This window comes from Photinus pyralis, unplaced genomic scaffold (assembly GCF_008802855.1).
Source record: "Photinus pyralis isolate 1611_PpyrPB1 unplaced genomic scaffold, Ppyr1.3 Ppyr1.4_LG4, whole genome shotgun sequence".
Taxonomy (NCBI): Eukaryota; Metazoa; Arthropoda; class Insecta; order Coleoptera; family Lampyridae; genus Photinus; species Photinus pyralis.
Window position 1 is genome coordinate 29,285,676 of NW_022170511.1, and position 266,615 is coordinate 29,552,290.

At 35.9% G+C, this 266,615-nt stretch overlaps 3 protein-coding genes across 10 annotated transcripts; 1 reads left to right on the plus strand and 2 right to left on the minus strand.

The window, feature by feature from the left end:
• Positions 1-93,750: 93,750 nt before the first annotated feature.
• Positions 93,751-145,077, minus strand: LOC116169367 (ankyrin repeat and SAM domain-containing protein 1A-like). Of its 3 annotated transcripts, none has more exons than XM_031485442.1 (16): positions 144,939-145,077; positions 128,998-129,078; positions 128,793-128,946; positions 116,646-116,791; positions 116,449-116,571; positions 110,686-110,912; positions 110,388-110,637; positions 109,870-110,305; positions 109,112-109,813; positions 108,487-108,646; positions 101,354-101,814; positions 100,889-101,272; positions 100,587-100,844; positions 100,372-100,527; positions 100,188-100,319; positions 93,751-94,663 (listed from the first exon to the last, which is right to left on the minus strand). In XM_031485442.1, exons 1-16 carry the CDS (start codon positions 145,040-145,042, stop codon positions 94,358-94,360), a joined length of 4,080 nt encoding a protein of 1,359 aa, XP_031341302.1. In that variant the 5' UTR covers positions 145,043-145,077; the 3' UTR covers positions 93,751-94,357. The 3 variants fall into 3 exon arrangements, with proteins under 3 accessions (XP_031341302.1, XP_031341300.1, XP_031341303.1); XM_031485440.1 differs by having other exon boundaries at positions 93,753-94,663; positions 109,870-110,323; XM_031485443.1 differs by having other exon boundaries at positions 93,756-94,663; positions 109,870-110,110.
• A 168-nt stretch (positions 145,078-145,245) lies between these two features.
• LOC116169369 (transmembrane 7 superfamily member 3-like) lies at positions 145,246-157,177 on the plus strand. The gene is made up of 8 exons (XM_031485444.1): positions 145,246-145,387; positions 145,434-145,766; positions 155,244-155,491; positions 155,538-155,709; positions 155,759-155,926; positions 155,974-156,126; positions 156,173-156,433; positions 156,483-157,177. Exons 1-8 carry the CDS (start codon positions 145,315-145,317, stop codon positions 156,668-156,670), a joined length of 1,596 nt encoding a protein of 531 aa, XP_031341304.1. The 5' UTR covers positions 145,246-145,314; the 3' UTR covers positions 156,671-157,177.
• Positions 157,178-162,968: 5,791 nt separating this feature from the next.
• LOC116169887 (paired box protein Pax-6) lies at positions 162,969-243,106 on the minus strand. Of its 6 annotated transcripts, none has more exons than XM_031486074.1 (10): positions 242,752-243,106; positions 231,709-231,852; positions 221,640-221,865; positions 221,401-221,581; positions 196,816-197,035; positions 180,749-180,898; positions 180,601-180,683; positions 172,390-172,574; positions 164,134-164,345; positions 162,969-163,822 (listed from the first exon to the last, which is right to left on the minus strand). In XM_031486074.1, exons 2-10 carry the CDS (start codon positions 231,719-231,721, stop codon positions 163,722-163,724), a joined length of 1,371 nt encoding a protein of 456 aa, XP_031341934.1. In that variant the 5' UTR covers positions 231,722-231,852; positions 242,752-243,106; the 3' UTR covers positions 162,969-163,721. The 6 variants fall into 6 exon arrangements, with proteins under 6 accessions (XP_031341934.1, XP_031341931.1, XP_031341930.1 ...); XM_031486071.1 differs by having other exon boundaries at positions 221,401-221,593; XM_031486070.1 differs by having other exon boundaries at positions 221,640-221,877.
• Positions 243,107-266,615: the final 23,509 nt, after the last annotated feature.

Genomic DNA, 266,615 nt, shown 5'->3' on the forward strand with positions numbered 1-266,615 from the left:
AGGTATAGAATCATCCTCTTATTTTATTGTAAAAATGATGTATGTGTGAAGATCTCGAGGATCGTCCGGTCTTCAGTTGTATCGGATTTTTAATTCTGTGCGAGGAAAATGCGCTTCGTCAATCGCGAGTGACCAAGTCTATACTAGTTGGTAATACTGTTAACAGAGATAGAACAATGCTTCGGATTACCATTGGATCAAAACAGGAGAAATAAACCTTTAAATATGTGCAGGCGAGAATTCCAAACTTCATCATAATCGTGCTGTTTTAGAGACGAAAACTTTGAATAAAAATACAGTATAATTTTATTTCCTTCTGCAATGCAATTAGAAATCTAATACAAACTACGGTACCGTTATTGTCTTACAGCTAGTCACCCAGAGGAAGTTAGTCTGCAGACCATAAATATAACCTAGTTCAAGATGCTGGCAAGCGAAGAAATATAGAAATTGAGTCACCCACCTCCTGTTCTTCAGTTTATAGAAACATGGTGATCAATGCGAATTAAGTTAATTTTAAGTGGATTTACATGAAATATACAGCTTATATCTCCGTGAATTCTGACCGAAACAGATAATTCTCATAAAAATGGATTCACGGTACATGTGCAAAACCTCGTACAAAACAAACTCATACACACCCTACAACTACTAAAAACAAAAGTATTGGAATTACAGGTTTTTTAATCAATTTACCACTAAACTGCCTGGAATAGTTCAGGATTTGCATTTGAGGTTCGGACACGATCTCAAAAAAACAATTGCCTAAACAAAATCAAATTCCCGCTCTGTACTAGAAATCAGAAGTGCCCGGGAAAACAATCCTATCATTCCTAAGCTAATATTAAACCAAAATCCAACATCTCGCATTGTACCGTCAACCAAATATGACTGTGAACCAATCTTATCATTCATAGTCTTTTCCCTAAACTTTTTTCCATTCTCCTTTTTCTTTTTCTCCCCCTTTCTCTTAATTAATCGCTATAAAAATCCCACACATAAAATAATCTCTTAATTCTTCAATTACAAAAAATTGTTTACCCTTTTCCCATAATTAAATTATTCAAATAATCAATTCCTACTCCTTGCAAATACTTACTACCCCTAACACTTTCAAACTTATCCTGCTTCTTAAAATCATCATCCTGTTCTAAGCTACACAAATTCCCTTTATTCTTGATCGCTAATTCCAATTCTAAATCTACTACAAAAATTCCTCGAAAAATTCTGAACAAAATTCTCCCATATCTAGTTACCTAAAATCTCATAATTTATTTTTATCTCCTTCCCTCCTATACCTTTTCTTGATAAAACCTTCACAATTACATTATAATTTCCTTTCATGTAGGTACCTAATCTTAAACAAATTCTCCTGTAAAATTCTACCCCTACAATAAATCTTATTATCCGCAAAACTCTTCGCTATGAAATAATTCAACTCCCTATGCTCATCCTCAATTTCAAACTTCCTATAATTCAAAAAATACAACTTCAACTTCACCGCTGGTTACCTAACAATTCCTGATATAAAATAACTACCCAATTCCTCTATTCTTAACTAAAATCTCCTTATTTATGGAAAATAAGGGGATTTTAGTTAAGAATAGAGGAATTATGGAATCCTGTACTACTTCTTCGTCTTGCTTATAAACTTCTTCAATTACGACTTCTTCCTTAACTTCAACTTCTTCTTTAATTAGATAATTACCATCTCATTTGATCGCTTCTTTCTCATCAATTCTATTTCCTCATCTAATTTTTTAATCTCTGAATCAATCTCCTCATTCATCGAATCCATTTTCTTATTTATCCACCTCATTTCATTCTTTAAATCCCCAGTCTGTGAATCCATTTTATCATTAAATTTCTCGATTAATTCTTGATTTTGTTGTTTCACAAATGCGATTAGCGCTGCAAGCTGTTCATCCCGTAAGTATAAACGACATCTTGAATTGTAAACACCTTCTTCTTTAAATTCAATAACTTCTTTAATAAAATCCCTTTCTAATTTAACCCTAACTCTAATTCTAACACTATCTACCCCGCAATTTATCCTATCCTAAACATCCTAATCTAAATTAAATAGCAAAAACACACCCCACCAAATTGTCACATTTTAACAAATTTCTACGCCTACGCATCTAAGAAATTCCTATAACAATTAACTTCCATAACGCACACCTCTTTTCCCTGAAAAATGACATGTCTGGATACCCAGAATAAACTTTACCCGAACGACAAAAAACCCTAATCTGAATTGAAATACGAAAATTTGACCTACTTTTGCGTTTCCCTGAATTTGCTCCACGTTATTGGTCGCCACAAAAGAATCCTGTGTGCACTGATCCATAGGCCAGAAAGATCGTACACAAAACCCCAAAACAAAAACCTAGCTAGCTCTTTACCTTTATTTATTATCACGGTACAAAACTTCTCCCCAGCACAGAGGAGAGATTCGACTCTGCTCTCAGTTTTATAAAAATAATTCTAAATGTTTCTATTGGTATTGATAAATAAATTTGTTATCAGACATTACGAGATAAATCCAAACTTCAACTAGGAAAAATAAAACTTTATCTCTCTTAACTACACAGAAGAGGCGATAAATGTAAAAAATGTAAAAAAATCAACCCTGACGGTTTTCTCGTATGACACAAATCCCCATGCCGTTACATAGACCAACGACTAAATAATAAAATTTTATTACAAATGTTAATTAGATAGGGAGACCCCCGTTTTCCATCTTAATCAAGATGCCCGAAAATTTCATTCTGGCAGACGAAATAAACATAGCAATACATACTGTCGAAAGGGGAAGAGCCCAATCTTTTCGAGTCAATTTGATGTTAGAAAATGCCGACTTGACCATTTTCGCTATTGCTGGTTTTCAACTGCACCAACAGTGTAACAGATGATCCTTGTATCACCACAATTTCTGTCGCGACATTTTTCAAATCAATCGGTGAGCTTGGCAATTTCAGCCCCATCCTTGTTATGGCGGGTTGTAAGAAATCTGCATGCTGCTCACTGGTGGAAAATAGAATTCCACCAAAGTTTTCCAGAGAGGTGCAGATATCACGAGTTGCACTTATCCCTACCACCCATTTACTAAAAGTGCTATTTATGACTCCCCTACCACGAGTTATGCCGCATTGGTCCCAAAAAGAACGCATTATAGTGGTCCCAATTGTCATATCCGACCCGACTCCTGCTCGGTGCATCGTGAAATATCTGTCGTTAACAAATTTGTGGTATTCTTCGGGTGACAGTTTAGCGTTTAGGTTCTCCATCTCTTATATGTAGAGGTGACAAGACTGCATTTATGGGATTTGTCCCTCCCGGTGCTGTTTGGAAGTACGGGATCATGCGTCTCACACGTTCACATTGGCTAGTTGGCTTTACTGGCTTTTTTAAGGAAAACTATCCCTTTTTCACCAATTTTAGACACATCAGGGCTCGATTCAATCACTTCCTCATCACAAACAAAACACTTCCTGCTCATTTTGACGACTAAACACTCTCGACATAGTTAAATGTAACACCAAATCAAAGCTTTCATCTTGTATAGAATGGTCGTCATGTTCCCAGTACGCATAGTTTTTCCAGATATAAGCGAAAACCCGAAAATGGGTACTTCACCCCCCCTCGAAAGAAAGGGAATATGCACAATGGACCTTTGGTGTACCCAAGTGCGACCTGCTCGGGCTCCCCGTATAACTACAATACAATAGAGATAAGACGATACAACAGAAGCAATAGAACTGCTTACAAAGAAATAAAGAATGAAAATATCAACTTAAAACTATGAAAATACACAAATAAAGACAAAATTAAAAGAAGTAAATGAAACAATGGAAATAGTAGGGAAAAGACACAAAACGGTTAATGTAGTAGTAAATGGAATTATATTCGACACATACAACTACACAGAGCTAAAGGAAGCATCACTTAGGGATAGAAAATAAATGAATAACAGTACAACAAAAAAAGATCCAAAGAAATATAAGAAGAATCGAGAGATAAATGAAATGATGTCAGCATGGAGCAAAGGAAGTATGGAGACGGAAAACTGAAACTCTTAATAAGACAAATTAACAAATTGCACTATGACATAGTGGCCTTGCAAGAAACGAAACAAAAGGGGATAGCAAAATGAAAATAAGAACTTTTTTTTAATAGCGGAGGGAAAAACCATATTGGATATAGCCTATAGGATTAATAGTGAAAACAGTTTAGGATTATTAGTGGTAGCATTTGACCCTATATCGGATAGATATGCTAAGAATAAAGAGAAAATATGAAAAAATTACATTCATGAATATCCATTACTCCTTAGAAGAAAAGGATAGCGAATTCAATACGGCAGGCGAAAATGTTCCTAGATATGACGTGAAGATAATTCTAACCAATGCAAACGCAAAAATGTCGAAAGAAGAAATTTTCAGGTCAACGATTGGAAACCAGTGACCAGAATGGAGAATGTTTGATATAATTAGCCAAAGAAAGAAGGTTATAAATGAATACGTACATTGAAAGGGAAGAAATACATAAAGCAACATGAAGAGCTCTCGACAGAAAGACGGTGAATCAAATCGATCACGTACTAATACAGAAAAAAGAAAAAAAACTGTATAAAAATATGAGGACATACAGAGGCATTTTATGGTAGCAATCAAAATGTCACGACTGATCCCGGAATATGAAAACGAAAGAACAAGAAGCAGAAGAACGAGCGGAATAACAAGACTAATAACAGATGAACAAGAAAGGCACGAACAGTTGAAAGAGAAACCAAATCGAAGAGGGTCTAAAAACGGTAGATTATCGGTACAAATTACATAAGATATCAAAAAAAAGTTTTATATAAATGTTTCGGGGTTCTTTAATGTTTACTAGGCAGTAATAATTTTAATTATACAAGGTTGGTCGTAAAAGCGTGACGCACCAAAATTGCATTTTTTAGTGAAAGATCCTGTATGCGATATTTCAATTCTTCTCTCAATTTTAAGTAAAGTTTGTAAGAAGCGTAATGTACCTAAATTCAATAGTTTTCGGTTATCAAGTTTTGATAATAAAACGCTATTACTTTAAACAATCAAATCATATCAAAAGATCCATAATTTTGTTATTTCATCAATCCAGAAAAAAAATTTTTTCAGAGCTCATTAAAACAATTCTAGACCATAACTCGAACAAAACTGAGGTAGGTAGCAAACCCAGAATAACAAATAACAAATAAATATCGTCGTTTTTGAGGATATTTGATACCTATAACCATAGTGTGTTATATTATGCTATAAGTATAAGTGGTGATATGTGGATATTAAAATAACGACTTCTAAGTTACGTAAAAAACTGTTATATTACGCGTAACTTACAAGAGGTCGGTTTTTAGCGCATTTTTTTAAGAATAAAAAAAATGTGCTATTGTTTGCGTTTTGTCCGTCAGGCCGTCCGTCCGTCCGGCCCAGGGTCCGGACCTACTTCTGCCGTTTCGAACTACTTCTAATGGAAAGGAGCCTAGACCATTAAGGTGTGCCACACGGCCATCAAATTTCGTTGTCTAAAAGCCCCCCCCCCCACGAATTATTTGCTGAGATGCTGTTTTTGAAAGTAAAACGTGCATAACTTTTACATACGACAACCAATTGCTCTCAGATTTTGCATACGCATGTCTTTAGTGGTGCTAAGTTAAACTTTAGAAAATGGGGGGGGGGGACACATGTTCTACCCTTCATGGTATTCTAATGAAAGGTCTCATCGAAATAAATTGGTTTGTACAAACAAATGTCCCGTGCGACTCTTTCTTTCGGGATCAGTGAGCAACGGGAGAGGGGGGGGGGGGGTTAAACATTAATGTTATCTCTTTGTATTCTAATTAAAGTCTCAACGAAAGGAACCGTTTTCTACCAACTACTACCCTTCTTTTTGTCCTCTTATCAAAGTACAGGGGAGGGGAGGGGCGGGGAGGGGGTGGAACTAGTTTTATCCTTAATGGTATTCTAATGAAAGGTCTCCACGAAAGGAATTAATTTCTACCAATCATAGCCCTCCTCGACCTCTTATCGTGATCGGGTAATTCCCTTATACCTCAAGAACGGATTGTCTGAAGAGGGTACTCACAAATGGCGATTGAAACGTCTGCAAGAAATATATACATTGGTGATGTTAAAACAAAAGCTATTTTGGTTTTAAAAAATGCGCTTTATCTTCTGCACAATTTATACTTGTTTATGTAATTTATGCCTTCTATGACGTTTTTATTTAAAAACCCGTAATTTTTGTAAATTTACATAAATGTAATACCTATTTGATACGTTTTGATCGGTACTACCACAGACCATCGACGGTACTACCTACGTAAACCATCACCGTTAAATCTAGTTTGGTTTAATGAAGATGCTACAGCATCTAATTCGCGATCTGGAACTTCTTCTTCCAAACGACGCGTGATGGCGAAACACCTACTGCTTGGGTATTTTATTTAATACACCAAAAAATAATATTTAACAAATGGTTTTGTTTTCAAACACTCACAAAATTCAAAAAGGTTTAAGTATGGAATATTAAAAAAAAAAAAAAAACATAGATGACTGGTAATTTAAAAAAACATTTGTAAATTACGTAAAAAATATAAATTACTGGTACTGTAAAATTAAGGTTCTTTTTTTTAAATGAATTATTTATTGATATATAATATAACTGACATGTATTTAATAAAAAAAAAGGTTTCAAGATTTAAGAAAGGAAGAAAATGTCATCTAAAGGTATTGTAGAAGGGAAAGTGCCCATAATCCTAGCGGCATTGCCGCGCTGAATGGCCAGACTAATTTTTTGAATAAGAAATGTTTTTGAACGGTGCTCTCCTGTGGCATTTTTCAATTTCTTTCCTAAAGTATTTACAAATTGCATAGCTTCCGTACACCACGTTCTTTTTTAAAAAATGGCTTTACATAAAATACCATAAAAATCATAAACAATTGGTAATTTTACACGTAATATTACGCAACCTGTAATTTCACATCACTAGATCTAAGCGAACACCGCAATTAATTTTGTGGTCTTCGATATGAAATTCCTGAAACACAAACATGATCTCTTGAAACAAATGTTTACGGTTAATACATTTAAATGGGCACTATTACAAATTATAACTTGCCATAATATTAAGTTAATGTGGAAATTCGTACTACTACATCATTATTAAATGCTAATAAATATGTAATTACTATAAGCGTTGAGTGAACCTCACTCAACGCTATAAGCTTAAAGAACCATTAGCAATTTACCATTTGCAATCCATTTAGTTCACATATTGTCGTTAATTAACGATTTCCTCCCTACTAAAATCACAATTCTCTAGGATGTTATGGTTTGTAATTTTAACTACCGTCACAGCACTATTTCCAAGCGTTACAGCTTACAGGTAGAACAAGTTTTTAATTATAGCTACTTTGAATGTATTTGAACTTCTGTCCATGTTTTTTTAAATTCTTCTAAAATTTGGTCGCACACTAACATAGTACTTAGGTGCCCTCAAAAGTGTGCACCAACATTAAAATTACACAAGGAATGTCGATCAAAAATTAATTGGACGGGGACCAATTGCCATCCTCGTCCTTTTCGTTTCTCGAAAAGTGATCGTGCACTAAATAACAACTGTAGAAAGATAGTCAACCAACTTTACAATGATGTGGGTAAGCTTTCATAATTATAGGTATCAATTGCGTTCGAAAAAAAAAATCGGGTTGTAGAGGGCACCAAAACAAGCACTTTTTCCAAATAAACCGAGGGTCCAACGTGTTTCGTTTGGGAGCCACCCCCCAAAGAGTGTTGAAATCTGCATTTCTTCTTTAATTTTTTTCTCAGCAACCATAAGAGTTACAAAGTCGGGTGGGATGTCTTTGAATAGGTTTTTGGGTATGCTCTTTCCGATTTTGCAATTTTTTTTTCAAAATTCCTACCCCTAAAGGGCGCACCCCTAAACTAGGGTGCAAAAAAAAATTCTGTTTTCGACGAAATTTGGTATCTGGGGGTTTTTTAACATGAAAATCACGAATCTGAAATTAGTTTTTGAAAATTCGAAAAAAAAAGTTCCACTGCAATTCTTGGCGGGACAACGAAAATAGAGATAATTCCACGAAATTTGTTGTGTACATACTAAACGAGTTAAGGAACAAAACTGTCGAACAGTTTTTTAAAATAACTTTTCAAACAAAAGTTATACTCATTTGAATGTTGGTCCTTCGGGTCGCGAAGTGTCCCAAGCCTACTAGTAAGCCATAATTTCGCATGTGTTGGTTGACAATGTCGCAAAAACAAAAGATTAACGGTTTGAGTCGATATTTTGTTATTTGGAATTAATTCGGTCATTAAATGATTAAAAAATTCGATGTATCGATTAAAACACCTACCAAGGTATCTTAAAGCGCTGATCGATTATTTATTATCTAAATAAGGTAGGGGAAAAAGTCAAATCANTTTAAGATACCTTGGTAGGTGTTTTAATCGATACATCGAATTTTTTAATCATTTAATGACCGAATTAATTCCAAATAACAAAATATCGACTCAAACCGTTAATCTTTTGTTTTTGCGACATTGTCAACCAACACATGCGAAATTATGGCTTACTAGTAGGCTTGGGACACTTCGCGACCCGAAGGACCAACATTCAAATGAGTATAACTTTTGTTTGAAAAGTTATTTTAAAAAACGGTTCGACAGTTTTGTTCCTTAACTCGTTTAGTATGTACACAACAAATTTCGTGGAATTATCTCTATTTTCGTTGTCCCGCCAAGAATTGCAGTGGAACTTTTTTTTTCGAATTTTCAAAAACTAATTTCAGATTCGTGATTTTCATGTTAAAAAACCCCCAGATACCAAATTTCGTCGAAATCAGAATTTTTTTTTTGCACCCTAGTTTAGGGGTGCGCCCTTTAGGGGTAGGAATTTTGAAAAAAAAATTGCAAAATCGGAAAGAGCATACCCAAAAACCTATTCAAAGACATGCCACCCGACTTTGTAACTCTTATGGTTGCTGAGGAAAAAATTAAAGAAGAAATGCAGATTTCAACACTCTTTGGGGGGTGGCTCCCAAACGAAACACGTTGGACCCTCGGTTTATTTGGAAAAAGTGCTTGTTTTGATGCCCTCTACAACCCGATTTTTTTTTCGAACGGTCGTGTAACACCCTGTATACTGCATCTGGAGGTGCGAACACGCTATAGTGGTGAATAGAATACTGAAAAAAGGATCAGATATGTATCCATCTCACAAATTTATGATTAACCAAACAATACTTAATTACTCTTTGGTTTAACTTAAATATGAAAACTGCGGACCATAAAAAAATTATTGTAAAAGTAAAATATTTACTGTATACCTACTGCGAATGATGAGTGGTATTGAACAAATGAACAATAACATATACTGGTTTTTAGAAATAGTTGATAGAAAAGTGTTTTCCCGTAAAATCAACACTTAAGCGCTACTATAGAACTACGGAAAATACACAGTGTAGTAAAATCGAATACAAAGTATTAAATCGAGTTCAATCTGCATTTCAGAAATTCTTGAAAAACTTAGGTGTTAATTTTTGTATTGCGAATACTGTTATCGATACCGTTAGGTAATTATTTTCCAGAGAAAAATATTTTACGAATACGTTTATGATATTAGTTAGGTATATATAAGCGGAAAAATGAGATATTTATATGAAAATTTTTAAGATTTATTTGCAACATTTCTTATATCAAAATCGTTTTGAGCACTCGTGTCATACACAATGCTCTACGTTCGAAAGACGTAGCTTCAAACTTCCACCAACTACTTAAAACTCTTTCGTCTTTCCATTTACTATGACAAGCTGTCGCTCAAATCGATCTGCAGAGAACTTTCAGCTGAAAGTTTCATATAGGAGAGACACCGTTTAGCAATTTTTATACTCCTAAAATTTTTGTTGCTTAAAAAGTGACGGTGTGTGCCTATTAATTTGCATGGAATACTCACCCATGTTTTAGTTTCCTGTTTGAATTACTTATACGGTTCAATGGGACCGTCGCCCTACAACTGCTGACACTTTAATATACATAATAGGATAGAAAATTGTAGTAAATGTTATAGTTCACAGGTGATGGTATCCAATAATAATTATAGGTTACCTACGCTTTGGAGGAACGGTTGGTTGGCTCAAACGTGAGCGTGATGCGTGACTTTGGGCGGTGATTCTACTGTCACAAGCGTTCTTCGTGACTTTAGTACGCCTACTAGGAACGCCTGAATGTATGCTGAATATTTATGAATTTTATAAATGGATATATGCAGATTTAATGTTCACAAGGTGTAATTATTTCAGTTAAATTCATATTTTTAACACCGAGTTAATTCGTTTAATAATTGTATCGTGAAATCGGATCTTTTAAATAGCAATGGGGACGACACACGGACTAGTTACGCATACTTTTTATAAGAAAATTTACAGCGTGTTTTAAAGGATTAATTTTAATTCAAGTATCTGCAGAAACTTACCGCAGTTGCCACAGACGAGAAATACGGATTGTCTTAAGTCTCTCACATAATCTCGGGCCTTAGATATCGAGGGAGTGAACAAAGCCCCATCGGGGTAAGAAAAGAGAGGAATTGATTTTGCATAATGTCTTCAGGTGGAGCTTTTATTGTGTTCCATATATCTAGTGGAAGAACGGAATCGAGCTATATCTTTTACGGAACGGTCTGCAAACAAACCAGCTGTCATTGTATGACTCGCTCTCTAACGCGTCTTTAATATGGATCTACTGATAGCTTATAACGTTCCTAATATCCTTTCCTTTGAATGTAAATCCTAACTTCTTTTCGATGTACTAATGCTTGTTTATATAAAAGTCCACAATATTTCTTATCGAAAGCGACGGTAATGCGCGCAAATTTTTTCAATAACTAAATTGATACGGCGAGATTGACAGGATTCCTTCATTTTATATACCATCGTTCGGACCCGATAATTTAAGTGGCATCTGACAGCAATTTACTTGGACCGTACAAGCTTCGAGCTATGATTTTAGAGTCGTGATGCTAAACCAGAAAGCAGCTACCATCAAACCGCTTATTTGCTACGTCCAAACTACCAATAATAATTTTTCTCCATCAAACTATAAATAGTCGATTTGATATGATCGCGCAGCGGGCCAATGGAAACTTGAGGCAGTTGCACGCACTATTATTAAGGGCTATTACGTGTTATTGCAGCTAATACGCGTGTAGGAACCCCTTACAACTATCTCCACTGCCTAATCTAAGACGGCGAGACAAGTGCGCACAACCCATCATTACGTTATGTATTCAGGCTTCATTTTAATTTTTGTATAGATATACCTTATTTTATGAAAACGAAAGGAAATAACAAAAGTTACCTGTATGTAAAACTTGCATATTACGTATATCGGTGTTTTACCCTAAAACATTAGTGAAGTCGGGTGGACAGGAAAATAAATTCAGTTTTGTATTAGTTTACTTTTTTTAATTAAATATCCCAATAAATTGTTATTGCTAATCGCTTGCGGTACCACTGCAGCTAAAGAATGTGAAATGAAAAAACCAAAAATCAGTTCTTCCGGCAATGATCTTTTCTCATAAGAGAAACATTTACATTGTAAAGAGTTTCAAAACAGATTTTGTCTAATCTTCAAAATCAGTGCTCGTTGAAGGCGATTTGTAAACAAACTTCACTAATTAATTCCATGTTCCCCTATTAACTTAACAGATATTTTTGAAAATTTACATATACTGCGCTTAAAATCATATCATCTGCCTTCAGGTCAGTCAACCGTGAGCCTTGAAAAATGCGTCCATTTACAAACATTGGAAAATACAACAAACTAATTGTCCTCGAACTAAATTGCGCTGCAGCTCTGACCCCATTTAATTCAAAAAGTTCTTTTTTCACTACTAGCGTCTGATGACATGATTATTAACCTTTTTTCCACTTGTAAAGTAGGCTTTCTCGGCATTTGTTCAAAGTGGTTAATAATGTTTTATTATTAACTAGTAGTCAATAATGAGAACTGTCACGCTGTCACTTTTAGAAAACACAACCCGAAATTTCGCTCAATGAACGTTTAGACAAGTTCTCTAAAACGAATAATTGCCACCATTCGCAATTTCCAGAGAAATTACATACCTAAAATTATCACATTTTGAAAAAATTCGAACGAAATTACTCTTTGAAAAATCTCAATGACCGAACAAAATACGGCCTGTTTGACTTGTACTTCCACGTACTTGATTGACATGTTAAATTAAGAAACAAACAATTCTGTCCAACCGTTAAGTCTCTTATCAATATAATATGTTAATTTAGAGGATTTCAAGTGCTAGTAGTGAAAAAAATTATCAAAGTCCTCGTTTGAGATCGAAGGGACTTCAACGCATTTTTGTGTGGCAGATCAGTATTCTATTAGCCACTTTCGACTCAACCATCAATAACAGATCTTGTCGAAGGCTACTACATTCACTAACCGCTTCCCACTTTCCGCGTGCACCCGCAATTCGCTTTTAAAGATTTGACTCCACCATCAGTAAGATCGTGTCGGGGGCTACCACATTCCCTTTGACGGTACCCACTTCCGACGTTCCGTTCACCCGCAATTCGCGTTTGAAGATTTGACTCCACCATCAGGAAGATCGTGTCGGGGGCTACCACATTCCCTTTGACGGTACCCCTTCCGACGTCCCGTTCACCCGCAATTCGCGTTTGAAGATTTGACTCCACCATCAGGAAGATCGTGTCGGGGGCTACCACATTCCCTTTGACGGTACCCCCTTCCGACGTCCCGTTCACCCGCAATTCGCGATTGAAGATTTGACTCCACCATCAGTGAGATCGTGTTGCGGGCTACCACATTCTCTTTTACGGTACCCACTTCCGACGTCCCGTTCACTCGCAATTCACTTCTATTGGCGACACGAGAAAGAGAGACAGCGATTCGAGATTTACGAAACGTTAAACCGCGTGAGTTCGCAACGGAAGGTAAAAGGCGCCGAAGTTGACTACTTCTCGAAGACGCGCGCGCGCCTCGCAAAAGGTCGTTAATTTCGCCCCTATGACAAAAAAACAAAATTCCGCCACGCAGGAGTTGTGCGCGTTTACAACATCTTTCCGACGACACCAATTTCAAAAGAATCGGACCAAAACTGTAGTAGAAGATAGGAAAAAAACTGAAAAACCTTCACGTTAGTATACTACGCTCGAGGATGACGCCCAGATGTCGCCAACCCCACATCATGTAGCCATGTCCCTAAGGTTGACAAATTTCACGGCCCTGTAGATACACGTACACCCGTTGCCTTTCTACAAGAGTTCCTCTACGCGCCCACATTTGCTGCCAGCCAGACAGCCAGCCAGCCAAAGTGAGATTAAAAGCTACTTTTTACAAATAAATTTGCAAAAATGCGCTAAAAATAGTATATATACCACGGTAGAGAAGTCTAATATTGCCTTCGCACCTTACACCCCTCGGCGCAAGCGCCTCGAGATGTAATCTTGGTGCTCAAGCAATAATAGTGGACTTCTCTACCTTGATATATAATGTACTATTTTTCCATTGCTATACCAACTTAAACCATTTCTAGCACATAATGCTGGTAAATGACGTTGCCTGTCTAACAGAACCCGTATTTACACACATTTTATTATATTGTTGAATATGCGGACGTTTTATTTGGTTTCGGCACCTGCAGTAATGATGGGCTACCCTGTATGTGCATTTCATTTATTTTTGAATCGAACGCAAATCCGTTTTGTAAAGTGAAGCAAAAATTTTTTTTACGTCTTTGAAGATAAGACTTTCCGGTTACCACTTATTGAAACAAAAGAAATTGTCACACCCTTATTCGTCACTGAAAATGACTTCAAAAGGCCAAAACAACTGAATTTTAAATCAAAAATTACTTATTACTTTTTAAAAACTGTTAATTTACAAACGATCATTCGGCTTGCCCAAACTATCACGAGTTTCAAAATTTACTGAGTTCGTAAACACGCGAGACAAAGATTTTTTTAAACAATTGCAACTTGTACAAATAAATTTAGTCTGCACCCAAACCAAATTAATGGTAGTTAAATAACACAATGTAACGATTTACTTTCACGTTACGAAGCGTTATTATTGTTTACGGTTTATTACTTATTGAAAGATCACCGTAACATAGTAATTAAGTAGGTGACTCCATCTATTGATGGAACATGACCACGCAATTTCATGTTCAAAGAAGAGGGGTTACCCTGGGGGTTACCTTGATTTCTTTTAGGATTCAAATTCTAATTCACGTGCAAGTTCCATACACGTTTTACGTTACCCACTAATTCTTGTTCGACGTACAAGTTTGTAACCTTGGGTTAAATTCACCGTTGCCTGCGAGTGTTCGCGCGGCGCCCTTGACTTACTTCCACATCTGCTGATAACAAGCGGTCATTTTGCTGTGAAATGGGTTACCGGGTCATGATGGAGATCTAATATCAAGGAGCGATCCTAATAAGGGTCAACTTCCGTAACTCTTTGGTGTCTTAGTTGATAACTATTTGGCCCTTCACGGTTAGATGCCATTAGACTTAGTCATTTGTGAACATCAGTGCCTACTCAGCATCTTTGCCATTTCGGTTAAGTTATGATCGAGTTTGAAACGCGAATGTTTTTGGAGACCACCACTTCCTTCTGAAGGGATTGACCAATTATTGAGTACCGTACCTGGTATAGAAACAGATTACGACTAAAGCGCCGAGAAACTATGAGGCGCCGTTTGTACCATAATTATTTCTTACGTATATATAAAATAGAATAAATATATCTAGAACTTTTATATGTTTGCATTCAAAGTTTTAAATATATAAGAAATTATGTTTTATATATCTGCAGGATAGCGTCGATGAAATATATAAAACTTCAGCTTCGTATGCCTATCACTAGTGGCGCGCTAGAGTAGTCTCAAACTTGGCAACAGCGACCAGCGTTTGTTTGAATTTGAACAGCTGATGACCTCGTAGACTGCAGAATGATTTTAATTCGTAGCGTGCGACAGTGTCCGTATAGATTGCTCGTTGGAACGTTTTATTATGTGAATAATTTGTTTAAATTAATATATTTGAGAAAATCAGAGTGCCCGAAGTTTGTGTTAAATAGAATAACGTTTAAAGCGGAAATGTAGTGATAAGCCGCCACAAACGCAGCAATGGCTGTCGTCGGCTTGGCATATTCGAACAGTTGAAGGACCCCATTTTTCAGTTTTTCGCTTATATCTCGGAAACTATGCGTCCTAGCAACATCACCACTGTATTCAAAATGAAAGCTGCTTAAATTTGCTACCAGTGTTACTGGGTCAAATTTTGATACCTTGTTGAGTTTCCGAGATATCTGCTCTTGAAATTCTGAAATTTTTGGGAACACCATTTTTTGTCTTACATTTTTTGCTTTTCGGGGATTTTTAATATGTTCATCTTCTAACGAATCCAAAGAAAGTTACGAAGAATTGTGTTGCAAGAACTTTGCTCTATGCCTTGTTTTGAGCAACTGTTGACTGGCCTATTTACATTTTTGAATCCTCGTGAAAATCAACAATCAGGTGGTAGTCAGTTTTGAAATGTAGGCCCTACTGAACCCATAACAATTTACTTTAAGTACCTACTATGTCTACACCGAGGTCTACACTAACAGATCCTGTAAAACCTGTAAATAAAAACATGATATTCTGTGCAAATGTCTACCAACGCTTCAGTTATATACATATACTCGTATAAATAAAATTTACATTTGATCGAAATCTGCAAAAGAAACACCGGAAACTTGTTTAAAGAAACAATTTGTAAATCAAATGAGTGAAGTTTTATTTAGGCGCCACTCATACTTCGACTGTTTGAAAATTAAAAATGCATGTGGAAATGAGTTTTCGATAACTTAGAGAAATTGAAAATGACGGTATTAAAATATGCACAAGTCTCGTAGGTAGCTACAGAATGCCTTATTAAATGTTAAGAGATTAAAAATGTAGCGTTATTGCGGCGCACAATTGAATGTTATACCTACGAGGAATCATGAAAAGAAAGTCATTAATCACGGTTCTTGTATGAATTCGTTTACGTGTGCATACCTGTATAAGAGATACACAAAATATTTTTAGTGCCACATATTTGTGTGCGATTTGAATTCATGCGGTTAGGTATCTCCACATACAAATGATGTATTTTGTCACGGTATGAAAATTTTCAGTCCCAGAAAAGATAAGTTTATTGTTGGCGAACACACACTTCATTTCCCTACAGCGCGTTCTTTATCTCACCGCGGAGTTTATCCATTTCCTTTCGGTCCCGCTCACCCCATCGTTGCTATGGCGAGACAACACTTCGCTATTATATTTGCAATTCGAATGGCTAAAATACCTTTTTTCTCATTTTCTTGAATATTTAACCAACTATAAACTTTATCTGTAATTCAGTTAACAGTAAAATAAGAAAAGAAATCTCCAAGGGTTAACGTACGCCGTCAACCAAATAATTTAAAAGTATAGAAATCGCGCTAATGATGCTACCGAGATGCAGATAATCCGTATAAATTTACTAGTCATTAAACTTAATTTATTGTGAAATTCGGGTATTGAAATAGGTGCAGTGTTAACATTTCTATTTAGTAAAGTAATATAATCAGCTTAGTCATAAATTGGGTGCCTGTAGCAATTTTATAAGCTAAACTTATATTGAAGCAACACGCATATAGGTATATTTAAGCCCATAACATACTCGACATGGAAATCAGTATTTTTCCGTTGGTTGGCGAGTTAGGTCTCCTGGATAACTTTCTAATTATGGCCCAATTATTAACGTTTTTATAGCTAGGACCTTTCAATTTCACGATACTTATCCCACATAATTTAACTCAATGTTGTTTCTTATAATAAAAATTAAGTTTTAAGCAAATGCTTATCACTCTTCCACTTTCTTCTCTTCGTTTTCTCTAAAATCTATAAAGCATCGGTGTCAAGTCCATTGTAAAATGACAAGTGGATTGTTATCCCTTATTTATTGACTCCTCCACTCTTTATCGTTACATTGGCCGATTACTTATAAATTCACAATTTTTGATTTGCACCATATTTCCAAAACGTGCATCACTCTCGTCACTCAAATCCCATTTTTGACAGCAACAGAAGGTTACGGAAATTGCCATACTTACAAAAGTTGTTATTTTCATATACGTTCATCTGGAGGTTGAAATTTTTTTACTTAAGGGTGTACGCTTCTGAATTCTTGATTTTTGACAATTAATACAAGTTTAATTGGTAAACCCTGAGAGCTAGACAGAATGAGAAGAGATTAGTTTTCATGTAGATTTGATTTCTGTATTTGACCGGGTCCAGTATTTTCCAAAAATGAATCTGCGCTGTTTGAGTGGAATGTAAGATCCTATGTTTGTTAAGTTGATATCACAGATGTAACGGGAGACATTTTAAATGGCCGGATATTTATTCATTTTAGTGCGCGTCTGACTGAATGCGCTCTTAGTGTGTTAGGAGTGGGGTCCGTTACACTCCCCCCCCCCCCCGTGAAGGTACGACCTTGAAATTTTAGCACCGGAAAGAATATACCTACCACTACCTAGCACCCAAGTAAGGGCCCTAGCACCGCACCAGGGACGTTTCTATAACTTAAGTAAACCGGAAGGGACCATTGTTAGGCTCCTCCTCCTCCTGTCAGGTTTTTTTTCTTGATAGCGTTGGGGGGGGGGGGCAAAAGTAAAGTAACAATGGTCCGTTGATTTGCAAAAATGACCGGTACAATTATTGGAAAAGATTGTTTTACGGTTCCACTATGTATAAAAAAATTGGGAACACTCTTGTACTGCCCCAGTTTGAAAGACAAAGCATCTCTTTTTCCACTTGTTTATCTAATTAATCAATGAGTATGAAACCTACGGTGATCTGGTTTGTCATATTGTTTTGTTATCAAAAGAAGTTACTAAATACGGATTTGCAAAAAGATCGGATGAATTTTACTTAGTAATAACAAAGTGTTAATTTTCGAGATTATTTTTTTACATTGTAATGTTCCTAGGGGGGGTCTATCAAGCCGACACGGAAAACGTTGACTTACCCTATACTTACGGTTGGCAACTCTGGCAAAAACTACAAGCAGAGCCACCTACCTTTCAAGTCGAAACGATGGTAGTTTCGCGGCACTTTTGAAATTGGATGACAGTCGGTTCGATATGGGTGGCACGAATGGACTCCTACGTTGTGTAATCGGTTCTTTTATGTGTTGGGCCGTGAGACATAATCGGGAAGGGAATTAAATAAAAGACAGAACTTTTGTGCGTAAGAAATGACAAGATCAAATAAATATATTAACGCACACACAAGACCATGCCAGGGAAACCTTCTACGGGACTAAAACCCTGGCATAGGCCACACAAATACATGAAATAAATCACCTACAGCAATAAAATGCAAGAGAAAATACACATAAATAAAACATCTCAAATGGTATGATAAAAATCAGATAATCAAATCAAATGCAATTAAACAAGTTCATAAAAACAAAATACACAAGACATCATAAATGCAGTGGAAAACATGATAAATCAATTCAGTACAAAAACACATCAAAATACCTGTACGATCAATAGAGATAATACAACTCATCAAATAAACAAATTGCATGTACATAGGACACATGTAAATGGTGTGGCTCTACTCCATCCTTCAGTTAACATAATTTAATTTAACACGAAAAGTACATGTCAGAATGCCATTGGCCCAATAGCAAGTATTCATGTGAAAATCGATTATTATCGCTCAAACAGAACATATTTTAAATAGAGGAAATGTAAATGAGAGGGCCCCCACTCGTATTGCTAAGATGTTAAGAACTACAATCCGCACGAGACGAGTAGGCAACAGATACAGCAAAAGATCTAACTGCATTAGGTACCTACTCCACGGAGACAGAATTACCCACTCGTGCACACAAACATCGAAACATCAAATACAAGAGCCCCCCTTCGTATAGCTAACGCACAAGAACTGTAGCGCGCCACGAAACAGAAAGTAACAGATACAGCGAACAATCAAACTGTATTAGGTACTTCCCTCACGGAATAGTTACAGGTCAATCGAACAGAGCAACATCACACCGATAATCAACTCCTCATGAATAACAGAAGTAAATACTTAATTAAACAAAATAATGGCATAATCATCTGTACAATATAAGACACAAACATGATTCATCGAACGGTACTCAAAACAAAGGCATGGAGTACGCCATCATTCAGATATCGTAGTTTATGCAAAATCAGCAAAATGTAAATATCAAATTGTGGCAAGAAATTCAATGATTAAATAGTACAAGAAAGAATAAAACGGTTACTACCTGTAAATACACCTTCAAAACACCATCACCAAAAATAATCAAGAATAATAAAAAAACCGGGAAAGCGTGTGCCTTCCGTCGACCTCGTGGCTTCTTCCCATTCTCCCCTAGCTTCGTTACCAAAATCCCCTAGTATTCGGCATCTGCGCAAAACGGACGTTGGTTATATACAGAGCATATTATATTTTTGTTTCAGCTGTAAACGTGTGTTGCCTAACCATCAGGGTGGATTAACACAACATTTTTCCATAAATAACAATAACAGTTGAAAATGAGCGTTCAGGGCCAACTGTATCTTATAGAAAATTTTATTCTAAACAAGTTCATTTCTATTCATTTTTTCCCTCCGAGCAATATTTAACGAGATATTCGAAGTCAAATGTGAAAAAACACGACATTTTCCCATCTTTTCTTCGTTTTTTGTTTATAACAATATGTTCCGGGTGTTTCCGGCCAGGGGGACTATGATTTTCGGAATCAGCGGATTTTAGGATACACTTGGTGTCGTTGAGTGATGTGATAACATCCAGCCCAAACCGTAATTTTACTGGACTATGATTGGTATCAGCTGCCTTATCATGGATACAGTATACAAAACAAAATCTCCATAAATCCATGGCTTATTATTTAAAAATAGTAAAAAATAAGGTTTCATGGCTAAAATTAAATGAGTATAAATTGTGCAGGACTCTTGTGCAGATAAAGCGCATTTTTTTTTAACAAAAATAGTTTGTTTTGACATCACCACCAATTATTGATATATTTCTTGCAGACGTCTCAATCGCCCTTTGTGAGTACCCCCTTCCGACAATCCGTTCTTGAGATATATGGGAATATACCCGATCACGATAAGAGGTCGAGGAGGAGGTCTATGGTTGGTAGAAATTAATTCCTTTCGTTGAGATCTTCCATTAGGGTACCATGAAGGATAAAGCTAGTTTCACTCCCCCCACCCCCACCCCGTACTTTACAAGTAATATTTTACGGACTACCGACTAAATTCTTACCAATCGCGACGTCGGAATAGTTACAATTACTGGTTGGGTATTGACTTAGAGGTAAAGGTTATCATGTGTAGACGGACCAACGTCGGTTCGACCTCTACAGTAGGCCTAGGTATGTTTCGGTCAGGCACCGTCGTCGGTTTGACGTCGGCGTCTGACTAAATTAGTTTGGTAGAGTTTTGGTAAATCGGGAGACGTTGGTTCTACATCGGCAACCAACCAATTCAGTCTTAAGTTGGATTAGGTAATAAATGTCGACTTCGCCATATTTCCTACCTTTCCTACATTAACTGTGTGATTAATTGGTCGGCCATGATGGCATCAAAATAATGCTATATTAATATACAGGGTGGTGTCACCACCCTGTATACGATTACTGTAACGCAAAATGTAGGTAAATAATAGTTATTTATGTATTAAGGGCATAATAGTGATGTTTATATTCTCGAGGGCCTATGGCCCGAGAGCTTTTTAGTCGCCCGAGAGTATAAACATCAGCTTATGCCCGTGGTACATACAAAATTTTATGTTTTACAAATAGTTTTCTTCGTCAAAATTCGTTCACAAAATAATTCATTATGTTTGATCGAGTATGCGTGGTTCGAATTTGTTAATGTGATTGAAACCATCCAAACGTCAAACGTAATTTTAAATAATTCAATTCAACGTGAATGAGGAAGAAGGTCCAGAAACTATACGAAATAAGGCCAATCTTGTGATTTAGTAGGTATTGACAATTAATAATTGACGTTTCTAATTTTCAATGACCTGCACCTGCAAATATTTGTTTTTTTTGTCATTAAGTATGAATTAGTTACTATGGTGACACTTAATGCCCTAGGGCATAAAGTACTACTTTATGCCCGCATATCACAGATATAAAATGTGCTATGATAGGTTAGTAAGACATAAAACGATTTATTTATTCATACAAATACATGGGCAACGTTGTTGCAAGCATTTTTTGAAGAATAACGGATTTTTAAAAAATTTAAAATTATGAAAAATAAATTAATAACTTTTAATAGACATTACTTTTCAGGGGTAACTATGTTTTCCGAACTATCACGGACACATTCATTAATAAAATTTCTTTCGTTTCAATTTTCAAGTCACGCGGAGTATTGTATTTCATGTTTCAAGTCATAAAGATTTTTAGTAGGTATAATCATGCCGTTGACAAAATGAAGGTTGGTAAATCTTGCCTGCAATTTGGGACAGTAAAATTACCTTACAGCGACCTAAGGTTTAGTGAAGATTAGGTCAGCAGTACCAACGCCTAAGTCGGATCACAACGTCGTTCCAACCCAAATTTTATTCACCACCCCAGCGTTGTACAACGTTGGTTGGACGTCCAAATGCTGCTTGGGTTGATAGAAGGACAGAAAGAAGGACAGTAGTTGGTAGAAAACGGTTCATTTCGTTGAGATCTTTAATTAGAATACAATGAGAGATAAAATTCATGTTTAACCCCCCCCCCCCTCAGGCTCTGTCGCTCACTGATCTCGAAAAAGGGTCGCATGGGAAAGTTATAGTTTGTACAAACCAATTTATCTCGATGGGACCTTTCATTAGAATACTATGAAGGGTAGAACATGTGTTTCTTCTTAAAAAAATGCGCTAAAAATATAGATTGAGATACATTAATGCAATCAGGAGGAAGAACGAAAAACAATTGACGTTAAGATATACAGGGTGTTGCAAGGGGGGCAAAATAACTAAGACGCTAGACGTTAAGGAAGTTATTCCCTATGTTGAGGATCGAATCTTGATATTAAATCTCCTTCATGACCCGTGAACCCATTTCACAGCAAAATGGCCACATTGTGTATGGTGACGGGGTCGTCCCTTGGCAAATGAAAATATGGTACATACTCAGTAAACCGGCGTCAAAACTATTCTCGTCATTGAAACCTATGCTCGTTTTGGTAACTGGTTTGTATAATAATTCACCTGCATTTGCCCCCGAACGTTGGCTTTCCTTAATTTTTGTTAATTCTGAAGCATATGCGTTTCTGATAGGATGTGTTTTTGATTTGACTTCCGCATTTCCAAAGCTTTCAACATCCGGCACTCGGTTCATCACATGCGTGTTATCGTCTATCGTTACATTTCTAAGAACTACTATGCAACCCCATATGCACGAATAGTGTTCATACTTGAAAAATTTTAGTAGCTCTTAAGATAATGGTCAGAGGAACAAAGCGGACAAAACAGCGTTTTAATTGTCGGAAATCCGTGAAATGTGATCTACCAAACGATATTTTTGTTTTACTGGAAAACTGTGTGAAACGGAAACCGGCACGAACGCATTTTTAACGACTGCCACAGTTATGATATTTGTGCCAAAAAAGATGGTCATTAGCAAAACCTTGTGCGACTAGTTTCAGAACAAAAAGATATGAACGGCACAAGCCGAACTAATGCATTTACTGCAGTCTCGAAATTTGTGCCGTCAATGTCCAATATATCTTACAGAATTTATTGGGAAGGGAAGAACTGAATTTTGAAGAAACTCCACGCAAGATAATCAACCCTAGCCTCCCCTACCAATTATTTTTGTGATAAATCAATTATAACTGCCATAACGCATTGTAATGAAAATGTTGAGTTTCACGTTCACGTTTTTGTATGGGAGCGAGTTACACAACCTCACTACAAATCGATTAAATCTGTAGCATTTCTCTGGTTAAGCTGCTATAGGGAAACATTTAATTTGTCATTCCGCAAACAGGATGAATTCACTTTTACGGATTATTAGAGGAAGCGCTGTAAATCAAACTGTGAAACGAAACCTCATGCGTCGAAGATTGTCGGTTGCCTTACTCCGCGGCCCATTCTGAAAATTTATGAGTCAAAAATGATGACAGTAATTCGTGTTAAGATAACTATTACAAAGATTTATCGATACATAATTCTTCTGTTAACAATATTTGTCAAGTATTAGCCGTGAGTAGCAGAAATCAAACCATAGATCATCTCTTTAGTCAACATGTCCAGAAGTGGATTTTACCGCAATAAATAACAGGGGCACGCGTATACAGGTGGTTTATGATGGATGACCGACCTTTGGTCATAATACAAACATTCATTGCCCTCTCGTCACTTTTACGTTTAACACAAACTGAACGTGTTTAAGTGTCAATCTTTACTTATCGTCGATGTAAACAAAAGAAATTAAACGCGAGTTGCGTCTTTAATATTAAACCTATGCTTTAATGCGAAAAGGGAGATATTAAAATGGACCGTGGAGATTTTCCGATATACTCGACATATTGATAGAAATTTCTCATTACCTGTCTCTATAAAATATGCAAGCATCAATCATGTTATATACATTCTTAAATATTTAATTTCAATTTCGTTCGGTTACATTTTTTGTATACGAGCCTCTAGAAGCGCAAGAAATAAAAAATCAAAACGTCATTTAAGTGACTACACTCCCTACCGGTCAACCTTCACAGCGAAACAAAGCAGGTGACGTCATGTCCCGCAGGACAAGCTATTTCACACACAAATTACCATTTTAACTGAAAGTGGATGAAGTGACCAGAGGGTTTGCAGGCTTGGGCGGTCCGAAGAAGATTGAATAGTCCCTAAGGAATCATCGAGACTTAGCTTGTCTGATTGCCAAAGAGGACGAAGAATTGTGACAAAGAGAACATCTCTTTTTTATTAAAATTGTCGTTTTCTTAGGAAAATGCAGACTGACCTGCACATGTGTAAATACTATCTTTATTCATGTGTGTAAATTTTACTAACCTTCCCGATATAAGAGAGTCTTAATATATCTAGAAAACATTTTATTCTACAAGGTGAGGCAAAATTATGGAAATTTCCTTGTATCTACTTTTAGTACAAGTACGGAATGTGATTTATTGAAAACCGTGTATTATCGCTCGTGCTCCAATCGTACATGTTTTTCAATAACCCGTTTAGTCCAGTCATATGTATTGGGGTATCTTAGAAAATGGCGGCCCCGATTTTCACTTTTTTGCTCATATTTCATCTTACATCTTTTCAGTTTTATAGCTTTTGTCTTATTTCTAACGGTTATCTAGTGAAACATAAATTAATAACAAAACTTGATTTTTGGCAGTTGAACACGGAAATTACATAATCTTGGTTTTTTGTTTCAGGGAATGTGATGACTATTGGAACATAATGGAGTACAAAAACTGAGACATATGCGATCATTAGATATTTCTTGCAGGCGACGGTCATTTCACTCCGCAATTCATGTAGTTATATCAAATCTACGTATGTCCACAGGAAAGCTGGATCAACTTGTTCTATTCGATTGGTACTATGTGTTCTTCATACGTTGAAGCAACAACGTACATTAAAGCCCTCCGCACACGGGTCAACTGGTGGAACCCGAATTACCAACTAGTCCAATCACATACCACATACGGATCAACATACACGATTTGGAATCAGTATCCAACTGGTTGCATGCAATCGTTCTTACCGGTCGCCGAAACGATTTAAGTTGCGAGGTTGTACCTACCGTTTTAAGAAGTTGTTTGAATATATTAGTTTTCTGATTGGATGGCAAGGTACGTGTGTAGATAGAACTTGAATGACAAATTAATCGAGCGGTGTTCGGAGGACCTAATTGTGATACTGTACATTCAGATATTTTCCAATCAGCATTATTTTGTTCAATATGTAACTGACAATGATTTTAATGTTTGACGGGGTTTGACAGATTTCATTCTCCAAACAATTCCCCTTCAAATGCAGTCACCATCATCATACGATCAACCTTCTCTCGTGGTATTTCAACTGAGGTTGGGAGCAAAGTAAATAAAATTTCTTTGCTAAGCTACAAGCTACTGTTATAGCTATGGGATGAAAAATACAACTTTGCTACCCGGAACTGTTTCAAAAGACGCTTCTATTGACCTTAATCAAGGCACATCCCTAGATTTGCTTTGGGCTGAATGAAAAACCACAAACACAATTCATGCATCAATCTGGTAAGAAGGACATTACCCAGACAATACCTCTTCCTTTTATAACTCAAAATCCCTCTGATCAATTGGGTTTAGCAGCTGATCAAAGCAGAGATCAAGGTCGATCTTGTATAGTGACCCTTGATCAACCACTATACATGAAGTGCTCTGAAATAGTTTTGTCCGCTGACAAGAATGATATTTTAAGCTTTGTGATTGTGAGGCTTAGTGGATTCCATTTATTGTTCTCATTGTTTGGGTCATTTGGATATACAAGGTCGCTATTAAATATGGAACCAAAGCAGGGATAGTTCAAACCTGATTATTCTAGTATAGGAATTCTATCTCGAAAAGAGCAGCCAATAAAATCTGACGATTTATATTGGTTCTTTTTATCAGGAAACAAAGCCCCCAAAAATCCTTGCTGGAAGCCTGCACACTGAGCGACTGCGGCAGCAGCGACCGATACGGGTAGCGCCGATGGCGTCGAAACCTTTCATAAAGCGACTCCGTCGCATTGGTCAGTAGCGCTGCACTGTGACCCGCTCCGCTGCTAGTCGCCTAATGTGAAGGAACACTAAGTTCCATTCGCATTTTTTTAATGACTTTTTTCCTGTTAAAAAGCACTGCCCGAGGAACCAAATATCAACGTCAGATATTATCGCTATCAACGCGTGTTGGATTTGATATCAACACTTTGGGTTCAACAGTTTTTATTTGCTCTTTGAACAAAGTAATAACACTAATTATAATAATATAATATAATATATAACTTAACTCTAACATTCAACATTTACAGATTTGGCAATCCATGCAACCATCGGAAACATTGGAAATGATAACCGTATAATGCCATAATACAAATAAGCCGAGGGGTCTTTCACTGCTTATTATTTGTACATTATTTCCGAAATACCCGTATTTCCAAATATATTTCCACTATTTCTTATATTTCCATTTATTTCCATTCTATTTCCTTTATTTCTACTATTTCCATCTATTTCGATTATTTCCGTTTATGACCGAAGTCTATTTCTGTACCACGTTCTGAAATTTCAAGCGTTATTTATGCATATTCAGGTTAATCGGACTGGGAAAACTAAGAACTGATATTGAAATAGTCAACTTGTAGATCGAATTTTACTCAAGAATTTCAAAAAAACCTCGAAAAAAACAATATTTGGATCTCGATTTGGATTAACATGTTTTATTTTATAACAATAACAAAAAATTTCATTCTGAGACAAGTAAAAAAATAAAGTAAAATACATTCATTTAATTAATAACTATATATAAAAACTGGTATGTAATGACGAGGCTTTTACGGTTGTTTGCATTACATCCTTTTCTCAAATATATCAATATTATTTACGAATGATATATTTAAATTTCTCCCCGCCATCGTAAAAGTTGGGTCAGGTAATTTTCCAACTATGTTTTTACGTTCCACCACAGATATGTCATTGTCTATATATTTGAATGTTTTTGCATCTTCCTGACTTTGTAGACAATGAACCTCTACTTCGTCGCTATTAATTATTTGTGTTACTGCGGCAACATATTTATACTTCGTGCAAGTAGCTCGCCTGCCTGGTAATTTAGTTGCTGTAAACTCCACAAGCACAAAGTTCCCTGATTTTAGGTCATCAATTGAGTAGAGCTCCGTCATTTCCCCACTATCTCCTACATCTACATCATCCAGACTATCTCCACTTTCTATCCAGTCATCGTTGGATGACGAGCTAGTTTTAGAATGATTGTCAGATACTTCATCTGGCTCACTATTCGTGTTTTGTTTTTTCCCATGAGCTTTAGTTCGCTTTTCAACAATTTTGGATCTGTTTTTTTTAATTATTTTTTAAACAATTTCTTTTCAATTCAGTCTGACCCCGAACACGAAGAAGCCTGTCACTACTGAGTTGTCCATTTTTGCCAAAAAAATACCATATCAAAGTTGATTTACGCACCTTCATAACTTTTCCATTTATGTTTAATGCAAGAAAGGACTGTGTATCATTTTTAGATTTTGAATAATCTTTTAAATCTAGGGTGTGCAATGATTTAAAAGGAACCTGGAATTTAGTATACTTAGTGGCATCTTTGGTCATATTTTGATTATACTCGCTATCGGAAAGTGCATCATCTTCTATCACATTTTCGGTTTCTTTTTGTATCCTTAGGACTTGAGAATAGACTTCTTTATTGTCATTTTTAATACTGCTAACTTCGAAAACCTTACAATACTCGTTTATATGCTGGTCAGCAATTCCTAAATCAGCCCAACATTTCACGGCGTCTTTTTGCGCCGCGAACTGCACATGATTTATTAAAAATTCTGTAGGCATTTCCTTGTTTTGATCGTAATAACCAGTTCCAAGCGTAATATGCTCCTCTCTTGGAAATCGAAATTGTGAACCTGCAATTGCTAATTTACAGCTCCAGTTTATCAAAATCGCTCTCTTCGAAATCTGACAAAGACTTGATATTATCAAAACCATCCAAATACAAAACATTTTTTAAGTGAAGTGGATTATCAAACGGTAAGCGCAACTCGTCGAAAACATTGTCACAAAACTTCCTTATTGTAGGTTCCATTTTAACAAAGTTATCTAGTTACACTAAAATAGAAACAGAAATCAGATTTTTAAACAATCCCTAGCTATTAATAACTCATTTTTATAACATTTACCGTTGTACATAAATGAGCACGAGAATGAGCATTTGAATTACTTATTTGATTACTGATTAGGCCCTGTTCTATTTTTAAAAACGTAAAACGTACCTGTAAACGCATTTGCACTACAAGAATGCATCACAATCACGACAAACTGTGACGTCAAACGTTTTCAAATTAAAATTAACAAATAGTAGGGGAGCTAGCACGAAATCCACTGAACGAGAATGATCAAAATTTTAACCGATGGAGTTCCATTTTGCCCTATCAGAGTATGCTAAAATCTGATCTAAAAGTCTGTAAAAAAAATCAGCTTCATTCATCCAACGGTAACCTAGTTATATTCGTAGAAAGTTCGTGAAAAACCGACTAAGAATTGTTATTGTTGTTGTTATCAAATGTGCGCGATTTTTTTAAATATTTTTTTAAGAGCTATTATCAAGGTTTTAATTTGGTGTATAACTTATTTTCTCGAAAAACAACCTTTCAGAATTGGTACCGCAAGAAGTACCCGCAGCGCCTTAAGTCATATGACCTGAGGCGGCAGACGATCGATTTTAGCATACTCTGATAGGGCAAAATGGAACTCTCCATCGGGTAAAATTTTGATCATTCTCGTTCAGTGGATTTCGTGCTAGCTCCCCTACTAAAAGTAAACGAGCAAGTAAACGTGGTTTTCCGTTAATACGCGAACGAGAACCCGAGATTAAACGATTGCAATTTCCACTTATTTCCAACAAATTCCACTTATTTCCAACAATTTCCAATATTTCGGTCTATTTCCGTTTATTTCCAGCCTATTTCCATATTTCCTTACATTTCCAATCTATTTCCAACAAATTTGTACACTATTTCCGGCAGTGGAAGACCCCTCGAAATAAGCCTTATTCACCCGGGATCACTTGGTCCACTCGCTTGCTAGCTCGCTTGTGTCGCCAACGACTAAATAATAAGCCTCATTATAACATGCTCGTAATCCTATCAAAGGAGATGTGCGATAATTTTAGCAAAACAATTGTGCACTATTAAGTAAGTACCGTATCGACAGTATCGGCGACTTTTCTTGAATCAACCGATTGCGGCCGAGTACGGTACAATCAACACTTCACGCGACACCACTGTCTTCTTTTCTGCTTGACGAAACTGGTACCTTCTACCCATACACAAAACACAAGCATTTCCAATGCTAAAAGTATTGCAACTTGAAGATTTTGGTAGAAATAAACCACGGAATAATGAACGAATGAGGAAGCGTCGAGGATCCTGTAGGCTGACCTAGACTCCTTCGTACGGCTGCAACAGGAGGCCACTGCACCAGCTTCCAGAGGATTTCTTCTCTAAAAGACGTTTTGGAGTCACTGGCAAAGGTGATACTGACAGTGGCAGTGGAGAACGTAAGTTCTTCAGCACGCTCTTTTGATGTTTCTTCTCCCTCTTCGGAGTTATGGCTGAATGGAGCATTAGGTCGTTGCGATATTTCCACGCAACAGGAACTGTGGTGTTCCTACGCTATAAAACAGCGGTAGATATTTGATCTACGCTATTGACTGCGGTAGGCCTGGATTATTTTCTTACTATAGGAGCGGTGGTGGCCCTACGCTATGATGTAGCGGTAGTACGCAGGGGAGATTCGGAAGAAGACTGAATTTAATTGCCTATACGCACTCTTTTATCCTTGCTGCTATGGTGGGTATGTCCACGTGACTGCTACCGAGTGTCACCACGTTGCTTTGGTGGGATCTTTGAACTGTATACTACGAGTATCTAGTTCAATGCGTGGGGTTATGTCACTGTCAGCTTGCTGGTAATATTCGTAGAACAGCTGGCGACAGGGTTGCCTTGACTGTTTAAACGCCTGCCAATGTGGCGTTGCCATATAAGCGCTACATAGAAAATAATAACGTGAAGCTGATATGGGTGCCCGGGTATTTTATCTTTAAGGGTGATGAAATGCCCTCGGAAATGACCGACCGACTATCCAGAGAAGGTCGACAAATTGTGTTTTATAGGACCACAACCGTTATATGGAATGGCACATGTAACGGTGGGACCATTTACATAATATAGTACTCGTAAATGGACTGCGCGTGCCAATCTAAGCACGGATACTGCAGGTGGGAGAGAAGGGAAAACTAAGAAGACAAGCTGTCTCACCAGGTACGCATCTTTCAATTCAATTTGAATGCGATCGCGATCGCTCCTGTTGAAAGAACCAACCACATACGTAACCGTAAGAGACAGCTTGCCCTCTTAGTTTTCCCTTCCCTCTCACCTGCAGTATCCGTGCTTAGCATTGGCACACGCAGCCCAATTACGAGTATTATATGTAAATGGTCCCACCGTTATTTTCCCTGTCTATACGGCAACGCCACATTGGTAGGCGTTTGACAGTCAAGGCAAAACTGCCGCCAGTTGTACGAATATCACCAGCAAGCATGAGTGGAACCATGGAATAAATAATGATTACTTATTCAATGGTGGAACAAGAAATGAAAGTCATTCTGACAGAATCTTAGGTCAGAGACAAGCAAGGAGACAAGCCGAGGCTCTACTAAAGGTGCCCTTCGTCCAAAGAGTCAAAGAGCTGCAAACGTTTAAACGATATAATATATCTTTCGATGGGTCTCCTAACGCGTCGAATGAAACCTCCACAACATTATAGGCCTCGAAATTGTCGAGGATTCCAGAAGGAAAAACAAACTCCTTTGTATAGTCTTACTGTGAGGCATATAATAAGTAAAGAAACAGGTTCCTTTGGAGAATGAAGGTGCACTTCGGAAATTTTGCATCAAAATGATGTTTGTGCTGTAAATGAGAGTGAGCATACCTCCAAACGCCAAATGAACTCGATATCTAAATCTATGCCCAAAAGACCTCAACATTTACCAATTTTCCTCTTCAAATTTTGGTAAATGCGCGCTAGTTCAAGTTCTGTTCTCCTGTGGTGGAAACTTTAAATTGGATTAAAATGTGAGAACATGTCGGTTTTTAATCAGAACATGACGCGCCATGAGATCAGCGGAAAGAAGAATGTTAGCGGTTTTAAGTGTTTTATTATAACGGTCCTCGAGATCGTTTATAACTTTGTATTGTTGCCTGTCTGTCCGTCCGTCTTTCTGTCTGTTCGCCTGTCCGTCCGTCTGTCTGTCCGTCTGCCTACCGGTATGCACGATAACTTTGTATAGAAACGTTCGCTTTGAAAATTGATACACATGTCCTTATGAATATAAGAAAGGTCGTTATTGATTTTTGGCTACGTAGACCAACGGGGCAAAAAGTTACATCCTAAAAACTGCCCAAACCTCCAAAAAAGGGTTTCTTTTATAATTCTTGTTACAAGCAACATATGAATGTCCGGTTTTCTGTTAGTAAAATATTCTCCTCGGGTAACTATGCAGATCAAAATTGCGCATTCGCAACCCAATTTTTGTATTTGCGCAATCCCAATTCTTTTATTTGTTAAGATATTTAAATGAAATTTTGTACGTAGGCACCTCAAATAAAAGTAAAACTGATGCTGATAAAAAAATATTCGAAATCATTTCGTGGAGCGTCCATTTTCGGATATCGTCTATGTCTTAATAGGAAAGTTAGTGTTGTTCTAGAAAAATCTGTAAACTCTGTGATAGATTAACAAAGAACCCTAAAGATAAGAGACGTGTAGTTAAATATCATTTATTTCATACTATCTAGTAATCGCCGCTTTCCCAGACTGATTTGAGTCTGGTAAATCGTATTTTACCAGACTGAAAATTTTTACCAGACTGGAAATGTTGCCTAGCAACATCAACTGACTGACATCCATCTAAACCTATATATTAATGTGTCAAACAACTGTCAGATCAAACAAATCAAGTGATCGACTTTTACTTTCATTTGAACGCGTACACATTCTAATCAAAAATTGTATGGCATTTTAATTAAAAAAAGAGCAGTATGAAATAAAATGTTTTACATTATTTGTATGTTAAATCAGTTAACGTTACTCGTTTCGAAATTCCTGCCTCAGCTACGCTTCGGCACAGCCGTCTATAATTACAAGCCATGCTGAGAAGTTTGGCAACATTGTCCGAAAGTCAATCGGTGGGCCGATATAGGTTTTAATGGAGTCTTGTTACCCTTCAAAAATTGCATTTTTCCTCTTTCCTGTGTTTCGCCATGGTGGTTTTAATACAGAAGAAATATACTTAGGCAGCTTATAATTGTACATTATATTTTATTTATTTACAAAAATGGATAATAACATTTTTATTCGACTTTAAAATTCGGAACGCTGTAAATTGGTAACTGCATCATAATGTGTTTTCCATCGAGATCCCCGAAAGTGGTGAACTTCTGTCGAAAGAGGTCGAGATGATGCACACGCTTGAGCACTTAATTTCGGTAAAAGGACAGTAAATCGCTGCGCATCAGCGAGGTTTTATCAACGACCAGGTGTGATTCGGAATGGCAGATTTTAAGCCAGTCGCTACTCCAGTGGATCTAGGTGCGAAGCTTTTAAAGAGGGGAGCCCCGTAGACTTCAAATTCCCGTACCATGAACTCTTGGGGATAAGTTGAAAGGTTCCTTCAGAAACTCGATTTGACATGTCCGTGCTAGAATACCTGAAATACAAACTAATTGTATTTTTTCACGATAAACACTCACCGTACTTACGCACCACGTAGTGTGTAGGTCATATTTGAGCTTGTACAGGTACTTTGAACAGTGCTTGAAAAGGGTCCAGCAAGGAGTAGCCTGCTTTAGAGGTTATGACAACAAATCGATGTATTTCGTTTAGCAACTTACCTGAATAATAATTTCTGTTCATTCCATACAGAGTAACACAAATTGTCGCAATCTCACTCTGTTAAAACAGGTACATAGGAATATTACACCCAAAAAACGTATAAAATACACCTGAAATCTGCCAAGTTGAATTAGGAAATCGGCCTACCATGCAGTGTTGCCATAATTCTCAGCACGGCTTGTAATTATAGACGGTTGTGGCTTCGGCAGTAAACATCTCACTCGTTAACGCAAACCTTGATTTACCATACTCATATGTAAATAACTATTACGGATATCGTTGCCGTTTAGACTACACACATTTTCGGAAATTCCACGAGAGAATTTGTCGCGATTGAAAAATTCTTGCTTACGTTTGGATGGATTGAGTATTGTGGAAGCTGTCCCGCAGATGATTTGATCATTGTATTCCCAGTTTTTGAATTCGCAAGTGGCTTAGGAGACTTGGAGCAAACATCAAATAAACCAGGAATGCGGAAGTCATAGGAGTAGGTGGAAAATCTCGCACTGATTTTAAGTAAGGAGAATAAAATATATTACCCTAGGCAGGTTTGGGAAAGCGATTTCAGGTTCAGAGGTACGTCCGGTGATTCTCAACTCGAAGGAAGGTGGATCCAGATGGTCGCTGCATGAGTTTTGTTTTACTGAGCTAGTCCTAGGAATTAATTAATCGACCAATCATTGTGTCAGTTGCGTGGCTAATTGCTAACTATCCTCTCGCGTTCATGTGAGGTGGATTCTGGACATTTTAACTTGAGCCGTTACAACAGCGTCCAGTAAATCTTCATTAAGAACAAATAAATGGTTCTGATTCTTGCAAATAATGGTGTCGTTTCTTTGTCCACATTACAAACCAGAAGTTACCCAGAAGCTTGATGTAGGTAATCGTCTGTTGCTGAATTCAGTCTTTTAATTCCGCATTGCTTTTTTTGTACAGATGCTATAAATTATAGTTATTTTGCAGAGATCAAAATGTATTAAATACTTAAGGAACAGGTGACCCACGTTGATAAAGTAACATGATTGCTGCCAACCTAAAATTATAATAATAAAAAGTTCGCATGTGCATGTTCTAAATTTCTTTAAAATAAAATTATTACCCCATATTTACCTTAACATTAACTGATGTTGTGCGCACTTTATTAAATGAAGAATGACCACCTTTTCATGCATTTTATGCAGTTGAGTTTAGGGAAGTAGGTACATCATTGATAGCGGAAAAAACTGCATAGAAAAAGTGTTAATGCTATCCAATAATTAAAAATGTTGTTAATTACAATGGCATATAAAATCGGACGGCCTTAAATTCGAGGGAGTTTGCAAGTTTAGTGAATAAACATAAGTTCTCCACTTCTTGAGCCTTGAGCTATAAAATTATGCACCTAATTGCTTACGTCTCTCGGAGCGTTAAGTTCTCAGAAGCCGCAAGATGAGGTCTACAATTAATATAACCACCTAAATCACAAATAGTTATGCATGTTCACTGGTTACTTATGCTAGACTGATTTCTGCTTTTGTTACTACAATTTTCTCTAAAGAATTTCGAAGACCGCTTCAGTGGTTCTATTTAGGTCAGAATCTGAATTACATTTTTACTATTGTTATAAATGTTGGTCGCCAACCCTCTGCCCATGTACACATTTAGATGAAGCACCTTCAATTCGATTACTTAATTAGCAAATAAAGATTTAAGTTACATTATGTACTCTTTAATTTCCTTGACGTGTTGGTGCGGTCTTAAGGATATCAACTATTCTAATAAGTAAACAAAAGTATGGGGTTGGGCCGAACGTAGCAGTATGCTCTCCTTTATACCTAAGTAAGTAGTATCGTATTTTGAAGACGGTTATAAAATGTACATTGTTGTACACTAGGAGTTAAAGTGGAACTTTTGTGACGAATTATGTAAGTTAGTGGCGCCCGAACGATGTAAAAGCTGGCAATTTTATAAACAAGAATGGTCCAATTTTAATTCAAATTTCAAATCTAAAATTAATGTTACTCATGGCCCATTTTACGCAACAGCAGCAGAAGGGCATCCGATAGTTCTGTCTATGACACTTATCGTACAGAGTAATGCGTCACTTGCCGGTTCAGTTTCTAGAGTTTTCCAAAAGAATGTTCAATTATTATTAAAATATTGCTGGGTTTATTTCGCCTGGCAGGATGAAATTTTCCGAAATCTTAATTAAGATGAAGATGGGCGGTCTCCTTTTTTGTGTACCTAATTAACATTCGTAATTAAATTTTATTATAAATTGTCGTTGGTCTATGTAAAGGCATGGAGATTATTAGGTCATACGAGAAAGCGGCCAAGGTTGTTTTTGTTTACATTTTATTTAACGTAGAAATTTCCGGGAATTTTGTTTGGTCTTTATATGTTATCAGATGTAAATGGTTAATTTAATTGATAGGTGGATGTGATTTATCACCTTTTCTGTATAGTTAAGAGAGATGAAATTTTATTTTTCCTAGAATTTAAGTTTGGATTTATCTCTTAATGTCTGATAACAAATTGATTTAGAAAAATTAATCCACCTCTATTTTTTGGCTTAATAACGTTCGGTAATAGGATGTATTTGTTTCTCTCATTGTTGTCAACTGTGTATGATTGGTTGTTTTATTTTTTATTTTCGGAAGAAGGGTTTCGCCTTAAATACGACGTTAACAAGAAAAGCGTCGCTTTTTATCACAGTCAACGCAGAACTACGTTTCATTGAAAATTTAAATTAGTTTTTAGCCAGAGTCTACGCAGTACGACGTTTCGTTGAAAATGTAAGTGTTTTTATAAGTAGATAACACTGGCCTATATTCACATAAGATATTAAAGTGGTGTTCGTGGATAGTGCTGTATTTGGAAACATCGACACTACATTGTTAATTTATAATTAGATTTATTGCAGCATATTTTCTTTCTTTTGCATGAATATGTTACTGTTTATTTACAGGGTGCTTCATCTGGGGGCGATTGACGTACGTTAGGTCGTTGATTGTTACATATTGCACTTGGCATTGAGAATTAATTAATTTATACTAATGTTTTGCCACGACATGTTCCTTTATTTTGTTGTAATATGATATTTAACGTTACACTCCTATGTATTAGAATAGGGTAATTATGATTATTAATATTTGGCAGGGTGACTTGTTTCGAATATGTACTGTGCTTTGATACCGATATTTAATCTCGATTTGACGTAGCAGAGGGTGGCAATCTTTCACAACTAACATACGCAGATATATGTATATGTTTTATGTACTGGTTTTCTGCCGATATTGATAATCAATTCGTTGAATCGACTATTGACATGTAGTAACCGAATATTGGGTTTGTGTCAATTTTTATTATGCCAAGGCAATTATGTCAACTGTCGAAGCCTACATAAATGCTATATATTTTGTTTATGATTATGTATGCGTGCGAGTTTGCCGATGGTTGCTCTGTTATTTTTGTTATGTCATGATTTGTCTTTTGATCGGTTACTGTCAGTACTCATGGTGAAGAGCCTGGCGTGCTGTTTTTTATAACCCGACACGTTATAACTAGTGGGTTGGACTGGCCCTAGAGATGTGTGAATGAAAGAGTTGGGGTCCCATTTACTCGTGCATGAGGGCGCAGGTAAGTCCCGGCCTCACTTGCGCAGCGACCTGATAAAAGCGTAGGGCGTGTTCCCGTTGTGCTCTTTTATTTTTTGTATCCTGTGGGAAATGCTTTTCTGAGAGGCCAACTCTCAGCGTTTACATGCAAGGCTGACATATCATGAGCAGAGCAACTAAAGACTACTCGGTGTGGGATTTGGACAGGACATCCAATATCCAAACTTACGTGAATTTAATTGTAACGTTTTAATGATTGTTTTTTATGTTATATGTGTCATATATTGATTCTTTAGGAATTCCAGTGGAGTTTATGATTCGATATTATATTAATTTACTTGACAACCATCATTATTCATTACAGACAACTAATTTTGATATAAAGTTTAATATTAATTTTTTAGCTGGTTTTTTGTCTAGGTTTTTTTTTGGTCAGTTCTTTTTTTCCCAGCCTATTTTTATATTTGTACTCGGTGAACTACCATTTTCTAAATTTAATCTTGCAATACGAATTACTTTGATTAAATCTCCGTTCTTAAAGCATGTAGCTCTCGAGGCTGTCCTGGGTACGTCACAGTATGGATACGGGGAGTACCCAAAATACGTTTTCAATATCTTTAATGAGACACACTGTAAATATTTATAGTTTTGCTTTTGAGTAACCCTGAATTTCCGGATTCCAAATATATAATATTGTATGACATTAGTTTCATTCTTTAATGATATGTTACACTATTAAGGGATAACACGTAGTTGAAAATTTGAAGAGGAGATATCAGTTGTGCAGAGACAACAATGGAGGTTACTTTGAGCAGCTATTGCAATCTTAAATATGGTATTTTATAGTAAGCACCCGCTACTACGAAAAATCTCGATAAGGCTTTCATTTCATTCTATTTGAGTAAATTCAGCAGCCTTGATCACTTCCACAATTTCAAACCGGATTTAAAATGATTATTTGAACACCTGGTGTAAAACTGAGTGCCACAGAGAATTTTGCAGGAGAACTCTTATATAGGTCGTAATTTGGGCTCGATTAAACACAAAGATAATAATTTACAGATGAAACAAATTTATTCGACATAAATCAATTAAAAATGCTGAAATAAAAATAGGCACTTAGATTCAGATTAGAAATATCATGCAACAAGCGATCGATTGAACAAATTAATTAAAAGAATTACCTTAAAACGTTAATTATGCTTAGTCCGGTCATAACTGCAACTCTTTAGACAGACGCACAAACACAGACACCAATTGATATTACTTCGGAAACTTCACTTCTTTGAATCTCGATTTACACAACACTTCCCTCTCTCCGTTCCATTCCTCATTCTTATCAAAAACTATATCGCGTCTTTGAATAAACTGCACACCTTCGTTTTCTTATCGGCGAAACCTGCTTATTTTCAAACCTAATTAGCTTTCTGTAATGATAATAAACTAACAAAAAAATAAAATTTAAGATAACACAATGCAATTATTTACAAATGAGCCTTATCTTTTCACGCGTAATTCAACTTTACAATAACGTACACAAAGCGACTAATCAAAATCAACATCAAATAAATGTGATACAAAACACATTCAACTCAAATTCAAATATCATGATTGAAATTGTGTTCATTCTAAATTAGCGACCAATATTTAATGTCAAAAATAAATGGAATTAAACCCATTAGATGACCCAACATTGTTGTAGCTGCTGATACCAAATAACGCCCGCACGAGGTAGTTTACACAGCAATAATGGTTTATGTGTCACCTGCATTACTTGCTGGTCTCGGCAGATAGTATTCCCAGAACAAACTCAATTCTTTACTACACGAGGAGTCGGTGAGATTCCTTGGACAATTGTCATTATAATATTATGTAATAGTAGTTATTGTAGGTAGGTACCTATGGCTATTTGAAAAACGTCTCATACATTTCTTTCTGATTTATTTCTTACTTTTTACAAAATGTACAATAACATTTAATTGTATTCTAAATGTGAGACAAATAATTATAATTGCATTTTCTGCTATAAATCACAACACGCTTTAGTCATTCTTTAGTTTTACTACATTGGCACAATCCTATACAAGTTCCGACTTACAGAGGTTTATAAGACAGGTGAGCAGGAGCATAGTTTAATATCATTTGGAAATGATTTGTTGTAGAGCGATAGTAACAACGAACAACTACAGTTCCATACTCTCGCAACATCTGTTATTCAGACCTGGATGACCACAATGTCCGACATTGGCCCATTACAGAAAAATATCGTACGGAAAGGGGTAAGTTTGCACAAGTTGCCGTTAACTACTAGCCCAGCATGCTGAATAACCACACTGTTGTCCTTTACATTCGAGGTTCGCGTAATTTCAGTGGCGGGGACTAAATACTTCCTAATTCTTTTAATACTACCCCCTAAAGAATTAAGCGCTGTGCGATACAAGCCCACTGTCGCTAAGAAAAGGTTTAAATGTTCACAAAAGTCGATGTTTATACGGCATCAATTCATTGAACGTACATAATTAGTTTGGCTTGAATCGTACGTCTATGATGGTCAAGGCATGTCGGATATACAATAAGTATACGGGAATATTAATGTCTTGGAGTACCGCGTTCTTACCACCCTTCCACAAGCCCTGACCAAGACATACATCATGCATTCACCCTCCAAGCCTCTAACTTACTAGCGCTTGATTTTATTGCTTAACCAAATATAAATTAAATTAACTACTGCTTCAGTAGGCAATTAAGAATTGAGGGAGTTTAGTGCGGCGAAATAAAAAGAGATTTAGGTGACTTTTATTTTCAGTTCCAAAATCGTTTTAAAGTTATGTGTAAAAAAATTATATTTATAACATGATCAAACGATCAATACAAAAAATGGCGCGATTATAATCGTTTCCAACAAAAGAACAATATTACACGCTAATAATCGTAAATGTTCCGTCTTTTCCGTACACGAAAAACGTATAACAACTGGCACGAAAAGAATACTCACTAAGGGTAATTAGAATCTAAACATTAGCAGACCCTTGTTTTACATAACATCCCTACCTGATACTCATAGCTCATAGGTGCCCCACATGTTGTACAATAGTTTCGCAATTATCCCTGCTACATCTCGTGTATTTGTGATTTTCCTCCGCTTCAACATTTATTTAATTTTATTAAAAACGGTAAATCTTAGAAGGGAGCGAACGTTACAATTTGTTAATGCGGATAAGTTTGAAATTTTCATTATGCAACGAAAGGTAAAGGTCAGTTTTACTTACTGTGAAATTAGTCTTTAATTAAGAAAGCTCAAATTTAATTTAGATCAATCTAACAGATAAACGTAGAGATAAATTACTTACTTTATAATAAAATTTTAATTTAATCGTAATACAGAAGCTCAGACATCACGCCTTTGTAAATTACATGTACCGAGTTCTTTGTAAGTTGATGAAACAAATTGTGTTGTCTCAAATTAGGCATTCATAAATGCGTTATTAATCACAGGTAATATTTTGTGGGTGTATTAACTCCTTTCGGAATACAATTGTTAGTAGTTGTGTTTATACGTTCCTGTTTTGTTGAATTGCATATTAATATGGTTATTTATAAGTTTATGATAGGTGAACAAATCATAGCGCGATAAAATCAGTGTTATTTGTTATACCTAGTAACTGTATATGTTTCGGAATAATTTTTCTTGAACGTTTGTTCTTCGAAATTGGTATCGAAAAACCCTTTTTTAACAAAGAAGGATAGGATATGAATGTATAGCATAACCCCTATACCTATCTGCAATTGGACTTATGGAAAAATCATTTCGGATGACTTCAGTGACAAAAATAGATGCATCTATTATGTTACCTTGCTAATTTTTTGGCTTATTTCATGACTAAAAGTTCATATAAACATAGGTTCGCAAACGCTTCGTTACAGGGTGTTCCAATTTCAAGATTGTTAAACTTTTTCTTTATATATCTCCTTCAGCTTTTGAGATTAACATACAGGGATTGTTTGCAACACGGTATGCTTTTATTACTTGAAGATTTAGCTCTTCTTTAAATGAATGAAATGAATGAAATAAAAAAGCAAAAAGAGATTTGATTCGGGTCAAAAATGGACCAATATATTAATACGCGCTTTTTGAGTAAGTCTCAGCGTATAGGTTGGTAAGGCTAGAACAAATACCCGTCGAAAATGGGGTATTTGTCATTTGTATCTTTATTCTTGGGGTTTAATTTATATTCGGCGCTTTTACACTTTCATTTTGTTAGCTTTTATTAGAGGAATCTACCATAAAAGTTCCGATCACATTGCTCCACAAATAAGAAAGTTACCTATTTCGCATCCGCAGAACAATTTTAAGCGTAAGCGTTTTGTGTTTTCAACGGGCGATGAAAAAAGAATTGACGTTGAGTCGCCTTTAGTAAATCAAGTTAAATAGGATTTTCCATATAAACAAAAATTCCAAAGGTAACTCGACAATAACTCTTTTTGATCGTATAGTATTTTCGCTAACCCATATTGTGGTAGAACAAAAAGAATAACCATGGTGTTAAGGGGTCGGAAAAATCAGCGTAACGAAAAAAAATTGACGCAAAGCAAATAAGTCAGCACCACCAACACTGATGATGCCGACATCCTGTCATAAAGGTCCCATAACCCATAACTGCGAACAGTATTCTTGTGTACGGGAGCGGCAGTAGAAAATGTCGGCAATATATGTTGAACACATTTTTCTTTTTAAAGGTAGTCGTTTCGTCGAAGATATAATTTCAGAAATCTTTGGTCGCCCAGTTTTCTAGATTTTTTGGATGCGGATCTCCGAATAATACAGCCGATCGATCTCCGAGCGCAATGTTCTCGTTCTCTTAGTACGGGCATTTATAGTTAGACCCCATTCCGTAAATACCCCGCAGCACTGTATCGAAGCCCCGTTTCCGCCTTGAAGTTTCGCGCCCTAAATTATGACTGCACCGTATATTGGTGAAGTCGATCAGCTTTGCTGAACACCCGGTATCTAGACGCGTTTTAAGTTGGGCGCTTTGTTACAAAAGTGTTGTACTGAAAGTATTTCGGAATTGAAGATAGAAGCTAAAGGTAATTGACATAATTTCTGGAGTTATGTTTCAGTCGTCACTACTATAAATAAAGCGCATTTAATCCGCCCGCCATTTGCAACTGTTCCCGTTCAGATATTTCAGTTGTTGTTTTTTTACGTCCAAGGGCTCTTGTCATTTAGAAGAAGAAGGCAAATTAATATTTTACAATTTCAGCTACGATAAGCCATTATTAGTAGGTCTTTCGGATACGTGACGCTAATAAGGCCCCCAGGTATGATCATGAAACTGATAGAAATGTATAGAGGACACCTTAATAACACGTTTAGAATAAAAAAATTGCGGGAGAGGGCCTAAATTTTCCACAATCTTAATTAAAAGTTCACCTCATTTTCTGGAAATCGTGTGTTATTTTACGTATATTTTGTCATTCTTAAGTTGGCGAAACTGAACAATTTTACGTGACAGCTCTTTTTCCACTAATAAACAAAGGTGACAGGAAATTTTTGTAGGAGGTTATGTTAACTTCTTCGTCCACTAAAATGAAATATGTTGGGTTTAACGTGTATATTAAGAGAATGTAATAAAGGGTATAATATACAATACAATTTTAGGTTTTGTTCGTCTTAAACACCAAATAAGCGACACTTCCATGTGAGGTAGGTACATTTTAATAACACCACTTTTTGAAGCGTATACAGTCCTTTTTGTATGAATCGCCACTTAGCATTCACCGCCTAATACGGTCGAGAGGGGAAGGAACATCTTTCGCATTTTCCATGGATCGCAGCTACGTTAGCGATCGCCGCTTAACTTGGAACACCTTTTTAGCGCATTTCCACAAAAATAAAAAAAAATGCGCTATTGTGGCCACTTTGTCCGTCCGTCCGTCCGCCCGTCCGTCCGTCCGTCCGTCCGTCCGCTCGTTTTGCGACGCTACTAGTTCTTTATCTTAAGAGCTATTGTTCTACTTTTTTCGCTATTTGGTTCGTTATGGTGTCGAGTCTTGTACCAAGGAAGGAATTTTTTCTGTACCGCTTACAAAAAAAGTTATTGTAAAAAAAACAAAAAACCGTTTTTTACATGTTCCATAATTTTACACTTTTGCCGTTTATTAACGATCCTAGAGATCGTTTATAATTTTGCATTGCTATCTGTCGTCTGCCATGTTGGTCTGTCCGTCTGTTCCTTTGTCTGTCTGTCCATCTATCTGTCCGTGTGAACGATAACTTTGTTAGAAATGTTCGATCGCTTTTACATCTCCGTTAGTTATGAACTGAATTGCATGAAATTCAATATGGGCATAGCTTTAGCCATATAATACGCAATGCCAAAAGTTGAATCAAATCGATTCAAAATTCACAGTGCCCTTTTCGCATCTCGACCATTTATAAACCGAATTGCAAACTTTTTTACTTATAAAAGTATTTGAATGGAATTTGATACATAGGCACTTGGGATAAAGGAAAATCAAACGCCAGTTTCAAAATTTGGTTTTGCGCATGCGCAGTGCCAAATTTTTTATTTATGGAAGAATTTAAACGAAATTTGATACATAGGCACTTGGAATAAAGGAAAATCAAACGCCAATTTCAAAATTTGGTTTTGCGCTTGCGCAGTGCCAACTTTTTTATTTATGGAAGAATTTAAACGAAATTTCATACATAGGCACTTGGAATAAAGGAAAATCAAACGCCAATTTCAAAATTTGGTTTTGCGCATGCGCAGTGCCAACTTTTTATTTATGGAAGAATTTAAACGAAATTTGATACATAGGCACTTGGGATAAAGGAAAATCAAACGCCAATTTCAAAATTTGGTTTTGGGCATGCGCAGTGCCAACTTTTTTATTTATGGAAGAATTTAAACGAAATTTGATACATAGGCACTTGGAATAAAGGAAAATCTAACATTAGTTTTAAAATTTAGGTTTGCGCATGCGCAGTTCCAACTTTCTTATTTAGAAAAGCATTGAAATTAAATTCTTCTCATAAACTGAAATTGAAGTAGCACGTCAAAAATGGATTGCCCATGTGCAACGCTATCTTTCATATTTGTGGGCGGATTTTTACGATTTTAACAGAAGTTGCATCTTACAAATGGGAAATGAATGCAAGTGGAAATGCGCTTTATGTAATTCGTTTACGATTACTTTTTAACTTGTTTACCTATTGGGCCCACCTAGTAATCGTATGATCGTGTTAGATTATTTGCCAAATTAATGGCATTCTAGTACAGCATGGGTATTGTCATTTATAGCGCATTCCATATACAAATTGCCCTTTTATAATTATACTGATCATACGCTTAATTAAATGCATAGGGATACGACAAGATTCTATTGTGTTTTTCTACTTAAATGTGTTGTTTTCCAATTTACAGTATCGCTGTAAGAATGACCCTTTGACGTAGCGCTAGTTTTACCTGCCAACCCCTAGTATGAATTCCTGACAGATTTACGTGTTTTTATTTATATTTAGATATAGCATGTTCTCTTAGGGATGATATTCAATAGTAGTGTGCAGAATTAAACGATGTAATAAATATTATGGCGATTCGTGGATAATGCTGTAATTGGAAACATCGACACTACATTGTTTAGTTATTGAATTTTGTGCAGCATATTTCATTTCTTTTCCAGGTCGAATATATGTTACAGTTTATTTACAGGGTGTTTCATTTGGGGGCGATTTACTTACCTTAGGTCAATCAAGACTGTTACATATTGTGTTTGGCAATGAGATTTAATTACTTTATACTAACATTTTGTCACGACATGTTTCTTTGTTTTGTTGTACTGTAATAATTAACGTTCTGCTCCTACTCTTTATTTCAAGCGGGTAATTATGATTATTAATATTTGGCAGTGTTTCGAATGTGTATTGTACTATAGTTGATTTCGATATTTAATCTCATCTTGACGTAGCAGGTGAATGTAGCCAAAGATTCATCGCCTGACATACGCAGTGATATCTCTTTTTTAGTATATTTTAGGTACTGTTTTTATGTGTCTCAGTAAAGAACCATCCTGCCCATATTACTAATCGATTCGATTTTGTGTCAGTCTTTGTTATGCCACTGCAAATATATCAACTGTCGAAGTCTACATAGATGCTATAGGTATATTTTATTTATGATTATTTATTTATTTTATTTTATTTTTACCTTTATTTTTGAGTACGTGCGGTTTCAGCTCTACCAACCCTACCCACTACACATTTACAAATATCCATGCCCGAACCCGGATTTGAACCAGGGACCCTTAATAGCACCACAGTTAAGCTTTAACTGAACTGCGCCACACGGGGCGAGTGTACGAGTTTGATGATGGTTGCTCTGTTAATATTTTATACCATGATTTGTCTTTTTGATCGGGCTACTGTCAGTATTAATGGTTGAGAGCCTGGAGTTCGGTTTTTATAACCCGGCACTTTATAACTAGTGGGTTGGATTGGCTCTAGAGATGTGTGAATGAAAGAGTCCCGCTTAGTCGTTCATGAGGGCGCTGGCTGAGCCTGGCCTCACTTGCGCAGGGATCTGCTACAAGCGTACAGTGTGTTCTCGTTGTGCCCTTTGTTTTTTGTATCCATTGGGGTATCCTTTCTGTGTGAAATGCTCTTCTGCAAGGCCAAGTCCTACTGTTTTCATACAAGGCTGATATGTCATGACCAGAGCAACTAAAGACTACTCGGTGTGGGATTTTGACTGGCCACTCAATATCCAAACATATGTGAATTTATTATAATGTTTGTTTTTTTATGTTACGTGTGTCAAATGTTAATTCTTTAGTAATTCCAGTGAACCCTACAATTTGACATTATATTAATTTACTTGACAACCATTATAATATGCATTCATGCCATTACAAATAACTAATTTTGGTACACAGTTTAATGTTAATTTGTTAGCTGGTTTTTTCTTGGTCAGTTCGTTTTTTCCCAGTCTAATTTTATATTTGTACTCGGCGAACTACCACTTTCTAAATTTGATCTTGCTCTACGAATTATTTTGATTAAATCTCCGTTTTTAAAGCATGTATACTTGTTTAATTTTTAATTAAATGTTAGACATGTTGGGTGTCTGAAAGATATATCCTTGGAAAAATAATATCGAACGTAATATTTTCGTTCTCTTACAAAAGAAAAGGCAGTAAATAAAAAGATGTACAATTAAAGTTGAACAGAGGGAGATAATGATTAGGGATATCGAAGCACAATGATAGGTCTTTCCGCGCGAGCAGCCACAGTCTGCGTGCCCGAATCAATTAAAGTATAATCCGGAACTGTGGATATCATGACAGACCCTCATAGGGGTGTCCTTAAGGGCTGAAAGTACTCACCCCGCTTCGATAAAACATTCGGTCTAAAGAACAAATTTAAGCACAGCGTCTACGTATGCCTATACTTTTATAAAGTATCGATCTGTCGCTTGAAAATATTACCGTAAAATATTGTTTCGAGTTCATAATCGTAATGTTATGTGTACGCCGGCCAATAGGGCTCAGGAAGTGAGAGACGGTGGCACGTGTTTGTGATGAGACATACCGGAAGTGAACTTATGCGCGCGTCAGATCGGATTTAAATTCATATTTTCAGAGGGCAGGGGTCGCTTTTTGTTGCCAGATTTAAATGATAACATCTGATACATTCGTATAGTATTTTTTGCCTTTTTTTACAATATTAATACGATGGACTGTCACTGGCACGTGTTAATTTTGGACTACTACCACGTTTGGCGCAAGGTCGAAGTATCGGTCGTTTATTGTGGTTTAATTGACATTAATGTTATACGGAATGTTTCATCTGTACAGGTATATGGCCTAATAAATATAATTTGTGTCCAAAAGGCACTTAATCGTACGTAAACATCGAATCGAGTTCGGATTCTAACTTAAATAATTATCTCATTCTGACACTTATTGATTATCAAAGTGAATTAGTAAAAGACAATTGAGTTGACTGATTGAATTTAATTCATGCTATGGAGTGCTTCATTGCAATTGCATTAAACACTTTCAAAGCATACTTTTATAATTATTTTCAAGATTTACAGCCATAATTTATCTCGATAAGAGTTGTAATTAAGTAATTTCATTATTAGCCATACGCTCAATGTATAACTGAAGTCGGAAATATTGCTAACTTGGTAATTAGAACTAGTGTGTTTTTTTGTACAGATTACAATGGTGAAAACAGAAACAAATTGACTATAGCATCCTAAAAATATCGACAAAAACGCACTTCTTTCTAATGGAATACCCCGTATACGACATGCTCACTTGTAGTCAGTGTTTTAAAGTGAAAAATAAGGAAGTTATTGACAATAACTAAACACTTTATAATATAAATAAATTTATTGATTTGTTTAAATAATTGCTTTGTTTACTTCGTTTATTTTATTCTAAAGTTATTCTGTGTTAGTACGATAAGAGACATCTGGAAATTATTTGCGAAGTATTGGTTAAAGTTTATCTCATGTTTTTCTCCGGTTGTAGATAAGAAGCTGTTGACAAGCGCCCTTATGACTGGATGATAAGGTTTATTTAACTTAAAGTATAACTAAAGCTTTATATAATCCAAAATGTTATGTGTAAAAAGGTATAATCACTATATAAGAACCAGAATATTGAAGGTAACCATTAAATCATTACTACATTGTGTGACATTTGATTGTGTATTGTTACTTTTCCTCCAGCATTTCATTTGAATCCCTCCGGGAGGAAAAGTGACCCGTAAGTGGAAAACTAAACACTTCCACGGTGTACAAAAATAAGTTATTCTTCACACCACCCTCGGAAGAAGTCTAATCTACCCTCGCCGATCCTTCTATAAGGGTATGTTCACCTTCAGTTGGATGTCCAGCGTACAAATATAGTATAGGAGTATAAATAAGGACCACTGGGGGTGATAACGATATACAACAGAGAAGGTATGAATGAAATGAAATGATGAAATAAAATAGAAGATATGGTAGATGAAAGGGAGGTGGAGGGGCTACTATTGGGGAGAGATTTTAATGCCAGCACAGGAATTAAAGGAAAATGGGTAGAAAAAATAGGAATTGAAGAGATAAATAGTGCATCAAGTAGGGAGAAGTTTTACTGGAATTATTAGAAAATAGACGTTGAAGAATTTTAAATGAAAATATAAGGGGAGATCGGGACGGGCAATTTACATACATGTACATAATAGTAAATGAAAAAATACTGGAGAAAAGGAATGAATTTAAGGAAGGAACAAGGATAGAATCGGACCATCTACGATGAAAGTGAGTAAAAGAGAAGATAAAAAGATTAAGGGATAAAAAGACGTAGGGAATATGAGAGAGGGGTTTTGAGAACAATTTCAGAAATACTTATGCGATGCAATGGTGAGAGGGGTGCTTATGTACGTAGCGGAAATACGAGGGTGGAAGGAATGGGATGAACTGGAAGGAATGCAAGGAAGCTATTATTATGAATGGGTATTAGAGATAAACGAAAGGACACCAAATTGTATATTAGAGGAAGACACAAATATGGAAAAGATAAGGATAGTGCCAAACCCAGGGCGGTAGGGTTCGAGGAAAGGAGTGAAAAGAAAGCGAATGAGTAAAAGAATGCTCGACAAGGAGGATGAGCGCAGAAGGAATGTGGGAAAACTAAGAAGAAAATATGAAAGAAGTGGAGAGGAGTAGGAGAAAATGTGGAAAATGGGCTGACAAAAAGGGACCTGGATGCACAAATACAACAATACAACATCAACATAAGATGAAGAACATATTTATGGGAGGGAATAAACAATATTAAAATATTGGCGGGTTTCAGATGTGAAAGTGAGGAGGGAGGAAAGGAGAAATGAAGACATGAAAAGGAAAGAAAATGTGGAATTTGTGGAGAGGCAAAAGAGAACATAGACCACATGTTATGAAGTTGCAAGGACGTGGAAAGGACAGAGAGAACCATGGGTGAGGTACTGGAAGAGGGACGAAGAGGTTGAGAATTGGAAGAGGGGAGATACTAACGAAAAGTGAATAAAAAAATCGGTAATTTTAGTTTTGGTTGTAATTTAATTTGTAAAAAGTATTGCCATGTTGGTGTCTAATAAATTGACTGATTAAATAAGGAACACTGATAAAAAGTTACAAAATGACTAAAATGTTGAGAAGGAGTATTCCTCTATACCCAGTGGCGTAGCGTTTCAAAATAATAGGAGGGGCGGACCGAAGTCACTTGGGCCCCCCCCCCCCCCATCTCAATTTTTCTTTCGCGGTGTCGATTGGTCATGGTATCACAGAAAAGAACAAAAATAAACGACAAACAAAATGTAATTATGTATTTTTTTAAACCAAATTCTCAAATCTTAAATTGTTTTCGTCTTTTAAGTGATGCAAATTTATCGATTACTGAGCTAAAATCGTGTTGGAGGGCACTTTCTTTTTCAATCGATAAAATCGCAAGACTGGAAACACGATGCTGTGACATTGTGCTCCTTAAATAAGATTTAATTAATTTTAAAACAGAAAATGAACGCTCACATGTTGCTACAGACGGACAAATAGTTAGGAGAATCCTATAAGCCACTGTTAGCCCGGGTAGGCATTCTGTATATCCGTTTTTGACAATGAATAGAAGGAGCTGCTTGATTGTCCACTTTGAGGCTTCTTCTAAGCTGCTACTGGTACTAACAATTAATCTCTTAAGTCTCATAATTTCTTTAAATAATTGATTTGGGCAAATTTCTATATAACTGTGCAAACGTTCAGCATTTTCACAAAAGTCTTGTTCACTAGGGTTTTCTAGGAATTTTTGAGGAAGGATTACCAAAAACATGCTCATAATGTCGTTTAAACCACCCAGTCTTGTGTTCAGTTCAGATGAAAACCTATCTAAACATTCGAACATTACTTTTTGGATACTATCTTGCCATGATAGCACAGATTCGGTATCTGCTTCTCCTATTCTTCTCCTAGGTATAGGCTTGAATCATGAAATTCAATTCATTTTTTTTTATTTTTTATGACCTATTATACATTTACTACTTACATAGTAGGGGCGGATTGCGGAACCCTGTTGTCTTTGCGCATTGCCAACCCGGATGGATGGGCCCCCTCAGCTTTCGAGCCCCCCTCGCCCCCCCCCTCGTCCCCCCTTCGCTACGCCACTGTCTATACCACCACCAAAGGTCCACCAAAAGGTCGAATCCCCCACGCCGAACTTTCTTAGGTTACGTTGCATAAATATACGACTTAGACTTAGACGAATGAAGAAGTACAAAAGGATGAGAAGTAAAAAAAGTTACGAATAAGCACAGAATTGCTTAATTTTATTCGAGTTTGTATTACTGAAGTGTTATTTTTTCTTTTACAATTATTTGTAATTGCGTTTTGCTTTTTGATTGTAAAACGTGAAATAGCGTGTAGGCACATCTGCTTGTTTGCGATAAGAGGTTTTGTTATCGGACGTAAGTTAACTAACGCACGGATTCTGGTACCGAAAACAGATATGGAATTATGCAGCTGTTCCACGATGTGCGCATTAGTTCGGCGTAAGTGGGGACGCGTTCTGTCGAAGCTAGAGTTAACAAGGCTAATTATGATTGGCTCTTTATTTGTAAAAACCGGAAGAAGGAGATTTTTAATTATGGAAGTGGTGTTTCGTTAAATAAGTACGAGAAGTTGCGTACGTTGTTTTACGCTATATATTTGGGTTGTTCTTCCGATTTGACTAGCTGAAGACGTTTGTTTTTATTACAATAATTTTTTTGTGCGGGAGCAATTAACAACAGTTGTGTAAGAAGTTGAAAGTTGTTTGTTCAGTTTTTTTTTTTTGCAAAAGGCATGTCAAGTTTAAAGACAGTCAGTTTAATGCATATCAAAGTTAAAAGTTTTTGGTATTTCTTTTTTTGAACGCTTGCGTGCGAAGTAATTTTTCCAAACCAGCTTTGCAAGCATCTCTTTCTCTGTCCTTTTCATATGTCGGAATACAATTTTGCAATTGTCAATCAATTAAATGTGTGTTGATTACAACCCATTGTGCGACCTGGATTTTCATGCCAAATTTTTCTTCTTGTGTCAAGTGTTTTGTTTGAGCTGGCCGGACAGGTGTTTTGTGGGGGATTTAGTTGACCGCATACCATTACACACAGCAGCATATTTTTGAGAAAGTGGTGTTTTTATGTTTCAAAAAAAGAGCACGAACGAACGGTTCGCCAAACACAGGAACTTGTATTCAGTATTTACATGAACTATTCCATATCATATTTAGATCATATCGACATGATTCTAAACAAGATACGAAAAATCGAGTACGATTTTCAGTAGGGAATTTTTTTAACACTTGGCTCGCATTCGGATTTCGGAAACACGACTTTTAACCCGGCTTATATTCCATAGCACTGATCCTCGAGATCCCTTCGAAAAAATCGCCTAAAAAGTTGTACCTATTATAGACACTAATGAGACAGATAGCTAAATTCATTACATTTTCCACAGACGGGTCATCCTTTATTTACACATTAAAGGTTGAAACCCACAAGAATCCGAATTAAAAAGATTAATTAATTACCAAATTAGAAATAAGCTCACATGGCATCACGACATATCCCATTTCTTTTGTAAACACGACCGAGGTTTTTTCACTAATTTCAATCACGTATTTTTATGCTTGCTAAATCCGAAAGACTAAGTGGATTAGCAAGATATGCCCTTTGAAATTTTAACCTTTGAGGCTATAAATAAAATTTGTAAGTCTAATACGAAGGTTTTCCTAATGAAATTACATTTCTTTAGTGGAATTACTTGCGAGCGTAACCATAAAAGTCGACAAGTTAATTTCCTAGTATACTCTGTATGAATTAATAACGGGAGCTGAAACTTTCATTATTCATGGGATTGTTAACGTTGTTACTACTTTTTACCTTCCTAAGGGTTTGTTATTATTTCCATAATTAATATTCTCCCGTTTTTCGTTGATAATTTTAGATAAAAGTTATAGCGTGTATAAATGGGTACTTTAGTTGTGGCCCATTAGGCGAGCCTTCGACAAAACTTCCTGTGACGGATGCTCTGGGTAATATTATGAAGTACATCAATGCCCTTCGTGTCCCTAATGTTCTTGCAGTGCGGTAATCGCCTGTCTTGTTTGCGGTAAATTATTGGAAACGTAGTGAATGCGATCGGTACCGAAGAATTAAGTCTTGTTTATTTTACTGGTAAACTTTTATCAGAGCCTTGTAGTTTTAGTAGCTATAAAAGAAAATTAGATATGCAAAGTTTGAGTTATAAAAGTTATATAACTGACATAAACCCTTCTTGATAAAAACTTTTTCCAGAGAGAACAAAAGTGTAATAAATATTCATTGGCTTACTGAAAGGGGTTTTAGAGTGCCGTTTGTATATTAAATATGAGTTTAAATGAATAACATTTAGATCCTTGGCACCCCTAATATTATAAAATCATAGCGCAGTTGTAAGCAGTTACAACAAACAATGTCTCTTATATCATATTACCCCCAACTTTAAAATACAGTATCCATAGCAGTTAATATGAAGTCGGTGCTCCCCCATAGGAAGTTCTTTGATAGTTACAGTGTTGAATCATTATCGCCGATTCCAATTCATCATAAGTGTCATATCCGAAGGGTGTTAATAGTCTGTAGAAATTTGGGGTAAACGACGCCTTATTTTTGTCAATTCATGTATCGAAGGGAAAACGTAGCCTCGCGATCCGGCATCACCGGGTTGGTGAAATACAATTTAAAGTGAACATAAAGAATTTGCAATTATATAAACTCATTAATCAAGAGCATTTCCACACTGTAAATCAATCCGAGTTACGCTTTTCACGGACGCTGCGCTTTCAGAATTCCAGCCAACTTGGAGTCACTTGCGAGATACATTTCCAGCTTCCCTTTAACATTTTTAAAATGGAAATGGAAACCTTTCGCCTTCTCGCCCTAATTATACTAACGGAATTTTAGTTACAAAACATTTTTTTGTAGCCAATTTAAAAATTGCGAATATCGGATGTTATTGTAATCATTGAACGACACCCTTGATGGTATCCGATTACATTTTAGTTGTTTACCCACCGTAACCGAAAAATCTCTATTCCACTAATGTAACATATAACAGTACCTCATATCTATTGAAATGTAAAAGAATGCCGCAGAACAAATAAAAAGAGGTTTTCAAAGAATGAAGCTCATTTTATTCGACGCATAGAAGCACAGTTACCCATCAAGCACGCTTCAATGACGGCGACTGGATACACGTTGATTATAAAACGTGAACAATGGCAAAGTTGGGCAATACAGGGGGTGAAGTTTTCAGGTACCGAATCAACCACGCGTGCTATGATTATAGAGTACAAGAGTAGATGTTTAGCTCTTGTCACCAACAGTGTCGGTCTTTCTACATCTTTTCTATGCTAATAGCGCCAGATTGTCTTCAAAAGCTATCCATACACCAGAGATGCCGAAAACCATTGGAAAGTGCCGAATAACAATGAGACCATTTTTAGGTATCTTATAAACGGGTCGGATTTAAATTTGCGGTTCAATAAATCCGTAAATAGAACGTTTAAGGTTGTTCTTGTACAGTTCGGCGACCATTTATTGACACTTTTTTTTGAGACATCGATTGAAAGGTATCTTTGTGCCTTTATGATTGCATTCGCCGTCTAGCACCGTCAGAAACATCTTGGGATTGGTCCCACGATATCAATATTCCACCCTCCGCGTTTAAAGTTTAATTCAAAAAATCTTAAAAACTAAGATAATAAAATAGAATAATTATCTTTGGCACAAATTGATAATTGGCTGTATGCTATTTTTTCGTCTGATCAAGAAAATAATAGCGGAAGTACAACAGCATTACAATTTCAGTTTCCCTGATGAATTTTGTGTTCTTCCTTTGTTGAGTAACTGTCAAATTAGCAACGCATTTCTAATTAAGGTACGAAATGACATCGCACTTAAATAATCTGGTCCCTAAACGTTACTAATAAAATAAAAATAAAGTTTTCGTAGATTTTCAAAACCAAATTATTTGAAATGAACTTCTGAATACACTTTGTAACCTTTTCTGGAAAATTTTTACATAGTAGATAAAGATTATGGTTTATTTAAGCAAATCATGAAAATAATCGGCGTTTCTCGTTTGAATTATAAAAGGAGTATTGCTGTTACCCTTTAACTTCGGACTACATAAAAAAATAAATGCATCAAGTACCCCTCATTGGGCAACAAATAATAATGCTGTGTGCAATGGACCCCCCAAATTAAACCATGCACCACAAACCTAATTAGCTTTCTAATTAAAACTCTCCCAGCACATATCTGAATCCCGGAACAATAAAAAAAATTTTAAAATGTAACTTGAAACTCCAAATTTTAACGCAAACAATGGCTACGATCAAATTCCTTCAATTCCAAAAGAATCATTTTCATAAATTTTGAAGACACTTGAAGTGAACTTTCGATACGAACCAACAAAATTAATTATAATTAAGTTTGAGACATCTATCTGGATCGTTAAAAGGATCGAATAAACACACGATTTGCAGGATTTTGCACAAACGAAATTTATTCTACACACACAAGTGAAAGTAAACATAAAATCCTACTTATCAATATTGGACCACAACAGCAACTATACTTACAGTTTTCGGTTACAAATTCCAATAAAAGTCCGGTCACACAGAGCACTAATTGCGAAAGGAAACAACACACTTAACCAAGACGCAACGCACTAAACTTGCTCTTCTTACATTCTTTTCCAGATAGGTTGCAGAAACATTGATTGTATTCAAATCTGAATTAACTGGCTGAACGCAAACACACGACCGTTGAATCGAATCTGTTTAACGTGGCGACAACTTCAATGGCAACTACCTCAAAGTGTTACGTACAATTTCTTCAAAATTTTAACTCGAACGTGAGTGGACTCTTGATTGCCACGTACTGTCTTCTCTTTGACGATCACGAGTTTGTTTTGCCGACGAAAGGCAAAAACTTAGCCACCCATACTTTAACATAGAAACGTGCGTCCACTAAATTTTCAAAGGACCGCAACTCGGCCTCGAAACTGGTAAAAGGCTTCTTCTAAACGCTAACTCCGATATTTAATAATAATAATAATATTTATTCATGTTTTATACACTTGTGCAAGTACATTCGTCAAAATGTTTCAAAATGCAAAGTTATGTCTTTTACTCGTTCATATAGTCCACTTCTATATAATTATACCATAGACAAGACCGTTCTGGAAAGAGTCAGTGTAATTAAGGATCTGGGCATTCACTTTGATCCCGCTTTAAATTTCTCCTACCACATAAGGAACATGATAAAACGTGCACTCCAGACTCTGGGATTTATTATACGAACAAGTATCGCCTTTAGGAATACTTTTACTATAAGAGCTCTGTATACTTCGCTGGTGAGAAGTAAGCTGGAGTACGGTGCATTAATTTGGTTCCCACTATACCAAAACTACGTCCACGAAATTGAGCGCGTCCAACGTAGGCTTTTAAAATACCTATGCTACCGAGAAGATGGATGTTATCCCCCAAGAGGTTTCTCTCAGTCGACTATGTGTGCGCGGTTTGAACTTTTACCTCTTAGTACCAGAAGAAAGAGGCTATGTGTTACCTTTCTCTACAAACTTTTGTCCAATACTATAGATTGCCCTTCTTTACTAAACAAAATCAGGTTCCGCGTTCCAAGATTGTCATCAAGATGCACAGCAACATTCAACTCGTTCAGATGCAGAACTGCTGCGTTACAGAGATCACCAGCTCATTGAATGTGCTCTCTAGTGAACGAATTACCTTCCACCACGGATATATTTAATATTACTTTAAACGAACTGTTAAAATTCGTTGAATGAGTTTAGTTGTATCTGAGTTGAATTTTTAGATTTTTTTTTGTTTATTTTATTTTTTTTTTCTTTCTTGAATAGTTAGCGGCTCGCAATTACTGTAACATTTCTTTTTTAGATATTGTCCTGTTATAGAGAATCTACTTGTTTGGACAATAAATATTATTATTATTATTATTATATATTAAAAAATCAACAATAGAATTTACATAAGTTAACTAGATGGAAACTATGTACGATTAAAATTATAAGTTAACGAGAACAAACAAAATCACACTTTAGGAACTCTCTAAACGTGTCTTCCCACCTTAAACAAATTGAAATTTCTTATCCAATTATCGATGCCTAACTTCTTGACAAACCAGTCAACACCTTGCTACAGGAAACTTTTTCTAGCCACGTCGCCAAATTTTACGTGGAATTTTCTTATTTAAATACAACATTATATTACGACAATAAACAGTTTTTTTTTCTATTAAAAAGCATATCTACATAATTACATGAATCTTTTATACAAATAAACGGAATACCCAATAACTCAAATCTGAACTGTCACATAAATAAATTAACAAAACAAATTGATAACGAAAATGAGATAAAAATTTCCCTATCCTTAATAATTATAGAAAATAATCTTTTTTACGAAACAAATAAACAAACCCCTTAGAATAGGCTAGACACGCTAAATCGTTTTGTGTTTATCCGTAAGGAAACCCACCAGATTAATGCAATGAATTAAAATGAACATTTGATTAGTCCCGTACTCCAATCGGGCGACCGAAACTAAATCTCAACGTCCAACCCGACATTGTCTACACAGCATTATGATTTATAAAACTTTCGAAAAAACTTAAATAATTCGAAAATCCTTCGATTTAGGTAGACGGGATCAAAACAAGCACATTTTCCAAATAAACCGAGGGTCCAACATGTTTCGTTTTGGAGCCATTCTCAAAAAAGTGGTGAAATTTGCATTTCTTCTTTAATTTTTTTTCTAAGAAACCATAAGAGTTGGAAAGACTGGTAGCAAGTCTTTGAATAGGTTTTGAGGTATGTCCTTTCCCATTTTGAAAAATTTGGTATGAAAAATTGTGATTTCGACGAAATTTGGTATCTAGGGGTTTTTGAACATAAAAATCACGAATCTGAAAATCCGAAAAAAATTCCACTGAAATTCTTGGCCGGACAACGGAAATGGAGAGAATTTCACGATATTTGTTGTTTACATACTTGATGAGTTAAGGAACAGTTATTTTAAAATCACTTTTCAAACAAAAGTTATACTCATTTGAAGATTGGTCCTTCGGGTTAGAAAGTGTCCCCCGCCTACTAGTGAGTCGTCTCATTGAAAATGTCGCAAATAACACAAAACTAACGATTTGAGTCGTTTAAATGCAAATTTCAACACTTGTTTGAGAGTGGCTCCCACACGAAACACGTTGGACCCTCGGGATATTTGGAAAAAGTGGTTGTTTTGATCCTCCGTACCACCCAATTTTTTTTAAATACTTGTATGTAACCATTAACAGAGGAACAAATTTATTCGGCATAAATTAATCAAATCAGCTGAAAGAAATAACGACACTGTGACTAACTTCGGTAGTAAGTCCGCGCACAAATGGCATGAAAAATTAAATAAGCATTCGCGGAATAATGGTTACAATTTATTTAAACAAAAAAATAAATCAATTTACTAATTATAGTAACTAAATCATGTGAGTGGAAGAAAGTAGCGGCAGTTGGTGGCAACCTGGATGTGCTTTCGTCGTAACGAATGGTTGGATGGACGTACTCGAGCGCCACCAAGCGGTACGGCCTTGCGCCTTGTCACGGTCGACGGTAGCAGCGGTTTGCGCGACGCTCTAGGAAGCCTTGGGTAAACTCAGTCAGAGTAATCGGCAACTCTAGGAATCGGACGAGTTCAGCAAATGACAGCGGCGGTGATAAAAGCAAAATCAAGCAGTGAACCCTAGTCGTCCACTAAACAACTAGTTAAAACTTATTGAAGGATTAATTGCTACTTTTTACTGCAAAGATACAGTAGTAAGTAACTAAACCAAATATTGGGGGTTAGTCATAACTAGGTACATCTGCTAATGTTATCGAAGCACGAACAGAAGGCATAGATAAAAAACAGTAAAAAAAAAGTAACAGAAGTGATACGATCGCTTATTGTGAAGTTAGAAGAGAGCGTAGAGTACGTACGTACATAAAACGAGATGTCTTTGTAGCGTCTTTATATTCGCATCTCACAAAGTAACAAGGAAAGTGCATGTAGAAAAATCCTGCAATACCCTTTTGTCCAATTATTGCGAATGTTTGATGCAATATGCTATATCTATATCTCCAAATGTTCAGAACGGATAGGAGTGTGACAAGCGATTTGCTCAACGGTGTGTGAATGAGGAACGGTTTGATCGGGTCAATTTCTAGCTTAATCTCGACGAGCTGGACAATCTCAGGATCGGGATAAACGCAGACGAGGATATATTGGATGCCTATGGTGAAGTGACCCTTAGATTTATTTGAACGAGTCGAATTCAATCGCTTTTCGCGTGTATTTTGCGTTTTACTGCCCTTGATAAGCAAACATCATTATTTTACAGATTTCAATATGCTTCGAACTGCTCTTGTTCGTTATATATCAACCGCCTACCCCTATATATCAAGTATCAAAAGGTGGTTAATTTGAAACGATGAGAATTGCGAAGGTTAGATGAAATATGATACTTCAGTTTTCGAGCGATTCTTTCGCTAAGGAAAGTAAAACTCTGTAGTGTATTGACTCTGGAAGCGTTTATAGCCTTTCGCCTCGGTCTCATCGATGCACATACTTCTAGCTAAAGTGCCTTATAGTGCAACAGACATGTGCATCTGCAGCAAAGTACCGCCTAGCTTCTATAGTCACCAATGTGCAACGGAGCATAAATAACATTCCGCCTCTCGCTACGCCTTACTTTTCCTGTCAAATGCAGGGGATGCAATCTTAACCGGAAAATGTTGTTATACACACGCAGGTACCTACATAAGATTAAAAATCTTATTTGCTTTCTAATTACTTAAGGATGCTTTCTCGTCGTTTCATTTATTTGCAGACGTATTCTACTTTTGCCTATTGAAATAATCAATATATCCATTATACCTTCCCCAAGTTCAAAATGCGTACCAGTGCATTTATTAGTTTATGATTTGATGGAATTCAGATCGAAATGTTTTCATGTTAAAATACGCATCGCCCATTAAAACAAATATGTACTGCAACTTTAGACAACTGGTTGTATTGCACATGACATGACATGGATTGTGCTTTCAGGTACAACTCCAAGACATTACTTTAGTTTTCTAATTTCTGTAGCTGTACGCGTACCTCATCGCAGTAAAAAATGTTGCGACATATGTATTTTTGGGTTTGAGTTTTAATAGGCATACATTTGTAGGGGCGTAGAATGACTCCCTTTACATTTTTAGTGTGTATTTTGTGCGGTTGTGCACAGGTCTGATTGTCGATTGACAGGTAACACTATAATAAAATTTTGTTGTTGGATCAATTTTAAACTAAAGTCGTGATTCCAGATCCTCAAACAACATGTTTATTTGCTAGATAGTTTATAGGTACCTACTAGATCACAGTAAATCTTTACCAGTGTAGGTAGTACGTGTAGTATAGTTAATTCATTCAATCGCGTCTTTGATATGTTAGGAATACGTGACGGTTTTTTTCCAAAAATGTACACGTCGTTTTCTGAGCAATTATGAGGGGTCGCACCTGTCACTTTTCCGGCCGCATCTGTCACATTGCTAAATGCATATAATGACTCCTGTCATCACTGTCATAGATTGATATTAATCAATTATAGTTCTATATGAAAACTGAAATGTTATAGAAGGTGGTCCAAAAGGTTATTTATTTTTTAACATTAAATTAAAAAACCAGGCCAGTCACATATTACACATTTATTTTAAAATTTACAAACACTTTTGGAAGATGTTTTAAAAATTATATTATCTAAATATGCTCCATTTCTGTCCTGGGATTCCTAAAGCCCACTCCTGAGATTTCTGCAGTTATGGATTCCATTTCTTTACAAATATTGTCCTTTAGCTTTTCTAGAGTGGTGGGGTGGTTATGGTACACTCGACTCTTAAGGAACCCCCATAAAAAAATCGCAGGGAGTGAAATCGGGAGCCAGTTAATGTCCCCTTTACGGGAAATTAATTTTTCTGGAAGAATGGTTGTTGCGGTAATACTCTCGCGCACAAAAAGCGCGCTCCTCGCCCGTGGTGACTAAATTTCCTTGAGTCGTACTATCATTTTAGACTAACCCCACGCTCCCACATTTCTTAGCAAAATTATTTTTATTAATGTGTCATTTTCCTGTTTTTATGTAAGTAAATAACTACTACATTAATTTGCAGCTTTGGTTGTAACATTTTCATTTTCTAATTATCTCTTCTCTTCTCTTCCTTTCTCCTCTGGGAGTTCACATTTGCACTGTTCACATTTAAAACCAACCTTGTCACTCTTGGTCTTTGTCTATGTATTTTCCCTCTTGCCTAAAATTCGAATTTGGGAAACTTTCAATTTTACTACTTGTTTACTTGAGACTCATTTTACTGTGTGTGGCTAGCTCATTTCGTAAGTGGATTCATCAATTTCATTTCGAGGATTAATACGAAAGGAGGCTTTAAAATACGCCTTAATTATAATAGTTGGATTGGTTTGGTTTCATGTAATTACCGTATTGTTTGCATTAGGCCTCATGGCACGGTTTTTACCGTGGCAAATATTTGAAGCACACGTATTACGTTCTTTTATTTTAGTTACCTAAAAGAGGTAGGACATTTAGGCGAATCTGGAGTGTAACATTTGAGATGTACGAAGAAATCGGGTGATAGAAGAGACCAACACAAGCATCTCTATCAAATGATTTTAATGAAAAGGTACATTGCTATTAAAAAAATTGTTTTTCGTTACTCATTTGTTTGTTTTGGAATAAAAACAACTGCATGCTGCCTTATTATGGCAAATAACGTTATATAAAAACATTTTGTATACTGTCATTATTTAGTGAGGTATAAGTATACTTTCCATTTTCCGAATTTGTAAATTTTTTCCAAAATTCCTCTCACAATATAGCGCACCCCTAACCACGTGCGCGAAAAAAATTCTAAAATTTGGTAGGTATCTGGTGGCGTTTTAACAGGAAAAAAACTGAATCGGCAATTAATTTTTAAAAATTTTGAAAAAAGTGCAATGTACTTTGTAAGGAAGCACCCGTTTTTCGCCCTGCAGTTCATACCCGATGTTATGACCACACTGCATATCTGTGAAGTCGACCAGCGTTGCTGAACACCCGGTATCTAGAAGCGTTTTAAGCTGGCCGCTTCGTTACTAAAAATTGTGGTTTCGGAATTTACTTATTTGCTCTAAGAGACGAGGAGTGAGTTCTGTGTTTTCATTTTTGTTTAATTCTTTATTTTACCGCCGATAACGCACGTAGGTTATCAGTTTTCCAACCGTTCCGGTAGAAATATTTAAATTGTTTTTACAGCCGCCGAAACCTCTTACCAGAGAAGAAGTTAATTCATATTTTAGAATTTCAGACATGATACGCGATTAGTAGCAGGTTTTGTTTTCAATAGTAAATTTAAAACGAGCATTCAAAACTGCAAGGTCGTGCAGTTTTCGTAGATACCAGGTGATATGTTGATCTCACACCTAAATTCCTAGAGACAATGGGGGTAAATTAGAACTCCGTTTTCCGAAACTTCCGTCCGGAAATTAATTTTAATCACTTGCAAATGAACGATATCAGAAGCGGTCGGGAGAGGTGCCGCTGGATGCGCTCTAAGTTTTCCAGATGTGTGCAAGTTGTCCTATATTTTTCGCAAATTAGAAAAAGGTGTAATTAATGAACAGTTTTGGTTGTCTAAGGTATACGCGTACGAAATGGGAATCCCAGTTTTCTCTATCCGAAAAGGACGTTTCGATAAATAGAAAACGCACTATGAATTTGGATCTTTTCGCTTTTTGGCGTTTAACCGAATAGTAAGTAAATCTATCTTTTTGCCATTTGCATCTTGGCGCACCACGTTTTGTAAGTACCGAAATTTTTAGCTTGACTCTTGCAACCGTAACATGTTTTAATCTTTTTCTGCTCTGGAACCGTCGGTAAGTATATTTGTAAGTACTTATATCTTTATCATTTCCGTAAATTCCCTTTCGCAACCATAACATATTTAGATCTTTGGGTTTTTGCATTGTTGCCTAGTATATTTTATGCTTTTGCATTTATTTGATTGGGATTTTAGCACAATTCTTTGCTACCATTCCGTTAACTTCAAGGTCAGCTTTTTATTTTCTGTCTCATTAAGTATGGGGGAGGGGGGGGGGCAAGGAATGAGTGGACTCAATTTGGACTTAATTTTACAAACTAAAATTTTAATAAACCACTAAACTTTTCTTTAAAAAAATATGAAGTTATTGGACATTCTCATGCTGCAGGATTGGGGGATCTATTCCTATCTCGAATTTGTGCACTTTTAATATTGTTAAGGATTTAACCAGGTTTTTCACCGATTCTAAAAGCAAAAAAGTAAAATTATTATTTCAGAGACTCAATGCATATGTTTTGAACTTTGGAAAACTTCACTCTGCGCTCATAATTCATAGATAGTGCCACATTTCTATAGGCGTTCTTTATCCCTCAAATCTTTGAAAGATAAATACTCTGTGTAACTCAAATATTACTCTATCGTTGTTCATCTACGTCTGGTTGATTATTTAATTTTACTGGATACAGGAATGTAATTATACCTGCCTCAACTGTCCTATTATTAGGTATGCATTTAACAGTTTAGAAATGAATGTATTAACCCATCATCTAATATTACCTACTTTTATCCAATAAAAACGTCGATGCACATTTTCCATTTCAAATCAAACTGATTAGGTTCTTTACAAAACGAAATGAAACTTCCTCGCCAAAGACGTCAGAAACACATTTTAGTCGCATGCAAAATTTCCATTGATACATTGAAATTATAGTAAAACAAATGACAAGGTACCGCGAATGTAGAAAAACATATTATATTTAACCCTTTGAGTTAAAATCACTTTGAGCAACCAACTGTGCGAAAATGTTACTTGTATAAATTTAAATCACTTCCTGGTAATTATGCACGAATTTGCTTAATTTACAACGTAATGCTTCAGATTTATCTAATATTGTGAAATATATGAAACAGGATGACTACAGCTAATTCTAAATTTACGTCTCTTTAACAAAATCGTTAGAGGAAGAAAATCAGACACGTACCGTTACAAGGATTGCTTGCTATTACGATATTCCCACCTTATCTTAAGTAATTTCGGGTATCTGGGCCATACTTCCATCATTTTGTTCGTGCTTGCATGAGAAAAATTTTGGCAACAGTGAATACTCCAACTTGTCAAATCAAGGATATTTTTTGGATAAAAAAATTCGTATCTTTAAAAACATAAGGGCTGATTTAGCCCCGCTACTCCTCAGCCAGGTCTGCAATTCTTTATTTGGGTGAAGTATTGGACAAGTTTTCAGCGTGCCTCAAATACCCATACACCTCTCGGACTAGAAGGAATTGTACGTAGCGTATCTCATTTGTATTAGATCATTGATCCAATCCAATGATCTAATACATAACCTCGCTCTTTCTAACACTAATTTTCTTTCCTGACCATAGTCATACCAACAACGTAAAACATTTCGCTCAGTTTGAATTTCGTGCAAATCTTTCTTATTTTCTGGCCTACATTGCCAAGTCACGAATTCCGATCTACAAATTTGAAAAAGAATCAAGCTACAAAATTTCATCGTAATCCTCCGTCCGTTCTCTTTTAAATCGATGGACATGAAGCCATCGAGCGAGCGATCGGCCGCGATTGGGAGTGGGAGAAAGCATTAGCGTCTCGACGCTGAGAGAATCAAGGAATAAATGTCAAAAATGTGCGCTTTAAACCTCTTGAAGGCATGTGATGAAGACAATGTGACAGTGTCATGTTTTAACCTCAAACACAGCGCGTTTTTTTTGCACTCAAATAAGAAACACGTCACGTCACGTTAGCTAAGAAAGTATTCTGTAGAGCGGTTTTTACTATTATCTAAAATTGTAATAATTAGGTGAACGTAAGAAAAAAAAGAAGTTTTTTCAAAGATCCTATAATCCGAGCGGGAATTCAAACTGTTCAGAGACACACAAAAAATGTCATTTTTCTTTTAGGTACAGCATCTTCATCTTGGGGTGCAATTGTCTCACTTCTTAACAATAGGAATGTCACCATTATGAAAAATATTTTGAAGGCTCAATTATTCAGAATATAAGTGACCCGGGCGAAAGTGTCCTGGCACGATCAACAACAAACTAAACAGAATGTAACGATCATCCCCTGCACTCCAACAACTTTTTAATTTTCAGTACTTTTGTTCACTCACCAGAAAGTTTAAAAAACCTTGGTTAGGGAAACAGAAATTTAAAGTTACTATTCTTAATTTTGTTTTATTTTAATGTAAGGTAAACTGGTAAGTACAACAGAACAAGTTATTACTTACGTCACTAGTCGTTTATAGAATAAACCGATACAACGAAATATCGAAGGATCCTCAGTATTACAATCACTTTTAACGACAATTTATTTTAATCTTACAAAATACATTTTATAGTTAACAAAAATGCATCAAATTCATGTCTTGGGCTTTGAGATAATGCTCTTGGTTTTTTTCCCAACGATCTTGGTGCATAAATAACGATTTTGACATGTTTTGATCAAAATCCATGTGGTCCATAAAAATAGATCAAATTCATGTTTAGATCATTGAGATAATGCTCTTGTCTTTTTCCCAACGATCTTGGTGCATAAATAACGATTTTGACATGTTTTGATCAAAATCCACGTGGGCGCCAAAAATGCATCAAATTCATGTCTTGGGCATTGAGATAATGCGCGTAGTCTTTTTCCCAACGATCTTGGTGCATAATTAACGATTTTGACATATTTTGATCAAAATCCATGTGGCCTCAGAAAAATAATTTAACATTTTTGAATCACACACATGCGGTTATCAAACGTGCACGTTATCAACTCTTTCAGCATCAAGATAATGCGTTTGAAAGCTTTTACAACTCTAAATTCATGTGTAAAGAATAATTTTGGGTACATTTTGCTCTAAAACTTTTGACCGAGACCACAGAGAAGAGTTATATTGAATTGTTACACATCTAAGAGTCATAGGGAATAATCTAGCGAAAGTCCGAACTCGATACATGACCTAGGGAATGAAATATGTTAATTTTTATTATATTGAGTTCGCAGTTTTTCCTGTTCCCGATTCACTCGAAGTCGTATAACTTTTGTTCCTGTTGAACCAGCTTCCTGAAAATCAATAGCGTCCGTTCTTAATGTCCAACGTACCCGTATACCAAATTTCAACACAATCGGCCACTTTTAAAAAGAGTTAGAGCGCACACGGACGGACGGACGGACGGACGGACGGACGGACGGACGACAATACAAAACTATAAAGGATCTGAGGATCCTTAATAACCAATAATGCGGCTTGAATAAGTTTACAAAATGCAAAATTGTGAATGTAACAATCTAATGCTTATTACATCTGCCGAAAATGCAAATATTTATTTATGGAATATATTGTCCAACGCAAACTGTTTACCATAACCAATGGGGTGGTTCCTACTCGTACCTTTAGGACGATTAATACACTGCAATTTTAAAGCCATAGCCAAACTACATTTCATTATTCACCTAAAATTGCGCGATTTATTGTTCAAATTCCAGGCAGTGTTTAATATTGGATTTGGAACAAACTTTCATTCCAATTTCCAATTAAAAAAAATTAAATTTGTGACCTTGACTAAGCTAATTTGAGTAATCAAACTTTCATTGAGTACCTACTTTTCGGTCTGAAACGCGAACATCACAAAGTGAGGACGCATACCCAATTTACCCTACACAAAGATTTTTTTTAGCAACGCTTTGTTATGAAATATGAGTTGGGGTATAAATGAATGAATGTGTAGGAAATTGAATTTACAAATTACAATCACTCCCCGTGTTTAAAGTTCGTTTTAATCAGTCGACCGATCTTTCTGAATACGCCGATTTAAATGCTGTATGAGCATTAGTGTAAATGCTAGTCCGTCATACACATGTATAAAGCGGGGGGAGGTTAACACCCCTTATCAGAACAAATTCGATTAGCAGAAACAGCATTAAAACAATCCTGTTTAAAACAGCCGGCCTAAATCTGCTATGAATGGTTAAGCTCCGATTCCAAAACGAATGGAAAATCTCTACTAATGCCAACCTTTCACGAATTGTAACTGTTTCAATGTTCATCAATTAATTAGTAAATAATTGCGACTTTCCTTTGATCTAATCTAGATTATGCTTCAAGTTTGAAGGTGCCTACTATTGCCGCTTTATAATTATGAAATTGAAATAAAGGAGGATCAAATCGATTCTGCTAAATTTCGGAAGCGGCTTAAAATAAAGATTAGAGTATTACAGATATTAAATTCTATTTCGTTCCGTCGTCGACGAAAATGAGCAATAAATTGGACGATCGAGTGTGAAGTAAAAGGTACAACAATCAGATCGCAAACGCTTCCTCCATGTAATTATATCCTGTGTAAAATTGGATGTAGGGTGTTGTCTTAGCGACCGATTGGGGTAACGGTCGAGCTCTATTTCACAAACAAGATGGCCTTTTATTGCATGAAATACTCTTAATATTTAGAAATTTTAATTATGTTGCCGAAATAATTAGATTTTAAATTTCTTTAATTTAAAAATCCTTCCCTAAACTAACTTACAGTCAAGCAGAAAATGTCTAAATAATTACATTTTCATGCTCCGCATAAGTTCGTCTCGAAAAAAGATATTCTTCTTATTTAAATAAAATAAACACTTTTTCACAATGGCTGTTGAACTTTTTGGTAATTTCTCCCTCTGCATTTTCGAAAAAAACAAGCAACTCACACCTTTTTGTGTGATTGCGTCAACTTTCAGCTTGGGGAGATAAACGAGAGTTTCTACTATAATTGGTATAATAACAGTAAATTTTTAAAATAAAACGGAGTCGTTAGTAAAAACCAGCAAGTTGAAAAGCTTCGTATATATGCGAAGTCTCCGCTTCTTCCTTATTTTAATTTAAGAGGAAAGCTTAAGAGGGTTGGTGCATTGAATGGAGTGTGCCTAGAGCTCATTAATTTCCTCGGTTTTCAATACCTAGTATTGTATTCGTACTGATCAGACTAAAAATTGAGTAGAAAAAAATAAAAGAGCGCAAAATCTAAGAAATACTGCGGAGAACATAAAAATATCGACTATAACAAGACTTGAACTTTCATTAACTCTTTTAACGTAAAGTCGTACTTCGAAAAATATTAATTAGGAGATTTGCGTCAAATTTAGACATCATTCATAAGGATCGTTATGCGAAATTGGGGGAATTTCTTGTATTGCTATTTTCCAAAGTAAGATAAGGTAGAAATCGGTACTGTAACAGCTTTTAAAATAAAGTTGGCCCGCGTTGATATAAATAATCTTACGTTTAGATGATTTTGGAAAACAAGACACTCAAAAACATTCCTACATCTCAAAAAAGTTGAAAAAAAGAAATTCTTATGAGATGATGAATGTATAATAGTTACGCAAGAACTGAATCGTCTCTTTACCAGCGCTATAGTTTTCAAGATTGCAATGCTAAACTCACCATATGTAGTAAGTACATGTACTCTCCTACTCGCAGCTTATATTGAATGCCATAATTTTCTTCACTAAGTACGATAGAATTTGTTTTTGGACGCCACGCAGGTGTAGGTTTTTTGAATTGTTGTTACTTATCAAGTAAAGACACTGGTTCTAAAGATAACAGATTTGCAACTATTGCATTATACAATACTTTTTGAAGTCTAGGATGGATTGCTTTTTGAAAACTAAAATGTAAAATCTAATTTCGTAACACTGTACAGCTTTTTTTTTAGTTCTTCCTAGGTAAATCTGTCTCCCGTTGTATTCCCGTTTATTTTCGCTATCACAGTTTCAGTTGGTTTTGGGAATAGCTGTTTCTCAATTACATTTGCATGTCGTCGCTGGGATTAATTTTTGGCGTTTGCCCGTACTTTTTTGTAGCAGTTACATAGTCCTTGCCCCAAATATCCTCATCTATTTCTTTGCAGACCTTCAACCATGATTTTCGTTTGGCCTTAAGAATAATCTTTTTTAACTTTTCTTTTTCTACCTTATACCGTTCGACTGCTTGGTTTCTTTCCGCTTCCAGTGTGTTTCCTTTTGCATTTATTCTTGTTCTGACTCTTCTTGCTTTAATGCCGATATTCCTTTGTATAGCAATTTCCTCGTTCCACCAATATACAGGACATCGTTGCGCCCGCTTCCTTGTTTGAAACGATTCATTAAGAGCGGCTGTAGTGCTTTATTCAGGCTTTCTGGTTTTACATCGTTATGGCACAGATTAAATACAACAGATAGCCAACTGAATGCATTTTTCCCAAATGCAGCCCCAATACTACACTGATGCCCTGGTAGCCTATTATTAGGATTGTATCATGTTAAATTAATTCACTTGAGCGTCTGTGCTAAAAGTATTACGTTCTTTTTCTCCAATACGAGGTGGCACTATGGCAGTTTTACAAAAAAGGTTTCTGTTTCCTTAAAGTCAGCCATAACGCAAAGGGAATTATATACAGTGAATCACTTACGGTATCATATTACCTAGAATACATGCTACAGTCGCTTTTGATGAAGAATTAACCTTCAGTTTCTTTTTTTAATTACTATATAAATAAAGGTAGCTTTGTCAGGATATTACGAAAGTAATTTATTAGCCGATTTTGACGCTTGAACTGTCGGTTTTAATTAAATTAACTGTCAGTCGATTTTCGTACAATTCGGGCATTTATGCCTAAATATTTCCGTAAAAAAAGTAGTTTGTACAAAAGCACAAGACCAAGTATTTCCAATTTTGAACCATAACAAATTAATTTTCGTTGCTCTGCTCCCTATTTCACTGTCACTACATTGTCTAGTTTTTCGATTATTGCAATAAAAATGCAAATAGTTTCAATGAAGAATTTATTTGCACTGTCTCCGAACTGCATCTTTGTAATCATAACTTTTAATTCCTTCACAGATTTTATATTCTATATTTATTCTCTATCTATTGACTATTATACCTTGATTTCCACGATAAAAATCGTATCTGTGGATGAACTGTGGTATTTCCAAATATGTATAGGGACCTACCTACTAACCTACTTCTTGTTGTTAAAAATTTAATTCGACCATAATTACAAATTACAAACATTTATAATTTTGGTATAAGTATCTAAAAAATGGAGTGCGTGCTCTTGACAAATTTCGTTTTCTTGATATAAGTATCTTGCACTTCAAAACCCATTCTATTTCTATTAAACACAGCTATACTACAGCAGGACCGCCGATAAGGGGGGCAAACCGGGTCCTGGAGCCCGTATGCAAAATTACGTCACATCGGCAGAAGGCGAGCGTTCATTTAGTCTACTACACTACTTTCTACAACACTACAGTACAAAATCTTTTACGATCGACTACGCTGAATTTTTCCGCGGGTGAAATCACGGAGGTTGAAAGGGGTGGAAACTGGTATTTTGCAATTTGTTGAATAAAGTTGGATGAAAGACATTTTCAGTAGGTTGGTCTTGTTCTACATTTTTATGTGGCACCGCTTCTTAAACGCATCGTACTGATGCTCATATAGTTTTTTGAACTTCCGTAGTATCAATTCTTCACCTACTTCGGCTGCTCTTTTATGAATATCAATACACCTTTATCACTCATGACCAATGGATTTTTCATTCCTTTGAAAAAGAGGTGTTTTTTTTCAGAAATCGTGAGATCTCGGAAACGGTTCAACTTCACGGGCCCAAAAATTATCTCCTTTTTTATCATAAAAAAAGCTATGTTTCCTCCAAATTTCAAACCCCTACGACTTTTTATCGCAAAAATAATATTAAAAACGAAAAAAACAGTTTTTCCGGTTTTTCTAGGAAATTTTGAGGTACTTATATGTGAAAATAGTGCAGATGCAAAAGTTGCTCATTTTAATCTCTATAACTTTTACATTGAACATTTTCGTCTAAAATTAATAGTTTTGCCACAATCTGCAAAACACCACTTTCCACCCCTTTCCACCCCCGGGATTTCATAGTCATAGTATGATTGACAAACAGAACACCGGACAGACGGTAACAATAGTTTTCTAGCTAGGGCTAGGAGAAAATGTTCTCTTGAACTCAGATTACATTGTAATGTAATCGTCATCAATGTAATGTAATCTGTGTATGGAGCAGTTTCGTGTTACAAAAGAAAGCATTACGCGCGTGTTTACTCAAACACCTGCCTCCGTATTGCATAGTACAAAATCTGGCTAATTTTGCAATAGCATTTGTTTCCTTTTTTACTAATTAAGTAGTTAGTTCGTACTTTGCAAAAAAAAATATAAAACACAAACGAAAAAAACGTAATTTAGAATGGGAATTCAAGTTCAAGTTTAATCGCAAACTAGATTTTGATGTCGTGTGCGAAAACAAACCCGCCAGCATTATATATCGTATATTTATATACCGCAGAAGCGAGTAAATAAAAATTCCTTGCGGGTTTGTAACCCTACTGTGTGTCATCTATAGTCGAATAAATAAAGTTTGTAAATTTAGTTGAACTGAATTAGAATGGCGTTATTTTATTTTGCAAATAGAGGGCGCGTTTAAGGATACCAAGGTATTTAAATTAAGGATATATAATATAATATAATATTTTATCCTTAATTTTGTTACAAATAAAATGCATTGAGGTGAGCTATCTGTTGTATTTAATCTGTGGTTATGGTGTCCTACTTCAAGCCTTAAGTAGTACGTATAATATAATATAATATAATATAATACAATATAATATAATATAATATAATATAATATAATATAAATATAATATAATATAATATAATATAATATAATATAATATAATATAATATAATATAATATAATATAATATAATATAAATATAATATAATATAATTAATATAATATAATATAATATAATATAATATAATATAATATAATATAATATAATATAATATAATATAATATAATATAATATAATATAATATAATATTACATAATATGTTTAAGGTAGGATAAACCCATGACCACGACACAAGAGGAAAACGCAATCTCGCAATTCGTACACACTACCACCCATTTTATAAAAAATTCTCCATTTCAGATAGCTTTCGACTTATGTAATCCTTTTAAAACACCTTCTAGAGTTAGGATTTATAGAAAAATATCTATACGTAACAATTTATAGCATCACTGTTGAACTTATAATGTGCACGAATTACTTGGTTTTGAGTTATAATTTACAATTTTTTTATGCATATTTTGCATATTTTGAGATTTTATGCATTTTTTAAAAGGTTCAGCATTTTTCGTGCTTTTTTAAACATATACCTAATTTTTCCTATCTGTTTGTTGGTATTTAACCTAAATTTATGCCGACGGCGACGTCAGAGATTGATGCTGCTTGTTACTATGCAGACAATATTCAACATTTTTCCAAACTTGTGATGGAATTTTCCGCAACTTCCTCAGTAGCAGTGAGTGAATGTCAAACTATTATAAAAAATAAAAAGCTTAAACAAGATTTGGCTTATTTCAAAACAAACTTTGCATTCATTAGTAAAAGTATAAAAAATCTGGAATCTCAAAATTTGACACTAGTTGAGGGAATAGAAATTATAGAAGAATTTGAAAATAAAATGTTAAATGTGCGAGGCTCGATTGGCGAATTAATTAATAATAAATTAAAGGAAGTACTACAAAAAATGAGGGATTTTCTACGCTAAGAAAAATAGCAAGGATAATGAAAGGGGAACATGTTGAAGTTTACATTGATCCTCATTTGATTTCTTTATTAAAACATGCGCCAATAACAAGTGTAGACGTTGAAAGAAGGTTTTCACACCATAAACAGATTTTAAGTGAAAAAAGAACCAAATTTACTATGGACAATCTGTAAAAACATATAATTATTAGTTTTTTTTTAAAGTGAAGATTAACTGCAATATTTGTTTATGTTTTCGTTCTTATTAATTATTTTAATACTTAGGCTTTTGTTTACAATTTTTGTATTTAGTACCTACAATTAATGTTTTTTTAAGACATATTTTTTGTTTAAATTATAGAATCAATTTATTTCGTTTTTAAATGTTAATTTTATGTACCTATGCTTATCTATGCAAATATAAAAATATTAAACGTGAATATAGTACAAAACCGCTTACAATTACTTTTCTGAATGCATATATAAAGCATATTTTGCTTTAAAGTATATGTATGTTGAACATATTTTGCATGATTTTTAAGCATAAATATGCGCATATTTTGTGTTTTTTTGCACATATAAATCCTAACTCTATTCATAAGCCCCAACCAGAATCAATTCAAAAGTAAAAAAATTAAACCAAAAGAAACAAGGCAAGTTTTGAGTGAAAATCAAGGTGAAAATAGCATATTTCGAGAAATGCGACCGAAAGCAAAAGATACACGTACTTTTTGCTTTCCATTTAGCCCATTAGTTACTAAATGATTATCGTAACATAAACAAAGGATACGTTATGGTATATTACATAAGAGCCTTGAAACGATACCAATAAAGGTAGTCCACATAGTTTTTCAATTTTGATATCCTTTTTTGTCTGTAAGAATATTAGAAAACGATTTTCACATTCTCGGCCGACTTCGATTACGCTTGTCCGTTTTAACATATTTCAATTAGGAATGGGGCAATCGCACAATCACAAGAAATTCTCTTTTAGCATTGGAAATGCTTATGTTTTCTATGGGTATGAATTTACCAGGTTTACCGAGTAGAAAAGAAGACAGTGTTGATTGTACCGTACTCGACTGCAATCGGTAGATTCAGGAAAAGTCGCGGATACTGTCGATACGGTACTTACTTAACAGTGCGCAGAGGTTTTGTTAATTCGAATTGAAAATTATCGCCCGTGATAGTATTACAAGTATGTTACGCCGCTTATTATTCGGAAAGTTTATTTTCCGTGTGAATAAGGGTTATTTATGGCTTTATAGGTTATACGATTATCATTTCCAATGTCTCCGATGGTTGTAACGAATACGATAACTAATGGTCCACACACAAGTTTGCTTTACCATGTTCGCCGAAGATTAGGAGATACCACAAAAATGAATATTCGTATGAAAAACAGGCGAAAAATGTCGGTTTTCCCGGTAATTAGTGGGGGTATAAAAAATTCCCGCACTTTTAAGAAATGTTGAACTGTATACGTTTTTCGCTTGAGTATGCCTTTTAGCCTCATATTTGGTGTTATAAAAGATATAGATTTAAAATTTTGAAATGTCATCAAGGAACTAGGTGGAAAAATTAATAGTATATGAGATACCACCCCAATGTGATATTCGCCGCGCTCAGCAACCCCCGGATTAAAATTCAAATGACACCCTGTATTATTTAGCATGTTTATGCAAAAGAATGACTTAGTTACATAATAAACTTTGTAAAATTTTTACAGCTAAAGGTTCAGATACTAGATGTTAAGAGAAAAAACTGCTGCATGCAGCAGGTTGCTTACAATTTATACACGCTGTATAGTTGACTTGTGTAGCAGGGGTTAGATTACAAGATAGGCAAGTCCCTGAACGTTTTATTGAAATTTTGACTGTAATTTTCTACACTTTAATATATGTTAAATTAATCGTTAATTATTTACTGGTTCCACTGAAGAGGGACAGTGAAAGGCGTCCGAAATATCTGGTCTGTATCAAATAAAAAAAGCTACTGAACGAAGTGGCCTACACACCCTACTAACTTTCAGCTCTATCCCAAAGAAGGCCGAAAAACTAGACTCATCAAATTATTATTAACATTAACACTTGTGCTAAATTCAGTTCAACTTTAGAGCAATAGTTTCGGCAATAATGAACAGAAACCCATTACATTTTGAGTGATTTCCTTGGTTTCGGTACTTATTTTTCGATACTCCAATGATCCTAACAACCTATATTTCGAAAAAAGAATAGTAATTTAATGTATGACGAGACGTTTAAAAAAGCAATCCTGTAACTAACCGTGTAACTTTCAGGAAATTACAAACTAATCTCCAGTGCAGGCGTAAAAATTCTTTCACTTTTCCTTAAAAATCATCCACACGCGTTTAATATTTCGCTAATGCTATTATCGAAATCTACAAAATTTAATTCAATAATATTTTTCCCGAGATCTCCCCCAAGTCCGTGCCATTGAAAACCCAACGGAGCGTCCATGCACGGAACCGCTTAAAGCCGGTTTCACGGCTTACTTACTTAAACGTGTAATTTTGCATTCGGTGCAGTCTATGTAAGCGTAAGTAAGGTTTTCTAGTTAAGTGGTCCACAAAATTCGGTAAGTATAAAGGATGGAAAATCAGGTCGAAGCCTTGCAGTTGATGACTAGAGTTCACCACGTCCAGAACGGTCACCTTCGGGGATGGTTTCGTTAAAAGTGATTACGAACGTAACGCAGGGAATTGCGAAACATGTTAGTGTGAAAAGTTCTAGTGCAAATTTCTCTTGAAATCGTTATGAATGTCGAGAGTATTTAAACACAAGATCAACGCCACTGTAACGTAAATACTAAAATAACAGTAACTTTTGGTGACAGTAGAGTAAATTAAAAATTCAAACTGGGTTATTGTAATCGTCACCCAATGTAATGTAGTGGAATTGACCGACCTTATCTCCACGTGTTGTAGTATTTTAGTTACCAAAAAGCTCTGATTTTTAATCAGCAAGATTTCAGATTTGTTGTATTAACCACAATACGTGTCTGTACATAAATAAAATTTTGCAGATGTATATTATTTATTTGTTGCAAGTTTGTCTCATACCTAAAAAACGCACATTTGCCGAAAGCTATGCTGAAAACGTTGGTAAGTAAACTGCACCTCCTTGTAATACCTGAATTAAGTTTCAACAATTTTTACTCATACGATAATTTTTAGTTTCCAAATACATCGACATTTTTATTTTACAACACTTCATTGTCACGGTAGCTAATGCATTATCCATACCGGCAGCTTTTATAGATAGGTAAAAAATTTAATTTTTCTAAGCGCCCTGTAAATTGTTTTTGTTTATTTGGTTATTATACCTTTACCATTGAATTTATAATAGTTATAAATTCAATGTCTTTACCTTCCATCAAATAATCGATAACCGTTGGATCGGGATTTTTGTCGTTTCCTGCATATAGCAAATGTTGGGTACAGAGTGCGGAATAAAATTATTTTTTGTATGCTTGATGATGGAAAACTTTCGATTTTTTTGGACGAGATTAATAAAGTAACGTGCCATTTTACTAATTATTTAGTAACATTTTAGTTATTAGCATGAAGATTCTATTACAGTACACTTGCGTTCACGGTAATTCAGTATGACATTTATGTGTTTTCATAATGATGACGTCATAATTAATTATGGCTGTAATTTGCACATAGGTATCTATGTAATTAAGCAGAATTTTTGCAATGTTTTGCTATATTTCGTACAAGATAAAACTTAATTATAGTCTGTCCTAGAATTAGAGAGTGTAATAAGTCACTCGGGTACCAAATAGTATTACTATTCCAGGGTGGTCACATTATTTTGGCGGTTTGGTAAAGTGAGAAGTCAGAGAATTAACATCCTGTCTAAGATAAAAGTGTTTATACTATTGAGCCGTGCAGATAGCATCAGCTGTATACAGGGTTGCTATTAAAGATGGAACCAAAGCTCTCACGCTCAAACACTTTGGGATATAGACATGAAAATTGAAATGCTTCCATATGCAATTATTTCTTATATTTTGAGGTTAAAAATTTTTTAGACTTTGTTTTTGAGTGTCGCCATCTTCAATTGTTTTGAATGACAACATAGGTCAAGTGATACGTCACTGGAAAGCTTAGTTTTTCCTTTTGCTTACTACCTTAAACATGTATGGTATTACATTAGAAAAACTGGAGAATAAATAGAAAAACCTTAGCCATACGTTTTTCTAGCTAATTTAAATTTATATATAGATACCTACCTTTAAATTAACAAAACGTAAAAAGCAATGAGCAACTGTTTAATAAGTTACAAAAACACAATAGACGTGGTTTGTTTCCTTACAACTATTCTATCACGTGGGAAATACATCTTAATTTTGTGAAACATGGACCATTTGACGGAGTTTTTCTTCATTATTCTTTAATGTAACACAATTCATGATTAGCGTAATAAAAAAGAAAAAAATAAGCTTTATATTGACAGATCACATGACCTACGTTGCCATTAAAAAAATTCAAGATGACCCAAAATGTTACCAAAAGTTTCTTTAAAGACCCCACAATGCGTTCCCAGAAACCTCCCCACCAATTTGCTGTTGGAGGATTAAACCGCAACTCGATCCGCTCGGGCGAACTTAATAATTCCGTTTCAATCCACGTCTGTAAACACATTGTCCGTACCAACAAAGTTTGTCCCGTTGGCACTAAATATTGTCTTTGATCTGCCTCGTCTAGCGATGAATCGACGCAATGCCTGTATAAACGTTGCCACGGATAGTACGCAGTTCAAAACGTACCCTGCAATAAATAGCACACGTAAATAAGCAAACTCACGTTTTTCTCCCATCTTACAACGGTCCTGCAAAATCGATCCCAACTACTTCAACAGCCGTGGTTTCTCTAATTCTATCTAAAAAGGGAAAGGGGGAGCGTCTGCGTCAAATGATTTACTATCATATCACATTTCTTCATGATTGACTTAACAGTTCTTCGTCCACCCCGGCAGGTATCGAAATAGTTCACTATCTTTTCTTGCACTCACCCTTGATCTTATTAGTCTCCCTTTATCTAACAAAGAATCTATAGTTTTCCCGTCCTCTAATCCTCCAAAAAATGCATTTTGAATCAATTTAAACACAAATGTCTCGGCTCCATCAATCTCCTTTCATGAAAGTTCCCCATCGTACTTTTTCTTTAAGAATCGCATTATCTAAGTAAGCATACGAATGGTCTCTAATTTATTCTTCGTTGAAATCAAAATTTTATTGAGACCACAAGTTTACACACCTTGTAGCCATCCAGGCCCTCCCTCCATTTTGATTTATTGTTTGGGCGAACATTTTATCGATGGAAGATCAGCAGGATTCAACGTACCAGGGACATGTCGGCATTCATCCGCCCCTGTAGCATTTATTTTTAGCGCATTTTTGAAAAAAAAAATACGCTATTATATTCGTTATGGCTGGCGGGCCGGCTGTCCGGCTGAGATCTCAGCAACTACAATAGCTAGAGACTTCAAATTTTCACTAAAAGCTTTCTGCTATAGTGTCTATTTTAGCTAGATTACTTGTGAGATCGATAATTTAAGAAAATAATTTCGATATAGTTTTCGGAGGTGCTATAATTTTACCGTTAGATAGCGCTACCAGTATAAAATCTTAATTATTTACTTTGTGATTTATTTTACAAAATAAAGACGTACCCTCAACTGAAATTAAATAAAATTAATTATTTAACGCAGACAAAATTACTCGTGAGATCAATAATTTTAAACTTCATTAATGAAATACTGACCTGTATTACCAAAAATGCGATTTAATCATGCATATGCTGATTTACAACTTGTTTATTTCACTTTGTTATGGACGAAAGTACCACAATTTTCATCTTTACCTGTCCAAGACAACACTGTGGAAGAGTATATCCAAAAAGTACATTTTAATTCTATTCCACGGACCACGTCCTTGCTTCACTGGACCCCAGTCGAATTCCTATCACCGCAGCTAGCAATTCTAAGTTTGAAATTGTGACTAACTTCACTGGAGACACGTGACTTTTAGCTGCTACTAGATTTATATGAACTCCAGGATGACCTCCAACCGACCGTACACATCTTGAAAGAAACCACTGCCGCAGATGCCATCTTGCTTGCGACACAGAAAATGTGTAGATGCGACTCATTTGGCTTCCAACCCGATCGGCAATTATCGAGGTATTGTTATTATATTATTTCAAATCTATAAATGGGTGATTCTTTTACATCCATCATGTGCGGAATAAATATTCTATCTCTTGGTCGCTGAGTCATCACTCCTTCTTCCAGGTCCTTTGCAATAACAATTTTTGAGTCAGCGTAGCAGGACAAGTGAATTACGCTGGATCGAATATCTTCTGGGTCACGGAGATTATGATACGTTTGCTGATGGGTTTTTCAGGGGATAAATAATCATCGCAGCTGTAAACTTTATTGACGCTCAAGGTATCGCTATTAGTGTCTCAATTAAGGCCAAGTAGCCGCGTGCATTTTGGTGATTCGTCTAGAGCCAGATTAACACAAAAAGGTCCTACCATCTTAGGTGAAAGCTGGCTTCGTACTGGAGTCTCAAGTTTGATTTTCAACATTCCTTAGGCAACTATTTACGTAGAAACTTTTCCGCAAAGTGACTACAGTAGATCGAATTTCCTGTATTGCATTTTCCCAAAATAATAGATGCCAGGTGGTAATCTAGCAGGGTTACTGCTAACGCTAACAGCTACTCGTCCATGGTAATAGACTACCTCCTCACCTCACCTATGAGGTTCCTGAGAGGTGTGGTCTTCTCTGATTTTTATTTAAACTTTTTATTTTGATTATTTTTTTTGTTTTATTTTGGAGTACATTTTTTATAAATTCAATTGTTTATAATTTTTAACGGCCTATTAATTACTGAGGACCTTTGGACCTTTTAACACAAAAGAAGTTTAACTTTAGGCGTATGTTAGTACATTTCATGATTAGTGCCACTGCAAAGTCACAGCCTTCTAAGTTTTATGATAACTGCGATATTCAATTTTTACTGGACATCTACTTTTTGAAAAAACGACGAATTGCAGCTAAACTACTCATTTTAGATATCATGTGCAATACATAAAGTCACACTATTGACCAAGGAATCGAAATATGTAATAATATACAGGGGGTTCCATTTAAAAAATGCAACTTTGATATAAATCACCCTGTATAACAATTGCAATTTCGGTGAAATTATTTTTAGGTTGTAGCCTTAAGGGTCCTCCAACATTCCCCCACAATGAATTTTAAATTTGCGCGTTAATAAAGTCACAATCGTCCACCCGCACATAAATGGCCCACCCTGTATATATAAAAAACAGGACAATTTGTTGCCAAGTTATGTAGCAAATAGCGACATTGCATATAATGTTATATATGTATGTGTAATTTATTATAAAGTAGGTACCTACTTTGCCACGTTGGCCACATTCTAACTACACCCTGAAATGGCAAAACTTAAGCAAACAAATTTCACAGAAGTTCACCCCATTCTTAACGTTTTAGAGCGATAAATCATCCTAGTACCTACAAGTGAAATTATTTGCAAAACAAAATAAATTACGGCTTAATTTTGAGAAATTTGTAACCGGCTCGAAACAAAACTATTAATCACTCGCAAAGTTACGAACGTAACTACCGCACACTCTATACAAGTCATATACAAAGCTGAAAGCCTTTTAAGGTTTTGCATTTTAAGTACATTCATCTTTGCAAATCATCGGTGATTCATAATTCATCTTTCTAGCAAAACGGATCCTTGTTCAATATTTTTCGGCAATATCGAGCGTGTTATATTCGTTTAGAGCCCTTCAATCTTGAATAAATACGGAACTAATTCGATTTGCATGCAAATTTTCATTTTAAGTTATTTACAAACGATCAGAGCTGACGTTTGACTAATTTATGCTGTTTTATCCTTACGTCAATGCCCTATAGTATAATTTATTGTACAATTTTTTCCACATTACCTACTCGAAATATTTTACGTTCTTCATTTTTGCCATTACGCGCGTAGGATGACTGGTTTTCCGCAAGAGAGTAATTATTAGAATTGGATCCAGCGAAAGTGACGTTTTCAATTTTCTCGGGAAATACTTTATGGTTTTTTTTCAGAATCAATAACGGTAGATTTCTTGTACAAAACTCTATTGCTTTTGTTACAGAAAATGTGCATAATTCACTTTGCTGAAAGCTCGAAAAGGGCGATTGAAGTACCTGCGAAATAATAAACAAAATTTGTAATCTCCCTGAGATTGACGCGAGAAGAAAATGAAACGTAACGTGATTTACAATCTATTACAAGTTTTGTTGCAGAATAAACTCCAATATAAAGTTCAATTTTAGGAATATATGCTTCAAGCTCATCCCCTAGTTTAAAACATCAATAAAAATGAGCACGCCCCTATTTTAGGAATGATTGAAAAACCACCCTGAGGCAGGTGAGATAACAGGGCGAAATCCCCCTTTATAAGGGGAAGATGAGTTGAGATATTTGTTCATTGTCATATACGCGCATGAAACCAGTGCGGTAAACCAGAATGCGGCCGTTTAAAATGCGTTTGGTACCCGTTCGTGGCCATTGTTAGCTTTACACCACAATGGCCGCCTTATAAATATACGTTGGAAGACACAACTGAAAAATTTTAGCCTCGCGCCACCCAATATAACTCTTAGTTATTTATTACGATTTGCTTAAGTCAGACGAAAGAAAAATTGGATTTATGTCTTCCGAAAGTCGTAACAATCAAGGTTGTGGTAATTCTGCTTGAAGTAGTTTTGAACAAACGTCTAGTTTCGTAGGTATGGAAAATAAGTCTACGGAAAGTTCGATACATTTTTATAAACATAATAAATTTTCGAAACGAGAAACTTTCGGAACGACGATACAACATTAATTTCGAACAAAAAAGTTAATTCCGCGCAAAGTGTAGCTTCTGATCTATAGACTCACGTCTACAAAATAATCCTGGCAAGCAAGAGATTAAATGGATAGATGCCAGTAATATCGTTTCTTTGACTATTGAAGATTGTGTGTTGGGTAGGTACATCGCAGCCTTTAGTATACTTAATTCCTATAGTAATTACTTTTATTGTACTTTGTTAATTCGGTTAATCCCACCTGTGAAAAGGGATTACCAGTGCTACAGTAAAAGAAAAGATAATAGTTACATTTCAGAAAATTGAATCCAGAAACTTTTACTTTTCGTAATGGAGGTATAACAAAAGTAATTAGTAAAACGGAGAGTAACAAACAGCTTCAGCTTACCTTGAAATTAACGAAGCGGTAGCAAAACAAATTCGCTAAAAGTCAATTCCAATGAATATGATGCGGTCATTTAATGCCAAAGGCAAACAGATTTAAATACGGTTAAAACACCAAAAAGAAAAGCTCATGATTTAAATAGAAAACGTAGCTGCGAAGAAGCAAAAGTAAAAAGACACTATTTCATAGTGAGTTTGCTATATGTATATCTAAACGTCCATTTGAGTAGGGGCAAATGGCCAATGTGTGGTTGGTACCACATGGAGTTTGAGTCAAAAAAGCTATCAATCAACCAAGTCCAGTTTGTCCCTCTTGATGGTCCGCTTTCATGCCTGATCGCCGATCCTTTATCGACTTGATTGCCCCTTGATTTCGCTCTAGAAAATCCGCTACAATAAAATAAAAGAAAAAATGGTAGTTTATGGCTCATTCATTGGTTCAGTTCAGAGTTTCAACAAATTTCAAAGGCCAAAAATCGAAATCCTCACTTCAATTCAGAGCTTCCACGTTAACTTCTACCACTTTAACCTGAATACTAAATAAATTAAGTAAACATAAAACACTTTACGGTGAGTAGGTAATACCGAAAGTGAATCAAAAGCAGTAAAAGAGGTTGAAGAGTGCGCGAGGAAAGGAAATGCTGCTGAAGAAAGGGAAAAAAGAGAGGTAGTTGACAGAAGTAAAACGATCGCGCCAGCTAAAAAGAAGGTTCAATTAAATCAAAAAAATATGTTTATGCAAAAGAATATACTTTAATCTTGTGTATTATTTTTATTTAAAGCTTTTTAATAATAATTTTATTTATGTTGGAACCCTTACAACCGAAAAAAATTGGAACAGGGATCGAAACCGAAAATTACTGAAACCACAGAATCGGAACCGGTACCGGAACCCTTAAAAAATAATTCTACCTGACTAGTGCAGAACCAGAACCTATATTTCAATTGGATTACAACCATACTCTCCTTCATCCTATTCAGAATTGCATAAACTCTCAGTTCCTTTCTTACGATATTAATTTGACTGTTAGTTTTTCTTTTTAGTTACGCCTCTAAAATATTTCATTTTCATAGGCTGAATCTTGTTTTCGGTGCCGCATTCAATTTCCAGGTCTCACTTCTGAACAGACGTATTAGTCGATAGATTGCCTTGTGTATCTTATTTTTTGTTTCTTTGCCCATTTTGTTTTCTCCACAGGACGTTTTCAATTAGTGAATGGTGATTCTGATGATTCTAAAACCACTCAACACTCGTAAGTAGGTATTTAGGAATTTAGGTATATACATTTACTTTTTGCAATATAACCCACTCAAAGGAACAAAAATGTATCACCATCACCCAGAACTTCAGAGTTACTAATTATTGAAGCAAATCATACCGTCAGATTATCGCCGAAGCCGACTTACCCTATACTTACAGTTGGCAACTTTTGGAAAAAATTACACGCGGTAGTTTTGAAAGTCTGCAATAGTCGACTTGATATGGATCACGCCAATGAACTCCTACGTTGTGTAATTAATTCTGATATGTGTTGGGATGTTAGATCTAATCGGGAAAAGTATTGAATAAAACGCAGAATTTTATATTTATGTAAGAAAAAACAAGAACACACAAATAGAACATCTCAAATTGTACTATAAAAATCAGGTAATCGAATCAAATTCAGTTAAACACATTCATAAAAACAAAACATATGAGACATCATAAATGCAAGTGAACAGCATGTTAAATCAATCTTGTACAAAAACACATGTACGATCAATTGAGATAAAACTTATGAAATGATAAATTGCATGTACCTAGGAAAACATCAAAATGGCGTGGCTCTACTCCAGCTTCAGTTGCCATAAATTAAGATGAGAAGTACATGTGCAAATAATAAGTATTTAAGCAAAAGTAGACCACCGTACATACAAACACGCACATTAAAACCGAAGAGAAATTAATTAGAGGGCCCCTCCTTCTCGCATTGCTAGACCCAAGTTCTGCAGGCTAAACAAAATGAAGAACTAAACATATGCAGCAACAAATCGGACTGCATGCTGTTTTATTTTCCATAAATAGTTAGATCAAACAGACAGGCTGACATCATACCTAGCACTGGGCGATTACAGGTTTGAATAATCGATTATTAAAAGTTTTAGCTCTAACTTTGGCTACAAGGGTCCTGGGTTCGAATCCCAGGTTTGTGATTGTATAGTGGGTTGAGTGGGAAGATTAGCAAATTGCTAACATTCCGCCCACTATAAAATAAAGGCAATAAAAAAATTATATATAAATCTATTATAGTGATTAATCGATTAATCAAGTAACCGATAAATCGATTACATTTTGATTATAATCAATTAATCGATTTTTTTACCAATGCTAGCCTTCACCATTCATATTCCCAATAACTTAACACTAGTAACGACATAATGAAATCAGTGATCTTTTGCATTACCGCGTACTACGATCTTTGCATATATATGAGCCTTTAATTAGGTTAAGCTTTCAATTTTGGCGTTTGACTAATATGAACCAACCTTGAACAAGCTATTACTTGGTTAGTATTCGGTGTAGCTACACCCCCCCTAAATTTAAAGTTTTGAATGAATGCACCAAAGTATAGAAGATTTAAATACCTTTGACATTTCCTTCATATATGCTAGCATTATGGATGCATTTAAGACTGTATTCGTAAGTAACTTCCTATTCATCCATGGAAACAACTTTTCATATTCTTTATAATAGGCTTTACTGGAGTTGGATTTTGCACCTACCAACGTTTGTTTAGATTTTACAATAATCGATTTAATGGACGGTGTATTCTCTTTTACAACGGAAATCGTTTAATTCACAAAGACGATGATTTTTATAAGCAAACGTCAAGTGACATTTCCATGGCAATCGTGAAATTTACGAACACCCAGCCCACTTAATTAGACATGTATATTTGAGTATAACGTCAATATGACTTCATTGTATTTCCTATTTTTCAATTATACTGCAGGTATAATAAAAAATACTATAAGATTGATCTTTAAAGCACTTGCAACGTTAAAGGCACTCCGCTTTGCGTCGTGCCCTTAAACTCGTTGCGCGTGCTTTAAAGACTTGATTATACACTTGTATCTTAATATACTATTAAGAACCTGCTAAAATATTGCAAGTTATTTTTAAACGCAAAAAATTATTTCTGGGACGTAATCTACAAAAGTACCATGATAGGCGTAAGTACCTAGTTTAAGAAACCAGCGAAATATTGTGAATATGAGAGTAATATTAGACCAAACTAATTTCTCCGCTCTTTTCAGTAGCTCACTAATGTATGTCCTGTTTTTGAAGTACCTATACACGCTGTATAGCTAACACAAAACTCAATTACCTACTCGTACATATTTATTACTATACCATTGACTTTATAATTAATTAATATGTTATTACCGAATGAATCTTTTACACGCGCGTCTAAAGGTTTCAATTTCAATCGACACAGTACGTACAAAATAGAAAATATTGATCCTCCATGTCATAATTTCCACCTCTTCCACTTAATAAACTCAAATTGCAACTATTTTTGAATAGCGTCACGAAATCGTGCAATAATAACTGAAAACGTCTCCTTTTCACAATTCTTTTCCATCTCAAATAACATCTAAATTTGCTAATATAATCTGCCGTATAAAATCCAATGAAAATTCTACAGGGTATTAAAATCTCAATCTCACAGAATTGCATTGTGGTTTTACAACTGCCGCACCAGTCACTGCAGCTACCCCAAGATGTGAAGTGCATCATTTCATTGTGGAAATCCATTTCGGCGCATCTGCCTCGGTTATAACTTCCATTGTCTACCTCTTCTTCTTATTCTGCTTATCTCCGCTTCCGTCCCTCGATCATTTCCGCCGAATGCACTTGAAAACTGGTAAAGCCATACGGTTCTGTGTTGAGAAGGCCGATATTTATCTATTATCTCGAATTCGTATTGAACGTTATAATATTTTTGAGGCATTGTTAAAATTCGCATCACTTACGTCGTCACTCTATATATAACTTAAAGGATTCGCATTTTCCTTCGAAGAAGGTACTTGTAGTATTATAAGTTGTATTAATCCGAAACGATTTCGACTGAATACAGCTACCTACCCCTTTTAATGCGGAATAAATGTAAGTCTCTACTCAAACGGCGCGTATATAAACCATCATTCGTCTTGATGAAGTAAATTAAATAGTTAACTTATAATAAACTTTTTCCAGTCATCACACCTTACAGTACATGAACTGCTTTAAATTCTTTGAGTTTTTCCAAACCCTTCATCTGCTTCGGATTTTTATCGCTTTAATTATATTTTATTCAAATTCCTCGGATTCTTCGAATTTTGTTGTTTTTTCGGAAGTTTAAATTGCTTACGACTCTTCACTATTTCTACGTTGCTTCGAATTCTTAAGATCCATTACATCCTTTTTCCTTTCCTTTGACTTTTCTTCTCTTAGGTTTCTTTAGTTTCTTCACACTTTTGGTATACATCTGGGTTTTTGGATTCGTCTAACTAATCAGATCTGTCTGATTCTTCAGTTTCTTTGTTTTGGGTTCGTGCATGTCTTTTTTCATGTATTTTTAAATTTCCGATTCCTAGTCATAAAAGGTTGCGTAATTCAACGATCTTAAATTCTTTTTCTGAGGCCACATGTATTTTGATCAAAACATGCCAAAATCGTTATTCATGCACCAAGATCATTGAGAAATGGACCAAGAGCATTACCTCAATGCCCAAGGCATGAATTTGATTCATTTTTGGCGACTACATGTATTTTGATCAAAGATGTCAACACCATCTACGTTCCCAAATTAGCTTCGAGCCTACGACCTCAAACTATAAATACTTCACCCTACCACACATACCTATACACAATTTTAGATTTATTTCACAATCTTCTGTTTAATTAAACATTTCCGTTTCCTTTGCCTGTCCTTCCACAATTATTGGAGTTCAGTCTTCGTCCTGACTAAACCCTTTCACTCAGTCAGGCCTTCACAGGCTCACGTAACTGTAACTCCATTCTCAATTCCTGTGAGCCATAAGTGGCATAAGTACTACCTTCAGGATGAACCAGGTACTCCCGTTCCTTTCAACTCGCGCATTTGATTTTCTCTCTCAAATCTTCCACGACACAATCCTTCCGCCTTGGTCTTCCTCGCCGCTTTATCCCCTCCACCTGAATTCTGCTCACCATTCTTCCAACATATCCCCCTTCGATTCTCATTACATCACTATTGTGACCTTCGCTCCTGAACCTTTCTAGAGACTTCGCTCATGTCCCTGATCGTATCATTCTGAATCCTACTCTCCTAGCTTTCCCATCGTCCACCTCAACATTCTTATCTCAGACACCTCCAGTCTCTTTTCGTGGGAATTTTTATCGACTGCCATAAATCATGGCTGGCCACACTACAGTTCTAAATGCCCTTCCTATAATCTTTAAAACATCTCATTACCTACCTGAAGACTGTTTGTAGAATCTTTACGGATTCTTGAAAGATCCTCTGAAGAAATTCTAGAGACCCCCTGAAACGCCTCTAAAAGAGTCAATAAAACATATTAGAATCCTTGAAGGATCATAAGGGAATGTATTCATGTTTATATTCTGTGTATTCCGAGCATGAATGAGCCCCCATCTGACCATAACCGAGATCTAAGTCAGTGTGCGGAATTTCGAATCATGAAAACTAACCTTTCTAATAATTCAATTCAGGATATACCTACTCTTCAGATATTGTTAAAAGTGATATCAATTAATTAAATAATTCATTTTATTTTAAAGCAGATGTTAAATTGACATTTTAATGGCCTAATCCGCTTTTTAACCGTAATGGTAAATAAAGTTATTACTTTAACCGCACTGGTAGATAAAGTGAAACAGATGATTGTGCATTCTAACGACATCTGTCATTCTTATTTCAAATGGGACATCGAGCACGAAATAAAATGACGCTCACATACAATACTGTTTTTATGGCAACGAGCGCGACGTCCACATTACATTCAGAATTGCCAGAAGCTTTACCATGATTTATATAGCTCCTGCTGTCAAATAAAGTTTTGTATTATACATTATACACCACGATAAAGGGATAATAGCCCTATCCTTTACCATGTATCCCTCCATCGTCTTGTATAATAAATAACTATTATTAAGGTCTCCTATATCCCATAGATTTCGTTCATTTAGTTATATTAATATTACAATAAGGACCTTCACAAATCTCTAAGAAATTCTGTAGAGATTTTTCATCGATACTTTATAAATTTCTAAATCTATCACAGATCCTCTAGTCTAGAGACTCTTAGAGGTCAGAAATGTATGATCTAATTTCTAAAGGGTTTTTAGCAATTCTATCGAAGCAAACTTAAACAAATACCAAAACCCACACCTTTTAATGGTATATCCCGCATAATGTTGTTGTGCATAGTGACGGGACACCCTGTATATGACAATATTTAATTTTATTAAGTGTAAATCTGGGGGATTATCTACGAATAAACACAGAGCTATTTCGTGTCATTTGAATTTTCTCGGTGCTATTTTTCCTTTTGGAATTGTTTGTAATTGCATATAATTTATCGTAATTGTTCATTCAATTTAGTTGAGATGCGTTAAAGTAGGCACATCTGGTCGTTTGCGATAAGAGGTTTGTTGTCGGACAAGATTTAATTAGCGCACTTGTTGTTACTGCTGTGACGCTTTCTGTCGAAGCTGGCGTTATTAAGTCTAATTATGATTGACGGTGTTTTTGAAAGATTTTGAGGAAGGAGATTATTTTATTGTGGATTCTGGAATAACCAAAAAATGAGGCTGGCTGGTACAAGACGGTTGGAAAGCGTGTACTTTCCTTACGCTATTTTTTATTCGGTCTATCCGCCCGATTTGATTGGTTGAAGTTTGTCATTATTTTGTACAGAAGCAAGATAAAAAAAATTGTGTGAGAAGTTTAAAGCGGTTTATTCGTTTTATGAAAAAAGTCTAATGTTAAGTTTAAAAAGCAAGCACTAGGTAATATTGAAAGAGAAAAAAACTAGGATATTTTAAGATTTTCTTATTTTATTTATCGAACGACTGAGTACGGGGTATTATGTCCAATCAAGCTTTGTAAGCGTTTCCTTCTTTCAGATATTTATTTTAATTTTTCATGCTCTTTATCAATCAAATCTTTCTTTATTCGAATCCTTTTTCCTCACTACGCTCGTGTGTCAAACTTTGAACTCGAGTTGGAAAAACTCCACTTTCTTCTCTAGTTGTACAAATAACTATTTCACCCCCGCAACTACCACAAAAATACACGTGTTAAAAACATAAACCCTTACAGCGCTATGATTATTGCTGAGCCGCTACGTTGTAAAAGGTTTTCTTCCTACGTAAAGCAACCCCATCGGCTATTTCAATTAATTACAGCACAGAAATGTATGTTCATAATAATTGAAGACTACTTTTTCTCTTCGCGTATGTAATAAATCTTGTACGCGTAAACTAATGGATACGGTAAGTAGTAATCCACTGTACCTAATTTTATATATCAAAACGGGATTTTTAACGTTAATCTGAGTAAAGCAAGATGTACTGGCGTGATTATTTGTAACTCAGTGACCGTAAGGATGGCTCGGGCTTCCCAGGTGATGCATGAGTCGTTAAAAATATAACCCCTTTATTTTATGAAGATTAACAGCTTCCACAACGCGCGCTGTTCTTTTTTTAGAGGTTTTTTTTTTATTTTGCGGTATTAAGTACAATAATTCACGCTGATAAAGGGTTTGCGGACAGAAATTTGATGTCAATAGATCGAAGCGACCCTTTTATTTTTAACCAAATTAAATTCGAAAATTTTCATATTAATTAAAAATCGGATCCAATTAGCACGAGAGGATTTTGAAACGACTGCACTTGACACACGTCGGGGCCAAGTCTCAACGTCGAGCTACTGTAGTGGAAGTAATCTATTGGCTTATACGAAGGCCGCGATTGGCGCTTTGTTTCTTGCATAAATTTTTGTTGTTAGCTGTAAAATTTTAAACAATAATCAACCCCTAGTATATTGCGAGCGAGGGCATGAATCAAGCTCTTAATGCTCGTCAATAACGTGCGCCAGAATTGCGTTAAGGGCAATTGCAAGTCACGGAGTTCTAATTGCAGTCAATGAAATTGTTCGAGAAAATTGTTTGGGGAGGTTCATTGTTACAGTAAACTGTTACGTTTGTTTCAGAGCGTAAATCCCTTGCTATCAAATTTGTTTTGAGTACCATTGAAAATCTGGCATGGTAACTTTGTTTGCTGTACTTCACAGTTGTTTTCATACACATGCATCGATTGGGAAAAAATGCGAGTGCAATACAAAGTGGTTTTTTGTAGGTGATACAGTCGATTGGTATATAATCGGTTTTGTATGAACGCTCATCCTCATCATAATACGCATTCTGTTAATTAGGTGCACATGCTTAAAGTTACCTAATCCTAATATAACGACAGCATGTGGAAATTTACATAACACGTATACGTGTTTATAGACGAACTGAAGGTACAGGGTGGTTCAAATTCGTTGCTCACCATTGGGATCTTAGTAACGGTAGGAGATATAGTGGAGGGTAAATGGGGCAAAGTTGTCCTCTTTTATACCGAATCGGATGTCGCAGTGGCTGCGTTATCGACTGCTAATCGGGAGGTTGTGGGTTCGAATCCCTCTGTCGATTGCTCTCTCTGGGGTTTTGTCAGAAGGCTTTCCTCAGACGTACGTAGCTTCGCACAATTCTAGCATTGTTTTGCTACTTTTTTGTTGTATCCGAAAGCTCTTGTCATTTAGAAGACGAGGACAAATTAATATTTCAGCCACGTTAAGCCATTATTAGCAGGTTTTTGTTTCCTGTGGTAATTTAAAACGAGCATTTATTTATTTATTCTTAATCACTCTCTTGTTCTTGTTCAGGCTTGCGCGCAGATATAGAGTGACACGCATAATGCTTTTTGGAGGTGCCCGTGCAGAAGTGAGTTGTTTTATACTACTCTGGTATTAGGAAAACTGTAGGGTAACCTAATTCGGGCAGAATGCTCGAAACTGATCTAAGGAAATTCTCATCACTGTCACAGACAAAAAATTCTTACCTCAGCCCAGGTTCGAAACCCCGACCTCCGGCTATGTATTCCAACGCTCTACCAAGACGGCAAATGCATTAAAACTGCCGGGCCATGCAGGTTTACGCCGATATCATTTATGATTAGCGACCTTTATGCCGACCCAAGGTATTCCAATTAACAATAAGCCTTACTGGACCACCGACTTTAAAAATTTCAATCCGGCCAATTAAGTAAGTACTTACAATTAACAGCAGTTTAATAAATGTGTCTCAAAAGAAGTGCTCTTAATTAATTTGTATTTTAAGACCAAAAACCGTCGATCCCTCCATGAAATAGTCGAATTTTTGTTACTTTCATTCTCGCAAACCGGTGCTACCGCCGACTTTGACCATGGGGAAGGCCGGACACCTTGGTGGAGTCCAAGTTCTGCCGTTGTAACCGCTGCCGTAGGGTTTGTGCGCGTGCCAATGCTAAGCACGGATACTACACGCGAGAGAGAAGGGAAAAGCTGTCTCTTATGGTCACGCATCTGTTTGGTTCTTTCAACAGAAGCAATCATGGTCGCATTCAAATTAAATTGAAAAAATGAATCAGATGCGTAACCGTAAGGGACAGCTTGCCCTCTTAGTTCTCCTTTCTCTCTCACCTGCAGTATTCGCGCTTCTCATTGACACGCGCAGTCCATTTATTATATGTCGATGTTTGAGTGGCGTGTTTGACGTTAACCAACTGCGACGCGTGTTTTGTTTTTGAACCAACACTTCTCAAATAAACGATCCGATGGAATGAAATGTGCAGTAAGTTGATGAATGGATGCCGACCGATCATAAATAACCACCTTATTTACGCCAATTTTCTTAGTTTTTCTTTCCGCAAGAACCTTCTACACAGTATCTGACTTAACATAAAAGATGAACGGCTCTGTTAAGTCGTTCTAAAGTTATCGCGTGACCAAGGGAAATAGAGGTTCATTTTTCTATATTTATATATTATTATTAGCGCACTAAAAGACCAAACGAGTTTAATGTTCCACGCGAAATAGATTTTTTTATTGTAACTTTAAACTCTGATTTATACCCCCGAAAAGTTCGCTTGTACCTTTATAATTTTTTTGACAATTCTGAAGTTTATGACATGGAATTTCTGCTGGTAAAAAACTGTTGTTTCTACGACACTACGGCGTATCTCTCGTAATATTTATTTTACATTGCGTAACACTTCCGTGTTAATATTTTCGCGATCTTTTTTGAATTCGATTAACTACGAGTTTGTGACTTTTCGTTTTGAGCTCCATGACGAATAATAGGAATTTTTCTCTGACTACCGCGGCTCAAAACAAATTCATTAAATGTCCGCTCACTTCGAAACCAATTAGTACCCCTTCTACACATTCCAAGCAGCATAGCTTTTGGGTTAATAACCGGATATATTCAACTGTATCGTACCTTTATAATTCCTGAACATGAGTTTATTCATGCCAAGTTGGCGCTACCCCACCCTACCACGCAAATAAAACAAAGTTGACATGTACCCACGATGTTAGTGATAGTTTATAACTAAATGCGAGAGTCAGAAAGCGTACCACAAGTCGTTTCATTCCGCACTATACCAATTCGTGAATGCAAAACACACTTTCATTCTCTTTCGTTATATCGTTGCTATAATAACCATAAATTAAATTGTTTTCTTCCTTAGTCGGAATTCGAAAGATGATTTTAAAGACGCAATAGATGCACACATATGTAACGTTTAGTTTTATAAATGCAATTCGCATAATTTTTCGGTAACCTGCAAATAATAACTTTCTAAAGAATTAGAAACTGAAAACTTTCGTGTGCGAGAGCTAAATGAATTTTTTATACTTTAAGGATGTATATACCCTTAAAAAATAAGAAATGGAAACAATTTTAGTGCGAGAAGTGCTGTTGTGTAAACAAAGTCTATTAGACCTTATTTCGGCCTAACATAAGGATATTTCAATTTATTAAATAAATCTAGGGACTATTTACGAAATACGCAGTGTTGATTCGTTTCGTTTGAATTTGTATTTCAGTGTTATTTTTCTTTTAGTATTGTTTGTAATTGTGTTATTTTCATTTCAAGTCCATCGCTTTTAAATTGTTCAATTTAGATATGATGCTTTAACTAAGACACATTCACAGATCTACTAGAGTTTTCGCCTTTTGGTTGTTATTTATTCGTTTGCAACAGGGAGTGTTTATAAAGCAACAGTTAATTAATTTCATGGAATTGCACATCTGGTGCAGATGCAGATTTTATGAATTGCGTGTTTTGTTTAGAAATGGGGACGTTTTTATCGCGTTATTTGGCGAGGTTTCGGAAATTTTGAATGAGATTGTGTTCTAGTGGTGGTGCTGGGATCCTGAAATCAACTTAAAAACAAAACTGCTGAATTTTGCGACGTTTGAAGAACGTGTATATTTTTTACGCTAAATTTTCGGTCAGTTAGCCCTATTTTTTTAGTTGAAGATTTAGTTCGTCAGTTTCATAATAAATTTGTGCAGAAGCACTAAAGTGGTGTGTGAACTTTAACGCGTGTTGTCCGATTTGGGTAAAAATTTAAAGTAAAAGCAAGCAGTTGTAGTACAGCTAGGCCTTTCGTTAAGGTTCTTATTCTTATAAAAAGTTAAAAGCTTCTCCCGTCCGCATAGCTACCGCAAATTTGTCATTTTATTCATTGTCGTCTAATTCTGTGTTATAAGCTAAGGTGAAGTTCAGAAGCTGTCAGTTCAATTTTGATTTGGTTTAAGCTCACTAGACAGGCATTTTGTGGGTGGTGTAGTGACCGCATGCCATTGCACACTGCAAGATGTAACTCTCAAGGGAAAGTTTCACCCCTTTGAGCGGTCGCTAAGTGAATGCCGATTTTGTTGGTAACACTGCAACTCAATACTAACCTGCGAAAAACAGTTAGAATTTAACACCTTCCTTGGACAAGTAGGTAGTGGATGATCTAAACGAAATTAGATATAGAACCTTTTCTTTGTGCGAGTGTCTTTTAAAGGAAGTCAATTTGTTTGGTAATAGCTACTGCAACTTGTAATCAAAAGAAATTAGAACAATTCTAGGGCGAATGGTAAATGAATATTTGTAACTACGCTTCCAAAAGTCGTAAAATTTACGTTTCTAATCTAATTTTATTCTCGGCAACCATTGCGCATATTCAAATGGAACTAGGTAATAGAAACCAAATTTTAGAACCACTTTAACAAAGTCAATAAAAATACAACACTATGTTTTGGAGCAATTTGTGTATTTGTGGCCTAGTATGATTCAATAGGGTTGTGCCTTGGACCTATATAACATATAACCAAGTAACAAAACTCTAGGACCTCCCGCTTAAGAGTTATCGCATGGACAGATAGACGGACAATGGGTACGATTTCAAGAAGGACCTGTTTGATTTTGGCTAAAATCGGAAATGTTAATAATTACCTATATAGAAAAAATACTGTGAAATGTATGTTAGGTATGTGATGTAATTTCTATGGAAATCAATGTGTTAGCCGAGGTATCCATCCGATCACCCTTTAATCGTGTAAAATAACGCATTTCTTATTTAATTTTTTCTCAGCTCCCATATAATGAAAGGCTTTACAAAGATTATTTCCTTTGTGGGTATCTCTCCAATGAATGGACTAGTTAACGAAATGAAATAAAATATACGAGTATATCTAATCCATTCTACGGGATATTTACGTATTTATTAATGTCGTACTTACATTATGAGCATCCATCTTACAGCGAATGAGCTACTCGCTGGAACAAAGCTGTGAACAAACACATACACTCATACTAAATTAATAAATAGTAGAGTTGTTATTCGTTTATTATTTTAATTGAAATTTTATAAATCGAATATTAAAAAATTGAAAGTACAAAAGCTGAAAATATCAACATTACAAGTATAGTAATACTAATAATAATATAATAATTGGTATTGCAAATCACTAGATTAAGTAACAAAATACAACATAGCTTAAAATGTAACTAGTTTGGCATTGAGGGAAATTTATTTGTTTTGCATTTATATATTTACATATATTACTAAATTTGAATATAACGATCTTGTTTTTCTTTTTATATATGTGCGCATAACTGGAAACTTTCATAAACATTTGAAAATTTACAGTTGCATAATTAAATAAAGATTTCAAGCAAAAACAATCTGCATTTTGAATGCATATTTGAAGCATAACATTTTCACGATTTTTTTTACTACATTTATGATACGTATTTCTTGTGGAACACTTTATACATCCATCTTTCTCTACAACCCTGCTAAATTTATCAATATTAAGCACAGTTAAAATATTTACAACCAAATAGTTTTTCGCACTCGTTTTTGACATACAGTGATGGAAGATGTTGATTTATCTAAAGGTATTATAAAATGTGCGTTATTTTTAAATGTGTTGTAAATGGTCTATCTATATATCATTTCAGTTGTTCCCGAGTTGAAAGAAAAAAAATTCTCATCTACGTGAAATATTTTTTGGATCATGAAAAAATTCTAACTTTGTACGGCAGTGAAGTATTGCAACAATGTTGTCAGGACCGGCCTGGCTTTTGCTTTTTAATTTTGAGAAGACAAAGAATTCACTTAATTAAACGTACATACAGCACATAGTATGTTTATGACTATGCGTGGATGTCACCGGAATTGATTTTAGTCGGTGTTTTCTGAGCGTGAGTATCAATGACGGGTTCGGCGGCCAGCGATAAGGTTAAAGGTTTCATTTTCAGCGGATGCCCGTTTAGCTTCAAATCCGCTCGGGAGGAGTCTTTAAATTCGCGACTGTGAGACGAAACCGAACCAGGACTTACCGCAGCTTTGTGGTTTTCCCTGTTCGATTTGCTTTTGCTTGTTACTTGCTCACGTAAGGCCATTTGGTATGCGAGCTCGAACGCCTGGCCTAATGTAAGAATAATGTCGGTTGCGTGATCCTGAAACAAAGCACAATTTTAGGGCTACTTTCGATTAAAAATATTTTAAGATGGAAGTACATACATATCACAAAGGGTGAACTGTACAGTAGGCAAACACTTTCCATTGCAGTAATTTTTTGGCAGATATTCGAGCGAACATATTGAAACTGCCGTTATTTAAAATAAGTTAGTTTTCCTGTCACGTAAAGTATAACTGCATAATAATTCAACATTGACATGTAAGAACTCCTCATTCTGACGTTGATACTAGTGACGTCAAAACCTAATTGGTACCAGACAAATAACGATTGATTGATTTTTCCAAAGCGTGGAGAGACATATTCAACTAGAATAATGGTGTTTCCACTCCACTTGCTCAGCGCACCAAATTTGGTTCACGTATGCGTTTGACTATAAACCCTCTGACTCGATTTGACTCACAGATCCGTAGATCTAACTTGACTAAAGTCGGGCTTGACACACTTTTTATTATTAGTGCAAGTGACATCTAATTTGGACTGTGATCGATTGCGGCTCGATACCCGCAATTCTTAGTTTTTTGGATTCCTAGATCATGAACCTTGGCGTCGTTTTTTTAAGATACCCGACTTTTTGATTGTCATCATTTTAATTGTGCAAAATTTTATCGGTACTTAAGGTTGTATAAGCTTTATCTTCCATTTTGGTATGAGAGGTGGGTCTACGAGTCTTTGTTCTTTTCAGGTTGCGAGACTGGTATCTAAAAGACTGATTCGCCCTTGGGTTATGACATGAGCTATGGCCATGATACAATAAATATAGGATATGATATTGCGCATGTAGGAGGAGTTATGAATCACGTATGTGACGTCACGCGGTGAATTTCAAATTAAATATAATTATCTGTCAGTGTAGATTTTGGTGCTTTTTTGGAATTTGTGAATTAGTTTTCAACAAAATGAGATGTTCCGTGGTTGGATGTACCACAGCTAATGGATCAAAACAGTTTTCAAGCAATCTAATGATTTCCGGTTCCCGAATGATCAAAATATTCAAAAGCGTTGGGTGTTAGTTTGTAACCGGCCAGGTCACATTAATGTGAAAACTGCCAGAGTATGTTCGAAACATTTTAACGAGTCGTCTTATGAACGGAATTTGCGGTTTGAACTACTGCTATACCGCCCGAAAAAATCGAAAAAAGGAAAAACTCAAAAATTGTTTCTTAAAGTGGTAGTTTTGAGACAATATTAAGTATTATAACACTGGTTACTGAACCTCATATCTCAGTGTTCACGAGATTACTAATTTAATATGTTATGTGTGCTTGTTTATTTAATATTTTGTAAATAACTTGAGACTATTCTAATAACAAACATGTCTTTTTTTGTACCTACTCCTTTACACTTCCTGATGTCCGATTTACTTTTTAAATTCTATATTACCAATTTATCTAGCAATAAAGAACAATAATTCATTAAGGATATTTTTTTCTTATCGAATGCGTTTTTGAATCTAGTAAATTATAACTTGTGTACCTAGACCTACATGATTCAATATTTTATATTAGTCATTTCGTATTTAATATCTACTCCACAATGTTTAGATATTTTAGCATAAGTAGGTATCTTACCATATTATGAAAAACGCCTGCATTTCCTCTTTTTATGGTGCTTTTAATTATAGCTTATAGCATTTTTAAAGGTGGTCTTTAACGATCTCTCGATATTTTTCGGCATATTTTGCGTTTAGGTTTTATAATTTCAACTCCCTTTTTCCCTTAAACCATTATAATTAAGAAAATTTAGTATTTGTAGTAGAATTAAGAAAAAATCCGGCTTTAAATTCAAATTTTATCACCGCGTGACGTCATGCGCGAACTGGACGAATTTGGAACGGCAATCTAGCATATCTTGTTTTATTTATATCATGAGCTATGGCTATGCTCGACTTTATACTTTCCATTTATTTTTATAATTCGCTCCCGGAATATTAGTTTCCAGAATATTCCAGAGAATTCGTCCTCGAATATTTTGGTTTGTTATCTATTTCACTTTAATTTTGATTTTTTCATGCTTAAGATTTACTTTCTCCTTAAACTTTTATCTCAGGACTATCTATGTGACTCCTTTCATTTAATATATTCCGTAACTTGATTTTTGATTTTTTTCTAATCTTGTGTCTTAAAATCGAAAGCTAAATTCGAAAATGGTCACAGTTCATTTTCAATTTTATTGCCACACTTACAGTTAGAGTCATCTGTTTTTTTTATTTTGAAAGATCTGTTGAAAAGACATAGATTTGGTTATCAAAATTTCGATTTAAATTCCTGAGGTATAGAATGTATTTTTGTGTAAACAACGGCTTGTAGTTATTTCGGTCTAAACACCAAAAATAATAACGGGACATCCTGTATGTGAGAATATCTTTGTTTGAGTGCATATCCGGCGGTTATTTACGAATAAGCACAAAGTTGATTTGTTTTATTTGAATTTGTATTTCAGTGTTTCTTTTTCCTGTTAGAAATTTATTAGATGCCTAATTTTTCGTTTTAATTGTATAATTTAGATAAGGCGAAATAAGGTTTTATCTCGTCTTTTGCGATAAAAAGTTTTGTTAGGTGAAATCTAATTAATGCACGTATTCTATTACTGATACCGAGGAGATGCAGGTGTTTCGAAGAATTGCGCGTTTCATATTGTAGAAGTGGGGACGAGGCGCATTCCGTCGTTATTGGCGATTTATTTGAAAATGCATAAAGAAGGAGATTTTGGTGTCGTGGAAGTGGTGTTTCGTTGAATACTGGAAAAAACGAAGATTCCGGTTTCTCGAGCATGTATTTGGTTACGCTAAATTTCGGACAGTCAGCCCTATTTGTTTTGTTGAAGGCACAATTCGTCATTTTTTATAATAAATTTGTGTAGAAACCATTTAACCAAAATGGTAAACAGTTTTAACGCGTGATTCCCGATTACGGAAGACGTTTTAGCGAGGTGAAAAAGTAAGCAGTTGTAGTACAGTGAGGTCTTTTGTTAAGGCTCTCTTCCGACTAAATTTGTCATCAAATTTTTTTTTGGCACCTAATTCTGTGTTATAAAGTAAAGTGAATTTCAGAAGCTGTCTGCGTTTGTGTGTAAGTTAAGTGCACCTAAATATCGCAAACCATGTACGACCAGATTATTTGGATTATTTAAAAAAAATGCAAGTAATTTTAAGATTTATGATTTTATTTGTCGGCCGCTTGCGTGCGGGGTAATATGTAAAAGAAGTTTTTCTTTCTTTCGGGTTTTTTTTTGTTGTGCTTCGGAATAAATGTCAATCAATTACTTGTGTGTTTATACGAATCCATTGCGGGACCCGATGGGAGGTTTGATGCAAGATTTTTATTTTTGTGCCCAAGAATTATGTAGTTTCTTTGGAATTTTCGGAAGTTGTTCGTGGCTACTGCTTCTCCCAAATTGTTAATTTAAAGTCATTGCGACTGCAGCTGGACGTCTACAAGGAAAATAATTATAATTGTAAATTTAAAGGTTGATAAAGATCTCTTCTCATTTCTTTTTCCGAACGTTGTAACGAAGCACCCGTTTTGATGCCGAGACATGTAACAAATTTTAGTGACCACTCTGTAGAATGCCACCGGGTATTTGGGACCGATATGTATTTGGGCTTCGTTAGAAGATTGTGACGGCTGAACTTATTTGTGCTCCTTATTTTTAAAAAATAAAAATTATTACATGTTCTGCCAGGTTCATATGAACTTAGCAGAACACTACCTCAAAAAACCAAGAAAATGAAAAGTGAATTAACTATAATTAGGTGCTAATTAAGTGCCCTATCCCCGAATTAAGTGCTCCTTTTTTTTTTAAATTTTTTACATGTCCTTCCAGGTTCATAATTAAAAAAAGGAGCATTTAATTCGGGAATAGGACACTTAATTAGCACGTAATTAGCACCGAATTATAGTTAGTTCACTTTTCATTTTCTTGGGTTTTTAAGGTAGTGCGCTGTTGAGTTCATATGAACCTGGCAGAACATGCCATAATTTAAAAAAAAAGGAGCATTTAATTCGGGAATAGGGCACTTAATTAGCATCTAATTAGCACCTAATTATAGTTAGTTCACTTTTCATTCATTCAACCTTTCCTCGGCTAACGAGTCGATACTTTGATTTAAAAAAATTAAATTAGAATACGGAATACTTCCTTTCAAAAGAACCTAATTCGCACTCTATGAGACTCTCCCGGTATAATGCATGCACGAGGGAAATGGTCAAAACAGGCAGTTTCTTCGACTCCAAAAAATTCACGTTAAGGAAACTGGAAACTGGAATACCTTGTTTTAAAGGTCACTCCTACTCCTTTGACAAAATCCTCCTCGGTAAATTTGACCTAATGAAAAATTGCGGTCAAAAAAATTCACGACTGAATAACTCTTTCCATGAATGTTCGGCTAGGCATATTCATTCACACCGGTAATTTTCACCCTCAACGCAAATTTATCTCACAGTTGTACCCGATCATTATCAACATTATGGCCCTCTTTGATTTCTTTGTTTAGCCCCAGAACTTTGCTTCAAAAAATGAAAACTCGCACCAGGTAAATTCGATCCCGCAATATTCGCCCTTAAAATATTGTTCACCGCGGAAAGCTCGGTCTAAATTTAGAGTTTAAAAAATAGGTTAAAATTTTCCCTTTTCACACCTTCAGTTTATATAAAACGCTATTAGTATCCTACAAGTTCTACAATCGAGAAAGAGGAAGGATACGATAGCCTCGAGTTTTTTGGAGGCGAATCTTTCCGAGAGCGCATCTTCCGAGGTTGAATCCGTCTTGGAAATATCATTTGTGGGCGAATACTCCGGAGGCGGCGCTTTTTTTTTGTCGATAATTTCAAGATCGAATTTACATAGGGGAGATTTGCTCTAGGAGCGAATATTCGAGGAGACAGCTTTCGGGAGAGAATTTTTGGGATGAGTTCTCAGGGACAAATACCTCTCAGCGAGAATCCAATTGAACTCAAAGGGCTGGAGTGACTCTATTCCATTTCCCGTCCAATGAGCCTTTTCTTAGCTTAAGTGCAAGTGATTTTTTTGAAGCGGTTTAAGGACCCGATGGGCGCGATTATACTATTCTGCCCTAGGGAGATCCGCGAGTGCAAGATAAATTTAATGGAGTCGTTTAGTCCACTGGGCCTGAAGGTATTTATTCTCCTCTGTTGGACCACGACCCGATTGAGTCTCTCACCAATATCTACTTGGTTGCCTTGTTCAAGAGGGGCAGAATTGCGAGGCACTATTGCCTAATTGGAGCAGCCATTTCAGTGCCAAAAGCTAACCGAGAATTAATACAGGTAAAGTGGACTTTGGCACAGTCATCCACTGATGTCTAAAATTGGCAGCGTAGCAAATGGATGCTTCAGAAACATTGATAAATTTGAATACGTTTAATCATTTAAAATCTGCGGAAATATGTTCCTTGTTTCATGGTTGAGTGGAAATTCGTTATTTAATGGTTTCACATATAAATCCGAAACCACAAATTTATCTAGAAAGGAGCGTGTACTTACAGCGGTATCCGTGGAAAACACGTGGCAGTAGTAATTGCTGGGATCTCTTGTGATGTAGGCGAAGTAGGTCAAACACTCAGTGTCCTGGCAGGCGCAATTAACGTTCTTAATTTCGTGTTCACATATTAATTCCTGGAACAGTGCGCCTTTTAGTGCACGTCTCGCTACAAAAGTAATTCCTTACCTGAGTGACGGGGTTAATAAATTTAACGCCGGCGTACGAAATTGACAAAATTATGTCCTGATCGTTGCGATCCTCCGTATTTTTTCGAATTTTCAGAATCGACTTTTTGGTAGACTCGGTCCCCTTGAATTCGCGTATCGACGTCGAGCCTAGATACTGTAAAAAAAAACTTTTGTCACAAACACGCATTTATAAGGAAAAAGTTTGAGACTAACATTTGCCGTATACTTAATGGCGCCGGTAATGAGCAAAATGGGCTGATGTCGCCATTGGGATTTAATGGAATTATTGCCCCCGACAAAAAGCTCGGCAGGTTTTCTGCTTTCCTCTTTTTTAGGAATATTTATAGGTGGAGGAGGAGCTGGTCGAGACTTTTTGTGACGATGTCGTAAAGTGCCGGTGCCTGAAGTGTCTTTAGGTGCATGAGCTGATGGCGACCGGAGTTCGGCTTTCAAAGTTTGAATGTTGCTCTTCTGCGTTAAAAGGGTTAGTTACTGTAAAATTTGGAAAGTCTTACTAAGGTATTAATGTCAGTATGGAGATCCTCCAGCTTCGGTCCAGGCATGATATGTTCGCCACTACTCACACTCGCCAGTATTCGTTTTCGATGGCCAATTTTCTCTATCTCTAAAACCGCAGAAAGCTCCACGTCCCAAATCCGTTTAATTCGGCTCATATCGTGATACAAGTGTTTCGCGAAGGTTTCCGCGTACTGCCCCAGGTGAATTTTGCGTAGCCATTGCTCGACGCTATCAATTTGCTCCTCAACGTTATTATTATTGTAAAAAGTTTGATCGTTTACTTTCAAAGGCAAGCGCTTGCAGGAATCTAAAATAAGTTGCCGTTCGAGTTCGCTAACAATCCCCATTTCCTTTAAATCAGATTCTTCCAAAACGCCGTTCTGAAGAGAATAAAATTTGACTTGAAAATTCTCTCATCTACACACGCGTGAGGGGATGAGGAAAGTGACGCGTCAACTTACCAAAAAATCAAGATCGTCGAATCCGTTCGTAACAAACAGCCCTACGTAATCGTTCATGTCTAAGTTCTGTAGCCACTGATCGATCGTGTGAACCGATCCCGGATTTAAATTATTTTGCGACACGCTAAGGCTCATTAATCTAGTTTGAAATTCTTTCTCCAATTCAGTTACAAATACCGATTCCCGAACAATTCCTGTGCCGAACGACGCCATAATTTCTTGTATTTTCGCCCACTCCTCTTGTTCATCAAATGGACTAAGAGAAGTAACCCTCTCCTTATTCTCTTTATTATCGCAATCTTTTTCGGAACTTGAAGAAGAATTACTACGCGACTTCTGATCCAATTTCGTTGAGCAATCTAAGGAATTATCGTAAACGTTCTTGAGCTTTTTAAGGGTTTTGGGGCGTTCGGGCGGTTTGTGTGAACCGTCTGTTGTTTTAGCAGACCCTTTACATAAACCTACGAACAAATAAGCAATTCAGTTGAACATTGCACTTTTAAGTAAATAAATCTGAACATAAACAGTTAAGTATACAATGAGTAAGCGTTGTCGGTCGCTTTTGGAAATATAGAATTAAAGTTTCGTATTTGTTTCCAACAAAATTCCGTCCGCAAAATTAATTAAAAGGGCGGGAATTAATTAACTCTAATTTATTATTAATATTGTTGTACTATAAATTTGTAAACGGTTTCATTGTGAAATAATTTCAAATTTGCCAGTCTGTTTGAAAATCAAGAGCCATTTTTCTATTTTATATGCAATTCCCGTTTGTTTTTAGAACACATCTTTCCCTAGGGAAGGGACCTTAATTAGTTAACGAGAAAAAAAAAAGTTATTTAAGTAAATAGCTATGTGTTACACCACGGGAAAGATTTCTTTGACTTGCTTTTATACATTATTAATCATTCCTTTTCAGAATTCTTTCACTGAATTCCCATAACGCTAGGATACCGTACAGTGTACAGGGAGGTTTCCGCTATCTATAACTTACAAATCAATTCCATTACATTACAGAAATAGTGTATTTCACCATTTCCAACATGTTAGTACAGAGTATCCGAGAAAGTATGTAATATCCTATTTATCTCTGTAAATATTGACTATCATTTTTTTTCTGTACATCAGAAACTGATTTTTATTTACTTTTTTTGTAAAAATCAAAAGAGAATGGAAAATCGATTTTCTTAAGTGACTAATGCATACCAATTTTGAGATTCTCAGTCTTGCGATTTATTTTCAAAGTCTTTTTTGGGAAAATTAATAAACGTAATTTGGAAAGCGCAAAAACGAGTAGACTTGGTGATTATTGCTGAATTTTGAAAGTACAAAACAACAGAAAAATTGCACGTCCCTAAAATTCGATGCTGAATGTTCAGCCATAAGAAAATTCTACGAGAATAGCATATTTAAATAAGGTCCAGGTAAATTCGCGTTACTCGGATATGCGATTTATTATGCTCCTGTAAATTTCCAGATGGTTCTTTTTTGGTGGAAATACTGTAGCAGGGACGAATCTCGAGCCAATCTCCCGAGATGAATTTTCTAGAGGACGCGAATGAGTTTTCGCAAATGAAGTTTGTTGGAAATTTCTTGGAAAAGAACATTTCCGTCCGTGTTTTTTGCAATTGATTAGTAATATTTGGAAGGGTGTACTCGTAGGCGAATATTCTAGGGCCCACTACACTTGTAGGCGAATTCTTTATGTGAATATTCCGGGGCAAAATCTACAAAATATAACCAGCTCAAATGGATTCCAAAAAAAACATGTCTTTCCTCGCCTCGAATTTTCCTAATATAGGTTAATTAAATAATTATCTACCTAATTCTGGGTTGTGACTTATAATGCGCACCACAGAAGAATTGATTACAGGGCAACTATTTCAGGGGCGCAGTAACAAATACACAAGGGAATGAATTTTGAATATGGTATGGGAAAAATACGGAACCGCTCTATACAACTATCGTTATAGGTCTTCGACCGTTCTGCGCAAATGCCGAAAAACAGGATTTTCCAGAGGAAGCTTGGCAGAAAGTTAACGTCGGCCACCAGATCTTCCGAGCTCTCTGGTAATGGCGCGCGTTACGCTATGTGTATTTGGATTTTCCGTTTTGGAAAGTGAAATTACAGATAGTAATCATTTTGTTCTATCTCGTACTAACCATCATTCTTTGAATTCCATGTCACAATTTGACATTTTGCATTGAATGCTCATATCTGTTGATTGAATGATGGCGTGCTCCAAGCTTTTGTTTCTGAGTACCTTTACTGGAACATGTTTGTTTTTTGTTGTATTTTATATGGTTCAATGAAGTATTTATTTATTGATTCACATGAACGTATATCATCAGTGTGATGATGCTCTATACGATTCGACTAACCGTTTATTCACAAATTATGGTCTTCAGCACTAGCTTTCAGCTTGCCAAGTAATTAATTCAGAAATAGCGCGATAATACGAACCTAATGCTGAAAACCCCAAGACTATCGTTGTCGAGATCTCGACCGATTTATAAAAGGAGACATTTAAGGAAATTAGTAAATTATCAACTTCAGGAATGACTTTCAATTTTCAGACTAAACGATGCAGGAATAACCGGATAGTACGAAACTAATGTTTGTGTGGTGTTCTACTTACGGTGCAAAATATATCTCCATCAACTGTCTTTGTTAGGTATGTTGGCACAGACTCTATTGGAAATTAGCGGCTATATATCTATGGAATATACAGGGTGTTACATACAAAACAAACAAAAATAAACAAAATTGGGTAGGAGAGGTGATCAAAACAAGCGCTTTTTCCGAATAAACTGAGGATCGAACGTGTTTGGTTTGAGAACTGGTCTCAAAGAAGTGGTGAAATTTGCATTTCTTCTTTAATTTTTTTCTCGCCAACCATAACAGTTACAAAGACTGGTGGCACGTCTTTGAATAGGTTTTGGGGGTATTTATTTATTATCCCTCTCTTGTTCTGAGCCCTCAACAGGCTTGCGCCCATTTACAGAGTGACCCGCATAATGCTTTTTGAAGGAGCCTCTGCAGAAGGTAAGTTGTTCTATACTACTCCGATACTGGTCTAATGAAATTCTCATCTCTGTCACAGATGAAAAATTTTTACCTCAGTTCAGGTTCGAACACCCAACCTCCGACTTTATAGCCCAACGCTCTACCATTGAACCACAAAGTCGGTATGCCCTTTTCAAAATTCCTACCATGAAAGGGCGCACCCCTAAATGTGGGTGCGAAAAAATTGGTACTTTGGCTCAGAAAGTATCCCCTGCCCCCCCTCTGATGCAAATAACGAAAAATGAACGATTTAGGACGTAACTATGATTAAAAGATATTTTTACATTCTTATATGCCTGACAACGTTTATTCCAAAATGTTTTCTTTGTTTGGGAAAATATTTCCGGGGCTAATACCCCAAAGTGATACCTTTTATTCAGATTAACATTACTTATCAAACGTATCTCTTAATTTCAAAATCTAGGTCGCTACGATTTATCAAAGTGGGGCTTGTTTATGGGTAATTATTCCGAAAAAAAAACTAAAAAACTAGAATATACAGCGCCATCCATTAAAAAAGATCAGTTGTCGTCTATTGGCACCGTAACTGTACATTCAAAAATAATTTCTGTAGATGCGCACCCATCTATGGTTGACATATTTTGCACAAAAGGTTTTTTGATATTTTTGAGTATGAGCTAAGAAAGGCCGATGGTAAAATGGATATTATCATAGATGTCAGTTTTGAAATTTCCGACTAAAACTTATGGACCCAGGAAATAAATTTCTAGATATTTGCAAGAATCAGTGATTGCTCACTTGTGTGGTAAATTTTCTGTGAAAAGCTCGACACCGAAAGTGGTCGACATGTTCTGCGTGAGGTCATAGATCTGTCACTCAAAGGTTTTCGTAGGTACTTATTTACTTTAGACCCACAGGAGACAGAATTCGTCCTACAGTGTAGTTCGCTGAGGAATTCACACTAGACAAGCACAATATAATGTACCTACTCTACTCCTCATATTTGCGTGACAATGGTAGCGAATTTTATTTTTATTACTTCGCAAGTTTCAGAGCCTCAACACTTGATAAACACGTACCTACGTTCCCTATTGGTCGTTCTGCTCTTAAACGTGACAATTGCAGTTTTTTTTACTGTTATCGACTCATCCTATGTAACTTTAATAGAACTGTCCATATGAATTAAAATTATGAAAGGTAATATTGTGAGTAAAAACAAATTGAATACTATAAATTCTATTTTTCGACCATGAACTGCAAAATTTAAATGACACCCTATATATTTTTACATTCTAGTTCTACAGACAATTGAACACCTCACCTAATAAGTTGTTTTCGAATATTCATACCAAATTGGTTAACAAATAAACTAAGTAGCAAAGTAGCAAACGAGCTCCTGGGTATGGCTATAGCATGTGCAAAACCAAATTTTAAACCTGATGTTAGTTTTGTTTTTATTTAAAAGTGTATATGTATATGTATATTTAATTGCTTCCAGAAATAAGAAAGTTGGCACTGCACATCTTACACAAAACCAAATTTTGAAAATGGCGCTACATTTGCTTTTATTCCAAGTGGCTACGTATCAAATTTCAAAAGGGACTTCCTTATTTTTTGGGCTACATTGCCAATTCACGAACTCTGATCTACAAATTTGATAAAGAATTCATCCACTAAATTTTATCGTAATCGGTCCATTCGTTATCGAGATATCGTGCTAACGGGCGGACAGACACCGCAAAATTATAAACTGGCTAGGAGCTCGTTAATAATTACACGATATGTTCGCATAACGGAAGAAATTTAAAATGTACAGGGCGCTTCAAAATACCTGGGAGAACTACAGACTGAGATCTGATTCTAACACATTTAATAACGACGAACCTCGCATAAATGACCGAAAACACAGTATATATACCAGATTTAAAATTATAATGTACAGGGTAGTTAGTTTGAAAATAACTGAAAATGTCAAATTTCGTTTTAATTTTTTCTGGTTTAAACGGTAAGAAATGGACGGTTCCTTCTATGGGCACTTCTTTTCGAAGAATCTGAATCTGTTACCAGACTTTTCAAACACGCTAGATCTAGAAGCTATACATGCTACTACTTTCATATTTTTTATGAACGCCGTATTGGATTTTTACGGAGATAAGGGGACAAAAAAGGAAAATAATGACTTGTCACACTATACTTTTACATAAATTTACAAGAAATTTCAAAATCAAATGTTTTACATTCATTTATCAACAAAACATCCACGGATATCTAGATCTTGCTGAATCTACATTATTTTTTATTATCTTTTTGTCCTCATTCCGATTCTCCGAAAAAAAAACGAGAACGGCCCATTTCCGACAGTTTAAGCTAGAGAAAATAAAAACGAAATTTGACATTTTCAGTTATATTCAAAGATTTTTTTAAAATGTCAAATGCGTTTTAGTCACAAAAGAGTCACTTTTTTCCCCATTTAACCTGCACTGCATCTCTTACCGTTACGGAGATCTCATTGGTGACCCACGAATTTATACCACCCTGTACAATCCAAAAACGTAAATTTAAATTTCGATTTTTGTAGTGAATTCCGGTCAAACCAGAAGTAGGTAATAGGAATTTCGGATAGGCAATTTGTTTTTATTCATATCTCCCACCAGAATTTTATATTAATACCGTCAATTCTGCCAAAGTTACAGGGGCTTGGACCTTGGTTTGCAAACTCCCCCCTGTCTTTTTACTTCTGAAGTACTCGGGTTTTGAACACTGATTAGTCGATTGTACGCGTTGTAACACTTTCTCTGCGAAAATGACACTACATTTGCCCAGATCTTGGAACACTTGGAAATTCAATTTGAAATCGCCATTCCATGTTCTAGTGCTATTGGCAACTTTCATTTTAATCGAGCTCAATTTACAATATGAAGCATTTTCTCCTCAAGATCACAATGAAAAACAATTGAGCATCAGGATATCGAGATATTGTTGCTGAATTTAAAGTCGAATGTAAAATCCTTTAAATTGATGTTTTAATTGAACAAAACTAATTGTACAGCAATGAAAATTGCAATTGAAAATGAAAACTTATTCGTTTCTTCGGACCCGATCTTTATTTTCAGATTCCTTGTACCTAGAGAATTTTTTTAATTATAATTATATGCCACGCACTGTGGTTTTTATTTACGGTTTAAGTATAATATCTAATTCACTAATCACTATGATCTTTTTCTTCTTATATTTGGTACTAATAATGAGTCCAGTACAAACAACAAAAATGACTGAATGAAAAAAGTTTAATAAGTTTGATCTGTGCTTATACAAGTCAGGAACGTAAACCGTAATACCCTATCAATATTTCCATCTTTGCATGCTCAAATTTACATTTTCAGCTCAAAAGCGGTTATCATGTATATATCTAAACTAAAAATGGAAGCCTTTGTATGGCATATTACATGTGCTTTTGTGTACTTTTAGTTCCTAAGAAAGATGGCGAGTGTCGTTTTTGTGTGGACTTCCGAAATGTAAATGGAGTAACAGCGCGTGATGCATATCCATTGCCTTACATTATAGACAATCTCAGTAAGAGTTAGGTGCTGCTAGGTATCTTTCTTCTATGGAGATCTGTAGTGGGTATTGGCAGATTGGTTTAGATGAAAATAGTAGAAAAGGTAGTCTTTATCGTTCCAGGAAAGTGATTATTTGAGTATACCAGGATGGATCTCGGATCACACAATGTAATATATATATAATATAATATGTAATAATGCCCCTGCCACTTTTACCGGCAAAAATTTTAGAATTACGAGTGGATCTACTTACCTGACGTTACGTTCTTATATTTTAATACTATGGGTCCGTTGATTGCAGTAATTGAACGGAGAATTCACAGTCCCAAATTTCGAATAAAATGATATTTTTTTAGTAAAACGAATCTTAAAAACCGGACTGTTGCGATTGTTAATAGAATTAATTAAGTAGATTCTTTTTTGAATGAATTCAAATTATTTTTATTATTTTTGTGTTCTAACCGTGGTTGAAACAGGTGACACGTTAACGATTGTTAGAAAGTTTTTTTGAAAATGTTACAGATTTATATCAAATTTCCACCTACCTGCAAAAGGCGCGTCGGAATGGTACTCCTCAAGAACATTATCACAACTTTTATCGGAGAGGGAAACGCTGCTAGAAAACGACTCACTCGATTCGTCGCATATTAACAAGTACTCCTCTTGCGTCTCAGTCTCCATATCTTTCGATTTCCTCTTGTATTCCTGGTGAACCGAAGAATGTGTCTAGCGGGAATTTCTTATGCCAAACGCACGATGCTTGCTATATTAAATAGCCAAAGGTACGTGCTCTAAAATTCGTGCGTACTCTCATGCAGTTTTATTTTTTTTTGTGTGAGACAAAAGCGGAAAAGTGAGGGGGCCAATTAACTTTTTCATGCCTTTCGCTTTGCTCTCAATTAATTGCGAGGGAACAACGGAACGCTAGATCTTTGTAGCTTTGCCGCTTGAAAAATAAAAAATTAAATGCGCAAAGTGCAACATAAACACGTAATACTCAATAAAAGCCGCTTTTTATTTCAAAATTAACACATAACAGGGACACATAAAATACTGTTAAAAAAAATTAACAACAAATATAATATTATGGCAGGTATAAATAAATTCTATTTTAATACTCTAACATAGACTCTAGCATTCTTTGAACATTTAGAATGGTTACAAACTCACCTGACTTAGCGGTCGCACTCGTTCGTAAATGGTGTTTTCGGCGTGTATCGCCGAAGGAGGAGGATGGTCTGGGGTGGGAGGCTGCTGGTAATGAGTGGGGCTTAGAGGATTATTTTTTGATTTGGGTACCCTTTGAATGTGCCTCTCGTCATCACTAGTTTCGTTGTAACTGTCTTGGTAATCATCTTTAATCATAATAAATGCACTAGACACAAATGTAGACGCGGGTGCCGAGCAACTCGTTTTCACTTGGTCTTCTTTGTTTCTAAAGTCGTACTCTTCGTACACTTCAGGATTTCGCCGCAATTTTCGTTTTGGATTTTGCTGTTTGACAATCATATTTTCGTACACGGAGGTTATCGCAACGGGTTCTAATCGCGTGAGTGCCTTTCGCGTGTCTAAATCTTCACTTTTGCCCCGGTGCAACTCTTTAACTGGCCGTTCTTCTTCTTCGTCCAGGGCGATATTGAATACCGTATTCATTTCCACGTACTGATCGACACTACGCCCGTGTACCAACCGTTCCCGTTTCTTCTCGTGTTGCAGTTCGTTGAGATCACTGTGACTCCGTGTGCCACTATGCGCAAGAAAAACGTACTCGTACGCATTATTACTGACTCCGTCAATTGACATCGACATGGGGTGCAGGTGCGTAGGAGATCCCGATAGGTTTCGACGTGGTGGTTTTTTAGGAGGAGTGGGCTGTAACAAAACTCCGCATTAGATACGCCACCGATGGAGACGCAACGGGAACTAACCGAAACTTTGTTATTCGATCCTGGGCTACGACCCCCTTTTATGTTATTCATGGGCATATAAAATGGAGTGCCGCCGCTATCGGGCCGCCGTGGATAGCTGGTGCTTGAAGCAGTGGAAGACAAGCTGGTGCGATCTGCTTCACGATGGTTTGTTAAAAAATGGAGATCTTCAGAGTGACCACTAGAGTCCATGAACAATTTTGGCGCGGGAGGCGTATGAAATAGGCTGTTATCAGAATCTCTGGAACAATCAGAAGCCGTTCTATAAGAAGACTCTGACGAATCGCGTTCTCTAATACAGATTTTCTCGCTGAACGCAAACGTTATGCTGCCCATTTGTGACGGAATTGAACGCGGATCATGCAAGGTGGAGAGTTTGGGTGGTCGCTTCGTGCGTTTGTTGCTGGGTAAACTTTGGTAAAATCGTGAAAAGCGCCTGGAACATGCGTGCATGCTAAGCCATGCATTTTGTTTTTGCTAAAGCAAAATCTTTAAAGGTTTAGGAATGCTTCACTTACATCGACATCGCCGAGGTGCCCGATGTTCTCCGATCTTCAACGCCTTCCACTGACCGTGCGTGGCGGTAAAAATCCCAACGGTGTGGGGAGGTACCAGGAGAGGGCTCCGCAGTCAGTGACCTGCCTCTTGAAGACGGACGTACATTTTCGTATGGACTCCCTATATCGGAATTGGTGCTAGGAACTGGAGGAAAAGGTTGACTAATACTTTCACCATCACTATCTTGAGCTATCCACGACCTTGTATATCCTACGGGAACACGCTATTGTTAAAAGTCAACGCTAAAGAGTTCGTTACGTTTTATAATTCCCACTATCTCTTGAGTGGCCTGAGCGGGAAACTGGCTGAGTAGATCCATAACTGTATAATGGTGCGCGTCTCTAATAGACATATCGGCGCCATGTTCCAGAAGCGTTCGAACCACTTCCACCTTACCACAAAGAGCGGCTTCATGAAGCGCAGTTCCAGAAGGCGTCCTAACGTTGACGTCGAAACCGGACCGTAAAAGTACCTCCACAACCGCCCTAAATTCACACAAAATAGGTAACGATTAAAATCTGACCGCAAAATTAACGAATGATGCACCTGGTTTCAGAAAACTACACGCTCAATGAGCGGGCAATAAGCTTAACTCTATAAAGCATGCATATGGTCGCAATCAGTTTAACGTACGCGTGACCTAACACACATATCACGCCCTAGCGGACATTTTACTACGCTTATTTCTGCTGAATGGTATAAATAACTGTTGCTGGGAAATATGTGGGCAAGTAGAGACGACAGAATTTATTTACGGTCATTAAATAAAATCTTTGTACCATCCTGTACGAAATTAAATTACATTTTTGGATAGATTTCTCGTACGCATAGCCACGCAAGTAAAAAAGGTGCATTACTTCAATTCTACTTCATTTGAAATACTCTCTTTACTTTAAAAGAATTTCATTTACACATCAGTATAAATGAAACACAATCTTCTACGGAAATAGAATAGTTCCCTAAAATCAAGAAAATTTGCCCTCGCACTGCTTCAATTAAAAATACGTTACATGTACCAAAATTTATTTAAAATTCGCTCAATTCGTCATATGTTCTGAACGTCATTTTATAACGTGCATTTGAAATAAGAATGAAAGATTTCACTAGAATGCATAATCATTTGTTTCACTTTATCTACCCTTACCTTATCCTTACGGTTAAAGAATGACTTAATCTACTCATTCAAACCTATTTAAATGTCATTTTAACATATAAATTATCAAATTATCAAAATGCCTCAAGTGAAACAAGTAATCGATAGTTACTAGAATAGTACAGAGATTGAGTTAAAACTGTAGAGTAGCAGTACGTCTTCAAACCAGCAGATACTAGATAACCTATGACCTAATTTTTTTCAAATGAAAAAGAGGGAAAATGCCAGGGCAAATGCAAATAATTCGTTGGTCATAATGAAATTTTTTCACTTTCGATTTGGCCCCAATTTTTGTTCTATTTTTAAAAAATCTTTTCGGCCAAACCGGAAGTGGGAACGTTGGTATTATGACCAATGAGCTTTTTGCTCCCTACTCTAGGAACTCCGGAACGTAGGTGCACGTATGTATAGACAAGCTCTACTATTATAAAGCAATGTGCTGGTTATGCGCTAATATGCCACTGATAATAACCCCCGCGCCATTATCGTTTTTTAGAAATCCGAAAATGCATAGGGGGGGGGGGTGTTACGGCACATTTTGAGGGCATAATGAATGTATGATGTAGTGCAAACACCTTGTTAAAAAACGTAGCTGAAAAGATGAGTTAATCTCTTGCCCCCCCCCCCCCTTAAAAAAATGTATGATGTAGTGCAAACACCTTGTTAAAAAACGTAGCTGAAAAGATGAGTTAATCTCTTGTTAATCTCCCCCCCCCCCCTTAAAAAAATTGTTACGGTTTTACCGTGAGTGGCGTAATTGTGCGCATAAAAAATGTATCGGTTGGCGTAAATACAGGTAGCAAAATGCCGAGCAAAATGCGTTATGGGGGCTGCGTATCCTTGGCCCCTCCCAAACATATTTAAGGATAACCAAAAATGAAGAATGGCGCAAAGATATCTTTTTACAGAGCATTACAAATACATTTGAAAAAATGTGCTAAACACTAGCTTTTAAAAATATTAATTGGCCCCTTTCCCCACGCTTTTTTGAAAATTTGTCATGGCTTAACCGTAATGGCTAGCTTTAATTCAAGTGGCGCAATTGAGAGAATAACTAGATATACCAAGTGGCATATACCAGCTGCAAAATACGTGGGGGTGGGGGTGTCTAAGTAAACTTGTCCATCTCCAATGTATTTTCGGGGGACCAAGTTTTAACGGACCCTAAAAGATCTCTAGTTACATTACACTTATTGCACAAAAGCATAAAGTTGTATCTGTACATTTACACATCTACTGTCACTGTACCCTCAGTAGAAACCTACAAAAGTTATCATACAGGCAGGGAATGGTCATGTTCACGACGTTTCAATTTTGCAGATTATAGTTGTTAACAGACGAAGAAACCAGCAATTTACAAGTAGCTACCTATACCTACCACTAGGTAATCATCGTACAATGTTAACAGGTCTTGGAAGCCACAGTTACGAAGGACCTATTGCATTTGACATTATTAAAATTTTGTGCAACGGAGGAAGTTGCGATTGTACTTTTACTCTCAAACGCCTGCTCTTATATCATATATGACTTAGGGTCGCAACGCTTGCAGCTTCCAAAATTTCATTTGAGGTATCTGAACTGTCGCTATCACCCATTTTGATACGCACAAAACACACGCAAAGATGCTAATTATAATTTATTACATACGACAGGAAATACTTTGTTTTTAATTGTCTAAGATAACTATGATTTTCAGGAAAAATATGTTTATGAGCAAATTTTTGAATTCTTTTTTGATGATCGCCTAAAAAATGTTGTGTGCACCTTGGCCAAAAGTGATTTGTTAGGCCTCATCTGAATTGCGGCCTCGGCTACCGCCTCGGCCACAAACAGCAGCTTCGACCAAAAAAGATCACTTTTACGGCCTTGGTACACAAATAACTATTTTAAGAGCTGCCTTGAGCCTTTAAAACCTTTACAAGCTTTAATGTGTTTTTAAGCCTGTAAGTGTAGCAAGTTGGGTAAAAGGGTTTTTAAGGGCCTCAAAGAGTTTCCAAGAGCGTTTATAAGAGAAGATCCTTGAAAAGTTGAAGACCGCTTTTGCATAAAATAAAATTGAATCTCTACGGCATTGGCAGAAATCCCTCCATATGGCTTTAGTCACTTGGGCACAAAAGTAACTGAGTTCCATTTTTCTTTACACGTTCCTGTATATAAAATGTTGGTATGACTCATAAAAAGAAATAATAAAAAACGTAATGCCTATTTCGTGATCACGTGTCTCTGCTAAATTTGATTGCTACCTAGAGATTTTACCTTTACCACATAAGAAATTATTGGTACATTCTTCTGTGGAAATAAACAACTCCTTATCAATACTAAATGAAATCTCAGTCCAACCAAAGGAATGGTAACACTGAAGTTAAATGCAAAAAAACTCCCATTCACGGAAACAAAATAACCAAAATCCTCTGCTTGAATCTGATTCTTACGAATGAAGTATAATACGGAATCATTTTATACAAATAGTTCTCATAGGCCGATTTCTTCAGGAAAATCAAAGTTACTTTAAGCACAATCAATATGCCAATTTCTAAAAATAAGCGACCAAAAATTTATACAATGCAAAAAAAACGGATGAGATTCCTTTCAGGTTACTCTATCTCTCTCTTTCTCCCCTTAAAAATACGGACATTTTTTTTATTCGTTACATTTAATTACGTTCCTATGTGAGGAGCGCGTGTCTCCAATTCAAATATGTTCCCTTGCGTAAATTTTCGTTACTCGCAAACGAATGGCCTTGTCGCAAATGGAGGTTATGGGTAACTCTCACTTTGTCGCCAATTTATTCATTCACAAAGCGTTGTTAATGGGCCGTTCTTAAATACGCTATTGATAAAAATAAATAGCAGCGACGTCCTTTGTTGGAATCTTCGACTCAAAATAAAATCCGGCAACACTTTATTGCGTCTTGTTTAAATTTTCTCCAACAAAAATTTAACTCAAATGAGACAGTGCGCGCCAATTCAGCCCGTCTTGAACTTTAACCACTCAATTTTTCGCCTACACGCGGAATAACTACTCTTCCCGCACTCAAGTAGTACGTGACTAACCTCGCCTGCTGTCTAAAAATGTCGCATACACGGTTCCTCTCCTCGCTTACATCGAAAGATAAAAACTCCTTTACAAGCTACGCATGTTTTCGCCTTTAATTTTCAGATATACTTTCGTTTCTGTTCGCTATAAAGCGGTACATGTGTATGTCTGCCTATGGTTAGATACCAAAATATAAATTCGAAAAATTACTTTAAAAAAACGGCTTCAAGCGTGCCTATTTATTGATTTTCCGAAAACTTTCAATGGTCTCCGAGAGGCTTTCGAATATTAATTAATTAGAGTGTTTGAAACACTAGACCCTTAAGCGATTGCAATGATCCCATTAAAGATTTTAATAGTTTTTAAGAGCGGAGCTCTCTACTGGTCGCCTACAGTCTTGAATGGTCCCCCGAGATGCTTTGAAGTCTTTAGGGGGTCTTGAGTATTCAATAGTGTTGAAGAGTATGTGAAACTCTCTAAAATTTTTAAGATCTGAGCTCTTATAGGAGCATGTAGGAGGGACCCTTATTTCAAAGGGTAGCCCAACACTTTCTAGATCGTTTCAAACCCTTTAAAATCTGTTAAGAATCTTACTAGGTACTCTTTAAGGGATGTAAGAGCCTTTAACAGCTTTAGGGGACTTCAATAGCACCTATGATCCTTTTATGAACTTTAATAGATTTTGAGAGTGTTCAAAGATCTTGCACAATATTTATTCCGTCTCTTAGAGCATCTGCATTCCAAGAATTTAAAAATTCGTTGTGCCTATCAGTAAAAATGATTTTATTCCCATTAAGGGGTGGGTTCACGATCCGAGTACTTGATAGTTTGAAGTTTATTACGTAAGGGCATGTATTAAGTGTCAATCACAGTTTTTAAGAAGTAGGTTACAAGAGCAAGTGTGTGTGTGGGTGGGGGGGGGGGGCTTGGGAAAATTAGATTGTTTGTGCGCGTAGAAAAAATTGTCATAAGTTTTATTTTAGTATCCCTCTCTTGTTCTGGGCCCTCAACAGGCTTGCGCCCAATTATAGAGTGATCCGCATAATGCTTTTAGAGGTCCCCCCTACTACCCCCCTACTACTCCGGTATTCATTCACCTTACGAATGAGAAAAACTTCCGAAAAACCTAATTCGGAGTATCCGAGAGAATGCTCCGTACTGATCTAAGGAAATTCCCATCTCTGTCACAGATGAAAAATTCTTACCTCAGCCCCGGTTCGAACAGACGACCTCCGGCTATGTAGTCCAACGCTCTACCACATAGTTAATTAATGAAGGTGAGAAGTTGATGTTTTCCGTAATTAAAAATGCAATTTTAAATAAGTGAGCTATGAACTACATTTTCATAATTAAATCAATTACTTACCTTCCTATAAAATATAAAGCTATCCATACTGGGCTGGGCCATTAATGCCGGTATGTTACGCTGCATTAAAAACTGTGTTGCGTACGAACATTGACGGAACAATTAACAATTAGCCTATTTTCGCATGTCCGCATATCGCTATATATTCAATAAAGGTGGTAAGTCGTAAACTAATGCCCCCATAAATGCACGAGATTGCGTATATGATGAGCATTTAGTGGAAGCGATTGAAATTACTACGCTACGTGCTTTAGGTGTTTACCGTAAACAGGGCATTGCACAGAAACCTTTCCGCACCCCTGGGCGAAAGTGCATTGCAATTAGCCAACCCATCTGAAAACGTTTCATGGCAAGCAAACTGAGAACATCCGGAGTAATTGATAACCAACCATAATGGGGTGAAAATTTGTAATGCAGGTGCACCATTACTGATAGTCCAAAGAAGAAAGTGATTGAAGCTACTTACTTATGGCCGTTCCTGCTCGCCAAATGCAAAGATGTATGCGGAAAACTCATCCCCGGAATGGCCCTTTGCATCGGTTGTATTAAACTGGGATACGTTCTAACTAATAATTCTACAGCCTCTAACCTGCAAAGGAAGGGATGTCGTAATTGAAAACAGAACCAACGCAATCTATCAAAGTAATAAAACTGATCGATTACCTTCCGTACTGAGCAGCTAGATCAAGGGCAGTTTCGCCCCTATTATTTCGAATGCCAGGATCACATCCGTGTTCTAACAGTAAATGTACAACTGGAGTGTGGCCGTATTGAGCCGCAGAATGCAACGCCGTCTCGTTCGCTTTGGTCTGTAACAGAAGGAGAGAAAAATACATCTTAAAGTCTTATACAAATTCTAAAGTATCACATTTGAAGCGAGGACGCAACTTTATAATCAACTTGAATATTCCATTAAAATAAACGGGAATGGCAAGGCTCGCTAATTCTGAATCATAAACAGGAAAAAGGAGAGTTTGTAAAGTTTAGTTTTAAATTTTAAATAGGCAACTCGACTGTCAGTAGCAGCTTTAGAGAATCCGTCAAGCTGAAGCTGCAAGTGGCACATCGCATCCAAATTAGTATACAGTCCAGTAACTTCGGCGTGGAATTGAAAAGATCACGGCAAGTTTGCATTCTAAAAGAGTTTGAACAGAAGTGACAGACACGGATTGTAACTTCTCATCAAATAAAATAAAAAGTAAAAAAATGACTGAATTGGACATATTATTTTACCATCTCGAAATTTTGAAGTTACAATTCTTTGTTCTGAATCATTTCTCTTACTGCACAACGCGGAAAAAAATTGTCACCGTTAGATTCATCCGGAAATAGTATTATAATACAAGTGCGGAAAAGGGTTTATTGGGACCAACGAGTGACAGCGAAAGCTCCGATCGTATAAACTTTCAGTAAATCTTTCCACAAGTGTATTACATACTAGTTTCTTCTATAAAAATGCGAGAATTTTGAAGATTTAGAGACAAGTGTATCTAAATGTTAAAACGACAAGTTGTGTAAATCAAGGCGTAAGGCATTTTATGAAATCAAATCCTCACGATGCAGCTATGTTACCAAAATGATGGTTAGTACTCGTATTCACGTGTCCCCTTTTGGACAAAGGACTGTGTTCTCTAAAATAAGAATTTAAAGTTGAAAAAAAAATTTCTACGAAGAAAGTGAGAGTGACCATCGATTTGCGCTAGAGTAAATCTATAGGTCACAATTCGAAGAAATGTAAGTAACCCTGGGCTTATTTTCCTAGTTATTTTCTATCTCAGGAGGAAAACAAAACTGGATACAGTTTCATAAATATATAAATAAATAAAAGTACAACACGTTTCCTAAACAAGACTTTTTCAAAATTATAAAATGGAACCGTGTACCTACCATTTATACAACTTGTGGAAATGGACAAACAATTAGTAAAAAAGAGGAATATCTGTAACTTAAAGATTGGCAAGAGACATTTTGAGAGAAAAGTAGCTGAAGGGATGGAAAGTTGGGGAAGTAAGCGAATTTTGTCTTAAAATATCTACATACACTAAAATTTCAACCGAATAACAATTTTTAGTAATAAAAGAAGTCGAAAACAACGGTTGGGGGGGGGGGGTCCCTGAAAAGGATCCTTGGTTGAAGAGGCACTACGATAATCAAATTTCCAGTGGAATGTCACTCTCTAGTTTTCAAGATCCTTCTTTTTGAGTTTTAGATTATTTAAACACTATTAAGTCATTAAAGTCATTAAAGATGAGGAGATTTTAATGCTAGGACAGGGAATAAACGAGAAGAGGAACACAAATGGAAAATTAAAATCCCTAATAGTGTAAATGTAACAAAGAGGGAGAAATGTTGTACGAAAAGACAGAATTTTAAACGGAAATATGGAGTAAGATAGGGACGAGCAATTTACTTACATGGGAGGAAGAGGGAGGGGTCGGTAATTCATTACACAATAGTAAATGAAAACAGAACAATTGGGAGAGGAGTACTGAAAGCAGCATTTTATTAAGGCACTACAAGAAAATCAGCAGAAAGGGGAGGTGATAGAAAAGGTAGGAAGAGAGGAGGTGGTAGGAAACAAGATATCAAGCGAAGAGATTGAGCAGAAATTAAAGTATCAAGAAGAAGATGAGAAAACTTTTAAACAAGATATGCAAAGAAGGGGAACTGTCGGAAGAATAGAAGGAAGGGGTAACAGTTCCGATTTACAAAAGAGGTGACAAGGACTATGGAATGGGGATGATAGGAGCGTATAGAATCTATGTAATGGTATCTACTGATTGAAAGGTTAGAAAGAGAGATGGAAGGGAAGAAGAAGATACACAAATGGGATTCAGAAAATGGAGGGGAACAATCAACTGTATAACTACACAGATTGGTGGAAAAAGAATTGGAGAAATGGCGGAAAGGCAATAGCGTTTTTCATAGATTTGGGCAGCGTTTAATAGAGTGGAAAGGGAAAATGTATGGAAAATGATGGAAGATGGGAAAATAAACAATAAGCTAAGAGACAGAATCAAGAAATTATATAAAGAGACAAGAATGATGGAAGGATTCTGACTGTTCTGGACTGGGATAGGGATGTCTTTTTTTCAGCCCAAGCTTATTTAATTTCTATATAAGAGCTATGGAACAAATACGACGACAGGGTCAAAGGGGTGGGATCGTAGTGGGAAGAAGGAAGATATGGTCCCCGGCATACAGGGACGACACAGAGAGGTATTGGGAATGATGTTAAATATCAGAAAATCGAAGATGATGAGAATCAGAAAAGGGCGGGGGATGGAAATGAAGGGAGGAAAGAGTAGAGGGATTAAGAGAAGCTAAGTACTGAGTGTACCAAATGCTCAAATAAAAGAACTAAGAAAAAAGGGAGAAGTGGCGATGAGACAGGTGTGGGGAATAGAAAAACGGGGATTCACGATTTTAAAATAAGAAAATCCCTTTTTGATCCAATAGTGCGAGGGGTGCTTATTTAGGGAACGGAGATATGGAGGTTGAAGGAATAGGATAAACTTGAGGGAATACAAAGAAGACATTACAACGGAATGATACCAAATTACATCTCGTGAATACAAAATTGAGATGGAGGAGAAAAGGAGAGCGTCGGGAGCAAGGCCGGTAAGACTCGGAGAAAAGATTGAAAGAATGCTTGTCAATAAGGATGAACGCAAAAGGAAATTGAGAAGAACAAAGAAAATGGATACGGATGTCGTCGAAAGGAAACGGGAAAGAAGGACTAGGATGGAAGATGAACTCACAATATACAAATACCTACGGTTAAGCAGAGAGAAAATCGAGAGCTCAGAGGAAACAGTGGGTGCAAGGAGCTGATAAGAGAGTGGTTGTCGAAATACCTGCGACAAGGAAGAGGTTTAAATGCGGAAATGCAGAATTTCTGGAGAGAAAGAAGAAGATATCGAGCACATGCTATAAAAATGTACAGAAGTAGATAGAACCAGGAAAAAGAGGAGTGAAATACTGGAAGCGGATAGAATAGGAGAACACTGGAAGGCGATCATCTTTTAGAAAAGGCAAGTTTAGTTCTTGTAGTTTCATTTTTTGTAACAAGTTTTTTGCCAAATTGCTTATGAAAGATTGATACCAAATTAGTTCTCTTGAAGATTTCTCAATGGTTTCCACGGCATTTTAGTCGCCTTTGGAGACCATAATATGCCTATTAGAAGTTTTAAAAATGTTTGGGAGTATTTAATATAAAAAAATACCCACTTTAGGATCTCAAAGTATATTACTGTGGCCCACACATTGAGCGCCAAATAAATAATGCTGTGTGCAATGATATACGGTAAAAAAATACCACCCAACAGACGTCTACCTAGCTATCTCAAATTGCATCATTTAGTTTCTAAAATTTGTCTCAGGGCACGACTGGGTTCCGATACAACAAAAATCCCAATATCCACTTAAAACTCTTATAAAATCACTACCCAAATTTGAATTGGGATGGCACGGGAACACCATGAACGGTGAACCAAACACTTCGTTTTTTTTTTCAGGATATCTTCGAAAAGAGTCAGAATTTTTCAGTTTCAAAACGGCATTTTGTTAAGCATCAAAATACGCAATTTTGCCAAATTTAAACTACCTACCTATAATTTCTTACAGTTTCGGACATCTCCACGGTAGCCCTTGAATTTAAATTAGCCGGTATAACCAAATGCTTCTTTTCTGGTAGGCAAGAAAAATTTTGATTTAAAATTTGAAAGTGGGGATACCGTGAAGCGGGTAGGATGGAAGCAGTATACTTGTACATTCCCCCTTCACAATGCGAAAACTAAGTATTTGTTTGGCATCTCAAATACGTTGTGTGATCAAAACTCTCTAAACCTTCCCCATATAGTTTTTATTCGTTGAAGTTTTTAAAAATAAAAGCGACTATAGTTTCGGCGTACTGCCATCATCAGGCGACTAGAAGTTTATCACAATATAGCAAATTTGAAAACATTAAGAGCTAGTACTTACTGTAAAATTTAACAGGAAACGGTAAGTTACAAACGTTGAAACAAATAAGACGAACATGTTGTTTTTTAATTAATAACTGGCCGAAGCCAAATGAAACAACCTGAAGGGTGGTTAAACCGGAAAGGTTGTCCTAAGTTTCAAAACGAATTATTATCAAGCCTTGTTAAGACAACCAACCGGAGGGTTGAATTATTACATTAAAAGTTGAAAGTTGAATTTAACCTATAAATAGACAAAGTTTTAGATTTAAAAATTAAATTATCTAAATGGTACTTACACATTTCAAAAGAACCGGGGGGAAAAAATAAACTTATAAAAGTTTTGAAACTATTGAGATGACTACATATTTAAATTATTTAAGTTAAGTATAAATTCGAGATCATGCAGACGGCATGTCTAGAAATGATTGACAATCCGGTATAAGAGGAAACTGACATATCGATAAATTTATAAATTTTGAAAAGATATATAGGGTGAATTGAAATTATTGTAAAAACAGAAGATTGTTATTGAAACCGAGAATTTCGTTAAGAGAGAGGTGCGGGTTCTTTTTAACTTGGTGATGAATTTCTTTCAATTCCAGAAAGTTCAATCTTATACCTTTATTGCATATATGTAGAATTTCGAAATCGGTATTCAGATGGAAGGAGTGACCCGTTTCCAGGATGTGTGAAGCGAAAGAGGATTTTATTGAAGAGGAATTATTGTTTTTAATGCCCCCATTTCCCCCATTTCGAGGAACGATGGATCCAACCCAAAAAAAAAAAAATCTCAAATACGATAAAACAAATGACCGTTTGAAAAAGTAACGCCGTGTACAAGGAAAACACAAATTTAAAGGTACTATTTTTTTAAATGATAACCTTTTACGTTATTCAAATACCATGTGTCTCGAAAAATTTCAAATTACACGTTTTAATTGCCCCAATTTCTGTATTCGCTTTTCTTTCTATGCCGTAATCTTGGCCGTAACTTTCTTCTACAAATTACGAGATATTTAATTCTTGCCTTTTGCATACGGTAGCTTAAAGACCTGACGGCATCTACCTACCTAAAAATAATCTTACTAAGTTTATGACAAAAAATTACAAACTCATAATTTAGAATTTTGTTTCCGTAGGAAAACGTCCAAAGACTTTGCCTGGATGCCTAGTGATGTATAGTAACCTGCACCTGGTAAACGTATAAAAAAAAGTGCTGTTATTATTGTTTATGACTAATATTGTTTGTTACCTGCAATCTTAATTACATACAATAATCGCACTTCGATCACATTAAAAAAGCATTCATTGCCAGTTCATAACTATAATGTTATTCATAGGTGATTAACGACCTTGCTATCAAATACACCTACCGAATTTAGTCATCTAAGTTTTATACAGCATCTTATCAAGATTCGCTTGATTAATCTTTAATTACATGCACTAAAGCCTCGACTTAAGCTTGTAATAAAATTCTATGTTTGAGAAACGAATGGCTACTGGTTATATGTGGCGGAATTTGTTTATAGAATACTGAATATATCTTCAAAACTACAATTTTTACAACAATTTTAAAAATGTTACTACCAATCTGCGTCAGATTTGTGGTCAGTGGCGCACTTCTGCGTGGTCAAGGAGGGTATATTTTTTTTATATGGAATTACGTATTTTTTTATATAGCAACGTAAACGGTCAGCACAATAACATGTAATAAAAATGCGGTTGCTATTAAAAAATATACATGCCCCTCCCCCTTGACTTTTTAAAGTATTCAAACTTTTATAACTTTAGATACCAGAAAAAGTTTCTTTAAAAAATGTTGTTTTGGAGATATACTTAGTGCTCCCCACAAAATGGCCACCCTGTATATTTATTAACATAGCCTACTTGTATTACAATATATAATTATTCTACACAACCTTAAAACCTTGTCAACATATTTGCTCAATTTTTTTAAATAAATCTTCGAGCACTTATTTATCACGATTTTTATTCTTATTCTTGAATATTAAATTCTTTTATAGATCGAAACGGATTTTATGAAAATTGCCCTAAAAACTTTTAGAAACCTTTGAAACATTGAACTCTATGAAACCTACTTTGGATATCAGAAACCGTTTGAAAGTATCCTAGAAACACTTGTGTTTTCAAGAAACGTGTGTTAAATTTACGCAAGGTACAATTGGATGATGAAAACAATTAAGTCTAAAATGTGAGTTAAGGAAAATTATACAAAACTATGTGGGGCACCTCATAATATTACATGAATGTGCAAATATACTCTTGGAAATGCAAAGAGCTTCAGTAAGGGTAAAACTGACCATACAGATTGCACACGTAATTAATTTCGCAACATTCTTCCGCATTTTCAATATTGCACACATTCACAATTTTCGCATTTTTGCGTTTATTATTGAACTTAAATATGCAGAATTAGGTTACTTTTTTACGTTCGCTTCGAAAAACGATCGAGTTTAATCTATAATAATGTACAACCTACCCTACGCAGTTACAGAGGGTTGGCTACGAGAGTAATGAGGGTGAACATTGCACTAATTAAGATACTAGTAAAGTCTAGTCTGGTGAATGGCAGTGACATTAGAAGCGGTCCCGTCAAAAGGCCGGTTCAAGTGGCCTGCGTCTATATGTGAAAGGGACAGCAACTATTGATGCCAATGGTGATTAATCTACGTAAATGGCACTCACATTGCCAATCACTTTGATTGCTTATTAGATTTGCTCCGATAATTTCACGTTTGAGTATACCGTATTTGTTTACCGATTCCAGAGTGTCTTTAATTTTGCACCTCAAACTGTAGAGCTGATATCTATTTAAAAATAATGAGTAGGTACAGTTTCAAAGGTCAAACTAATCTCATTATTAACAGTCAATCATAAATGAAATTCATTAAAACTTGTGTATTGAAGCAGATTTTAATTAGACATGGGTTATATGTTGATGCTCATTGATCGTTATTCTTTCATTACCGTAAACTTGGAGTTTATACCTAATTAAAGACCGTAAGTGTTGCTCAAATGTTCTAATATTTAAAATATTTGCTATCATAACAGTTGTTTTTGTTGGAAAAAGTAGTACCTATCCCAGCATGGAGAATTGGAAATTAACAAATATAATACAATAGATGGGCGATCAAACAAATTCCAACCATTTGGGTCTCCGAGATTACATGGAATTTTCCAACTCTGTTGCAAGAAAGGATCGAATTGCCATCCTCGATACTATGCAAACCTTTTATGGCCAGTGTTACTCTCGAGTATGTACCTCTAGCATGGGGGGAAGTAAAAGTGATAGCTCGAGTGGTAGTTATGCCAAAGCCTGGACGTGATTCAAATTAGTCATGACGGTGACATTTAAACCACATTTGGATAAAATAAACGTGTAAACAAATATAGAAAACGAGCTCCTGGGTATGGCTATCACATGTGCAAAACCAAATTTTGAACCTGGCGGGAGTTTTGCTTTTATTTAAGTGTATTTAATGTATCAAATATCATTTAATTGCTTCCATAAATAAGAAAGTTGGCACTACACATCATGCACAAAAACCAAATTTGGAAACTGGCGCTACATTTGCTTTTATTCCAAGTGGCTATGTATCAAATTTCATTTAAATCCCTCCATAACTAAGAAAGTTGGCACTGCGCATGCGCAAATCCAAATTATGAAACTGGCGTTAAATTTGCAAGTGACTATGATCAAATTTCATTTAAATCCCTCCATAAATAAGAAAGTTTGGGTTCGGTTTATAAATGGTCGAGATGCGCAAAGGGCACTGTGAATGCTGATCGCTTGGGCTCAACTTTTGGAACTGTGTTTTGTATGGCTAAAGCTATGCGCATATTGAATGTCATGCAATTCGGTTCATATCTAACGGAGATATCAAAAGGGCTTTCTTTATTTTTTGGCCTACATTACCAATTCACGTACTCCGATCTACAAATTTCATAAAAAATCCACCTGCAAAATTTCATCGTAATCGGTCCATTCGTTTACGAGATATCGTGCTAACGGACGGACGGACGAACAGACAGACAGACACCGCAAAATTATAAACTATACATTTCATTGTGCTGCTATTTCCATGTCACTTAGTAGCTTTGGCCAGTTGCACCACCAAAATTAAGCCTCGGTTAAATTTAAGTCGAACTTAAAATCATTGGCAACGTTTACGAGTATTATGGCCGTTTGCACCGACAAATTTGGAGCTTAGCTTAAGCGTAGCTTGAAATCCATGGCAACCATTGTCTCAATAATCGTTGCCATGGCTGTTATGCTACGCTTAAGCTAAGCTCCACTTAAATTTGTCGGTGCAAACGGCCGTTAAGATAATGGTTGCTATGGTATTTAAGTTATGAATAACTTTAAGCGATACGGTGCAATTGGCTATTAGTGGCACACATTTTAAGAACCTATTTTAAAAACGTTTCATAACTTGTAAAAATTTTCGTCTTTACTTTGGAATTCCTGATCGTGAATCCTGTGTTAAGATAAAGATGCACAAAACAAAAGAAAGAATCCAAAACAATCCAATTTTCAATTATGTATCAATAAAAAAGTGACCATAATTAATAATTGTTTAAGATATAATATCCAAATTACATTGAATGAATTCTGTAAGAGGTCAAAAATTTGCCATTTTGAACAATTTAGTGTTTAATAATGAAGCGGAGCATACAAATAACAGCAAATTAATATTACTTTTGACAGTGTACGCTGGGCATAAAGAATTGTAACGAGAGGGTATTTTCCCTACATTTTTTGCGATTTTATTCCATTGAAACATGCGGAAGGAAAAGTTTTCTAAGTTTAGAGACGGCCAAGGTTTCAATCACAATCAACCAAACAATTATTCATTATGTCATGTTCGAGATTTTATTTTGTCGATCATATATCATCGAACTTTATCACATTTGGCGCTCCGCCCCATTGACGAGAATTCGTTTCGTTTTACACGATAAACAGAGGTCATATAATTTTTCATTTCTAACACTGCGAGTTAAGTTTCTTTGGGAAAGAGATAAATAAATTTCTGTTGTATCAGCGGTTTTCGTAGACCATCTTAGAGTTGGCAAACTAATGAAAATTAACGAAGTATCGCTGCCATTGCTACCCATCATGCAATAGGCGTTTTAAGTCAACTTAGTATAGAGAGAGGGGATGAGTTTTGAAATTAAGGGACTCTCGTTTTGCCATCCGAGGGGTCAATACGAGAGCTTAGCGTTTGAGCAGTATGGAGTTTTTGTAAAGCGGCCTTTAGAGCCCAAGTCATTAATGTTGGCGTTCGGAAAAATGGAGGTTCGAAGAAAAAGTTAATCCAGATCAGAGCGACAATTAGTAGTTTTCTCAAATTTATCATTTTGCCCCATTAGAAAAAATTACACAAAAAAGTTCCCATTTTGGACATTTGCGGAAGAGTGCGTTTTATTTATCGTTCGAGCCCGTTAGTTTGCGAGAAAAGTGCCATCTCGGTAAGGATTAACGTGATACAAAATTACGTTACGACAATTTCACAAACATTTTACCGCGCTCTACGCAGTGCTACAAATTATAAAGAAAGATACTTTAATATCCAGTGTAAAAGTGAAATTGCGATAAAGAAAACTGTCTTCAAAGTCAGCAAATGTTTACGTTGATTTTTGGTGCCACTAAAGTTAAAAGTTATTAGAGTGGAAAAGTGTACGAAAAGGATTTCCAAAATATTAAACTCAAAATTTCAAGAACTAACCCTTAAAAGCGAGTTTATGCTAGTGCTCGTTTAATTCTGCAAACCCCAATTTGTACTAATCAGGAAATTCAACAATCGAAATCCGTAATTTAATCGCTCATTATCAAAGATGTCTCATTCCGAAAGCTGCTACAGGATTTGTTCATGCCGTCGGGTTTTACACGCAATCCAGAAATCACTTGTCAACCGCCCCAAAGTCTTGAACCAACCCCGTAAGTGTAAAAAACTCCAGGTGAGTACAATCACCGAGAAAAGGTTCGTTTTAAAAAGTTGTATGATTTTTGTAAATTTCAATCGACGGCTTTTATGATCCTTTAGATAAAGGCGAATTCAGAGAAATATCTAACACAAAACCGAATTGGAGAAAAGATGCTTAAAGCCGAAGAAGCTAATAAGAATGTCTGGCAAAGTCCCACGCAATAGAGAGACTTTGCGGACCATCCCTGAAGGCTGTCTTGTGGCTGTACGTTACCGTGAGGACCTATGCTTTGCTATGCGTGTCTGGTGGCCTAGAACCAGACTCTCCACAACCTTAACACTTCTTACTCATGTGCAAAGACTTGCGTACCTTGCTTACTTGCATGTGAAAACCTCCATGGAGGCCCTTTTGGGTCTACCTCAACTAGATCTGCGCGTGAGAGAGCAGGCCACATTGGCATCCTTGCGTCTAAAAAATAAGGGGTTGTTGAATAGCAGAGGTGGACCACTTTCGAATTTCGTTGAGGAGTCGTACAACTCAGGAAAGTAGTACAAAGGGCCCGAATTAGAGGCGTAGGTACGCGTGGACTCTGTCCACCCCCCTATCGTAATCCAGAAAAAAAACAATCGAAAAAACAGTGTTAGATGAGGTGTCAAAATAAAGCTGTACCTTCATCTGATGAATTTATCTGAAGATTTGCAGTGAATGTAGCAAATGTTTTAATTTATATTAATTAAATTCATTAGGCAAATTACTGTATCGCTTTATTGCATTTGTGAGAAATTATTTTCGAGTCCCATGAACGGGAATAAGCACGATTTTGTTCTGCTGGCGGGCTTGGGTAATTTCCATACCGCTTCCATAAAAAAGTTCAAGCACTTACTTTTTTAATTTTTTTAAATTAATAGATGAATTATATGCAAATATTTAAACACAATTTTTGAATGCAAACGAAACGTTTCTTGTTTGAGTTTTCCGTGCTATAACTCATAAAAAATCCACCAAATCGTCCAATTAGTCCGTATGTTACTAAAACATTCATTCCAAAAGAAAAGATTGCAAAGGCACCTTATTTGCACGATTGTCTTCGTGTTAAAACTAAAAGGCATCAATATGCTACAATTCTGGGAAACAAAATTTAAGTGTTTTCACCACTGCGCTTGAACTAGCTTTTGGTTCCTGTCCACAAGTGGATCCTTTAAAATATAAGTGCCGATTTTGTAACCAGAATCATAAAACCAAAATTAATGTCGGGATTGGTTAGAGAAGTGAATAAGCTTTTGAAGTGACATTTTTTTATGTTCCGAACGAGGGTCCAAATAAAATAACCTCTTAAAGTTGTCCACGTTACTGAAATGGCTAATCTGGTTTTAAAAAATTCTCTTAACGATCACATGACGTTTTTAAATGAAATTGGAAATCAGTTTGTGTTATTTTCGTACACAGTTTTGGGTAATTAACCATGACCATGATTACTACGGCCTTGAAAGTGCACGACAGAAAAGTGTGACGCGAGATCACAGGAAAAACCGACATTTACAGATATTTTAAATAGAACATACCCGTACGTTTTGTGTGTCTATTATTAGATTGAATTTGAATAAAATGCTGGTGGATGTGAAAATATTAATAGCATTTGGGTAGTTTTTCGGAAAAAATTCCTACTCATCCGATATTTATTTGAAGTGAACAGATTCTACAACAAGATATTCGTGCCACTTAGCAAAGAGCAAAAGCTGAAAAGCGATTAAAGCTTTTGGCTTACCAACTAAATTAACTGATGTAGGTACACCAAATCAAAGAACCCACATCTGCAGGAATATAAAAGAAACTTTTCAGACGTTTACACAAATCAGTCTAATTTAACGCTTAGCTGACCAAAAAATAGAGGCACACTTACCGTTAAATTTACATTACAAATAGATGGTCCACAAAGAAGTAACCTAACGATATCGACATTGCCAGACCAAGCTGCCAAGTGCAACGCCGTTGAGCCTTTACTATCTACAATATTCGGAGATGCATCGTGATCTAGCAACAATCGAACTATTTCCCTAAAAAAAATGGAGATTAATGGAGGAAACCTTTTAAAACTTGATGCGTACTTGTGACCATTGAGCGCAGCATGATGCAGTGAAGTATATCCACTGCTATCCTGAACGTTAGCACCTGGGCCGCGACGTAAGCTGAAACAAAATACAAATATAAATACCCAAAAGCAAACAAGGCACTTCCTAAAGCAATAACGGCTGAATAGCACGAAAATAATATCATCGTACACTTACTAGCGTTTAATATTGTAGGAGGATTAACGTCATCATCTATTCCCTAACAAGACAATCTCAAAATCTCATAATCGAGCTCATAATAGCAGGGGTGAATTTTTCGCTTATTGCCACACACTACGTAAGTGCGCGTAATATGTTTTCTTTGCCATACAATTTGATAGGACAAAGGGAAATGAAAAAGAAAGTATGAGACGGTAAGGGTTAAGTCAACCTGAAAAGTGCGAATTTCGATCGATGAAAGTTCGCAGTCGCCACCAAAACGACAACATATTATTTCGCACGCCACACCCTACCAATAATATCATCAATTACTTTCTTTGCTTGTAAATTGCGCTCGATTATCGCATCGTTCGTTTATCGCATTGAAAGTATGAATAATGCTGGTGTGGTGTGGAAATGAATTGTTTGAGATAAAAGAGCGGAAAGGTGTGTACGAATATTTGAAGGTGAAATTCGAGCCCATCACGAACGAAAAATAGCATCAAATCAACTAAAGTGATGTAAAGTGGATAGTTACACAACCGCCATGTATCAAACAGGAACGAGGCAGAGGAATAGAAGGACTAAAACGTAGCATAGATTTACTACAAAAACACCATTCTAATAACCAAAGGGTTGACCCGAGTGACCAGATCCACTTTCCCTGTTGACTCGCCCCCTGCCGATCACAGACGGACGATATGACCCACTAAAACAACTTTACATATTCCAATTGTCTCAATCCAATGTCGTTTGTTACAAGTACGCAAGACACGTTCTTTTGAAATAGCAGCAGAACGAATCACGCGAGCATATTTTTGCTCAGCAATCAGCAGTCACCGTGTCATCCATAAATCTTTCGTGAAAGTTTGTTGAATGAAACTCAGTCCGTTCAGGCATTTTCATAGCTTCACATTGGATGGACATCTATTCACATCTTTCGAATCGAAAAAAAAACGCTTGAATTCATTTTCAAGTTCAAGTTCATTTTCACTCCCTCATGAACTATGTTCTCCTGGTAGCTAAACAGATCCCCTCCTAGCTCATTGCATTTGAAAAGCTCCAAAGATTCCAGCGAAAATAAAATTTTCTTGAGCATCGAAAAAGACCACCCCAAGCATTACGTTCTCCTGTTAGCTCGAGAAACAACCTTTTGGTAACAAAGGAGTGGAAAGATTTCTCTTCAGCATAGAAAAAGATGTCATCGAGGACAATGTATAGGTTTTAAATCGTACAGATCAGGTTTTATGTTTCAAGTTTTAATTTTGAAATATTAAATTATTGGAATTCCTGGAGAATGTCTTGAAAACGATAATGATTGGACGTGGAGTGTTTGTGGTAGTAAAGTGGTTGTGAAAGTTTGGCCCCAATTTATTTATTGTTGACAATCTGGAGTAGAAGCTCGAGTTGTGAGTATCATAATTGCCATTGTAGGGTTAAGGTTCAAAATTTCAGTTTCAGCATTGAGCTTTTGATTGTGAGATTTGAATTCGAAAGTCTGAGGCGGGGGTCTGACTTCTGACCTGGAGACAGTAGGTTTAAGGTGTGATGTAGAAGCCTAAAATCTGAACTCTGATTCAAGGCCTAGGTTTCAATTTCATGTTTCTAGTGGTTTCTGATTTGAAGCTTGAGCTTTCAAATTTTAGGTTATATGTGGCAGGTTTATATGGGTTTACAGGCTGATCACGACAAAAGAAAATTTTAAATCGAGTATTAATTTTAATAACAGATACTAGATGAATTATAAGAGCGGAAACGTTACCTTAAGGATAGAAAGAGAGGTCGAGAACAACAAAAAATTTACATTTTTCCGACAAATTCTCTATTAATTAGGAAGAGAAACGCATGGAGTCATGGAGTACGTTCTCCTGGTAGCCAGAGAACATTTTTCTGTCATACGCTCCACCTTGCACAATATATACTTCTGAGATATATAAATATTTTTAAAAATGTAATTTTTTATAGCAGATACTCCGTTAATTGGAAGTAGAAAGACCTCCTCTCACGTTATATTTTTTAAGTTTGAAATTGCAGTTCTTCTGTAAAGCACAGAAAAGTGCTCCATACCGATTATGTTGTCCTATTGGTAAAGGTAAAATTGCACCATTCATGTAACACAATCTGTTAATTAGCGACACGAACACCTTACTCTTCACACATTATAATATGAATACAAGGGAAGATAGAGTGTTGAAACATTTCCATAAATACACCTCCTTACCAAGTATGTACTCCTGCTAAATTTTCAACAATTTTGAGGGGGGGGGGCATAACTCGGATCTCGGAAACTAGATATGGACAAGTAAGGAAAAGTCCCGCAATTAGTGAGTAATTATCTCGGAAATTATTATGCTGTAAAGAACATCAGAAAATACCTTCCGAAGATATACCAGAAAAACCGAAACTTGTCGATTTTCATTCTGTTTGTCTGATGTTATGCGATCCCATTTTTTATTTATTTAAAAAAAATACGCAGCACTTTGCAAGTCAAACCATTAGAATAATTTCCTTAAATTTTTGTAAGTTGAAAAAAGGTTGGGAGTTTAAGATTGCAACTAAGGCCCTTAATTGAGCATTAATCGTACAGCATTCGGGTTTTCGGCATTAAATTTCCATTATTGATTTATTCCTGAATCGCGTAGCCTGCAAGCTGCAGACCATGAGACCACGTGTACTTGAATCAAAAGATATAAAATCGTTATTCACTCATCCATTTCGTTAAAAAAACGTCTCAAACGCATAATCTCAATGCATTTCCATGCATTTTTGGTGACCAAATGATCGAACGTTTACGGATTCACCAGTGATGTGTAGTCTCGAAACCAAGCGTATAATAAATTATTTTTTTTTGTGTAGGTGGGGAAATGCTCCTTATGCACATTCTGGAAAGAAGTTCCAGAGTAGTGTGAGGCGCTCTCTTAGAGCATACTCACTAAAACCCCACCTAAGGCTTCGGCTACTAAGGCCATTAGCCTATCACCCTTTTCATTTTGATCGCAGTACCTTCCACTTCAACAATCAAAGTTGGTTGAAGATTCCAGCGCCTCGCACAAAAGTTAACACACTCTTGCAGTGATCATGGCTACTAAAATTGGTTTCCCATATTTCATTCACTTTCAATGCATCACGCAGGTTTGTGTATTTTACACAAACACAAAGTATGTGTTCAAGTGTCAATTCGACACCACATCTATCACATGACGGTTGTTCTCCACCTGCCAACAAAAAACCATGCGTGATAGCGGTGTGTCCCAACCGAAGCCGATACAGCTGTGTCAACTCAACTCTACTCAAGTTGGGTAAAAATAGTGCTCCTACATTTGGTTTTACTCTTTTTAATGATGTATCGGTCCCCGTCCACATCTCCTGCCAGCGCTCAAAAACACAGTTCTTCACAGCTACCTTCGTGATATCTAATATACCATCATTTTGTAACTGCATCTCCTCTATGCACTGCCTTGCTCTTTCGCCTAGCGATCTATATAGGTAACCGTGTAGGTCTGGTTCTACCAGTAAGTAAATTATAATTGGGGTGTTCATCATTCAGACATACTTTCCGGTAATAGTTTATTATCAATTGCTTTCTACGAAGAGCAAGCGGTAGAATGTTTGCTTCCACGTTGAGAGCGCTGATGGGACTAGTTGGAAATGCCCCGAGGGAGTATCTAATTGCTAGATTTTGAATTTTATCCAGCTTACTCAGCAACGTGAAACTGACTGTAGAATAGCTATAGCACCCATAGGATGACAGGATCAATGCCTTATAGATGGCAAGAAGAGATTTAGGATGAGCCCCCCATTTGAGATGTGCGAGGACCCTTAGCACATTTAGTGATTTCCTGCTTGATGTTAAAAGATTCTTCTAATGCTTAGTCCATCTTAACTCCCTGTCAAAAGTGAGCCCCAAAAATTTAATGTCACTGGGTACACTGATATGATCTTTCAAAAACATGACAGGGTCATAATGGGGTTTACGGAGCCTACAAAAATGCACCGCTTTAGTTTTCTCCTCGGAAAGGACATAACCCACTGCGTCTGCATTTGTTGCAATTTGATTGATGGAATCTTGCAATTTTCGCACAACAGTGCCAACAGTTTTTCCGGCAACGCAAATCATGAGGTCGTCGACGTACAAACATTTGTCAACTTCCTCCGCAACTCCTGAGGCTATTTCATTGATTGCAATTGCAAAGAGAGAACAGCTCAGAGTAGACCCCTGTGGCACTCCATTCTCTAAGATGTATTCCTGGGAGTATGTGTTTCCAACTCTGACGACAAATCGCCTATCTTGCAAAAAGGAACGGACAAATTTAGGTAAGTTACCCCGTAGATTATATTTTGACATGTTTTTTAGGATTCCATACCTCCATGTCATGTCATACGCCCCTTTGATGTCGAAGAACACCGCCACAAGGTGTTCTTTATTGTCAAATGCCCTTAAGATGTTGTCGCTCAATTTAACCAAATGATCTATTGTTGATCTGCCTTGCCGAAAACCCGTTTGGTATTATACCAATATATCGTTGGATTCCAAAAATGACTGCAGTCGCCGGTTCACCAGTTTCTCTAATAGTTTACCCAAACATGATGTTAAGCTAATCGGACGACAGTGTTTTGGCAACAATGGATCTTTCCCTGGTTTGGGTATAGGAACAACAACAGCCTTTTTCCATTCTGAGGGGTAAGTACAATTTTCCCAGCATTTATTAAAAAATATTAAAATCTTCTGTTTCATTTCCAGGTTGCAGTGGCGAATCATTTGATTATGGATGCCATCACAACCAGGTGAACAGTTTTTCGTGGACCGGATCGCAATCTCCAATTCTTCAAGCGTAAACGGTACGTTATAATCTAATCGTTCTTGCGTATCAAAGTCAATAACAGTTAATTCCTTATCGGCTTTGGTTGATAGAAAGGTTTCTGAGTAGTTCAAGGAACTGCTAACTTGGAAGAATTGGTGCGCAAGGATATTTGATATCTCCTGCAGGTTGTCTGTCACTACCCCATCTGAATTACGGATAAACTGCGGATAATTACATCCCGTTTTTCCAAATACAGCTCCAACCTTTCTCCATATCTCATTAGATGTAGCATCGGGTGTAATGGTGGACACGTATTGTTGCCACGATCTTCTTTGTGTATCCAGAATTGTTCGACGACACTCCGCCCTCCGCTTTTTAAAATCAATAAGGTTCTCCACGGTGGGATGACGCCGAAATCTGTTCAAGGTTCGTTTCTTTACTGATATTTTCTCTTCAACCTCCGAAGACCACCAAGGTACCAATTTAGTACTTTTTCGACCTTTTGACTTTGGAATGCTTGCTTCCGCTGCATCCAGAATAGAGGATGTAAGGGTTTCAAGATTAAGTTGCTCCTCATTCGGAACTACAAGGTTACTAACAAATCTTTCCCAGTTAGCCTGTTGGATTTTGAATTTGACCGCAGAGGTAATCGTGGGATTACCTCGCATTGTAATAATTATTGGAAAATGGCCACTGTTGTACAAATCAGTTATTATTATACTTCAACCTATTTATTTTTTATCTGGCGGTTAAATCGCAAATATGTCAAAGCAGAATTGTTGCGTTCGTCAATGATATAAAGATTATAGCATCTTATTGAATGATCTAATATTCTTTTTTCATCACAAATGTTAACCTTGATTAAAGAACTAGACCTATTTTTAACGTAATTAAAAGATTGTGTCAGCCGAATAATTAAAGTAAGTGCTCATTGACCTTTTGGAAAGGAATCTGTTCAATGTTAATTTTTCCCGAATATTTTGGTACCACAATCTCGAAACCTAAAAAGTATTTCTATTTTTGGATCGTTATTATATTATTACGTACTATCTAAAACGTACCTACCCTTTATACATATTAGCACAAATTGGCTAGGAATTGCGTTCCGTCGAAAATGTTAAGTGTTGTCGACCAATTTGATATTACGATTACTTCCCTTGTTCGTTAATAAAGCAAAGTGGCTAGTCGCTTTACGGGAGTTTAATTACAATATTATAAGGCAGCTAAAATGGTAATTCTACAACCTTCATCGCCTCCCAGCTCGCCTTTCAGTTACTTGTGGTCTCATACATGTACCGTGTGTCCTTTTTTGGTTGAGACTCATCTGTTTTTAAAGATATAGACTTGCGGTTTTCGCGCTCCCGTTCCACTTTTTTGTGAAACTTTTTAATAGCACAAACATAATCAGTCTAACTACGTTTGTTTCTGAGATACAGAAAAAACGAAAAGTTTGACTTTTTGGGATTTTATTGGATGTTATTATATCTCACTACCCACGCATACCCAGAATAAAGATAAAAACTGCCTATTTTACATATTTTTACGTAGAATTCAGTGCTGTAATCAAAAACATGTTTGGACCACCGCTTCCGAGATTTGACTCGAAGTTGGTATTTTTAAATGCAACATACTGTATAAAGTAATGTTAATTTTTTACGTTCTTTTCCCTGATTGATGTATCGAAACCTATATTTTTTTTTAAATTTTAGCCATAAACCAAAAATAAAAACCTTATTAAATACTGGACCATGGATTCATGGTGGTAAATAAGGTCAATAAAAAAAATCGCTGACGGCTCTTTCAAAATTTTGCAAAATAATAGGTAATGTAAGATCTAATCACATAAAAAAGTATAGGTTGGATACATCAATTTAATTAGGAAAAAGAAGGCAAAAAATTGACGTTAAGATATACAGGGTGTTTCGTTTAAAGAATACCAACGTTGGATCAAATCTCAGAAACAGTGGGCCAAAAATATTTTTTACTATGCCATTGGATTCTACGTAAAAATACCTAAAATGGGCAGTTTTTACCTTTTTTCTATCTCACATGGGTAGTACGATACGATAACATTCCAAAAGTCAGACTTTTCGTTTTCACCCTGTATCTATGAAACTATCTAAGAGACAGACATATTCACAAAAAAGTGGCACAGGGTCGCGAAAACTGCTGAGACACACTCCAGTTTTAACCAAAATGGGGGACACCTAGGGACACACGGTACATACGGACAGCGGATAACGCAGTTCGAATTGTATAGAAGATTAAGTCAGAATACACTTACCTTATGACGCAGTGCAAGCTGGGATTAAGTATACGATACCTACCTAATCAAAAGATGTAAGTCGAGATTGTACTTACCTAATCCCAAGATTTAAATTGAGAATATACTTAATTGCGAGATATAACTGTAGGGATTAATCTCTATAACAAAACAGTAGAATTCGAATACAGTACTACAATAGTCACCTATAGTAAAATTTCATGTTCTGGGTTTAATGTTAGAGCATTAAAATTTTGAATAACTTCCTACTACAACCCTTAAATAACGTCAACAATTTTTAAATCTTAGGTGTACAAAGCCGACCAGTCCATTCGTAAATTAATGTAACTTCAACACTGATCCGTCTTTGAGGTTTCACGACGTCTAGGATTGAAAATGCTATCCTCCACGTTGGTGATTTTACTTATTGACTCGTTGACTTGTGGTTACTCCTTAGGTTATAACTCTTTGCACAAAGATTACTTGGAACGTTGTGCGCCAAATTTAAATATCTCCTTGAGTTCAAAATCGATACGTCACCTGAACCACCGATGTTCACAACTTAAATTTACGGTTTAGAGGTGGGATTACTCCACCCTCTCATCACACAGAAATGTACAAGAGATCTTTTAGTTATAATATTTTTAAAGTATATTCCTCTGTTCCAGATTTGATTAAGCCCCTTTTTCCGCAGTATTTCAAAATTAAATTGCGTCAAATATTAGCCCATGACTCTGTACGTACGTTGTAGATTGTCATTCATATCTATCTTGTTTAACTTGTCTCTTTGTCCGCTTTTCTTAGTATATTACTCAATCTCTTTTCATCTCACTCTCATTTAGTTACTCCTATGTGCATTTATTACTATTTCATATTTTCCTTTTTATTATATTACTCAATTATAACCATTACTTGATTATGTTAATTCTAATTGTATTCAGGGAGTCGGTGGAAGATCAGAACCTGCCTGTGCAGCAACTGAACCGATAACCCCTGTGGTTTCCATTTTTTTAATTTGGTGGAAATAAACACATTATTATTATTATTATTAATTGTACCCTTCGAACAATAAATATACTCTCAAATGCAGGTAACATCATCTGCTTTATTTATGATGCAAACGTTATAGGTTACAATTTAACAAAATAAACAATTCGATACCACTTTCCTAACTGAAAAATCTATCTTACATTCCGCAACTTGAATGAATATTCCAATGAAACGCGAACGCAATTTAGTTTTTTCACTACTAGCGTCTGATGACATGATTATTAACCTTTTTTCCACTTGTAAAGTAGGCTTTCTCGGCATTTGTTCAAAGTGGTTAATATAGTTGACGCCAAATTAAGTTGGGTATGACTCATTCTTAAAATTGTACGGATTAAGATTCAAGCAACGTCAGTCGTATCTAAATCGACGTTTAGTTAATATGCGCACGGGTAGATGTCTCTGTAACTTGTTAACTTCAAGTTCAACTTTTAATCTGTCAAACTTCGAGGTTGCGTAAATTGATATGCGGATTCAAAACTAAAAGCACTTAAAGGGAACTGTTAAAGGGAACTGTTAGTATTTAGTGAATTATTAAAATAGAAGAAATGGTTGTTATAATTATCTTATTTGAACCTATACTTAATGTAGGTAAACACACCGATCCTCTACATTCATTTATAACATGCATTTCAGGCAGAAAACTGGCAAATCAAATGCGTTATTCTAAAATGTTGAACATTAGCTACGAGCAAGGTTTCACAATATCGTATACAGTCCTCTTCTTTCGGCAAAGGTGATTTGGTAACGAGACATCTGTATCTGCACCTATCGTGCTTCAGCTTATGAGATTATGTCAAGAAGAAGTCAAAAACAATTTCGTTATACTTATAACGGATGTTCAGTTCTAGTTTAGATGCTACAAGATAATTATAAAGTTACGTCAATGGTTTTCACAATTTCATATGCAAGTTGTTACAATTTACCGATTAAACTCTCCACAAGTGCAAAGTAGTTTTTTAAAAAAACTGTTTCTTGATGTATTGAAGTAAAAACGTAAAAATAAATGTTAACCAGGTAAACACGAAATGACAGAAGAAAAGCTGAGGAATGCGCGACATACGTTTTAGACCGCCCGTATGAATTGTACAGCAAACTCAAGTTACGAATTTCTATCCTTCTCTAGCAACCGTCAATCTGTGTGAGAGGCACCGTTCCATACGCTAATTATTGCAATACATAGCGATGAGTCATACCCAACTTAATTTGGCGTCAACTATAATGTGGACATTATTAACTAGTAGTCAATAATGAGAACTGTCACGCTGTCACTTTTAGAAAACACAACCCGAAATTTCGCTAAATAAACGTTTGGAAAAGTATAACACGAAAGCAGTATTATGACAATGAAGGCCTCCTGCCAATCTTACATCATTTTCAGAGAAATCTTTGATCCAAACGGCAATTGCTTCATTAAAAAAGCGGTAACAACGAAAGCTATGTATGTAAGGTCTATTTTCATCTTTAAGCACGTGAATTGGGAAGTGGGTAAATGCAGTTAACCTCTTCTAAACTGCTCGATTGGTATTGAAAATTTTTGTACTCATTGAATGGAAAGATAATGTTTCCAAGCATCCTCGATGCACGGGAAAACGACTTTCCCGCATCGCGGTGTTTTTTAGTTTCCGCTGGAGACAAGGGGTTATGCGCGTTCTTCAGTTGGTAGTACTTATTGAAGTCAACGAACGTCATGTCATGGTTAACTGTCATCTGCTGTAAAATCAAACCGTTGGTTGAGGGTATTTAGTGCGATTCATGGGAAACAGACGTACACTAAGTTTTACGTAAATATATAAACAAGAACTTATAACGCAATCAAATTATTTTTCAGAAGTGGAACTCAAGAAAAAGTAAAATTTATTGTTAAAACGTCTTAAAATGTGACCAGTGATATTCCGCAACTGTTGGCATATGCAGCTTAAGAAAGCACATATTAACACACACAAAGCTTCCAAGGATTATAAATGTAACGAGTGTATTTACGCAACTCAAGATACATCAAATTTGAGATCACATTTGTTCACACATGTCTTCTGGGAATATTAAATACGATCAGTACACTTACGCGACCAATAAAAGCACGACAAAACTTTATTAATTTTGACCTTTTTTACGCAATTCGTTACAAAAAATATTGTACCTAACTCTTTCGGAAAGAATTTTCCCGCATTCGCACTAAATGCAGCACTCCCTACGGTCGTGCTGCAAACAAAGTGCTCATGCGGAAAAATTAACTTACCGAACTTGTTAGGTAAATAACTATTGCGTTGATCTATTGTTGATGTGTATGGAAAAGCAATTATGGAACAATATTTAGCACTTTTTTCACTAAATATTTGTAACTAATGCCTCATACAAATGCGACAAGCTCGTCTTGCATACGTGCTTCCCCCTTTCATCATCCGGAATGCGCACACGTTCTCGCTCACCCCCCGAAACACCAAAAAAGCGCGCTCTACTTAACTTGAAGTTATATTTTAAAACGGCGGCAAATAAAATGCTCCCTCTTCTATAAAAAGGAGTTTGGAAAAACAAGCAAGTTTGAATTAGGGTTTATCGGGTAACAGATTCAAAAATGAACATCATGATTTTAAACTTATTTTTCTTTCTGATCTAGCTAGTTGTGCTAAAAAGACTATTTTCAAATTTGCAACATTAAGGGCCGGTTGTACAAACGCAGTTTAAACCTTGCTTGGAATTAATCAGCGGATTACGGTCTAAGATTGGTTGAAATTTGAACGTTTTGTCAAATTTCAACTAATCATATGTCTTAATCCATTGCGTTAATCTAAACGAGGTTTAAACCGTCTTTGTGCAACTGGCCCTAAAGGTTAAATGGCAACCCCAAAAAAATGCAAATACAAATTTTGTTGAACCACAAGGTTTCGCGTTTGACCCTTGTATTTCCTCGTGTGTTTCGCACTTCCAGAGCTGCTAAAGCAGTCAATTCGAGAGTCAATTGCACTAAATGAAATATTGTTACCAGCCGAATCAAAACAGCGTTTTACTCGCTCCTTAAATAACCGTGACGTGTGTCATTTCCAATCGATTTATGATCCGAGTGGTCTTACATGGTACGCGAGATGGTACATATACGAAGTGGAGACGAACAGGTCCATTTTAGCGGTGTTTTGACACTAAATATATCTCTCGATATATCTACTGGGTCTTCTTCTTCTTCTTGGAGTCCACAATCCTAGGATTGGTTGGACCTCGGGTTGGACGCACTCCTCCACCCTTTCCTATATCCTGCGCTAATCTTTTCACTTCTACATAACTACCCTTTCCGCGTCCTGGGCTATGTATCGCTCTGTCATCCTACCCCTATCTTGCCCTCTGCCATACCTTCTATAGTTAGTTGTACTAATCCTCCGTGTCTGACCACGTACCCTATCATTCTATATCATCTTCTCTGTACGGTTTTCCACATTTCCGTATTTTTCTGTACTAGCTCCAAGACTGCTTGGTTTGTAACCCTATCCATCCAGCTAATCCTCATTATCCTTCTATAGCACCACATTTCAAATGCTTCTAGCCTACAGGTTTCGCACCCGTATAGAGCTACACTCCATAATATGTACGTTTTGAACAGCTTTTTCCTAATTTAATAATAGTCTAATAATTAGTTAACAATTGCTGTTTTAACGTGAAAAAAAAGAATTGTTAACTAATCTGGGCCGATACCCAGTAGTCTATTCCTAATGTATTTCTGACGGTAAATACTCCTTGTATATTACTAAATATATCAAATTTGGCTATTGATGCTAAATCTACACTTATCAATTCATAACTTCAATCAAATTTAACCACAGATAAGCTTTATTTTTGTTGATAATTATTAATTTCCAAATTTACTCGTTGTTGTTCGATATTCCAAGTGGAGACGAAGAAGTTCATTTACCTAAAGGGCACAAAGGACAGGTGCCCACTTAACCACCAAGATAAACGGTCGCGTAAACGGTAGAAATAAATTAGCGTGTCAGTCAGTGAATTATATATATTTTTACATAAATGTTTATTTTCAAATGGATGAAATTAAACGTTCCTTTCGCCCTTCTGCAGGTAACGCTTAATACTATCTTTCGGGGCACAATCTATAGTGTCCCAAATGCGAGTGTGATTTGATTGACTTCGGTTATCTTCGCCATACGCGATTTAAAGTGTATTTGGGGCATCAAGCTTAGTGTCGCCATCGTCACCACAGTACACGTGTAACTTTTGTATGTAAAGTTGTATCTATTCTTGTTTTGTGCACGTATTTATATGGAACGCCGTTTTACTTTTTATTACGAAAGTTTACAATGTAACATTATAAACAACAGTTAATTTTATTTCCCGATTTATTATGTTTGTTGTTTTTATGTGAAACATTAAATATGTTTGTTTAAAAAACTTCACTTAATTGAAATGATGTATGAATTATATAGCAATGTGTATAACGAAAGTTTAACAATACAAATCAACAAACGAATACATAAACGAACAGGAATATAACTAACTAGAACTAATTCAACAAACATAAAAAATTTATTCATATTAAATGTGGGATTAAAATTATGAACAAACATTTTAATTCAACAATCATATTAATTCAATTATTGAAGTGTTGTACAAATATTCCTAACAATCATTTTAATTCAACAATCATATTAATTCGTGCTGTTAAAATCGAAACGCATTATTTAAAATGATTGTTGAATTAAAATGTTACATGAATTAAAATGTTTGTTGATAATTTTAATTCGTATCTGTGATTGTGCGGAAGTTTCAGGAACTATCCTTTAGTGTATTTGGGTACGTGTATGCTAGCGCCTAATTAAAATTATCAACAAACATTTTAATCTCGATTTTAATTCATGTAACATTTTAATTCAACAATCATTTTAAAAGATTCTTTTACTACGTCTAACAATAAAAATTTATTTGTTTGTTGAATTAAAGTGATTGTTGAAAATATTCGGCTTCAATTTTCAAATCGTCGAATTTATATGACTGATGTTTGTTGATAATTTTAATTCCACATTTAAAATGAATGAATTTTTATGTTTGTTGGACAAAATCGTTTTATTAATCGAAGTGTTTCTTGCAATTCAATTTAATTGTTTGTTATTAATTGTTTGTTGAAATACAGTTTCATATACACTCATTCAATATAACAATATAATTCATTTCACATTTTTATTAAGTAACATTTTTTAAACAATCATATTTAATACGTAAGACAATAACAATAAACGTAAAAAGTAGAGGCATACGATTGACTGTTATTTAAAATGGCACATTGTAAAATTTTGGAATAAAATTGTACAAATATTTTCAGAGAACATATTAATTCAACAATCATATGAATTCATGCTGTTAAAATCGGCAAGAATTATTTAAAGTGATTGTTGAATTAAAATGTTACATTAATTAAAATGATTGTTGATAATTTTAATTCGTATCTCTGATTGTGCGGAAGTTTCAGGAATTACAGTTTAGTCTATTTGACTACGTGTATACTAGCGCCTAATTAAAATTATCAACAAACATTTTAATTCATGTATCATCTTTATTAATCAACATTTTTTTTATCAATCTCTTAATACGTAAGATAAAAACAACAAACGAAAAATTTAGAGACATAAGATTGACTGTTATTTAAAATGATACATGATAAAATGTTGGTATAAATACTAAAACGGCGTTCCATATATTTATGTAGGCTTATTGAACTTTGCATCTGAATTAGACGCAGCCCTTGCAAGTTCCAACACATTTGAAAGGGTTCACAGACATCCGAAAAATGAAAAAACAGGACATATATTAAAAGAAACTCAATCTGCAAATTTAATTGTTTCAAACGACATCAGACTCCTCTAATCATCACCAAACATGGTTATTCATTATTCGATACGTGTTTAATGGACGAATGGATCAAGTTATGAGGGCGCGTCCTTTATGAGTGGTAAGATAAATTGTGTTCAAGTCGTTATCAAAAGAACACTTCCACGTGCACATTATATTAATTGTTAGGCACATCAATTTAAGTTAATTATTGAAGGAGCGGCACAGTGCAGTAAAAAAAGCGTCATTTTCAAGTCTCGAGCGCCAAAACGAACGACAGTTTTTAATTCAATACTCCACTGTCGGTTATTATCACGTGCTGCACGCTGCACCTACACTCAGGAATCGCAAATGTCGAACTACAGTACACATTATTATTGACGAAGATGGGTAGATTCAGTTAGCGAAGTAAACCCAGACTCGACTGAATCCACCGGCAGTCCTACATTCATAGAAAAGAAATTCCCCAGTCCATCCCAAAATTTAACAACAAAGGCATTGACGTCTTTTCCCACGAAAAATACAAGAATGGATTTTTAGCCATATTTATAGTTTGAACGTTATTGCTAACTTCACTGGAAATATACTAAATCTATTGCTAATCAGTGACTGCAAATTTCACACGGATGCATTGAACAGAAATGTACGTGTAGGTACGTAATGCAAATCTTGTAGACATATACAACCTAAATTTGGATTACATACAGAAGTTCCTTACCCTTACGGCCTTACTTTGCATCAAGTCATGTTCACGTGTCTGTTTAGATCTCGAGTATCGACGGTAGTAGTGCGCCTGATACAACAATACTCCAGGATATTGACTATGGCTATCAGCTATCAGTATGGATGTATCAGTCTGGTGAGTACACTGTCGCGTCTATGGTAATGCTTTTGCAACATCTGACCTACACCTTTCGCCCTTTTTATAACGAAAATAGCAGGCTGACACGAGTTTTGCATTTATGCGGTGATTTTATTCTATAATCCACGTCTTATGACCCCAAAAATTCTTAAAAGATAACGCGCTATCTATCTCTCTTTCGAAGGAAGTTACTCTTAATCAACACTTTTATCAGAATTTATATTTGTGGACGGTGTCGACAGCCTCTTGGGTCACTCCCTTAATCGTGAAAAACAATCGAAAGTTACCAAAGCCGACTGTGATTTCATGGTCCTTTCTCACCAAATCATTGCGTAATAAAACCGCATCGACTAATTATAATTAAGTAAGAGTTTATTAACGTGTGAAAAGATAAAGTAGCTGTCATTCTGTTCCTAAAGGCTGTAAACTTCGCAGTAAAATACAGAGCCGAGCTTGTCAATAAAGGTAGGGTATCTTAATTAAGGAGTTTCCATTCCAACAGGTACAAGTGAAAAGTCCTTGACCTAGACGTGATACGAAAATTGCTCCATTAGCATAATACTCTTTAAAATTGCCTGTACAGGTAGGTGCATGGATAGAAAGTATTCAACTCGTTGAAACGTCACTAATTAACTACTTTCACTTCACTGCCAATTACATTTAATTTGTAAACGCTTGCACATGAACATTTTTATGGTGATTAAAAACAATTTCTATAATTGGGTCGCGGTATAAACTGTGACGTCCGCTAATAATTATGAAAAATAGATTATGTAAAAGTGTTAAATGAGTCATATTTATTGAAACACCTGATTAAAGTTTACAACAATTGAGAATAAGTCTCACTTATCTTTGTTATTATTTACTATTGCAATCTGATAACTGAAACCGCCTGAGGGGTTGAAGAATAGTCTTGGGGAACCACTTTTCATTCATAAAGCAAACGTAAATTGTAAGAAAACAGCTGAAAGTTTCTTACCTCGCTAAAGGGCCACTCCTTTTAGCCCTTTGGCCGAGTATTTTTTCTACGACGACAACGTTTCCGCTCCGAGCTGCTTCGAGCAGCTCCTGGTCCTTGCCCATCGCCCATTAACACTTAATAAAACAACTTAACAACGAACTACTCATAAAAACACGATTTTCACGCTTCCGTACTATATTTCATTGATCGGCTTCGTCCATGTTGCGACTGTAGTCGCTCTGACGGCCTGCACCTCAACTAACCGAGCAAAAACATTGTCAGTTTACTAAATTAAGGTCGACGTCATTAATAATTAGCGCAGTGCAACAATTAGTGCTTTACACACGCATGTATAACAATTGTGTGCCGGTTTTAATCGAAACAGGCCAGAAATATGCGTTTACATCGTTTATACGGTCTTGTTGTTCTACACCTAACCTTACAAAGTACGTTCGCATTACTCAACGGTAAGTTTACAAACAAAACTTCACTGTACGTGCACACTTGGATCAGTTTTAGAACAACATGTCGAAATTGACCTATCCGACTATGGGAGGAACACGACATTTACATATAAACTGTATTTGGCGGAAGGAAATGTGGTTGTAAATGTCGCAAATGCGACTAACGGTCGATTTTTTGTCATACAGGCTCACAGTTTTCAGTCTAATAATATTACGTTATCTAAAACGGAAACGCCAACTTTAGGTTCTTACGTTGTCGGGACGAATATTGGCATGGTCGAAACTCCGCTGAATTCCGATGAGGTGTACCGATATTACATAAACTACGTCGATAAGGCCAACATTCAGGTGTTACTCTCTGTCATATTGTACGGGGATGAAGGTTTGTATTTTAGTGATTGCATGCACATTGCTTACTCATTTCAAAGTATATGTAGAAATTGTATTTTGATTGTAGCTCGGAGTATAGCGTCTTGCGTGCTGTGTTTTCTTAACTGGAAGTCTTCAGCATGAGCCCAATTCTCGTGCTTTGATTTTCTCTGTGTAATGAAGCTTACAATAACAGTTTGAAGGGTCGTTTTCTATCATCTTGAAATTATAAAGCGTGATACGGTTTAAATCTGCTGAATAATTTCATAAGTGTGTCACTGATTGTAATATACAGTGCTAATTCCTGTTATACAATTACTGGCAAGAGTAGTGCAGGAATACCTTATCAACTGTGACCAGTTTTGCTAAGTGATGCTAAGAATAGACTAATCAGCAAAAGCCAAAAAAGTTTCTAACAATTTGGCGAAGGACTTATAGGGGAGTGTGCAAATCTGCCACAGAGACTATTGGGATGGATATAATAAGAGGTTGTACTCGAATGCCTCATCTCCACTTCACAAGTTTGATGAGCATACATGCCATAATTTCAATGCCGCTGATAGTTTACTCAAATTGAGTCGGGCGAATTTGTTGCAAAGCGGTCGGTGTCGTCAGATCACCCGCTAATCTAAAGGTTGCGCAAAGGATCAACGTCTCTTGCTTTTGAGAATGTACCTGATCTATGACAGTTATAGAGTATAGAGTCGTTTCACTTGAAGGCATGAAAGCTTATTGATAGCTTTACTCTCGGCTTTACTAGAAAAGCCAGTCATTCAGTAGCAGGTGCTAGAGCTGATAGAAAGCTGTGAGTACGGATAACTGTAGCGTTGAACACCCATTTTACTTCAAGACAATGCAGCCAAATTCGTGGCTACCCAATGAAATAATCAACTATATTTCCCCTCAAAGAATTACCGAAGCATGCGCTTCAAAAGGCAGTTTAAGTTTTCCTTCAACTCGGTTACGCTTATGACTTTGCCAGTGGACGTAAATGAGAGGCAATATTTGACAGACTGTTTGTAGAAACAGATAGCGCTCTAAAGTTTCGTTCACATTAGACACTCTCACAAGGTCACAGGTCGAGTTTCAATGTCTATATTAACATACGAAGGTCGTTTGAAAAGTCTCCTGTTTTGAATAAATAAAAATGGTAAAGAAACATACAATTTTATTTTCGACTTCCCCCCCCCCTCGCCCTTTTCACCAGCTCCTCAAGATAGATGATCACGCGTTCCTTCACATGGTCGTTCGTAGAAAGTTTTTCTCCAACTTTTTACTTTTGGCAAAATATACTGCAGTAGATTAGATAGACATTCAGAAAACTCAATTTTATACGAAGAAGAAGCCCACTCTGTCCGCAAACTCAATGTAGTATCGATTATTAAATGTAGGTATAACAAGAGCAATATAAAAACAATGGGTTTTTGTATTCTGTGTTTGGGAAGTACGGCCCTCTGCTGGCATATTCTGCGATTGTTACAGGAAAACCTTTAAACTGTCGTATTTTTATATGGAATTGTAATTTCAGTTTCAACCTGACAATATAGCTGTTTCTGTTTACATCAGGCATGGGTAACCTTTTTTTCCAAGGGGCCAAAATAACATTTTTCATATGCACCACGGGCCACAGTCGAGGCCACAGTTGAAAATAAAAAGTATGTTTAAAGAAATCAATAATCATCTATTTTTTTTGGTCTTGACCTATATTTTGCTTTCGTAAAAGTCATTTAAAAAAAACATTAAGTTCTCCTGAAAATTGACACGATTTTGCCAGGGGCGGCTACTACTAAGGGCCGCATGGCCGCGCGCCCCTCCTGAAAAAATCACAGAAAAAAGAAAAAAGAATTTGTTTTTTGTTTATCACTGTCTTAACTTCGCAAGAATTAATTCAATGTCCTATACTTAATTATAATCCTAATGTAATAATAATCGTAGACTTATTGCGGATCGTAACAAATTCTACGAAAACTAAAATAAACTAGATTGAAGATTTCTTATTTGTTATTTGAATGCACTCAATGACCAGCGACAGCCACACGCTCTCGCTGTCATTCAAGGGCACACGGCGCGCGTGCTCGGCCGCATCAATTTCGCGGCCGGCGTTGCCATGACAACAGACAGTAGCATGCGCACTGCACTACTTTCAGTCTGTTCATTTAGATTAGCCTTTGGCCGCACATCTTTAGCGGCTGGAACTCGGCAGTGTCCGGTGTTACGTTGATTTGTATCGAATTTTCACACGAACGAGATTGAGATTGTCGTTATATCGAAAAAATTCCTATTATGAACGTCTATATTTTTGTATAAAATAATTTTTAATTGAAATTCAGAAGTGCCAGGAAAACGCGTGACCTTGAAAATTTTAAAAAATTTTCCCCGCGGCGCAAAGTGGTCTCAACCCCCTCCTTTTGCCATCGCCGTATTTGATAATGTATACAAATACATCTTCGCGCCTCCCCCCCATACTCAAAGTCCACGGGCCGCCACTGGATTTTGCATACAACATTTTCCAGATGTGGATAATAAATTTCCATATTCAGCTTGTATATACAAATTTTCATTTGTGGTCGTAAGATTTGTGGCTTTACAATGTTGCATATTCCAACACGTGTCGTTTTATTGCTCCACTACATTTTTTATTCCATATCTCGATTCTACTCAAAAAAGTAAAGTATGAAGAATTTATTCGTAACATTTGTTTGTTGTGGTGACAAGTGGCGCTGCAATCGCAGAAACTAATTTTAATTTTGCTAATAATGTTTGTTTATAAAAAAACATTTTACGTAACTGTACTTTAAAAAAACCATAAAAACATGTTTCGAATAAATTTTCATGCCCTTTGAGTAGAATCGAGATATGTAATAAAAAATGTGGGTTCTCATTTGGAATTAAAAACTTGCCCCCCTACCCCCCAAAAGTGGAGTAATTTTCTAATGACACGTGTGGGCTTCGGAACAGATTGAAATCTTACGATTTTTTCCTGTCGGATCAAGATTGTAGTCATTTTCCCACATTATTTCGTCAAATCGATTTCTTCGCACTCCCGTTAATAAGTGTTTCATCTAAGGAAAGAGCATACCTACCCAAAAAGCTAGGCAAATATTAGTTCCTATTCTTTTACATAATTAGGAGAAGCGTAACTCCCAAATGTGTGTGAAAACTGTTTGTTTTTTGTCCTTTCTAGCACTCATGTTTTTTAGTACACTCTTCCTTTCAAAAAATACAAAGTGCACTTTTGCGCTCTTGTCTTGTCTGTCTGTCTGAGTCACAAAGGCTCCGCTACTACACCGCTTACAGACTTGGTACTGGTATCATTTGATCAGTAATAAAAATTTATTTCGTGTTTGTATTCTCGTTAAGGCATGAAATAAGGGCTATTAAAATCGTATAAGGAGCGCAAAAGTGCACTTTTTATTTTTTGAAAGTGAAAGTGCACTAAAGAAAAACAAATTTGATAGTGCACTCTTTGCCCCTTGCTCACAAGCGGCTTAAAGAATTTTTTTAATATTTACATGGTATATCCATATAGAAATTTGAAACCAATATCACCTGCCAGCAAAAAAAAGCTCGCGGAACGTATGTGCAGGCAAGTATACAGGGTCTTCAATCTTAAGTCGACACTATTCTAACTTCGTTATTGTAATAGATACAAGGTCGGTTAAATTGACAGGCGCATTTTCAAAATATCAGCAAAAAGGCACTTTTTTCTCATGAAACTTTCCTGCCTTTTATGTAAATGGCATTATGTTGAAATGAGCGAAGTAATTTTTGTGTGTACTACAGAAATTCTAATGCATCAGTAGATCAATCCACCATTATTTTTGGAGGAAAAATACCTTATTTAATAATGACGAAAGAGAGGGGGGGGGGGTAACTTTCGAACATTTGTGTAGGTACCTACTTCGTAGACTTTTCTTTTTTTACAATAATTAAAGGTGATGCGTTTAAAACCGTTCGTACATTGCAACGCATTTTTTTTTGTTATTCTGTTGCTTTTTGCCTTAATTTTACTTTAAAGCGGTGTAGTACCTACCTACCGTAATGCTCCGGCAATTATAGCTTTGCATGAACCAGTGGGCTTATGGGCTAGCAATAATTAATAACGACTACGGACGCTCTACCTGACATATATTACATTTACTTAACATTTAGAGCTCTTTTACACGGGGATGCTGTATGCGAGATACTGTATCCGAGATACAGCCTATCGCCAGAATTTAGGTCAAATACACTTCGCATTCTAAACTGCTCGGATACTGTATGCGGGAAGTATGCGTGTGTGAACGGCTTTATAAAACGCAATGTTACAAGTGAATCCAAGATACCAGTCTGCAGGCGACTGTATCCCCCAGTAAAAGTAAAATAGTTCACAGGTTGAAAATAGAACATGGCTTCTGGAAAAGCAACACCCTGTATATTCTCACTACCATTGCCATGGCCAATAATAATACCGTCTTTATCTAAAGGGCGAAGTTCACCTAGGGCCAACATCGTCAACAGGTGTTCTCCCACTTAACCCATTAATGATGTGAACCCTTCAGCGTAACTTATATTTCAAATTAGAGCAAATATCTCAAAAACTGTAAATAGAAAAAACCGAGGAAAAAACAAAAATCTTGAAATGCTAACACTTTGTAGATCGGTAACGACGGGTAACGAAGCGTTTGCGGACCTATGTTTATAGGAATAAAATAAGTCAAAAAATTAACCCCTTCCGTATTTACAACATATTTAGGAACACCCTCTATAACTGTTATGGCGACTATTTCACGATTAGCCCAGGCTTAGGTTCAAAGCTCTAAGCATTACAATATTGCTTGTAAATTAGTAAGTAAGCACTCAAATACTACGATAAATTTCAGAGTTAAATAAACTCAAGTGAGATCATCCATCTCACAATATATTTGTCTCCTAGTGACCGAAACAAGTTCTAAAATTTTGTACATATTTTTGCGATGTTGAAGCCTCATAAATAAGGTAATTTTGATGCAATATTTAAAGTCGATTTACACAACTAAGATGGTCACTTTTTTTATTGGAAAGCATTATACACTGTGTCCAAGATAAGGATGTACAATTATCATGGGGATCACTGAAACCATTTTTTCATTGCAACTTTTTGAGCTCTATAAGGCCTATAAGATTTTCAATAAAAGGATTCGTTTCGGAGAAATCATCAACTTTAGTTTTTTATATGGCCCGCAAAAAAATGACACTATATTAAGTACCATTTTTTATTACAATACAACGATGTACCACACACACACACAAAAAGTTGGCAACTCTGTTGGTTTCAACAGGACCGTGCTTCTGCGCACAATGCGCTAATCTTTCGAGAATACCTATCGGACAAATTTTCTATTTTCCAGGAAATTTTCCGGATGAGTATTTTCGCACGGTTAGGGTGTTGTGCGCGGGCGCGCCATCCTGTTCAAATCAACTTTTGTTTTTTTTGCGTGTGCCGTATATCGTTGAAATTGTAATATGCTACTCAATACAGTGTGTACTTTTTTACAGGGCACATAAAAAACTAACGTTGATGATTTCTCCGAAGCAAAACGTTGCATTGAAAATCTCTCAACGGTGCCTTATAAAGCGTAAAAAGTGGCAATGAGAAAGTGGTTTTCATTAAAATTAAAATTAAATTAAAAACCAAATCGGAAATTTCGGTTTTCCATAACATTTTCATTAATTGATGTAAAAAAAGTGGTCGTATGTATTTTTTTATCTTGTAAAATAGGGGTAGGAGGGAATGTTAAATGTGGTCATCGAAATTTCTGGTTCGTGGATTTCACAAATTTGATATTGGTTTAAAATTCTATAGTTACACAATGATTTTACTCCACACATTTTCTTTTTACTTCTCTGCAATTTAACCACAAAAGTTCTACTTGCCAGCAAAATGAAACACCAAAAGACCCTATGACTAAATTAAAATTAATTCAAAATTCAAATATTTCCATATGCACTACCCTTTGTACAAGGCAATTTTTTGCAAATAAGTATACTGTTGGAAACTTTTACAGTCATTTAAATTGAAATGGTCAATATACATAAACACATTAAAGATTTCTATTTCACATTTATTACCAGATAACATCAGCAAGAAAACGAACCTTTGAATTTGGCAAATTGTTGCATTGAAATTGTGGAATAAAAAAGTTAATTCTAAATCCGCACCGAATTCAAAAGGCTCTGAAATGCACAAATTATTATTGATATCAACATTTCAAATTGGTTGAATCCTTTAAGTTGAAACAATCCAACAATTTTACGTTAGATTTTATACAAAGGCATTTTTTCATTAGTTCATAAAGGGATCCAATATTTACTTTGACCACTTAATCAGATATAAATAGAACTAACCTAGGACTACGATATTCTCGTTTATAGAATGAGTTGTAGAGCTGGATAGTATAATCATTGAATATCCAACTCCTCTGGATATTCAATGGTATAATAGAGACGTTATACGTCCGTGAAGTTGGCACCGCCCATTGTTCATATTAATATTATTTGTATGCACATCGTTTGTTTATCGTTTGTTTACGTTTGTTTAACTATTTTCATCGTTTGTTTACATTTCCCTATGTCTTTTTTAAAAATTCAAAGTGGGCGAGCTAACTTCACGGTGGCTCGCCTAAAATCATAATTCTGTTTGTTTATCGATGCAGGTCGTTTGTTTATCGTTTGTTTACGTTTGTTTAACTATTTTCATCGTTTGTTTGCATTTCCGTACGTCTTTTTTAAAAATTCCAGATGGGCGAACCAACTTCACGGTGGCTGGCCCAAAATCATAATGTTGTTAAGTTTGCAAGTCATTTGTTTATCGTCTGTGGGCGCGTAAACTTTACTGTCATTATAATATTTTTCATCACCATATGCATCTTTTTAAAAAATTAACTTTATGGTGGTGCAGCTAAAATTCGCTTATGAACCACTCTACAATTGTAGCAGTAAGCAGTGATTAGGTAAACGTAAAAGGATCTAATAAATTAATCACTGTTCTTCAAACAATTCTCTAATTTTCATATGAAAATGTACGATGGTACTTAGAACCGCCTACCGTTTTAATACAATGCGATAAAAAATGAGTTGCTGTCGAGTCACCTTTGGAATTTTTGTTTACATAGGAAATTGTACCACAGATTTAAATAGTATATTTAAATCTGTGATTGTACTTAACTTGAACTTCCAAAGGAGATTCAACAGCAATCATCATGGATCGAGTGTTCTAAAAAACCGCTCGAGCGACGCTCGTTCTAATTGTATGAAAAAAGCTCAGATCGACCCGGGAAAAAAATTTTCTTTTAGAACGTGGCCTGTAGAATCCATAATTTCAAACAGTTCCAAGATGGCTACTAGTTCAAAAGTTACAGCCCTTTGAATTTTCTTTCGAAATTGGTTTCTAGTATATAACTTTTGATTGAGCAGTCTGATCGAAAAAGTACGAATTGTTTTGGATTCTACGCACCAAAATTAATAAGAAAAAGTGTTTTCCCGAGAAATTTTGGTGTGGTCGATTTTTGGTAAAAAGGGAAGGTTTATACACTGCCTTTTTTTGAGGCCCGAAAAAAAATTTGTCTCAGATCGACCCGGAAAAAAAATTTCTTATAGAACGTGGCCTGTAGAATCCATAATTTCAACGCGAGACCGCTTGTGAGTTCCGAACACTCCTAAAAGTGCTCGAGCGCTTGGGAAAAGTGCTCGTGCGCGGAAAAAAAGCTCAAGAACGGAAAAAGCGCTCGGGAGCAGAAAAAACTTTTGAGAGCGGAAAAAACGTTCGGGAGCGGAAAAAACTATTACTATTTCAATCTGTGGTACAATTTCCCATGTAAACAAAAATTCCAAAGGTGACTCGACAGCAACTCATTTTTTATCGCATTGTATTAAAACGGTAGGCAGTTCTAAGTACCATCGTACATTTTAATATGAAAATTAGAGAATTGTTTGAAGAACAGTGACTAATTTATTAGAGCCTTTTACGTTTACCTAATCACCGCATGCATGCTACTGCTACAATTGTAGAGTTCATAAGCGAATTGTCGCTGCACCACCATAAAGTTAATTTTCCATTTAACATTTTTTAAAAAGATGCATATCGTGATGAAAAATAATATAATGACAGTAAAGTTTACGCGCCCACAGACCATAAACAAATGACTTGCAAACTTAACAACATTATGATTTTGGGCCAGCCACCGTGAAGTTAGTTCGCTCATTTGGAATTTTTAAAAAAGACATACGGAAATGCAAACAAACGATGAAAATAGTTAAACAAACGATGTGCATACAAATAATATTAATATGAACAATGGGCGGTGCCAACTTCACGGACGTAGACGTTATATGATGTTTTCTCTCACTGTTCTGGTAATAGTCCAAATGGGAATTTTTTCTTGATTACAACTCATACTCCGGTGTTTTGGAAATTAATTTCTAATCATTATATATACTTAAAAAATCCTCTGTAAGCATTTGCACCTAATTGCTGTTATAATTGCGTCTCGACAATAGGGTCGATTGAACTGAATTTATTATGGTAAATATCGACAGTTTTAGTTGTAATTTCGCCACTTGATACGATTTTATTGAAATCTCTGGCGATTTATTTAATACGATAAGACTGCAACTTATCTTATCTTATCGCGTAAATCTTTACAACATTGGTTTCGTATTTGCCTTCCCTATAAATGATAACCGAAGTAGTTTTCTTATTTACACTGTAAATTGCTTCCTCATGGAACTATATATATATAAATATATAAATCCTTTACACATGAACATAAAACTATTCCGGTTATTTCAAACTCGCCAGAAACTTCTTGACAACTCTATTTTTTCCGAACTGCACTTGCTATTCAAAAAATATAATCCGAGCGCTCAACTAAACTCGATCGATCTTTAATTATGTGATTTTCGATCTCTCCTCAATGGGTGGGCCACTCTATCTACCTATTTTTTCAAAGCTGAATGATCTCCTCTTTAATAAGTGAGTTATTTCGTCAATGAGTACTAATGGTCACTCTTTGATTTCGTACTCTTTCACGCTGTGAAATAATTTTTCTATTTTATGCCTACGTATTCTTCCTGTATTAAGGTATTTCACAAATATCTCAGAAACACTCAAAAGTGTATCGATCAGATTAGGCGAACCATTAGGTAGATTCGAAATATGCTGAACATGGTTGTTTGGCACGGATTTGGTTTATTCTGGGCTAGTCATAAGTATTGAGTTTGAACACCTTTTCAAATAAAGGGAGCAAAATAAATTGAATCTGGAAGACCTTGACAAAAAATCCTCTCCATAAAGAGTATATAGGGACTCTTTTCCGTTGGGTATTTGTCGAACAAAGCGTTCCAAGACAACTAGTCCACTTCTACAGAGCAAGACCTTACTCGACAGCAGTACAAAATGTAATCGCTCCATAGTCCATTTTCATGCTCACATGGAAACTTTTGTTACAAATGTGGCACATTTTGCGAACAGATCCAATTCCGGGAGGTTGCAATATGGTATACAACACGAAAAATGCGCCATACCAAGTACTTACCTACGACGATTACATGATACAAGTCGACGCGGCGCCCGCCCTCGATTTTTCCTGCGATATCTCCTACCCCCATCTCGACATGTACCACATGTACCTGTCGGAGGGCAATTCCGACATCAACGCCTACTTCGATGCCATTCAAAAGATGATGACCGTGGATGGGATAAAGAAGTACGCGAGAAAGGTCTGTGCCATAGTTTGGCAACGCGATATGTGCAACGCAGCTTTAGGTTTCAGATACTTTATACCAAAAATCACTTCGACGATATTACAGTGCTTATCCCGGTACAGGATCGGTATACGCCATAATCGCCACGTCCGGGAATGCAAGCTCCGCTTACGTACCGGCGGCGACTTACGCCTGCGACGTTAGCAATTGGGATGAGAGTTGCTTAGGACCGGGTAAGTTCTCCATTAGTCTCATTCACGATTTAAAAACTGCATGTTCTAGTGTCGGTCATTTGGAAAGTTATATGCGCGGTGATTTTATTTATGGGCGCTTTTATGTGCCTCTTTGGTCACAGATTCTTCAAGATTGAAATGTTTGTCTTTGGTTTTGTGTGTGGAAGTTTCATTTCGTACGTTTCCTCACCGTTTGCAGATGCGCCTTCTGCGAGTTGTAAGTGTACGTCCCCAAAATATTTTCAGCTAAGCTTCTGATTGCAGCCAGCTTGGGTTTTGCTGTAGCTTTTGGATGCTGCTACGGATGTATTTGGCTGTTTTTCTGGTGGAGATTTGGAATTCCGATATTATCTGTTTTTGTGCCTGTATTTTTTACGGGGTACATCATAGGATGCGCGCTTTATTACACAGGACTTGGTACGGCGTCTCTTTTCGCGGGCAGAAACTCTGATTTTTGTTTCAGGAGACTTGCGCTTATTCCAAAGTGACCTAAACTATTGGAGTTCTTTCTTTACCATCATCGTCGTTACAATGATGAGCTTGCTTTTTATTACGGTGTTTGCCAACATTTTATCTTGCAGTGTAATTGGAGCAACCGCAATAGTGATCGCCATAGATCATTATATTGGCGGTACTATCCATTACGTAATTATCAATAACATACGACGCGCAACTATTACCAACTTCAACTTGGCAATTTTGGATCCGCCATATCAATATAAAGGTATAATTTTTTCACGATTGAGGAGCATCTACACTGTCGTCTTTTCTAGATATTACATTAGGTGTGGTGTGGGTGGTGCTCGTAATATCGGGCGTTGTCGTACAGAGAAAACAACAGGTTGGCAAACCACCATTTCCACCACATCGAGCAGCTGTTGCAGATATAGCAGAACGTACACCTTTACTAAGCAACGCTCCTTTGAACTACAATATCGAAAATCGCCGGGCGTACACATAAAGTATCATTTTCATTATTATGACTGACCAACAGTTTTTAAAGTAGTGACGTTTTATATTCTAAAGAGTGCTAGCATAGCTAATTATTGCTGACATAGTATTTAATAGTAGCAGACAACTCCTTTAAAATGTAGCACCTTTATTTTGGGTAACTGTGAAATTGTGAAATGTATTTTGGTTGTTCACATTGTGATTAAACACCGGTGCTTAAAGGTCCTGGAAATCAAGATCGTAGATTGCACAAGCAACGGTTCCAATGCAACTCATATTGGCTGTGATTTATCGGAATGAAGTTTTGCGATCCCAACCCTGATGTGGAACGGAAATGGGGCTTATACTTGTGCCATTTGTCGTCTGGTAAGAAAGTCGTACCTAAGCCGACTTAAAGCTTAGTCTTCAATACACATCAATTATTAACCGTTAATGTAGCACATGATGTTATTACATTTTTAACAGCTAGACACCTACTTTTTTGTATGTACTCATAATAAAGTGTATTTATACCCTAGCCTTATATTTTAATCTACACAGTTAGGTACCTACCAACGGCATTCTTACATTGAAGTCTCCATTTAAATTATTTCAGCTGTTACATGTTGATTCGGGTGAAACGCCAATTTGTGAGCAGCTTGAAAATGAAAAAATCTTCTGTCTTTAGCACTAAATAAGGTACTAATAATGGTAGGTAGAAGAATCTTATACTGGGTCCATTACAACAATGAGGTAATTAAAAAATATTTGAAGTTTAGGGAATAAAACTGGGCCCATTTATTTATATTTATGTCACACCATAATGACTACCCTAATAAGCATTACATCTTCCGCTGTTTATTGTCTCAGAAAACAACCCCCAGATATTGTAATTCGAGCCAACACGTCATTTTTCATGTAAAGTAAATGGCGTGTCAAAGAAACATATTAGTAGACGAAATGACGCAAAAGCACCTCACACAATATTCAACTGTTAATTTTCAATATGACATTGTAGTGGAAGTATTTCAGTTATTATTTGCATAGATAAGGGTGTAACGGGAGCCTTTCAATGGTGGTTGACTTTTTTAATATTTGTAGAGTTATATTTGGCCGGGGAGCTAGGCAGTTCTATTAGGTAGCTGGGTATTCCAAACTTTTATTATTTTTAATTCGATAATTTCCCAATTGAATTAAGCTTTGCTGATGTGTCAACGGGTGGTTAGCAGGTTTTAAGAGAGAGGAAACTTAATTAATGCCCCTGGAGCTGTCGTAGAGCACACTCCCAAAGGGGAAAATTAATAAACTAAGATCACGACTCATTCATTTAACGTCGTGCATTCGTTGGAGTTTGTAACCAGAGTGTTTCAGCCGCCGTTCCCGTAAACAAAACCTGTTTGCCGTTTGCAACCGTTCCCGTCAAAATATTTCAATTACCTTTGTTGCGCCCAAAAGCTTTTGTCATTATTAGCAGGTTTTAGTTTCCTATGTTAATTTAAAACGAGCATTAAAACTGCAAGGATAAGTATCTTTTATCTGAACTGGAAAATTCCAAGAATCGATGGGGGTTAATTAGAATTATGAATTCAGGAATATTATCCGGCAAATTTAGTATGTGTAATTAGCGGTAACTGATTAAATGAGAAGTAGTAAACAGCATCCGATTAAGTCGTAATATATAATACCAATTACAGATTTTTAGGACGTCCCCAGCCCGTACAATTAATTAATGAAGTTTTAATTTTTGGATGTAGATAACCGAATACACTGTATCGACTGGAAAACCGTCGATCCCTCCATGAAATAGCCAGCATTCTTATAAAAAGGTTAAGTGTTGTTTGGAGGGGACTTTTGCCTTTGGAGTTTTAACCAAAATCATCTTTTTGTCTTTTGCATCTTCGTTACGTTTGTAAATACACTTATTTTTCAGCTTTTCCGTAAATTTACTTTGGCAACCGTGTCGTAATATCATCGATCTTTTTACTTTTGGTGTTTAAACCGAAACGGAAGATCTTTTGCCTAGTGACATTTGTAAGTACCGTACCAATTTTTGATACTTTTCCGTAAATTTATTTTGCATTAAGTTTATTACCGCACCGTATTTACCGCTTTGTTGTGTTATTGTTTTATTGTGTTTTACGGAAAAATATGAAAAGTAATCCCGAAAATTAACAATTTGATATTACTAAGAAAAATGCATCCGATCCTTTTGAAAATCTGCATTTGATCATTTCTTTTGATAACAAAACAATATAAAAAAACCTTACACGCAACCTGGGTGACCCAGCGCATCCTCAATTTTTTTTACAGATAATGGAACCTTTTCCAGCAATTGTCCGGATGATTCTAGCAAATCGGCGGACTGGGTTTTATTTCAATTCCTAAGAATTGTCTTATTTTTCAAATGGAATAATTTCCAAAATGTAACTCTATAGGCGAACGGAAAGCTCTCGGAAAGACCTACATTTAAAAAAATATGTCGAAATCCGATAAATCAGCTTTTGGCGTTGGAGCTTGTTTTCAAGCCAACATAAAAAGGGTTTTGCAAATCAGGTAGCACCGATCGATTCTTTAAAGTGCGGAAAAGAAAAGGAAAAGGTCAACGTGTTTTGTTTCTCGCCCGAGGGGTACCGGAGGCAGTCGGCAGCGAGATTCGAGCCCACAAGCTCCCGAAGAGCAGTCGCCACCGCGACCACTGATGCGCCACCGTGAACGTTTTTCTTCTATTTGACCAAAATGAATCATTTGTATTACTCAGTGTGAAGAGCCTATTATAGTTTGGAAAGTCAACTAAAAAATTCCACGATTCGTTGATTTCCAAAAATCATCGCCACAATTGTTAGAAAAAATTGTTGTAGGGTTCCACTATGTAGTTCCAGGGTGGAACGCGGTACCTTGCCTTTTTTCGAATGCACTCTGTATCGACACTGTTAGTCGAAGAAAGGGGAGAGTGGGAGTTTTCTATTAAAGAAACAAAAATGTGTCGTATCACGAAAATTACCACCCCTGTAATTGACTATTAAAATAATATACACATTTGTTTTATCTTTCATGAACAAAAGGAACTGTTGCCGCCAACACCCGCCCTTCACCCTTACTCCTTATCACAATGGAGGGTTGTGGGGGTTGCTCTAACAACAGGTAGCAACGCAAGGAATTTATTTCTACCAACCACGACCCCTAATAATAGTTGCTGATGTTAAAACTTTAAGAGAGGGTATCTTGAAAACGACGTGTCGGGGGAGAGTACTCACAAAGGCCAAATGAATCATCTGGATAAGACAATATATCTATTGGTATGGTCGAAAAAGAGTCGGACAAGGGCACTCATAAAGGACAAGTGGAACGTCTGGACGAGACACATCTACTGATGATGTTAAAACGTGCAGTGCAAATATATGCAGAACGGAGTGTCGGAAAAGAATACCCTCAAAGGGCGGTTGGAACGTCTAGACGAGGTATATCTTTTGGCGACAAGAAAACTTAAGTTGTGGATATCTCGGAAATGGAGTGTCGTACAAAGGGAAAATGCAATCTTTCGGAGAATTTCTCTAAGAGCTTGATTGTTCTTGTATTATGTAGCGTGCATCTTGAATGTGTTCTAAGCGGCCTTTACATCCTTATGTGTAAGAAGATCCCCCTTGAATCATCTACCAAGAAGGTAAACATCGATATATATACCTACCATGATTATAACCCAATTATTTCGGTTAAACAAAACTTGTCCCTTAGCTTTTCTTAGATTTTTGGGGTGGAGCGTGGAGAGAGTTCATATGTTTGAACTTTTATTTGACACCTATATCTATAATATGATGTTTAAACCTAGACTAAAAAAATAGGCACATAGAAATTTTATTGAATTGTGCCGACTAGGGGTGGGCGATTACAAGTTTGAATAATCGATTATTAAAAATAATCGATTATACCGATTAATCGATTAATCAAATAATCGATTAATCAAGCACTTGATTAATCAAGTAGTCGATTAATCAGATAATGGATTAATCAAATAATCGATTACTCAAATAATCGATTAATCGAATAATCAAACAATCGATTAACCAAATAATCGATTACTCAAATAATCGATTAATCAAATAATCGATTCATAAAAAAAATCGATTAATCAAATGATGGGTTAATTAAATAATCGATTAATCAAATATTCTATTGCCAAATAAGCGATTTAGATTAACCGTATAATCAATTGTCACATACAAGGAGTAATGAAATATCTGTTTGTTCTCTTTAATACGTTCGTTTCCTAATCATTCTCTTCATTAATCAGTAATCACCTAACAATAAATCATTAGGCTTACTGTACGTTTAGGTGTGGGATAGTTTTGAAGAATAGGTCTTAATTAAATTACTTGAACGTTTGATTTATTTGTCAAAACTTATGTTAGTTTGGGTAGTGTGTACCTTGAGTTCAATACACTTCTAGTGCTTTAAATAATTTTTTATTTATTCATTGTGACTAAACAGTAAATTGTCTACATCTGTCACTGTTTATAATGATGATGATTTATTATTTGTTTTTAGTTATTTTTTTTTGTTTTTCTTATATGTAATACCTACCATTATGCACTTATTGCATTCGTCTCGACATTCATGTCTTACGACTACGATTTGGTAGAATAAAAATTACATTTTTTTATAATGTACCATAAAAATATATTGTTTATTGAAAAATATATACACTTATTATTAGGCAATCTATGTAACGTAACCTGAATTACAGGCGATAAAAATTAATTGTTCTGCATGATCTGGAGTAAGGCCAGCCCTATTATCAGTTACACAAGAGCCTCCCTTACTAAAAACACGTTCTGACGATTAGGGGTTGGCGATTACAAACTATACCGATTAATCAAATAATCGATTAATCGCATCATCCCACCACAACTCACCATACTCGATTAATCCAATAATCGATCAATCAGATAGTCGATTATTCAAATAATCGATTAATTTAAAAGAATAATCAAACCCGATGATCGATTTTCATTTAATTATAATCGATTAATCGATTTTTTTGCCCAACGCTAGTGCCGACAACAACGTTGCAAAGTAGTGGACTTTTCTTTTTCCTTTTTTTATTCATAAAAAAAATCCCTGATAATCATGGGTGACGTTGGAGTCCTTAAAGGCTAGGTACGTTAAAATTGGATTTGGTGAATACGTGGTTGGTCTTCTGTTATATTGAAAAGTAAGATATTTTAACTTGTGAACGCGGAATTTAATTATTTGCTCGAGAATGAGTTGCGAGGTGAGTTGTATTTTTTGTGTAATTGTTTATTTCATCGCCGCTAACACACGTAAGTTTTAATGAATGTATCAGTTGCGGTAGGAATATTTAAATTATTCTTACAGTCAATTAATATTTTGATATTTCAGCGCCGTTAATTAACTATTAAACATTAGATTGCCATAATAAGCGAAAACCGGGATAGAAACGAGTTCCAAATCGAGTTGTTTACACGTTATCAGTCTTGCAGACATTCCGGGGTGTAGATAACGACAACAGTCGTTGCACCGAAAAATTCCAATTAGACTAGGTGTTGATTGAATGAATGAACTTTGAATGCGTTTAATTGTGTAAGGATGGTTAATGAATGACGTTAATGAGTTGTAGAGAAACCAACAGACGGCGTCCAGGGCCATATCAAAATGAGCGCGCTTAAAAGACGGGAAGTACGATGCCCATCTTATATTTTCCCGATAACTACAGGCCAAGTATCCATTGTGCGCGAGCCCAAAGTTCGTCGCTATAGTCATACCCAGGAGCTCGCTTGCTATATTAATTGTTTACGCATTCATTAAATTTGTAAAACTGCGACGTCGCACATAACTTTGTATACGGTGATGAAAAATTTACGTCGTCCACGATCGTAACGGAGCGTCGGCCGTAATAGAACGTCCAACGGCGTCAAATCTACAGAGAATCTGGCGGCCTTTTATTACGAATTTGATAAAGCACTTATCGCATAAGCAAAATGTTATCAAATATTTTGTTATTGAAACCCAATCCATTTACTTATATTTATATTTACTCGTTAACGAACACTTTCTTAAATATAAAATGTTCAAAGTACACGAAAATAAAACCTAACAGATAATTTTGAAAATTCAGGCAATAGGTTTGCATTTTTACCTAATAATGCCCTACATTCATTTTAAACCACAAAGGCGAACCATCCATACAAACAAACACTTACCTTTTGTTTATTCAAACTGCCATCGACTCTGTTTCCTGTGATATCTCGTTCTCAGCGAAAATCGAGATGTTCCCACAATTGATTATAGGCAAGTGAAATGATCGTAAGGAATTCACTTATCTTTTTATTTATCCACAAGTGCATATACTACTATAATACACACTTAAAACAGCAACTAACTAGACTACGTAATTGTTTAATATATAATCGTTTAAACATAATCACAGCAATAAAAATTGTTACAACATTTATTATTAAGTATATTGTTAGCTACATGAACAAATGGAGCAATGTAAATCAAGTATCTATTTCATACTCTATCCCGTTTTTTGACTATTGCATTTTTAAAGGATTATCACTAATTAATTTATTATAAATATATTTGAAGGTGCGCCACCGATGAAAATATTGAAAGGTAGAAAACTCAATTGTAACCGAGGTGCGTTTATAGCACGTTAAAATTTAGGCATTGTCTTCATGTGCCATCAATAAACTAAATCTAATAATCTGGTTATTGCTTCACAATTGATTTGAAATTTGTTATTGCGAAGGTATTCAATACCGTTCTTGAGAACATTTTTACATCTATAAAAATGACAGCTATTCAAGACACTCCCTACACGAACACAATTACTAAAACTTTCAATACACCTGTACACTATATACAATCGTACACATGTTTACCCTGCAATCCGAGTACTAAATCCAAAAACACTACACTCACACTGTGCCTGCAGCCTTACTTTATGACGATTCCTGATCAGGGTTCGGTGCCGTCGCCGTTGGAGGTGTTATTGGGTTTTGGAAGTTCGGATTGTCCTGATGCACCAAAAATCTGGGCGGAGGAAATCCGAAAAGTTGAGATCACTGAATCCGAGGCCAGTAGTTCGACGCCAGGTTTGACGTTAAGTCGGGCGTCTGACTTGGAATTTGTACCGGAACGGAAACTCCCGCCGATATAACACCTGAAAGGGAAATCAGAAAGGAAAGCGTATAATGAATTTGCATACAGCGTATAGGTAAAAGTTAAAGCTTTCCTCAAGAGACGCGGCAACAAACGAACCTTGCAACCAGTACAAACTACCCCCTCCTCGATTTTGTTCGCACATTATTGAGCGCTCGCCGAGCCGAGAATTGGAAACCACCCTTCGCAGACACTTTAAATTGATCAATGACAATGAAATTTACGGTAAAGGGAAAATTTCTAGACGCGCGCTTCGGTTTCCGTTTGAATAAATTCGACGTTGAAATGGTAAAAATTAAATCGTTCGCTTACCTGTACCTGTTGAAACGGGAACGGCAGACGTGGGGGCGGCCGCCGCGTACGATGGATGCGACGATGGTTGCGGAACGGCCGAATTGCATGCCGCCGCCGCTCTTGAATTATACGAAGAACTTAACGAGTGCAGTGGATCGTGGAACATATAGGGATAACCGCTTGGATCGCGTTGTTGCAAACAGCTGCTACTTAGTCCTCCAGGCATGGAACTAAAACAAAGATAATTATTCTTATCGAGTTAATTAACGTGGAATGGAAGTACGCGCATTACATTGTCAAACTTGTCTAACGCTCTTGGGTTGTTCGCGAGTCGAGCAGCTCATGTCAAGATGTAATTAATAAGGAGATATTAAAATTTAAATTTTTCTTGATAAAGGATGGTGTTTGGTATAACAAGACAGCGGTGTTTGCTGTGTATATCTACGATACGTGACATGCATCCAGCCGGTCACGTCATGTCAACGAATCACTGCGGGATTATTCTGTCATATGAGACAGTACGAATGCTACCACTTAACCCAGCTTTGCATAAGCTTTCTCAACAGGGTGCCGCAAAGCTCGTTTATAAAAGTTACCATACAAACGCTACTGTGGACGCCTCATATTAACTTGTTCATCAACATTCTTAGAGTGCTTTTTCAAAAGTAAGCCATCAATTTCCTAGATTCCTTTTCATTAAATAATTTGTGACCACCCCAGTATTTTCTTTTGTTTAAAATAGCATTACCGTTTCTTTCTACGTTACTTTTGTTTTATTGCGTAGATTCGTAAATTACCTTCCAGATTTGGAAGATAACTACCGATTACAAGAGAAAGCTTTCCATTACAATGGGTAGTTTTCCCGGACGGCGAACCTTAATTGCAAATTCAATGTGATCTAATCCTAGATCTAATCCATCTTGTTGTACATTACTTAACCTAGAAATCGGGAGCAATGGTGATTATTGGTAACTGTGACATAACTATATATTATACAGGTTGTCTTAAATTGAGTAGGATAAGATGGCTATCTTTGATGTTATTATACTTACAGATTCGGTGCTGATGGATATTCCGTTAAAATATTTTGAAAAAAATAATTCGTTTCGTAGATAATTAGAAAAAAAGTGAATATCGCTATTTTTAAAATTCATATATTTTAATAACAACGGCTCTTTATCAAAACAAGTTTAAATAAAAGTTGCAAAATTCGATAGAATAAATTCAATGGACGGAGACAAAATTTTTCAAAATGGCGAATTTCGAGTTATTTACATCAACTTCCTTATTTTAAATGGACACCATATTGGATTTTTACGTCACTTGATATACCTACAAAAAAAACCAGTGATACTAAACGCACTTAGTATTTCATTGGTGAATCAATCTTGCATTTTTGCCTCCAAGTGTACAATGTAGTCTTATGGCAATTATTCCATTGCTGATTATGATTGAAACCAAATTCATTCGTTTATTGTCTCGCACAATCATCAACACGGCCATGGAATTATTGCTATAATAAGTAACTACATATTGCGAACTTCCAGGCAAAAATGCATGGTTGATTCCCAAATTAAATACTACCCGAGTGGTTAGTATTGCTGATTTTGTAATTTTTTGCTCTATCTATCCATTTAAAATAAGGAAGTTGAAGTTAATATCTCGAAACCCATTGAATTTAACCCATCGAATCTTGCAACTTTTTTCGTTATCCTACTCAATTTAAGACACCCTGTATAAATAAAAATGGATCGCTTCAGAACGACTTTGATAATTCTTATTTTGTTGTGTTAGTTATTATCAGGACAAGGTTTGTATAAAAGATATTTTCCGAAAAATTTTATGGAAAAACGTAAAAAAACAATTTTTCCCATTTCCGTCATTTCAAATCGCAATATAACTAGCAGATGGCGCCAAAGCGAGATCTACTACGGCTCTAGAACAATCCAAACCGTCGACGAGAAGCGAAAAAAAAGGGCATACGTATCAATTATTACGTATTCCCGCGAAGTACAGATTACACTGTGCGCCAAGGTTTCTGATGTAGTAAAATACTTTCGGAGATTCCAACGGGAACGGGAACAGCAAAAAACAGGATTTTATGTTTTACAATCGAAAAGAGACTTGACTGTAGAACGTAGGATTCTTTGAGGGCGTTAAGGTGTACTCCTAAAGAGACTTCCCGAGGTTACCAAGGGAACAGAGTACTGGATTTCCCAAAGGCGGTACGAAGTTCGCCGGGACTGCTAGTTTACAATAAATTGTGATGTTCCATACATTCTAGTTACCAGAGATCGTCAATGTGCATGTGAGATACTGTTAAACTATTTCATTTTCTACCGATATTTTGGTCAGAAACGTTGTGTTTTACCCTTTGCCCGTTTTCTGTTGCTAGTGTTTATCTGATACGAAAAACTGTAAAACTGAAACGCAAGAAAGTTCAAGTAGGAAATAGTTTAGTGATACACGACTTTAGATTTTCTTGAAAACACTTTGGTATCAAACAGCATCTTTACTTATTATGTTCTCATTTAAAAATTGCGATATTACAGAATATATGCACCTAAATATTGTAGAACCAAGGTAACAGCAATAGAAAAAGGTGAAAATAACACATACTTTCGACGTGTTATGTTCTTTGGATGCGAACTTCTCTAAAAACTCTTGTATGGGGATCACAGAAGCGCAACGGGGTCAAAATAACCGACTGTGTAGCTCAGTTGGGTCGTTGGGCTACATAGCCGGAGGTCGGGTGTTCGAACCTGGGCTGAGGTAAGAATTTTTCGTATATGGCAGAGATAGAAATTTTCGTAGATCAGTTCCGAGCATTCTACCGGCTACTTCGAATCAGGTTTTCCAGCAGTTTGCCTAATTCGTAAGGTAAATACCGGAGTAGTATAGAACAACTTAAGACCTGCTGCAGGGATACCTTTAAAAAGTCACTCTGTAATAAAGAAGGACAATAAATAAATAAATAACTGTAAATAAATAAATACAATAAACTAGTAAATAAATAAAATAGCAACCCATTTGCACAGCGTTTTCCGTTATCCCAATACTCTTCCGCTTGTTTTTTTAATTAAAGATTAAAACGAAAATGGAAAAAGAAATATGTTTCCCTTTCGAAAGATGTGATCCGTATTTTTTAATGGTTATCGAGTGAGGGGTTGATTTTTCTGGTTATTTTATTGATACGTTATTTATCCGAAAATTCTCTCCTTGTTATTCATGACTAACCCGGATAACAAATCAGATGAATAAATGAACAGGCCGGATAAACTGGGATAACATGTCAGAGGGCGGATAAATTAGATTAACAGGTTAACAAATGAAATGAATAGGTTAACGGGCCAAGGTCAGAAACTAGAAACGGAAGAGGGTGAAACTAAACAAGGATTGACAAACTCCTATTGAATTATATTCTCCTAATAGGACTTTAACTTTTAAATGTGCCGGGTCAGATTGTCAGAATCACCGAAATATAAGAAAGCGAATAAGGAAGACTAATGAAAATAGTTTCTCAAGTATTGCGTTGTCCTAATACTAATTACCCCTTCTCTTCTTCAAGTTGAAGAATAACGAAGAGAAGAAGTATTCTCAGACACTGAAAAAAGGAAAATTTGTCCGCTACGTATTCTCGCAGGATTAGGGCACTATGCGCTGGTACACCATCCTGTTGAAACCAACAGTTTCCTACTTTTGTTTTTTTCGGTGCCGTACATCGTTATATTCTTAATAAAAAATGCAGCCTCAATACCGTAGGTATGTACTTTGTTTACAGGCCAAATAAAAAATAATGTTGATGATTTGTCCGACCCGAAACGAATTGAAAATTTTAGTTTTGCTGTCATATCTTCGGAAGTAATCGGAATTTTCTAGTTTTCTTTAAAACATAATAATAACAATTAATTGCGCGTGTTTTCTTTAATTTGACTATCATCGTATGTGTGGTTTCGGAGATCACAAAATAGACATTCTTTTCTTGGACACAATGTGTAGTTTTATAAGTTTTGTCGAAAAGGAGTAATTTTTATCCTTAAAAAATAAAGACCGCCCATCGGCATAATATTGATTTTGACGTAGAGGGTTAGTTGAACTGAATCTCAAATTTTTATGCAAATCAATGCTTTTGAAAACATTGTTAGATTTTGTACTATTTTAAACTTCGTTTCCTGGACTAGTTGTGGTAAAACTAATTTCTCTTTTAAATTTTATTGAAATCACATGAACACAGGAAAGTGTAATTCCATGCACGGTTCTGCTCTTTTAAAACTTTTAAAAACTACTTTTCCAATCGGCGTGGACTAAAATTGAAAATGTGATGTGAGCAAACACACTAGTAACTCAGTTCAGACGCTGCGTCCTTCTCTATCATACGAAACAATACCTACACTTGCTTCTCTGATCGCGGTGTACACATCGATGTGAGAGAGTGCGCATGCGCTTTCTCCATATGATGGAAGCAGACAGAAATATTAAACACATTAATTTTAATTAAAGGTAGTCTTGACTCAATTTATTTAGGCAACCCATTTCCAATGTGTTTGTTTAAGTACCAAGATTGTTAAAAAAATTATTTCTCTCAGGAAACAGATGGGCGAAGGTTGGCCTTAGTTGGACTTTAGATTAGAATAGTACGCGCAAAGCGGACTTCTCTATATTTTTATGGCGACTGAAAAGATTCGAAAGTTTAAATTGAACATTCCCGTGACATTTCAGGGTGGAAATTTGTTCGATAATTTTTCTCAGTATGTTTTGCCCCCCTCCCTCCCCTATTTTCATTAATTTTGGGAACACAAAAAAGGTTTCAAATAAAAGTTTTATACTTACTGCGTTTATCAGCTAGTGCATTTAGTCGACGAAAAAATACCAAAACTTTTTTTTTATTAATGAAAATAAGTGTGAGTCGAAATATACTGAGAAACCCTGTACACAATCATCTTTACCTTTAGGCAACAGAAAAACATTTAAAAAAAACACGCTGATTATAGAACCAGTTTTAATGAAAGTGACTTTGTCTATCATATCTTGGGATGAATATGTTCGGTAAATTAATTATTATTTGCATTGTATCTTTGTGGTAACTAAGAAAAAATTGAAAGAGCCTTTTTGAAACACAACTTTTTCATTTTAGTAGAAATAATTTCTCCAAATGGTAAATGCTATCGCAATACCAGTTATCTCACTAATCACTATTAACTGTACCTACAAGTAAACGACTCGACGATGACGGAAAAATCACCACGTTCGTAAATCACGCTCGGGGATGGCGCCTCGATGTTATCGACCCCACATTATGTAGCCCCGTCCCTAACGTTGTTAATTACACGGATCTGTAGGTACACGTACATCGTACACTCCTCGTCTTTCTACAGGCCCACATTCGCTGCCAGCCAGCCAGCCGGCCCAAGTGAGACTTAAAGCCTTTTTACAAATCAATTTGGAAAAATGTGCTAAAAATATTACCTATTTACCATACATAAAGAAAACAAGATACGAAGAATCGCATAATATTTTCAATAGGATAATTTTTTGCCACTCAGCTTCGGAAACCAGACTTTTAATCTAGTTATTGATAGCATTGATCCCTGAACTCGTAGAAATCGATTGGCAAAAGTTTGACATCGCTATCTCTTTTCGTTCTCGAGTTAGACGAGGAACAGACGGACGGATAAAACCACCACATATAAGGGGACTTGAAAATGAATGAATGTATTTGTTCCTAACATCAATGTATCTCATTGTACCAAAGTTCCTTTGGGAAAGTCCGGTTCCTAAAAACAAGAGCTAACTTTACGGGAGCATCAGAGAAATTTCGCATAAATGTATACCAAAACTCGTTTTCATTGACCTCCGTTTTCGAAAATCCCGGTTCCCAAAAATCTCATCCAACTTCACGGAAGCACTAGACAAAATTTGAGTAAATCCCCAAACTATTGAATATACCTTATTCAACATTAAATGTACTATCGTGGTCACAAGTAATGTCCTCTCTCAGATAGCTCAACTGTAGAAAAGGTACTAATATGTCAGTTCCTCCGTGATTTAGTTCAATTTTATTTCAATCTCTCTTCATTTCGAAAAGAAGCTCACAGGAGATCTGGTATATTAATTATGTGTTACACTTGAGATAATCGAGGGACATTACTTCTGACAAAAATCGTAATTCATTTTACAAAAATTGGTTTCTATTGCATATACTCCTGCCGTTTTACGTCCATTTCCTAAAAAAAACAAGGCTAACTCTAGAAGAGCCTCAGACACATTTTGAACAAATTCTCGAATATTAATGGACCATCGTCAAACTGTAATACACTTCAATGTACAAAAACCAGTTCCCATCATATCCTTGCCGTTTTTTGAAATTAGAGAATGAAGGATCACGACCAGTCTTGCGAGAAATTCGAAAAGCTTTCAACAAATGCCTAAACTAGGTATTTGTGTACCTTCAAACATTAATTTACCTCCATCTAATAATTAGTTGCCAATTTTTCACTGCCGTTTTGGAACAGATACGAGTTGTTACATACGATACTTTTTAACCTAGCATTTTCGCCCAGAAAAGATATCAGCTTCAGGTGATGATTTATTGGGGATTTAACTGCACCTGCATAAGCGAGACGAATTGGGGTGTAGCGCTCATTTCTTTTGAGTTGCGGTAAACTTTGGGCGTGCTAGTTTCGTAATTTTATATTTGAATATCACTTAATTAATTAATGTACAGGGTGTACCATTTGTCTTGAGTTGATTACTGCGGAAACTAGCGGAGATACAAAAAATGATTTATATAAGATATTCTTCATATGGCGAGGCCCTTTTAATGATCCTATGTATATCTTCACATAAGTGGCGCTTAAGGGCCAAGTGTAGGGCCACTAATTTTTTCCAATAGATTGAGTATTCTTATTCTACATCGGAAAATAATAAACTTTTTTGGGAAATGTTTTTTTTTCTCTATACACTACACTACACTCTTCCAAAAACGCGATTTTTGGTGCGAGCTAAGGAGCTTTTCAGTTAAGAATTGGGCACATTTTATATTTAAAATTGGTCTGGTCCTGTCGTGAAACTGGTCGTGAATATTTGGAACCAGATTTTCCGAAAAAGGCCGGGGAACTTTAAATTTTGAATGGTTTGGGGATTTACCCAAATTTCTCTCATGCTCCCGTGATTTTTCAATACCTAATTTTCGAAAGAGGTTCTGAAGAAAGTACATTAATAGTTTGGGGATTTATTCAAAATTGGTCTGGAACTTAGTGCTCCGGTAGTTGGCTGTGGTTTTTCGAAACCGGATTTTCCGAAAATGATGTAAAGGGATATTGATTATAAATACCGAATGGATATTTTTGTTATTATTGTAGATAAAGGTATATATTGAATGTAAAACGAAAATGAACATCGAGTCGTTTTAATGTATCTCAAAAAACACAGTGGCGCACCATAGCTAAGCGGTACAAAAACTATATACATTTTTTAAATAGAACGCCCTGTGTTTTATTCTATCTTCGTAATGCGCATATTTTTCTGAATTCAAAAATATACCACGTGATACCTCTAGCTTGAACGAGTGTTGAGTTATTAAACAATATTAATGTGGTGGTTATGCTATACTTACTTGCCTTTTGGAAAATTGTTATCACCAAAGTCAACCATGAAATATTATATATTAATACTGAAAATAAAATGCAATTGTGTTCTATTAAGAAAACATATATTTTTTATGCAACAAACATATCCATTGAGAAATTTACAATCAATATCCCTGTACAATGGAAACAAATTTTAGTAGAAAGAGAACACGCAAATTAATTCATTTTCGACCTTTATTGATTAAATTAATGTTTTTTTTCCAAAGCCATGATAAGTAATTAACGGGCAATGTTTGTATTTCGAAGGGTATGGTCTTGCTTATCTCGTTGGCGAAAGCAACAGAATTGGGGTTTGATTTCGTTACGAAACAAAAGTGATTTGTTTCGAGGGCATATTAATAAAGTCATCAACCCTCTCATGCGAAAAAATACTTGTATAGATGTGTAAATGTGTACGGGAGCCAAATTATAAGCGAACGTTTATCACAATCATCTGAATATAAACACTTATTTAAATGCAAATGGGGAGGCAGCACATGCATTAGTTGTAAAGTGCAAGCGAATCAGCCGCTCGACATCGTGCGAATCAACTTAATGTGTTACGGACCATTAAATTTCAAATTAATTAATCTTACAGTGTGTTCGCTGCGCCGTCGACAAGTTAGTTAGTCGAGAAAGTGTGTACCTGTATGTATCCGTCATCGTTGCTATTGGCTGAGGAATTGACGAGTACATCGAGTTGAATCCAGAATTGATGGGAATTCGGGCGGCCGACGACGGCGGTGTCACGGCCACCTGCTCCACCGCTCTCCTTTGATTGCGAAGTTTTTCTTCCCTACGCCATTTTGCACGTCGATTGCTGAACCATACCTGTAACAATATTTAAGCAAATTAGGTAACCCCCTTTGTTTCGGTAAGCTGAAAGCTTCATCTCCAATTGTTTTTTGATTGATGGAGACGCAAGGAAAAAAAAAAGTCGAGATTGTTATTGTGTCCAGTCACCGTGGGTAATCTAGAGGATCGAGGCCCACACAATATTGGCCATGTCATCGCCCCGCTACATAAATAACGGAAACGGGTCTCTTACATATCGCAATATGGGGGAGTTAGAAATATCATTTTTCCATCTTCGCTTCCATAATTAAAATTAATTTCGATCTCAAAGCGGAAAATTTGTGAAGCACTTAATGGAGTTAAAACGTTTCGAAGGATAACGAAACTTATAAAGATATCAGGATCACTTTTACCACAGAAGATCAATACTCACTAACAAACAAGCTCGAAAACATGCGTCAACATCACATTGGTTCAGTTCAGCGTCGCTTTTATGTTTGTTGAATTCAACCCCGCCAATTTGTGTGTACATTTCAAGAGTGTACACACCATTTGCATGCGATGATAAATATTTTGACATAAAAGATCGTGAAGCCTACTTAACAATTTCGTCGTATTTGCCTTATGCCATTTCAAAAGACTTTATTAGTGGGATTTATTTGTTGAGAACTCGAAGTTCAAAAGTAAAATAAACAGCATTAACCGAGACTGCAAATACAATTTTAATTCAGATTTTCGACGAATCAAAACATCTCCGCGAAGTACGTATATAATCATTTATGTTCCTAAAACTGGTCATGTTTATATTCTCATAAAAGCCCCGTTTACAGCTTTGAAGAGATGAAAACGTACGTTGCTTGTAATTTAGATAAAGTGTCTACAGGCGAACGCCATTTTAGAGTTCTCGGTTCGCTTTCAGAACCCTGCATTCATTTCGAGTTCGTTCGTTACTTATCCAAATTGCTCACAATGTTGCTACTGTCATTATATTTTATTCCTTTTTCTCAAATAATGGTCCGACGAAAAGGTTCGCATCAATCAACGAAATGTGATGTCGGGGTTTTTTCCTGTTTCCCGCTAGTTCTATACGCCGTTTTTTGCTCTAATAAATTGCAGTATACATCTTACGTAAAAAATTATACGCCAACGCCATTATTATAGCTCGGAAAATATGATGGTGCCTAAGGAACACTTAGCAGTTAACTATCCTGGAATCTGCAACCGATCATCTGGGATTTGTAATACATAAATTAGGGTGGGACCTAGGGACGCTATTTACTTCGACGAGTTCCCTGTGTAATTAAGATCGAAAGTCACTTAAGGTAAGTTCGTTTGATCTTGTAATTATAGATGGTTCTCTCGTAGACATTTAAAGACGTTCCAATATCGTATGTGTCAAAGAATATGTCTTTAGGCCACCCTATAGCGACTATACAAGGTGGCTCAATTACTGAATGCAACAAAACGCCGAATATTAGACACGTGGACTTTATTGGGCGGTCATTCGTAAAATAATATTTTCTTATATCGTGAGACATTCACAGAAGGAGGGGAAACAGAAAACATTAAGAGGAAATCAAGTTGAACTAACAACAAAAAAGGAAACCGATTTAAAAGGGGAAACAGATCAAAAAATAAAAAAACAATACAATGGAGAGACTAAAAGAGGCTATTGAAAGACAAGTAGAAACCGGTTTTACATCATACGACCAAGGGAAGAGCAAAACATAAAAATGGTCTGAGAAGGACGCTTTAGGTTATAAGTATTATACTTTCTATAAGCAAGAAGGCTTACAGAACTATTGAAATTAAGAAATATGCGGATTTACCCTGCCTGTTCTATTTAAGTTCATGAAGACGTGTGTGGAATATAAATTTTTATGTTTTTTAACGTTTACAAAGTAATAGACTAAAAAAGTAAAATAACCTACTTACGATCTTTCTCCAAAGAATTCTTACTAGGCACATTCCTAACAATGACGGGACACCCTATATATGAAAATATTTTAATTTATTAAGTGTAAATCTGGAGGAGTATTTACGAATAAACACAAGTGGACCCATCTGGTTAAGTATGACCTGGTTGTTTTGCAATAAGGAGTTGTTATCGGACGAAATTTAATTAACGCACGTGTTCTTATCGCTGTTAGAAGAGTAAAGGAATTTCGAAGAATTGCGTGTTTGTTCGAAGTGGGGAAGCATTCCTTGGGGAATGGCGTTACCAAGTCTAATTGTGATTGGCGGCGTTTATTCTTAAGAAGCAGATATTTTATGGTAGAAGTGGTGTTCTTAATTCGAATGTTGAGTAAACAAAGCAGTCTGCTTTGGCAAACCTTTCTAAAAGGTTTTTCTGTCTTTAAAAGCCTCTACCATCCGTACAGCCACCGAGAATTTATTCAGCTTACGCATCAAACCAGATTTTGGCATCAAGTTCAGTTTATTAAAGAAGGGAAGTTTCATGAAGCTGTCAACCAGTGTTCTTGTGTGTCTTTGATTTAGTGCGCCTGAATATCGCAAACGATTCACGACCAGATTATTTGGATGCTTTTAAAAAACTTCCAGTAATTTTAGATTTTCTTTTGTTTTTAATTATCGACCGCCTGCATGCGGGGTATTATGTCCAAACAAGCATTAAAAACTTCCCTTGCTTTCAGGGATTTTATCTAATTGTTTAATTGTTACATGTCTTTCGGAATAAATTTTTTCCGATCAATTAATTAATTCGAATCCATTGTACGACCCGAGTAGAATTTGAGATTTTTTTTGTGACCCAGAATTATGTCAGGTGTTAATGAAAATTTGTGTGGTTAATTCAATATTAGGATTTTTTCAGCAGATGCTGGATGTGTACGGGTGAAATTATAAAATTCTAAGTTTCAATTTTAATTTGTTTTAAGCTAAATAGACAAGTGTTTTGTGGGTGGTGTAGCGTCCGCATACCATTCCACCCATGAGCATGACTATACACCGCCCCAGCTTCGATAAGCTATTTAAAATAATAAAATCAAGGTAGCTCTTTAATTGATTTGTCATGATCCAACTGGATTATGTCTACAACTATTGCAATCAATTTGATTAATCCTCATGTCTCATCGCAACTGCAATTATTTTATATAATTACGATTGATTTCATACCTGATTCTAATGTGTTAAATAATAAATTATTTTAAATTTCAATTGAATTCATGATCGTGTTAATTGATTTACCAATGATTGCAAATAACTTCACGAAATAATTTCGCAGTGATTCCATATTATGTCAACCCAGTTTTCCTCGATTTTTTTACGATTCCACTTCAATTTTCCATGATTTCGTTATTCAATGCCTTGACGAAACAGGACTGCAACAGGACACCAGAGCTGGAGAAGGGTTAGCACCAAAAGTGTTCCTTCTATCAGTTCCAGTGAAAAAGGTAAGCGTGATATGGCATCAACGCAGAGGGTTATCTACCCCATACTGACGTTTCAAAGGAAAAAAATTGAAACAGAAATGGAAGCCGCCTGGTTCACAAATACGCATGTCAGAAAAATCGGTCAGACTACGCCTTCCTTACAGAGATTCCAAATATACCTGCTGAACATCCTGCAAACGACATGCATGATATACCACGTACTCCATCACCAACGCGTTTTCAATTTTCAACGAAGAAAGCGAAGGAACTCTCTTTGCGGCGGCATATCCACAACCAGGTCCTTCCGAAACGCAGAAGAGAGGCACTAGATTATGTAATGCTTCGAGTTCACCAGATCTTTTTCCACAAAATTCGAATGAAATGATGTCGCTAAAACGAAAAGATATTTAAGACCTCGATTGTACTCAGGGAAAGATACCCAAACCCAGCACAGGGTTAGGTGAATCATGATGTTAGATTGTCGCCGTGCGAGAGAAGCCTTCAAAGTACCATCCTGGTCCGATATGGCTACGATTGTAGCCGCCTCCTATTCCAGCAGCCTTAGGTTCATCTCACGTGTGGGATGGATTGAGTGACTTTGAGAGGTCGAACGACCCTAATCAGGGAGGTAGTACAAAAGGCCCGAATTTGAGGCCTAGATACGCTTGGACCCTGGCCACCCTCCTACCGTAATCCAGGCTCCAAAGGCACTTGATATCATTTCCCGTTCTCTCGTCATAATGCTGGCTGTAAAAAGAGGTTGTACAAATTTTTGTAGCGTGCTACTTCTCCGGAATATATAAAGATGAGGCGTCAGAAAGATTTAAAGAAAAAAACAACCAAAGGCAAACCGGAAAGACGGGAAAAGGGTTGAAGAAAACCATCAGGCGCGAATCTTCATCTGGTACGGTCTGACTCCGGTGTAAGAATTTTGGACGATTCCTCAAACGGTGATGAAAAACATTGAAGATTTAAAGAAACAACGTTCTGGATGCGACGAAGATTTCCAAAAGAACTAAAAGAAAGGATGATTAGACATGCGGACTAAGATGTGATCGTTGGTTACATGAGGGTTGTATGACCTACAGAGGCAGGTGCCAGAACTGTGGAACCAAGGCCGCAAGGAAGGATAGAAAGAAGATGTAAGGTCCATCTTTTTTGCCTCATGTAGCCCATCTCTTTTGTATTTTGCAGGAGACATCGACCGATTTGACCTTAACTTTTTTTATTTTTTGTGATTTGTCTTTCTTTAAAAGGTGGTCCACTTTACCCATAATGATAATAATCTATGTTACTTAGGTAAACTGTTACAATTTAATAACAATTATTTTAACAAATATGCCACAACAATTTTAGTATAACGATTAGGATTAAAGGGGAATTTTATAGAATGCCTTGAAAAAGTGCAACGTGGCAGGGATTTATATTACAAACAACTTGTGGCCAGGCCAGATCCACCGCCAAAATTAAGGAAATACAAGGATCACGCAGACAAACGAATTATTCGTAACGTTCGGGAATACCAGAAAAGGGACACTATTGAATATCTTCAAGAATAACTCATAATTTTGAAATGAATGACTAAATGTAAGACAGTAATGTATTATTATATTGTATAGCATATGTTAAATTGACATTTTGATAGGTTTGAATGAGTAGGCTAGGCTAAGTTGCTCTTTAACCGTGAGGGTAGATAAAGTGAAACAGATGAAACAAATGGGACGCGGAGCACGGTGCAAAATGACGTTCAGAACATATGACAATGCTGTTTCTATGAAAAGACCGCGACGACAGGACCTAAGCTGGCTATTTTTGACGTATACATTAAATTCAGAAGCTTTACATTGATTTATATGGCTTCTGCTATAAAAGAAAGTTTTGCATTATACACGAGGATAAAAGAACACTAACCATCTCGTGAAAGTTAATTCACTCAATGGTTAAAATATCCCTTTATTGGCTTATATAATAAATAACTATTACAATTTTAGCATAACGCATAGCGAAACGGTCGCGGCGAATCGATCGCCGCGAAATGTACCATTCCCCTGTCAGATGTACCTATCTAAAAAAGCGATAGAACATTACCTCGATCATTGGATTTTCAATGGGCTTATCTGTAGTGTTTACAGAGAGACAGACGGACACCATCGACACCCCTATAAAGCTGGCATCCTTTTGCTCTGCTGCTTAATAAATACTCACCAACCTAGGTAAACCCGTTAGTGCTGTTATTATAGATTCTTTAATCATTTGTTTTGGTCCCCTCTACTCCCCCCCCCCACCTTCATATGTTACATAATACACCTGACTACTCGAGTTTAACCTTTTTTAAATTGATGGAAATATGGACTTATACTAGATTTCCTGAATGTTCGCTGTCAAGATTCAATATTAACAATCTTGCTGGAAAACATCGGAAATACTGAAAATAATTTGTATTTGATATTCTTTTCTTGCTCATTTTTATATGAAACAAGTAAAAACGTTTTCGGCCATGGTTTTCTTTACTCGAAGCATCGATGGTTAAAATTTCAAAGAGATGTCTTCACATATAAGAAAGTTGGCATTGCACCAATATGAGTATGCGTAGGTACATCTGATTTTTACAATATGCGATATGTTTACCTTTACTAGAAGGATCTGTGGTAAATATTTCAAAAAAAGATCTTAATAAATAAGAAAGTTGACATTAAGTGGACATTAATCGTCTAGATTTTTCTTGGCTGAAGTGCCACTGCTAAATGTATTGAAAACTGTAGGACGCTTCGGACGCACAGACGGACCTCAACGCACACATCCGTGCCTTGAAAAGTACTAGTCGCCCCATAATATTTAGATAAGCAATTTATTTTTTCACAGTAGGGTAGCTTGAATTTATTGTTTCGTTCTTTCGATTATAATTAACTTGTTTTTTTGTTTAACTGTATTCTTTTCGGTTAGGGTAACATTTATTGACAGTTGATATGTCATTTATATCAATAGAAAGAGAGAACCACAGCCAACTACTACCAAAGCAATTATTAATCACCCATTACTCTCTAGTAGTGGTTTTCTGTTTCTCATCAACATTGGAAAACCTGATAGCTTTCGCTTCTTCATTAATGCATTTCGGTTCTATTTTCATCAACGGGAATTAATTTATTTCCGTTCTGAATAAGATTTTGTGAAATACAAAACAAGCATTGCTGTCTGTTTGTCACCAAAAACGAGAAATATTAAGGTGTAATTTATAAATATTATATTATAGTAAATTGAGCAAATATACTAAAGGAGCTCCTGGGTATGGCTATAGTTTGGCATTGTGTATTATATGGCTAAAGATATTCTCACTTTGAATTTCATGCAATTCGTTTCATAAGTAACGGAGATGTCAAAAAGGCCTACATAGCGAATTTTCGAACTCCGATCTACAAATTTGATAAAGCATCCACCTGCAAAATTCCATCGTAATCAGTCCATTCGTTTTCGAGATATTGTGCTAACGGATAGATGGACAGACACTGTAAAATTATGAACTTGCTAGGAGCTCGTTAATAAGGAAACTCAGAATGCTACTAAGCATTTCTTCCAAATAGACCAAAAGTTCCACCCCAATTTCATCAATATTTAATAATGCATCCCAATTTTGTTTAAATCCTGTGGGTGAATTTTGGTGTCAACAGTATCAATTATATATATCGTGTCTTTAGTTATTGCTTGCCTTAAAATTTTTATCAAGTGATGTATCGTTTTAGTGTCATCCATCGTGAATAAATAATTTCATTTGTAGCCTTCAATCCAATCCACCATACCCATCATAACGGTGTATACCGGTTAGTGGGAAGATTAATTAATTGAAACCGTGGTAATTACATTGATGGTTCTTTTAGTTTTTATGGCTAATTAAAAATTAACGTGAATTTGCACTGTAACAATTGGTGCGGTAAGTACTTCTGATTGTAGAAAACCCTTAAAAAACTCACCGTGTAGCAATGGTATACAAAACGCGACTATTCTGAGAACAAACTGGCATACCGTTGCGAGGAATATTTTGAGATGCGGCAAAGGGGCCGCTGAAGCTTTCCAACGATCCTTTACCGCATAAGGGACAATAGCCCTTTAACGTTGATGAAAATATCACATTTATATTGTTTATACCCAATATTAAAGTTACCATTCTACCATTCAAATTACTGCTTGTTAATGGTCATATTCGACAGTTTGAGAGAATAATAATTTACCACTAAAATAAAGGCCATAGTTGAAGAAAACTGTATGGAATATATCGTAGAAAAATGGCAGATATGTAAGGTGCTCAACACTGTCCCTACTTCGAACAACAGGATCGGTTACTCATTAATGGTGGAGGTGGTGGGGAAGTACAATAAACAATTGTTTGTTACCTACAAAAAACCAATCTATCTACTAACTGAAAAATAAATGAAAAAGAGCAGAGGGTTAACATTTAGCATGGCAGGCGACCGTCACCCTTTTTATTTGACGAATGAACTTTTTTCTCAATTTCGCGTTTTTTTTCTCTAAGAGAAATGTTCATGTTATTGTTACTTTTGCTTAAAATTTGAATTGCAAATTCATTAGATTTCCGCGAAAAAAGTTTTTGTTTTCAAATTGAAATTTGCTTTATCAATAACTAAGGGTCGTTCTACTGATGTGTAAAAAATTGTTACCTGGATACGTGCCTCAGGTAATCCAATTTTTTCTGCTAGCCTCTCCCTCGCAAAAACGTCCGGATAATGAGTTCGTTCGAATTCTGGAAAAAAAGGAAAGCATTTCGATTGCAATTAAAAATTTCACCGTACGGAAAAATGTACTCACCTTTTTCTAAACTGTCGATTTGCTCGTTTGTAAATGAAGTCCTATTTCTTTGTAGTTTCCTTTTCAATCGGAGTCGTAATTGTGAATCTTCGTCGCCTGACGAGTTGTGCTCGGAATTTCCATCAGATGTATTCTCATGCATCGTGTCTCCTGTTAACAAAATGTCTATTATTACCGAAACTTCTTCTCTAAATAGTATTTATACGGTCTTGTAATTAAAATGATTTGCTTATTTTGTGCCAATTAGTGGTTGCATGTCAAATTTTATTTCATTTTAAATCTCGAAGCTTTCGTGATTTCCATTTCCTGTACTTACCTATAGTTCAACTAAAGGAGAAATGAATAAAACACGTAGTTCTTCATGCCCATTTACATTTCGTAGGTAGCTATGATAAAACTCTTAACGACATCCCTAGTCATGGAATAAAATTGGCAAACTGAACTATTCAACCCAACTATCCTTCAAAATAATATTTAGCAACGCTTTAAAAACAAGACATTCATTGTAAATACTGATCGATGAGCCAACCAAACTAAATACGCGATTCGTGGTTGACTGTCAGAAATTATAATCCTTATTATTACAGCCTTATTTTTCAGCTTACACCGACACAACCTCAAGCTAGGATTTTTGGTAAAATGGGGTAAATTATGCACACAAATCTGAACAGTATAAATTTAAACTGCTTGAATCCCTATGAAATCCCGCTTATACTTAAAAATTCCGACTTGAAAATGTCGAAATTGGCGGATTCAAATCAGAATACAGGAGGTAACGCCCGATACTCAGAGTACATGGGCTTTTAGGTAAAAATCTTTGACGCTCCGAATTATTTCCGTGGCCTTTCAACGCGTTTGTCCTGTATTGGTACACAATTTGAGTTTTAAATTTCGTCAAACTGGTAACTTTTATAATGTTTTCAGTTATAATAGATATAAAGCTTAGGACACTCGCCGCCCCAGTTTCAGAGACACTAGTGTGAAAAATATTGGGCCTAGAGAGTCATCCGTGCTTTCAAAACAATTGCTTAAAACCCTCGCGTGGACCGCCTATCGTAATCCAGAATCCATCAGAACCCTCTCGTAAATAGCTCGTCTCAAAAAATTCCATCGCGAAAGATCTACCTCGAAATATTCGTTTCCAAGAAAACTCAGTCAGACAATCTCCTACAAAGAAAGTCGCGCAAAGGTAAACTTAATCAAAATTGAAATTGCACAAAAACAACTAGCCACCCAGTTAATTCGCTATAGGAATATTTACTACCGGTAAAACACCTACTTAATATTTCTGCTAGGTATATTCGGCCCAGAGAACAAACATACCGATGATTTGCCTCAAAAAGCTTGCATATCAAAATAAGCTCTTCCTCGAAAGTTATCCTATAATGATTGCCACTAAGGAAAAGATTGCCCGTCCAACAGTTCGAAACACTTCCACCCCAAAAGGAAATTGTTTTTCAAGGTAACTCAAAATATTCATTCTCGAAGCATTCGCTTAAGGCACATTTGACATAAAAGATTGCCCTAATAGATTCGCTTCCAATAAGGAAATAATTCGTGTAAATGTGAAGGAGAAGGTGACTTAAACAACATACTAAAAGTAGGTACTGATGGATGGGGGATTCACAGCCCTAAAAATAAAAATATTAACCATTTCTTTAATGGAAAACATCATTTTCGACAATGTCTTCGATGGATGCTCCATTAGTGCACGAGACGCAGATACTGGAGCAGGCAATTTCAGCTTTCAGGAAGTTGCATTACACCCCACACCCAGGCGTGCATCGGCAAAATATTGTGTTAAGAATGGGGTCAGGTGCCATGAAGTCGTTGGTTGTCACGGATGTTAGGATGCTATCGTCTCTCTTTGGTCCATTCCTATTAGCTAGTAGGTTGGTTGAGATCGAGAGTTGCGGTGTTTTCTACTGGAAAAACATCGTATAGAGAGACCCTTTTCTCATTTCACCCTAGAGCCATGGGAAATGGAGTTACTTCATAGGTCAAAAACTGCAACATACTTCATCGTTTTTTTTGTATGGTTAGTAAACACATTTCTTCTTAGACTATTCCATGCCACCGAATTTTCTTTTAAACTTTGCATCGTTTTGGTTACAATATCTAGGACTGGTTGGGAGTTTACTTTGCAATTTCCCACAATTCCCGTTGAAAGCGACGTGAAGGCAAAATGGGGTATGGTCATTGAACCATTCTCGATCTTGTGAATATATTGAAGGAAATTTACGTAGCGTTTTCCACTTAAAAAAACTACTTCGACTCTCTTTTCGTGTATGGAGAGGATTTGAACCTGTCATCCTCCCCTCCCATTTACCTACCTGCTTGAGCCAGATTGTTTCAGTAGACTTGGAGAATTCCGCTCGCGTGGCCTACTGGTTCAATGAACTACCCAACAGAATTGATGATTTATTAACTTTTCCCCTTATCGTACAGGAATTTTCAAAAAGAGCTGTCACTTTAAAAAAAATATGACGATTGATATTGCTTCCTCAGACAGTACTTTTTTAACAGGGAACAAAGCCCCCAACATTCCTGCTATGGAAAATTTACAGAACCCAATCGAAGTATGACAATTTTAGTATTAGAGGTTGAAAAGTCGCACTAGTAATCCCAGCTCTCAGAGACGGTCTTACTAAGTTCTATTCACATTTTAATGGAAACATGACTGTTCGAACATAAGGTAACAGAATTTGTCCAAAATACCTACGAAATTGAGTAAAATCTCCGATTAGCAGAAAGATAGACCACGAAGGTGAAGAGTGATTTAGAAACACTGCGAAGAGTAATTCTGAAGAAGGAAGATGGTTTAGCGGTGCTTTTGGATAAGCGCTCAGTAGTGCCTGTCCATGTGTCCTGCAGAAAAATATACACACAAAATCGATTACTTCCTTCAGAGTGAGGCGAGTGAAAACGATGGCTGAAGTCATCATTTGGAAGGCAGATCCCTGTCAGTGTGAGGATTTCTATCCACGCGAACACGTGCGTTACCATTTTGAACGCTTCAAGAAATTCAAACCTGCTTCTGCGACTCCTGAACGACCTGTAGATGAAACCAAGCAGTGAGGTTTTGAGGGGGGCTGTGCAGAGAGCTTGAGGAAGTAGAACCTCGACCAAGATCTCGATGAGGAAGACCTTGTTCAAGAACCCAGACTCATTGCAGGATCGTTATCAAGTCCGACAGTGAACCCCAGAGCAAGAGGGCCGGCAAATGTGTCGCCCACGGTCCTTCATTACTCCAATTTTACTGCATTTAGGCGCCTATTTGTATCAGAAAGAGAACCGCCGTCTCCCCTCCTCCCCGATTGGGTCCTGTACATGTTCCATGGCTGAGATTTTTGGGAACTGTTAAAAAGCACTGCCTGAGGAACCAACATCAATCATGAGATATTATGGATTATTTGTTTGCCCGAAGAGCTAAAGTTCCTGTAGGTACCTACTATATCCTTTGAAATGTGATTATTATTATTATTTTATTTTAAATTTCACACTTTTATGGAGTTATGTCAGTGGACGGGTGTCAACACCAAGTACCACTGATACCTATTGCTATTTTTATGGTCAGTGTAGAAAAGATCGCACTATATTGCATGTTTTGAGGATGACGGATTTTTGTGCTAGTGTGTGTGTACGTGGTGGTAGTTGTAGTATGTCTAGGTTTTATTTTTATGTACTATTATTATTATTATTATTCTGTGGGTTACTTAAGTATAAGAACATTTATTGCTATGGGCCGCCGTTTACGAGACATTTACGAAAAACTAAAAAAAGGGACAGCTCCACCCCCATCAATCAGTACCTTTAGTATATTGTGATTAAGATACCCACAACTATACGAAAATTCGCTTTTACACGAATTATTTTCCCTATTTTAGAGTTTTTGGCCTTCGTTGAGTGGGCACTGATCCTTGAACTCTTGAACTCATAGGAATCGATTGGGGAAGGTTTGACGTTGTCTTTCGAGTCCAACGCACGGGCTTTTGAAAAATTTCTCAAAGAAAAACGAAAAAAAAACCCTCACTACGGCACGTCCAAGAGAAGAAAACTCAGCCCCAGGCAAATCTACGCTGTCGCATCTCTCAACTTCCACGAATAATCTCTGCCCAAATCATGTTAAGGAAAATCCAAGTGATTCTACCGCCAGGGAAACTCGTTCACAAAATATTTGCCTCTGTATCTTAACATGAGGAAAATGTTTGACCCGATGTATTCGCCTCCTCAATATTCATTCTGGTAAAATGACTTCCTACTATTCGTCTCCCCCCCCCCCCCTCCCTCAACAAGTAAGGTCGCTTAGCTTACGAAATCTCAACATCGCCAAAAAAACTGGCCTGAAAATAATTTGCCCCCGCAGAATATTCGCAACTGTCAGCGTCCCCGAGAATCTTCGCCCAATAGGAAATCCATGCAAAATATCCTCAACCCCTACAACCCCTAGCTTCTGATCCACTCTGCCATTGCCTAATTTCGGTTTGGTTTGGCATAAAAATTGAAAAATTAAAGAAAAGTTGTTCAATTACGGTACAAAGACGTTTCTGACAATCTTCTTTTTAGTAATAATTACACCATTGTTAAAATGCGGAACGGATTTATAAGACACGTTTCACACAACATCAAAATAAAGATACAGCACAATATCCCTCGACCAAAATCCCCCCGGACAAAAATCCCTGTCATCGTCAACTGTGATTTGCTGTAAGTTCAATTAACCGTTGAGTGTATTTAATGTGATTGAACCGAAACAAAAGTACCTACAAGAACTTATGACCTAATAAAATTATTTTTCAGAAGTGGAAGCTGTAGAAGTAGGTAAAGTTGTTAAAAAGTTTTAAAATGTGGTCGCAGATCCAGTTTGAGAAAGTATGTTCACACACAAAACTTCTAAGAATTTTAAATGTAACGAGTGTGGCTTCCAAAGATATTAAGTGCAATCAGTGCTATTACGCGACTAGTAATAGCTAATAGCACTCGCTTAAACCAAAGCACATTTATTAGCATATACAACTATACAAATTTCCATATGGGACCAGTGCTGTTCTAGTGGATAGTTACACAATTGTTGGCTTCGAGCATCATTTTGTCTGTTGAAAACCACAGAAATACAGCGCCCCAAAGAAATATATGGGAATTTTTGAAACAAAAATCTATCAAATGTTTATGATAAAATACGTGAATAAGATAGTACTCATGAACATTTAGTCCAATGAGTAGCTAACTTTGTAAAACACATACACATTTCACTTTGGAAGGCCTTTTCAGTTTTAACCATCCCGTTTGATATGAAATATACCTACCCATATTTGGAAAATTCACAAAAATTAGTTTAATTAATCTACAAAGACGTTTGGAACTACTTCTTTTTAAGTAATAATGACACTATTTTTGAAGCGTCGCACGGATTTATAAGTCTGACGTAAAATTAAAAAAAAATTGTAAATACACTGATTTATAGTTTTATTAAAACAAAAACGTTTTGCACAATATTTGGGCCAATAACTAAAATAAGTGATTAATATTTGTTCAAGAGTTAATTTAAAACTGTTGTGTCAAACAAATCTCATAGATTAACTTGACACAGCGAAAATTATAGCACACTCACTCACGTTTTGTTCTTGATTTTTTTAAATATTCTAAAGAACCCAAAAATTAACTCGCTACAAGATAAAGGGCATAGAAAGGTCTTTACAGACCCAGTTAACACACCATTTTTGTATTTATTTTTTTATTTATTCATGGATTCCCTTAAATCACATTATATACAGTGATATTTATTTACAAGTAGACATAGGGATTTATGTATATTATTTTTCCCTATGTCTATTTTCAAAAGACAAAATCCCTTTTTAAGGGCACCTAATTTTATGCATCCAAAATAACTTTTTATAACAAATAAACATCTGGGTGTAATATTAATTAGTTTGGATATTGTTGCTTTGGCTTAACAGAAAATAAATCTCTGACGCTCCTTAAACTGTTACCGGCACTATACCATTGACAAAATCAACTTTTTCGAAAATAAAAATACGGAAGCCAAATTAGGCGCACTCCAGAAGAAGTTCTGTCATTTAAAAGTAGACATAGGGAAAATAATACCAATAAATCCCTATTCGCTCCTGGTATTTACTTGAAGATTTAAAAAAAACATTACAAAATATACATCTACACTGTACTCGGCGTATCGCAAGCAAATTTGGAAAATGGAAATTCATCGTAACACTGTATCTTTCACACATGAAACAATTGGCTATACTGCAGGTCAACCAAAAAATGTATTTTCAAAAAGATCCGCGAGCTCAATAGCTTAAAATCATACTATCCAAATAGAGATAATGATGAAAGTCTCTTGTTCTCACTCATGGGATTTTAAAGTCAAATTTAATCGTAAACTGAGATTTTGGACCTTGTCAAACAATATATGTTTATTTTGAAATTTCAGTGATTGAAAGTAAAGGTATTTCTCGAGTCGAAACGTGAAGTCAAGTTAATTTATGTTTTTTACTTTTCATTTTACTATTTAGGAATAGGTAAGTTATTATTGAAATCTTTATTTAGTTGAATTTTGGCAATATACTTCTGGCGAGTTACATAACAGCACGCATATATATTATGGCGCCTGCTCTTTGTTGTTTCAAAATAATAATAGTTTAGACAGAGTATTATTTTCAAAACGTTTTAAACCAAAAAATTTATCATATACGTGGACATTGGAATTGAGGGGAGACTCAAAAAACATGGTCAATGACTACAATGTCGGGTCTTTGTTTATATTTTAAAAAAAAATTGCGATATATAAGTAGAGGGGTTTCTGGTTGGTTATTTATGTTAAAATTGTACAAATTATCAAATTGTTGTCGGGGAATTGTAACACACGCTCCAGATACCTCACTTTCAAATACGAGTCACGTGAAATTAAATTTACTTGTAGAAACCCCCTATTAATATTAATACTATTTTAAAATTAATTGAATTTTGAATTAAATGTAAATAAATAATCAATTAGATTAAAAATGGACAACATACTTAGGCCGAAACTACATTAGTGCTAATGAATTTTAAATGAGCCCATTTGATTAATCAAAAACAAATTTGCACTCCATTAATAAATAATAGCGAAATAGGTTTTTAGCCGGCGTATACGGATTTATTTGCCGCTTTTCGGAGTTTAACTGCACGTGAAGTTGCATTCTGTTTGTATAAAGAAAAAAATTACACTATAATAATGAGCGTTTATACGAAAAAAAGCAAAATTAGACAAGTTGTTTGACAGATGTACGCATATGGAAGATAGGACAACAAGCAGATCGAACCGAAAAAAGGCGAGAAACTCGTCGAGGTGAAAAATTCGAGTGGACATAAGACCTGATTAGAAAAAGATGAACACGGTCCAGGACAGGAAAAAAATACTTGTCGGCGACATTCAACAACTTTAATAAGATGAAAGAAGTGTAAACCGGTCGATATGACTTGAAATTTTTAATTTCTGTAACCGTCAAAAGATAAACAAGAAGCGATTCTGATTTTCGTGTTTCGGAATCGGGGCGAGTGCTTAAATCTAAAATATTTAAATTTGAGTTGCGAGATTCATAGGCAGAAAACATAAACAGGAGGCAAGGGAATAGGATCAGAAGATGAAATAAAACAAGGAGAATGAAATGGTGAGGGTGGATATGAAATGGGGTGGAGTTTACAGAAGCGGAAGTAAAGAGGGTTGCGAAGCGGGTGGTGGGAAACAGCCGCTAGTAGAATGACTAGAAAGACGATAAAACTCCTATGTTACACTTTTGTTTTTCAAATAATTTTTGACAAAACTGGCTCGTGAAAGTCGTTTATTAAATAGATTTTATGAGTAACAAGTTGGAAACAACGTTCCCGAGCATCACATATGCATAAAACTTTCATCCATAATTTTTTTGCATTTTATTTGCAGCGAGCACAAAAAAGCTTCGTATTTTTCACTAGCGTTAATAGACCACCCCCTTTCCAGCCCGCTGTTGTCGAGTGTTACGATGAAATTTACCGCTAACACAATTACCGGTTTAGATTGGGCAGCAAAAGTTCACTCGCATGGAATTTATGTTCATTTTGGAGCGACCGCCCGCGCCCGTCAGTAAACGAAATTATTTTATCTCCACTCTCCCACTACCTCAATGTAGATTGTAGATAATTACTATTTCACATTAACCAACGTTATATGTAACGCTCCCATTTCCTACAAAAAAAGTTGGAAAAAACTTAGTCCGCATCCCTCATCTACTGATGAGATGATTTAGATAATGCCTTCGTATCAAAAGTGGTTTAGTTTTTAAACACTCTAGACCACTCAAATCGATAAAAGATATTTACACTTGAATTCGGATGGTGCGTGTATTTCGAAAGTCTTACGTCTGGTTTGGGGATGTTTCTTTCGTACGGCTTTATATAACGTTTTATGGGGTTGGCGAGGATAAAATAAAATCTTCTACTATTGTCAATCTTTTTTTCCAATTGTAACACGAATTTAATCAAACCGCAAATTGCGCATCTATCACCATTTTCAAATTCCTTGCGTCAATCGAAAAGAGTAGACGTCCAAAAAACGTGAGAATGTCATTTTTAATGTTAAAGAAATCATGTGCCTAGGGCGTGAAGTTCATGTGACACTTTGATTTATGCCGCTACCCTTTACTAGCTTAGAGGACGTCGGAAACCTGCAGCTTCATTTGAAAAGACGATCCTGAAGAGTAACAGAGACAATAGAAGTGGAAATATAAGAGTCGAACTACTTCACCAAGGGAAGAAGTACGAATTTACACTTTCCACTGCCTTGACAGGATTATGAGGAAATATTCCATAATACACACTCTGAAGAGCTTGATCAGGTCGACCTAGTAAACTGATAGCAGGGGTGTTATATTTAAAGTGAACTAATCCGTAATTCTACTTCATGCGCCCCCAAGAGCATTCGCATTGGAAAGTCGCATTCGCCTGCGTGTGATTCGTTCCCGGAATCGGAAAAATTCACGCTCTCCAGAGGTTGGTATGTTAAAAAAAAGATGTTCAATGTTTTTTGAAAAAATCTTCAGAGAAGGAGCTTTTTCTAAGACGCTTTCCGATTATTTTGGTGAAGCTCTTGGGAGAATTTTCAGAGGCATTTGAGACCTCAAAACATCATGCACAGACTCGCTTCAGAAATTATATGACATTTTAGAGATACTTCAGAGATTCTGAACAGACTACTATCATCTATAATTAGTATATTTATTACAAATTTTTCGTATGTTCAAAAGTGATGTTAACACATCTCCAGAGACCCTTACGTGCTTAAAAAATATTTAAAGAATGTAAATCTTTATTCATTTTTCCCAGACTCATCGGAGAATCTAGGATCTTTGTCCACGTTAAGGGATTTTCAGAGGTTCTTTAAGGACCCTTTAATGATTCGTTAAATATTCTTTAATTTAGTTTTTCTAAAAGATTCAGGCAAAAATTCTTCAAGAAATTTATCAAGTATAAATCATAAATAAAGATATTTTGGAGGCCATTCAGAGATTTTTTTGCAGACACCTACACCTAGGCATCTTTCAGGGAGTCATAATCTACTTAAAATCTTTATTGATGCAAGAGAAATTCTTCAAATATGTTGTAGAACTTCTTGCAACTTGCTCGGAGGGTAGTTAAAGATTTGTTATAATTTCTTCACGGATACAGAGGAAGTTTCTAGATTAATTGCAAATTCTTCATAGATTTCCTCACGATTTTTAGAGGCAGGTACTTCAAAATTTACGAGATAATTTCTGACTTTTTAAGATTCCGGTGCCATAGTACTAGATATTTCCTATAGAACCAATGAAAAAGTTCTCATGAATCAATTCAAATTTTTGTAAAAACATTCCCTGCGGGATGTCTAAATGAACCCTTGAGAAATCCCTAATATTTATAGTAGTATAGTAAGGCCGGACAAGAATCACGAAGACCTTCAGTGGCATTAGTTCAGGCAAGAACCCTAGTTAGTTTAAACAACAGCCACGATGACCTTCAATGAGTTTAGACATCTACCACGCTTGGACTTGGCGCATGCGCAGAAAGTGTTGGTTATCCACTATTGATAAATGATCCTTTAGGAATTTTGGGAACCTATGAATAATCTCTATAGCATTTTAACAATCTTTAAAGACGTGATAACCGCGATTTGATTATTGACTATTAATGCATGAAACGAAAGAAACTGCAGGTGAGCAGCCTACATTCTGCTTAAACGGTTAAATTCGGTTCCAAGTAACAAATTTCATTAGTTTTCGTAAATAACAAAAGCGTTGCGCGTACAGGATGTAAAAGTTAAGTTAAGTTAATTGGCGGAACAGAAAACTACTGTAACTAAACTGAGGGCCAAAATGTTTCCCTTGAGAGTTAAGCCTTCGAAAGGTCCCAAACTAAGGCTTTTTCTTTCATTTTTCTTCAATCACGTTCCACGTTTGATTTTGCAAAATTAGCGCGCCTCCAAAACGAAGGTGTGAGTCAAATGTTGTTTTCTATGAGATTTTGGAATCAGAAGTTTTTCAACATTCAAATAACATGCTCAAAATTAAAGCCTTTCCAATCATAGGGCAAAATCATTTGGGTTGATGTCCAAGAGGTGAATGTTACCGACCATTTGTCTTTTGACCAACAGATGATAACTTTTCTTGCTTTTGTTTGCATATAATCCAGGAGTCAAAACGTTGATTCCTAGGTTCATTCTATCACTGTGGAGATTATCAAATGCCATAGGTACCAGTCAGTTTTTACGGGAAAATGTGCCTCGGAAAATTCACACAGTGTTTGCCCTCGGAAAGTTATATGGTACCTACTAGGTTTGTTTCGGAAATATTATCAATATTCGACCATTCTTCGTTCAGGAAAATTCTCTCCAAAAAAGTCGTTCATGAAATATTCGCTCCCACCCCCTCCTTCAAAATTGCATCTTTAAGTTCACAAAAACTATAATCGAAGCACTTAATGAGCACTTAATTCTGAGCTTTTTGCTATCTTATGGATAGACTACATACTCACAACCCAAAAATCTCGGCATAGGTCTAACAATGCTAAAACATGCTGATACAGTCATCTGAAGCGAAATTCATTTTCCATTCCCAATTTGCGTTCAAGTTTTGTTTCAAAGTTAATATCAGAAGTCAGGGACCCAAGGCGCTTCTTTTTGAACTGAGCGAGTTTTCGAATATTACGGAGGGATGGTTAGCTGCTGGGTTCTTTGGTGTGAATGATGAAGGAAGGAATTTTGGGAATCACTATTTTTGTGTAAAAATGCATTGTTCTTTTATAAGTCAATAATTTTCCAAAAGAACTCGCGCACTTTATTTCAGTAAGACGAAGGATGTGCCATGGAAATTTTTCCTTTGTCTTGTAAAGACGTGATCAAATTGGGACTTCAGTTTGGCGCGAGATTAGCTCAAGTTCCGAGGAAGTGCTATACAATGTTCATTACGTGGGTTTCCTCATTATCGTAAGCTAAAAAACTAGAAATTCGGCGTTTGTTGGAGTCAACGTGGATTTGATGGTAACTGTCAGTTTAAGTATTGGTGACTGAGAGGGTTTCATTGGTTGATTTGGGATTATATGTCAGTAGGAGTCGTTTTTTTTTAATGAATAATGAATGGGGGCGGGGAGATAAGCCAGGGTATAAAGTCGAGATAAACACCAAAACCCGGTATTAGTGAATTGCACGTGAGCAGGTTGCGAGCAGGTCGAAATCTGATCACAATTTCGGCGTTTACACTAGATATAAACTGTTCAAACCAATATAGACAACGAGCGACAAACACAGATGGACGGACAAACATTCCAAATGACCAAAATGTCATCAGTTAGTTCCTTGACCATTATCTATTACTGAAAACACAATTGGAAACCGTTCGTGCGTTATCATGTACACAGACGGACGGACGGAAGGTCCACAATCATGAACGAGCTAATCGCTAATCGTTTGAGAACAGTTCACGCCTGATCTGTACCCTGCTTTAGTGTTGAAATTTAATTAATGCGGTTTGAGCCGTTGTAGTGCTCACGTCAAAATTATTAATAGAGAGGAATTAAGATCGGGATTTCGAAGCGTTGGTAAAGGGTAGCATAGGGAACCCATATGGAGAAGTAATAAAACAGGAAACTAAACGGTAGGTATGTCAGTGAAAGTTCGGGTAGCCGTATTAAATTAAGTTCGAAAAGGGGCAACCGCGCGAACCTGCAGTATAAGAAATAAAGTCCAAGAGATAAATACATCGAGGAATGAACTGTATCGGGAAAAACACGTTTTATCTGCGAGTGTGGAAGGAAACATTAAGTAAAGTTCAAGTAGTGATCAGTAACCTTGCATGCATCATTAAAACGCTTCAGTTAAACAGTGTATTCGTTGTGAAAGAGCATTCTTTTTGCGTTTTTCAACATGAAAATTGAATGAATCCAAATTTAGTTTTTAAAACATCAAAATAAATATTCAATCGCAATTCTTGGTCAGGTAACAAAAATTGTCATGAAAATGGTTCGATACAATCTCTGTAGGACCAACCTGGCTAACTGTCGTTGTATACCACCCTTTAAAAAAGTGGTAAGCATTTTCAAAAGCGCAAAGATCATTAGGACAATCGCCTCGTCTGAGTGGTCGCACATGCGCTGATCGATTTTGGATTCAGTATTTTCGTTCAAAGTTGAGTTGAGATTGTAATTTTTGTTTGGCAAACCTGCTTGAAGATTCGCCATGTTGGGACACAAATTTTTTGCATTTTGCAGACTAAGGCAAAAGCATATGGAAACAAAAAAGTAAATCAAGATTCAAGAGCCTATACCTTGAACCAAGTGCTTCGCGTCTTAAATTTATTTGAGGCAAAACCTTAGCTTTAAAAAGCTTTTACCTGAAACCGTCAAGAAAATCTAAATTTCAGGGCTATTTTGACATTAGAAAGTTGATCTTTACCTGACTAGTACTGTAATATTTTTGCCTCACTCCCATTACCGTCTTAGTACATGCAAAATAACAATTAGATCGTTCATTGAATAAGTTATTCAATCAACGATTGGATAATTATAATGCAGACTATGTGGATATTTTTAAATATTAATATACCTACACAAAGGATAATGGTTTTTTAATTACTAACAATTAATGAAATATTTGTGGAAGTAATTATTCCTTTATAGGTTTGTATGCCTTTTCGTACCTCTTTCTTGACTTTGTGGGGAGCGCATATTGCACTACGTCATGAAAGTGAGTCCACATGACTTGGAGGCATTAAAGAGATACTCGGACGTCCTCGTACTTTTAAATAAGCCTCCGCGTCATGTAAACGACCACTTTCATGACTTATTATGTAAATAACTATAAGCCTAAGATATTAATCTGAACTCCTAAAACATCAGCTGCTGATTCAGCACGAGCACATAATGGACTTCACGATACCAAATCAGTCAGTCACTAAATTATTTCCTAAATAATAACCGCTGAGTGAACTTCACAAATGGTAATACCTAATACCTAACACGATGCTTTTCAAAATACTGTGGTGTTCAATACCACAAAAGTACCAAAGATGACATAGCATACCAGAATTCTTACAGTGTGGCCAAACGGTGGTGTTATTTTATATTGATGATTAGAAGATCCGCCATGTTTTAACCAAATACACTGGATTGGTGGTGGAAACCAAGGTGACTTCATCCCCTTGCGATTATATTGTAACTAAGTGATAATAAGTTTAATCCAACAGTTGTTTGACCTAAGCATAACTTTTCAAATTTGGTAGTGCTATTTATAGATGGTATTCCAAAAGCTATTGAACTATAAAAGAATCTAAATTTGAGGCTTTGTATTTTGATAACTATTGTAACGTTTTTTAAAAATTGTTATATTCCATCTAGTTACCGTTACACCATCTGTATATTTCTCGGGCAAGTAGATAGATAGTGTTCCAAAAGCGGTCCAAAGCCCCTAACTTGAAAATTCTAAACGACCCCGTATTTTATTCAATTTTCAGAATTTACGCTGAATACTAAGACAAATCTACACAAGATAGAACTATACTATTTTTTATCGTTTTCGAAGTAAAGCCTATTGAACTATGAAAGAATCTAAATTTGAGGCTTTATATTTTGATAACAATTGTAACGTTTTTTTTTAAATTGTTATATTCCATTTAGTTACTACCATCTGTATATATCTCGGGCAAGCAAGCCCTTTGGAAAATTTCTTGACCGCGATCTTATGGAGAACACGGCTCATAATCTCCTGACTCCTAACCTACATACAAATTATTTACACCTGAAGTATTGCTCCTTAATCGCAACGGTTACGATATCCTTTTGAAGAATAGCTATTGCTTTCCATTGAATGCTAATTGCGGTTTTTCGTATTCCAGTTGCCTGACGTAATAAACGTTAGATTTATTCACTACCCCACCCCTTTCTTTTTTGTTGTTGTGTTTTTGTATGATTGTAGATTAGTGGCAGAGAGCACCCTTTTGAATTCAGATCCGTGGCCAGTGTTCAAAGGCAATATTTTAATTTCGTCAATACAGGCGAATTGTAAATAATATATTTTTTGTGATAGCCATTTAAAGAAGTTTAATCCTGCGGACGGAAGTGATAATTATTTTCTTACAACGAGTAGTTCCATTCTGTAAGTTACTTTTTAAATTTTGACTCAAATAATTTCACCTTCTCTTTGAAACGTTTGGAAACCACTTTTTATATTCTTGAATTAAGTTGCCATTTCAATTATTCTTTGACTAGGTACCGTTATTGCTTATGTTCCACCCATTCAATTTCTTTATCCTTTTAGCTTTATCAAGAACAGAACAAAAATCTCTTACCTAGTTTGATCTCTGAATGGTTCCCTCTCACTAAGTATTTTTCCTCTTTTAAATTGTCTTTAAGACTAAATGGCGCCTATCTAGTTTAAGTACTTACTTATTGTTGCTTTGTGGACTAGCCATCACCCCGACCCATATCTACTTTACCTGAGCCACAGATTAACCTGAGCTTACCGTTCGTAACTAACGGTAATTTTGTTGCGTGTGCTTAAAGTGCATGTAACACTATATGAAATGAAGCTTCAGTCTGAGTAGACATTGTAATAATTATAAAAATGCAAAAACAAATATGTTATTATTGTCAAGCGTCTCATTATGCTTAATTTTTCATTTATTTTCTTATTAAACTAACAATATAGTTTAAAGTGAGGCAGATATATTTGAAACCGTTTTCCTGTATGTAAAAAAATAATTAGAAGAAAAGGACAGCAAAAAGGGAATAAAATTCAACAGCCTTTATCTCAAAAATAATTAAGGATAATATAGATCTTAGAACTTAACGTAGATTCTAAAAATCAAAAAAAAATACAGGGTGTCTCATTTAGAATTTCCAAGTTTAAGATGTGGACCGCTTTAGGGACACCCTGTATAAATAATACTAGCAAATTTCCAAGTGTGCAAACAACTTTTATATTAAACTTATTTGTGCAAAACCTGAGGACATGAGTTAGAGGGGGGATATTGTAAATTTAAATTAATCGTTCATCTTTATGTATTCATGGTGCTATGGGTTCGGCAATCAATTTGTAAGTGAGCCAAACAATTTTACGTCGCCATTGCGTTTTTCGAAACTGAAATGCAAAAATATAAAATCTTTTTGCACGATTTCAATAAAAAACAACTTTATAATCGAAAATCAGTATAAGAAGATAAATTAATTTTTTCGAAATTATGTATAGTTGTACACCTTCAACACCTTTCTTCGTTCAGTTTTCCGATGTTTTCGTGTGTACTCCAAAGCGAGGGTAGAAAAATCATGTTCCCAGAGAAAACGACTAATAGGACAATTACCTCACGTTAAATCAAACAATATTAAGTCCATGAAGACATGTAGATAGTATACATCTCTGGATTTTTTGAGTCGCTCAGCCACGAATTAAGTTGGAATTAATTCGATTCGCTATATTTTTATGCTCAAAATCCACCAGGTATCAAAGTCTCTATATGATTTCAATGGCACCACCACTAACTGTCACAAATTTTCCACTTTCGAACCCTTACCTCTTTTCTGTAAATCGTCTCTAGTGATTTGCGTCGTAAGTGCAGCGGGTGCCGGCGGTAAGCCGAGGTGTGGAGTCGGCGTCGCACCAGGGTACCATGCCCAACCTGGCGCCTGTCCGTTAAACATCCTCAACTTATCGTAAACCGATTCGTTTTGCTGCGACGCCTGTTGTTCCTTTTGCGACGCCAAATTTCTTAATACGCGATTTATCGACGAGACCTGCAAACAAAATTACCTTCATTTTAACGTTTTCTATTAAGTTAAGCGCGATTATTGCTAACAAGAAATCCCCATCACATTGTTCCCTCCTTTCGTTTTGTATAAGTATATAGTAACAATTTTGTGGGAAAAGTCTATATGCAAACAATGTGTGCCAGATGCAAGCATTCCGAATACGCAATTCTGAAGCATACACGCACCCCTTGTAACTAGCTTATAGCTGATCCCTGAACGTTATTACGGCTTATTCTTTGGAGTTAACCAAGTGGAAGTACAACACCTCGTCATTGTCCGTCACCAACACACACATGTAAACCCTATTTTTTTCCCTTAACTTACAAGCAGTTTTCGTGAAATGTCATTTTTTTTAAAGGATAATTACGGATTTTTTTGCCGAAATTTATAATGATGTCGACGGTTGACAAATGCGTTTTTAGTACCCAAACGCGTTTTGTATGTGCGGCATTATAATGTGCGCGTCTTGAGTGCTTCTTAACTCCTACACAAAAATTAAAATTAGGATTACCCGATTATTAACGTAAATTTATAGAAATTTCAGGATTTTCTAGTTATGTGCAGCTGGCGCAATTTTAATGTATTAGCAAAGAAAAACCTCTAGTTTTCCATTAATTTTCGCGAAATCAGTATAGGTGAGTAAGTCGGTCATCGATATGTCATTCATGGAGTTAATTATGTAAAAAATAAGAAATTGAAACGGCAGTACGTATCACATTCTCTCATTTATATCGTTATTACATAATCGTTAAGCCTTTCACAAGTTTATAAAACCGCCGCCACGGTTAATTAAATGAAGATTAAGGGTGGGCTGTTATTGTGCATAAACAACTTTCCTTTTTTGGGATTTTTAAGGGCAGATTACAAGTAAAAAGCGATTATAAAGAATTATCTCGTGGCAGTTTCAACATTTTGCGGTTAAAATATAAAATAATATCTGGAAGCAAGAGCAACATAATTTGATAGTCATCTGACGACAGCACCCATATCAAATTTTCTTTTGAAATGTTCATGACGTACATAGCGGTCAGATTGAGGAAACACGATATAGGCAAAAAAAGTTTTTATTTCGGAGTCCTTTTATACATTCAAAAGGCAAATTAAAGATTTTGATAGCGTTTTATTTTAGTGGTGCGCGGAGGCATATTGTCATCAAGACGTTATTGTCTCGAGGGACATCGCCCCTGTAACAATCGTGCGGTTTGCCTAAAGGGAAATCACCGTGGTTTTATAAATTGAACAATTTAATTCGGAGAAATTCAATTACATTTTACGATAAATTTCTTTCAAGTTCATTTTGAAATTCCCGTTATTACCGCTCTAACTTGAAATCCTGCAGGTCCCTCAATACCGGGACTATTTCACATATGACCGCTCACGAATTGTACAACACGCTTAGATGATTTCATTCAAAAATTTCGCCTCTCGTGCCCCTTTATACTAAAACTCCCCCAGTTATCGCGAATAATGGGCTTACCTAATTCATATCTATCCTTTTTCGACTCACGTTTGGAAAATGAGACGTAGCTGATGTGACAGTGTGGAACAATGCATCTCGCTTTTTTTGTAAATCCATCCGATATCACTTTCAAATCTATTCTGTCAAATGCAGGACTAACTTGGTGACATGTGGCTTTACAATAACCGCATGCTCTACATACATTTACATTAATTTTATTATCCTAATTGCCGTTCTGCAATTTTAATCAGGATCGGCCGTTGTTTTCAAACCTAAATCGGATCCAAATGTAGTCAGAAACAAAAATAGCAAGGTTTTATATGCGAATCTGGGCTTTTACTAGCTCCCACCACCACCAGCGTAAATTCCTTTCATTTTGGATGGTTTGTCTGCACTCCGAGATGGATTTAAAATCGAAATGATTTATGACAACCCAATCGTCTTTTATTGCAACTGCTCCAACCAATCACCGTTTATCGATAAGAAATGCGAATTCCTTATTTTTATTTTAATTGTACATTTTCCTGACTTTCTTGTCAATTTGGAAATTCGAAATTCGAATTTCGAAAAAAATGGAAACCATTCGCGAGAAATCATGTATACACAGACGACGGACAGAAAGCATAGTTTTAGCCATATAATACCAAGCTAGAGCTCATTTGCTATATTATTGTTTACACATTTTTTACTTTCTAAAGCGGAGCGGAGGATCATCTTAATGACTCTTACCCACTCGTTATACCTGCACATTCGCATTTATAATATATTGCAAAAAACCCGCGATTTTGACCCACACCGGTGCTATATATTACTATAGTACTACCTATTACCCTTTTTCTCAAAGATATGTGTTAAAATGGAGAAGAACTTGCTTGAGCCCGCACCCCCCTCCAAATCAAGTCTAAAATTTTTCTCTTTGCTGTTGAAATTATGAACTGTCTAGCGCAATAAAGTCAATTTTGCGCTACTACCGCTCGCATTTTATTACCCAATCGAAATTGTGGAAAACACATGATCAAAATAACTCGGAGGGCTCTTGGTGCCGGTATTTGCGCTTTCCAATGCACCCGAAAATATTTTTTTACGGAACAGCATTTTCCTGAAAAAATATGCCCTTTCCAACGAATGAAATAAGGTGAAGAGGTGGGAATGTGGGTTATGGTAATAAATTTCTCCTTTATCTTTGCATGAATTGAGAAGAAAACTGTAACAGTGCAAAATTTCCTTTTTGCTGCATTTGAAAGTGAAGTTAGTTTTGACATCAAGAAATTATTTCCACGGCTCAATCCTAATTATGCGGATCGTTGAGTTGTTCCCTTCTTTTGATTTAAAATAAAATATTGCCCAACAAGATATTGTACTCCCGATTTGGTTTGGGGAATACTCGCTTCTCTTAAGAAAAACTGTATAGCATAATACTTTTATTTCACGGCGCATATACTTTTTTGAACCACCAGGATTCTGAATCAAACAAAATCCCGATGATGTCGATCTGTAGGTATGTCTGTCTGTACTTTCATTTCCGGCTAAACGGCTGAACCAGGGGCTGAACCGATTGGATTAAAATTGGGGACACGTATTCTTAGACATAAAAGGAATCGCTTTTGGGCAGAATCGCGCATGGACAATTTTGCGGATGGTATCTGTGCTAGCCACAGAAATTTTTCCGATTGCTTCTGTTTCACCAAATTTGCTTCTATTCTATATAGTTTCGTCATTTGGTTTTTTGTATAGTAAGTACCTACTTGTTTTGTGATTTTATTATTTTCATCTAAGTTTAAACACCCCTTCTGAAAAGAATTGACTGGTTCCGTGATAGTGATTGGTAAATATGAGCCTTTTATTCCCCTCGAAAACGTGCTCTGTTCTCCTAGTAAAAATGTTCTCAAAAAATTGTAGTGTCAACACAATAAAATCACAAGGTAGTGTAAATTAATTGGTGTACAGGGTGTTTCAAATTCGTGACACACCATTGGGATATCCCTAACGGTGAGATGGGATACCATTATAGGTTCAATAGGGGCAAAATTGCCCCTTTTTATGACTAAAAAAAGCATTCAAAATTTTTGAAAAATCTTTGAAAATATCTCACTGAAAAACTAAACAGAATTTCGTTTTCATTTTTTCCTATCTTAAACGGTCGGAAATGTACGGTTCCCGTTAGCACCTTCTATGGGCACTTTTTTCTGAGAATTTATAAGAATTTTCATAAAACACTAGATGTAGGAAGAAGCTACATTATTACTACTTTCTTGTTTCTTATGGACGCCATATTGAATTTTTATGGATCGAGATAGAGAACAAAAAAGAAGAACAATGACGTGTCACACGTCCACAGGTAACTAGATCTTGCTGAACCAACATGGCTTTGAAGGCGATCCATTCAAATGAATTTGTTTTTTTATCATTCCGTAAAAATCCAATATGGTGTCCATAGGAAATAAGAAAGGAACAGTGCTCATAGAGGATGTTAATGGGAAACGTCCATTTCCAACCGTTTAAGCTAGGAAAATTGAAAACGAAATGTTCATGGTTATTTTCAAAAAACTTTCAAACACGTTTTTTAGTCAAAAAAAGAGGAAACAATACCCCCATTTAACCTACACTGCATATCTCGCCGTTACGGAATTTCAATGATGAGCCACAAATTTGAACCACCCTATATATCTCATTGATTATGTTCTTTTGATACATGTTTGGGTTTAGAAAAGGCAGTATTGTAGTATCAGGCCCAGATTTTGCGTTTTTGTTGTTTCGCAGTTCGTCCCTGGATTTTGAAATTAAACAAAAATGAGCAAGTCTTGACTCGCCGTTAGATCTTGGTCCTCTGTACTACCTAGCTTTGACTAGTGTCCTCTATCGCAATCTGAACAGAAGCAAGCTAACCTTGCTCTTTATGGAAGCGTGTCGTTCCATACTATAGCTCAGTCCCTAGACCTCGTATCGACTATCAAAAATTAACTTTGGTATTCATCACGTGTTAAATTGGCCAAATTTTATTATTTAAGCACCAATTTTGCTGAAAAAAAAATCAAACTCGATTTCTCGATGACCAAGGAATGATACATGTCTATTTTTGGTGACCAAAATATTTTTAGCCAAAGGATGTCAAAATCGTTATTTATGCATCGATTTTCTTGGGAAAATTCAATTGCCCAGTGCCCAAGAAATAGTCCACGTGTATTTTTGTTCATAAAAAATGTCAAAATTGTTATTTATGTACCGATTTTCTTGGAAAGAAGAACTCGTATCGACTGGTTTTCACTATACGAAAGCTTATGGTTCCAGATGGGCAACTATCAAGAATTAATTTTAGTATCCATCACTTTATTGCCCAATATCGATCTAAATCCTTATTTATGCACTCATTTTTATGCATGCTTGCTACATTGTGTTATTTTAAGTAAATTTTAAGAGCGGGTAAAGTGGGTCCCTAGAACGGGTTACCCGCTCTTGCCCCCCTCTGGCTACGGCCCTGAGTTCGTGTGTTTGTGTCATTCGTTTTCATTTTAAATAGTTCGACATTGTTGTGTAAACTACGTCACGCAGACGTTATTTTCGTTTCAGCCCCTTTAACAAGGTTGAGCCACCCTGTATGTAAAATGTCTCACTTTTTTACGTAAATATGGTGGATTTTTAGGAACAAATACACAGTGTGATACTTTCGTTTGAATTTGTATTTCAGTGTTTGTTTTTTGAATTTGTGTCGATGCGTAATTCTCGTTTCAATTTTATCGCTTTTGTAAATTTTTCAATCTAGATAAGGTGTTAGAAGTAAGGGATATCTGGTCGAATTTTTGCGTGATTTATCTGGTGATTTCCGATAAGAAATTTTGTTGTTTGGCGAAATTTAATTAATACACATGTGCTCCTGATAAGAAGATGCAGGTGATTTAAGACGATGTCGGCGTGAATGGGAACGCGAGACGCGTTCTGTCGAATCTGGCTTTATTAAACTCTAATAATGATTGGCGGTTTATGTGAAAATTCATAAAGAAGGAGATTATTTTATGGTGGAAATATTTTTTTGTGACGGTTGGAGACCGTGATTTTTGTTACGCGGTAATTTTGGGCAGTCGGCCGATTTGTTTACTTGAAGACGTAATTAATCGTTATTATGATAAAGTTGTGTAGAAGAGGTTAAGAGATTTAAGTTATAATGTTGTAAAGTGGGTTAGTAAAACTTGGAGAAAGGTTTTTTTTAATCGTTTTGTTCGTTAACTGAAAAAGTAGTTGGAGATTGAGTAAACCAAATTCAACAAGTCAGTGGTTTTTTTGTCATCAAAATCCAATATAATAAAAAAGAAGTAATAAAGCTTCTAAAGCTGTCAGCGTATTTATGTCAGTTGAATATCGCCTGAATATCGCAAAGTTTTTACAGTAATTGGATTATTGCGTAACTGTAAGTTAGTAAGATTTCTTTATTTAATTGTATATCAAACGTCTGCGTGCGTGGTATGTGGAAAAGACAGGTTCGAAATATAGCATTATTGCTTTCATTTGATTTATGTTTTACGGAATAATTTTTTGTCTTTGTCATTTAATTAACTGTGTGCTTAATCGAATCCAAAGTACGACCCAGATATAGTTTTTCTATTAGATTTTTTTATACGTGCAAGAGCAACAGCATCCTATTCAAGATCTTCTAGTTACCTCGTAATCGTCGAGCTTCAACATCAAACTAAAAAAGCAATAAATAATTAGAATATTGTGTTCAAATCCATGATTAGAACAATACCTACTGAAGGTTTTTTTATCTCTATCATTCTTCTTGTTTGTACGAATTAATTCCCGAAGCAAACAAATTTTAGTTAAGTTTATTTTTAAAGCTTTTACAAACGAAATGCTAATTTTTGATCCTGTTGTGTTATCAATTGGAAACAACTTTCAGGTAAATCTTAAATATTATTCGCTAAACAATAAACCGCGTCAAAGCGGTGTGACCCTACGGAGTCATTTTCATAAGGCTTGTCTCATGCAGTTTTCTTAGATATTCTGCACAATTTTGAAATATAAGTTACGCTGATGGGCTTTCATAATTGATCATGTCAATGGTAGTGAAAAACTACAGAGTGTTGATTTTTCAGGGGTAATGTATTTTTGGTGCACCACTGGTAGATCGTAAAATTAGAATTCGATTTTCTTATTTATTTGGAAACTGAGGTCCCCTGTGTTTTTGTCGTATTTTTGACCTTTATCGAGAAAAAAGTAAAAAATAATTTTCGCTAGTTAGCTAGATGAAACTAAAATTTTAGTTTTGGCAGCTGGCATTTGAAATTGTAGCTTATGCTTTCATAAATAAAAGATTTAAAGGGCGTAAAATTATAGCACCCTGTAGATCGATAACAAAGCATTTGTGGACCTATGTTTATATGAACTTTTAGTCATAAAATAAACCAAAGAACTTTCGTACTTACTTCGTATTTAGGAACACTCTGTATAACCATAAAACATCAAAATAAAATGAATATCAAGTACCATAGCTATTTTTTTAATGCCCTCTTTACCTTGTCTCCTATCTATGGATCTATAGAATACAGTGTCCACAATAGTCTCAAAAATATTTAATTAATTTTAAAGATGCGGAAAGATAATACCTATCAAAAAAATTCCAAAATTCTTGACATTTTAAGGTACATATTCCAAAAAGGTTCCGTAAACGACTTCTAAAAAATTAAATTATTCAAAGAAAATTGCAAGGTAATTCCAAAGAAAAATTTAGAAAAACAATCCAGTTGCAAAGAAGATGCAATGAAAACTTCTCAGAAATTAAATAATTCTATAAAGACTTCGGTTAGATTCAATCAGAAAGACTTCAAAGAGTATAAAGTTTCTAAAGACTTACAGTTTCCTTAGTTCCGTAGCTTTTACAGTTTCTGTAGCACTCGCAATATGACTACACTATTTATAAATTTAATTCTTTGGCATTTTTTTTACAGTTTTTACTACACATGTTCTAAGCTTACAAAGTAATGGTTTCTTGCTGTTGAAAACATGGAAAGGTAGTAAGTTTGCTAGGCACAGGGTTGTAAGGTGCCTATCATATTTACATATTATTGTCAGAAGCAATGTGGTAGTTTGAGGAGAGAGGGATGGAACAGTATTTTCCGGGAAAAAAGCGAAAATTCTATTTATTTTTGCTGATGTAACATCAGGAGTGCTTTTTTTGTGAAAACGTGGAGTAAGTAGCATTATGAACCTTTGGTCATCGGACCGTCCGTCCGTTTCGCAAACTACTTTTTTTTTTTACTAATTTACTATTTAATCTAAAGCTTTGGTAAAAGATTCCTGCGTGTAGTAACGGTGTGAAAAAATATCTTCAGCCAGACCATGTCTTCGACTACTGGAAAGTAGGCACACATAGCATTGAATTAAAAATAAATTTGGAAATTAACGTGCAAAGTTGTACAAAACGTCAATTAATTAGACTTGAACAACCTATACAACCCGAATATTATAAGTGCCACGTTTTTTTTACGTTAAATGAGATGATACCCGTTCTTTTACAAATTAACTTGTTCAAAATACGCATCATTCGAATAAACAATAACTGAGCTGAGATGTAGGTATAGAAACAATTGTGCAGAACTCTTTTCATGAGTTCCCCACAGTATTCCCCACACCAATGGCATCTAACCGTTTTTCTCACACGTTGTCTTAATAAAATCTACATGTTTACGGAAAACTCTCATCATTTGCATTTAACACGCCTTTAGGTCAAGTCAATTATATAATGTGCAAAAATTTGAAATCAAAACATGTTTGAGTTGAAAATTTAAGGATGAACCGATGAACAAAAAGAGCTTAGATTCGCGGTATCTGTTGGTATGTGAGGGGTGTAGTTGCCAGGGTAACCGCTGGCAGGGAGGTGTGCAGAAACGCAACCGAGGGGATTATAAAAATAGACAGAGATTACAGAAAATGGTGGACCTGCTGTTGAAGGATGTGCTGCGATTCGATGTATTGGCATTTTCCCATTTTATAATATGAAAGTTTAATAATTTTCGTCATGTACCTGCTTCTGCGTACGATACTCATAATATAAGTGAAAATTGCATACTTTCCGCGATGCAAGTATTAAATAAAAATGCGGGGGCGAACAAATAAAAAACACGCCGATTGAAAATAAACAGTTTTATCAGTTTTGTCGACAAATATCCATTGAAGATCATGTTAAAGCGTTCGATTGTGAACGTCTGCTCTCTCGACGATGAAAACGGTCCCATTTACAGACGTTTTCCTCCTTACACTGGCGTTTCCTCTTCACATTCGATTGCACACGAATTGTTTGACCTATCATGGCTGCTCTCGTCCCCTAAAGCTATTTATGTCAATGATGAAACTGCCCTCCAATTTCGAAACTGTTTTGTAAGACATTAAACTACATATTAAGTGCAGGACAATTGCTAATAAGGGCTTGGGATTTTCGTACAGCAACAACGTTAACTAGCAAATTAATTTACATTTTAAAATAGGTACGCCGAGCCGCCAATATTGAAACAGAGTTTAGTTTTTGGATCATTATTTGTTGTTCAAACCAAACAAAAACGTCGGAGGGTTTTGTGTAAATTATAAATTAAGCGCCGCCAATAAAATGAGCGATGTAATGCAAATCGTTCATTTGTAATTTTTTGTCGTTTATGTATGCTTTGAGTGTGATTTTAACATAAATATGCATTATCTATCCGAATTTGATTGGCCATAGAAAGGAAAATATAATACAAGCGCAAAAAATGGCGTTGTAGAAGAATGACAATTCAAATTCATGGCATTTTTGGGGACACGAAAAGACGACAGCTAATGCAAATATTCAGCGCATATTTCGTCAAGGGAATGATGTTGTTATGCTCACTTTATATATTCTATTGATTTATTCCTTCCTAACGTTTTGATTATTTTCCAGTTTTCATCATCTTGTACATGAGAAAGGATTTCCAAAATTGTGGTAACGCCGATTTGTCAAAGTATATTCTCGAGTTATTACTATATAATTGCCCTGCCTAAAATTTATGAGGGTGTAATCCTGAAGGAGTTCAACTTTGGACCAATTATATATCATTGGTTCAATTAATTGCTAGAGGGACTGGCATTATTTTTAGTGCGTCGTTTAAGAACACCCTATGTTCAAATGAAGTTCAGAAACACTTCAGATTCTAATCACGAATTCGTCCGGTGAAAAACCATTGAAAGTCGCAGTTTTGATATTACGTATGGAACCATACCAAATACAAATGCGCAAAGGTTTGAAACAATCCTTAAGATTCTTGAAGTTGACAGGACAAGTCGTTGCTCAGAATTGGCGTATTGTAAAGTTTGGTTTACGTATTATTGTTATTGTAAAAGTTATCTCAGGTCCTATGCGACAAGAATCCTTATCGCTGCGTAAGCTAATTAGTTTCAAGATATGCACGTGTTACCGCCGAGGTAAGCAGATGTTAATTCTTTCGAAGAAGATGGTTTGTTAAGGAAGGAAGAATATAAGTGAAAAAGGGAAATTGTTTCCAATAGAACAAACGAGCGTTAATCGAAGCTTCTTGAAGAGACAGTCAGTCTTGTGTAATTTTAAAGGTTTTGTAGACGAAAGCTAAATACATAGTGCGATAAGAGATTCATCTTAACGTCGTTATTTAAGTGAACGTTATATGTCGAGTTCAAGCAGAAGCGGTCGTCTACGTTCATGAAAATAACTTTCCCGTGCCCGGTAAAGCGAGTTTTCCACCTTCAAAGCGCCAATATTATAATTGTAATTATAACCAAGTCAGTGTCATCTAATCTAGATTCAAATGCAGTCAAAGAAAAGAAATTTAGAAGCATCATCATATTGAAAGCGCAATTATGACCGGATGATAAGGTGATTAAAACTTTATTTAAATTTAATTTGTTTAATCGATCGCTTGTTGCGTTTTATCTGAATTTATCCCTGAGTGTCATCCATTCTTTCAGTTTTGGCTGTTGTTGAATAAATTTGTTTTATCTGTGCATGGTTAGTTTTGTGATTAATCGAGCCCAAATTACGACCTAGATAAGAGTGTTCGTGTTAAATTTTTCTATTTCGTACACAGAATTACATAAGGTGTTAATTGAAACGTTGTTAATTAATTCTTTAGAATTTTGGAGGCGGTTAAGGCTGCTGAGTTTCTCAAATTAATAAAATTTACGTCAATATCGAGATTTCCTTCGTGGCGGATGTGCTCTAGAAAAATTATAATTATTATTTCTTTTAACACTTAATTAAGCTAACTGGACAGGTGAGGGGTTTAGTGACCGTTTGCCATTGCACATATCATTTTTGTTTGTTGTTCAACGTGGGGCACATAGTAATATACTGCTAATTTCACGTCCACTTCACATAAGAGCTCCACAATTAAAAATCGCCTCACATTTTGAGTTTTTTTTAACTTCTCGACGCAACATTACGTCAAATTGACAGAAGGGTTAGTACCATTCGCAATTTAAAATTCATTATGCTGATATAATATACAGTGGGTTAAGGGGGTCCCTCAATATCTCTTTTATTTAGCGAGATACGAAAAATTTGTCAAATAAAATTTTTATGTGACATTACGATCTATCTGATCGCATATATTCAACTTCCGGCATCACTTCCGGTTTAACAGAAAATCTACGCAACTTTTGTTTTTTAAATACAATGCTTATTTTTTTACGATACCTATTTAAAGAGAGCAATCAATTTATATTTATATGACAACATAAAATATGCATATGGTTGATACACAACATAAATGGAGAAATACGTGATTCAATGTTTAGAAAATTTATAAAATCTAGTATGCCGTTTGCCATATCACACAGAAAAGACCTACAGTACCTTGTTCAATGTCTTTAAGATTTACTTTTACAGAAATATATAGAGGACAAAGATTGAAAGATGTCACACTCTGTACTTTTAAATAAATTTAAAAGAAAAAATAAAAAAAAAATTTTTACTGTCATTTGTCCACAAAACATCTATGGGTAACTAGATCTTGTTGAATCAATGATGGTGATCATTCAAATGAACTTTTTTTCTTGTCCTTTCTCTCATTCCGCAAAAATCCAGTACGGTGTCCATAAAAAATAAGAATGGAATAGTCTGTAGCCTGTAACTTGTACATCCAGCGGATCTAACGTTATACACTTATAGAGGAATGCCAATGTAAATACTGATACATTCAGGTTCTCCAAAAAAAGTGCCCACAGAAGGTGGTAACGGAAACCGTCCATTTTCCACCAGTTAAGCTAGGAAGAATGAAAACGAAACTTGCCATCTGCAGTGTTTCGGTGATATCCCAGTTATTCACAAAGATTTTTCAAAAAATTCGAATGCGTTTCTTTAGTGACAAAAAGGGAAGCTTTGCCCCCACTTAACCTACACTGTATCTCACACCGGGCATCCCAATGGAGAACCATGAATTAGAACCACCCTGTACACATTATGTACCAATTAGCACGAGGGCAGCGCCAAAAATTCCCGACCTGACACCATGTCAGAAATCACAAAATCATAATAATCAAATTCCATACTCGAGAAGGTGCTTCGTCTCAAGGCATTAAATATCGATGGGGTGAAGTGCACGGGGAAAATTCGCCATCGTATTCTGTAGCGCTAGATTGGACGAAACGATCTCGAATGGGGCGAAAGGAAGATGACAACAGAACAGGAAAAAGGCGGTGAGCCCCCAAACAACCTTCGGCAGTTGAGCGTCGGCGTCGGATTGAGCGCGCTCGATCCTTTTTGGGGTCTGTAGACATGTTGTAACAGGTGGTCGCTTTAAGCTTAGAAAATTTTGGTTTTGAATTTACATATTTGCCAGTATCGGAATTGACAACGTGCACCACCCCATAATAAAAGAGAACGAAACTAATATGCGAGAAAATGAAACGCGTTTAATAAGAAGCGAGTGTAAAACCAGATAAAAGTCGAAAAGTCACAGTGTTGCCGGTTTTCGAAACCGACCTTACGGAGCATGAGGGACTTTCTACCATACCTCTGCATGAAACAAAACATAGGCGAAGCTTGGTTCTCGTTGGGTCCGTTTCGGTTTTTAACTCGGTTGGAACATCACCAAATATTAGGTGGGAGAGTGAGAGATTCTTCGCAAAACCTTCGAATCGAAACTATGTGAGTTGAGCGCCACATTTTTAGATCACGTAAAGATTCATTTTCAATTAAGAGTACAACCGTGTAAGAAAGAATCGTCAACTACGTAATCGTAAGTGACATTTTATCGCGAAAGTTGATGTTAATTACCGAATTTTAAGGGAAGAGTGTGCCGCTATTTCGACGAAATTATAGCTGTGGGTGCTTTTTAAATTCATTGTGAGTTGCCATTACCAGAAAAACCAAAAATAAGCGGCGTATTTATGCAGAAAGGGACTTTTGTCTTATAGTGCCATTTACCGGACGGCTGATTGATATTCAACCATAAATACAGTGCGAATACGTTACTTTCTTAATACAGTACATGAATACACGAACATTTTAATTTGCGTTTTTGCTGGCTGTTAAAACCCATTTTGATATTCCCCTATTGCCGAACATTTTTCCAGTGAATAAATTATTACATTTCAAGAAACCTTAAGCCCAGTAAGTAATATAGGGGCCCCGGTGGCCACCCACCACTCGGATGGTGCACGTTGTGTAAGAATATCGGGCACCTGAAAGAAGAGTGTCGCAAACGTGTCCCAAAACTACATAAACCTCAACCATTTGTCACTACCCAGCCTTGGAACCCCTTAACGTGCTACGGTTGCGGCAAACCGGGATATATGCGATCAAATTGCCCCCCCCCCCCCTGGACTTCTATGGAGTAAATGCGCCAAATAGTTATGAATTGGTTAGTGAAGAACTTGAAAACGACATCGACCCGCTCTCCATCACGACCCTGTGATGACCTCTTACTAAACACATTATAGAGGACACCCTGGGCCTCCCCGGTTGTTTTGGTCCCAAAAGAAAGATGGCAACACCAGACTATGCGTACATTAGAGACGGATTAACGCGTTGACCGTCATCCCTTTCCGCGCATGGATGATCTGCTCCACTCTACGAAGTGAACCTTCTATATGACAACCGTAAGAGTTACGATGGGGCTATCATCGAGTTCGAGTCAGTGAATACGACAAAGACAAAACCGCTTTTATGACGCCGTTCGCGGCTTTTCGGTACCTGAGAATGTCCTTCGGTCTGCGCAACGCACCCGCGACCTTTCCGGGTCTAATTGGCAATTTTTTCGGGCTCATTACAGTATCAAGTATTTCGGGCAATTGATTAGGGATACAAGTAGACTCTTTAAAAGACTGCTGCTCTCTCAAATTTCTCGGTGCCGTGTAACGTTAAGCAAGCTTCCAAGTCCAGTTCGGTAAGCGTGTCATTGCGGCCAAGCTCTCGCGTTGCAATCATGAAGAGGTTGAGATCGAGATTCTACGACGGCCTGCCGAGGACATTCGCAACTCAAAGACCCAGAGGTGCTTACCCACATGACAAAATTGTGCAACATTAGCGTTTAATAAACGTTTAATGGTGACTTGTAACGTTAGCGTATAAGTACCATTAACTTACTATTAACGTCACCGCGACTGCTAATGTCCGCCTTCAAGAACGTTTCTCTGTAACGTCTAAATACCTACGTTTAGCAAACGTTACATCATATAACACTTTATAACATCAGCATTTAACGTTAATTGAACGTTTGAAACAAACGCCAATGCGATGTAACTCTCTTATGTTGTATAAACGTGGTACAAAAATGTTTATTAAACAATACTAAATTACGTTTATATCATCCTTATACATTGACGGTTGGTATTATTAGATCCTCTTATTATACACGTGTTTCGTATGGTATTTTTTATTATATCTGCAATTTAATTTAAAAATAAGGGAAATACAATGAAATCATATTGACGTTATACTCGAATAAATGTCTAATTAAGTGGGCTGGGTGTTCGTAATTTCACGATTGCCATGCAAATGTCACTTGACGTTTGCTTATCAAAATCATCGTCTTTGTGAATAAAACGATTTCCCTTGAAAAAGATAATACACCGTCCATTAAATCGTTTGTAAAATCTAAACAAACGTTGGTAGGTGTAAAATCCAAATCCAGTAAAACCTATTATAAAGAATATGAAAAGTTGTTTCCATGGATGAATAGGAAGTTACTTACGAATAAAGTTTTAAATGCATCGATAATGCTGGTATATATGAAGGAAATCTTAAAGGTATTTAAATCTTGTATCTTTTGGAGCATTCATTCAAAACTTCAAACAATGCTGAGATTAAAAATTGGAACAGATTTGGAAACATACCCTAAATTACGTGCGTTTGTGAAAGCTTCATCCAAAGGATAGGTACAAGCCAAAGAAATGTTCTGCATTTACAGAAAGCGACCTAAGAGGATTTTTTATTTCACCCAGATGATAGTTCAAAAGTCATACTTGAAGTATCATTACTTAGCAACTTTAAAGCACGTGTGTTTTAAAGGCCTTTTTTCGCACGCATTTGAGTGTTTAATGGCCAATTGCACCATCAAAATTAAGTATCCCTTAAAGTTAAGCATAACTTAAATACCATGGCAACGATTGTCTTGATAATCGTTGCGATACATTTTAAGTTCGACTTAACTTTAAGCATTGCTTAATTTTGTTGGTGCAACTGGGCATAAAACAACTAATACCGGGTGGGATCCGCGCGGACCCCAGTCTTTTTTTCATTACAAAACGGACATTATCTTGCAAATTTTATCTCCGACTTAGTACGTGTTTTATTATTCAGAAGAATTGATATTTTGTTTTTGCATTAAAAAGAAGGTGTTTGATAAACATTTTTTTTTTGAAAAAGTAAGGAAATACATATTACTTGATATTACATATAATTTTTTGAATCATTGTACAAGTAACTGTCTTTCCATGTGATTGAGACATATTCTTATATTCTTCTTACACTGGGAACATTGTGCTTTATCTTTTTGATCTTTATTCCTCTGGCACAAATAGCATCTTCCGTTTTCGGTTGATCCGTCTTTTCTCGCGCTTCGTTCTTCTGGTTTTCGCGCACCTACTTTATTTCAAACTGTTTTCAGTACGGAAGTGATGTTACTTTTGGTGATTTAAAGTCAAAGATTATAGCAAAACGCTAATAATGTGATTTTGAGTAATCTTTATCTCATAGGAAATTACAAAAGAGAAGTGCAATTGGCAAAATCGCTTATAATTTGAATTTTTTGACAATATATCATTATGATGAGGTTATCAGAAGATAATATGAAGGAAACATTACTTAATGAAAACCTATTGAATGAATAATTTCAACATTAAAATTTTATGGACACCTATTACCGGGTGGGGTCCGATCGGATCCCAAACGTGTTTTTGGGCGGACATTCTAAAATATTCGGCTATATACTCAACATTTTTGTATTATTATGTATTTACTTGATAGGTACATAACACTACACGAGTAAAGACAAATGTAACTGAGTCTTATAAAATTTGAAAAAATTAAACACATGTAATAACAGCTAGGGGCACCCGGTGTTAGGAGGGTTAAAACGGAGATTGTGATTCAGGTATAATAAAAACGTTTTTTCTTTAAATCATAGTTTAAATCGAGACTATTCTCAAAATAGCCTAAATTAAAAATGCCTTCAAAGGTTTTTGAGCGCATGATTTTATTATCAAATTTATTGGTGCTTTTGGCCAACTTTTGTTGTTTCATATGGTTTTTTTACCCCATTTCTACATATTGTGCTAATTGATAATGAAATTTGTCGACGCGGCAAAACCCTTTTATCGACTACCCAGCGTCAAATATAAATTCTATTTAAAATTAATCTTGGATCCCATCCCAACAATCTTTTAAAGAAACTTCAAAATATTTACTCAAATGATTATAAAACAATTTTCAAATGGAGTCCAGGAAAATTTTATTGTAAAGATTCAAGGCGAAATAATTTGTAATTCTTTTAGCCTCGAGTGTATAAGCCACTTCCCAGAATAGAAGCGTGTCAATGTTGAACGAAAAGTTAACATTTCGCCCACGTTTAACAGAACAAGAAACAAAATAACAATCAAAAATTAAAATAATAATAATAATAATAACAGTTATTTACAAAAAAGTGAGGAAAATGACACATTACTGGCGAGGAAATATTAAAGTACGAGGGGCCGAGTACTTTAATTTCCGAGTCAAGTAATGTCATTTTACTAACGAGTTTTGTATTAAATTTTACCAGAAATCGTATTTTAATATAAAATTTCAATTTTGATATAGAACTTTTGATTAATGTCAATCTGCAGCGACGTCGGAAGTATGGGTCAGAGGGGGCGAGCCGCCCCCTTAGTTTTTACACAAGGGGGGCCGCGCCCCCTCGAAGAATGAGTAGATAAATCACTCAAAAGTTACCAACACATTTTCTACTGCATGTGCATGCAGAAATTACAAAAAGTGTAGAAGTAGAGGATATATTGAGAGAATTTGCCAGCAAAACTGCGGAAAGGCGCAAAATTTTTAGATATATTTAATTTTTTATACGTGCTTTTCTTTACAATGTTCAATAGTGCAATAAATAGGAACAAAATTTTTGACACTTTTGTATGTTCTAGTTCTTCATTATTTTTTAAATAAAATATTAATGACCTATGGCTCTGGTTTTCTCAATCGAGTCAAGTATCTCTGAGTTGCTCAGTTGCATATAACTAGACATACTCCGACACTTTTTTAAATTTTTTTAAAAACTTTTCTTTCAAAAATACATTATTTGATTGATTAAATAAACAGGTTTCAGGGTCTCTTAAAAAACCCACTGCTTTGCATTAATTCGTAGACAATTTTGCATGGGAGGGACCTTTCAGACTCCATATGGTCGCTGATTTTTGCCCCCCCCCCCCAATCGTTATTCACTTCCCACGTCGCTGTCAATCTGTCAGTGATGACAGGAGTCATTATAGACATTTGGCAATGTTACAAATGCGACCGGTAAAGTGACAGGTGCGGCCAGTAAAGTGACAAGCGGCAGGAAACGTAGTCTTTTCGTTCAACATTGACACGATCGTATCACGGAAGTTGCATGCAACAACAGTGCAGCCATAAATAAAATGGCAGACGAGGGTCTTCGTCTTTAACAAATACCATATAACCAGTTTCAACAGTTTTAAATGGCCAGGTTCCAAGTTTAAACAAATACAGCATCACATTTTAGTAGGTATGTTAACGCGTTGAGATTACATAAATTAGAAATATTTTTGTAAAACAATGCATAATGCAATCGCGCTGTTTGTTATTAAGGATTCAAATTCAAATCTAACGGTTGTTCTTTATTAGACTTCAAACTTGAGTCTGCATAGGTATGCTTTTTTCACTGACAGTGGCGTGCAAACTTAGCAGAAACCCAAAAATTGTGTTTCGAGAAATTAAAAGGGCGCCAATAAAAAAAACGTTTGTTTAAAAGGTTTCCAACTATTCAACACTGTTACATAAATTCATTTAGGTAAAGTAAATATTTAAAAAAAATCCAATAATGGTTTTCAATTATTAATTAGTTAATGTAATTATATATTAGGCATAGCATAAATTACTTCCAAAGCAAAACATTCATTCAATGTTACTTCATTAATTATTGCGGTAATTCAATAATGCGGGTCTGATTTAGCGACTACAATCGATCACAGCTATACGATAATTGTGTGCTTTGCATTAATATGCATTTAAAATCCGAACGTTACCTACCCTAAAATTAAATGGCAAAAACAAAGAGACGCCAGTTTCTATAGATAGGTACCTATGTTGCAAGGAGCGGCACGGGTTTTGTAGAGGAGTCAAGTTGCCCCCCGTCCCCACCCAAATAAAATAAATAATGCAAATAAAATTGCATCCATTAAAATACCTTTATTAACCAAATAAAAAATATATTCTGAATATTCCCACATAACGTAATAATTTACACAATGGAACGAAAAGCTTATACAATTTAAAATAATAATGAAAAATGACAGCGACTTTAAAAAGCTTTTAAAATGCCTTTGTCGTTTAATTAAATTTATAGTATAATGACAAAGCGCGCTCATTGATTTGTTAATTTAACCACAGATCCAACTATCTCGATTATGTAACAGTTGGAAATAGTTGAAACGTGCGTCGTCGATTATTATGTAACGAAGAACGAGAACGTCATTAAACCGTACGGTTTAACTTACAAACGTAAGCTTAATGAAGCGGCGCTTTGTTGAGCTTTTGTCAAAATACGAATCGTAACTAGCAAAATTTGATTAGAATCCGTCTCCATTAAGAAGGTATGAGCGGGCTCAAGCCCCAGATTCTTTGCCTATTGTCGCGCCATTTGCGTTTTGGTTTATGGCAATAACCATAATCAATTAAAACCAATATAAATCTTAAAATTCAAATAATAATGCGCATGCTTGCACATCTCATCGATACTGCGGTACGCAATGCGTGAAAGCGGTCTAACAGCCTGCGCCTTATACAGATTAAAAAGAGGGATGAGCTCGGACAGAGGGGTATAAAATGGCGGATATTAAGGATTTCGTATTGGGCAGATGGGCTCGTTTGTTTTTATTATAATGGGGAGAGGACGTGCGACACTATTTCGCCAGGTGCGTTTCGGCCCTCTCACCTTCCCAATTACATCCATAAAAAAGTTCATAAATAAAACAACTGGCTCTTACCCATACCACGAGTGTTTTTCTTCCGATCGAAACTAATAAATCAAGCGCGACAAAGGATCGGCAAAAATCTGCCGAAAGTGAAAATGTCTCAATTGTCAAAAATACAAAAGACCGATAGTATACTCAAGTAGCCGTATCGTATTCATAAATCTGGGTTTAAAAGGAATTTTGGTAAAATATCCCGATCCCTTGCGTCTACCTGAATCCCTCCACGTCGCTAAAGTAAACAGAACAGATCTTGTCGCTTGTCGCTAATAAAGTTTGCACAGCGTTGACATGTGCTTCATGTTATACAAACAGCGAAGCCCGCAGGAACGAAAGTAGGTAAATCTCATAGACAGTTAATAGCGATGTTTACGAGTATTTACTTTTACTTCTAAACTATTTACTTATTTGTTGTGCGACAAATCACCAAAGGCAAAAACGATTGATGATCCTATCATGCTTCCTTAAGATATTTATCTTTCTGTGTTTGCAAATACTCAACAGCTAAACAACTTCTTTAGAATTGAAAGGCCGCCTTTGTAGATAAAATTACAAATTTAATAAGCGCGCTTTTGGATAACAACGAGCTCTGTTATGTCAACTAATTATTATTCTAACGTCCATTATGGAAAATCATCAATAGATTTAATCGGCGCTTTTTTATTTTTCGCTGCTATCTGCGACATTAGCGGTTTCCAGTTTCAATGAAAATAACTCCACCAAATGTTTCCGGATCTCTTGCATTTTGTTCTTAATAAAAAACCCATTTTTTAGTAAATGTTTAGAATTTCTTAGTAAGCTAAGATTTGGAAAAACATATTACTTGGAACTATCAGCATTTCTGTGGTAGGTATTCTGGATTTTAACTTAAAACATTGATTTCGTATTTAATCAGTTAACAGTTTCCATTCCCCATCTATATCCTCTAAATAACAAATTCAAGATAATTTTGGAATTCAGATTTCTTTCAGAAATAAAATAAAATTATGTTGAGTATGGGCTCATTTCAGGTTTGGATAGTATTTTGAGAGTATTTTTCTAAATAATAGCTGAATTAAGGTGCGAGCGACTTCCGGGATAAGACAATGTCAATAAGCTTTGTTCCGCTTGTTACACATCAAAGTATTTGCCATTCTTTTGAGGTAAATGTCATATATTCTTGACGGAAAACACTTTTTACTGAACAGATTAGAGGTGGGAATGATCTTCTCAAGTTCTTTGCAGCAGTATCGTATTTCTTACGTGTCTGGATGTCACATCCCAATTTTGGGAAATATAGGAGGGATGCAATTATCAAAAATCTTCCAGCTTCCCAGACCCCAACAGCTTTGAAATATCCATACAATGCAGGGACACCATCGCTTACTTCTCTCATTTCGGGTTCAATTTCAATGCAAGATTCGCCATGGCAGCCTAATGTTTACTATCTAGGGTTGGGGATACGGTTCTTCTATTATCCATAACAGCATTAAAATCAAGATCCCCTCCTTCAGATCTATCTGTTATATGTTTGGTCGCATCTCGAAGTTCAGACAAAGACGCTCCATGTGCAACATTCTGGAACTCTTTTGTTAGGATATCAACAAATTGACGACCAACGGCACCATTTAGTAGGGTGTATTGTTTTCCTTTGAATCTTATTTTCTTCCACCCGCAGAATCGCCTAAACCTCTGACAAACAAGAATTTGAGCAAAAGCGGAAGTATTGTCACTTGTTGAGCCTGTTAATGGGTTTCAGTCAGTTGACAATGTAACTTGAGGATTTCCTTTGTTAGGGTGCGCACTCTTCGTATGCCTAAAAAGGCCTCTCCTTTTATATAATCCTTGTCAGATTGAAATTCATCTGCTTTATATTTCGGACTAACGTCGAGGTAAACTGACATTTGTTCTCGCGTGTATAAATTTACCACATGAAAATCCACAGCAATTACATGTTGATTTGTGTTTCTTGTTTATGATTACATTGTTGTTTCATTGTTTCCTAAAATCAAATTTAATTGTCTGGCCAGCAGGTATATTTCTCTACTTCATGTGTTTTCCCGTGTCTCAGCTCTTGAACATAGGTGAAGGTTTACCGTTTTCAAAATAATGTCATCAAATAAAGCAGTCCGTAGTGGCAATTTTATGGCACCCAGGGTCAGAGCACAGCTAGCAGTAGGTCCCCATGATCGTTCACTTGACTCCCCCAAGATTTTGTGCATTGATCTAACAATGTTCCTAAGGGCCAAAATTGAGGTCATAAACATGAACGTTTTTCGCAAATATCTCGCTCCCAATTGCTCGCAGGTGGAATGGGGTTATTATGAATATTGTTTTAATAGAAGTTTTTGTTGGGCCAACCGTTTGAGTCGTAGAATTCAGAATAGAGCCAAATTTAAAAAAAATGGATTATAAGCAATTTTTATAATAGCACGCGCACGTTTTGTTTTCTAATGGTGAATCCTTATCAAAAAGCAAAAAGAAGGTACGTGTGAGTTTTGCATTCGGTTGCATTTGTTCACAACTTAACGAAATACGTCATGTTCAAAACGACCTGCTTTTTCCTTACAAATGGCGATATTTCATCCCCTTTGAAACCGTCTTAAGAGCCTTCCCACGAATCTTATCAGAAATCCTCTTGAAATCTCCATCTCGTAGTAATCTTCATAGAGACCTCCTGCAAATTATTTAAAAGTTTCATTCTTCTTGGAGTGTTCGTAGAAATAATCTTATAGGCCACCTTAGAAAATGATACTGAAAATCTTTTGTTCTCTTTAGAAACCTTTCTTGCATCGCAAAAACTTTAAAGTCCCTTTCGAAATCCTTTTCGAATGCTTCCTGAAATTATTCTCCGAAAAAAATCTTAAAAGTGAAGATCTCCGTGGTAATTTCATTAGACAGCTTAAAAGCGTTTAGGTAAGTATTATTCCTGTGTTGTTCGAAGTCTTCCTGGAAATCTTTCGGCTTCCCTTCGGTTAATGTTCTCAGAAACAAAGGACGTTCTTAAAAACCTCTTTATAGACTATGTGTTCGTAACCTTGAAAACATTATCTAGGGTCTTCTTCGCAGTCTTTCTACGAAATTTTCCAAATTTTTGTGAATCATGTTATAAATGTGAAAAAGCTTATTGAGACATTCGTTGTGTCTCAATTCCTATTTCTTGTGAATCTATTAATTTTACTAGATACCTTTCTGAAAATTCCCGACATATACTCGTATATGTATAGACGCTCTTTTCAATTTTTTTAAATCCGTCGAGAAAGGTAATCTCTCATTTAAAATTTTACTCGTAGTGAAATTACGGGTCAACCTTGACCTTTTACAACGGATCGTAAAGGTATCGTCGATGTGAAAGATCTGGGATTCTTGGCTAACTTTTGTGACTCATCAATCTGGGGTAGATATCAGATGTTTTCAAGGGATTGCATGCCTAAAAACCCGCCGACTCGAAATAACCGCTAAGATTGGATTTTTGACGATTGATTGGGAAATGCAGGTTTGCTCCTGATGATAATTCTTTTGTTGGTCAGTACAATTCTGTCCCTAAAAGTGCATTTGTATACATACTCCAATTAAATCGATCTTGAGTAAAACTTGATTTAACGTTTAGGAAATCTCTTTTACACTAACTACCTTTTTTCCTTAGCGGCACTAATAATGAACTTTTATTATTAAAATTTACTAACAGTTTTCTTGGTTGCAATTTCATGTGACACAATTCACCTCCCATTTACTTTATTCCACTGCACCAATACGCAATAAAGTTTTTTCACGGAATTTGCTGATGCATGGTGGACGATGTTCTTTATTAACTGAAATAGGCACGATTGCGAGTTTTTTTAATTCCCACACTGGAATGCATAAATATTCGTTGGTTCTCCTAAACGCAATTTACGCAGAATATTACGGAATTATTATTCACTTTTTTATACTTGGACTTTTTCACCTCGTTTCCACTTGGACAAATGTTGATTTTCCAAAAGCCAATTGTCTAAAATGGACCACTAGGTCGGCTTGGACTTTACTTAAAACTGTTTTTTTAAGCTGGGTTAACCGGAACGCAAATATAACGGGACCTCGTACTAATCAGGGCGACGACTGCTCTTCTAATCGTTTACTTAATGGTGGAATAATAATGGCGGAGATGTTTTATTAATTTTCATTGGTTCTCTATGCTTTCCGGGCTGTTTACAGAAACTCTGAATCTGCAAATTCAGTTTATTTTTTACCAAGTTGTGCTTAATTTGCAACGTGGCATACGTAACTTAATACGACCTGTTTCCAGCTTGTAATTCAACACTAAAATCCGACAAGGAGGCGCCAGATACAATTTAGAACTATTACTTCATTGACAGACGTGAGAATAGGAAGAAAGCTCGCCGAAATAAAAATTTGACCTTAACATAAGTAATATTTGTTTGGTGGACTGTTCGTGAGACCTTGACTCTTTTTTAACATCCGCATAATTCAACGCAAAAAAATTGAAGCAAATAAATGCTCTCATTACAGTATATCTATAATTTTTGATGCGCAAAGAAAACCTAAAGGTTTTCGCTCTAATCGAGAAAAATATCAAAAAGTGGGCACATGTTCGAAAATCCATTATGACGGAAAAAGAACGATAAAGCCGTTATAGCAGTAGCGTATACGCTGACCCCTTGACCCAAAAACAATAATGAAAAATGTACCTCTATGGTGCTAACTTTTTCAAGCTACTAAATTAACTTAACCTATAGGTACCTACACCTTTCAACTCCATATATGGTTACACCTCAGGTGTAAATTAGTAACTTATATTTGGGTTTCATGTCAATTCCTGACATTCTTCAAACATTTTCCAATGCTCAGATTTTCTTTGAGTTTCTAATATTTTTGGGAACTTCTGGACATTTAATATGACGAATGTATTACCTACCATTTCAAAGTAGGTATCTATATAAATATTGTTTCCTCTTTGTTACTCGTGTGTTCCTTTTGCGGTCACACAAATCGTTTCTATCTATATTAATAATTGTAAATCTAATTTTGTTATAATATATTAATCAGTTATACCTATGTGCACTACAAAAAAATGTAATGTAATGTGAAAGTACCGCAAAAGTCATTGTTTTTAATATAACTATATCGTCTTTAATGCGCCAATGATAACGGATATAAATTCATAAAACAAATCAAAATATATACGTATGTTTTCAATAAGAACATGCAACTAAATAGTTTATAGAAAGTCGAAGTCACTTACACTGGGAATATTGTCGTTATTACACACACCTTCTGAGAGGAGTCGATCACGAATTTCCCATGCAAAAATAGAAGGGCACTCTCGTTTATAGTCGGCAATTTTGGAAACAACTGGCGCAGTTGCGACCCTCGGCTTCGAGCCCCCTATCGCTCTAGGTTTTATAGAACCCGTCTCATAATACCTTGGAAAACATCTTTAATTAAATAATTTTGATTTGATTGTAAGCCTTAATACCTTACCTTCCTAAAATTTTCGATACGCATCCGTTCGAAACTTGCAATATCCTCGAAATATCGCAAGGGCGAGCGCCGGAATGGGCCAACTCGACAATTTTTTGCCTGGTAGAATCGGGAAGAGGGCGCCCATTTACGTAAACGCCTCCCAATTGATTAATACCGCTATGACCAGCAGCGTGCGTAAAAATCGTGCTTTGTCCCATCGATGCGTGATGCATTAGGTCTTCCTCTGTAAAAGAAACTACTTTTAACGTTTTAGAAGTTTTCACTACTGAATAGTTTGTCTAATACCACAATAGGTAAGTACCTAATTTCTGGAGTAACTTTCTAACTTCTCGATCCACCCTCCCCTATCTAAAAGCAAACAGAGCTACCTCTCTGCTCTATTCACTAATGTATCCGTCAGATTATAACGCAGTTAAACCCCTTTTATCTACTTCCAGATCCTCTTGTGTATAAACCACTTTCTAAATCTGTATAGATTTATTGAGAGGTATGTACATACTAAACCTCCGTGCTTTTGCCAATTTTCGTTTGCGCCAAGAAAACGGAAATTAAAAATTAAAAGTTAGTAGCTTATTGGAGAACTTTATAGGGTAAGTTTGCACGTGCAAATGCACTTAGTAGTGGTTGCTTCCGCAATTCCCCGTGGAATCGGTAATTCACGGCGCCTCTATTTCCTCCATCTCGCTTTAAAGGTTAAAGAATATTCCCTTTACGTCTCGTTTCCTCCTGCATGTTCCTGAATTGGAACAGGGAAAATGGCGTCTCTTTGTTGACTCGGTAACCCGTGAGTTCGCGACACTCGCGTTCAAATTGCATTAGCCTTAACATTACATGGCGAATTGAGGACGTACCGAGACGTGAAAGCAAGTGGAAGGGGCTCTTTAAACTAGCAAGATGGTGACAACCTCGCAAAGTCGACCAGACATAAATTAATTGAGAAATGGAAATGAGAATAAAAAGTACATTCTCGTACACTTGAGGTAAAAGTTTTCCGTTTTAGATGCAATGGGAAATGAAATTATTTAAAACCTCTCGTTTCTCCAACTTATTATAAAATGATAATTTACTGCACTTATTAGAAAAGGGCGCGCAAAAGGAAATAAACGCGTTCTCTGCCTCTGTTTGTAAAATGCGTGAGCTCTATGCGAGGTAGGATTTAATCTCTATTCTATTTTATGCTTACTGAAGCAGAACCTTCCTTTGCTTTGAGTACGCTAAGCGTAGATTAATGCAGAATTTCAGGAGAATTCTTGTGATTTGTTACGGATTAATGTCTTATCGGAAAATGAGATATTATGTATCTAAATCTAAATACCTTTTAGTGTAGAGAGAATGCTTCGATTCGGTTTTATTACATACACAAGAAAAATCGATCCACTGCTCCAAAATACATTTTTGGGTAGGTAGGTATATCATTTTTCCTTTCAGTTTATTACTTCCATAGCAATTCCTCGGTCCTGGTGATGCAAGATTGACGCTATCTTGACCGAGTACCTACTTACCTCGCTGAATATGCACATAGTTAGATGTAGTTTGGTTTAATCAAAATTAATATCATACTAGTTTTCGTAACCTTAAGGTCTGTAGGGCTGAAGATGTGCTGATCAGCAGACGAGGGTGCAGGAGCGTGAACAGACGTTGTACAGACTTTCTGTAACGTTCAGAAATTGCAAGGATGCATATAGTTAGAATTCTCGAGTAGGTATTGTCAAGGTATGTTCTATAGCAGTGTTTCTCAACCGGTTGTGGTGCAGGGACCGGCATAGGATAAGTGTGTATATTTGAGGACCGGGGGGTCCGAAAAAAGAAGAGGGGAGGTCCACCCCCGGAAAATTTTTTACAAATTGGAGCTGGGAGACACGGTTTTCGCGTTCCCAATTTGTACAAAAGTCATTTTTCGTGGGTGGAAATGCGTTTATGAATAACACCATTTACCTACAAAGGTACCCCAATTACATATGAATTTGCCTACGTAAATGGTCTTATATATAAAGCGCATCTTCTACTAGCGGATAATTTGTACTTTGTGCGATGAGCCACGCCAACTTATTTGACCGCGATGTGTGGATTTTTCGCGGACCGGCAAAGATTCTTTGCGGACCGGTAGCGGTCCGCGGACCGGCGGTTGAGAAACACTGTTCTATAGGTAACTTTCAAGGAAATTTGGCTATTGTCCATAATTCTCACACGAAAATTCTTTTAAATGAAACTGGAAGAAGTTCCAACCATAACAAGATTTGAAACCTGTAGGTAACTAAGGGTCGAATGAATCCAAACCTCGTTCTTGTTGCAACTCTTGGTTGTACCGGATGAAAAAATTTTTTTTCACATTTTTAAAGAGAACCAGTTTATCATTTTCGTAAAAAAAACTCAGTTATTTCAAAAACAAAGATGGTGTGGGGCGTTCAATTGTTTTTGCAATAACCTGCTTTAACTTCTTATACCTACTATATGCCATCAAAAATGAGTTGCTGTCGTCACCTTTGGAATTTTTGTTTACATGGGAAATCGTACTTAACTTGAACTTCCAAAGGCGACTCGACAGCAACTCATTTTGGATCGCCCGTTATGCTGACGATATACTTATTTTGAGTGTTTTCAAAATGCGACCATCGCTGCCCGCATCTTCTATTTGCGCTATCCGAATCTTAGAGCCACAGACCATATCATCATCATTCAGTAAACTAACTATAATATACCCTCTATTATACCTATAATATTTAAGTGACGTTTAATCCCTTTGGAGCAACATTAATGATCTGATGATATATAATTTTTAATGATTTATATTTTTTAGACTCACAATTGCCTCTTTAACATCTTATTCATTTTGTAGCTAAATCTTTAGTAGTTTTAGGAAATTTACCGCGCGATCCTTGGCCTTTAAAGATCCATTAATATCATTTTCCCAATATTTGAGGTTAGGAACGAGATTTTGAAAAACGATTTTCACTGACTTCTTTATATGTTATTTTGCTACTTCTTCATGAAGAAAAAGTCATATCATTCCGTTTGATTTTTTTGACTTTTTTAGAATCTTGGGTCTTGGTGTCAAAACTAGCCCCCTGGCGCAGAAGGATTCAACTAAATTAACTATATTTGGTTCTTATTGCTCAAGGAATGCTCTTTTCAACGATACCAAATTTGTTAAAATTGGTCAAACCGTTAAGAGGTTAAAGCAGGTTAGTGCAAAAACAATTGAAGTTTTGAGTTTTGAAATAACTGAGTTTTTTTTACGAAAATGATAGATAAACCGGTTCTCTTTAAAAATGTAAAAAAAAATTGTTTAGTTTATTAAGCTTAATTTAAAGAAAATGCAATTTTACAATTTAAGATGGCAGTTACGCCCTCTGGTGGTCATACGACGAACGGTTCCAGAGATATGGTCGAGAAACATCAGTCTTATTAGGTCACCCGGTACAACTGCAACTTTAAGATACTCCCGAGATTCAGGGTGTACAATGTGTTTATATGGGTATATATTAGTGTTTGATGCGTAAGAGTTGAGCAATTTTGTTAACCTCTGCGGGTTGGAATAGGTACCTAATTATGGCTTTGGATTCATTTTCATATTTCTCCCAAATTTTGTCAACATCAGAACTTCTTTCGTACCATAGTCTTAGAATTGAAGGGTGTTCGCAAAATCGCGGAATAAATATTCCTACAGGTATTCCTAGGTGGGTAGGTACACAATGTGTTCTCTTTTGAGAGTATTTGTAGGTATTCTCTAACATTCTCAGTTTGGGACGCCGGAAGCATTGAAAGATTCAAAGAAGGGCATCATAAAACACCTGGGAATTGGGAATATAGGCGAATACCGCAAAACGAAAGTGCACAAATGCTTCGAAAATAATAAACGCAGTAACACAAACTACAATTCATCGAGAGAGATGTAATTATAATTACTTAAAATTGTTTGTAATTTCGCATGGATTCTAAGTTTGCCGTATTTTCTGATTTTAAGTTGCCGTAGGTACCTGTCTTATCTGGTAAGATCCGGTACGTATATCCTATCTTTGGTATTTTTCTGGTATTGAATACCACAGTTTTAAAAATCTTCTCGAATATTCCTCAAGAGTTCTTATATGATAATTATAGTACGTATAGATCAGGATCATTAGAAAAAAATTTGCTTATAATTAGGATACAATTCTCTTGCTGTAATATATCGTCACATATTACGTTCTTCTAATACAAATTGCACTTAAATTAGAAGGACAGTGAAGATGAAAGCGCTATGTTTTAGGATATCAGCTTCGTGTTTTGTTTTTCTAACGGGTGATCCAGATTGGGTTTTAGAATTTGAATTGCGCGCCATTTTCGTTATTTGCATGTTGGAGGTTTGCACTTTAAACATTTGGTATCTAAGCACATGGCAAATTCATCATGACGCCGTAGGTGCATCAACTCGTACAAATATATTGGATATACATGGAGCGATGAGGACCATTTTCATCCGAATGGGTATGTGAATCGCCAAAATTTTCGCATCTGGGGTAGTGAAAATCCACAAACTATTCAATTAGAACAAATGCATCCAAAAATGCACTGTGCATTGTAGGATGGCGGAGTGATTTGTCCGTACTTTTTTGAGCACAAAGTCGGTGTATGCTATCGAGAGATGCTAAACAACTTTTTCTTCCATGAAACCAATGATTTTAACTTAAATGACATGTGGTTTCAAGATCCAGGCACATGTGACAGCACGTGAAATAGCCGCTTTACTTCAAACCAAATTTCCTGGTCATTTTATCTCTCAGAGGGGCGACGAGGTCTTGCGATCTAACTAGACTTGTTTTCTCTGGGGTCATTTGAAGCGAACAGTGTTAATAACAAACTTGCTAGGAACCCATTCGGAACTAAAGGAGAAAATTTCGCTAGAGAATTGTATCAGGTCAGCGGAATCGTGGAGGACATTTGGACAACAACACAATATACAGTTCGCGTGTGTTTTGATGCTTCGAATTCTATTCTTATAAATTATTGTTTCAAATTTCGACCCCTCCAATGTACCTATATTTATTTAGGATCGATTTAACACCCCCTTAAACTTTAACGTTACGACAAGGCTAAATATCTAAGGTTTCAAGCTTAAAAGCTAAGGTTTTGCGGTGAATACATTTATACCTTGAACTTATGCTTTAATAACCTTCACGTTTCAAGTTATATGGTCTTTTAGGTTAAATCTACAGGTCCATCCGTCTGTACGAACCTACCTATTTCTGCCGTGTTGAACTACTTTTAGGGGAATTTTCCTAGCCCTGGCACTTTTTGCAATAGGTAGCCTACACCTTAAAGGTGTGTCAGGCGCCCATAAAATGTTGTTGTCTTTGGAGGGGGGGGGGGGGGGGTGGCACGAAATATTTCCCGCGATGCTGTTTTTGAAGGTAAAACAATTTGTCTCAGATTTTGCATACGCATGCCTCTATAGTGATTTCATGTTAAACTTTACAAAAGGGGGGAGGGGGAGGTAAACATACGTTCGACCCTTCTTGGTATTCTAATGAAAGGTTTCATTGAAAGGAATTGCGTTTTTTCAAACTATACCTGACTTAGTCCGCGATTCCCATTCCAGATCAGTGAGTGACGGGAGGCGGAAATTGGATTTATCTTTCATGGTATTCTAATTAAAGGTCTCAACGAAAGGAACTGTTTCCTACCGCCAGGGTGTAAACTACTTTCTTTACCTAATTTCAAACAAACTTATAAAAATTTGCTTTTCAGTAGTCAGAATGTTTAATGTGCATCCTTTTGAGTAGTGGTTTTTACTTTTTGTTGCTTTTTCTTTTCAGAGTAATGTTTTGAAAGTATACTATTATTTCACATTAGTTTTTTTTTGTATTATTTTTAATTATATTAATTATTGCGTATTTTGTTGTTACTTTCCTCAAGGGTTAGGTGGAAGAGCAGTTTTACTGAACTTCCCCTTGTGATTTGTTCTTGTATTATCGTTGTTTTTTTTTACGAGTTGTACTAAAGGTTGTTTTGCTGACAAGGTCAAATAAAGACATTTATTATTATTATTATTATTATTATTACCAACTACCGCCTGGCTCTATTACCCCTTATAAAAATTTAAGAGGGGGGGGGGCACTGGCTTTATTCTTCATGATACTCTAACGAAAGGTCTCGATGAAAGGAATTAATTTCTACCAACCCTACTCCTCCTCCTCCTCGACCTCTTATAGGTTACAACTCCTTACATCTGAAGATCGGATTATCGAAGAGTACTCACAAAAGGCGACTGGGACGTCTAGAGAAATACTCTAATTAAAGGTCTCAACGAAAGGAACTGTTTCCTACCAACTACCGCCTAGCTCCTTATCAAAATTGAAGGGATTGGGGCACTGGCTTTATTCTTCATGGTACTCTAATCAAAGGTCTCGATGAAAGGAATTAATTTCTACCAACCCCTCTCCTACTCCTCGACCTCTTATCGTCATTGGTTATAACTCCTTATATCTGAAGATCGAATTATCGGAGAAGGGTACTCAGACGACTGGGACGTCTGGAGAAATAGGTCCATTGGTGATGAGCGAATACCTCGAAAACGAAGTGTCGGAAGTGGGTACTCGCAAAGGGCGGAAAGATCGTCTAAGCGAGTAGATGCCTGTGTAAAAACTTAGAAATCGTGAAATTATGAGGATTTTCCGCGGATATGCGAGGAAATTTGTGGAAATCCTTGAAGAGATACCAGGAGAAACGAAACATTAGGATGATATTTAATATTTTTATTAAAGAAAGAATACAATTTTTTTCTTACTAACCTTTTTAAGAAATGTACGTATGTGCAAACAAATGAAAAATAAATAAATAAAACTCATTGCCATCTTTGACATTAGGAGAATCGTCCACCACAACCAATAACCAGGAAATTAGAACGGGTCGGTGGGAAGCGGCGGGCATCGACCTGCCCGTTATGCCCCGAAGACTGCTATCCAAGTCGCACCACTTATGTAAAACTCACTCACATAGATGGCACTGTAATCGGAAAAACGTGTACAATACTGTTAGATACAGGTGCAACGATGACGATCGTAAGACCTGACCTATTTCGAGAGAAAAAGCTACAATCGTTAAAACCGAAACTGAAGACTGCAACTGGTGATAAGGGTCTTGTGCTGGGAGACATAGCGGTCGATATTGGTATAGGATTCAAGATTCAAGTGTTGGATGAGGCGATTTTGGGAATGGACTACGCGTAATGAGTGTGAATGACGTCAGCCTGCCGGAGTGTTGCGAGAAAGTTGTGATGGCTCCTATGGATGGAAGTCTTCGGAAAAACTGCTTGGGGGTAATGGAACCCAGTTATATCAATGGGTACCTATAGGTTTTAATTAGCAAGGTGCAACTAAATGCGAAACAACTAATGCCTGTTCGGTTGATGAATTTGAAGTCATTCTCGACTAAGGCCCTTCAGATTGGGACGTGATGGCACTTTTAAGTGCCCAAAAAGGCTTCAAGCTATAATCACAACCTTATGCAAAAATTTGACAAGCCAAAAGGACCAAGCTAAAAGGTTAATTTGTCGCTACCAACACGTGTTTGTTTCAGAGAAAAGTCGGCCGAAGAAATATGGTACCTAACTCGTAAATACGAGAGATTCCCAACCTATTAAGTAACATCCAAGGAGACTACCATGGGCTAAACGCGACGAAGCTGAGAAGATCATCAGCAACATGGCTAGTCAATGAATAATTGAACCATCCAGCAGCCCTTGGACCTCACCTGTGGTAGTGAAAAAGCAAAGCCGGTGTTCAACTATTGAGCATTCGCAAGACGGAATGGTAGAATGCCTGAATGGGTTAGTGCTTATCAAAAGTTGTGACATTACCAAGTTGGCAATTTTAAAGATTGGATGTGGTGTTGATAAGTTGAACTGGCGCATCGTGCACAATATGCTGGAGGTGGAGTTTTAAGAAGAGAGCAGTGTAGCGAATACTCCAGAAATCCCAATAGATATCCGGACGGCAACCGGGCGCCATGAAAGATTAGTCATCGGCGATAAAGAACAAAGTGCGACGCGGATGTGAAGTAATCTTACCGAAAAATATGACGTGTTTGGTCGAGTACATTCTGAAGCATATTTTATCACGCGAGAACATTCTAGAGAGAATGTTTGCTATACAGGGTGTTTATTAAACATGCGGCAAAAATGTAGAGCGCTATTTCCTTGGACTATTCTAAGGATATTTTGTCCTTCGGTGATTTTTGATAGGGCGCTTTGATTTTATTTGAGAAATTGGATAATTTGCTGGGTGTAACGCAATCAGAAACAACCCTGGTGTTTTTGAAAGAGTTCGTAAGTCGATGAGGAGAAGATTGGATCTTGCATCCGAGCGGGGGGTTGTCATTTTGAACAGTTCATGTAGATTAAGAAACATTACATGTCTTTTTTTGGTAATAAATTGTTATTGTCGAAATTCTTTTTCGCTCCATATCTTCGAAACAAAGCACCCTATCAAAAATCATCGAATGACAAAATATCCAAGGAATAGCCCCGTCAATTTTTGCCGCATGTTTAATGAACACCCTGTATAAGCAAATCGAATTGTGTATCAAGCGGATATGCTTGAAGAAGGTGTAGTAGTAACACGAATTTTGACCGCGACCTATGGTAAGGTCAATTCTAAAAAAAAAAGGTTGTCTTGGAATTAGAAAACAACACCATCGGTGGATGGCTATTCAGTTGATAAACGAGGGCGGTAGGTAAACTTTCTCATGTCAAAAAATCAGGACAGTGCGAAAAAGTTGAACAGAATATTCAAAAGAATAATTTTTTTCCATTAGCTCACCTTAAATCTAGTGAAAATAGCTCTAACGAAAAAAAATGTAGGTACAATTGTGTTATGCTCTAAACATGATAAAATTTACCTTGAATCTGTACAACCTTTTTTCTTTTCAAAAATACTTGCAAAAATATACATGTGAAGTTATGAGCTCAATATCAGAACGACAAAAATAAGTAGCAGGTTAATTTTTCCAAGCACGCGTCATGGATATTCCTCATTGTTAATTATAAGAGCAATTTTCGACATACTACCTATACGCACGAGTACGCAAGTGGTGAGATTGTAAATCCTACTTTTATTATTATAAAATGTTATTAAATTCGGGGATGCAATATAAGCTATACTGAACAATAAATTCGGGAAGACGACGAGTACCACCACAGGTGCGGAACGCATATTGGAGTCAGCCACTGTGTAACACGATTGTCGCAAACCCTCAGATTTTGCACTTTTCTGCTCAACACCTACGCGAATAAATCTCGTTTCTTATTTTATATAACCCACTTGCGTTTTCTATAGACTTTCCGAGGATTATTTTAAGTACTTTTCCCATTTTACATCTAAAACTCTGTATTGTGAAACCTGTACGCTGCGACTCTACTTGTTGGATTACGGAATATTGACCACAAAAATATAATTAAAGCACCCCTTAACTCCGATAACTTGGGGGATTTTCAAAACCGCGTACGCGCCTAAAGCTCGTCCTCAATTATGATGACGTGGTCTGTATATTAACTTGATCATTAGTGCAAGGGAGAATGAGAAAAAACTTCAGTTAATTGCTGCTTGATTAAAGACCACAGCGTGTACTTTATTGAAAGGGTGCTGTTGTACAACGAGGCGATATTAGTTAAGGGGGCACAAATATCAAGTGATCTACATGCGATTTAAATTGCTTGGCGCTTTACTTTGGCCACCTCTCTAGTAAAAATGTTCGAAATATGCAAATTTTCTTGTTTCGATTAAACTTCGCGAAGAAAGAAATATGTACACAGTTATAATTTTAACATGATTTCATCAATAATGTTAATTTATGCACCCTTCCGTAATCATGTTGTAATTTAACTAAATTTATCTCTTTGCGAACGGTATATGGAATCCAGTTAGGGTTTTTTACGCACAATGACCAAGTGAAAACGAGATAGTTCAACCGCGATTTGGCTCCAATTTCCAAACACAAAAGACATGTCAATTACTCTAGTTTTCTGAATAAAAAACGAGCATTTGGAATAGAATTCAAAGGTCGTTAGTTGTTTCATTTCCACTAGTCTCACCTTTATGGGGCATCTTCCACAAAGCTTCGGCGCAGGAACTTTCCCGAAGCGAAAGCGTTTTCGCTGCCGTTAATACTGGTGAAAACCCGCCCGGTGTCGGGACGGGTCCGGATGTAGCTCCCAGCCTGACTTTTTAAAACGGCTCTGAAAAACAAAACAGAAAATTAACCGTTAATCAAACGCACGAAACTGTCAACAAATAGTCGGATTGATCTCGTATTACGACACTAATCAGATGGGGCTGCGTCATGGGCAAGAGTAATGTTTGGGCATTTAATTGTCTACACTAACTTCGAAACAGTTTATCGCAATCAGCGGTACATTCAAACAATAAGAAGCAACAGACATTGAATTTGTCTTCATTTACATTTGACGGTTGCCGACCACCCGATGAGAACAATGACCAAACTTGGCAGAGAATATTATGCAACTCATACCCGTATATCACGTCCCGTGGGATACTGTCAAATTTCTTTTTCGGAATTTCTTTATGTCTCTCTTGCAAATAAGTGAAATTTTAACGCTCATTCCATGTCACTTTATGTCACAGAGCTTCACAAAGTTATTGGCGGTTGTCGACATAGGTATTTTGGTTTGATATGAAACCGGAATGCTCTTCAGCAATAGCGAAATTAATTGCGAGGTAGATCCGTGTAATTATAAATTTATAACAAGCAGATCGGCATTCTTCAAAACAAAGGAGTAATTACTGCTAGCTTGGTAGGGCCGTTTGTGTAATGAAAATATATATGGGCATCATTTACGTTTTTACGTGCGTGGATTTGGCCGCGTTTATGCTCGATTATGAACGGAAATGCAGAATTTCGAGTCTGGGATTACAACTTCGTACAAAGAAATCTTCCGTTTTCATCCAAACTGCTCATATTTGCAATTCAAACAGAGATTCAGTTCAACAGAGCTGATTTATCCATAGGCAGAAAAAACCAGTCAATTGGAGAAAACCTAGGTAGATGCCTAGGTATATCTATATCTTCAAAAAGCTTTAGTTTGATGAATTACGCTTAGAAATTACAGGCAGACAATGATGAATTTCATTAAAACAAAAACCTCCGACCTTTTGATAACTAAATTTGTTATGTATGTCTGTCGGATAACCAATAATGAGACCCTTTGAGACGAAGTTTGGTATAGGTACAGCTTTTTTATAGATCAAGAAAGCTCCGGATCCCTTCAATGGTGTATTTTCGTCAGATTCTTTGCCTTCGAACTCTCCCAATCTTCTTTTTGGGTTCGTCAATTGTCTGCAAGTTCATCTACTCAAAATATTCAAATTTTTCAAAGCTTTCAAAATATTTCAAATTCAAGTTCAAAATTTTTCAATCCTTTCGAATTCTCCTAATTTTTCATTTCCGCTATTTTTTCAATTCTTTGTAATCTTCAACCTCCTATTCGTATTTTTCTGATCCTTGACTGTCCCCAGTTACTTAGAACGGCATTTTTTCGGAGTAGGTTCTTTCGATTCTTCTAGATTCGTTCGGTTTTGAATTTTTAAATTCATTAAATTCATCAGATATTTGCCACAGACACTAGAGGATCGCTTAAATGTACTATAGATACCAAAAGATCTGTAAGATAGTACAAGCATGTTACGACGCTTATTATTCAGAAAGTTTACGTTTGCGACACGAGCGAACTCGCGAGCGAGTCGAGCAAGTGATTCCGTATGAATAAGGGTTATTTGTGTTTTACATATTATGGCTTTATGGGTTATACGGTTATCATTTAGAATGCCTTCGATGGTTGCATGGATTGCGAAATCTGTGAATTTTTAAGATCTTTGAAAAGAGTAATTAATTTGCTGTAGATATGACATAAAATATGCGTATTGTTGATATACACAAAAATGGAGAAATTCGTGATTTAATATTTAGAAAACTTATGATATCTAGTATACCGGGTGCCATTTCACACAGAAAAGACCGACATCAACTTGTTCAATGTGTCTTTTTGAAGAATTACTTTTGGGGCGATACGATCTCGCCGTTTAAAATGCCCGGCAGACGGTACGATTTGTTGTACAACTTATCGTACGATAAGTCGTATCAAATACCTATCGTTTTAACTTGTCGTACGATGTAATGCCCTACAAATGTAAACGATAGTCGAACGACACAGCCACACACGATACGATTATATCGATCCAAGTCGTACGATAAGTTATACGACAAATCGTACCCTCGGTCGGGTGTTTAACAAAATATACACGGCGCCTCCAATCTCCAACCAAAAGTGAGTGATGAGGGAACCAAACCGAACATTTTTACTAAATAAACCAAATGTCCAAACTATTTAGTGGACAAAAGTCCTAAAATATGTATAGGTATATAAGAGTACCGTTCTGGCTCAAAGTAGGTTTCGTCAATTCCTTTTTTTTGTCGATTGCACTCCCGTTGGAGATATCGCAACTGAAATTGTGACCAATGAAACGTAAGTTCTTGTCGACGTCTACCACCACCCCTTTATGGAACTCCCGTTTTCAAGGTATTACAGATACTCCAGTTACACCGGACCGTCTTGTTTCCAACTATCATTTTTCCGCTTATCTTCCATCGATCTGAATCAAAACCTCCAAAAAGTTTCACCCACCAGGTGGTCCTGAACTGCGATGTCAATTTTAGATTCCGAGTAGGTACGTCCATATTGAACCCTTAATCTACCACTTTGTCGTTCTTTAAGGATGCGCCACTTTGGGTTTGGACATTTTTTACAATATCTAAAAAGAAGTAGCCGAAAACCTCGCTAATTCCATCTGTCTATGTTGTATAAACAATGTCATGTAGACGTTATTTCGTTCTAAACAAACGTAAATAGTGACCGGACACCCTGTATATGAAAATTAGTGTAACTGGGGGATTTTATTGCCTAACAGTTACCAACCAACATACGAGACTAGCTAAAAAGTAAACATTTCAATTATCAACTGATGTGGTTATATGAAAATTAAACTTTGTAACAAAACAAGAATCAGAAATAATGCACGTGTTTTGTCGCTCTTGAGGGATAACGGAGATACAAGTGTTATTTGAAAATCCTGAAGGAGTTTATTTGATGGCGGAAGTGGTGTTTCTTTAGCCCAGCTCATTTGCTTTATTTAAGGCGCAGTTTGTCGGTTTCGAAATAAAGGGCGCAGGAGTTAAGCAACGATGTGTCTGCATTCAGATAGAGTTAGACTCAGTGTGGGTAAACAAACCCGGTGTCTGTTCAGTGAAACCTTTCAAAAAGGTTTGTCTATCATTAAAAGTTAAAAGTTTCTAACGTCCGAACAGCCACCAAGAATTACTTATTTAATTTATTAAGATCAAGTTTAATAAAACAAAACTGAAGCTATCACTGTATTCTAAGATTTATTATTTTATTTTTGATCGCCGGTGAGCGGGGTAATATGTTCAAACAAGCTTTGTAAGCTTCTCTTAGTTTCAGGGATGTTATGTTTATATGTTTCTGAATAAATTGTTGTGATTGTCAATCATTTAATTGTGTGTTTACTCGAATCCTTTGTGCAAGGCAGATAGTGTACGAGGAGAGATTATAACAATTCTAAGTTTCAATTTGTTTTGAGCTAGCGCACAGGTGTTTTGTAGGTGGCACAGTGACTGTACACCATTGCACACAGCAATGTGTGAATTAATGTTTTATTAAATAAAAATAGACTTTTAATTTAGTTGGAAAAAATGTTAGTTTTAGTAAAAAAAATTTATATACCTACTTAATTGTTCTAACCTGTCTACTGTATGTTATTTATGGAAAAGTGATGGAAAACATAGGAGAGAGTTAAAAATGCCAGTTTTTACCTTTACTTTAATTTCCTGTTCTTAGAACAAAGACTGACCTTAAATATCATGTCGAAGAATCAATCTATTCCGCCCTCGGGACTGCTTGCACGCAATGACCTGGTTTACTGGAGAAGAAAATCTTTCTTACCCCGACTAAGTATGGGCACGAAATGACGCATGATCAGCTATTTTGAGGAGCTGGAGGAGAAGCGTGCACTTTGGTTAAACTGTTCAGTTTTGATGGTAACGGAGGCAGTATTTATCTAGCGCAAAATTCCTCTGGTTATCATCTCAAAAAGCTGTCCATATATAGATTCAGATATTGCAAGAAGTTCTGGAGGTGTTCACAAATTTTCCTAAATTTGTCTTGTTCTATTATTTTATAATAAATTTTTTACGTTTCTCTATTCAAAAATGTGTATAAAAACAGTGGATGCTATTAAAAATATACAGTGCGAGTATCTTTTCGTAAAGGTTTTTGAAAAAAATCCTCGAATACGTCAATTTTTATCCTAAATGAGACATATTCTGCTGTAATCGTCACTTAAGGATCGTCTGTTCTTTTTGAAATATGACGTAAGGGCTAATTTTCGAAATGGAAACCTATTTTTATCCTGAATTTGGACAGCATGAAAATTTAAGGCCAAATATACTAAAAAGTATGATACTGTTTTTGAAATATTCGAGATAATTGCTTTTAAAGTTTTAAAACCAATATCCTTATAACAATCAAGAGCTCAAAGTAGCTGTTAAAATGATGACTGCAGTTCTTCATCAGCTTATTTATCTGTTTCTAGTGTGTGGATTTTACGTAATTATGTAAATAATGGTTCGATATTTGATTGAAAAAGAGCGAAAGGGCTAGGATCAAGGTATGTGGCGACCGTACTAGAACACAACAAGCGGTTTGTGAGCAATTTAATAACAGGTATCCTGATAACTAGTCCATGTTTATCGAGGGTGCATTGGCAAGCGAAAAGTGTTTGGATTTCTTAAGAAACGATTTAATTCCTGCTCTTGCAGTACTATATCCAAACAATGAAGATCCAGGTCTGCCAATCCACACGTTATGGTTTCAGCAGGATGGTGCTCCGACACATTTTGCTGTTGTGTTACGAGTTATTTAAATGAAATTTTTCCTGGTAGATGGAGAGCTGTTCGGTGGCCTCCGAGATCACCTGACCCAACTCAGATGGATTTATTTTTATGGAGCATGGAGCTATCTAAAGAGTATTACATAAACCGCCCACAGACAGTAGAACAGCAAAAAATTCGCACAGAAATAAGATTCATTCCACCGGAAACTTTAGGTTACAGTGGGTAGGTACTACCTTGTATAAAATGGTAGTCAGTTTGAACATTATATTAATTGTTTTTCTTCATTTTCTTATTTTCTGTTTTTGTATTTCATAATGTTGATCAATTCACAATAATTTCATGCTCTTTCCAAATTCAACATAAATAGGGTTTCCATTAAAAAAAATTGTAGGTACATCATATCTCAATAATAAAAGACGATCCTTAAGTGACAATTACAGTAAAATAGGTCTCATTTAAGATAAAAATGTACTTGTCCACAATTCCTTCAAAAACATTTACGATTTATTGTGATAGTTCCAGACCTTATACACTCGCAGTGTATATGTTACAGGGAAAGTGCGAAATCCAGTGATTATATGAAATTACTAGTGATTGTACACATTCACTGAACAAACTCGTGAAAGTAAGAAATCGGGTTCAAAAGAATATCGAATTATCACATTTCCTAGAGAATGTACAGGGTGTTTTTTTGGGAGCTTTAGTTAAACGTTTCTGGGAAAGTAAAATACGTAGGTTTTTGAAAATTTGTACTTAGGAGTTACTCTGAAGGCCGAATCGATGTAAAATATTTTCAAAATGGTCGCACTTCCGGAAACATCGGAAGTAGATAGTAACTTCGTTATTTTAAATGGCAACCCCTATTTTTTATTGCATTTTTGGATTCTACGTGAAATTTCAGTTCTTTTGATACCCATATGTCGATATCTGCCATTTATGGTTTTTAAGTTATTTTGACTTTAAGAAAAAAAATGGCGGATGCAGATGGTACCTTGATAATTGATTACTTAAAAAAGGTTATAGTCATGGCAACCCATTTTTATCAGTGCATAGAGAATGAATAGGGCTTTCTTTTAGTGTACTTAAAAAAAAGTTAAGTTACGTACAACCACACCTATGGAGATCCAAATTTAAGAAACTTCAAAGTCTATAAACTCAGTTTTTTTAAATGGAATGACCATGTTCTTAATATTGCATGAGATAGAGAATCGAAATTGGCATATTTTGATATTACATGTTCCTATAGCTATCTTTAACAGTTTCTGATTTATTCCCATTTCATTGAATTGATTTAGGAATTGATGCCATTTTTTTTCGCATTTTCTTTTTAGTAGTTGGCCATGATTTTATAACAATCGAATTTTAAACAAATCAAGGAATGGATTCTTTAATACCACTGATTCTAGTTCTAGTCTAAATAATTCATTAATAAATAAATCATTTATTAAGGATATAGGACAGAAAATTTTTGAAAAATCTAAACAGAGTCGTTCAACTGAATTTCTTAAACAACGTATAAGTCTGGAAATTAAGAGAGGTAATACGATATCTGTTCTAGCAACAATTCCATACCAAAAATGTTTCAACGAAGTTTTTTATATTTTGCATTGAATTTATTTTGTTAATCTTGCATTTTCAATTCAATTAATTTTCTTAAATATTCTCTTGTAGAGCTTTGTATCACTTGTGTTTCAACGGTTTGTAGTGCATTAGGGGTACAAAATTTCCAAAATTCATACAATTTCGTTCTAGTTTTCGAATGAATGTACGGAAAGCACGCGCCGCGATTCTGCCCATTTCACCATAAATAATAATTAAATTTCAAAATAGATGAAACCACTGCGAGTCATTTTTCGATTATTGAAAAACTTGTTAACCTATAACAGTGGGTGATGGATTAGTGTCACTAGATTTGTTTAAAATTCAATTGTTATAGAATCATGGCCGACTACTAAAAAGAAAATCCTAAAAAAATAGTGTCAATTCAATAAAATGGGAATAAGTCAGAAACTGTTAAAAATAGCTATAGGAACATGTATTGTCAAAATATGCCCATTTCGATTCTCTATCTCATGGAATAGTAAGAACATGGTCATTCTACTTAAAAAAACTGAGTTTTTAGTCTTTGAAGTTTCATAAATTTGGATATCCATAGGGGCGGTCGTACGCAACTTAACTTTTTTTTAAGTGCACAAAAAGGAAGCCCTATTCATTCTCTATGCACTGATAAAAATAGGTTGCCATGACTAAAACCGTTTGCAAGTAATCAATTATCAAGGTACCATCTGCATCCGCCATTTTTTTTCTTAAAGTCAAAATAACTTAAAAACCATAAATGGTAGATATCGACATATGGGTATCAAAAGAAGTGAAATTTCACGTAGAATCCAAAAATGCAATAAAAAATAGGGGTTGCCATTTAAAATAACGAAGTTACTATCTATTTCCGGTGTTTCCGGAAGTGCGGCCATTTTGAAAATATTTTACATCGATTCGGCCTTCAGAGTAACTCCTAAGTACAAATTTTCAAAAACCTACCTGTTTTACTTTCTCAGAAACTTTTAACTAAAGCTCCCAAAAAAACACCCTGTATAAAATCACTAGGTATTCTACACAATCACTATTACGTATGAGTAATTGTAATAGTTAATATAAAATTTATTGTGAAACAAGCATTATACATACAATTCAAAACAACGTATCGATCGAAGTACTAATGGATAAGTAATATACCCACTCTAAGGTAACAATGGATGGGTATAGAGAAGATGATGAAGAAGATGCTATTTGTGACAACAAGGCAATGAACCATGACATTTAGAATTGCACAGTTTTTCTTGTTTTTTTGCAGAAACATCGTTTGGAATTTGACATAAACTACGAAAAACACACACAAACAAAACAAAACAGTCTCAATCGCACGTTACAACAGCTTTTAGGTTATGTTTATGTCACGTTGTGCAATATACCAAATGGCATTTTATTTCCACTAGAGACAAACAGTAATTGTATAAAATCACTAGTGAAAGTAGGTTTATTGAATTGGATCCTACTTTGACTAGTCTTTTTAGTAAATGTGTACAATCACCAGGGAGAGTATACAACACCTGATTTCGCACTTTCCCTGTAACATATATAAGTATACCACCCTTGACTCTGCTTGACTACAACTTTAAATTATGTCAAACTTTTTATTATTTTGCATACCATAAAAAGCTTCTTTAAAAACATATTGTTGTGAAGATATATTTAGTGTTTCAATTTCCACGTTGTGTAGAATATTGAAGTAGTGTTTCGGTCTGATGATTATTTATTTTTTCCACTTTGCGATTCTATATTTCGTCACAGCGACAATAATATAAAATTAAAATGTTATTCCATTTTTATTGAAGAAAAAGTATGAGAAATTGTTTTAAAAAAATGTAGGTAGGTACATAGGTATGTATCATTACCTGTTCTTGTTAGGTAGATTGGTTGCCTCTGATCCATTCATTGGACATTCAAGGCTGTGTTCCCCTACCTGGGACCGAACAGGTCAATTAAATAAATAAATTAATTAATTTTATTATTATTTCTCGTGTTTTGTGTTCGGTATCGTGTATAGAACAAAACTGAAGAACGGTAATAGATATTGACTTATTTGAGATCTGAAGTGAGTGATGAAGAGCGGTAGGTACCTACTTCAACTCAAACGATGAAATTGTCGTGTTAAAATGAATGCGATACAGTCAAACATCGCCATTTATCCCCAGAGAAAAGCAACTGAAATGCCACATTTGCTATTCGTCTGAGGCATTACGAAAAATTAAAAAAAGTCATTGGCGTAAATCAATTTCGAATGTCCACAGAAAATCGCCAGGATTTATTCTTGATGAACTATTGTACTTGTCTAAAACACGTTCCTAGAGAAACTTTAGTTAAAAAATACCGGGCATTTTTTATAGAACCTTTTCTATACAACAGAATAAACAATAAGGAACCGAAAGCTTTGGACATGGATTGACCAGGTTTTTTTTACTAAATAACTATGCTTAAATTTGACGATCCTCTATCAATGATTATACAAAAAAGGAAATCAAGCTTTGAGAATCAAGAAACAAGAAAAGAGTACGGACATCCGTTTTTAAAAGAAGTGGCATTCTACAAAGGTTTTGAGAGTGATGCCAGAAACAATTTCATTCTTCAACTTATATTGGACTTCGTTGTTTCTAAGTTAGTAACACCATTTTTTTGCAATTTATCAATGAAATGTGACTTCTTTGGACGTGTTTATACATGGATGAATATACCTTTTGTACATATTGTAATAACTTTAAAATGATCGGTACCCGTTAATAGAAAGTTATGTCGGATCTCAAGAAATTGGTCTTCTAAGATAAAATGTTCAATTTTTGCATTAGGTAGGTATACAAATCGATGTTCATTTATTGTTTTCATGAGAGCCAGAAGCGCTACGGAACATGACAATGTATTCTGTTATTAGTCGCATTTTACATGCAGATGCAAAATTGCAAATAACTGTAACAAATGGTGTTAACTCAACAAATGCTGAAAATGGCTGCAATTCACTGCTGAACAGTGATAAATATATGCAGGTTCAAATGCATTAACGCAGTTTTAAATAATAACGGATTTTACAGAATTCACAGATAAATTGCCTTCAATCGTTATAACTGCACTCATTGATATACTCGTATATACCTATGGTATGAAAGCATTTTCCAAAATTGAAAAAAATGTGCAAAAAATACTGAAGAATTAAAACATAAGTATACGCTACCAAACATGTATATCTTTTAATGTTTTGCATGTACCGTACTGCCTATACTTAGGTGATGCTTCCCTACACTGCATTTTTTTAATAAATGATTATTTTCTCAAGATTTTTTAGACCTAATTTCTTATAGGTTATTAAGTCTTAAATTGCTGTAGGTACCTACTACGGGATTTGAAAGAGTTAGAAGGCAACTGCTTGAATCGGTTATTTAGCATGATTTAATGAGTGATCCCCATTTGCATTGCGCTGTACTTGAAGTCCCCTTTTAAAAAAACACATAAAGGTTATTTTGTGAATTCGTTACATTTTTACAGTGCCGCGTGCATTAAAAGTTTTGACATAAAAGCAATCTTTTATAACTCGGGAACTTTACAAATTCGCTAAAGCAAGTACGTGCATTCAGCTCTCTATGTGTAGCATTTGTAGTAATGTCTGCAATGGCACCCTCGCCCGTTCAAGCATCCCTTAAGTGTTCTCTGAATTTATAGCGACGGTTTACTTGCAAAGGTATTCGTTTTATTTTTGCACCTTTGATCTTCTTTTCAATGCCTACATCATTAACTTTAAAAATCCACCGCATAAAAATTCGTTTTTAATTATGTGTCAAGCACATTTTTTTGTACTTTTGATGTTTTGCCGCAACCTGAAAAATTTGTTAAATCCACAGTCCGCGCGTTTCTATATCGTTTACCCTCAGACCATAATAACTGCGAGGCCCATCATCCTCTAATAGAAATCTGGCTAATCTCTTGTATTGGAGGGTAACTTAAACCCGATGAATCAATTTTATGGGGAAATTTTGATTTAATAGAGTTTCAAATAAACTTCTCATAAAAGACCCAAGTTTACTGCTTACACTTATATAACTTTTTTTTATTGTCATCGTTATTGCACAAAAAAAACTTTTTCGGGCCATAAAATTAACTACCCATCTCTCGATACGCTATTTTGAATATAACTTTATGGACGAACAAGATAGGTATCAGATCGTTACTGTACTGTTATGAAATTGTTACAATTGTATCTTTTATTTCTGATGTTGATGATGGTTTTACGATCGTCCTGTCTCATAAACGAATTTGTACCTTTGGGTGATTTGTAGTTAGGTATAATAGTTTTTGCAAAACAATTTAGGAGGCCTATTGTTGGCCAAAGTTAATCCCGCCAAACAATTCCTCAATAAGTTTTCAATAGGCAACGGGTACATTGTCTCTTTAAGCTGCTTATTGGCGTTATTTACAAAGAACGAAAATGGAACAGGTTCTAATGCCTTTTATTAACCTAAAGAAATTGTTGGTCTTAAAGGTTTCTCGAGGACCGTTATTATCGCAGAATCGCATCTTCGAAAACAGTAAACGTCCATTAGAAGCTTACCTTAGTGTATTATTAAACAGTAACGCGTTTTCATTTCATAAAGTCTGTCGTCGCACTTGGAAAACTTGGAAAGTTCTGCACTAATATCAAACGTATATTAAAAAAATGAAAAGCACAGAAAAGTTCTTCAAAGGTCCTTTGTAAAACAGAAAAAGCTTTGACAAAAACCAAACAAAATTAAAGGTCCTTGGTAAACAAAGCCGAAACTCGCGTTATCCTTGCGGGTGAACTCACAGACGCGTACCGATTCCGCTTGATTTAGCGGTAATTACCCGTTCAATCGTGGTCCACTGGTCTTTCGGTTGCGTTGGCACGTGCTTAAGACCCGTGTGGGTGAAGACTGCTGCTCTACCATGCGAAGCAAACCGAAGACTGGCTTCTGCAGAGTATCAGTCAGCCGTACAAGGGGTGATTTTGATCCGGGTTTTCGGGCGTCTCGAAAATTCGACACGCCCTGTGTTAATAGAGAGGGACTTTTGTAAGCGGGACGGCATGTATTGACGGCCACTACCTGAACGTACGCAGGTTGCGGGTAATTTACATCGTGGATATGAATTTGACAAATTGAGAAAAAGGGATCTATAGGTACGGTCGAGAAAAAAAAGGAGTTCGGGATTGCCGTTTCGCAGCTTTCGCCTTTACTTTGATTTTATCAAAATATTTTTTAGTGGCGCAAGATGCTATTAGCCGCAATGTGCATGTAGCACGTTACAAAACCCAGGATATATTTCGCGAGGCGTGTCGGCATTACTTTTGCCTGAATGGATGTGGTATAACCGCTTTTGATTGGACGATAAATTGACGCCATTGTGCCGGAAAACTGGCGCGACGACGCACAAAAGAGCGTCGGTCGCCTGCAGCAGCGTCGGACGCATTCCCGTCGCGACGACAGCATCCTGACGACGCTCCAAGCTATTCTACAGAAAACAAGTTTCTGATTGTTCATTAAGTCGGTTTAGCCTCGGGTGTGTGCATTATCCTATAGTCTGTCCTTAACCAGGTGAGGTAATTATTTTCTTAATTACGTCTTGATTGAGTTTTCTTTGGATTTGGTTCTTTTATTTGGTTTCAGGCATAAAGTGAGTTTGCAAAACATGTTTACCTATACCTATTCAAATCATATTTTCTAAGTGCCAAAAGATTTTCCTACCCATTTTTATAATTCACCAGATTGACGATATAATCTAATCCTAGAAAATAAAATACGAAATCGATCACATTTTCCATTACTACCTACTCATTTTATTCGTTATGCGTAGGTAATTTGTAGGTATTGCATACAATTTTTATTATTTTGTATATTCATTGAATGCCAATTAATCAATAAATGCCTGTGTAGAGTGTAGATTACCTACCTAATTTGGACGATTTCTGCTGATTTCGTTTAAATTCTCTTCACCATGCAACGATCCAACAAGAGCTATATAAACCTCCAAAACATAAGCAATCAAGCATGACAAATCACATGACTTGAACAGCACAAGTTTCCACCTAGAGGTATTTGTTAACAAAAGTTGCGATTTTACAACCTGCACATTGTACTTTATTTTGATTTTTAAAAAAATTGCAATTTCCCCTGTAAACTCCGAATGCGAGAATAAAATTTATACTTCTGATGTACTTACAAGGTACCTACCTACTGGTTGAACCTTTGATATAAGAAAACTGTCTCACTTCACTGGTATTCTTTCGGGTACACCTACATATCGCACGTTACTTACAGCGGATATCTAAATAAAATGAAATTTTCAATCAAAACGTAATGGAAACAAAGTGTTGTCAATACTTATCGTAAGCCGTTTTACTCAAAATGTTTATTTCCTTTGGTTCCATTGTTACAAAAAGAATTAATTATTAGCATTCAATAAGTGTTGAAATCCTTCATTTCTATTGTAACATCAATAAGCTTCACTCCAGTAAGAAAACCTTATTCATGTAATGGTTTTTAGTACAAGATTATCGTATACGAAAAAATGTCATTTCCCATATCAATGTTTTCGGTGCTGGAGAAGCTTATTTCTATCAAAAATAAAATACTTAGTCGATTGTGGATTACGGCCATTTGATGCCGATGGAATAAATTACTAAATAACATTTAAATCCAATTCCCAACGGAGATAACAAAACGTAGTCACACGCAACCCTCCATCAAATTCGGGTGGTCTGGTTATGAATTAGTTAAAAAAAGACAAATACAAAATAAATGAATTTTACAAGGTTCACCTTTTGAAAATAGTTGTTATAAGTACATAAAAGTGACACATTACTGGCGAGGAAATATTGAAGCGCGAGGTCCCTTTGGAGCCGAGTTCTTTAATCTCCGAGTCAAGTATAGTGTCTTTTCACTGACAAGTTTTGTATTACACCTTTCCCGAAATCATCTTTTTTAAAATAAAATTTCTAGTCATACGTTTTTTCTTCAAACTTCATAAGATTATGGTTCGACTAAGTAGTACGCGCCGAATATGGACATTATCACTTGAGCGGATTTTCCATTTCCTGCCTAACAGCCACTGCATAATCTTGCTGGAAGCGCAAATATTCTGTGTCCACTTGACTCTTTAAAAATTGTGGGAACAGCGGGTGTACTTCTTCCAATAGATTCCTCGGCCCATTTGAAATGGGGAAATTTGATGCGATCTTCTCGAAACAAATCTGTTCAAGAAAAAAGTACATTTGTCGCTAAACCGGATACCTATGTTTGGAAAAATTAGAATCTTCGTTAAGCTTTGTGGGACATTAATTTGCAGAAGTCAATTACATCTTGATGTACCCTGTATGGAAGAAACTAATTAGGTAATTCATAGAATTTTAGGGAATTGATGACGTAGGTGTCAATTGACCGCGAGCACCTCAATATTTCGCACACTTCATCCAAAATTCTCGACCGTGTAACATTTTTAAGGTAGGTATACTTACGGTACCTAGACCTACCTACCTACTGAAACTTCCCCTCTCTGTGACATACCTAGGTGCTGTTACGCCCGATATTCTTACGGGGATGCGTTTCATTGAATCATATTTGAATGCTCGAGCCAGCCAGTTCTATGGGTTTTCAGATCCCTACAAAAGTATTACCTAAGCATTTCAGTTCTTTCTACCTGTACCCATTTTTAAATTATTTATTAGATTTCAACTGTGTACCTATACGATTTTAACTAACTCGAATAGCAAAAGCAAAGTATAGCAAACACAAATAACAGCGAGTAATAAAAAGTTCAAAAAGTAATCATAAACGTTTTGTGAAAACACATTTCCACATCAGCTGTCTTTGTCCTAAAAATTAGTTACTTTTTGTCACGTGATTTCACTGATGTGCTTCCATAAGATAACACGCTAAAAGTTCTGGAGAATTGGGTCACAAATAAGTCTGTGGATGCGTAGCAATTTTTGTCTGCGACTGCGCAGTTTGGTTTTTGATGTACGTTCAATTGATTTTTTTTAGGAAAAAAACTTCTCATAAATCAGAAAGTTGGCACTGCGCACGCGCAATCTTTTTTTTCAAAAAGTTCGTGACCTAAAAGGTTAACCGTGGTTTCCAACAGAGCCAGTTTTATTTTTCTCTATCAATACATTTAACCGTTTCTTCAATCAAATTTTGGGTTTCTTTGATCCATACTTTTTTCTTTTATAAGGGGCATCGTCTGTTAACATTTCAGAAACGTTGGTCCAAAAATAAAAAAGTTGAATCTATTTTTTTATATATTCGCTCAATTTAATTTTATAAGTACCACCTTCTGCTAAAATTTTCGAAAAATCCGTTTACAAATAAAAAGTTGACCGTGCACAACCACGATCCATTCCTTGACGTGGTGTAAGAAGCATCTTCAGTTAACATTTCAGAAACCAGTTGTACACAAATGACAAAGTTAGACCTGCGCATAAGTAATCAATTTTTCGACACGTGCATTTATTTTCCATTTGTAAGATGCAACTTCTGTTAAAATTTCGTAAAAATCAGGCCACAAATATGACAGTTGGTGTCGCACATGTGCAATCCTTGTGTGACGTGCGTACTTCGAAATTCATTTTATAGGAAGAATCCTACCCTAAAATTTCTCCAGGATTGGTTCACAAATAACGAGTGTATATGTACAATTTATTTTTTGATGTGCAGTTAATTCCTTCATTGGTGCAAGCCTCGACACGATAACGAGCCAAATAGCGATGAAAAAAGCAGAAAAATTATCAATAAATCAATTATCAAAATTATAAATCTGTGGTTCGTTTTGAAATGGGATGGGATGGAATGGGAGCCCTGGGGTGTCCCAGGAGAAATGGGCAATATTGTGTGAAATTACAGAAGAGGTTATTTCAAGACAAAAAAACGCTAATAAACTATATTTTTATTCTCAACTGTTTCGAAAATATACCCAGTAAATGTCATAAAATTTAAGAATAAGGCCCAAGCTTTGTATATAAATTTATATTCAAAGGGTGGCGAAGTGCATCTGTGCCTCAACGCATAAGATGAAATTTTTGAGCCTTTGATGCAATCACACTGATTTAAAACAACTCAGTTGTTGCCCCAAGCTGACTATAGTTGGATAGAGACAGTTGATCTATTATTATTATTGTTTATTAGTTAAAATAAAATTTATTGGCTATATCTTCAAAACGGTTGAGAGTAAAAATATAGTTTATTGGCATTTTTGTCTTCAAATAACCTCCACTTTAATTTCCCAAACTATTGCTAATTCCTCCTGGAACACCCTGTATGTTACAACATTCTTACTCATTTTAAAAAAAAATTTTTCTGCCTGAAGAAGTAAAAAAAGAGGCGAGGGAAAATGGTTCCATAAGCAATTACATCTACTAATCATGAGAAGGGAAGAGAAGAGGCGAAACACAGAATAGAAACACATATTAATTATTAAGGTAGAAGCATTGAATTTATAACTATCAAATTCAATGGTAGAAGAATGAAATTCACCTATAGAAGTTCACAGTCTTTCCTAAACAAAAATTTCGTTGAAATTCAATGGTGACGGTTACAAGTACATTTAGAACTGGATGCATCAATTCGAAGCTAAAACACTGTTACCTAAAATTTGGAGCTAGGATGTGACAGCTCCAAATTTGAAGTTCTGAACTTTGAACTTGACAACAGTTGCACGGTTTTGACGCATGAATCTTGAAGATTAAAGGTGGAAGCGTCAAGTTCGACGTTTCAATGTGAAACTTGGAAGATAGGAAGTGACAACTTTGGCATTTTCCCCCATTTGAATTTCACAAACTTTAATCGTCTGGAACTGCGTCGAATTAATATACTAAAGTTGAATCAACAATTTATATTTGAAGACAACAACCTTGGCTGAAAGACCACCCAAAATATTAAGGTCAAACTTCAAATAACCTCAAACGTGAAGTTAAAAAAAAAGTAGATGCTTGAAGATTAAAAATTGGCATCACAACATTTGATACTTATAGGGTGAGATTTCAAGTTCAAGTCTCAAACGGCATGATATTTGACCTTTGAGCTGTGAAAATTCAAATTTGAAACATGTTTAGATTTTGAAACTTGTGAAATTTAGAACTTTCAACATAATCGTCCTAGATTCCCAAAACTCATGCTTTGAACCAGGCTTTGAACAATTGAACTTGCTGAAAGTGTTGAAAACGCCCAACCTAACGTTAATAATCCTAGGTTGGAATTGAAAGGTCTACTGTCAAATTTGAGCTTTTCGGTTTCACATTTGAAACTTTTGAAGTTTGACGCTAAAAGTTCGCAAACTTTTGCGTTTTAAATTTTAGTTGTCGTTTAAAAATTGCAATTTGAAAGCATAAACGTAACTTTTAAATAGTTACGGAGAAATTTGAAGTAAGTACCTATGAACTATCAAAATGAGGCAGGGCATTCGAATAGCGAAAAAGTTAAAAGCAAGAAGGGTTCTGCTTTATATTCGAAATTTTAGGTATGCTTTACATTTTCAGTGTAAACATTGGAATTTGACATTTAAACACGTATGGTTTTCACGCCCGATGTAATTTGAAGTATCTAGCTTGCAATCGAAAACTTTAGACGTTCGGAAATGATTACGATTTAAACTTTAAATTTTACACTTCAATCAATTTCACGTTTAAGATTTTCTACTAACAATTTCCTTTCGAATTGATATAGAACTTTATTTACGCGGACAACTCGTGATTGATTGTGGATAATCATGATGCGATATTTATGATTTTACAAGCATTTTAGAATCAGACTACTTGGTGACACGTGTATTTGGAATAATTGCATTCAAACTAATTGAAATAGTAGATAGGTGTGCAAGAATTCATTCTTTAGACGTCATCATCTTTCATCTTAACTCATTTTTGGTGCACTCTTTCATTAGACATTTCTCATTACATACCTCATTTTCTGAAAAGCAAAAGAGCTACTAGGTACTAACGCATTTTGAAAATTAGCAACTTCTACTTACTACTTACTACTTACATTCAATAAAACATGATTGAAATATAACATTCAATCAAATTGTTGACTACTTTCTAGATCACTTTGAATCCAATAATCAATATCTGCAGGCATGTCAATTAATATGATTTTACACACAGTGTCAAATTGTAATTTAAATCAAGGTGCTGGAAAAATGGAACCACATATTTAGTTATTTATTCTCTTTTTTCCATCCGGTTTCTCAAAATGTATAATAATTACTGTTTACCTAATTTAAAAGGAAATTCTAAGTTCCTTTTTTCAACGAACACTTGTGGGATTCTTACTCCCAAGATGCACCAACACCATGCACGCCTAAAGGGGTAGGTATAAGCAAAGAGTAGGTATGTATACTCTATGGTATAAGTCAGTATTCTCATCTGTACGAAATTTGTTATCTAGAGGATTGTCAAAATGACGAATCCGCAGTACTAGTTTTTGAAGATTTGAAAAAAAAATTTAACTATACAATTCGTGGCCAAATGACAAAAAATGGTGAGAATTTCAAGAAATTAGACGAAATTAGAGTGTTGGTTCGTATCAGTGACACCCAGGATGGCACCTGTCTACTACACAAGTTGGAACTGTATGTATAATTTTTTTGCGAATTTTAATTTTCAAGAGCAGAAATTCAATGTTTGATCAGGTATTCTTGGGAATCAAATTATTGGACCGATATTCCTAGAAGGAAATTTAACAAGAATTAAAATCGAAAATCAGCATTCAAAAATGGTACCACTACGTATGGTTGTAATTTGTAGGGTCATTAAGATTTAATCTGAGATAGTACATACAGCATACCATAAGCAATGAAAGTTTATCATTCAAGGAATTCCAATTGACAATCTACTTGACCTATTGAAATATTAATTGCATTTTAATCTCATAGTAAACCTATTAATGTAAGTATAGATACCTGTGCATTGTCTTTTGAAGGGATTCACTGAATATTTATAATCTTATGGTAATTTTCTTCAATCTGTTGTTAATTAGCTCTCTAATTCGCGGTCCTATTAGGGATACAATAAGTGTCCATCAAATTTAGTAAGCATTTGCCAGTATCGTTGTTAATCCATTTTCTGCACATCATAATTTCCAAAGGAGTTCTTTAGCCGAAATCTACCAATAAAACATTGATTTATCGCATCAAGTGTTAGCTCCCTTAATAATTTAATAAAAAAAAGCGCGGGATGATAAAAAAAAACGTTATCAAATCGAAAAATTATTCAAAATTCCATCATACCACCAAGGTTTACAGTGGGTCTACTTGGCAACATAGTATATTATCTATAACTTCTACGAAAAAAAAGTTATACTTTATAAAGTCCTGCTTGTTCCAAAATTCTAAGTGCACCATTTCGTTTTTCTTTAAAATGCAGAGGTTTTCGAATAAATTGAAGAAAACCCGCTTTTGAACTCCACATTCTCGACAGTATAAAGGATCTGCGTGGAGCCTACCACACATTTGTCAAGGACCAAGGCTTAGTTGATTCTTTCTGTCAATTTTCGACAATTTGGATGTTGCAAAAAAGGTTTTTTTCAGTTTATTCGAAAACCTCATTTTTTAAAGAAAAACTAAATGGTCCATTTATAGTTTTGGACCAAATAGGACCTTTTATAAAAAATAACTTTTTTCGTAAAACCTATAACAAAGGATGCGATGAATGGCATAAGATTATAGTTCGTTCCACCAATAATTTAACATTTCTCATTAGGTCGTTAAGTAGCGGGAATTCCCACTGCGACATTTAAAACAATAGGACAATAGTCCCCATATAACTAAAAGTCAGCGGTTCTCAATAAAATTTTAATGTTTCAAACGCCAAATTTGTCTCTTGATTTTCTCTCCTGTGTTCATCTTCCCATCTATATCAATTCTCCTTTATTCCCTGTTCTCCCCAATATTAGCCCCTCCTCCTTCGTTTCCTCTACCAAGTCATTCCTTACACTATTCATCCTCAATTCTTAAATAGTTGTCATTTTCTTCCCCTCCACTTCTCCTTTTCTTTTTAGCGCATTTCAAAATAAAAAAAATGCGCTATTGTGGCCACTTTGTCCGTCCGTCCGTCCGTCCGTCCGTCCGTCCGTCCGTCCGTCCGCTCGTTTTGAGACTAGTTTTTTATCTTAAGAGCTATTGTTCTACTTTTTGCGCTATTTGGTTCGTTATGGTGTCGAGTCTTGCACCAAGGAAGGAATTTTTTCTGTACCGCTTACAAAAAAAGTTATTGTAAAAAAAACAAAAAACCGATTTTTACATGTTCCATAATTTTACACTTTTGCCATTTATTAACGATCCTACAGATCGTTTATAATTTTGCATTGCTGTCTGTCGTCTGCCTGTTGGTCTGTCCGTCTGTTCCTTTGTCTGTCTGTCCTTCTATCTGTCCGTGTGAAAGATAACTTTGTTTAGAAATGTCCGATCGCTTTTACATCTCCGTTAGTTATGAACTGAATTGCATGAAATTCAATATGGGCATAGCTTTAGCCATGTAATACGCAATGCCAAAAGTTAAGTCGAATCGACACAAAATTCACAGTGCCCCTTTCGCATCTCGACCATTTATAAACCGAATTGCAAACTTTTTTAATTATAAAAGTATTTAAATGAAATTTGATACATAGACACTTGGAATAAAAGCAACTTTCCTATTTATGGAGGGATTTAAATGAAATTCGATTCATAGCCATGAATAACAATGGAAAATCTAACGTTAGCTTCAAAATTTAGGTTTGCGCATGCGCAGTTCCAACTTTCTTATTTAGAAAAGCATTGAAATAAAACTCTTCTTATAAACTGAAATTGAAGTAGCACGTCAAAAATGGATTGCACATGTGTAACGCTATCTTTCATATTTGTGGCCGGATTTTTACAATTTCAACAAAAGTTGCATCTTACAAATAGGAAATGAATGCAAGTTGAAATGCGCTTTATGTAAATCGTTTACGATTACTGTTTAACTTGTTTGTATTCCTTCCTCCTCTTTCATTTCTTCCCCTCATTCTTTTTTACCCAGCTAAGAAGCCCCCTTTTTCTCTTCCCTTTCTATTATCCCTTTTTGCGATTTGGTTGTTCCAAATAATTCCCGTGGTATCCTATTCTTTAATTTTTCCTCATGCTTTTACTAACTCGCAGAATTGAGCATCTTTGCTAATCATGTTATTCGTCTCCATGTTTATTTCGCATTGCCTTTTTATCTTTTAGTACGCATCACAGACACCCTACCTCCTTTACCACCCCTCCCGCTGTCTTTTCTTTAATTTCTTTTAATCTTTCCATCCAAACCCTTCCCTCTCCTCTCTCTTTTTTTCTGAAGATGGTACTCCAATACGCAAGCATACTCAAGCATGAAGACAATGTATTACTATCGGCCCTTAATATGAAATTCATCATCAGTATGGGAAAATTTTTCCCTTAGGGCTTAAAAAGCCAACCACGTTGTAAAGCATAGTGCATAGTAAAACGGACCAAAACCAAATAAAACCAAACCTTTAGGTTTAGCTTCTCGTTATTCTTTCAGACCTTTCGTATTCTATCCGTATTTCTTCTTTCATTTTTTCGGACGTTTAGGACTAATTTCGTTTTTTAATTTTGTTCCCATTCAGCTTCTAAACCGGAATAGCTCCCTTCAAGTGGTTATTGGAACGGGTGGCCGGGGTCGAGTGCGGGGATATAAAAGATGCATTATTTATGTTTCGCTATACTTCTTCAAGTTGTCCAGATCCCTCGAATTTCGATTTTTCATATTCGTTTTCAAACTCCAGAATCTTTAGTTTCTTCAGATGCGTTGAATCCTTGGAACACCTACCATTTTATTGATCCTCCACGTTCTTACTATCTTTTGGATTCTTTCGATTTTCCTTCTGTTACTAAAATTCTCTACAATGTTTGCTGTCAATTTTCCTTGCCTTCAGAACCGTCAGTGTTTATTGATTTTTTAAGTTCTTTCCGTTTCTTCGAAGTCTTCGAACTCACCTGATTTTTCAGATTCTGCGGAATTCATCTTTGGCTGCATTGCTTCGTTTCTTCGACTCATGATTAATTAGGTCCTTTGCATGCTACGGATACTTTCGATTTTTCAAACTCATCAGATCTTCCTTTTTCATTTCATTCTTTGAACAATTCAGATTCATCAAGTTCTTTTCATTTTAAAATTATTGCCACTCTCTAAATTTTTCTGACGTAATTCGACCGGAATTCAGTAGACTGAAAGATTTTTAGCATAAAAAAGCAGAAACCGTGGAACGACGAAGAAAACAGATTGAAGAAATGCGCACGTTTTTTCTCTGTATACCAGCTACTATTTCACATCTGATTAAGATTACTTTGGTCTACACTCTACAACTGCATGAATTACTCCAAACTACCCCGTAACTTTTAAAATTGGATTAAGTTCGCGAATCTCTAAGAAATTAGTTTCATTATACTTTAAAGTACTTTTAATCTCTAAACTGTCAGACCTGAATTAACCATTAACAGTTTGCAAGGTGTTTTGTTGAATGTCTCAGAGACGGTGAGCAAAATCCACCTTGCGCACATGTTGAAAGATTAGTCAAGGTAGTCGGCCAAGAGGGTCCCTTTCGATGATGACAAAGGTCACGTAATAAATCAAATACAATTTAATTGAATGATACATTAGTAGCGTTATTGACTAAAAACGTATTTACACACAATACCTCTTGTTATAGTAGTATTGTTGGTGTGTGGGCTACAATATTTTATCGTGTTATGAGTTACGTAATCAAAAATTAGCTTTATAAGGGCGCAACACCCTTATACGCCACCCCCTCATGTTTGCTTTATATGTAACGAATTGTGCAGGAGTATATACGACGATGAATAGCGGGGGGTTCTTTGATCCCACACACACTCGGAAAACTCACGAGTTTCTAAATGATATTATGATTATTTATGAAGGTAAAACGGCACTTTTCCATGCGTTAATTACGACATCGCGATCGCTTCATCGATCACGATGACACAAACCTAATCCCTATAAGAAAATAGCATCCAAAGCCGGCCGCTTTTAATATTTTATCAACCGAATCCATCTTGTTAATTAATTAGTGTAATTGAAAACATCCTCGGCGCTTTGCTTTAAGCTTAAGCAGATGTATCCTATTTCAATAATTTGTTTAAGTCTTGTTAAAAGCGGCGGCGGAATAGTACAAGATGCGATATTTGCAAAATTCGCTTTCAAACTTTAAATGGACTTATTGTTTTAGTACTTCCCTGAAAGTTAACGATCTTTTCAAGTCCATGTATATGTATAGGATGGGTCTCGTTTGGTTTGGGATATATTCGACAAATTTACTTGTAAGGATGGGGTGGTCCTTCGTCATCTTGTCAGGATCTTTGCAGTTGAGATGTCGTCCGTTTCGCTTCAAGGCAAAGTAGCTTTTACATTTTTTTAGTATCGGTATATTTTTAACCTTTTTGTGTTCGCAAAAAGATGAAAGAAGAGCTGTTGTCATCTTAGTAAGTCACAAGGTTATGGAAAGTTTTATTATATATACCTCGAGTATTACGCTTAATGTAACCTCTTAAAGTTTTAATTAATATCAATATCCATCTACAATACCTACAATATTTACGTTGATTGAGGATATTCCAAGAAATTATAGGTCTGTGCAGTTGGAATGCCGATATTGATATTGTTGTGTAGGCAACGTCATGTGGACGGTGTTTCGGTTTTAACACCAAAAATAATGATGGGACACCCTGTATATCAGAAATATTTCAATTTATTAACTAATGTAACTCGGAGGGGGGGGGGGTATTTCCGAATTATCACAGAGTAGGTTGATTTTATTTATATTTGTATTTCGGCATTTGTTGTTGTTTTTTAGAATTGCATTGGCATAATATTTGTTTAAATTGTTTCATTTTTGCAAATTACTTGATTTAGGACGACAATTTACGCATTTTTTGTAAAAGTTTTTATTTAAGCTTTTGCGATAAGGAATGTTATCGGATGTAATTTAGTTAATGTAAGTGCTCTGCTGTTGATAACAAAAAATGCAGAGTCAATGATGTGCGCATTAGTTCGGCGTTTGTGGAGACGCGTTCCGTCGAAGCTGGCGTTATCTAAACTAATTTTGATTGCCGCGCTATATTTGTAAAAATCGGAAGCTCTTTATTTCAGCAATTTTATTTTAATTTTCATTTCAAGTTTTTCGGAATAAGTGTTTGACAATTAATTGTGTGTTTATTCAAACCCATTGTGCGATCCAGATAGAGTCTTTATGTCAGATATATTCTGGCATCTTAGGTTTATTTCAGTTGATGTTTTGGAATAAATTATTTGGAATTGTCGTTGATCGAAGTCACTGAGTCTCCCAAATTTTTTCTAATTTAATTCAATATTTGGATTTTTTTGTAGCAGATGCCGAAAGTGTACGAGAAGATATTATAAAAATTCTATGATTCAATTTCAATTTGAGCTAGATGGATAGATCTTTTGATTATAATAATTTTGTACAATTTTTTTATTCGTACGGTGTTGGAGTGCTTTGATTTTTCATCAATTTTATGAGTAATTTTTACAAGTTTTCTGGAGATCCTCTAAAGTGTCTAAATTATTTCCCATATATCATTTCTACGCATTCCTTCAAAACCTTCAAAATTCCTGAAGGATTCATCAATTCATTTCAATGACTGTTACTCAAAAAATGTGTGCAAGTTTTTGAACATTTTTAGTGGGTATCCATATTTAGGCATCTCTCAGAGAATGGTTTTCAAAATTAATGTTTTTGAGAAAATTTCTATTGATTCATCAGAAATTCTCGAGAACCCCTGAAGTATCGCACAACAATTTCTTAAAAATTAGTAATTATTTCATCCAATTCTGAAGGACCTGTAGAATCTCGAAGAGATCTACCAATAATTGGCAATGAATCCCTTAGAAAGAATTTCTGAACAGCTTCCGAAGAAAATCTAAATATCTAAATATGAAGAAGACTTAATAACTGCCGAATCTCCGAGAAACTCCGGTGAACTTCTCTACTACTACAAAATACCATCGTCTTGTATAATCATAATAATTTTCAAAGGAGGGTGAACATGGTAATAATATTAGCATTATTTGTACTCGTACATAAAAGGGGGAGAAAGGAGTGGAAATACAATAACATACAATTTTACTTGATTTTCCGACAAAGCGAAGGGAGTTCTAGGATTGAGTTCCATAGCCAGCCGCAAATCATTTTCAATTAATAAAAAATCATCAACATGGTCTCTAAACTAAACAAGAACAAAGCAATCTCGAAGCGTTAATTTTATATAACCTCAATCAAAACCATTTGAAGCTGCTTGCGGGGCGTTCTTTCGGCTAGCTAACATTTTTTAACAGATGGGTCAGGTCTGAGAAAAAACAATTCAAGAAACCTACTGAGTCACTTTGTATAGCTCAGCGGGAATGGTTCTCATTCACATGCCCTGACCGTTTCTTTAAATGGTATCAGTAGCGGACAACCAGGGAGGCAAGAGGGTTTGCCCCTCATGACATTTTTCAAGAAAAAGTACTAAAAGATTATGATAATGCAAGAACAAATTCATTAATATTCTACGGTCCCACATAAAAGAAACGACCCCCCAACTTATCGCACAAGCCGACGAATAATTGAATTTAAAAGTCGGCTTACTGTGAGTTGTTAAAATATGAAATACATGTGAAAAGTTACATAGCACCCTCATACTATAATTGGGTATTATGTAACCTGTTGTAAATCATGTAAATAAATAACTAAATAAATACGTACACAACATTTCCCAGATACCCTAATTTGAATAAACACCTGGTACATTAATCCCAAATGGAAAATTCCTCTTTTAACTGCGTAAGTATCAAAAACTACAGTACGCTCTAAATTCAAATCTTCAATCTTCCCCTAACAAATAATGAATCTAATCCCTGAAGTCAAAACAGGATATAACATTAATTAAGCTAAAGAAATTTTCCTAAACTCGTAATTCCTATATAAACGTAATTGAAACGACATTCTTAACCAAGCTTATACGTAAAATATGACGTATGTCCAACAATACACAAAACTACCTACCCCTAAATACGGCCCTTGCCTCAACTTATTTTACAAACGTTGCGCAAGGCCTTTCAAATTCAAATTTATAAAAAGAAAGACGCTATTAAATCGACAAGCAAGTAATAAAAAACAATTACCGTACACCTTATGCTAATTACTGTAATTACGAGTACAAAGGAAAAATATAAACGACACAGTTACCTATATTTGCGAACCAAACACATACCCTCTATTTTTCATCCCACAGCACCTCAGTAGCGCCGTCCCGGGCAATTTGAAGGACAGGTATGAACTCCACGCTATTACACAATTTTTGTCATTCAACATTCCGTTACGATAGACATATTTAACTCCCTCTTCTTGCTCTTATTTTAATCACAATGACCCGCTTCATTTACATCATCCTGAATATAACGTAACACCTGAATTAAAATTACATTTATAAACCGCGATTATTACTTGATATTGCTAATTCCCTTCTAGCTCACTTACGGTTAAATAAAAAACCATGTATTATGAAGAAATGAAATAATTAATTTCCATTTAGTACTAATAAAAAAATAATAATATTAATAATAAAACAAGCTTTCACACACAAAGTTATCGTTGCGTATAAATTGTGCATTTTTACTAATAGTAATAACTGGTGCCCCAAAAACTTTGACATTTTCGGACTTTCTTTAGTTCTTCGCTATAATAACTCCTAAAAAACGCGTCCTAGCGAAAACCGTAACAAGAGACAAATTAAACAGCATAAAATTCTGCGTCGATTGATTCCCTCAAACCTCAAAATTTATAAATGGCTGAAGGAAGACAATTTTTCCCATATTTGACGACTTTCTAGCATAAACAGTAACGGTCACTGGCTTGGTCACTGGTATCAAAACCTTTTTGTAATCAAAAGTTATACATAATTTAAAGGCGACTTTAAAGAACGCAAATAAAACAAATAGAACCCAAATTTTATGCCAAATTCCAAAAAGAGTTTCGGAATATCCTAATAAATGTTAAAACTTTCTGGGCCTTTTTGATGTGCTTGGACACTTATCGTGCTCTCTCCCTTCAGCTTCTGGGTCATGTTTCATCTCCTCCATCAATTCGTTGCTTATGTCCTCTTTTTCTTCCAATGGATGAGATGAGAGGTGTTGAATGCTTCTCCTCAAGAGGATCACGCCTGGCCGTTACAATTCAGGCTGAATGTCGAACCTTTAAGTACTGCCTTTTGGCAGGTGCACCGCCCATTGTATTATATGAATTAATTTAATGCTCTATAATTTGTCTCTGGGTAAGGTTCTCGCCTGCGTTGTTTACGAGTTATAAGCGAAAAACTGAAGAGGGTCCGAACATTTCGAAGTTTTTGGAGTACTAAAAGTTATTCTTAACCCCTGAAGGGGTAAAAATTCAGATTACTTGTTTTTAAGACTATCTTAAGGTTCTAGCTTTCCCCAGGTCACTTTGACGTCCTGTCCCTATTTTACTGGACTAATAAACTGTACAATCAGCCCTGTCATGTATTACGAACGTTAAAAACATAACGTGCTCATACTAAATAATGCAAAATAACGTTTTTTGGCAGATAACCTACAAATTAAGTTTGACGTTTCTAATACATAACAGGGCTGAATATCTGTATTCGGTCTTGTTACAGTGTCGTATGAAAATCGAAGGTAATTAATGACTTCAAGTAGGTAATGAGAGGTCCATTTTTACTCAAAATATAATATTTAAGTAGATTTTGATCGCGTAAATTACGAGTAAACCCATTTGATGCCAATGAAATATATTACTAAATAATATTTACATTCCATTCTACAGCGGAGATCATAAGAAATTCCATTACGTTAAAAAAAAGATATTATCTCAATATTCTAAACAAAATTCGATCCTTTGGCACTTTGGGGACTAGCAGTGGAGTGCAGGGCATGAAGTTGGTGAGAGGTTGGCGCTCCAGGAGGAATCCACTCCCAGGCATCATTTGAGCGAGGTCAATTTCATTTAGTAGATTGAGTCACCTGAAAAAGCATGTATTTTATACAATATTTTTGCTCATTTAAAAAGTAGAAAGTATGGAATTGAAAACTTGATCGTTATACGGCAATCAAGATTTTCAACTAGTACTTTGCCTTCGAATTTATTAGAAGAAGCAAATTAGGTATATAAATTGTCGTCAAAAATAAATGCTTTTACACTAACTGAAATAGGTAATTATTCAATCGAAGTGAGAATTTCTCTGCTGAAAACGTCGTCAAGTAATTTTTGTGCTGGTGAGATATTGACAAATGATTGGATCACCTACCTTATTTTCTGAAACGCAAAAGAGCTACTACTAACTCAAAATCGAGACGATCTTAAAATTAGCAGCTTCTCCTTTCTATAGTCATTAAAACATATGATTAAAATAAAGCGTTCAATCAAAGTTTTGACCACTTCCTAGACCAGTTTGAATCTAACATCAATCAATCTTCTGTACGTCGATTACCTAATATGATTTTACAGACAGTATTAAATTATTTAAGTTTAAGAAGGTGCCGGAAGAAGGAACTATTTAGATATTCGTTCAATTCTTTACATGGCGTGATTCTTTTACTATTTCCAACGAACAACGTTACTCATCAGAGAAAGTACACATACCGTGTTCATTTTTATATAATACAATACGCAATTCAAAATTTGTTGCGCTTGCTAGTCACATAAAATTAGGTGACAGACGGCAGACGGATCCAAAACAAACTTTTTTCAAATCAACTAAGGGCTGTCACCAAGAGTGTTCCAGTATTTTTCTTGTCAGTAACTATCAATGAGAAGAAGTTCTTTTCCTAGGTTTTCGGATGAATTCTTGATCCAAGATAGAACTCTTGGAATATTTAAAAATAAATCTGAAGTCCCATTTTTATGTTATCTTTTAACTGTAATTCTTGGATAGACAATTTGGAGACCAGCTGACACACCTTATCTCAGATTAGAGTCATAATTACATGAGAACAGAAAATCTACTCCGTTCTTTGTCAGGCAAGAATAAGTAACACGTTTTCAGCGTAACAGAACGAAGTTGAAGTAACGCGTATGTGCTCGATTTTCCGTCGTCTGTCTGTTTGTGTGTTCCATCGAGATCTCGGCCCTTGGGCCAACTAGAGATACCTATCGAGTTTTCACTAATTGATAACCGCTATGGTCTATATTTACTCATTTACACACGGCAATATCAACGAGTGGTTTTTGAAACATTTTTAAGTAAAATTGCTGTGTCAAATCTAGAAAAATCCTCCAAAACTGACATTTTGCCGGGAAAATATGAGCAGATGTAAAAAATATTTCCTTTCGTGAAAAAGAACTTTTTATTATATAAATATGGGCGTGTTACCTAAAATCGACTTTTATAGAGTCCATGAAAAGTAGTTTTTAGCATTTGGGCGATTGAGATGGCTTTTTCCACTGAGCCAAGCTACTTCGGTCCGTCATCGCAACGAATGTAAACTAATTAAATCTAAACCGTTTTCCGAATTGGATACATATCTATCAGCAACAATATTTAGGTACTTGCAACAACTTGAATGCACAAACGGTTAGTTACAATTAACGTATATGCCACCAATCTCTTGTCACCTCGATGTTGTTTTCAACTTCTCTACATAAATGCGGTATCAACTTTATACATCGTGAAATCAATCCCGGTTCAAAATTCAAACAGTTAAAAGGGCAAAAAGGCGGATGAAACTAAATCCTTTTTTACACTGCACGCAGGTAATTCCATACGCCGCCGCTATCTGTGTTAAAAATCAAATTTGTACAGAGAAATGTCAATAAGTTGGGGTCCCCGAGCCTTTGATATATAAAGAAGGACGCACCGCCTAAGCCGCAGGTTATTATTAAGTTATATCAGGTACGCGATACAATTCCATGCTTTAATATAAAAAAGGGGTTGCCCATACAGACGAAGATTGATATTTCAACATCTCGATGGTATTGTCGCCCCAAAAGCGTTCGAGAAGGGCCGCTTTAAAACGAGTTTCGCCTGCAGCACGTTTTTTTTTCCGCAAATCAATTTCGGTAAGCAGAAGAGAAATTTGTCACTTATACCAAGCATCGCATCGGTTTTCCTTTGGAAAAATAATGAAATAGAGCAGTGACATTGGTTACATATGCATCAATACTGCATTTACCTTAATACTTGGGGACAGTACACATGTTCAGAGTATCTACCTTAACAATTGAATTCCTCAAAATTATGGGCAAGAATGTTGTATAATACATCCTGTGCAAGGTGACATTTCTGATACTTTTAATAACTTAAGACAGTTAAAAGTAATAAACCGCGCATTTTTCCTATGTTACGGTGTCCCTTGCTCTTTAAAAAAATTGGCAAAAACAGTTTCTTATTTATATTTCCATGTGTATATTAGATATATAAATGAAAAGGTTAAATTTAAAAATGCGCTTCATAATTCGTATAATGCGAAGGGGAGTGGGAGGCGACTGAAATGCATTTACGATCATATTGTCCGAGATTATTCGAATTACAAGAACTGCGATAATAGTCTACGGATTACGGAGAGCACTGCTAATGTATCAAAGTATGGATGCGCAAATGCAGAGAAACAATTATAATTTAAAAGGTTTCCCTCTCCAATTTTGCAGATGATACTTCAGATTGTTCGGATTATTTAAAATCTTTCAATGCGCCGGTTTCTTCCCATTTTTTTGCTTTCGATTAGTCGCATTCTTCAATTTTTACCAATTCTTCCATTTCCGAATTTTTTGTTTTTTTTAATCTTGTGGATTCTCTGATCTATCAGATCTTTCAAATTCTTAATATTCTCCAGGTTATTCGGTTTCTTAGAAATTACTATTTCTTATTCTCTGTATGCTACCAATTACCTCTGGACCGCCTAATTCGTTGTTTTAAATCTCGCACATTTGTTGGTTTGTTGGTGTAAACTTTGTTTTTAGGTGCTTTTGTAAAAAATGTTTGAAAATATATTCCGTGCTCCAGCTAAAATTTCCACCCTGTATTTTTTCTGTAAATTTGAAAGGTTGCTTTTTATGTTGACAAATAGAAGATTACTATTATTACGCTCGTTTTTTTTATTTTTCCGAATTTTGGATTCCTCTTGAAATTTACTTGGGGCGATTAAGATAGAATACCAATTTGGATTTTTCTTACCCTACAGTATTCTTCTAACCCTTTCGCTCCTTCGGAATTTCGAAATTCCATCGAATCGTCTAGACTCGTTCGATGTTAAATTTCAGACTTCAGTCAGTTGTTTCGTTTCATCTCATCCTTCCCATGCTTCAGTCGCATTCTACAATTTTTTACAATTCACCCTTTTGTTCGATTTTCCAGTTTCTTTAACTCATTGGTTTCTATGGACCATTATATCTTTTAGATTCATGTGTGTTAGAAATCATTCCAATTCTACGAATTCTTTTAATTTTGAAAATCCGTAAGTTTCTTCAGATTCTTGAGAATTGTCGAATTCTGAAGTTGTTGGAAATTTCTTCGATTGTTATGCTCTTGTGGTGCTTCAAGTTTTCAAATTCTTCCATTTGTTTGAATTCCTCAGATTTGTCCGAAAACACAATAATCTTCAGATACTTCGAATATACCAGATTCTTCAAATTTTTCCTATTTCCTATTTTAGAATGCATAAGGTTCTTTAGCTCTTTTATAGATATCAAGCTCTCTTTCACTGTCTATTCCTTCCCACTCTCCGGCCTTGATATTGTTTAGATTCATTACTTTCTTCAGATTCTCCAAATGAATACGATTATTCCTTTCCTTTCATCAGATTCTATACATTCTCTGGATTCATCAGAAAAAATTCGTTGGGTTTCCCTTATTTTTTGTATTTTTTTATTTTTTGGAAAACTACATATTCTTCTGACTGAAAATTGTTTACATTCTTCAGACCTACTTTGTTAGCTTTGGATTCTCCAGCTGATTCGGATATTTCCGATCGTTCAGTTATCTCAAATCTTTCGGGTTTTTCCATTCCTTTGGACTATTTTAATTTCTTTGGATTAGTCCAGATTCCTCAAGGTGTATACTTTTTAGATTATTTAAAACCTTCCACTTCTTCGACTTCTTTACCTTTAGGTTTCTCTGATTACTCGAACTGTTCGAATCCTTTATATTCCTCAATCCTCCACCACATTTTGTTCATTAAGAAATAAGCCCCTCGATGAACACCTCTGGATGTAAAAATAAAAATGTTGTTAACTATTTTATTTTTATTTATTTAACGTCCCTCTCTTGTTCTGGGCCCTCTGGGCTTTTGCCTAATTACAGGTAAGTAATATTTTTAATAATACAGGGTGTGCCATAGAAAATGTATACTTCCCTAAAATTCTGTAGAATGAAAATAAAAAAAGGTCGAGTTTTATATCAAGGAGGGATAGGAGGCAATTTTTATGTAAAAATTGTTCTTGCAGCTTTAACCCTGCAACCCCCACAAATTAATTATCACTGAATTAATTTCTTCCACTTTGGTCGAGTAGGTATAGAGTTGGTCCAAATCCCCTACAGAATAGGAAATACTGAAAAATGTGCGAAAAGTTTAAAGTTTTTTTTTGTGAAGCCCACCTTTCACAAGACAACCTCAGAAAAGAATCAGATCCGCTAAAAAAAATAACGTTTTTTTACGAAAACACCGTCATTTGCCTGTACTATATGCTGAATTTAAATAATTTATGGTGTAAAATGAGCTCTAAAAATTAATAACTGTCACAATTCGAGTGTAAGCAACAAACAGGAAAGGACCACTTGTGTGGTACCAATTAAATAGTCCATTTGCAAAATAACCTCTCCGGGGAAAACATATTAAGAGATTTTCTCCTATTCACCATAAGTTGTGTTTGGGGTGGTATTGTTGTATCGATGGAAAGGGAGACGCAATTACCCTCTGTAGTCAACACAATGCAGACAATACCGGTTTTAAGTACATGCTAACAGTTTGCTTTCGCGAAATATAAACGATAACCGATGGTGGTAAACCAGCAGTTTCGAACAAACATTACGCCGTTATTCCTCCAACTCAATCGAGCTTTTCATATATTCGATTCGCCGCAAACTCAAATTAAGGGCAGCAAAACTTTTAATGGGTGCTTATACTAAAGGCGCAACTACCACGATGAGTCATAAAGTGACGAAAGTAAAATAATGTGGAACCTCTGCACTAAAAACTATCGGTAGATTCTCTATTGAAATGCTTCCTTTAAGTTCTGATAAGCTGCAAGCGATCTTTTCAATTCTTAAACCCACAATGTTGGCGCTGGAGATACCTGCAATGTAGGTAATCCGTATAATGTAAAATCCTCGTCTTTTTCCCTGGCTTAGTAAAGTCTCATCCCTTTACAAGGAAATACGACCAACTTGAAAAGGGCCGACGATTATTTAGTTCGTTACTATTTAAGCTATACCTACTTTTGGGGCGGAATTTATCAAGGAGAAAAAAACCGGGATTAATATCACCCATTTAAAAGTGGAAGATGACACGCTTAAATGAATTGAGGACTGAATAAATATTTTTTCTTTATTAAATGTTGTTTGTCGTGTGCGGTTGAATTTGCAACACTCTTTTTTGAACGTTGGGGATAATGAAAACGGAAAATTATTATAAAAGACATTTCAAAATATGATATTGAAAAGTAATTGTATTGTCTTCACCTTTTCCTTGAGCTAAATCATGTTTCTGTTAAGCAGTTTTCATGCGTTACGTAGTAAACGTATAAGGGCCAAGTTAAAATAAATTGAACATCCATAGATATTTATGCTCAAAAGAAATTTAGGAGGTCGAAAAGTTAGAGAGCCAAAGTTAGTGTAAAACAATAAACTGTTTTTCGCTTATTTTTAATATTTTCAAAAATTTGAAAAGGTGTCGCGTGCCTGGCGGAATATCTAAGAACCAGTTTTTAGTGTGGCATATTTCAGTTAAACTTACCTGACAGTTAATTTCCATAGAAACAAATATATTCACATAGAACATATAGAACATATAGATAATGTTAACTAAAGGAAGATAGACGACCAGTTTTGCATGGCGGTCTCTTGAGTACCCTTAAAGCTGCTAAGACCCCAAATAATGTGCTGTAAATTCGTCCCCGAAAATTCGCCCCGAGGATATCCTCCCCCGAGTAGATTCGCCCTCAAATAAATTGCCTCCTGGAATATCCATCTCCGAAAGGTTCGTCCCCCGAAGAGGTTCCAAGAAAACTCGCCTCCGGAATTCTCGGTCCCAACAAAATTCGTTCACGGAGTATTTGCTCCCAGAAAATTCACCCTCGGAAACGTGAATCCTTCTTTGAGCAAGTTCTGGCGAGAAAGTATTCCGGCGCGTGCGAATTCTCCATGGGCGAAATTTTTTTTAGAGGCAAAACTTCCTGGCGTGAATATTTCGGAGACGAATTTTCCGAGGGTAAATACTGTGGAGGTATATAGGTATGGAAGGCGTATATTCTAGGAGTGAAACTACAGTGGCGAATTTTCCTGGTAATCCTTCTACAATTTCCCAAAAACAACACAAATCCTAAAGAACCAACAGAATCACATAAATTTAAAGTCTCTAAAATCAAAATTCTTAAGGACCATATGTTGAGATTTTTGAAAACTTAGAGATTCTCAAAACACATAAATATCTTTAAATGCTCGGTTCTTAGAGTTATTCCATGTTTGTTAAAGGTTTTCATAGCTCAAAATGGTTTTTAAAGATTCTAAAAACTACTTAAAGGTTTTCAAAGCCTTTGGCAGATTAATTAAGTCTTTTAATGCCTTTGAGAAGTCTTGGAAACTCTTAAACATCGCTTCTAAAAACTTTTAGAATCCTCGAACGATGTTAATTGATAAAAGTATGGGTATGGGATCGTGGGCTTTTTTTGAGAATGATTGCCACAATTGTTAGAGAATCCCTATAAATCACTTAAGAAAGTCCAAGAATATTGTGTAAAAGAATGAAGAATAGACTAAAGAATATTTTTTAAAAATCCTTAAAGAACCTGTGATGAAATAAAATTGACACCCGAGGCAAGCATGACCTTATAGAAAATAGAAGTATTCATTCATATTGCAAAAAATCGCCTTTTAATGCAGGAATTCGTTTTTTTAACTCCCAGCAAGGGTCAAAAACTGCGAAACAGCTGTTAAATTTAAGAGAGAGCTAAAACTTGTTTTATTACAAAAGTGTTTCTATTCACTGGGAGAATTTGAAGCCTTCTGCCTTTAAATTTTGTACTGTCTTTCCATTTTGATTTATATATCTGTACCTGTATCCTTTAACTTATTTGTCAATCCTGTACATGTCTGTTTTATACATACTATATGTCTTTTTTACTGACTTGATCAATGCCACATACTTTGGTCTATGATCTAATAAAGTTATTATTATTATTATTA

Excerpts from the sequence above, each read along its gene's own strand:
- LOC116169367 (XM_031485440.1), bottom strand. The coding sequence starts at position 145,042 with ATGGGCAAGGACCAGGAGCTGCTCGAAGCAGCTCGGAGCGGAAACGTT. Across the intron at positions 100,845-100,888 it reads ATACTGACATTAATACCTTA|AAGAGCAACATTCAAACTTT; the intron begins GTAAGACTTTCC and ends CTTTTAACGCAG. Across the intron at positions 94,664-100,187 it reads TGTTTTCCACGGATACCGCT|GATCACGCAACCGACATTAT; the intron begins GTAAGTACACGC and ends GCTTTGTTTCAG.
- LOC116169369 (XM_031485444.1), top strand. The coding sequence starts at position 145,315 with ATGCGTTTACATCGTTTATACGGTCTTGTTGTTCTACACCTAACCTTA. Across the intron at positions 155,710-155,758 it reads TGAGAGTTGCTTAGGACCGG|TGTCGGTCATTTGGAAAGTT; the intron begins GTAAGTTCTCCA and ends TGCATGTTCTAG. Across the intron at positions 156,127-156,172 it reads GCTTTATTACACAGGACTTG|GAGACTTGCGCTTATTCCAA; the intron begins GTACGGCGTCTC and ends TTTTTGTTTCAG.
- LOC116169887 (XM_031486069.1), bottom strand. Across the intron at positions 164,346-172,389 it reads ACGATGACGGATACATACAG|TTCCATGCCTGGAGGACTAA; the intron begins GTACACACTTTC and ends TCTTTGTTTTAG. Across the intron at positions 163,823-164,133 it reads TCCCGTTTCAACAGGTACAG|GTGTTATATCGGCGGGAGTT; the intron begins GTAAGCGAACGA and ends TTTCCCTTTCAG.